Source organism: Tamandua tetradactyla, chromosome 10 (assembly GCF_023851605.1).
Source record: "Tamandua tetradactyla isolate mTamTet1 chromosome 10, mTamTet1.pri, whole genome shotgun sequence".
Taxonomy (NCBI): Eukaryota; Metazoa; Chordata; class Mammalia; order Pilosa; family Myrmecophagidae; genus Tamandua; species Tamandua tetradactyla.
Window position 1 is genome coordinate 23,728,428 of NC_135336.1, and position 238,624 is coordinate 23,967,051.

Below are 238,624 nucleotides of genomic sequence, written 5' to 3' on the forward strand. Positions count from 1 at the left end.
AGTCTGAATCCCCTTCATGGGTCCTGACCCTGTTTCAGCTGGGAAAAACTGATTTGCTAAAGTCTTCTCCACTGTGCTTCTCCTCCCAAAATTTTGCACTTCAGGCAAAAACAGCTTGAGACAATGAATGGAGTGTAAGAAACTATAGAGGCAGATAATTTGAGGCAAAGCCTTGCTAGCTTCATACATCCAGGAAGGGGAGGTCTGTCTACTGGGAAACAGAGGGGCCAACCAAACTCCTGTTTGCTGGTTTGAAAATATTATGTATTCCAGAAAAGTCTGTTTTAACCTGATTCAATCTTGTGGAGGCAGTCATTTCTTCTAATCTTGATTCAATAGTGTAGGTTGGAATCTTTTTATTAGATTAGCTCCGTGGAGATGTGATACACCCAATTATGGGTGTGACATTTGATTAAATGGAGAAGTAACTCCACCCATTCCAAGTAGGTCTTGATTAGTTTACTGGAATCCTTTTAAAAAAAAGAAACATTTTGGAGAAAGTCAGAAATGACAGAAATGACACAGACGACTGAGAGAGAGAGAGAAAGCTGACACAGATGCTTAGAGCTCAGCAGATGTCACCATGAGATGGTAAGTAAGCCAGAACTTGGGGAGAGCCAAGGGATGTCCAAAGATGAAAGCCAGTTCTGGAGAAGCAAAGTGAGGAAATTCCATAGGAACAGAGGTTGAAAGCAACAGAGCCCAGGAGCAAGGGCCCAGCAGATGCCAGCCATATGACTTCCCAGCTGACAGAGCTGTTCCTGACCCATTGACCTTCCCTGAGTCAAGGTATCTTTCCCTGGATGCCATAGTTTGCACATTTTTATGGACTTAGAACTTTTAACTTGTAACTTATTAAATTCTCCCTTTTTCTAAGTTGTTCCAGTTCTGCTATATCTCATCCCAGCGGCTTGCAAACTAAAACATCCTGTAAACAGAGAATTCCAAAATAACTAAAAAGTAAAAGTCCAGGACAAGACATGGACCCAGAAAGACAGGGAAAACCAGGCATACTGCATTTGCCTTGGGCACACCTTCCTGATAGAAGGGCTGAAGCTCAAGAAAATCTTTATCTTATCACCAGTTGGTTACAAAATCAAGATATAGACATCTTAGAGAATAAATCCTATATTTAAAATTTTAAATGTTAAAATGTACAGTGTGCAAAAAAAAGAGTACAAGACAAATAGCAAAACAGGAAATGATGGCCCATCCAAAGGAAGAGGATAAACCTTGAGAAAAAACTGATAAAGAAGACCAGAATGTGGTCATACCAAGCAAAGCCTTTAAAAAACCAATCTTAAAAAGGCTCAAAGAGATAAAGGAAAATAAAGAGAAATAACTAAAGGATATCAAGAAAACAATGAATAAGCAATATGAGAATATTAGTAAAGAGATAAAAATTTAAAAAGGAACCAAACACCAACTACAGGAGTTGAAGATGACAATAACAGAAATGAAAAATTCCCAGGAAATTTGCAACAGCAGATTGGAGCTGCAAAAGAAAGAATCAGTGAACTTGAAGACATGACATTTGAAATGAGCCAGCCTGAGGAGCAGAAAGGAAAAGGGATTACAAAAAATGAAAATACATAAGGCACCTCTGGGACACTGTCAACATATTGATATATGCATTATGGGAATCCCAAAAGAAGAAGAAAGAGGGAAAGGAACAGAAGGAATATTCAAAGAAATAACGACAAAGAACTTCCCAAACCAAGCAAAAGACATGAATATGCACAACCAAGAATCCCAGAGAACACCAAACAGGAAAACCATGAAGGAAAATACAAACCATCATATATTGATCACACAATGGAATATAAAGGACAAGGAGAGAGTTCTGAAAGATGCAAGAGAAAAACAATGTGCTATATACAAGGGAATTCCATCTAGGCTGAGGGCTGATTTCTCCTCAGAAACCACAGAGGCAGAAGGCAGTGGGTTGAAATACTTAAAGTGATGAAAGAAGAGAACTACTAACCAAGAATTTTACATCTGGTAGGACTTTCATTAAAAATGAAGGAGAGATGAAGACATTTCTAGGTAAACAAATGCTGAAGGAGCTCATCTTCACTAAGTCTGACCTACAAGCAAAGCTAAAGAGAATTTCAGACTGAAAGGAAAGGACACTAGACAGTGGGTCAAAGCAGCATAAAGAAATAAAGACCACAGGTAAGGTAGCCATTTGGATAATTATAATTGTGAGTATTATTGTATTGTTTTATGGTATGTAACTCCACTTCTTCTTACAGGTACTAAAATGCAAATGCATAAGAAGTATTGATAAATCTATGGTTTTGGACATAAAATGTACAAAGATAAAAGTGGTAACAAGTACATTAAAAGGTGGGGGTGGAGAGGTATAGGGAAAGTATATGTGCATGCTACTGAAGTAAAATTGGCATCAAACAAAATATGATTGTTATATATTTAGGATGCTAAATTTTAACCCCATAGTAATCACAAAAAAAATGAAAATATATCCAGATAGAAAAGAGAAGACACTCAATATGGTACAACACAAAAATCAAATAAATATAGTAGATATTAACGGAAGAATTGAGGGGCAAAAGAGGTGTAAGATTTACAATGGCAGAAGATAGCCCATATGATCAGTAGTGACTTTCAATGTAAATGGATTAAACTCTCCAGTCAAAAGGCAGAGATTGGTAGGAAGGACAAAAAAATGATGATCCAACTATATGCTGTCTGCAAGAAACTCACTTTAAATTCAAAGATGCAAGTTGATTGAAAGTGAAAGAATGGAAAAACATACTATGCAAGTAGTAATAATAAGAGAATTGGGGTAGTTATGCTAGTATCAGATAGACTAAGTATCTGTCCCACAGTCTTGTGGGACAAAGATTGTCACTATATACTGATAAAGGGACAATTCAACAAGAAGGCACAATAATTATAAATATATATACACCTAACAAGAATTAGAACAGAGATAAATTAAATACAGAGTTAAAAAAATAGATAAAACAACAAAACTAGAAGTTGGTTCTTTGAAAAGATTAATAAAATCAACAAATCTTTAGCTAGACTGACAGAGAAAAAAAGAGAAGAATACAAATAATGAAAATCAGAAACCAAAAATGGGGACATTACTATAGACCCCACTGAAATAAAAGGAACTATTAAAATATTATTTACAATTTTATGCCAATAAATGCAATAACCAAAATGAAATGGAGTTATTAAAAACATGCAAACTACCTACATTGACTCAAGAAGACGTAAAAGATGTTACCAAACCAATTATTAGAAAAGAGATTGAATCAGTCATCAAAAACCTCCCAGCAAAGGAAAGCCAAGGACCAGATGGTTTTACAGGGCAATTCTATTAAACGCTTCAAGAAGACTTAACTCCAATTCCATTCAAACTTTTCCAAAAAAAATGATGAGGAGGAAACACTCCGTAATTCATTCTACCAGGCCAACATCACCCTCATAACAAAGCCAGATACAGATACCATAAGAAAATAAAATTACACATCAATATCTCTTATGAATTCAAATGTAAAAATGCCCAACAAATAGTAGCAAACTGACTCCAACAGCATATTAAAAGAATTATACACCATAATCAAGTGAGATTTATTCCTGGTTCAACATAAGAAAACCAATTAAAAAATACTCCACATTAACACAATGAAGGAAAAAACCCACATAATCATCTCAAGTGATGCAGAGAAGGCATTTGACAAAATCCAGCACAGTTTCTTGAAAAAACACTTAGAACACTAGAAATAGAAGGAAATTTCCTCAACATGATAAAGGGTATATCTGAAAAGCCCACCACTTTTTTCACCTACTTAATGGTGAAAGACTGAAGGCTTTCCCTCTAAGATCAGCAGGAAGACAAGGATTCCCACTGTCACCACTGTTATTCGACATTGTACTGTAATTTCTTGTAAGAGCAATTAGGGAAAAAAAACAAAGTCACACAAATTATAAAGTAAGAAGTAAAACTTTCCCTATTTGCAGATAACATGATCTTATATACAAAAAATCATGAAAAATCCACAACAAGGATTCTAGAGCTAACAAATGAATTAAGCAAAGTGGAGGGGTAGAAGATCAACACCCAATATCAGTAGTGCTTCTGTATACAAGGAATGAACAATTGGAGGAAGAAATTAAGAAAAAAATTCCATTCACAATAGCAACTAAAAGAATCAAATACCTAGGGATAAATTTAACCAAGGATATAAAGGACTTGTACACAGAAAACATTGTAAAAGGGAATCAAAGAGGACCTAAATAAGTGGAAGGGCATTCTGTGTTCATGGATTGGAAGACTGAACATCATTAAGGTGTCAGTCTTACCCAAAGCAACTTATAGATTCAGTGCGATCCCAAACAAAATTCCCACAACTTTCTTTGCAGAACTGGAAAAAGCCTGTCATCAAATTTATATGGAAAGGTAAGAGGCCCCAAATAGCTAAAGCCATTTTGAAAAGAAGAATGAAGTTGGGGGACTCACAGTTTCCAATCTTAAAACTTATTACAAATCCACAGTAATCAAAACAGCATGGTACTGGCACAAGAACAGACATATAGACCAATGGAATAGAACTGAGTGTTGAGAAACCAAACCTTACATTGATGGCCAACTGATTTTTACAAGGTGGAAAAGACCAGCCAATTGGGAAACACTAGTCTCTTCAATAAATGGTGCTAGGAAAACTGGATGTCAATTTGCAAAAAAAAAAAGGATTCTGTGATAGTTAGGTTCTGGTGTCAATCTGGCCAAATGATTATGGTCAGTTGTCTGATCAGGCAAGAACTGGCCTGACCATTGCAGTTGATTACATCTGTGGTTGATTACTCTGCAGTCAACTAAAGTGTACCTCCCTCAATGAGATAATCAAATCAGTTGAAGACTTTTAAGGAAGAAGAGACTCTTTCACTGCTTCTTTAGCCAGCGAGCCTCTTCTGTGGAATTCATCCAGACCCTTCATTGGAGCTGCCAGCTTCATAGCCTTCCCTATGGATTTTGGACTCTTCTATTCCCACAGTTGCATGACACACCTTTATAAATCTCAAATTTACAGATCATTCTTGTTGGTTCTGTTTCTCTAGAGAACCTTGACTAACACAGCTTGGTGCCAGAAGTGGTTCTTGAGACACAGAATCCTAAAAGTGGGTTTTTATAATTGGTTTTCTACTCTGACTAGACTCAGAGGCACTAAAGATTGTGTTTCCAATAATCAAAATGGCACTGACGGTCCATGAGGTCAGGTGACAAACTCAAAATATCACCATTAGATTCTACTAATTCTATGCTTATATGAGCAAGGCTCTGGGTGGTAATGTTTTTGCTGCTTTTACAGAGTTTTGTGGAATTAAGAGGTATAATGATATTGGCTGGTTATTGTTAGATATGCTGGATATAGTGATGAGGGTAAGGGATGAGCTAAAGGCTTCAAATTTGAGACTTTAGCACCATATGAATGATGTAAAAGTTTCCATGTGTGCCCTGAAAGAAAATCTTCTTTCCTGTAGTTGCAGACTTAAGATCTCTGAAAACCAGATGCAAAGCCTCATTGTGTGAGTAGCAGCTTTACAACATAAATTAAAATCCCAATCTTGCAGGGTGTCTGCTGTTAAACTAAGGGCTTTGATTGAAAAAGAATGGGATACTGAAATGTGGGCTGGGGATATATGGCTTGATAATGATGATGATGGGGAGATGGGATCCCTGGAATCTGCTGAGCCTTTGCTAGATAGATCTGGAATATACTGCCCTGAGGAAAGACTTCCCACTGCCAATCTGCCTTTAGGAAACAACTTCCCAGCCTCCTGTCTCCCTAGAGGAGTCTGCTATCCAACCCCCACCTAACAAGATTAACCCTTCACTGCCTGCTAATCCTGAAACCACTTCTCCTGGGAAAATAGCCCTCACTCCTCTGTCTGGACTGGACAATCCTGTTTTACTAGATGAAACTATAACATAATGCCTTGAGGTAGTTGGCTTGAAAGACACTTCTATTTCTTTTCATGACCCACCTCCACTACTCCTCTTTTCTTCAAGACCTGTAAATAGGCTAAGGTCCCAACAGGCCCCAAAAGGTGAGGTACAAAGTGTGACCCATGAGAAGGTATGCAATACTCCAAAAGCACTGCATGAGTTTTCCAATCCATATGGACAAAAATTAGGGGAATATGTGTGGGAATGGATATTAAGGGTGTGGAATAATGGTGGAAGTAACACAAAGTTGGATCAAGCTGAATTTATTGATATAGGCCCACTAAGCAGAGATTCTGCATTCAATATTGTAGTTTGAGGGGTTAGAAAGGGCATTAACAGTTGGCTGAAACATGGATCAAAAGTTATCTGACATTTCCTAAGGTTGAAATGCCAGAATTGCCCTGGTATAATGTAGATGAGGGGATCCAGAGGCTTAGAGAAATGGGAATGTTAGAGTGGATTTTCATGGAAGACCTGCTCAAAAACCCCAGGAATGTCCAGAGGACACAACTTTCACCAGAACCTTGAGAAATAAATTCAAGAGACCAGCTCCATCACCCCTGAAGAGCTCTGTAGTCGCCCTTCTCTGCAGGTCAGATATTACTGCAGGAACTGCTGTCACTGAGCTGGAATCCTTAAACACAATGGGGATGATCAGATCCTGAGTTGGCAGAATGTGGTGACAGTTAATCACCACAAGCAAGGTGGGTATGGCACCATAATGGACAGCAGACTCAAAGCAGCAGTCAAAATAATCTGAACTGCAGAGACTTGTGGTATTGGCTAGTAGACATGGGTACATAAACTAAAATAGATGGGCAGTCTACTAAATTCTTGTTTGAGATGTATAAGCAAAAGAATTCTAGGTCAAGTGAACAGAAGTCTAACTTGCATTACAAAAAAATGGAGAATCATGGCTCCTTAATCAATTCCAAGACTTGAGACAGTTTATAGATTCAGAGCTCTTCTACTGAAGGGAAAGCCAGTATCTTTGGAGAACGACCCTTTTACACTGCCCTGAATTTACACTGTTAATCTTCTTTCCAGCCATCCCCAAGGAGACCCATGGCCTTTTACCAACATGACAGTGCACTGGGGAAAAGGAAATGATCAGATATTTTGGAGATTATTAGACACTGGCTCAGAAGTGACACTTATTCCAGGAGGCACAAAATATCACTCTGTTCCACCAGTCAGAGTAGGGGTTTATGGAGGTCAGGTGATTGATGAAGTTTTAGCTCAGGTCTATCTCTCAATGGTCCAGTGGGTCCCTGGACCCATTCTGTGGTCATTTCCCTAGTTCTAGAATGTATAATTGGAACTGGCACACTCAGCAACTGGCATAACACCGCACTGGTTCTATGACTTATGAAATGAGGGCTATAATGGTAGGAAAGGCCAAATGGAAGCCACTAGAACTGCCCCTACCTAGCAAAATAGTGCATTAGAAGCAATACCATATTCCTGGAGGAATTACAGAGATTAGTGCCACTCTTAAGGACTTGAAGGATGCAGTGGTGGTAATTCCCACCACATCCCCATCCAACTCTCCTATTTGGCCTGTGCAGAAAACAGCTGGATCTTGGAGCATGAGAATGGATTATCATAAACTTAACCAGGTGGTAACTCCAATTGCAGCTGCTGTCCCAGATGAGGTATCATTGCTTGAGCAAATCAACATATTACCTGGAACCTGGTATGCAGCTATTGATCTGGCAAATGCTTTTTTCTCAATAGCTGTCAGTGAGGACCACCAGAAACAGTTTTTATTCAGCTGGCAAGACCAGCAGTATACCTTCATTGTCCTGCCCCAGAGGTATACCAGCTCACCAGCCCTATGTCACAATCTTGTCTACAGGGAACTTGATTGTTTCTCCTTCCCTCAAGATATCACACTGGCCCATTGTATTGATGATATCATGCTGACTGGACCTAGTGAGCAAGAAGTAGCAAATATTCTAGATTTATTGGTAAGACATTTGTGAGTTAGGGGATGGGAGATAAATCCAACAAAAATAGAGGGGCCTTCTTGTATTTCCTGAGCAGTGCAGCTGGTCTAGGGGCAGTTCTAGTGGTTTCCACTTGGCCTTTTCTACCATTGTAGCACTCATTCCATGAGTCAGAGAACCAGTGTGGGTATTCTGAAACTCATTAAAATTTCTAGGTGTCCAGTGGTGTGGGGTGAAGGATAAGCTGTTGCATCTGACCCCTCCTACAACTGAAAAAGAGGCCTAGTTGCCCCCTTTGGATTTTGGAGACAGAGTATTCCTCATTTGGGTGTGCTACTCTGGTCCATTTACTGAGTGTTCAGAAAAGCTACTGGTTTTGAGTGGGGACCGCAACAAAAAGAGGCTCTGCAACATGTCCAGGCTGCTGTGCAAGCTGCTCTGCCATTTGAGTCATATGATCCAGCAGATTCAATGGTGCTGGATGTGTCAGTGGCAAATAGATATAATGCCTGGAGCCTTTGGCAGGCCCCTATAGGAGAATCACAATGCAGACCCTTGGGATTTTGGAGCAATGCCTTACCATCTCCTGTAGATAACTACTCTCCTTTTGAGAAACAGCTTTTAATCTACTACTGGGCCTTAGTAGAGGCTGAATGCTTAAACATGGGTCACCAAGTTACCATGAAACCTGAGTTGGCTATCATGAAGTTTCTGTTGTCTAACCCACCAAACCATAATGTTGGGAATGCACAGCAGCACTCCATCATAAAATGGAAATTGTATATTAGAGATAGGGCTCCTGCAGGTACTGAAGGCACAAGTAAGTGAGGAAGTGGCTCAAATGCCCATCACTGCTACTCCTACTACATTACCTTTTCTTTCCCAGACTGCAGCTATGGCCTCTTGAGGTGTTCCATACAGTCAATTGACTGAGGAAGAAAAAACTTGGGCTTGGTTTATAGATGGTTCTACATGAAATACAGGCACCACCTGGAAGTGAGCAGCTATGGTACGACAACTCCATTCTAGGATATCCTTAAAGGACAGTGGTGAGGGGAAGTCCTCCCAGTGGGTGGAACTTAGAGCAGGGCACCTGGTTGTTCATTTTGCTTGGAAGGAGAACTGGCCAGAGGTGTGTTTGTATACTGACTCATGGGCTATTGCTAATGGTTCGGCTGGATGATCAGGGACTTGGGAATGAGCATGACTGGAAAATTGTGACAAAGAAGTCTGGGGAAGAGGTATGTGGCTATACCTTTCTGAGTTGGAAAAGAACTTAAAGTTATTTGTGTCCCATGTGAACACTCACTAGAGGGTGACTTCAGCAGAGGAAGGTTTTAATAATCAAGTGGATAAGATGACCCATCCCATGAACACCAGTCATCCTCTTTCCTTAGCTACTCCTGCTGTTGCCCAATGGGCTCATGAACAAAGTGGGTATGGTCATAGGGATGGAGGTTATGCATGGTCTCAACATAGACTTCCACTCACCAAGGCTGACTTGGCTGCAGCCACTGCTGAATGCCCAATCTGCCAGCAGCAGAGGCCCATATACAGTCTCTGATATGGCACCATTCCCTGAGGTGATCAGCCTGCTAACAGGTGGCAGGTTGATTTCATTGGACCCCTTCCATCATGGGAAGGGGCAGTGATTTGTTCTCACTGGAACAGACACATACTCTGGATATGGGTTTGCATTCCCTATATGCAATGCTTCTGCAAAAACTACCATATATGGACATACAGAATGCCTTACCCACCATTATGGTATTCCACAGCATTGCTTCTGATCAAGGAACCTACTTCTCAGCAAATGAAGTGTGGGAATGGGCACAGTTCATGGAATTCTCTGGTTTTACCATGTTTCCCATCATCCAGAGGCAACTGGGTTGATAGAATAGTAGAATGGCCTTTTGAAAACCTAACAATGATGAAAACTAGGTGGCAATACCTTACAGGGCTGAGGTAATATTCTCCAAGAGGCTGTATATGTTCTGAATCAGTGTCCTCTGTAGGTGTTGTTTCTCCCATAGCCAGGATTCATGGGTCCAGGAGTCAAAGGGTGGAAATGGGAGTGATACTACTTACTATCACCCCTAGTGATCCACTATGAAAATTTTTGCTTCTTGTCCCTGAAATTTTAAGCTGTGCTAGTCTATGGGACTTAGTTCCAACAGGAGGAGTGCTCCTACCAGGAGACACAATGATTCCATTGAACTGGAAGTTAAGACTGCCACGTGGCCACTTTGGGATTCTCCTGCCACTGAACCAATAGGCATAAAAGGGATTACTGTTCTCTCTGGGGTGATTGATCTTGACTATCAAGGGGAAATTGGATTGCAGCTACACAGTGGAGGTAAAGAAGAGTTTTCCTGGAATACAGGAGATCCCCTAGAGCGTCTCTTAGTATTACCATGCCCTGTGATTAAAGTCAATGAAAAACTGCCAACATCCTAATCCAGGCAGGACTACCAGTGGCCCAGAAACTTCAGGAATGAAGGTCTGGATCACCCACCTGGCAAAACACCATGGCCATCTGAAGTGAATGCTGAGGGTAAAGGGAACTTGGAATGGGTAGTAGAAGAAGGTAGTGATAAATATGAACTATGACCACATGACCAGTTACAGAAATGAGGACTCTGATTGTATGAATATTTCCTCTCTCTTTTGCTATGAGTATGTTTGCATTTGTACATATGAACCTCGAGGACATAATGCTGAGTGAAATAAGCCAGACACAAAATGATAGATTTTGTGTTACTCCACCTTTATGAGCATGGTAATGTAAAATCAGAGGCTTATAATACAGTATATAGGGGACTTAGATATACATAGAAGCTAGAGATGGGTGAATGGTTAACTGATGAGGTTGACATAAGAAAATATCGTTTTCATCTTATCAGATGACATAAGTTGTATTGTTCATGTTATAGTATTTAAATCATAGGATATGAAGTTTAAGTGTGAATGTTACCTAAGGACTTGTACCCTATTTTGGAGAGATGTAGTGCATTTCCAGTTGTATGCAGGACAGTTGAGTATTGTTAGATGAAACATATGTCTGTTATAGTGTTCTATTTGGAAATTAAGCTTGTTTCATGGTGATTTAAATAATTGCCGAGATAACAAGGGTGGACTGTAATGGTTAGGTTCTGGTGTCAACTTGGCCAAATTACTATGCCCAGTTGTCTGATCAGGCAAGCACTGGCCTAACTGTTGCTGCAAGGATACGTAATGACTGCTTGATTAAATCATTTGCGGATTGATTGCATCTGTGGCTGCTTACATCTGCAATCAACTAAGGCGTGTCTCCCACAGTAAGATAATCCAATCCGTTGAAGGCTTTTAAGGAAGAAGAGCCTGTGAGCCTTTCCTGTGGAGTTCATCCAGACCCTTCATCAGAACCACCAGCTTCACAGCCTGATCTATGGATTTTGGACACTTCCATTCCCACAGTAGCATATTTATAAATCTCATATTTACAGATCTCTCCTGTTGTTTCTGTTTCTCTAGAGATTCCTGACTAACAGACCCGTACCTCACCTTATGCAAAAATCAACTCATAATGTATCAAAGACCTAAATATAAGAGCCAGAACTATCAAACTCCTAGAAGAAAATGTAGGGAAGCATCTTTCAGGACCTTGTGCTAGGTAATAGTTTCTTAGACTTTATACCCAAAGCACAAGCAGCAAAATAAATAAATAAATAAATAGATGAATGGGATTTCATAAATTAAAAAGCTTTTGTTCTTCAAAGGACTTTATCATGAAAGTAAAACAACAACCTACATGTGAGAGAAAAAATTTGGAAATCACATATCTGATAAAGTCTATATTTAAAATATATAAAGAAATTCTTCAACTAACAACAAAAAGTCAAACAGCCCAATTTAAAAATGGGCAAGGCACACTGATGTTCATAGCATTATTCATAATTGCCAAAAAATGGAAACAATCCAAGTGTCATGGATAAACAAAATGTGATATATACATGCAATGGAATATTATTCAACGGTAAGAAGGAATGAAGTCTTGATATATGTGACAACATCGATGATACTTGAGGACATCAGGTTGAATGAAATAAGCCAGATACAAAAGGACACATATTCCGGCGGCTCTCCAACCACCACCGTGCCCTCTTCCGCCTTCACCGGTTCCTCCGCCACCGGCCTCGACAGCCTTGCCACCCTCACCTTTCCTCTTCCAGAACAGCTACTGGGGGAGTGGAGACAATACAGAGCAGCTCCCGGAGCCACGACGGAGATCAAAGGGACGGCATACCCCATCCTGGAACGGCTGACTGTCTGGGAGAACCAGCTCTGGTGAGATCACCGAGGGGCACGGGCTTTCCTGGGCGGGATGGCAAGCGGCCGGAGTCCCTCCCTTCCTCCTTCCCAGGCCAGCTGGCAGAATTGGGCAGGCGGTCCCCTTGGGCCATGGCGGCTGGCGCCCCCACCATGCGAGGCCCCCTGAACCAACTGAGAGAGTTGGGTCAGAAATCCCCAGACTGCGGAGAACAGTGACCGGGGGGTCCCTTCCAAACACGTGACTCCCCGGTCTGGCTGGGAACAGTGCACTCTCCCGTGCTGCAACAGCTGGGACCCTCCCACCACGCTTGGTGCCCCGGGCTGACTAGGAAATTTGGTCGGGCGCTCTCCCGTGCTGCAGCGGCCAGCGACCCTCCCCGCGTTCGGACCCCCGAGCCGGCTGGCACTCTTCCAAGACGCTTCGGCTGTCGAACTTCCCCTACGGCGAGAGTTTTCCAGAGTTAAAGGACCCACAGCAACTTTCACTGGTGGAACCCGTAGACAAACGAGTGCCACGAGCGCCACCTACTGGGCAGGATAAGAAAAACAGAACCCAGAGATTTCACAGAAAAATCTTTCAACCTGTGGGGTCCAACACCCAGGGAAATCTGACTAAATGCCCAGATGCCAGCAGAAAATAACGGATCACGCTCAGAAAATTGAAAATATGGCCCAGTCAAAGGAATAAACCAATAGTTAAAATGAGATACAGGAGCTGAAACAACTAATGCTGAATATACGAACAAAAATGGAAAACCTCTTCAAAAAGGAAATCGATAAATTGAGGGAGGACATGAAGAAGACATGGGCTGATCAAAAAGAAGAAATAGAAAAACTGAAAAAACAAATCACAGAGCTTATGGAAGTGAAGGATAAAGTAGAAAAGATGGAAAAAACAATGGATACCTACAATGATAGATTTAAAGAGACAGAAGATAGAATTAGTGATTTGGAGGATGGAACATCTGAATTCCAAAAAGAAACAGAAACTATCCAGAAAAGAATGGAAAAATTTGAACAGGGTATCAGGGAACTCAAGGACAATGTGAATCGCACAAATATATGTGTTGTGGGTGTCCCAGAAGGAGAAGAGAAGGGAAAAGGAGGAGAAAAACTAATGGAAGAAATTATCACTGAAAATTTCCCAACTCTTATGAAAGACCTAAAATTACAGATCCAAGAAGTGCAGCACACCCCAAAGAGATTAGACCGAAATAGGTGTTCCCGAAGACACTTACTAGTTAGAATGTCAGAGGTCAAAGAGAAAGAGAGGATCTGAAAGCAGCGAGAGAGAAGCAATCCATCACATACAAGGGAAACCCAATAAGACTATGTGTAGATTTCTCAGCAGAAACCATGGAAGCTAGAAGACAGTGGGGTGATATATTGAAGTTACTAAAAGAGAAAAACTGCCAACCAAGACTCCTATATCCAGCAAAATTGTCCTTCAAAAATGAGGGAGAAATTAAAACATTCTCAGACAAAAAGTCACTGAGAGAATTTGTGACCAAGAGACCAGCTCTGCAAGAAATACTAAAGGGAGCACTAGAGTCAGATACAAAAAGACAGAAGAGAGAGACATGGAGAAGAGTGTAGAAAGAAGGAAAGTCAGATATGATATATATAATACAAAAGGCAAAATGGTAGAGGAAAATATTATCCAAACAGTAATAACTCTAAATATTAATGGACTGAATTCCCCAATCAAAAGACATAGACTGGCAGAATGAATTAAAAAACAGGATCCTTCTATATGCTGTCTACAGGAAACACATCTTAGACCCAAAGATAAATATAGGTTGAAAGTGAAAGATTGGGAAAAGATATTTCATGCAAATAACAACCAGAAAAGAGCAGGAGTGGCTATACTAATATCCAACAAATTAGACTTCAAATGTAAAACAGTTAAAAGAGACAAAGAAGGACACTATATACTAATAAAAGGAACAATTAAACAAGAAGACATAACAATCATAAATATTTACGCACCGAACCAGAATGCCCCAAAATACATGAGGAATACACTGCAAACACTGAAAAGGGAAATAGACACATATACCATAATAGTTGGAGACTTCAATTCACCACTCTCATCAATAGACAGAACATCTAGACAGAGGATCAATAAAGAAATAGAGAATCTGAATATTACTATAAATGAGCTAGACTTAACAGACATTTATAGGACATTACATCCCACAACAGCAGGATACACCCTTTTCTCAAGTGCTCATGGATCATTCTCAAAGATAGACCATATGCTGGGTCACAAAGCAAGTCTTAACAAATTTAAAAAGAGTGAAATCATACACAACACTTTCTCGGATCATAAAGGAATGAAGTTGGAAATCAATAATAGGCGGAGTGCCAGAAAATTCACAAATACATGGAGGCTCACCAACACACTCTTAAACAACCAGTGGGTCAAAGAAGAAATTGCAAGAGAAATTAGTAAATACCTAGAGGCAAATTAAAATGAAAACACAACATATCAAAACTTATGGGATGCAGCAAAGGCAGTGCTAAGAGGGAAATTTATTGCCCTAATTGCCTTTATCAGAAAAGAAGAAAAGGCAAAAATGCAGGAATTAACTGTCCACTTGGAAGAACTGGAGAAAGAACAGCAAACTAATCCCAAAGCAAGCAAAAGGAAAGAAATAACAAAGATTAGAGCAGAAATAAATGAAATTGAAAACATGAAAACAATAGAGAAAATCAATAAGACCAGAAGTTGGTTCTATGAGAAAATCAATAAGATTGATGGGCCCTTAGCAAGACTGACAAAAAGAAGAAGAGAGAGGATGCAAATAAATAAGATCAGAAATTGAAGAGGAGACATAACTACTGAGCTCACAGAAATAAAGGAGGTAATAACAGGATACTATGAACAACTTTACGCTAATAAATACAACAATTTAGATGAAATGGACGGGTTCCTGAAAAGACATGAACAACCAACTTTGACTCAAGAAGAAATAGATGACCTCAACAAACCAATCACAAGTAAAGAAATTGAATCAGTCATTCAGAAGCTCCCTAAAAAGAAATTTCCAGGACCACATGGTTTCACATGTGAATTCTATCAAACATTCCAGAAAGAATTAGTACCAACTCTCCTCAAACTCTTCAAAATAATCGAAGTGGAGGGAAAATTACCTAATTCATTCTATGAAGCCAACATCACCCTCATACCAAAACCAAGCAAAGATATTACAAAAAAAGAGAACTACAGACCAATCTCTCTAATGAATATAGATGCAAAAATCCTCAATAAAATTCTAGCAAATCGTATCCAACAACACATTAAAAGAATTATACATCATGACCAAGTAGGATTCATCCCAGGTATGCAAGGATGGTTCAACATAAGAAAATCAATTAATGTAATACACCACATCAACAAATCAAAGCAGAAAAATCACATGATCATCTCAATTGATGCAGAGAAGGCATTTGACAAGATTCAACATCCTTTCCTGTTGAAAACACTTCAAAAGATAAGAATACAAGGGAACTTCCTTAAAATGATAGAGGGAATATATGAAAAACCCACAGCTAATATCATCCTCAATGGGGAAAAATTGAAAACTTTCCCCCTAAGATCAGGAACAAGACAAGGATGTCCACTATCACACTATTATTCAACATTGTGTTGGAAGTTCTAGCCAAAGCAATTAGACAAGAAAAGAAATACAAGGCATCAAAATTGGAAAGGAAGAAGTAAAACTATCACTATTTGCAGACGATATGATACTATATGTAGAAAACCCAGAAAAATCCACAACAAAATTACTAGAGCTAATAAATGAGTACAGCAAAGTAGCAGGCTACAAGATCAACATTCAAAAATCTGTAGCTTTTCTATACACAGGTAATGAACAAGCTGAGGGGGAAATCAAGAAACGAATCCCATTTACAATCGCAACTAAAAGAATAAAATACCTAGGAATAAATTTAACCAAAGAGACAAAAAACCTATATAAAGAAAACTACAAAAAACTGCTAAAAGAAATCACAGAAGACCTAAATAGATGGAAGGGCATACTGTGTTCATGGATTGGAAGACTAAATATAATTAAGATGTCAATCCTACCTAAACTGATCTACAGATTCAATGCAATACCAATCAAAATCCCAACAACTTATTTTTCAGAATTAGAAAAACCAATAAGCAAATTTATCTGGAAGGGCAGGGTGCCCCGAATTGCTAAAAACATCTTGAGGAAAAAAAACAAAGCTGGAGGTCTCGCGATGCCGGACTTTAAGGCATATTATGAAGCCACAGTGGTCAAAACAACATGGTATTGGCATAAAGATAGATATATCGACCAATGGAATCGAATAGAGTGCTCAGATATAGACCCTCTCATCTATGGACATTTGATCTTTGATAAGGCAGTCAAGCCAACTCACCTGGGACAGAACAGTCTCTTCAATAAATGGTGCCTAGAGAACTGGATATCCATATGCAAAAGAATGAGAGAAGACCCGTATCTCACACCTTATACAAAAGTTAACTCAAAATGGATCAAAGATCTAAACATTAGGTCTAAGACCATAAAACAGTTAGAGGAAAATGTGGGGAGATATCTTATGAATCTTACAACTGGAGGCGGTTTTATGGACCTTAAACCTAAAGCAAGAGCACTGAAGAAAGAAAGAAATAAATGGGAGCTCCTCAAAATTAAACACTTTTGTGCATCAAAGAACTTCATCAAGAAAGTAGAAAGACAGCCTACACAATGGGAGACAATATTTGGAAATGACACATCAGATAAAGGTCTAGTATCCAGAATTTATAAAGAGATTGTCCAACTCAACAACAAAAAGACAGCCAACCCAATTACAAAATGGGAAAAAGACTTGAACAGACACCTATCAGAAGAGGAAATACGGATGGCCAAGAGGCACATGAAGAGATGCTCAGTGTCCCTGGCCATTAGAGAAATGCAAATCAAAACCACAATGAGATATCATCTCACACCCACCAGAATGCCCATTATCAACAAAACAGAAAATGACAAGTGCTGGAGAGGATGCGGAGAAAGAGGCACACTTATCCACTGTTGGTGGGAATGTCAAATGGTGCAACCACTGTGGAAGGCAGTTTGGCGGTTCCTCAAAAAGCTGAATATAGAATTGCCATACGACCCAGCAATACCATTGCTAGGTATCTACTCAAAGGACTTAAGGGCAAAGACACAAACGGACATTTGCACACCAATGTTTATAGCAGCGTTATTTACAATTGCAAAGAGATGGAAACAGCCAAAATGTCCATCAACAGACGAGTGGCTAAACAAACTGTGGTATATACATACGATGGAATATTATGCAGCTTTAAGACAGAATAAACTTATGAAGCATGTAATAACATGGATGGACCTAGAGAACATTATGCTGAGTGAGTCTAACCAAAAACTAAAGGACAAATACTGTATGGTTCCACTGATGTGAACCGACATTCGAGAATAAACTTGGAATATGTCATTGGTAACAGAGACCAGCAGGAGTTAGAAACAGGGTAAGATAATGGGTAATTGGAGCTGAAGGGATACAGATTGTGCAACAGGACTAGATACAAAAACTCAAAAATGGACAGCACAATAGTACCTAATTGTAAAGTAATCATGTTAAAACACTGAATGAAGCTGCATCTGAGCTCTAGGGTTTTTTTTTTTTTTTTAACTAATATTACTACTACTATTTCTTTTCTCTATATTAACATTTTATATCTTTTCCTGTTGTGTTGCTAGTTCCTCTAAACCGATGCAAATGTACTAAGAAACGATGATCATGCATCTATGTGATGATGTTAAGAATTACTGAGTGCATATGTAGAATGGTATGATTTCTAAATGTTGTGTTAATTTCTTTTTTTTTCTTTATTCCCGTTAATAAAAAGAAAAAAAAAGGACACATATTGTATGGTCTCACTCATATGAACTAATTAGGACAAGCAGACTCTTGGAGTTAAAACTTAGAGTATAGGCTATCATGAGGAATGGGTTACAGAATGGGGATATGATGCTCAATTTGTACAGAATTTGTGATAAGATTGATCATTAAAAGTTTGAAAATGAATAGGGTGATAGTAACACATTACTGTGAGGATAATTAACAGTGCTGAGTTATGGCAGTGATTATGGTTGAAAGGAGAAGTTTGCAGTCATGTATGTCACTAGAAGGAAAGCTAGAGGATAAAACATGAAACTGTATAAAACAGTGAACTCTGTTTTGGACTGTGGCTGTGGTTAATTATACAAATATAAGAATACTTTTACATGAATTAGAACAAATATGGATCATTATTACAAGGTGTTAATAATAAGACGGCATATGGGAAAAATACAGCTAATGCAAACTATGGACTATAGTTAACAGTAATATTCTAATGTTCTTTCATCAACTGTAACAAAGGCGTATACAATGTTAAGGGTCAACAGTAGGGGGTATAAGAGTTGGGGTTTTTCTTTTTGGAGCAATGGGAATGTTTCCAAATTGATTGTGGCGAATCAAAGTAGATCTAAATGGGTGGAAAGACATTCCATGCTCATGGTTAGGAAGGTTAAATGTAGTTAAGATGTCAGTTCTACCCAAATTGATCTACAGATTCATTGCAATATCAATCAAAATTCCAACAACCTACTTTGAAGACTTGGAAAAGCTAGTTACCAAATTCATCTGGAAGGGTAAGAGACCCCAAATAGCTACAAACATCCTAAAAAAGAAGAACAAAGTGGGAGGATTAACCCTTTGTGACTTTAAAATTTATTATAAAGCCACAACGGTCAAAACAGCATGGTACTGGCACAAAGATAGAGGTATTGATCAAGGGAATCAAATCAAGAGTGTAGAAATAGACCAACTAATCTATGTTCAACTGATTCTTGACAAGGCCTCCAAATCCACTGAAGTGGGACAAAATAGCCTTTTCAATAAACGGGCATGGGAGAATTGGATATTAATAGCAAAAAGAATGAAAAAGGACCCTTACTTTACACCCTATACAAAAATTAACTTAAAGTGGATCAAACACCTAAATATAAAAACTAGCACCATAAGGCTTCTAGAAGAAAATGTAGGGAAACATTCTCAAGACCTCGTAATAGGAGGTAGTTTCCTAAACTTTATACCCAAAGCACAAGCAGTAAAAGAAAAAATAGATAAATGGGCACTCCTCAAAGTCAAATGCTTCTGCACATCAAAAGACTTTGTAAAAAAGGTGAAGAGGCACCAACTCAATGGGAGAAAATATTTGTAAATCACATATCAGACAAAGGTTTGATATCCTGCATACACAAAGAAATCATACACAAAGAACAACCCAATTATAAAATGGGCTAAAGATATGAATAGGCATTTTTCTGAAGAGCAAATACAGATGGCTTAAAAGCACATGAAGAGATACTCATTTTCATTAGCTATAAGGGAAATGCAAATCAAGATACAATAAAATACACCTCATACCGATAACAACAGTGGCTATTAAACAAACAGGGAACTACAAATGTTGGAGAGGACGGGGAGAAATTGGGATACTTATGCACTGCTGGCAGGAATGTATAATGGTACATCTGCTATGGAAGACAGTTTGGTGGTTTCTTAGAAAACTAAATATCGAGTTGCCCTATGACCCAGCGATAGCACTACTTGGTGTATACTCAGAAGAGCTGAAAGCAGTGACACAAACAGACATTTGCACACCGACACTCATAGCAGCATTATTCACAATCACCAAAAGATGGAAACAATCCAAATGCCCATCAAAAGACAAGTGGCTTAGCAAAATGCGGTATGTACTATGATGAAATATTATGCAGCACTAAGATGAAATGGTGTCCTGAAGCATGTGACAAGCTGTATAAGCCTTGAGAGCATAATGCTGAGTGAGATGAACCAGATACAGAATGAGAGATACTGTGTGACTCCACTTTTATGATCATGGTAATGTAAAATCAGAGGTTTACAATACAGAATATAGGGAACTTGGATATACATAGTGTTCTAATTTGCTAGCTGTTGGAATGCAATATACCAGAAACGGAATGGCTTTTAAAAAGGGGAATTTAATGAGTTGCTAGTTTACAGATCTAAGGCCGAGAAAATGTCCCAATTAAAACAAGTCTATACAAATGTCCAATCAAAGGCATCCACGGAAAGATACCTTGGTTCAAGAAGGCCGATGAAGTTCAGGGTGTCTCTCTCTCAAGTGAGACGGCACATGGCGAACACAGTCAGGGCTTCTCTCTCGGCTGGAAGGGCACATGGTGAATACGGTGTCATCTGCTAGCTTTGTCTCCTGGCTTCCTGTTTCATGAAGCTCCCCGGGAGGCGTTTTCCTTCTTCATCTCCAAAGGTCGCTGGCTGGTGGACTCTCTGCTTCGTGGTGCTGCAGCATTCTCTGCTCTCTCTGAATCTCTCGTTCTCCAAAATGTTTCCTCTTTTATAGGGCTTCAGAAACTAATCAAGACCCACTCAAATGGGTGGAGACATGTCATCCCCTAATCCAGTTTAACAACTATTCTTAACTAAATCACATCAACCAGGGAGATGATCTCATTACAGTTTCAAACATACAGTATTGAATAGAGACTATTCTACCTTTAAAAATGGGATTTATATTAAAACATGGCTTTTCTTAGGGGGCATACTTCCTTTCAAACCAGCACACATAGAAGCTAGAGATGGGTGAATGGTTAGCTAATGAGGTTGAACCGAAATGTAAGGGAGTAGATAGAACTGAAGGTGGTTCTCTGGTGGGTTTATAAGTACCATTACCATATTTAAGGTGAACAAGATTGAAAGAGGTTGTATAGATTTATGCGTTCCTCTGGTTAACACTAGAAATATAAATTAGCTCTTGCAAGAACTACTTCAAAGTATGATTCATGTGCAAAGAGTGTTTAAGCCCAGGGTACAGGGGGAAACTGCTATTGCATGCTATGGGCTATGTTTAACAGGAAAACATCAGCAGTATCACAGCAACAGCAGAGGTTAATGATGGGAGGAGGACAAGAGTTATGGGGAGCTTTAGATTTCCTATTTGTTGAGGGTGTGTTTATTGGTTATCTCTCCCTTGGGAACAATGAAATTATCTAAAATTGAGAGTGTTAATGAACTGTGGACTTTGGGCATTATGCATGATGCCTAATGAATGCAGGTGGCTGAAGGATGCACTGACTGAGAAATAGATTAGTGAACAAAGGTGTATATATATGATCGAATATTGTGCTGTTACAAAAAGGAACGAAGTTGTGAGGCATGCAACGATGTGAATGAACCTGTGGGACACTTGGTGAGGCAAAAGAAGCCAGAAACAAAAAAACACTAATTGTATGGTCTCCTTTAGAAAAAGCCTATAAGAAAACAGGGGCCTGGAATATAAGCTCTTATAGCAGACACATTTAGTCGAGTGGTAATTATTATTTCTGGATTTTGAAAGGCTTTTTTATGTATCTATAACCTGTTATTTAGAGATAAGAATGAAGCTGATCAGGTCATGAGTAAGGTAATTCAGAACACAGGGATAAGGAAGACATATGCTATATTTTAGAACCGTACCTACTGTTTTTTTTGTTTGGTTTGGTTTTGCATGGGCAGGCACTGGGAATCGAACCCGGGTCTCTGGTATGGCAGGCGAGAATTCTGCCACTGAGCCACCATCACACTGCCTTGCACCTACTCTTTGACAGCAAAGGAAGAAAGGTTCATTTTGTCCGGAATCTAAATTTTCTGTAGCACATAATCTAACTCAGCCTGTCTGGATAGCTCATTTGAACAAGACTTAATATTATGGTGGGGAGGGGGAACACATACATAAATAAATACAGTAAGATAGAGAGCTAGGGTAAAAGTATGGAGGGGTAGGATATAGATACATAAACATGGAAAGAATGATTTCTTCCTACTTGGTTGTGATGGGAGAGAAGAAGGACTAGAGGTGGTGGTGTTCTGACTTAATCTTTAAAATAATAAGTCAGTGGAGTATGTTGAAGTTCTCTGTTTGGGGCTGGTACTATTTTTGCAACGGTCCTGTGGCTTTGAAAATATTTCAAAATAAAATCTTTTTTAAATGAAAGAAAAAAAGAGATGAAAGAAAAACAAAAGAGTATGGCATCCCTCTAGTTGTTCATTAAAAGAAGAGGGAAAATAATTGCTGGAGTTTTAAAAGAAACACAGAAAAACATGAAGACTAAGGAGGAGGTCAAGCAACGTCAGAATGAATGCTTTTAGTTAGAATATGAGAGAGAGAAAACATCTCTGTATTCCTCACAAAATTCTCAGATTACCAATTTGAGTAATTTATTGACAGATAAGGCCAGGATAAATTCTACCCTTTCCTCCCTGTGGTCCTCAGACTTTGACCATATCTCCTCAGATTCCTATTATACGCCTCATCATCCACTTCTCCCACCAACAGTTACCCAAAGAAGAGTCCAGTTTCTTTTCTGGTTGTAGTGTTAATTATTAATCTGTAGTTATTCTTTTAGTAAGTAGTGCTCTTTCTGACCTAGTTTAGTTAATGACTCCAGATGCAAAACAAATGATTAATCAAAAGTTACTAAGCCAAGTTAATTAGTAAAGGCACTGATGCCTTGCAGATCTTATGTCAGTGGTTCTCCCTACTCTGGCCTTGTACCTCTGGAATGGTATTTCATCTGGCAGAGCAGATGGAATACCATCTGTAGGCAGTACACTAGTTGATTTGTGCTCACAGATACCTCAAATATCAAATTTTAAAGTATAGAAATTTGTTCCCTGCTACTTCTTTGTTCTGATGAAATACTTCATTTAATTATGTCAACACACTGCTAGCACTCATAGAATCAAATAATATCAGATGGAAAAGGAATCTTAGTTTTGTTCTATGAGTAGCAAACCTCCTTGATAATAAAGAATCATTTAGGGCAATTCTTATATATATATATACAAATTTCCAGGCCTTCCCCTTGAAAATTCTGATTCAGTAAGTTTAATTAGGGCCCTAAGAACCTGTATTTTAAATAAGGACCCCTGGTGATTCTTATGTCAGGATTTGAGGAATTTTGGTTTTACATCCCTCTCCTATTTTGGACTGAGGAATAGCACGGATGTGCTCAGAAGGGACAAATTAAGGACTAGAAGCCTAGAATCTCAAGGCTTAATCTAAAGACCTTTCTATAATACCAAGATGCCTCATACTTCATGATTTTCCCTAAACTGAAATCAGATAGGATAAAAGAGAAAAGAGCAAAGAGATGGGCAGGCCACGTGGCTCAGCAGGCAGAGTTCTCCCTGCCATATCAGAGACCTGAGCTCGATTCCTGGTGCCTGCCCATGCAGAAAAAAAAAAAAAAGAAAAAAGAAAATCACCTCCTGGATAGAAATTAGCACAAATTGTTCAGAGATACAAACAAAACAAAAAACCAATAAAAGTGGAAGAATTAAAAATATCAGTGATAAGAAAAAACTATGATCTTAGTGATCAGGATATCAGAGATTTTTTAAATAGTCATATATAGTTTTATAGTCATATATAGACAGAATATAAACTTTGGAATTAAAAACACTAATGCATAAAATAATATAGTTAGAGAGAAGAGGCGAATATGAAATTAAAAGAGAGCATGTGTTAGCAAGCTCACTGAATATAAAATCAGCACACAAAAATCAATTGCAATTAAACAGCTACAAGAAAAAATAGAAACAGGGACTTAAAAATAATACCAGCTATAATAGAATAAAAAGTACTGAGGAATTTTTTTTAATACTAATCTAATGAAAGGTTTTAAAGTCAACACTAAAAACTATGAAGCATTTTTGAAAGAAATTAAAGAGATAAATAAATGGAAAGACATACCATGCTCATGGACTGGAAGGCTTATATTGTAAAAATGTCAAAACTTCCCAAATTAACCTATAGTTTCAACACAATAAAAATTCCAGTGACTTTTATATGCATGGGTAAGAGCTATTTATCTATTATTAATATTAGTGCTCTGCTATCCTCTATGTTGCCAGCAATTTTCTTATTTATTTTCTTTATGGACTTTTAAAATTAAGTATAACAAAATAAATGCACAAATCTTAAGGGCTTAATTAATTTCAATTAACTCACAGAACCACCACCCAAATAAGTAAAATATATCTAGCACCTGAGTCCTGGAAGTCTTTCAGAGAGTAGTACATACTGCTTTTGGCTCCCAGTAAAATAGCCCTCTCCCAAGGTCACTCTGCTGACCTCTATCTCCATAGGTTTGTTTTGTCTTCTTTGAACTTCGTGTAAATGGTATAAGACTGGTTGTATTCTTTGTGTTTGATTCTATCACCCAATAATGTGAAATTCCTCCATGTTGCTGCCTGCACCAATATTTTCCCTATTGTTTGGTAGAATACACTATAAAAATATGCCACAATTTGTCCTGTTTATGGACTTGTAGGTAGTTTCCAGTTTGGGGGTTGGCTATTGTTAACTTGGTTTAAGCTAGGAACTATGCTCCCCAGAATCACCTTCCCTTTATAGCCTATGCCAGAAGAACTTGTGTGAGATTTGGGAGGCAAAAGTGAAGCTGCAAGCATTACTCTTTGAAGGATTTCAGTATCAGATCCAGTGACAGAGAGATGCAGAGAGACCCAGTGAGTTCTGATTGGTCCTAACTCTCCTCTGCTCTGTACCTAACTCTTTCTAATTGCTGGCCCTGACCAGCAGTCCCAGGCCCACCACCAGATGCAGGGCTGCAAATCCATAGAAGAAATAGTTCCCAAAGACCAGTCCACAAGTTTCCACTTTGTGGTTCCACTTTGGAGACTGGATTGCCTGACTTCTCATATTTTTCTGCAACCTCTACTTATCTATCTGTTCCAGTGCTCCAGGAGGACTTGTTAGTAACCAGTGCTTTGGTCCTCCAACTATTTACAACTTTTTCATAGGTAAAGTCCCTGACCGTTAAGAAAACCTTAGGGAAATAAAATATTTAACCCCTTTCTTTCTTCAAATAAGTGGATTTGGGTACTAGATATAAGAAAGAAAAAGTCAGTATTGCCATACATATAGCTTGAGCTAAATGACACAGGAAAACAGACAACATATACCCATTAAATTTATAAGAAATGCAAGGTAAAAAGATGAAATCATTGGATAAGCTCTAAGTCTATACAAAGAAGCCAGGCTGGCTACTCTCCAAAATGTGAAAGGAACTATCATATAACATAGAGAAATAATTTAATACCTTTCCACAAGAATATAACTCTAGCTTTGTTAAAGCTCCATATTCCATGTGTAGGGCATTTAAAATGCCAATCCATGGAAAAGAAACTTCTCCTCTATCCATTTATGCAGTAGTTTTCATGGATTCCTGGCTGGATGTCACAGACAAAGGCCATGAGGTCAGCCAGGACTTCCTCCCTGCTCTGCTGGAAGTAGTCTGGAAGATAGTCATCTTCTCCTGGTCTTCTCCACCTCTTAAACTACATTGGGATTCCAGAGCTGCAGTCTCCTTGGCCTTGAACTCTTTCTCCCTCTGCAGGCGGTACTGTTCACTTTCTGCTGCTTTGGCTCGTATCAGCCTCTGATTATTTGGCTTTTGAGCCTCGGACACCTCAGCTGACAGCTGTAGCTGGATGCCCTGAGACTAACAGGCTGTGGCAGTGGCAGCAGCGTGTCCAATAATATTTCATTTTAATCTTTTGAATTTTCTAGGGTCAGTAGTGATAACCCTTCTTCATTCCTGATTTTGGTAATTTATATCATCTTTTTTTTTCTTGGACAATCAACGTATGTCAATTTTTACTGTTTTTGAAGAGTCAATTATTGTTATAGTGATTCTCTCTGTGCTTTCTGTTTGACATTTAATTTACTTCTATTCTAACCTTTATTATTTTCCTTATTCTGTTTGTTTTGGATTTAATTTTCTCTTATTAGTTTATTAAGGCAGACACTTAAGTTATTGACTGCAGAACTTCTTTTCTGAAAAAGGCATTGTTTCAGTTTACTAAAGCTGTGGGAATGCAATATACCAAAAATTGATTGGCTTTTATAAAGGGGATTTATTAAGTTTCAAGTTACAATTACAAGGCCATGAAAATGTCCAAAATAAGGCACCAAGATTTACCTTCACAGAGGAAAGGCAGTATCTGGGTTACCTCTCTCAGCTGGAAAGGCACGTAGCTGGCATCTGAGATCCCTGTCTCCAGTTCATTGTTTTCAGCTTCTGATTCCAGTGGCTTTTATTCTAAGTGTCTATGGACTCTCTGGAGCAAACTCTGGATTTCATCTCTTAGCTTTGCATTTCCAAATGTCTGTGTCTTGGTTTCATTTTATTGTTCTCCATGTCGTCTCTCCAAGCATCTCCATATATCTTCATGTGAGCTTTCTCCAAAATGTTTCCCTCTTAAAGGACTCCAATAAACTAATTAAGACCCATCTTTAATGAGCAGATCACATTTACATCTAATCAAAAGGTCATACCCACAGTTGGGTGTGTCACCTCTCCAAGGGGACAATCTAATCAAAAGATCCCACCCTACAAGAGATCTGCCCCATAAAATTAGATTTAGATTAAGATAACATGGCTTTTCTGTGGTATATAACAATTCCAAACCAGCACAGGCATTTAAAGGTATAAATTTGAATCTATGCATTGCTTTAATAAATTGTTCATTCCATACATTTTAATTGTGTGAGTTTTAGTTTTAATTACTTTTGAAATATTTCTGATTTCTTTATTTTTTGACCTATGGCTTATTTAGAAGTATACTATTTAATTTCCAAGTATTTGGTGATACTCCAGATTTCTTTCTATTGTCACTTACAAATTTAATTCTAAATCTTTCTAAATTTATTGAGTTAGTTTTATGGCTTAGCACATGTTCCATGATCACTTGAAAGGAATACATATTTTGCAGTCATTGGATGGAGTGTTTTACATATATGTAAGTTAGGTTAAAATAGTTTATATCAAACCTCCTATATTCTTGCTAATTTCTATTAATTATTGAAGGTAGGTGAAGTTTCTATAATTGTTGAAAAATCCATTTCTCCTTTCAGGTGTGTCAATTTTTGCTTCCTATATTTGGAGCTCTGTTGTTAGGTACTGTGCCGGTTTGAAAGGATTATGTACCCTAGCAAAGCCATGTTTTAATCCCGATCCATCTTGTGGAGGCAACTGTTTCTTTTAATCCCTATTCAGCACTGTAGGTTGGAAACTTTATTAGAGTATCGCCACAGAGATGTGACACATCCAATTGTGGGTATTAACCTTTGATAAGAGGAAGATATGACTTCACCCATTCCAGGTGGGTCTCAATTAATTTACTGGAATCCTTTAAAAGAGGAAACATGAAGACATCCACGAGAACCATGAGAGCCCACCAGCCAGAGACCTTTGGAGATGAAGAAGGACTATGCCCCCAGGAGAGCTTCATGAAACAAGAAGCTTGGAAAGAAAACTAGCAGACATTGTCATGTCCTTTTCCAGTTGAGAGAGAAAAACCTTGAACTTCATAGGCCTTTCTTGAGTGAAAGTAACGTCTTGTTGGTGCCTTAATTTGGACATTTTTATAGACTTGCTTTAATGGGGACATTTTCATGGTCTTAGAACTATAAACTTGCAACTAAACAAATTCCCCTTCTTAAAAAGCTGTTCTGTTTATGAAATACACATTCCAGCAGCAAGCAAACTAGAACACGTACATATATATTTATAATTGTTACATATTCCTCATATTGACTTTTTCATCACTTTGTAATGTCCTTTATCTCTAATTATATTCCTAATGTTTTTTTGCTTTTTCATTGGGGTATTTAGATCATTCACATTTTATATAATTATTAAGGTGGTTGGGTTTATATTTACCATTTGTTATTCATTTTCTACAAGTCGTCTGTTTGTTTTGCATTTCCTTTACTGCCTTCATTTGTGTTAAACAATATTTTGGTGTGTCATTTTAATTACTGTTTTTTTTCTGGTACTACATTTTGCTGAGTTATTTTCTTAGTGTTTGCAATAAGGATTATAATATGTGTTATAGTCTATCAAAATCTACTGCAGATTAATACTAATTTTATGCCAGAAAAATAAACTTTGCTCTAATATTGCTTCATTTTCTGTCCAGTCTTTTCTGTCTCTTCATTTGTACAACTCTGTCAGATACATGGTATCTACATATATGATAAACAAAACAATACTGTCATAATTATTATGCATACAATTTTATCTTTTAAAGAAGATAAGAAAATAAATGAGAAAAGTACATTTCTAGAAGAGCCAATGAAAAATACAGTTCATCAATCCCCTATTAGCATAGCCAGAGGGGGAAGGGCCCCTCCAAGTCTTTATAATGCAAAGATCCCAACCTCAGGCATTTTGAAGAATGCCAGTCATCACCTCCCTTCAAATGTATACTTTCACTTTGCATTAAAGTTTTGAGCTATTAAAAAAAAAAAGTACCTTTCAAGAGTATTTTATTTTAAACCATGTACTTGCCATTTCCAGGGTCTACATTTCTTTCTATGAATCCAAAATTACTATCTGACTTACTTTAGTATTTCTTTTTTTTTTGACATGGGCAGGCACCAGGAATCAAACCCCGGTCCTTGGGCATGGCAGGCAAGCACTCTTACCCACTGAGCCACCGTGGCCCACCCACCTTAGTATTTCTTGTAAGGTAGTCATTAGCAACAATTTCTCTAAGTCTTTGTTTATCTTGAAATGTATTTTTTGCCCTATTTTGTTTTTTAAAAAGCTTTTTATTTCTAAGTAGAAAGTCACAGGAAGTTGCAGAAACATGTACAGGAAGGCTCTGCATTCTTCTCTCTTTTTTCTCTTATGTTAGCATCTTAAATATCTTTAGTACAAAATCAAATCGATGACACGGGTATAATCCACAGAATTTATTCAGATTTCATCAATTACACATGCTCTCGTGTGTGTGTATATATATCCTTCTATGAAATTTTATCAGATGTATATCTTCATGTAATTAACATTATAATTAAGATGCAGAACTGTTTGATCATGAGGATCCCTTAAGCTATCTGTTTATAACCACCCACACCCAAACCTCTCACCTCAAACTTTAACCTCTGGCAATCATAATCCATTTTGCATCTGTCTAATAACATTATATCAATAAAGTTTTAGAAATAAAATCAAACACTATGCAACAATTTGAAATTTTGTCACTCAGCGTAATTTGCTTGAGTCCATGCAAGTTATAAAGTATATCAATAGTTTCTTTTTAGTGTTGAGTTTTCTATGACATGAATGTACCACAGTTTGTGTAATCATTTCTCATCATTTTATGGAGAACATCATTCTCATGTTTTATTTAACACATTTGGCAGAATTTACCAGTGAAATCACTTGAACCTGAACCTGGGTTTGCTTTATCAGGACCTTTTAAATAAAAATTTCGATTTATTTTATGGTTATACAACCATTAAACCTCGAATTTGGATAGTGGTCTGAAGAATTGGTTCAATTCTTCTTAGTTGTCAAATATATCAGTACAAAATTTCTTGTAGTATTTCTTTCTTTTTTCCCAATATTTTTATTGCGATATCTTCACACAAATATATCAATCCACAGTATACAATCAAAGGCTCACAATATCATCACATAGTTTTGTATTCATTATAGATATTTGCATAACTCCAGGAAAAAAAAGAAAAGAAAAAAGAAAAAACTCATACATCCCATACGCCCTACCCCTCCCTCTCATTGACCACTAGTATTTCAACCTATATCGCCCCCCTCATTATTTATTTTTTATCCTTATTTTCACTCATCTGTCCATACCCTGGATGAAAGGAGCATCAGATACAGGTTTTCAAAATCACATGGTGTGCTGGATTGACTCTGTCATGTGTCCCAGAAAAACATGTTCTTTAATCCTCATTCAATATTGCTGCGTGGCATCTTTTTTTAAAAAATTTTTTATTAATTAAAAAAAATTACAAGAAACACAAACATTCCCAACACATATACTCAGCAATTCAAAATATCATCACATAGTTGCATATTCATCATCATGATCATTTCCCAGAACATTAGCATCAATTCAGAAAAAGAAATAAAAAGACAAAAGAAAAATACAACAAACAGAAAAAAAAATTTTTACAGGCCATACCCCTTACTGATCCCTTTCATTGATCACTAGCATTTCAAACTAAATCTGTTTTAACATTTGTTCCCCCTATTATTTATTTTTATTCCATATGTTCTTCTCATCTGTTGACAAGGTAGATAAAAGGAGCATCAGACACAGGGTTTTCACAATCACACAGTCACATTGTGAAAGCTATATCATTATACAATCATCATCAAGAAACATGGCTACTGGAACACAGCTCTACATTTTCAGGCAGTTTCCTCCAGCCTCTCCGTTACATCTTGGATAACAAGGTGATATCTACTTAATGCATAAGAATAACCTCCAGGATAACCTCTGTTTGGAATCTCTCAACCATTGACACTTTGTCTCATTTCACTCTTCCTCCTTTTGGTCTAGGTTTTCTCAATCCCTTGATGCTGGGTCTCAGCTCATTCTAGAGTTTTTCTCAATCCCTTGATGCTGAATCTCAGCTCATTCTGGGATTTCTGTCCCACGCTGCCAGGAAGATCCCCACCCCTGGTAGTCATGTCTGCGTGGCATCTTTTTGATTGTTTCCATGGAGAGTGACCCACCCAATTGTGGTTGGTACCTTTTGTTAGGTGGTTTCCATGGAGGTGTGTCTCTATCCAATCAAGTTGAGGTTGCTTACTGGAGCTCTTTAAGAGGGAACCATTTTGGAAAGAGTAGACAAAGCTCACACAGCCAGAGACAGTTGGAGATGAAAAAAGAAAATGCCCCCAAGGAAGATGTTTAAAACAAGACTCCACAGACCCTAGCTTATGCGAGTCATATGCCTTCCCAATGCAAGACTCATCAGCTTTTCTTGAACCAAGGTCTCTTTCCCTGGATGCCTTAGCTTATACATTTTTATAGCTTTAGAACTATAAACTTGCAATTTAATAAATTCCCTTTTTAAAAGCCAGTCTGTATTAGTTAGGGTTCTCTAGAGAAACAAAATCAACAGGGAACACTTGCAAATATAAAATTTATAGAAATGTCTCACATGACCGCAGGAACGCAGAGTCCAAAATCCGCAGGGCAGGCTGTGAAGCCAACGACTCCGATGGAGGGTCTGGATGAACTCCACAGGAGAGGCTTACCAGCTGAAGCAGGAATGGGATGTGTCTACTCTGAATCCTCCTTAAAAGGCTTCCCTGATTAGATTAAGCATTACTCATTATAGAAGACACTCCCTTTGGCTGATTACAAATGGAATCAGCTGTGAATGCAGCTGATGTGATCATGATCTAATCCTATGAAATGTCCTCATTGCAACAGACAGGCCAGCACTTGCCCCATTAGATAAACAGGTACCACAATTGGCCAAATTGACACACGTCCCTAACCATGACAGTCCACCCCTTGTCAGCTTGGCAGCTATATATATATCACCTTAAACCATACTTAATTTCCAAATGAAAACAATAAAGCACACATTTTTTTTCTTTTTACCTGACAATACTCAATTGTCCTGCATATGCTGGAAACACATTAAATCTCTCCAGAATAGGGTGCAAATCCTTAGGCAACATTCATTCTTAAACTTGATATCTTACAACTTAAATAGTATAACATAAACAATACAGCATTACAGTCCTTGTTTCTGTAACTGATCACATGGTCGAAGTTCATATTTATCACTACCTTCTTCCACTACCCATTCCATGTTCCCTTTACCGTCAGCAAGCACTTCAGATGGCTATGGTTCTTTGTCTGGTGGGGTGACCCAAACCTTCATTCCTGAAGTTTCAGAGCCATTAGTAGTCCTGCCTGGATTGTGTTGTTGCAGTTTTCCATTGATTTTAATCACAGGGCTAGGTATTACTAAAAGACGCCCTAGGGGATCTCCTATATTCCAAGAAAACTCTTCTTTACCTCCATTATGTAGTTGCAGTCCTACTTCTTTCTGATAGTCAGGGTCAGTTACCCCAGACAGTAATGTAATCTCCTTCTTGGCTTGTTGATCCAGGGGCATAAGTAGCCCAAAGTAACCAGGTGGCAGTCTTAACTTCCAGTTCAATGGAATCATTGTTGTTTCTCCTGGTGGAAGCACTCCCCATTTTGGAACTAAAACCTGTAGACCAGCAGAGCTCAGGGTACCAGGGACAGGAAGCAAAAATTTTCCTAGTGGATCACTAGGGTAATAGTGAGTGGTACCACACCCATTTCCACCCCTTGGTTCCTGGACCCATGGATCCTGGCTATAGGAGAAACAGCACCATACAGTGGACGCTGATTCAGAGCATATACAGCTTCCTGGAGAACATTACCCCATCCTTTCAAGGTATTGCCACCCAGTTGGCACCATAATTGAGTTTTCAAAAGGCCATTCCACCGTTCTATCAATCCAGCTGCTTCTGGATGATGGGGAACATGGTAAGACCAGGGAATTCCATGAGTATGTCCCCATTCCCGCACTTCATTTGCTGTAATGAGTGTTCCTTGATCTGAAGCAATGCTATGCGGAATACCATGACGATGGATAAGGCATTCTGAAAGCCCACAGATGGTAGTTTTGGCAGAAGCATTGTGTGTGGGGAAAGCAAACCCATATCCAGAGTATGTGTCTATTCCAGTTAGAACAAATCACTGCCCCTTCCATGAAGGGAGGGTCCAATGTAATCAACCTGCCACCATGTAGCTGGCTGGTCACCTCGGGGAATGGTGCCATATTGGGGGCTGAGTGTGGGTCTCTGTTGCTGGCAGATTGTGCACTCAGCATGGCAGTAGCCAGGTCAGCCTTGGTGAGTGGAAGTCCATGTTGCTGAGTCCATGCATAACCTCCATCCCTACCACCATGACCACTTTTTTCATGAGCCCATTGGGCAATGACAGGAGTTGCTGGGGAAACAGACTGATTGGTATCCACAGAACTGGTCATCTTATCTACTTGATTATTAAAATCTTCCTCTGCTGAAGTCACCCTCTGGTGTGCTTTCACATGGGACACAAATATATTCATGTTTTTAGCCCACTCAGAAAGGTCTATCTACATACTTCTTCCCCAGACCTCTTTGTCACCAATTTTCCAATTATGCTCTTTCCAAGTCCCTGACCATCCAGCCAAACCATTAGTAACAGCCCATGAGTCAGTATACAAACACACCTCTCACCAGTTTTCCTTCCAAGCAAAATGAACAACCAGGTGCACTGCTCGAAGTTCTGCCCACTGGGAGGATTTCCCCTTACCACTATCCTTCAAGGACACCCCAGAAAGGGGTTGTAATGCTGCAGCTGTCCACTTTTTGGTGGTACCTGCATATCGTGCTGAACCATCTGTAAACCAGGCCCGAGTTTTCTCTTCCTCAGTCAATTCACTGTAAAGAACTCCCCAAGAGGCCATAGCTGTGTGATCACTTGGCCTCTGTCATGGTTAGGGACATGTGTTAACTTGGCCAAGTTGTGGTAGATGTTTATCTGATTGGGCAAGTACTGGCCTGTCTGTTGCAAGAGGACATTTCATAGGATTAGGTCATGATCACGTCAGCTGCATCCACAGCTGATTCCATTTATAGTCAGCCAAAGTGGAATGTCTTCTACAATTAGTGATCCTAAATCTAATCACAGGAAGCTTTTTAAGGAGGACTCAGAGGAGACAGGCTCCATTCCTGCTTTGGCTGGTGAGCCTCTCCTGTGGAGTTCCTCCAGACCCTCCATCAGAGTTCTCGGCTTCACAGCCTGCCCTGTGGATTTGGGCACTGTGTTCCTGCGGTCACATGAGACACTTTTATATATTTTATATTTTCAAGTGTTCCCTGTTGATTCTGTTTCTCTAGAGAACCCTAACTAATAGAGCCTCCATAAGCCCCAACTCTAACTGGTGGTCCAGAGTGACGTGTTGGGTCCCATGGAATTAATGTCACTTCCGAACCAGTGTCTAATAATCCCTGAAATATCTGATCATTTCCTTCTCCCCAATGCACAGTTACCCTGGTAAAAGGCTATAGGTCTCCTTGGGGAAGGCTTGGAGGAAGATTAACAGTATACATTTGTGGCAGTGTTACAGGTTTCTCCCCCAAAGGGACCTGGCCTCCCCTTCATTCAAGGGGCTCTGGGTCTGTAAACTGTTTCAAGTCTGGAAATTGATTAAGGGGCTGTGACTGTGTGTTTTTGTAATTCAGGTTAGACTTCTGCTCACTTGACCTAGAACTCTTTTGTTTATACAGCTCCAACAAGAATTTAGTAGACTGCTCTTCTGTTGTTTTCTAGGTACCCCATGATTTACTAGCCAATGCCACAAGTTTCTGCATGTCATATACTTTTGACTCCTGCTTTGAATTTGCTGTCTATTATAATAGCCACGTCTACCCTGTCTTTGGTGATTAAGTGCTACCACCTGGCTTCTGCCAACTCGGGATCCTGTCATCCCCATTGTGTTTAAGGATTCCAGCTCAGTGACAGCAGTTCCTACAGTAATATCTGACCTACAGAGAAGTGCAACCACAGAGCTCTTTAGGGATGATGGTGCTAGTCTCACAAATTCATTTCTCACTGTTCTGGTAAAAGGTACATCCTCCGGACATTCCTGGGGTGTAAGAGCAGACTTTTCATGATACATCCACTCTAACATTCCAATCTCTCTAAGCCTCTGGATCCCCTCATCTACATTATACCAGGGCAGTTCTGGCATTTCAACCTCAGGTAATGTTGGCCACTTTTTGATCCATGTTTCAACCAACCATCCAAACAAACTGTTAACACCTTTTCTAACCACTCGAGCTATAACATTGAATGCAGAATCTCTGTTTAGTGGGCCCATATCAATAAATTCAGCCTGATCCAACCTTATACTCCTCCTACCATTATCCCACACTCTTAAAATCCATTGTCACACATATTCCCCTGATTTCTGTCTATATTAATTGGAAAACTCACACAGTTCTTTTGGAGTATAACGTACCTCCTCCTGTGTGATACTTTGTACCTCACCTTTAGGGGTCTGTTGGGACTTTAGTCTAGTTATAGGTCTGGAAGAAATGAAGGGTGGTGGGGGTGGGTCATGAAAAGAATTAGAAATATCTTCCAAGCCTTTTGCTCTGGGGCCTTCATTCGCATTTTCTTCTGGTGAAACAGGATTAATCACTCTAAGGCTAATCCCTTCAGGAGGAGGTTGGGTGTTCGACCCCTCAAGGCAGACTGGAAGTGGGACAGTTATGTCCTCAGGGCAAACTATTACAGGGCTATCTAGAGAAGACTCAGCATGATCTAGGGCTTCAGCCTCACCCCCGACATCATTATCAATCCATATGTCACCATCCCATTTTTCAGGGTCCCACTCCTTTCCAATCAATGCCCTCACTTTAATGGCAGACACCATGCAAGACTGAGATTTCAGTTTCTGTTGTAAAGTTGCTACTCTAACAATAAGATTCTGAGTCTGATTTTCAGAGCTCTCAAGTCTATGGCTACAAGAAATAAGATTTTCCTTCAGGATACTCATAGAAATGTTACATTTTTCAGACGGCACTTAAGCTTCTCATTTGAAGCCTTAAGCACATCCCTTCCACCCCTTAATGTAGCCAGTGTATTTAACAACAGCCAACCAACATCTCTATACCTCTTACTTCTACAAAACTCTGTAAAGGTGTCAAAAACATTATCCCCCAGAGTCTGGCTTCATACAAGCGAAGCATTAGGAGAATCAAATGATGATATTTGACTATCTCTTTTGCCAACTCACTCCATGGATTGGGAGTGTCATTCTGATTATGGGAATCAGAGTCCTTAGTGTCTCTGAGTCCAGTCAGAGTAGAAAACCATTCATAAAAACCCATTTTTAAGATTCTGTTTCTTAAGAACCACTCCTGGTACCAAGGTGTATTAGTTAGGGCTCTCTAGAGAAACAGAATCAACAGGGAACACTTGCAAATATAAAATTTATAAAAATGTCTTCACGTGACCGCAGGAACGCAGAGTCCAAAATCTGCAGGGCAGGCTGTGAAGCTGACAACTCCGATGTTGGGTCTGGATGGACTCCACAGGAGAGTTTCACCAGCTGAAGCAAGAATGGGATGTGTCTACTTTGAATCCTCCTTAAAAGGCTTCCTGTGATTAGATTGAGCATCATTAGTGATGCTTAATCTAATGAGTCAGTTGTGGGTGCAGCTGACGTGATCATGATCTAATCCTATGAAATGTCCTCATTACAACAGACAGGACAGCACTTGCCCCATCAGATAAACAGGTACCACAACTTGGCCAAGTTGACACATGTCCCTAACCATGACACGGTCCATTTCTGGTATATTGCATTGAAGCAGCTTTAGCAAACTAATACAGATTTTGGTACAGAGAAGTGGGGTGCTATAGCGAAGGGTGGTTACTATAAGGGCTTAATTTCCTTGTAAATATTTTCTGAAAGACATCTTAGTACATTTGTTCTTTTGTTTCTGAATTATTTTGCACAACACATTGTCCCCAAAGTTTATTCAGTTTATTGCGTGCCTGTTGACATCCTTCCTTTTTGTAGCCATGCCATATTCTATCATATAAATTTATCACAGTTTGCTGTTCTACTTCTCATTGTACCTTTCAGATCCCTCCATCTATCGGGCATCATAGATAATGTCCAAGATAAACAAACCGTGTCTTACAGTATCTTCACTTGAGCAGCACTCTCAATTTTAGACAATTTTCATTGGTCTATTTCAAGGAAGAATCAACAAACATAGCATCATGAAATATCAAATCAAAACTATCCTTTACCACTTGTTCCCCAGTTAGTTGCCCCTGGTAGGGCTGTGGTACTGTTGATGTCTTCCTGTTAACTACTGGCCTTAGCATGCATTTTTTTTCTCCCTACAGCCCTCTAGTATTGACTCTATGTTCAATATTAAACCTTTGAAACAGTTTGTCCAGGAACTTATTTATAATTGTAGATTAAATCAGTGGGATATATGACACTGTATTTCCCCTTTCAATCATATTCACCTTCAATATGGCAGTGTTACTTATAACCCTGCTAATTAGTTACCATCTCTTCTATCTGTTCCCTTGCATTTGAGGTTCATCACTGGGTAGTCTTTCCCCTATCTTACCTTTGTGTACCTCAAGGTCAGCTATATTCTACAGTGTAACCTCTGAGATTAGCATTACCAGAGTTAGAATGGTGAAATCATAGTGTCTGTCCTTTCTTGTCTGACTTACTTCACTCAGCATTATGTCCTCAAGGTTGATCCAAGTTGTCATATGCTTCAGAACTTTACTTTGTCTTAATGCTGCATAATATTCCATCATATCTATATACAACATTTTGTTTATCGACTTGTCTGTTGATAGATGCTTGGATTGTTCCACCTTTAGGCAATTGTGAATAGTGCTGCTATGAACATTCATGTGCAAATGTCTGTTCGTGTCACTGCTTTCAGTTTTTCTGTGTATATACTGAGTATTCATATTGTCAGGTCATGGGGCAACTCAATATTTAATTTTCTGAGGAATCATCAAACTGTTTCCGACAGCAGCTGCTCCATTATACATTTCCACCAAAAGTGAATAAGTATTCCAGTATCTCCACATCCTCTCCAATATTTGTAGTTTTCTGTTTAATAGCAGCCATTCTTATAGGTATGAGGTGATCTCTTATTGTTGACCTAATTTTCATTTCCCTTATAGCTATTGAAAATGAGTATCTCATCATGTGCTTTTTAGCCATTTGTATTTGCTCTTTAGAAAAGTGTCTGTTCATATTCTCTGCTCATTTTATAATTGGGTTGTTTGTTTCTTTTGTTGTTGAGTTGTATGATTTCTTTATGTACACAGAATATCAAGCCTTTATCTGATATGTGGTTTCCAAATATTTTCTCCATTGAGTTGGCTGCCTCCTCACCTTTTTGACAAAGTACTTTGAGGCACAGAAGCTCTTGATCTTAAGGAGATCACATTTATCTGTTTTTCCTTTTGCTCTTGTGCATTTGGTGTAAAGATTTAAGAAGCTACCTCCTAATAATAGATCTTGAAAATGTTTCCCTGCATTTTCTTATAGAAGTTTTATGGTACTGGCTCTTACATTTAGGTCTTTAATCCATTTTGAATTAATTTTTGTATAGTGTGAAGGTAGGGGTTCTCATTCATTCTTTTGGCTTTTGATATTCAGTTCTTCCATGCCCATTTATTGAAAAGTCTATTCTGTCTTAGTTCAGTGGATTTGATGGCCTTATCAAAGATCAATTGACCATAGATTTGGTGGTCTAGCTCCACACTCTTGATTCTATTCCATTGGTCAATACCTCTATCTTTATGACATTACCAGGCTTTTTTGTGTCATTGTAGTAAGCTTTAAAGTGAGGAAGTGATAGTCCTCCCACTTCACTCTTCTTTTTAAGGATATCTTTAGCTATTCTGGATCTCTTTCCCTTCCAAATAAATTTGCCAACTAGTTTTTCCAAGTCTTCAATGTAAGTTGTTGGGATTTTGATTGGTGCTGCATTGAATCTCTAGATCAATGTCAGGGTAGAACTGAATCTTTTTTTTTTATAAGCATTTTTTTTATTAATTAAAGAAAAAAAAGAAATTAACACAACATTTAGAAATCATTCCATTCTACATATGCAATCAGTAATTCTTAACATCATCACATAGGTGCATGATCATCATTTCTTAGTACATTTGCATCGATTTAGGAAAAGAACTAGCAAAACAACAGAAAAAGATATAGAATGTTAATATAGAGAAAAAATAAAAATAATAATAATAGTAAACAAAAAAAGACACAAACAAACAAAAAAACAGACAAACAAAAAAAAACCCTATAGCTCAGATGCAGCTTCATTCAGTGTTTTAACATGATTACTTTACAATTAGGTATTATTGTGCTGTCCATTTTTGAGTTTTTGTATCTAGTCCTGTTGCACAGTCTGTATCCCTTCAGCTTCAATTACCCATTATCTTACCCTGTTTCTAACTCCTGCTGGTCTCTGTTACCAATGACATATTCCAAGTTTATTCTGGAATGTCGGTTCACATCAGTGGAACCATACAGTATTTGTCCTTTAGTTTTTGGCTAGACTCACTCAGCATAATGTTCTCTAGGTCCATCCATGTTATTACATGCTTCATAAGTTTATTCTGTCTTAAAGCTGCATAATATTCCATCGTATGTATATACCACAGTTTGTTTAGCCACTCGTCTGTTGATGGACATTTTGGCTGTTTCCATCTCTTTGCAATTGTAAATAACGCTGCTATAAACATTGGTGTGCAAATGTTCGTTTGTGTCTTTGCCCTTAAGTCCTTTGAGTAGATACCTAGCAATGGTATTGCTGGGTCGTATGGCAATTCTATATTCAGCTTTTTGAGGAACCGCCAAACTGCCTTCCACAGTGGATGCACCATTTGACATTCCCACCAACAGTGGATAAGTGTGCTTCTTTCTCCGCATCCTCTCCAGCACTTGTCATTTTCTGTTTTGTTGATAATGGCCATTCTGGTGGGTGTGAGATGATATCTCATTGTGGTTTTGATTTGCATTTCTCTAATGGCCAGGGACATTGAGCATCTCTTCATGTGCCTTTTGGCCATTTGTATTTCCTCTTCTGAGAGGTGTCTGTTCAAGTCTTTTTCCCATTTTGTAATTGGGTTGGCTGTCTTTTTGTTGTTGAGTTGGACAATCTCTTTATAAATTCTGGATACTAGACCTTTATCTGATGTGTCATTTCCAAATATTGTCTCCCATTGTGTAGGCTGTCTTTCTACTTTCTTGATGCAGTTCTTTGATGCACAAAAGTGTTTAATTTTGAGGAGCTCCCATTTCTTTCTTTCTTTCTTCAGTGCTCTTGCTTTAGGTTTAAGGTCCATAAAACTGCCTCCAATTGTAAGTTTCATAAGATATCTCCCTACATTTTCCTCTAACTGTTTTATGGTCTTAGACCTAATGTTTAGATCTTTGATCCATTTTGAGTTAACTTTTGTATAGGGTGTGAGATACGGGTCCTCTTTCATTCTTTTACATATGGATATCCAGTTCTCTAGGCACCATTTATTGAAGAGACTGTTCTGTCCCAGGTGAGTTGGCTTGACTCCCTTATCAAAGATCAAATGTCCATAGATGAGAGATCTGAGCACTCTATTCGATTCCATTGGTCGATATATCTATCTTTATGCCAATACCATGCTGTTTTGACCACTGTGGCTTCATAATATGCTTTAAAGTCCGGCAGCGTGAGACCTCCAGCTTCGTTTTTTTTCCTCAAGATACTTTTAGTGATTCGGGGCACCCTGCCCTTCCAGATAAATTTGCTTATTGGTTTTTCTATTTCTGAAAAGTAAGTTGTTGGGATTTTGATTGGTATTGCATTGAATCTGTAAATCAATTTAGGTAGGATTGACATCTTAACTATGTTTAGTCTTCCAATCCATGAACACGGTATGCCCTTCCATCTATTTAGGTCTTCTGTGATTTCTTTTAACAGTTTTTTGTAGTTTTCTTTGAATAGGTTTTTTGTCTCTTTAGTTAAATTTATTCCTAGGTATTTTATTCTTTAGTTGCAATTGTAAATGGGATTCGTTTCTTGATTTCCCCCTCAGCTTGTTCATTACTAGTGTATAGAATGCTACAGATTTTTGAATGTTGATCTTGTAACCTGCTACTTTGCTGTACTCATTTATTAGCTCTAGTAGTTTTGTTGTGGATTTTTCCGGGTTTTCGACATATAGTATCATATCGTCTGCAAACAGTGATAGTTTTACTTCTTCCTTTCCAATTTTGATGCCTTGTATTTCTTTTTCTTGTCTAATTGCTCTGGCTAGAACCTCCAACACTATGTTGAATAATAGTGGTGATAATGGACATCCTTGTCTTGTTCCTGATTTTAGGGGGAAAGTTTTCAATTTTTCCCCATTGAGGATGATATTAGCTGTGGGTTTTTCATATATTCCCTCTATCATTTTAAGGAAGATCCCTTGTATTCCTATCTTTTGAAGTGTTTTCAACAGGAAAGGATGTTGAATCTTGTCAAATGCCTTCTCTGCATCAATTGAGATGATCATGTGATTTTTCTGCTTTGATTTGTTGATGCGGTGTATTACATTAATTGATTTTCTTATGTTGAACCATCCTTGCATACCTGGGATGAATCCTACTTGGTCATGATGTATAATTCTTTTAATGTGTTGTTGGATACGATTTGCTAGAATTTTGTTGAGGATTTTTGCATCTATATTCATTAGAGAGATTGGTCTGTAGTTTTCTTTTTTTGTAATATCTTTGCCTGGTTTTGGTATGAGGGTGATGTTGGCTTCATAGAATGAATTAGGTAGCTTTCCCTCCGCTTCGATTTTTTTGAAGAGTTTGAGAAGAGTTGGGACTAATTCTTTCTGGAATGTTTGATAAAATTCACATGTGAAGCCGTCTGGTCCTGGACTTTTCTTTTTAGGAAGCTTTTGAATGACTGATTCAATTTCTTTACTCGTGATTGGTTTGTTGAGGTCATCTATTTCTTCTTGAGTCAAAGTTGGTTGTTCATGTCTTTCCAGGAACCCGTCCATTTCATCTAAACTGTTGTATTTATTAGCGTAAAGTAGTTCATAGTATCCTGTTATTACCTCCTTTATTTCTGTGAGGTCAGTAGTTATGTCTCTTCTTCCATTTCTGATCTTATTTATTTGCATCCTCTCTCTTCTTCTTTTTGTCAGTCTTGCTAAGGGCCCATCAATCTTATTGATTTTCTCATAGAACCAACTTCTGGTCTTATTGATTTTCTCTATTGTTTTCATGTTTTCAATTTCATTTATTTCTGCTCTAATCTTTGTTATTTCTTTCCTTTTGCTTGCTTTGGGGTTAGTTTGCTGTTCTTTCTCCAGTTCTTCCAAGCGGATGGTTAATTCCTGAATTTTTGCCTTTTCTTCTTTTCTGATGTAGCATTTAGGGCAATAAATTTCCCTCTTAGCACTGCCTTTGCTGCGTCCCATAGGTTTTGATATGTTGTGTTTTCGTTTTCATTTGCCTCGAGGTATTTACTAATTTCTCTTGCAATTTCTTCTTTGACCCACTCGTTGTTTAAGAGTGTGTTGTTGAGCCTCCACGTATTTGTGAATTTTCTGGCACTCCGTCTATTATTGATTTCCAACTTCATTCCTTTATGATCCAAGAAAGTGTTGTGTATGATTTCAATCTTTGAAAATTTGTTAAGACTTGCTTTGTGACCCAGCATATGGTCTATCTTTGAGAATGATCCATGAGCACTTGAGAAAAAGGTGTATCCTGCTGTTGTGGGATGTAATGTCCTATAAATGTCTGTTAAGTCTAGCTCATTTATAGTAATATTCAGATTCTCTATTTCTTTATTGATCCTCTGTTTAGATGTTCTGTCCGTTGATGAGAATGGTGAATTGAAGTCTCCAACTATTATGGTATATGTGTCTATTTCCCTTTTCAGTGTTTGCAGTGTATTCCTCATGTATTTTGGGGCATTCTGGTTCAGTGCATAAATATTTATGATTGTTATGTCTTCTTGTTTAATTGTTCCTTTTATTAGTATATAGTGTCCTTCTTTGTCGCTTTTAACTGTTTTACATTTGAAGTCTAATTTGTTGGATATTAGTATAGCTACTCCTGCTCTTTTCTGGTTATTATTTGCATGAAATATCTTTTCCCAATCTTTCACTTTCAACCTATGTTTATCTTTGGGTCTAAGATGTGTTTCCTGTAGACAGCATATAGAAGGATCCTGTTTTTTAATCCATTCTGCCAGTCTATGTCTTTTGATTGGGGAATTCAGTCCATTAACATTTAGTGTTATTACTGTTTGGATAATATTTTCCTCTATCATTTTGCCTTTTGTATTATATATATCATATCTGATTTCCTTCTTTCTACACTCTTCTCCATACCTCTCTCTTCTGTCTTTTCATATCTGACTCTAGTGCTCCCTTTAGTATTTCTTGCAGAGCTGGTCTCTTGGTCACAAATTCTCTCAGTGACTTTTTGTCTGAGAATGTTTTAATTTCTCCCTCATTTTTGAAGGACAATTTTGCTGGATATAGGAGTCTTGGTTGGCAGTTTTTCTCTTTTAGTAACTTAAATATATCGTCCCACTGTCTTCTAGCTTCCATGATTTCTGCTGAGAAATCTACACATAGTCTTGTTGGGTTTCCCTTGTACGTGATGGATTGTTTTTCTCTTGCTGCTTTCAAGATCCTCTCTTTCTCTTTGACCTCTGACATTCTAACTAGTAAGTGTCTTGGAGAATGCTGTTCTAGTTTGCTAGCTGCTGGAATGCAATATACCAGAAACGGAATGGCTTTTAACAAGGGGAATTTAATGAGTTGCTAGTTTACAGTTCTAAGGCCGAGAATTAAAACAAGTCTATAGAAAAGTCCAATCAAAGGCATCCAGGGAAAGATACCTTGGTTCAAGAAGGCCGATGAAGTTCAGGGTTTCTCTCTCATCTGGAAGGGCACATGGTGAACACGGTCAGGGCTCCTCTCTCAGCTGGAAGGGCACATGGCAAATATAGCATCATCTGCTAGCTTTCTCTCCTGGCTTCCTATCTCATGAAGCTCCCCGGGAGGCACTTTCCTTCTTCATCTCCAAAGGTTGCTGGCTCGTGGACTCTGCATCGTGGTGCTGCAGCATTCTCTGCTCTCTCCGAGTCTCTCTGAGTCTCTCCAAAATTTTTCCTCTTTTATAGGACTCCAGCAAACCAATCAAGACCCACTCAAATAAGTGGAGACATGTCATCCCCTAATCCAGTTTAACAATCGTTCTTAACTAAATCTCATCAACCAGGGAGATGATCCCATCACAGTCCCAAATACACAGCATTGAATAGAGACTATTCTACCTTTAAGAAATGGGATCCATATTAAAACATGGCTTTTCTTAGGGGGCATACTTCCTTTCAAACCAACACATTCCACCCTCTGGCCCCTAAAAAAGACATGTTTTTCCCATATACAAAATACATTAATTTCATAACAATATCAGATATCCTTAAACCTTTCAGTAGCAATACAAACAAAGTATCAAATTAGAGACAGTATAAAATCTCATCAAATCAGTTACAGGCATGGTCTGTGCTAAGGCAAAATTCTCTCCATTTGCTCTGGACCTTTGAAAACTCATAACAAGTTATTTGCTGCCCACATACAAAGAAGGAACATTCATAGGATACATAGACACATTTCCATAGGGAGGAAGGAACACAGGGGTCACCAGACCCATACAGTTTCGAAAACCCGCAGGGCAAAGTCCATTAGATTTCAAAGTCTGAGACTCATTTATCCTCAGGGCTTTAGAAAGTGGCAGTCCCACCCTTTCCAAATGCCTACGCCTGCCTCTCTCTGAATGCAACCTTGGGGGATATTGGGGAGACCACCTTTCTCTTGGCTCCACCCTCTCCAAGCATTGGGGCTGCACCCGGGCTCTCTGCCATCTACGGGGCACACGCTCAACCCCTCCATGTGGTGGCAGCCAGGCTCCCCCCAAACCCCAAGGAATGTGCTTCACCTTCTCCAAGGCCTGAGGCGGCATGACTCTTCCACTGCAACGAGGTGGAAGGCCCACCCTCTGCCTTTGGGGCAAACTCACCCTCTCCATGGGCTTGGGTGGGTCCACTCTCCTGGCCTGAGGCTTCTTGACTTCAGACCTCAGCCTCCACGGTTTTGCCTCTGAAGTTATTTTTCCTCCAATGTGTCCCTTCTCTGAACCCCTCAGTCCAGACTGGCAGCGGTTCTGTTTATACAGGTCCCACAGCTCTCTCGTTGGCTTTCTATGCAGTAGCCTTGGATCATGCCCATCAGACATAAGGAGTTTCCACAAATCTTTCCTGGATAATTCCATGTCTGATCCTGACTTTCTGTGAAATGGCTGGCTGGTTCCACATCTGGTCAAATCTTCACATGGAGCACTATTCTCTGGGGTCTCCATTTCTGGAGGCCCAGCATTTTCCAGGACCTCAATTTCTAGTTTCTTTTTACTCAAGAGTTCAGTTCTCAGCTTATCTCTTTCCTTTCGCATTTCACTATAAGCTGTGAGGAGAAACCAGGCTGCACTTTCAACACTTAATCTGGAGATCTCTTCTGCTAAATATACAAGTTCATGGCTTTTACAATCTGCCTTCCAGCCAAAGCCACGAGTCAATTTTGCCAGATTATCTGCCATTTTAAAACAAGGCTCACTTTCCTTCCAGTCTACAATAACACGTGCTTCATTTCTGTCTAGGGCCTCATCAGAGGTATCTTTAGAGTCCACATTTCTCCCAACAGTCTCTCCAAAGCATTCTAGGCCTTCTCCATCAAGCTTCTCACAACTCCTCCAGAATCTTCCCCTTATCCAATTAAAAAGCCATTTCAACATGTTTGGTATTTGCAAACTGCAGCAGCAGCACCCCACTCTCTGGTACCAAAATCTGTTCTAGTTTGCTAGCTGCTGGAATGCAATATACCAGAAACGGAATGGCTTTTAACAAGGGGAATTTAATGAGTTGCTAGTTTACAGTTCTAAGGCCGAGAATTAAAACAAGTCTATAGAAAAGTCCAATCAAAGGCATCCAGGGAAAGATACCTTGGTTCAAGAAGGCCGATGAAGTTCAGGGTTTCTCTCTCATCTGGAAGGGCACATGGTGAACACGGTCAGGGCTCCTCTCTCAGCTGGAAGGGCACATGGCAAATATAGCATCATCTGCTAGCTTTCTCTCCTGGCTTCCTATCTCATGAAGCTCCCCGGGAGGCACTTTCCTTCTTCATCTCCAAAGGTTGCTGGCTCGTGGACTCTGCATCGTGGTGCTGCAGCATTCTCTGCTCTCTCCGAGTCTCTCTGAGTCTCTCCAAAATTTTTCCTCTTTTATAGGACTCCAGCAAACCAATCAAGACCCACTCAAATAAGTGGAGACATGTCATCCCCTAATCCAGTTTAACAATCGTTCTTAACTAAATCTCATCAACCAGGGAGATGATCCCATCACAGTCCCAAATACACAGCATTGAATAGAGACTATTCTACCTTTAAGAAATGGGATCCATATTAAAACATGGCTTTTCTTAGGGGGCATACTTCCTTTCAAACCAACACAAATGCCTAATTGGGTCTATTCTCTTTGGGGTGCGCTGCACTTCTTGGATCTGTAATTTTAGGTCTTTCATAAGAGTTGGGAAATTTTCAGTGATAATTTCTTCCATTAGTTTTTCTCCTCCTTTTCCCTTTTCTTCTCCTTCTAGGGCACCCACAACTCGTATATTTGTGCGCTTCATATTGTCATTCAGTTTCCTGATCCCCTGTTCAAAATTTTCCATTCTTTTCCCTATAGTTTCTGTTTCTTTTTGGAATTCAGATATTCCATCCTCCAATTCACTAATTCTAGCTTCTGTCTCTTTAAATCTACCATTGTAGGTATCCATTGTTTTTTCCAGCTTTTCTACTTTGTCCTTCACTCCCATAAGTTCTGTGATTTGTTTTTTCAGTTTTTCTATTTCTTATTTTTGTTCAGCCTATGTCTTCTTCATGTCCTCCCTCAATTTATCGATTTGGTTTTTGAAGAGTTTCTCCATTTCTGTTCGTATATTCAGCATTAGTTGTCTCAGCTCCTGTATCTCATTTGAACTGTTGGTTTGTTCCTTTGACTGGGCCATATTTTCAATTTTCTGAGCGTGATCCATTATCTTCTGCTGGCGTCTGGGCATTTAATCAGATTTCCCTGAGCATAAGACCCTGCAGGTTGAAAGATTTTTCTGTGAAATCTCTGGGCTTTTCTTATCCTGCCCAGTAGGTGGCGCTCATGGTGCTCATCTGTCTGCAGGCCCCACCAGTAAAAGATGCTGTGGCCCCTTTAACTTTGGAAAACTCTTGCTGTAGGGGGGGGGGTCACCAGCCGAAGCGGCTTGGGGGAGTGCCAATCTGAATCTCCCAGCCGGCCCAGGGATCCACGCACATGGGGAGGGTTGCTGGCCTCCGAGGCTTGGGGGAACGCCTGTCCAAATTTTCCAGCCGGCCTGGGGTGCCAAGCATGGCGGGGGGGGGGGGTACCAGCCACCACGGCTTGGGGAATTGTCTATCCACCGTTCCCAGCCGGACTGGGAAGCCATGTGTTTGGAAGGGACCCCGGTCGCCGTTCTCCACGGCTTGGGGATCTCCGATCCAATTCTCCCAGCTGGTCCGGGCGACTGCATGTGGGCGTGGGGTGCCAGCTGCTGTGGCTTGAGGGGACCACCTGTCCAATTCTCCCAGCTGGCCCGGGAAGGAGGGAGAGAGGGACTCGGGCTGCCTGCTGCCCCGGCCCAGGGAAGCCCACGCCCCTCGGCGATCTCACTGGAGTGGGTTCTCCCAGCCATCCCAGAATGGGGTATCCCAGAATGGGGTACGCTGTCTTCTTGGTCTCTGTCGTGGCTCCGGGAGCTGTTCTGAATCATTTCTACTTCTCTAGTAGCTGTTCTGGAGGAGGAACTAAGACCCGTGCGTCTTACTAAGCCGCCATCTTCTCTGGAAGTCAGAACTGAATCTTAATGACATTCAACCTTCCTATCCATGAACACAGAATGTCTTTCAAACTATATAGGTCATTAAAAATTTTTTTTAGCAACGTTTTGTAGTTTTCTATGTGCAAGTCCTTGACATTCCTGGTTAAGCTTATTCCTAGATATCTACTTTTTTTTGGGTGCTATTTTAAATGAATTTTTTCCCTTAATTCTCTCCTCAGATAGGTCAGTGCTTGTGTACAGAAACATAATTGAGTTTTGTACATTAATCTTGTATCCTACCACTTTGCTGAATTTGTTTTCTAAGTATAAAATCATATTGCAAGTAATGAAAGTTTTACTTCTTCCTTTCCTATTTGGATGACTTTTACTTCTTTCTCTGTTGCATCTCTCCAGCTAGGACTTCTAATACATTGTTAATAGTGGTGACAGTGGGCATCCTTGTCTTCCCTATCTCAGGGGGAATGCTTTCAGTCTCTCACCATTAAGTATAATGCTGGCTATGGGTTTTTCATATATGCCCCTTATGATATTGAGCAAATTTCCTTCAATTCCTACCTTTTGAAGTGTTTTTATCAGGAAAGGATGCTGAATTTTATCAAATGCTTTTTCAGTATCAATTGATGTGATCATGTGATTTTTCCCTTTCAGTTTCTTAATGTGCTATATTACATTGATTGATTTTCTTGTGTTGAACCACCCTTGCATTCCTGGAATAAACTCCTCTTGGTCGTGATGTATAATTCTTTTAATGAGCCATTGGATGTGATTTGCTAGTATATTGAGAATTTTTGCATCTATGTTCTTCAGGGAGATTGGTTTGTAGCTTCCCTTTGTTGTAGCATCTTTATCTGATTTTGATATTAGAGTGACAATAGCTTCACAAAATGAATTAGGTAGCATTCCTTTTTCCTCAAATATCTGGAGGCGTTTGAGTAGGATTGGTGCTTGTTCTCTTTGGAATATTTGATAAAATTTCCCTGGGAAGCCATCGGATTCTGGGCTTTTCTTTGTTGGAAGATTTTTGATGACTGATTGAATCATTTTACTTGTAGTTGGTTTGTTGAGATCTTCTAATTCTTCTTGAGTCAATTTAGGTCATTCTTGTGTTTCTAGGAATTTGTCCATTTCATCTAAGTTGTCTAGTTTGTTTGCATGTAGTTGTTCATAATGTTGTCTTATGATTTTTTTTTTAATCATAGGATTTTAAAAAGGATCCATGGTAACTACCCCATCTCTTTTCTGATTTTGTTTATTTGCATTCTCTCTTTTTTTGTTAGTCTAGTTAGGGGTTCATCCATTTTATTGAGTTCTGAAAGAACCAATTTTTAGGTTTTTTTCTTTGTACTGTTTTATTGTTCCCCACTTTATTTCTACTTTAATCTTTGTTATTTCTCTTCTTTTATTTGCTGTTGTGTTAGTTTGCTATTCTTTCTCTAAATTCTCCAGGTGAGCTGTTAAGTCCTCAATTTTTGCTTGTTTTGGTTTTCTAATATAGGCGTTTAGGGCAATAAATTTCCCTTTCAGCCCTACCTTGGCCGTATCCCATAAGATCTGATATGCTGTGTTCTCATTATCACTTGTCTCCAGATATTTACTGATTTCTCTAGCAATTTCTTCTTTGATGCACTGGTTATTGAAAAGTGTGTTGTTTGATCTCCATATATTTGTGAAAGATCTTACTCTTTGATGATTATTAATTTACAGCTTCATTCCTTTGTGATTATAGAAAGTGCGTTGGATAATTTCAATCTTATTTAATTTATAAAGACTCATTTTATGTCACAGCATATGATCTATCCTGTAGAATGTTCCATGTGCACTAAAGAAGAATGTGAATCCTGGTGTTTTGGGGGTGTAATGTTCTATATATGTCTATTAAGTCTAATTTATCACTGTTTAGGTTCTCTATTTCCTTGTTGATCCTCTGTCTGGTTGTTCTATCTATAATGGAGTGGAGTGTATTGATATCTCCTGCTATTATTGTTGAAGCATCTATAGTTCCCTTCAGTTTTCTCAATGTTTACCTCATGTACTTTGGAGCTTCTTGATTGGGACCATAAACTTTTATGGTTGCTATTTCATCTTGGTGAACTGTCCCTTTTATTAATATGTAGTATCCTTCTTTGTCTGTAATGATGCTTTTACATTTAAAATCTATTTTATCTGATATTAGTATAGCTACTCCTGCTTTCATTTGGTTACAGCTTGGATAGAACATCTTTTTCCATCCTTTCACTTTCAATCCAATTGTGTCCTTGGGTTTAAGATGCATCTATTGCAAACAGCATATGGATAGATTATATGTTTTAATCCATTCTTCCAATCTGTATCCCTAATTGGTGAATTTAGTTCTTTGATGTTCAAAGTTATTATAATAAAAGCAGTTCTTGAATCTACCATTTTTACTTTAGTTTTTATTTGTCAGATTTATATATTCTTTTAACTCTATCTTTTTATCCTTTAAATTACTGTTAACTGGTACTCTTCAATTCTGGTGCTCTCCTCCAGACCTTCCCCTCTTGTCTTTTTTTTTTTTTTTTTTCAGTTGATAGGACTTCCTTTAGTATCTTTTGTTGACTAGTTCTTTCAGTCTTTGTCTATGAAGGTTTTAATCTCTCCCTCAATTTTGAGGGACAACTTGGCTGGATAAAGAATTCTTGGCTGGAAGCCTTTCTTTTTCAGGATCTTAAATATATCATACCATTGCCTTCTTGCTCCCATGGTACCTGTTGAGTAGTCTGAACTCAGTCTTATGTGTTTTCCCTTGTATGTAGTAGATTGCTTTCCTTGTGCTGCTTTCAGGGCTTCCTTTCAACATTTGACAGTTTGATTAGTATGTGTCTTGGAATAGACCTATTTGGTTTTATTCTATTTGGACTTCGTTGGGCATCTTTGATTTGCACATCTGTGTCTTTTATAAGGGTTGGGAAAATTTTCCCCGATTATTTTCTTCTCTACTCCTTCCAGTACACCAATGATTCTTAAATTTGTTCACTTCTTTTTATCCATCATTTCCTAAGATTCAGTTCTATTTTTTCCATCTTTCTTGCCATTTGTTCTTTTGTGTGATCTAGTTCAATTGTTCTGTCTTCTACTTCACTTATTCTTCCTTCTTCTTCTTCAAGTTTGCGTTTTTATATTTCTAGTATATTTCTAATTTGGAATACTTTATCTTTTATTTCTGGGAGATCTGCCATTTCTCTGCTTAATCTTTTGAATTCTTTTTTATGTCCTTCTAGTATCTTCCTGATATCCTTTATTTCTTTATAAATATCCTTGAGCAGTTGTTTTATATTTTGTGTCCCCTCCAGAGATTTGATTTGGTTAATTTGACTGGTCCATTTCTGCTTAGATCATCATGTGCTTTGTGACTTTTGGTTATGCTCAGAGTGTTTGATTATCTTGGTAAGATTATTTTGCAGGTTGGTTTCCCTCATCAAAAGTTTTACATCTACTTGGTTTTTGTATTGAAGATTCCTTTTGCACTTGGTTTGTCAGTAATTCCCTACCAAACGGAGGTTCAGATCTCATGCAGAGAGAGGGTCTAATAAATTCTACTAGAGGGTCTAATAAAAGTTACGTACGGTTGCATAGGTACTTCAGTTGCAGAATGCCTGTTGCAATGTGAAGAAACTAGGCTCTATTCCTGGTACGTGCACCCCTTCTGAAAAACAAAATAAAAAAAAATAATTAAAATATGAAATAAAAACACACCTTTACAGTAGTAGGTCCCAAAGTCAGAATGAGATACCCCAAGATATATTGGGAATGAACTCACACTTATTCCCACAGAAGGGAGAGGAAATAAAAAATATATATATATTTAAAAAAATCAATATAAATATATAAAAATAATAATACAAAGCAGCCGGATGGCTTGTCCTGGTATGCTGACTGAGATGCCGACCACAGAACTGAGGAGAGCAGCTGACCTGCAGCATTGGGTACTAAGTGGATCTGCCACCTACTGTTTCCTACCAGTCGGCTATTCCCGGTGTCCATCCAGGAACCACTTCCAATGCCCAGGGATGAGGCTATTTGCAGTAGACAGCTGGGTCAGCCTCTGGGCTCCCCATGGGTGCTGCTGACTGCAAGGCAGCTTGAGGAAGTTTCCCCAGACAGCAGCTGGGGTAGGCTGAAGCAGAGGGACAGTCAACCCCCTCCAATCCACACCTCTAGGTGGGCTGCCATAGCACCCAGTGAGGATCACAGCTGACCCAATCCTCCCTGTTCTCCCCTTTCTGATCACCACCCCCACCCCCAGGCTCTGTCTTCCCCAAGAAACACTGAAGTCCTCTGTGATCACTTACCTCCCTGGGACTGCAGTCCCAGTTAATCTTGCCCTGTCCCCTGTCTCGTCCCAAGGAGCAGGGGTGAATTCATCCACTCCACTCTGCCTTTTTTACAGAAGCGCGATTGCCTTCATTTTTGAAAGATAGTTTTTTGCTAGATAGATAATTCTTTGGTATCAGCTTCAGCATCAAAGTGTCATTCCACTGCATTCTGGTCTCCACTTTTCAGATGAGAAGTGGTGATGCTCTCTTGTGCCTGATGAACCATTTTGCTATAGCTGCTTTCAAGATTTTGCCTTGTTTTCAACAGTTTGATGTGTCTAGGTATAGATCTCTTTGTATTTATTAATTTGGAGTTCATCATGATTCTTGAATTTGTAAATTACTATTTTTCATCAAGTTTTACAGCTATTTTTATTTTTTTCCTGCTTCTTTCTCCTTTGTTTCTAGGACTCCCATTTCATATATGCTAGTATGGTTGTATTTCCCACAAGACCCTGAAGCTCTGTTAATTCTTCTTCAACCATTTTTTCTTCTGCCTTCCAAGTGGGTAATTTCCACTGAACTATCTCCAATTTCACAGATTGTTTTCTGCCATGCTAATTCTACTGTTGAGCCCTTCTACTGAATATTTTATTTTAAGTATATTCTTTAGTTCCAGACCCTTCTGTTTGACTCTCCTTTTTATTATTTCTATATACTTATTGAAATTCTGTTGATTTATTCTTTTCCTATTATCTTTTAACTCTTCAAACATAGTTTTCTTTAGTTATTCAAACATACTTAAAATAGCTTCTTTGAAGTCTTTGCTCATTGCATCTGATATCTTGGGACACAAACACATTTTCTATTGACTGCTTTTTCCCCCAAGTATGGGTCAATGCTACTGTTTCTTTGCAGGTATCTTACTTTTTTGTTGAAAACTGAATATCTTAAATGATGTTTTGTGACATTAGATTCTGGTATTTCTCCCCCTCAAGGATGTTGTTGTTGGGGTTTTTTGCACCCTTGTTAGGTAACTTACAAGGGCTAAAACTTTGAAAATGCCCTGTGGAGTGCAGTCACTGCTGTCTTTTATCAGTTTTTTTTTTTTATCTGGGTAGTTTGTGATCAGCCAAAGATTGGATAGAGATGGTGGTTAAACACCTTGGGCCAAAAGGCATTTTGTCTTTTTCGAGAGGATCTGTGTATGCAAGGAATGCTGTTTTCAACTTTCCCCAGGCTTTAATTTTCACTAGGCCATTTTGAGTCCTATACACATGCAGATAGCCTCAAGGTTGGTCAAGAGTGTGTGAAAAGCTTGGGTATCTCTGGCTTCTGCTGCGTATGAACACAGCTACAGCCCAAAATATGATTGTCTCAAATAGGACTGCCACTTCATGTCAGAAAGGTTTAGCTCTTCTGCTGGTCAGTATCTTAGAACTGACTTCTGCTTAGAATGCTGCTGGGTATGAGCATCACCTACTGCTCCAAATTCATTGAGTCCTCTTCATAGGGGAAATGACTAACATAATTATAGCAGGAATGGTATGTGACTGATATAATTCCTGAATTCTGATATGTCCTTCCTACCAAACTACGGATGAAAATTGATGAATACAGAATCCTAGGTCACAATTATACTCCTTGTGCAGATACTGCTTTACTAACTTCATCATTTTCATGCTGTGTAATAGCTTAAAGTCCATTGATTTTTGTTTATTTATAGGAAATTTATGTCTTCAGCTTGTATAACTATATCATCAGAACTTCTGTCAAGTCATTCAGAACAGGTCAAACTAAAAGGATATGTGCTTAGAATCATGTCAGGATCATCAGATGTTTCTGACAGAGAACCTCCTATTATGAGAGCTTATCTAGTCCCAAAATTCCATCTGTTTTTTTTTTCTTTTTACATGGGCAGGTACCAGGAATTGAACCCGGTTCTCCGGCATGGCAGGCAAGAATTCTGCCTGCTGAGCCACCATGGCCCGCCTAATTCCCTCTCCTTTTAATGAAAACCCATAGAATAAGGAGACACAGAAATGCAGGAGATATGATAGCATTCCTCATGAAGCTACTTATATAGAAAACAAGGCAGAGAGAATAATATACTAGATAACTGATGCATTGAAAAGGTCTTGAAGAGCATGCTTCATTTATGAGAGAAATGACAGAGAGGAAAAGATAAACCATTTGAATTGCAGATAGTATAGTTTGAGGACATAATGCATATCATGTAGCCAACACTATCAGTGCATATCACCATGTGTTCATTTCTGGTAGACTAAATGTTAACAATGTTAACAAAAGAAATCTCAGCAAAACAAGTTTCAGTAAAAAACATAAGTTGTATTCCTCTATTAAAATGATAATCACAATTTACTAGATAATTTGAATGTATGAGATTGCTCTAGTTAACAAATGATGTAGTTGTGGTTTTCAGCTAAGTACAGGTGAACAAAATAAAGGTAAAATAAAGACACAGAAAAATAACTGAAGTTAGGCCAGAAAGAGGGAGGAGGAGAAGGGAGAGGGAAAGAAGAAAAAATATAGAAGCAATAAACCCCAAACTCAAACTCATGGAGTTTTAAAACAAAATTAAATAAATTCCAATGGCAAGAGGGGAAACTGAATTTTAAAAAACTTACTGATCAATGGCTTTGTTATTAAACAACAATCTGAACTTTACCACTTGCCCTAATTCAAAGATATTATAAACATAAATATTAGTATCTCTTTACCACTTAACTGCTTATTTTTCACTTAATAGTAAAATAAGAAATTGATATGTGATAAAAATAATTTTGTAAGAGATAACAAAAGAGCTGTCTCATTAAAATAATTAGTTAAATTTTTCTTAACCCTAAATTATGGCTTAATTTAGTCTAAAATTATTTTCAACCAAAATTTGAAGAATATTAGATAGAAAAGGCTCAGAAATAGTTAAAACCAAGGATATTTATTATAAAACAATAATTTTGACATTTCAAAACTGGAGACAACAGTGAGTTAAAAGAGAACACTGAACTTGAACTATAAAATACATGATCTGCCACTTGTTAACCAAGAATTTCTGGGCAAGTTACCTAATCTTTGAGTCTCTTCTTATTTGTCAAATGCAAATAATACCTAAGCATCATAAAGATTTTGTTAAGATTAAATGAAGGTACAAATGAAAACGCCGGCATGCAGTAAAAGCTTAAAATGTAATATCAACTGAAAATTCTGAATATTTTATTTTTTTCATCATCAAAAGTTAGGGTACAGTTTCCTCAGTCTTAGGAATTTTTATTTTTAAATCAAAATGAATGATCACATGCTTGTACATTTTATATTTATAGCTAAATGTTTCTTCAGTCATCACTGTCACTTCCTGATTCACTCAGTTGCAAATCATTTCCTAAAAGAAAAAATAGCAAAATGAATAGTAATTAGATATTTAATATTTTTTTGCATAAAACGAATATTATGCAAAATATAACCTCAAAGGTAATTCTATTTAAGCAGTATTTTGTCATTAATAATCTGATTGCTTTCCTGTAATTTAGTCAATCATTAGTAACTCAAATAATATTGTTTGTAAGGAAAAAAATATTCTCAAATTTTTAAAAATTTGAAAATACTCTCAAATTTAAACAAGATTTTAATACCTGACATAAAATTTAGTCTTCTTTCACATACCATTGATTTAATTACATTAGGGAATTAGAAAAAATGTTGTTCAGAAGACCAGACTATATTGTTCTGAAGAGGGAAAAATATTATATTTATATTACATATTATCATATTATATTATATTTTATATAAAATGCAGTCACAATCATTCAGTAGTGCATGTCAAGTCTTAACTCATCGATTTCTTTTGCAATTCATTCATATGCTCATGTCCTGGAGCTTACATTCCATTGGTGGGAACAAACAATAAACAAATAAGCAAACATACAATGTCAGGTAGGGATAAGTTCTACGAAAAAAATAAAGATGGGTATGGGGATAGGGGTGGAAGATGTAATTTTACATAGGGTAATTGGGGAAAGTCTCATTGAGGGGTGAAATTTGAAGAGAGATCCAAATGTAGCAAAAAGTCATGAAAATATCTGGGGGGAAAGTGCATAGGTGAAGAGAAGAGCAAATGCAAATGCCCCAAGGCTGGAGCACACTTGTAGTGATCTCTGATGGCAAGGCTGCCACTGAGCAGGAGTGGGATGAAGGAAAAAAAGAACAGTGGGAAATGATGTCAGAAAAATAGCCAGGAGACCATGGTTTCCAAGTACACTAAGAATTTTGGATTTTTTAATGCAATGGAAATTAATTTGAAAATTTTAAGCAGGCAACTGACTTGAACCTTATGTGATTATACTACAAAGGCAGGGACGAAACACTGAAGCAGTGAGACCACTTAGAAGTTCACTGCAGTCTCCCATGTGAGAATTAATATTGGCTTTGACTCAGTTGGTACAGGTGGAGGTGATGCTATATAGTCAGTTTCATAATATACTTTAAAGATAGAGCTTTGCCGATAATCAAAAGCATCGGATTAGGGTTATGAGAAAAAGAGTGAAGGAAGACCCCAAGGTTTCTGGTCTGAACAACTGGGTATCATTTACTAAGAGAAGGGAAAAGTCAAAGGAACATATTTGTGGGAGAAAAATCATGAGTTCAATTTTCAACATAGTATGTTTGAGACATTCAGTAAACATTCAAGATGTATGCTGTAAAATATAATTGCATATACAAGTCTGGAACTCAAGGTTGAGGGTGGAGCTGGAAATAAAGATTTGGTAGTCATTGATTATAGGGAATTATTTGAAGGTATGGGATTGAATGAAATTACTTGGGTAGTAAATTACAAAGGCTAAAAGAAAAAAAAGAATTCTTGTATTTAATCAATACAAAAGCTGGCATAGTTTGAAGTCATTACCCAATTTACGAGTTTTTATGCCATATATAAGTTGTGGTAAGATATCTCCATCCATCTCATGGACACCAGAACTGGTTACATCATTTAAGAAAGAAATCTGCTATTTATTTTGTCTATCTTGCTCCCATGACCATTTTATCATTTTCAAAGCTTAAGTTTCTATTTATTACACAACTATCACATGACCTAAGAATGTCAACTTGATTTGACGCCTGTTAACATGAATTTCTCAAATGAACCCAAACAGCCTTAAGATTCCACATTCATGCTGTCATGGTTACACGCACTGAATCACCAAAGTGTTAGCTGAAATGTTCAGTCAGTTTTGAAAATATTAGATTAGGCTTTGCCTATGACATACTTGGTAAGTGACATTTCTTTTCAAATGAAACTATTTAGTTATAACTTGGAAAAAAGAGAATTTACCTACAGCAAATGCATTCAGACATCCAAACCAATGGTTCTCAATGAGAGCAGCACTGCATCCCAGGAAATCTCATAGAAATTTACACAAGGGGTTGATTGACACAATTATTGTAAAATGTTAATGGCACGGAGAGGGAGGCAGGCCCTAGGAATGCTAAATGTCTTGCAATGCACGACAATCTTGCACAATGCAGAATTCTCCCATATTTTGCAAAGTTTTGAAAGTCCAACTGGATGTTCATGTACTTGGCTGTTCATGAACAACAGTTGTTCATGAAAACTATTCATAATTTTCAGGCCAAAATCTAATTATATTTTTATAAACTCAGAGTATCCTTTTTTTAATTGTGAAATATAACATATATACAAAAAAGCAATAAATTTCAAAGCATAGCGCCACAAATAGTTGTAGAACAGATTTCAGACTTTGGTATTGGCTACAGTTCCACAATTTTAGGTTTTTCCTTATAGCTGCTCCATGACACTGGAGACTATAAGAAATATCAATATAAAGATTCAGCAGTAGTACTCATTTGTTAAATCCTATCTTCTCTGTTATAACTCCACCTTCTCCTTTGATTTTTTCTGTACCAGTTTGAAAGGATTATGTATCCTAGAAAAACCATGTTTTAATCCTGATCCATCTCATGGAGGCAGCCTTTCTTTTAATCTCTATTCAGTACTGTAGGCTGTGAACTTGACTAAATTATATCCATGGAGATGTGATTCACCCAATTATGTGTATTAACCTTTCATTAGAGGGAGATGCGACTCCACCTATTCCAGGTGGATCTTGATTAGTTTACTGGAATTCTTTAAAAGAGGAAACATTTCAGAGAGAGTCTTGACAGAGCCACGAGAACCACAAGAGTCCATGCAGCCATAGATCTTTGGAGATGAAGAAAGAAAATGCCCTGGCGGAGCTTCTCCAGGGGGAGATTCCCCCTGGAGAGAAATCTAGCAGATGTCACCATGTACACCATGTGTTTTTCCAGTTGAGAGAGAAATCCTGAACTTCATCGGCCTGTCTTAAGTGAAGGTAACCTCTTGCTGATGCCTTAATTTGGACATTTCTATAGACTTGCTTTAATTGGGATATTTTCACGACCATAGAACTATAAACTTGCAACTTATTAAATTCTCTCTTTTTAAAAGCTATTATGTTTCTGGTATATTGCATTCCAGCAGCTAGCAAACTAGAACATTTTCTTTGATCTTTGGGGGTATTTGGGCTATGCCCGTTATAACTTTTTCAAGTTGGAAAGGGCTGTTGATAATATGGGATGGTGGATGGAACTAGCTGATGTCCTGGAGAGGCTGGCCCCTCTGAGTTTCAGGACTTATCTGGCCTAGGAACTCATCTGGAAGGTAGTTTTCTGGAAAGCAATCACAGTGCATGGAAAAGTATTCTTTTGTACAAATTTAAAATTCATTGCAATTTATAAGAATGCAACTATAATGTAAATTGAAAGGCCTCAACTTTTTTTCCCCAAGATTTCCTTTTAAAAATAAATTTGGAGGGTGGGCCACGGTGGCTCAGCAGGTAAGAGTGCTTGCCTGTCATGCCTGAGGATCCAGGTTCGATTCCCGGTGTGCCCATGTTAAAAAAAAAAAAAAAAAAAAAAATTTGGAAAACGCATTAGTGATACCAGTGCTGTTCATTGTATTTGAGTCAATGATGCATCATATCAATACTTGTCTGTATATACTGCATTTGGGTCAATTTTATAAATATATATGAAAATGCTTTTCTAGTCTTCATTTTGACAAATATGAAGAAAAATATGTTGACAATATAAATTGAGTATCAGCCTTATTTTCTTAATATAAACTTATTAATTAAAAGTAAGGGTATATATAGGTTACTTATTATGTCTTCCAGTATAGTTGTTCCAAAACATTGGTAGAGTGGAATATATATTACTTTATTAAAAATACTTACTTTTTATTTTGTGTTTACATTAAATTAAGTTAATTACTTTCAAAGATGTATGTACCAAGATTATATTATAAAATTCATTTCAAGATGGTAGAGTTATTTAAAAAAATTTGTTATAAAAGGAAATGTTGGTGTGATAAGTTCAGAAATTGCAGTAATAGAGAGTTTATCTCCTTTTATTAGGAAACTTCCAGTTTGGATAAAATGTATCAGGGAAAGACGTCATTATTTTTCTTTGAACTATAGATTGTTCTTTTCAACCTAGATTTGATTTCTATATTAGTTTGATGAAGAATAAATAGCCAATGGCCAAATCCAAATCAATTTTAATAATAATTAAAGTTTCTGGAGGATTAAATTAAAACAAATTCTACAAATGGCATAAGCAACCTGAGCCAAGTTGTGACAACATGTGAGATTGGATTGTCATCACTTTTAAAATCAAAGCAAGAGGACTTTAGGTTGAGCAAGATAGTGGTGTAAAACGCTCCAAGATGTTATCCCCACAAAGAATCTTTAAACAACGAACACAAACTAGCAAAGACACTTTCCTCCAAACTCAGGAAAACAGTTAAAGGGTTGCGATTGTAAAAGGGAATTTTATAAAGCTTAACAGTAGCTAATTTTTCCTGCTTAATTTAGCTATTTACATATATTTTAGCTTCTGAAATATCCAGCAAAAGCATTTGTGTCATTTTATATTCACGGCTATGCATTTGGTGTGAGTTAAGAATTATGAAGAAAAGAATTATGGGCCCCATCAGGCTGAAGATAAACAATCCTGGCGCCAAGATTACTTGTTAAGATTACTTGTTGTAAAACTGTTAAGAAATGCTTATTGTAAAACTGTTCTTATCTGCTTTTTTGCAAAACAGCACCTGTGACCCATGCTCAACCCCCACCCCCCTCATCTTACCCCTTAAAAAGGCTTTTGCAAACTCAGACGGGGGTCTCTCTGTTCCTGCGTGTTCAGGGAGCCCCACACATGTGTGGAAAATAAACCCCTTGCATGTTGCATGAGAGAACGTCTCTTGGAGTCCTCCTTTGCATGGCAAAACTCTCGGATTCTCGAATTCTTACACGATAATTGGATAAATGATTCAAGAAGAAGTGGCTTGAAAAACAGGAGGTGAAGTACATGCTGCCTTTGCTAGCCCCATCACTACCTCCTCCTGGATGTGGTGTGTGGCAGCAGCCTGTGCTCCCATTGTGGGTCCCTGGCCCTGTAATAGAGGGAGCAGAGTAATCCCTATGCACATACTGGTGGATCTGTGTGTCAGTATCAATCTACCCAGTAGAAGACTGAAAGACTGAACCAGGAAACTTGTCTCAGGCTTGCACTCCCAGAACTTGTCCTGAAAGCAGAGAAGCAGCTAAAGCACAATAAGAAACAATTAAGTAAAAAAGGCCTGGGGCAAAGGGATATATCTGCATTAGTCATACAATAGAGCAGCCAGGAGTAAGTGAAAATCTATTATTTCAAAAGAAAGAGAGGGGAGACTTTGGACATCTGTACACAGTAAAGGGGGGGTGGGTTTCTAAGGCCACAAGCAAGAAAAGGCCAAGACCAGAAACTGACTACAGCTCCAGGAGGCTCAGATAAGACAGAGAAGACCCTGCACTTTGCTTTTTTTCTTTCTTTTTTTACTAGAGCTGATTTTTGCAAAGACTGTGAAAGGTACTTTTATTTTGATCTGTTTGTTAGCTCCTAGCACTCCAGGAAATCTCTATCATATCACTAGTTTGTTACACATTTGTGGTAGTTAGATTCAGTTGTCAGCTTGGCCAGGTGAAGGCACCTAGCTCTGTTGCTGCTGACATGAGCCAATGGTACGTGAACCTCATCTGTTGCTAATTACATCTGCAGTCGGCTAGGAGGCATGCCTGCTGCAATGAATGATGTTTGACTTAACTTGTTGGTGCTTAAATGAGAGAGTGCAAGGTAGCACAGCCAAAGCAGCTCAACATACCTCATCTCAGCACTCGCAGCTCAGCCCAGGCCTTTGGAGATGCAGAAAGAAATCACTCCGGAGAAAGTTGGTGGAACCCAGAGGCCTGGAGAGAAGGCCAGCAGAGGCCATCCTGTGCCTTCTATGTAAGAAAGAATCTCAGTTGAAAGTCAGCTGCCTTTCCTCTGAAGAACTAACAAAATAAATCCCCTTTTATTAAAAGCCAATCTGTCTCTGGTGTGTTGCATTCCAGCAGCTATCAAAATAGAACAACATTTAAGGAACAGATAGCTTGGAGACTAAATCCAAGAGTTAACACTTTAAAAAATAAAATATATCGTGTACAAAAAAAAAATTACAAGACAAGCAAAGGAAAACAGGAAATGATGGCCCATCCAAAGGACCACGATAAAAATCCAGAAACCACCAACAAAGAGGCTCAGACTATTCATGTACCAGAGAAATACTTTTAAAAAATGATCCTTAATGTGCTCAAGGAGATAAAGAGAAACACAGAGATATCTAGAAGGACAAATATGAGAATCTTAATAAAGAGATAGAAATTTTAAAAAGGACTCAAACGGGTTGAAGAACCATAATAACTGAAATGAAAAATTCCCAAGAGGATTTTAGCAGCAGTTTGGAGCAGGCAGAAGTAAGAGTCAGAGATCTTGAAGACAACAAAATTGAAATGATTCAGGCTGAGGAGCAGAAAGAAAAAATAAATTTATTAAGTAAAAAGAGCCTAAGAGACCTGTGGGACACCTTCAGGCATACCCACATTTGCTCTTCAGATATAAAAAAGAAAAAGAGACAGAGTACTATCAAAGAAATATTTGCAGAAAACTTCCCAAGTTCAGCAAAACACATGAATATTCACATTTAAGAAGCCCAACAAACCCTAAACAGCATAAACTCAAAGAGAAATACACCAATGCCCAGGTGAATTCTGAAAGCTGCAAGAGAAAAGCAATGATATATGTACAGGGAATCCCAATAAGATTAAGTGCCAATTTCTTATCAAAAACCATAAAGGCAAGAAAGCAGTGGTAGAAAATATTTAATTGCTAAAAGAAAGTAATTTCCAACCAAGAATTTTATCATCAACAAGACTTCCTTTTAAAATGAGGGAGACACTAAGACATTCCCATATAAATAAAATAAATAAAAGCTGAGGGATTTTCTCATCAGTAGCCCTGCTCTACAAGCAATGTTAAAGGGAGCTCTTCAGACTGAAAGAAAATCCTAGGACCAGGTGGCTTAACAGACAAATTCTACGAAACACTCCCAAAAGAATTAATACCAATCCTGCTCAAAGTCTTTCAAAAAATTGAAGAGGGAGGAATATTCCCTAACTCATTCTATGAGACCAACATTACCCTCATACCAAAGCTAGATAATGATGCCAAAAGAAAATAAAATTACAGACCAGTATTCCTTATGAATATAGATACAAAAATTCTCAATAGACAGGAATGAAGCTGATCTGGATAGAACAAAGTTATATCAGAATATAGAGTAAAGGATGATATCATCCATATTTTAAAACTTCAATGTCTTTGCAAGACTAAAGGGAGAGATGTTTATTGGGTGCAAGATTTATATGTTGGGTAGTGCATTTCCTAATTTAACTTGTACGGTCAGTTTAGTTGAACACTGTAAGTACATGAATAGGGTGTGTACTGGTTTGAAAGGATTTATCCAATCTTGTGGAGGGTTTCTTTTAATCTCTATTCAATAATGTAGATTGGACCCTTTTGATTAGATTATCTCCACAGAGATGCGGCATGTCTAATTGTGGGTATTAATTAGAGGGAGATGTGACTCCACCCATTCCAGGTGGGTCTTGATTACATTACTGGAATCCTTTAAAAGAGGAAGCGTTTGGAGAAAGCTTCAGAATGACAACAGCTAGAGGCCATGCAATCAGAGACCTTGAAGATGAAGAAGGAATACACCCCTGGGAAAGTTTCATGAAACAAGAAGCCTGGAGAGAAAGGAGGCAGACATCGCCATGTTCGCCATGTACCCTTCCAGTTGAGAAAGAAACCCCGAACTTTATTAGCCTTTCTTGAATGAAAGTAACCTCTTATTGTTGCCTTTATTGGGACATTTAATTAATTAGAATTGTAGACTAGCAACTTATTAAATTTCTCTGTTTCTGCTATATTGCATTCCAGCAGCTAGCAAACTAGAACAGGGTGTGAGATTTTGTCGGTTTGTCCAGGTTAGTGTGATGCCCCCAATATATCTCAGAGTAATTTGGGCAGGGAATGAAGAAGTATTTGCAAAGTCCTGTTGGAGGACTGGGGAGAAAGGAGGAAATATTAAACTTTCCCATTTGGAGAATTTCTGATATTCTTGCAAGCAGTGGGGACAACCAAATCAATAGGCCAAGCCCTAGATCTTGGAATTTGCCCCACGAAACTTACCTGCAAAGGACAGGCTAAGCCTACTTAAAATTAGGCCTAAAAGTTACCCCAGGAGAACTTTTTTTGTTGCTCAGATGTGGCCTCTCTCTCTAAGTCAATTTGGCAGGTGAATTCACTGCCCTCCCTCCTATGTGGGACCTGACTTCCAGGGATGTAAATCTCCCTGGCAACGTGGGACAGAAATCTCAGGATGAGCTGGGACCCAGTATCAAGGGAAAAAGCCTTCTTGACTAAAAGGGGGAAGAGAGAAATTAGACAAAATAAAGTTTCAGTGGCTGAGAGATTTCAAACAAAGTTGAGAGGTTATCCTTATGCATTATATAGATATCTGTACCTATAATACGGTGTATTGAAGTGGCTAGAGGGAAGTACCTGAAACTTTTGAGCTATGTTCCAGCAGCTTTGATTCATAAACAAGACTGACAATGTGACTGTGTGATTGTGAAAATGTTATGTCTGATGCTCCTTTTATCCAGGGTATGGACAGATGAGTAAAAAAAAATGTGGATAAAAAACAAATAAATATTAGGAGGGACACAGCGCATTGTGTCCCATACACAATACACATACTAATGGTCAATGAGAGAGTGGGGTAAGGTATATGGTATGTATAAGTTTTTTCTTCTTTATCTCCTTTTCTGGAGTGATGCAAATGTTCTAAAAAATGATCATAGTGATGAATACACAACAATGTGATGATATTGTGAGCCACTGATTGTACACCATGTATGGAATGCATGTGTATGAACATATTGAAGATTTCTCAATAAAAATATTTTTAAAAATCCTCAACAAATTACAAGCAAACTGACTCCAACAGCACATTAAAAGAATTATTCATCATGATCAAGTGGTATTTATCCCTGGTATGCAAGGATGATCCAACATAAGAAAATCAGTTAATATAAGAAACCACATTAAAGAAAAAAATACATGATCATTTCAATTGATGCAGAAAGGGCATTTGACAAAATCCCATACTTTTCTACAAAAACACTAGAAAATTAGGAATAGAAAGAAATTGTCTCACCATGATAAAAGGCAAAAAAGAAAAACCTACCGCTATCATTATACTAAACAGTGAAAGACTGACAGCTTTCCCTCTTAGATCAGGAACAAAACAAGGATGCCTACTATTATCACTATTATTCAACATTGTACCAGAAGTTCTAGCTGGAGCAATTAGGCAAGAGAAAAAAATAAAAGGTCTCAAACTGGAAAGGAATTAAGTTTTCCCTATTTGTAGATGATATAATCCTACGTACAGAACAGAACACTCTGAAAAAACTACAACACAACTACTAGAACTAATAAATGAATTTAGCAAAGTGGCAGGATACAAAGAATCCCATGCAAAAATCAGCAATGTTTCTGAACAGTAGTAATAAACAATCTGAAGAGGAAATCAAGGAAAAAAATTCCATTTACAATAGCAACTAGAAGAAATAAATATCTAGAAATAAATCTAACCAAAGATGTAAAGGACTTGTACATAGAAAACTACAAAACATTGCTAAAAGAAATGAAAGAAGATAAATAAATGAAAGGACAGTTTTGGGTTCATGAATTGGAAGATAGATATTATTAAGATTTCAGTACCACCTAAAGCAATTCATAGATTCAATGCAATCTCAAATAAAAATTCCAACAACCTTCTTTGTAGAAATGCAAAAGCCAGTCATCAAATTTATATGGAAGTGTAAAGGGCTCAAATAGTGAAAGCCATTTTGAAAAAGAAGAACAAAGTTATAGGACCACTACTTAAAATTTATTAATTTTAAGAGTAATCAAAACAGCATGATCAGGTGGCTGAAGGATGCACTGACTGAGAAGTAGATTCGTGAATGATGTGTATATATATATATATATATATATATATATATATATATATATATACGTATATATATATGATCAAATATTGTGCTGCTACAAAAAGGAAGTTGTGAGGCATGCCAATGACATGAATGAACCTGTGAGACATTTGGTGAGGCGAAGCAAAACAGCAATTATTGTAAGGTCTCCTTTAGAAAATGCTTATAAGGAAACAGGGGCCTAGATTGTAAGCTCTTATATAGCAGACACATTTAGTCCAGAGTAGTAATTATTATTTCTGGATTTTGAGAGGCTGTTTTATATATCTATAACCTGATATTCAGAGACAAGAACAAAGCCAATCAGGTCAGGATTAAAGTAATTCAGAACACAGGGGAAAGGAAGACAGTTTTTACATTTTAGAACCTCACCTACTCTTTGAGACCAAAGGAAGAAAGGTCTATTTTGTCTGGGATCTAAATTTTCTGTAGCACATAATCTAACTCAATCTATCTGTATAGCTCATTTGAATAACAGAAACATTTGGATCCCAGAATAAGAATGAGGGCCTTTAATCCTATACAGCTTAATGTAATGCCTGGATACATCCTAGAATATATTAAGTATATAACCAAAAAGTATTGGCAAAGTCCCTTGAGGGATGGGAGAAAAAAACACAGAACTATTAAACTTTACTTACCATCATGGAATCCCCTGATACTGTATCAAACATTAGGGACACCCAAATCAATAGGACAAGCCCATGATCTTGAGGCTTACTCTTGTGAAGCTTATGTAAGCAGTGGAGAAGCTTAGCCTACCTATAGGTATGCCTAAGAGTTACTTCTAAAGGACCTCTTTTGTTGCTCAGATGTGGCCTCACTCTCTAAATCTAGCTCAGCAAGTGAAATCATTGCCCTCCTCACTACGTGGGAATGACATCAGGGGTGAAAGTCTCCCTGGTGGCTTGTGATATGACTCTCAGGGATGAGTCCGGCCCTGGCACCATGGGATCAACAATTTCATCCTGACCAAAAGGGGGGAAAAAGTGTAACTAATAAAGTATCAGTGGCTGGGAAAGTTCAAAAAGAGTTGAGAGGCTACTCTGGAGGTCACTTTTATGCAAGCTTCAGTTAGACACTATTACCTATCATAACTTGCCAAACCCTGACCAAAACCATTCTAGCCAATCCTAAAGAACACCTAGGGCAATATATAAGATTCTGCAAAGGTTCCATGCACTAGGGTAACTTTCCAGAAACCTACAACCTACAGATGGGTCCTGGACCAGATAAGTCCTGAAACCTAGAGGGCCCAGCCTCTCCAGAACATCAGCTAGTTCCAACTCCCTACCCCATATTACTGACAGCTCCTTCCAATGTGAAAAAGTTAGAATGGCATAGCTCAGATACCCATAAAGGGAGGGATAGAAAGATCAAAGGTGATGGTAATGTTATACAGAGAAGGTAGGTTTAAACAAATGAATATGATTGCTGAATCATTACATTGATATTTCTTATAGTTTCCAGTATCTTAGAGCAGCTAGATGTAAAAACCAAAAATTATGGAATTGTAACCCATACCAAACTCTGAAATCTGTTCTGCAACTGTTAGTGCTGTGCTTTGAAATTTATTGCTTTTATATATATATATGTTATTTTTCACAAAAAAGAAAAAAGAAAGTCGACTGTGATGAGAAAAAAAATATTCCTTCTAGCCTCCTATATTCTGGAGGAGCTAGAAGGAAAAATCTGAGAGAATGGTATGGTACGGTAGCCCATGACAAACTTTGGGATCTGTCCTATAACTACTTGTTGAAGAGTGCATTGAAAACTATTGCTTTTTTCTTTCTTTGCTTTGTACATAAGCTATATTATACAGGAAAAAAAAAAAGTTAAAATAAAATCCAGCATGGTAATGGCACAAGGACAGCTATAAAGACCATTCCATTTCAGTTGAGAATTCAGAATTATGCTTTTCCCTATGGTCATCTGATTTTTAACAAAATTGCTAAGTCCTCTCAATTAGGAAATAACAATCTCTTCAACAAATTGTGCTGGGAAAACTGGATCTCCATTTGCAAAAGAATGAAGATGGGCCCCTATTTCATACCATATTAAAAGATCAATTCAAAATGGATCAAAGACCTAAATATAAGAAGCAGAACTACAAAACTCCTGTAAGAAAACAGGGACGCATCTTCAGGACCTTGTACTAGGCAATGGTTTTATACTTTATATCTAAAGCAGGAACAATAAAACGAAAGACAGATAAATGGAAACTCATCAAAATTAAAAACTTTTGTGAACCAAAGGACTTTATCATGAAAGTAAAAAGAAAACCTACACAATGGGAGAAAATATGTGGAAACCAATAAGGGCTTAATATCCAGAATATACAAATAAATTCTACAATGCAATAACAAAAAGTCAAGTAATCCAATTAAATAATAGGCAAAAGACTTGAATAGATAGTTATCCGAAGAAGATTTAGAATTGGCCAAAAAGCACATGAAACGATGTTTAACACCATTAGCTATTAGAGAAATGCAAATAAAAAGCACAATGAGATACCATCTCACACCCATTAAAATGGCTTCTATTAAGATAGATGTTAAAGATTGAGATGGTTCTTTTCCTGTTGTCTTTTTATTTCTTTTTCTGGATCAATGCAAATGTACTAAGAAATGATGACTATGCAACTATGTGATGATATTGGGAATTGCTGATTTGTATGTAGAATGGAATGATATCTTAATGTTTTAATTTTTTTAATTAATAAAAAAAGTTTTAAAAAAAAGGTTGAGATGGTATAATCTAGGAATGCCTAGAGTGTATAACAATAGTGAAATGTACAATGTACAAAATTTTAAAAATGTTTCTGCATGAGGAAGAATAAAGGAATGTTATTATTGCAGGGTGCTGAAAATAGATGGTAATTAATATTTTAAAATGTCACCTTATGTGTGAGACTAAAGCAAAAAATGTTTATTTGTTACAAAACTTATATTTTGACTAGAGCATTTCCTAATATAACTTATATAGATAGTTTGATTGAACGTCATAAGTACTTGGAATTTCAGGTAGGACATGAGATTTTGTTGGTTTGTCCAGAGTGATGCCCCGATGAATCCCAGAGTGATTTGATCAGTGAGTGGAAAAGTATTTGGAAGCCCCCTTCGGGGAATGGTGAGAGCGGGGAGAAATTCAACTTCCCCAAGTCAAATTCTTGATATTCTCACAAGCAGTGTGGACAACCAAAGATACTGGCTGAGCCCCTAGTCTTGGGGTTTGTTCATATGAAACTTAACCCCACAAAGGATAGGTCAAGTCTACTTAAAATTTAGGCCTAAGAGTCACCCCCAAGAGAGCCTCTTTTGTCGCTCAGATGTGGCCTCTCCCTCCAGCCAACATGACGAGCAGTCTCACCACCCTCCCCCTCTCTGTGTGGGACATGACTCCCAGGGGTGTGGACCTTCCTGGCAACGTGGGACAGAGATCCTGGAATAAGCTGAGACTCAGCATCAAGGGACTGTGAAAAACCTTAGAATGAGCTGAGAATTAACATCAAGGGATTGAGAGAACCTTCTCGACCAAAAGGGGGAAGAGTGAAATGACACTAAGTGTCAATAGCTGAGAGATTCCAAACAGAGTCGAGAGGTTTTCCTGGAGGTTATTCTTATGCATTAAGTAGATATCACCTTTTTGTTCAAGATGTAGTGGAGAGGCTGGAGGGAACTGCCTGAAAATGTAGAGCTGTGTTCCAGTAGCCATGTTTCTTGATGATGATTGAACAATGATATAGCTTTCACAATGTGACTCTGTGAATGTGAAAACCTTGTATCTGATGCTCCTTTTATCTACCATATCAACAAAAGAGTAGAACATATGGAATAAAAATAAATAATAGGGGGAATAAATGTTAAAATAAATTTAGTTTATAGGGGGAATAAATGTTAAAATAAATTTAGTTTATAGGGGGAATAAATGTTAAAATAAATTTAGTTTGAAATGCTAGTGGTAAATGAAAGCAAGGGGCAAGGGGTATGGTATGTATAAATTTTTTTCCTCTGTTATCGTTTTATTTCTTTTTCTGTTGTCTTTTTATTTCTTTTTCTTAATCGATGCAAATGTTCTAAGAAATGATGAATATGCAACTATGTGATGATATTAAGAATTACTGATTATATATGTAGAATGGAATGATATCATTGTTTTGTTTGTTTGTTGTTAATTTTTTTAATTAATAAAAAAATGGCTTCTATTAAAAAAACGAAAATTACATGTGTGGAGAGGATATAGAGAAATTGGAACAGTCATTCATTGACGGTAGCAATGTAAAATGGTACAAATGCTTCAGAAAATTAAGTACAGAATTACCATATGACCTGGCCATTTGTAAGTATATGCCCCAAATAACTGAAAGCTGGAATTGAACATTTATTTGCACACCTATGTTTATAGCAGCATTATTCACAATTTCCAAAAGATGAAAACAACCCAGGTGTCCATCAACATAAGAATGGATAAACAAAATGTGGTATATACATGTAAGGGAATATTATTCAGCCTTAAAAAGGAATGAAGTTCTGATACATATGACACATATGAACTTTGATGGTATGTTAAATGAAAGCAGTCAGACAAAAAAGAACAAACACTATATGATATCACTGTTAAGAAATGATTAGAATAAGCAAATTTATAGAGTCAGAAACCAGAATATAGGTTACCAAAACTTGGGGTATAGGTAGGCAATGGAGAGTTAATGATTAAATTGTATCGGATTTCTATTTGGGATGATGGAAAAGTTTTGGTAATGGATGGAAGTGATAGTAGCACAAATTGTGAATGTAACTAACAGCACTGAATTATATATTTGAATGTGGTTAAAAGAAGAAATTTTAGGTTTTATATGTTTTACCTGAAATTTTAAAACACAACAAAATAAAGCAAAAAACCAGAGGACTATACAACACAAATAGAGAACTATGATGTGAATCATGGATTATATTTAATATTACAATTGTAATAAATATATGATACTAATGCAAGAAGGTAAGGTAGATATATGGAAACTATTTTCTGCGCATTAGAATGGCCTTTAAAAAATACTGATGACTAGACTCCACCTCAACCCAAATACATCAGAATCTCTGGGGCTGGGTGAGCTACATCATCTGAATTCTCACTGATGCTAAATTCCAATGATATAAGTGTTCAGCCAGGTTACTATCTCTAAAATAAAATAATAATGGTATTTCCCCAATTCACAGAAAAACATGAATAAAATTATTTTTACGTTTTCCTCCTCTAAATTTATCTTAACTCTTAGAGGTATCTTGCTAGCATGTTTATAACAGAATCTAGTATGATATGGTATCTGATGTAGCACAAGATATTTCGTTATTTCAAATTTACCCTGTCAATATTTCATTGTATTCTATATATAGCACTACAACACAAGGGGTTCTATCTCTGAAAAGCAGTTCTCAAATCATCTACAGAGTCCAGAGAGAAACACAGGGAATGTAAAAGCAAAAACTCAATAAAGACTTAAATCAACTTTGTTTTGGGTACTAAGGAAACTTTATTCCCATTGTCAAAGTAGTGTTCATTTATCCTATCCGAATGCCGAATTAAACAGTTTACTAGTCTAATGAAAAACTTATATATTCTGAATCGAAATTAGACAAAATGAAATAATAATCCAGGTTTAAACAACATGATGACTGCATATTGTATAGAAGTCCTATCTCTAACAGAAAAACAAACTAATTCAAATCTCCTATACGTTTCAAAGATCAAATATATACAACTTGTCTAGTTATATTACTGTTTTTATTTTCACAGAACTCTAAAAAGTTCTATTAAAATTGGAAGAAATCATATGCCTTTAAATAAAAACAGTATACCAGTGTTACAATATAGCAATTTTAATGTCCACTATTGCAGTAACTTCCTATCCAAACAGTTCATATATTCACATATCTTACTGAAACAGATTTTTTACTTCATCAAAACCACCATTCATCCACTGACTCCTATCCTTTCTCTCCATTGTTCAGTCTTCACTCCCTTCTGAATCTAGTTTAAATACCATGATCCATGTATTACAACCACTTCCCTGGAAACAACTCCTCTCTGCCACTACTACCTCACGAAGTCCAAACCATGGATATACCAATGACATATCCTTACTACAATTGAGTACTGCGGTAGAAAAATCACTTACTTTTTTCATTATTTATTAGGACAAGGAGACTAGTTTTACACATACAAACAGAAAAACCCTTCTCTCCCAGAGAAGTATCAACCTGCATTCCTTTACTGAAACATAATGGACATCTACCATACACCAAGCATTGTGTAAGGTGCTAGTATTCAATGATAAGCAGAAACAACAATATCTCTTCCTCCTGGGGCTTATACTCTAAAGGAAGAGAGAAAATCACACAAATAAATATAAAATTATAATTGTGACAATTGATATAAAGAAGAAATATCTGATTTTCTAAGAGTCTGTAAGAAGAGGGATTTGGCCTTGTCAGGCAAGTCAAGAAGGGTTCCTTGAGAAAGGAACCTTGAATTGAAATCTGAAGGAGGAAGAATTAACTACATGAAGAGAAGCAAGTGTTTCAGACTGAAGTAACACCATGTATAAAGGTCCTGAGGTGGGTGAAAGTATTTGAGTATAAGCAAAAAGAATACCAGTGTTGCTATAACAAAAAAGGCAAGACGATTATGTTAAGATTTTTCATCTCTATCCAATAAGAAGTGAGATGAGGAGGCAAGTTATATTTGAATTGTGAAAAGCTCAATCTAGCTGCAGTGAGATAATGGATCAGAAATGAGTCTGAATAAATAAGGTTGGACAAGTTAGGAAACCACTGCAGTAGTTAAAGCAAGAAATAACGGTAAATTAAACTAAAGCGATGATGAAGATGCAGAAAAGGAAACAATTTGGGAAATATTGGGGGCATAAAAATAAAGAATTTGGTGAAGGATCAGCTACACTGTAAAGAGGGAGAGGACGTAGACCCTAAAACTCTATCCGGTTTCTGATTTGTTTATTTAGATGGTGGCTGGCTTTCACTAAGAAGAAATTGTTGAGCCAAAGATTATGAGTTCGTTTTGGATAAAGTGAATTTGAAGTGCCTTTTACTAAGAGATGATGTCGTACCTATGTGTTGAGAGCTCAGAGAAGAGATCTTGGCTACAGACATAAATTTGCAATTATCTACATACAAGTATTGACTGCAACAGAAATGTGGAAGAGATTGTCTAGGGAAAGAGTGTAGAATAAAAAGAAAAATGGGCTTAGAATAAAGCCTAAAGAAATTCCAACTCAAATTACTGAGTAGAAAATTATAAACCTGCAAAGGAGAGAGAAAAGAGTTTCTAGAGAGAGGAAAAAAACAAAGGTTGTTATGTCACAAAGTCAAAAGAAAATGAATAATTCAAGGAAATGGCAATGGTTAATAGTGTCATATGCATAAAACAGGAGTCCTTTTCTTTACCCAAATTTTAGACCACAATCAATAAGGTTCTGTGCTGGTTTGAAAGGATGTATGTACCCTGGAAAAGCCATGTTTTAATTCTAATCCCATTTTGTAAAGGCAGCCATTTCTTCTAATCCCTATTCAGTACTGTATGTTTGAATAATTAGATCATCTCCCTGGAGATGTGACTCAATCAAGAGTGGTTGTTAAACTGGATTAGGTGGAGACGTGTCTCCACCCATTAGGGTGAGTCTTTATTAGTTTACTGGAATCCTATAAAAGAGGAAACATTTTGGAGAATGAGGGAGAGTCTGAGAGAGCAGAACAACATAGCCACGAGAAGCAGAGAGCCCACCAGCCAGCGACCTTTGGAAATAAATCAGGAAAATGCCTCCCAGGAAGCTTCATGAAAGGTATCCAGGAGAGAAAGCTAGCAGATGATGCCATGTTCACCACATGCCTTTCCAGATGAGAGAGAAACCCTGACCCAGTTCGCCATGAGCCTTCTTACTTCAGAGAGAGACTGTGAACTTCAGTGGCCTTCTTGAACCACGGTATCTTTCCATGGTTGCCTTTGATTGGACATTTCTATAGACTTGCTTTAATTGGGACATTATCTCAGCCTTAGAACTGTAAACTAGCAACTTATTAAATTCCCCTTTTTAAAAGCCATTCCATTTCTGGTATATTGCATTCCAGCAGCTAGCAAACTAGAACAGGTTCCATAATGAATTCTTACTTTTCCAATTACTCATGTTTATGCATACTTACTTAAAGTATTCATCAGATGGCTACTGTTGGCATGAAATCTATTATGGCTGGCATCCACATCAGGAATCCTGCACTGTGGCATGGGAGACATGGTATGATGTTCTGAGTTATAATTCCCTGGATCAGAAGGAGAGGATCTGCACTCATCATCTTCTGAGTCACTAGAACTATCCTCACTACTAGAAGATGATGAACTTTTGGAGTCTGATGAACTATCAGAACTACTCATCTGGTCCATCATACTGGCTTCTGCCTTCAGTTCTGAAAATAAAACAGAAGTGAACAGCCAGATTAAATAACATAAAATAACATCTGCTACATTAGTTTCTAAGAAACTGTTGATAAGCAGTAAGTTAGACCAAATATACATTTATAAAATTTAAAGCATTTTATTTAAAAAGGTCCTCTACCATCAAGTCATACTTCAATAACAGGATTATAAAAAATAAAAAGAATTAAAGGCACAAGCCATAAGAAATGTCTAAATATAAACTCTGCATTTATTTAAACCACTGCAGTTAAATATACACATAACAAATATTACAGTTATATAAATATATATTATAAATAATCTAAAAGTTTTTAAGTAAAAATTAAAACCTATTTTGGCAGACAGTCTTGTAATTCTTATCTTATTTCTCCAAGACACATAATGCAATGCAATACATACAAATGAATTTTATTCTTTTCCTGATTGTCCTAGAGAACATTTTGCTGAAGCATCTCTACTTAGGTTTAAGTTTTTTTCCCTTTATGGGGGATTTAAAAATTCTAAGTATTTTTGAATTGTAACTTTGGTTATAAATGTTTCAGCAGACAAAAGGGTGATATTATTGATGTCTTCTTTGATTTAATGTTTTCAAAATCTTTTCTAAGACAAGCAAAATTTATGGTAGGAAAGGTCATCAGCTACCATTTAGATCAAATACATAATTTTACAATTGAAGGAACTAAGGTACAGAAAAGCTAAAGTCGTTAGCTATTTAGGGGTAGAGTCAAGTCCACTGACTTTTAGGTCAATATTTGTCTACTATATGAATATAAATGTCAACTAAATTTTTTAAATCCAAAAAGTTCTAAGTGAATAATAAACTCAGCGCACTGTCATTTGAGATCATCTTAAAACATGCCTTACCTGATAATTTTATCCCACTCCTGCATTCTATTATAGACATACTGCCTTTCTTTTTATTATCTGAACACAACAAATCCAGCTATGCCCTAAACTGTTTGCACTAGCTGTTTCCTCTGCCTACTAAATCTTTCCCCAGATTTTTTGCTTAACATGTAATTTACATACATCACAATACACACTTAAATCAATTTCAGCCTATTTTATAATCTGTGTATCCATGACTGAGATCAAGATATAAAATACTGCCAGCCTAATGAATGTTACCCTGTACCCTTTTCTACTCAAAACCATGATTTTTATTATATTATCAATGATTTTCATATGTTCTTGAACTTCATAAAAATGGACCCACACCACATGTACATTCATATGTCTGCCTGCTTTTACCATGTTTCAGATTGTCCATGCCATTGCATGAATCAGTAGTTCATTCTTCTTTATTGCTATTGTATAAATATTCCATGGTATAAATATATCACAAGCTAGTTTCCCATTTTCCTATGCTTACTGGCTATTTGGCTATCTTCTTTTATAAAACATTTTTTTCTCATTTTGTCTTTGGGTATCTTTTTCTATTCTTGTTGATTTGTCAGCATTCTTTATTGTCAGTTCTTCTAGTTAAGAGCCCTGTGTCAGCTATATGTATTGTGAAGTATTTCTTCCAAGTCAGCTATATGTATTGTGAAGTATTTCTTTCCAAGTCCTAGCTAGCCTTTATTAATAAATATCTATCTATTAATAGCATCTTTTGATGAGATTACAGATCTCTGAGAGCCAGGTTCTTTTACTCCTTTCAACGCAATTTTATTGAGATATATTGTATAGTCACATACCATAAAATCATCCAAACTATAAAATCAAAGTTTCACAGTATCATCACATAGCTGTAATTTACATTTTTTGAACATTTTCATTACTCCAAAAAAAATAAAAATAAGAATAAAAAACGAAAATAACAGTAAAAAAGAACACCCAAAACATCCCATCCCCTAGCCACCTTATTATTTATTTATTTTTTTGCCTTTCTTTTTTTTTTTCTTACACATCTGTGCATACACTGGATAAAGGGAATATCAGTCACTAGGTTTTCACAATCACACAGTCAGACTTTGAAAGTGCACAATCATCTTCAAGAATCAAGGTTACTGGATTACAGTTCAATAGTTTCTGGTATTCCCTTCTATCTACTTCAACACAACAAAAACTGAAAAGGGATATCTATATATTGCATAAGAATAACCTCCAGAATGACCTCTTGATTCTATTTGAACTCTGTCAGCCACTGAAACTTTTTGTTTCATTTCTCTTCTCTGTTTTGGTCAAGAAGGCTTTCTCAGTTCCACAATGCTAAGGCCAGATTCATTCCCAGAAGTAATTTCCCACGTTTCCAGAGAGATTTACGTTCCTGGGAGTCCTGTCCCATGTAGGGAGGAGGACAGTGAGTTTACCTGTGGTATTGGCTTAAAGAGAGAGGCCGCATTTGAGCAAGAAAAGAGGTTCTCTGAGGGTGACTCTTAGGCATAATCATAAGTAGGCTTAGCTTCTCCTTTGCAGGAATAAGTTTCATAAAAGCAGAATCCAAGATTGAGGGCCTGGCCCATCAACTTGGCAGTCTCTGCTACTTGCAAGAATATCAGGTCTTTCCCAGGTGGGTAAGTTTAATAGTGCCATCTTTTTCCCCATCCCTCAAGGGGACCATGCAAATATATTTTTATCTTCTGCCCAGATTACTTTGGGATGCATCGGGGCATCACACTAACCTGTACAAACCAACAAAATCTCACCCCCTATTCAAGCTTCCATGTATTTATGGTGTTCAAATAAGATGACCATTCAAGTTAAATTAGGTATTATGCTACCGAAAATAAAAATTTTGCACCAAATAAGTATCTCTTTCTTTGGGCTCACACAGAAGTTGATGTTTTAATATACAGCCAATATCATTCTTTACCTTTTAGTGCAATTTACCTTAGTCCTAACCAGATCAGCTTCATTCATATCTCTAAATGAAGTCTGATCACTTTTTCAGTGTTTTTAACAGTTGCTATATGGATAATGCTGACTTTCATAGCTGAAGAGCTCTAGCTCGGAGTCTCAGGTGTCACACAAACACCCTAAGTTCCAGGGAATGACCAGATTATACACAAAGAGCTCAGCATCTCAGAATTTAGAAATAAGTTATCACTCCAGAACAGATATGATTGCTGTAAGAGCTTACAATCTAAGAACCTTTACACTAGGCCTTCCCCTGATAACACACTTTCAAATACAATTCTCAGACTTTGCACATTATCGTTAGTGCATATTAGTGAGGTGTTATAATATTTGTGTTTTCGTTTCTGGCTTATCTCACTCAACATACTTTCCTTAAGGTTCATTCACCTCATTGCATGCCTCATAACTTCATTCCTTCTTGCAGCCACCCAATAATTCCATTGTATGTATACACCACAGTTACCCCTTCAGTTGATCGGTTGAGGTACCCTTAGGTCATTTCCATCCATTGCAAATCATGAATACTGCTGCCATAAATACAGTGTGCAAATGTATATTTGTGTCCCAGCTCCCAGTTTCTCCAAGTTTCTGAACCTTGAGGACATTATACTGAGTGAAATTAGTTAGAAACAAGAACACAAATACTGTATGCTCTCACTAGTAAGAACTAACATTAATGAGAGAACTTTAAGACTTAAAGTTGAGAGCACAAGTTATCAGGAGATAGAGAGTGGGCATTTGATGCTGAAGGAGTACAGAGCATTCAACAGGATTAATTATAATACTAATAGCCTGACAGAAGAAGAGAAATAAGATTTTCACAAATAAGTATTTCCCTCAAATCACTGCTGTTCTTAACTTGAAAGTCTACCATTCAGTGAAGATTATGAGACACACAAAAATGCAAAGAAAATACCCAGCCAAATGTCAAGATACAAAACCTTCAATAGTTCTAGACCCAAGGATGGATGAGATGATGGAACTATCATAAAAAATATCAAAATAACTATGATTGATATTTGAAAGGATCTAATGGAAAAGGTAGACCAAATGCATAAATACATGGAGAAATTCAGCAAAGAGCTCAAAGCCATTAAAAAAAAAGAGTTAAATGGAATGTGAGAAATGAAAACCAAAATATCAAAGATGAAATATTCCTTTGACAGGCTTATCAACAAACTGGACAAGAAAGAAAATGAATCAGAAACTCTATAAGCCAGAAAACAATGAAGTAATATATTTCAAGTTCTAAAAAAACAAAAACAAACACTATTAATCTAAAATTCTATAAATAATCCCAAAACATCTTTCAAAAATAAAGGCAATGGGGGTAGGCCATGGTGGCTCAGCAGGGAGAGTTCCCACCTGCCATGCCAGAGACTGGAGTTCGATTCCCAATGCCTGTCACGCAAAAATAAACAATAATAAATAAATAAATAAAGGCAACGGGGTGCATGGTGGTTCAGTGGCAGAATGCTTGCCTTCTATGTGGGACACCTGGGTTCGATTCCCAGACCATGCACCCTCAAAAATAAAAAAAATCAAGGCAATGTAAAGACTTTTTTTAAAAAAAACAAAAGCTGAGAGAAATCATGGCCAGCAAACCTGTATATGAGAAATATTAAAGGAAGTTCTTCAAGCAGAAGAAATATGATGCCAGATGAAAATCTGGATCTTCACAAAGAAACAAAGAATGTTGAAAATGGTAAAAATGTGATTAAATATAAAACACTGTGCTGGTTTGAATCTGTTGAGAACCACAGAAAAACCAAGTTCTTTAATCCTCATTCAGTGTTGCTGGGTGTGAGCTTTTTGATTGTTTCCATAGAGATGTAACCCACCCAACAGTGGCGGGTAACTTTTGATTAGATGTGTCTCTACCCATTCAAGGTGGAGTTGCTTACTAGAGCCCTTTAAGAGAGAACCATTCGGAAAAAGCTTTAAAGCCCACGCAGCCAGAGACCTTTGGAGATGAAGAAGGAAAATGCTCCTGGGGGAGCTTCACGAAAAAAAAAGCTTGGAGAGAAAGCTAGCAGACATCATGTTCGCCATATGCTTTTTCAGTTAAAAGAGAAACACTGAGTGCCATCGGCCTTCTTGAAGGTTATCTTTCCCTGGATGCCTTAGATTGGACATTTCCATAGCCTTGCTTTAATTTGGACATTGTCACAGCCATAGAATATATGAATTTGCAACTTAATAAATACCGCTTTTTAAAAGCCATCCTGTTTCTGGTATATCACATTCTGGCAGCTTGCAAACTAGAACAAATACGCTTTTTTTAATTGACTAAAACAAATAGTACACAAAGCATTGTGGAATTTATGACACACGTAGAAGTAAAACTCATGAAAAAAGGAACACAATGGAAGAGATGAAAATAATGTAAGTATACTATTGCAAAATTCACATATGATACGTAAACTGCTGCAATATTATTTGAAAGTATATTGTGATGTGATAAAGGTATATATTATAAACCTCAGACTAACCAGTAAAAAATAAACAAAGTATATCCAAAAAGCCAATAGTAAATGTTGAATAAAATCATTAAAAAATACTCAATCCAAAATAATATAGGAAATGAGGAAAAAATAAGCAAAGAACAGCTGTGATAAAGAGAAAATGAATAGTAACATGTTATATTTAAACCTAGTTTAATAATTATATTAAATATGAGTGGTCTAAACAAACCAAAGGCAGAGACTGCCAAAGGATACAAAAGGAAGGGCCAATATTATGCTCTCTAAAAGAAATCTACTTTAAAAATTTAGATTAAACAGTTTAGAGTAAAAGAATGGGATAAGATTCACCATGAAAACGCTAATCCAAAGAAATCTAGAGATAAAATAGACTTCAACAGAAACATTATGAAGAATATCAGGGACATTTATAATGGTTAAGGAGAAGAATCATCAAGAAGATATAACAACCCTGAGTATACACTTAATAATAGAGCTTAACATTCATAAATTAAAAACTGATAAAATTGAAATGAGAAACAGATAAATCCAAAATTATAATTGGATTTTTCCAGGTTTTTTTCTTAGTATTTAAAAGAATACAAATCACTAAGAAAATCACTAAGATAAACATGTCTTAAATAGAATTATCAAACAATTCTAACCTAGGTTTACAAAATATTACACACAAAAATGGCAGAAATATATTCTTTTCAATCACATGTGGAACATAACATTTCCCAAGGTAGATCATGTACTTTTGGTCTCAATGCATTTTTTAAAGTCAAACTTTTAATTTTGAGATAATTATAAAAATAGATGCAGTTGGAAGATATAATACAGAGAGATTTCATGTACCCTTTGTCTAGTTCTTCCAAAAGTAACAATTTGCAAAGCTACAGGAAAATATCACAACCATGATAGTGACATAGATGAAGTCAAAATATAGTAGAATAAGCTGTTAAGAAGTAAACTGTTGGGAGGCAGGCAAGATGGCAAATTAGTGAGGTATGGAACTTAGTTCATACTCCAGAGAAGCTAGTAAATAGCCAGGAAGGATACAGAACAACTACTGGGGAAAAATCAGTGACTGGACACAGTCTGGACCATGTTGAAAAGCTGAGAACCACAGAGAACTGTAAGTCCTCCAAGCCGCAGAGGTCAGTGCCTCTCTCCAGCGGGCATAGCAGGCTGGTTCCCTGAGAGGAAAGGAAACAGACTTTACTAGCAGCAAGGACTTAGCTCAACCAAGCTCCACTGTGAAATTAATTAACAAATTCTGACCACTGAAAATAGGCCTCCAACACAGATAAAATGGGAATAAGCACTAAAGGTATGAGGCGTTTTGCCCTAGCAGAGAGGGACAGGGCTGGCGGACAAAAAAAAACAAAAACGAAAGGCTTTTTAAGTGAGACAGCAAAAAATACTGGAAAAGGGCTAGACCCCAAGAGAAGAGGGACATAGAGCCTGGATATATATATATAGACCCACAAATCAACTCAAGCACTTGATGGAGAAATCTAAGGAGCAGTGGTCCATCTCTGAAAAGCTCTTTTCTGCTTTTTTCTACTCCTTAACAGCTAATTAGATAGAACTTCTCAGGCTCCAGCACTGTCCCAGGCAAGGGCAGAATTAAGCTAGTCTCAGAGACAAAGTAACTAGTCATGTGAAAGGAGTTAATTCTCCAAAGGATATATCTTTCCCAAGAGAAATGTGGGGCCCAGCTCAAGTGGGAACAATCCGTCAAGAAATTCAGGCCCTAGGGACTGGGAAACTGAAGCAATTAAAGCTATCATATTACCTCACCTCTGCCTCAACCATGCCCACAGCAGGAAGAGCCTGCTGAAGTTAAAGGCATCACAACACTTAACGCTGGTGGGAAGCCTCAGGCAGACAAGTGCCACATGCTAGGCAAGATAGGAAAAGCACAGTCTAGAGGATTCATAGGAAATTCAGACAACTTGCTGGGTATCCCCTCAGTGAAAACTGATGTTGACTTCAATTTTCTCCTGAGAACTCAGCCTCTCTGATTAGGAAAAATCTGACTGGGGCCTATAATATCTGAGAAGACCCTTCTCAAAAAAAAAAAAGCTCCATATAGGCAGGGCAAGAAAAAGAAAAACAAGAACTGAAAAATTTTGATTAAACAGAACCTATGCTACAGGTCAAGAATAAGTTGAACTGAATATCAAAGAACAGATAGAGAACAAAGGCATCCATCAAGAAAAACTTAGGTAAAAGAGTGAAAACAACCACTAGAATAAATTAGTTAAGGAAATCAAATGCCTAGACACCAATAAAAAATGACAAATATACTAGGAAAACTGAAGACATGGCCCAGTCAAAGAAAAACCAACACTTCAAATGAGATACAGGAGTTGAAACAACGAATTCAGAAATGTTCAAACAGACATGGGCAATTTCATCAAAAATCAAACCAAAGAGTTGAGGGAGGATATATAGTGAACAAAAAGAACTCAAAAGTTTAGAACTTATGGCAACGAAAGGCAACAGAAAAATGAAAAAAAAAAAAAGCAATGGAAATTTACAATAGATCTGAAGAGGTAGAAGAAAGGATTAGTGAACTAGAGGACTGGACATCCGAAATAAGCCACACAAAAGAAAACATAGGGAAAAATACGAGCAGGGTCTCAGGGAATTGAATGACAACATGAAGAGCATGAATACATGTGTTGTGGGTGTCCCATAAGGAGAAGAGAATGGAAAAGGAGAAAGACTAATGGAAGACATAATCACTGAAAATTTCCATCTCTTATGAAAGACATAAAATTACAGATCCAAGAAGTGAAGTATACTCCAAACAGAAAAGATCCAAATAGACATACTCCAAGATACTTACTAATCAGATTGTTAAATGTCAAAGACAAAGAGAGAGTTTTGAAGGCAGAAAGAGAAAAGCAATCCATCACATATAAAGGAAGCCCAATAAGACTATGTGTAGATTTCACAGCAGAAACTGTGAAGGTAAGAAGGCAGTGGTATGATAGATTTAAGATTCTAAAAGAGAAAAAAATGCCAGCCAAGAACTCTGTAGTCAGCAAAATTGTTCTTCAAAAATGAGGGGGAGTTTAAAATATTTTCAATCATGAGAGAATTTGTGACTAAGAGACAAGCTCTGCAAGAAATACTAAAGGAAGCACTAGAAGCAGATAGGAAGAGGCAGGAGAGAAAAGTATGGAGAAGAGTGTAGAAATGAAGACCATCAGTAAAGGTAAAAACAGAAAAAAAAAATTGATATGACATATAAAATCCAAAAGACAAAATGGTAGAAGAAAGTACTGCCTTGACAGTAATAATATTAAATGTTAATGTATTAAACTCCCCAATCAAAAGACCCAGACTGCTAGAATGGATTAAAAAAAAAAAAACAGGACCCATCTACATGCTGTCTACAGGAGACTCATTTTAGACCCAAGGATGAAAACAGGGTGAAAGTGAAAGATTGCAAAAAGAAATTTCATGTAAACAACAATCAGAAAAGAGCAGGAATAGTTATACTAATACCCGACAAGTTAGACTTCAAATGTAAAACAGTTAAAAGAGACAAAGAAGAACACTATGTATTAATAATCGGAACAATTGAAAAAGAAGCTATAGCAATCATAAATATTTATGCACCAAGCCAGAGTGCTTCAAAGTACATGAGGAAAACACTGACAGCAATGAAGGGAGAAATAGACACCTCTACCATAATAGTTGGAGACTTCAATTCCCCACTCTCATCAATGGATAGAACACTCTCATCAAATGGACAGAATCAATAAAGAAACACAGAATTTAAATAATACAATAAATGATCTAGACTTAACAGATATTTAGAGAACATTACACCCCACAACAGCAGGATACACATTTTTCTCAAGTGCTCATGGATCATTCTCAAGGATAGACCATACGCTCAGTCACAAGTAAGTCTGAATAAATTTTAAAAGACTGAACTCATACAAAACACTTTCTCAGATCATAATGCAAGGAAGTTGGAAATCAGTAACAGGCAGAAAGCCAGAAAATCCACAAATACATGAAGACCAAATAGCACACTCTTAAACAACTGTGGGTCAAAGAAATTACAAGAGAAATCAGTAAATATCTCAAGGCAAATGAAAATAAAAACACAACATATCAAAATTTATGGGATGCAGCAAAGGCAGCACTGAGAGGGAAATTTATTGCAAAGTGCCTATATTAAAAAAGGACGAAGAGTAAAAATCGAGGAATTAACTGTTCACTTGGAAGAACTAGAGAAAGAACAGCAAACTAACACCAAAGCAAACAAAAGGAAAGAAATAATGAAGATTAGAGCTGAAATAGAGAACATGAAAATATTTGAGAAAATTACCAAAATCAGAAGTTGATTCTTTAAAAAATTAATCAAATTGTTGGACTCTTACTGATTATATACATAGAATGGAATGATTTCTAAAGGTTGTGTTAGTTAATTTTTTAATTAATAAAAAAAAATTAGCTGGGTCAAAAAAAAAATTGTTGGACCTTAGCTAGGTTGACAAAAAAAAAAAAGAGAGAGAGATAGAGAAAAAGAGAGGATGCAAATAAATAAAATCAGAAATGGAAAGGAGACATAACCACTGACCCTACAGAAATAAAGGAGGTAATGAGAGGATATTGTGAGCAAATACATGCTAATAAACTAAATGAAATGGACAACCTCCTACAAAGGCATGAACAACCAACATTGACTCGAAAAAGAAACAGATCATCTCAACAAACAAATCACAAGTAGAAATTAAATCAGTCATCCCAAAGCTCCCCAAAAAAGAAAAGTCCCAGACCAGATGGCTTTACATGTGAATTCTACCAAGCATTCACAAAAGAATTTGTACCAATCCTGTTCAAACTCTTAAAAAAAACTGAAGAGGAGGGAAAGCTACCCAACTCATTCTAAGACAAAATCACCCTAAACCAAAGCCAGACAAAGACACTACAAGAAAAGAAAATTACAGACCAATCTCTCTAAGGAATATAGATGCAAAAATCCTTAACAAAACACTTGCAAATCAAATCCAGGATCACACTGAAAGAATAACACACCATGACCAAGTGGGATTTATTCCAGGTAGGCAAGGATGGTGCAACATAAGAAAATCAATTAATGTAATATACCATATCAACAAATCAAAGCAGAAAAACATATGATTATCTCGATTGATGCAGAAAATGTATTTGACAAAATTCGATACCCTTTCTTGATGAAAATATTTCAAAGGATAGGAACAGAAGGGAACTTCCTTAACATGACAAATGGCACATATGAAAAACCCACAGCCAACATCATCCTCAATGGGGAAAGATTGAAAGCTTTCCCTCTAAGAACAGGAACAAGACAGGATGCCCACTACCACCATTTTTACTCATCATTGTGCTGGAAGTTCTAGCTAGAGCAATTAGACAAGAAAAAGAAATAAAAGGCATCCAAATTGGAAAGGAAGAAGTAAAACTCTCATCGTTTGCAGATAACATGATACTATATGTCGAAAATCCCAAAAAATCTACAGGAAAGCCACTAGAGTTAATAAATGAGTAAGCAAAGTGGCAGGGTACAAGATCAACACTAAAAAATCAGTAGTGTTTCTATACACTAGAAATGAGCAATCTGAGGAGCAAATCAAGAAAAAAAATTCCATTTACATTAGCAACCAAAAGAATAAAATATTTAGGAATAAATTTAAGTAAAGATACAAAAGACCTCTACACAGAAAGCTATAAGAAATTGCTAAAAGAAAACATGGAAGACCTAAATAAATGGAGGGCATACATGCTTATGGATTGGAAGACTAAATATAGTTAAGATGTCAATTCTACCCAAATTGATTTATAGATTCAATGTAATACCAATTAAACTCCCAACAATTATTTTGCAGAAATAGAAAACCAAATTTATTTGGAAGGAAAGGTGCCCTCAATAGCTAAAAAATTTCCTGAGAAAGAAAAATGAAGTTGGAGGTCTCACACTACCTGACTTTAAAGCATATTACGAAGCTACAGTGGTCAAAACATCATGGTACTGGTATAACAATAGATATATTGACCAATGGAATCAAATAGAGTATTCAGAAATAGACCCTCTATCTATGGATACTTGATCTTTGATAAAGCGGTCAAGCCAATCCACCTGGGACACAGCTGCCTCTTCAATAAATGGTGTTTGGAAAACTGGATATCCTTATGCAAAAGAATGAAAGAGGATCCCTATCTCACACCCTATACAAAATTAACTCAAAATGGATCAAATACCCAAACATTAGAGCTAAGACCATAACAGTTTTAGAAGAAAATGTAGGGAACTATCTTATAAATCTTGTAATAGGAGGCAATTTCCTAGACTTTACACCCAAAGCATGAGCACTGAAAAAATAAATAGATAAATGGGAACTCCTCAAAATTAAACACTTTTGTGCATCAAAGAACTTTGTCAAGAAAGTAAAAAGGCAGCCTATGCAATGAGAAACAATATTTGGAAACCACATATAAGATAAGAGTTTAGTATCCAGGATATAGAAAGAGATTCTTCAACTCAACAACAAAAAGACAAACAACCCAAATAAAAAATGGGCAAAAGACATAAACAGACATTTCTCAGAAGAGGAAAAACAAATGGTCAAAAGGTACATGAAAAGATGCTCAACTTCACTGGCTATTAGGGAAATGCAAATGAAAACCACAATGAGTTATCATCTCATACACACTAGAATGGCCACTATCAAAAAAACAAAATGAAAAGTGCTGGAGTGGATGTGGAGAAAAAGGCATACCTATCCACTGTTGGTGGGAATGCAAATGGTACAAATTTCTGGAAGGCAGTTTGGCAGTTCCTCAGGAAGCTAAGTATAGAATTGCCATACGATCCAGCAATCCCATTACTAGGTATATACTCAGAGAACCTGACGGCAAGGACACAAATGGGCATTTGCACACCAGTGTTTACAGTAGCATTATTTATGATTACCAAGAGATGGAAACACCACAAATGTGTCTATCAACAGATGAGTGACTAAATAAGCTGTGGAATATACATATGATGAAGTATTATGCAGTTGTAAGACAGAATAAAGTCATGAAGCACATAACAATGTGGATGAACCTTGAGGACATTATGCTGAGTGAAATTAGCCAGAAACAAAAGGACAAATACTGTATGGTTTCACTAATATGAACCAACATTTATGAGTGAACTTTGAGAATTGAAGTTAAGAACATAGGTTATCAGGAGATAGAAATAAGGTAGAGATTGGGCAATTGGTGCTGAAGGAATACAGACTGTACGGCAGGACTTATTATAAAAATTCAGAAATGGATAGCACAATACTACCTGATTGCAGCACAATAATAGAAGTACACTGAATGAAGGTGAAAGTGAGTATGATTGAGGGAGAAGGGCTGGGGGCACATATCAAACTAAAAGGAAAGGTTGAGGATAAAGACTAGGATGGTATAATTTAGGAATGCCTAGAATGGACAATGATGATAATTAAATGTACAAATAAAAAAACGTTTTGGCAGAAAGAAAAAAGATAAAGAACAATTCAATCACCACAAGGATCCTTCCATCTTGCTCTTTTATAGCCACACTCACCTGTTGCTCCTTCCCTAGCATCCGGCAATAAATAATCTCTTCATCTAAGGAACATACCACACAAACATCTCAATGTAAATAAAGTTCCATTCTTATACAAAGTTAGGTTAACAACAAAGCTTTATCTTGGATCATGTTAACTTATCCTCTACAAATCTCTTTTTCTCAGAATTATGCTTTAATGCAATGTTTTTATTATGGTCTCTGCTAAAAAAACTGAAAGGAACATCTATTCATACTGTAAGATTATTGTTGAAGATACTGTGTAACTTAAAGCTCCCTAAACTACAGGTTCTATATGGTGAATTTCTTTTAGAATTTACTAACAGAGATGAGTCTGATTCTTTGGAATCTGTCTCTTAAATAATACACAATAAGCTACTTAGAGTTTCATTTTGTCTTCAGTGGCCAGGAAGCTCATAGGTAAATTTAATGTTTTAATAATCAACCAATTTGCTTCTTCTTCCCCTTGACTATCTTGACTTTCTGTTCCTGTACTTTTTTTTGAGGGGGGTGCATGGTCCGGGAATCGAACCCTGGTCTCTCACATGTAAGGTGAGCATTCTACCACTGAACCACTTGTGCACCTTGTTCCTGTATTTTATTGTATACATGTTCATAATGATATCATGATTCAGACCTATTTCGGAAGCAGACATGATATAATAATAAAATAAAATTCAAGATCCCTGTTAGGGGTCTTGGGATCAGGCAAGAGTTCTGAATTTATTATCTTCCTTACTGTTTGTAAAGGTGCACTGATACAGAACTAATACTGTACTGAGGTCTAGAAGGGGACAAGTGGAACTGAAGAGCTACATGGAAATTATGAAGGTAAAGTGTGGAAGCAAATATACTTTGGTGACCTGAGTCTCACTGCCACAATTACTACAACACCACACCCAAACTTCAGCTAGAAAAATAATAGAGATTTAAGCTTTCTTACTTTCAAAAGGACTGTACCAGTTAGAAATGCTTTCCTGCTGAGAAGAGGGTAACAATTCGGAAGAACTTGTCTTTGGCTTCTCCTTAAAACCACTCCTCACTTCCCTACTAGGCTGGTGACACCTTAGATATCTACAGTTTGATTATACACAAAGAACTTCAACAGGAAAATGTTAAAAAAGAAGAAACGTCATAGTTACATACATGTAACACTCATTTTTTCTCCTCAATAATGAAAAATGATAAAAATTCTCTCCTAGCGATAGAGTCTAACCTAAATCATATGCTATACCCTTTCCCCAGAAAAACCTATAATAACAAAGAAGAGAATGCTCTCAAAAAAAAATTAGGGGTTTGGGGAACGGGGAATTAATGCTCAACTGGTACAGGGTTTCTGTTTGGGGTCATGGAAAAGTTTTGGTAATGTGGATGGTGATGAGCATTAGCACACAATTGTGACTGTATTTAACATCATTGAACTGTATATTTCAAAGTGGCTAAAATGACTAATTTTAGGTATAGGTTGCCAGAATACAGCTATACAACAGAAAAAGTAAACCTTAATATAAACTATGGACCACAGTTAATAATAAAATTATAATAATAATGTTTCATCAATTCTAACAAATTTAAAACTCTAAAAATTACACTTATGCGAAATGGTAATGATAGTGAAAACTGCATGGGAGAGGGTAAAGGAATTATGTACTTTCTGCATGATTTTTCTGCGAACCTACAAGTGCTCTAATAAAAAAAATTAATTGTGTAGTTAGTTTCACTGTTAATTAAAGCGAAAATTTCTACTTATTATTTCTTAATAGCCTGTTGTAAAGGGATTTACATACACTTATATTTTACCTCTTTCAATATCATCCATTGGAGAGGCTGGGGACATTTTGTCTTTGGATGGAGAACGTTTTACAAGATTGGGAGTCTTAGCTGAATTCCTCATTTGTTGCTGCTGTTGCTCTAAACGATATTGAATTTTACTGCTTCCTTCAACTCTGTAATTAAGGATATCAAAGATTAAAATAGTAAGTGATGATATTGTGAATTACTGATTATCTATGTTAATGTTATATTTCATTTGTCAAATTTTTTTAATTAATAAATTTTAATAAGATTAAAATAGGTATAATAGCAATTTCAACTTACCAAGTTACTAAAATTGACCAATTATTATTTTTCCTAGAGATCTTTAAAATGATATTCAAGATTAAAATATTAGTTTATTATTTAACAAATATTCATTGAACACCTATTATATGCATAGCATACACACAGGTCCATTGAGGGCTAGAAATATGAACAGAAACAAAACCACTGCTCAAATTGAAGCAATAGGACAATGACTAAAACAAGAAGAAAAACATAAGCGTACAAAAGAGGTACAATGTATTCTTAAATTCTAAAACTATCATTTTTATTAACATTAAATCACTTTCACACTTTCTATTCATAACTCTACAACATGCTACTAAAGGAGATTAATATACTTTTCTTTTTAAGACCTTTAAGAAAAGAGTATATAATACATTTATGCTTGATTTCTGCCTCTCCTATTTCCAGTCACCAATTCCTATAAATACTTCCTTCACAAAGTATTTAGAACCTCACTTTTCTCTTCATTTGCACTCAGAAATCCCAGTTTATACAATTTTCTGTTTCCTACATTGTTTCATTGTACTCCGTTTCATTGTTGGACGAATGTTTCAGAACAAAGCTTATAAGCATGCCAATCCCTGGCTTAAAAAAACAAAACAAAACAAATGTCACCACCAGCAGCAAAACAATGTCCTCATTTCCTAATTTTTTCACGTCATATTGAAAGTATTAATCTCAGTTTATCTTTACAACCTTACCCCTCACCCACTATCAACATCACCCCCCACTTCCAAATACTATACAAAGGTACATGGACTCTCTTCAAACAGGTCTTATTCATTTGCTCTGAATAAATCAGATATATCCCTAGATGATTCAACTTTGCTTACAACCTCATGTCCTCTCTGTTCAGTTAAATCAGTATTTTAAACTTTCCTACTAGTAAGAATCACCTGGGGAGAGGAATATACTAAAAATTAGAGCTTCTCAGGCTCCTCCTCTGAACCTAAAGTTAGATTTGGGAATTCATTTTTAACAAGCAAGGTAAATCTTATGATCAGAAATGTTTGACAAAAAAACAAACCAAAAAAAAAAATCCTTAAATCTTGAAATCTGGTCAAGTATTCTCCCTGAATACTCCAAGAACCATAACCTTTCTCTTTACCCTTAATTCCTAAACCAATTTTTGTCTATACTATTTGTATGGTTTTTATGTGACATAGTTATTAATGCCCCACCTAAATCTGAGATGGCTAAATTCTCTTATTGAACTTTTCAATCCAGATTTTTTAAAATTAGTATTCGTATAGTAAACTTTCTTTTTTCTAGTTCCTTATGTATTCTAGGTGCTCAATAAATATTTACTAATGAAGATGAAATTATTTTGGAATGTATAATGACTCCTTTCAGTCCAATTCTATGAAAGCACCTACAACAGAATAAAAGATATGCTTATACATACAGAAACACTCAGAAGAAAAACAAGGTTTTATATATCATAGGGAGAAGTGGTAAAAGCTTTTGACTGAAGAACCCTACCAAATTTAAACTTGGACAAAGATTAAAATATTTTTGTCAGGGTGGGCCATGGTGGCTCAGCAAGCAGAGTTCTTGCCTGCCATGCTGGAGACCTGGTTCGATTCCTGGTGCCTACCCATGCAAAAAAAAAAAAAAAAAAAATTGGGGCAGTGCAACAGTAGCAAGAATTCTCACCTGCGGAGCTGGAGACCCGGGTTTGATTCCTGGAGCCTACCCATGCAAAAAAAAAAACAAGAAAGAAAAAAAAAATTTTGTTGCATAATCATGTGACAATACAATAACTTTTTTTCTTAACATTTCCTTAGCAATTTATGAGTTTATTAAATAAATTATTTTATTAAACCACATACCTTGTTTTTTTTACAGTGATGTTGCTGCTGAGTTTTTCTAGTCGACATTCTCCAGTGTCATGGTTAATAATCAAAATGCATTCTTTTAAGTAAGGTTTCTTTGAACCTTTGAAAACTGTTACTGGTGGAGTTGAACCCTGTTTAAAAGGTTAATTATCATTACTTGAAATTTACTGTAAATTCATTTGGGAGGACCTTTGAGATCTTCTGGTCCCTAATTCTCAACCCATGTTATTCTTCAAGTCATTTAACTATTTAAATTTACTACACTGAAGCCAAGGAGTATAGAAATAAACACAAATATGAAGAGAGGTTGAAATTTCAAAGCTGTTATCATTGAGGAAAAAAAACAGAGGTAAGACTTGCGTATTATTGAGCTAGTAAAGATTTGTTTTATTGGATTACAATGGTCAATAAGGACATAATTCTAATACAACCAATATATTTTACAGATAAGAGAACAGAAGCCCTGAATCATAATCACTACTCTCCCTTCCTTATTGCTTCCTAAATTTAGGTTTTTAAAATCTGGTATTCTCTCAAAGTGGTGCCTCTCCTTCGCAGATTAAGGAAAATGAATGTATCAAACAGCACCTGTTAAACTGAACCCAGTTATTAATTTTGGCTCATTAAAAGTGGTATAACCTGATACTATGTTTTGTGATGTGATATAAAAGAAAGTACATAGCACCACTCATGAAGTATTCTTGCCTAGAATAAAAATTGACTTTCGTTGAGCCTTTAGATAAAACTAAAACAGGAAATACAGAGAATAGAAGAACAAGTTAAATAATAACAGAAGGAAGTAATTCGAAATCTAGGATGTGGGTATAATCTCTAGGAAAAATAACCTGGCTTCTCCAACAAATCAAGTGCATAAAAGGAAGAGACTTTCATAGAATAAAAGAAATTTAGGAACCATAATATCCAAATGCAATATAGAAATCTTATTTAGATTTTGGTAAGGGAAAAAAAAACTATAAAAAGACATTTTTTAGACTATCATAAAAATGTGAATATGGACCAGATATCATTACTAATTCTATTAAGTATGATAATAGCATGGTACTTAGGTAAAAATAAAAATGTTCTTACCAGTTAAAGGTGCAAAATTAAGCATTAATGGGTAAAATGACATAATGTCTGAGAATTGCTTTAAAATATTCTACGAAAAAAAGTAGTAGGGGAAATAGATTTAACAAATTAGTAAAATGTTGATAATTATTGAAGCTAAGTAATGAGTGTATGGGGGTTCATTATACCATTCTCACTATTTCCATAATAAAAGTTTAGAGAAACCTTATCATTACTAATAACCTACATTTACCTATGTCCTCCTCCCTTATCCCTTATCCCTGCCTCTCCCAAACATGAAGGAATTTTATGTTTATCATTCCCTTGCTTTATCCTGCACATATATATATCTTATTTAGGTTTGCTTGTTTTTGAACTTTATCAAAATTCTTTTTTGTTCTTGGTGTATATTAGCCCATGTGTTTTTCTTTGACTAAATTGCCCTTCCCTCTATCCTTTACCTTTACAACCTTACTCCTACCCCACTATCAACTTTAACCTCTAGTTCAATTCATCTTTAAGACTCATTGCAGCACTGTCTCCTCTTAGAAGTATGTCCTAATGTCTCTTCCCCTTCATCTGGCTCTGATGTTTTTCTCTTTTGTGCTCCTATAATATTCTGTGTATTCCTTTATGATAGCCCTTAATTTCTATATTTTAATCACTTATTTCCTCTGTCTCCTCCATTAAATTTTATTTTTTTTAGGACACTGACCTTGTTTTCTCTCCCACTGCATTCCCAATAGCTACTTAGCACAGGACTTACCACACGGAAGATAGATCATCTCTCTCTCTCTCTCTTATACATACATATCTACACACAAAAATACTGAGACAATTTTTTTTTAATTATCTCTATTATGTAGTGGAAATACTTTTTTCCAAATGACTGATTTGCCTTTTCAGAAATGTACAACTTGAAAGCTTGAAAATTACCCCTTATAACTGTCATTTCTTTAAGAAAGGTAATTCAATTGATATCATAACCAAACACATGGTACACGGTAACTCAATTAAAGCAGGACATGAATGAATGAAAAAAGTTTATTAATAAATGTAAGAATCTCCATCTGCTTGGAGTAGACAACAATGTAAAGTATAAGAACAGAAGGACTGCAATTTGAGAAAACAAAATTCTAAATGGCAAAGGAAGAATCTGACCAAAGTTTTTCTATACATCAGTCATCATCAATCAATAATACTGGTGGTCAACTTAAGGCTTTTCAATTACATAGAATTTTGTAGCTCGTTTAAACTTTTCTTTAATAAACATCATAAAGATAATTTGTGAGACCAAATTTCCAAACTATTTTAGAGCACCAGAATCAGAACAATTTTTTCATAACAGACATAAAGATTTACTCATCCGCAGCATCTCATTACTGAACTGATTTTTCATTTCCATCATTTCCTAAGGGAGAAAATGAAAAATATTCACTAAAATGCCCATATAAATTTAATTAACCTCAGGGAAAACCTTCAGAGGCAGCAACTGATAGTCTGACATATACTTAGGACTCTCAATAAATTGTGTTGACTGATAAAAATAAGAAAAAGATAGTAGACTAGAAAAAGAATAGAGACCTTTTTTGCTAAGCCTCCAATCATGACAAGCCATCTTAATGCATACAAGAAAATGTGGAAAGGCCAGGCCAAAATCATTAGTAATACAAAAATTCAACAACAATAACAAAAAAAAAATCTCAAAATTTCATGCTTTTTAAATATAATTTACGTATAAAGCTTTAGTCTTGGTTTCTCTGAGAAGACTCAGTGTAAAAGAAAAAAAAAGATAACTGAATACTTGGAAATTTCAAACTCAAGGGCTGAGAAAACTAGAGCTTATTACCAAGAACTGTAGTTTTGTGCAAATGGTATTTGCTAGTGTTACTTGGTTTCATATAGGGAAAAATAAATGGACAAAACTTTTGCTTAAGAAGGGCTTAATCTATTCTCTAAACTACTGCTATGATCTCTCCAAACACATAAATTTCATCCTGTCACCTCGGTTTAAAAGCCTCTCTCTAATGCCTATGGTATAAAGTCTAAATTCTATATTACAACATAAAAGATCTTCACAATTTGACCCCAATCTACCTTTCCAGTCTCTACTATCATTTTTCATTATACTATAACCTATTACATAAAATCTCTTATTCCACAAACATCTTGGTCTTTCAGCATGTGAGCCTTTCACATACTTTTCACTGTGCCTAGAATATTCCACTCCCTCTCTACCTGATGAAATCCTACTAGTCCTTTAAGACACAAATATTGAGCTTAAATATCACCTGCTTTGTGAAGCCTTCCAAGATTCCACCAGTCAGAACGTTTGATTCAACCTGTGTGTTTGCAAAGAATTTTGCACCTACTCTAACTTATCATACTAGATGTTTATACTAAAAGGCAAGAGATTTGTTGTTCATCTTTGCATCTCTACTTAAGAGTAGGGATGCAAAATCTGGCACAAAATGGTAATTTAATTAGTATTTGTCCAGCTGTCCAATTGTTTCAAATCATTTGCTATGGAAGTTCTTATATTGAAACTATTAAACTGATTGCTTTCGTTAAAATAGTTTAAGGTCTTTTCAACCAACAGATGAATGGATAAACAAAATGAGATATAAACATATGATGGATTATTCAGCAATAAGAAGGAATGAAGTCCTGAAGCATATGGCAATATGGATGAACCTTGAGGACATTATGTTAAGTGAAATAAGTCAGACACAAAAGGACAAATTAACTAATTATAATATTTAAACTCATAGACATAAAATACAGAATCTAGGTTAATAGGATATAGAATGAGGCTAAAGAACGGGGATTGGTTGCTTAATATGTGCAGAATGTTTATTTAGGGTGAACCTAAACATTGGACATGGACAGAGGTGATGGTAGCATGCTATTGTGAGAATAATTAACAGTATTTAATGGTGTATGAACATGATGGAAAGGGGAAGTTTAGAGCCATGTATGTCATCAGAAGATAAGTTGCAGGTTAAAACATGGGAATGTTTAACACAGTGAATCTTGCAGTGGACTATGTTTGTGAATAATTGTACAAACATAAAAAAGTTCTTTCATGCAGTAGAACAAATATACAATTCTATTACAAGGAGCTGATAATAGAGGGGTATATGGGGAAAAATGTACTTATTGCAAACTATGAACTATAGTTAACAGTAATATTTATTTTATTTTATTTTATTTTATTTTTTTACATGGGTAGGCACCGGGAATCAAACCCGGGTCCTCTGGCATGGCAGGCAAGCATTCTTGCCTGCTGAGCCACCGTGGCCCGCCCAACAGTAATATTTTAATAGCCTTTCATCAACAGTAACAATACTGGGGGTGGGGGATAAGGGGTATGGGAGGATTTGGATTTTCTTTTTATTTGGAGTAATGAAATGTTCTAAAATTGATTGTGGGAATGTACACTCATCACAGTGATGACACTGTGAGCCAGTGATTGTATACTTCAGATGATTTGTATGGTGTGTGACTATATCTCATTAAAATTGCATTAAAAGTATTTATTAATTACTTTATCTGACCTTTGCTATATAATACTGTGTAATTATTTTTGTTTAAGTTTAATAAACCCCTGGGAAAAAAATCTAATCTAAATATATAGACATACTCACTTCTATATTTGGCAGGGTTATTGTCACCTGTTCACCTTTGCCAACTTCAAGGTCTCCTTCACAAGAAGTATCAATAGAAGCAGGTTTGAAGTCATCTAGAAATAAATACAAATATTTGAGTATCAAAAAATGTGCATATTACAGAGTGATAAATCATATTTCAAAAAGTCAGTAATTGAAATGGCTTAGAAGTCTTCATATTACAAAAGAACAAACAACATAATCCAGTTTATTTCTGCATAATTTTGAGAGAAAAAAAGAGCTAGAGTGTCTAGTTCAGTATTCCTCAAACCATATTCCCTCAGAATCCTGTTCAAACCGAGATGAACACTTGCTAAAAAACTGATGTCAATGTAAAGTTTTCCATTTACAGTCTGTTTTTCCACCCTTACATTTTTCTTAAGTCTTTGGTGCCTATTGCCACCTGTGTTCTATCCTAACAGAGTATGAAATGAATGAAAATACATTAATGGGGAAACTCGAGAAAAAGCAATCTTATTCACCTTAACAGCTTTAATTTTTCATGGCTATGTACACTAAAGGATATGTAAACAATAAGATTTGCTACTTCAGAAGAACTTAAGATAAGTTTTAATTTTGCATTTGAAATGAAAATATTAGAATATATTTCCTGGTAAGAATGAGGGTACTAAAGGTACTTCATGTGTAAAGTTGAAAAACCTCTAAAATACGAGCGTTGTTAAAAAAAATCCCTATCAATATATCATTCACTAATGACAATTTTAATAAAGAATTTCTTGGGTTATACTTATTTTTTAAGTTGATTTTTGACTGAAACATAGCAAACTTGAACATAAATATCATAAGCGATGCACGTAATCGGCAACCAGATCAAAAAATAAAACATTACACCCCCCCCTTGCCCCCAGGCCCCTTTCATTATTATCTTACCCGAAGGGATTTATCTTTATACTAACAGGGAAGCCCCAAAAGCAACAAATCGAAATCCCAAGTGATGGATCTTGATGAATGGAACTTAGGGTACTATAATGGGCAGATCTTGGGTAGGAGAATCTTCTAGTGCTCATCAAATCCTGACTGTCAATAAACAAAGGCTGGCCATGCTTCACAATGACAACATTTATGGAACATTTACCTGTGCCAGGCACCATACTTAACACTTTGTATTTAATTTTCTTAACAATTCTATGAAAAGAAATAAAATCCATTTCTCTATTTCTTAAATAAACATAAATGAATATAACAATTCACTCGAGGTATTCTTTATTCTTCATAATATAGTTTATTCTTTATTCTTCATGCAGCTTTAATTCAAATCCAAATAAAATGCACAGCCATCTCTTAAAATCTCTACGCTTATTCCTAAATTTTAAAAAACATAAAAATACATAAGCAATACGAAAAACATAAATGTTTTGACTAACAATTTATCTCCAGATAGCAAGCCTGGGAACCAAAGGATGACGATTAGACTGAAAATGAATTGGGGAGTTTATTAGCAGTAGTGTGGTAAGAAAAATGATAAATTTGGTTTTAAAGATAACTAAGATGTTACATTTCAGATGCTTGAGAGAGGGCTTGGACTTAGCAACGTACTAAGTAATGTCAACTAATCAAAATAAAGTGATATTTGAGGAAAAAAATCAGAACTGAGCCTTGAGTAAAACAGAAATAAAGAAAAAGAAGGCAGAGAGAAGCCAGAAAAATCCAAGAGAATAAGTATAGATATAAAACAAAACAATAATAATAATAGTTATTATTTATGTGCTTATCTGTTTATTAAAAAATTTGCAATCACCTTTATTTCTAAGCCTCACAACAATCCTGCAAAGAAGTGAATACCTCCATTTTACAGATCAGGAAAGTGAGAGTGGAAGAAGTATCTTGCCTAAGATCATACAACTAATATTTGCTAAAGTTGAAATAAGAATCCACAAAATTGAGCTAGAAAAAAAGATAAGAGGTTGGCCAAGGTATATCAACATCAGTGGTGACAGGAAAATTTTGGTTTGTGAAGCCAATAGCATCTGTGACCCAAAGTGAAAGCCAAAGTCATTTCACAAGGATGTTTGTAGTAGAAAGGAAGTAATAACCACTTAAAAAATCTTTCTATATAAATAAGTCATTATCATGTCCTACATGGGTCCCCACAATAACAGACTTTGTTGGTCCCAAAAAAAGTCTTCATGTTTTTATTTTTAACCATCCTTCAGGTTCTGCTCATCACTGTATTACTCTCAATATTCCTCAATCTTCACTCACATCTAGTCGCTAAATCTTCTTTCAAAATATCTTTTCATAGCTAACTCCTTCCATTCTTGCAGAGGACAGACTAGTTTCCAATCGACTAAAGACAAAGTACTTCTTGCCTTTTCTTCTCCTCTTCTTTATGCTTCTGCTGTCTTAGAAATTAAACCCTATTTCACAGCCCTTCTTCTCTGAAGCCATCTCTGCGTGCAACCCTTTTCATATTCTCCAAAATCTCAATTTCTATCCCACTCCTGTGGAGTAAAAATATGACCCATCGGATTGTAATTTTTTTAAAAAACACAGTGCCTCATACTTCAATTCCTCCAGAACCTAGCACAGTGCCTTAACTATAACAGGTACATAAGAAATCTTTATAGTTGACCTTGGCTCATATTGTCATCCTGCTGTGAACCATCTCCAAACTTACTTTAAGTATATAGAGATGTTAAATTATGTATAAAACCCTTGTTTCCTAATTGTTTTCTGTAGATCCAGATTCACACAAAATAATTATGTGGGCCAAACAAAGCATCTCTAAAGTCAAACTCATCTATAGACTAGTTAGTCTAGACCTCTGCTTAAGTGTTTAGAAAGTGTTTTTCTATTGTTAATGTTTTGTTTTTTACAATATATTATTACTTTCGATCTTCACAATTACTCTTTGAGTTGAAATTCTTTACACATTTTACCAATGTGGACACCTCTACAGTAATGAAGCCAGGAAATGATCAAGCCAGGAACTCAAGTATTATGGGGATTATAGCCACTCATTTTATTTAGTCTCTTTGCCTTATATCTAGGGTTGTTAACTTTTGCCTTGAGTGTCAAGAGATGGGGGATAATCATAAGTCCCTGTGAGAAGTTGATGAAAACTGTAGACCAATTATAGAACCTATTCACAGAAAAATATACACATAAACAACATATCAAATACTACAGTAAATTATACATAATTTCAAGAGGTTCATAAGCCCTGAAGTTTATCAATAGGTGCCTGAAATATATGAGGCTAACTTCAAGAGATGGGAATGTACTGAAAACATCTGTAGCTTTACTTAATTGTAAGAATTTATAATTAATAACTTTATCAAAATATTCTGAACCTATTTACATTTCTAATTATACAATCAGGATTAATAAAATTCCACTTTTTTCTTTTTTATTATTACTAAAATAAGCATTATCTTTTATTTTGAATTCAAACACTTTTTTTAAGTATACAACTTTTAAGTATTATGGGGCTAAGACAGTTCTAGAATTATAGAACTTATTTAACAATCTTATGTTCACGCTTTCCATCTGCTCCCAAATGTCAACTGTGTCCTCTTCTAAGTTGCTAAGTATGCCAGGCTAAATACTTATTTTTTCAGTTCTCCTTGGTTTGAAAGCCCCACCCCCAATTTTGCCATTTGTTGATCCTCCCTGGATTTCCTCCATCTCTGTTATTTTCTATTAATATAATTACTTATAATATTACATGAAAGGTAGAACATTTTTTAAAATTTTGTATTTAATACTTTACCTGACAGTGTTTCTAACTAGTTGCAGAATCACATAAAGTCAGTATTTTTATAAAATAATCTACCATTCTTTTATAAAACTACCATCATCAATTTATTTCCTGGGATTTGAACTAATCCAACTAACCCAAAATTTACCCTCTTTCCAACATGCTACACTTAACCTGTACATGCAATTTTGATCCTATTTTTCATTAGTGTATGCTTTGATATTTGCATACACCAAAGCTTAACTACCATTTTTTTGGGGGGGGGCTCCATTTAAAGCCTCAGACAATCTTCTTGTAGTCACTGCCCATAAGCTTACCATTTCTTGACAGCAAAAAGTGGAATCATCTATAAACTTAAAATTTACTGTTTATTCATTTATCTGGATACAAATTGCAAAACTAGTACTAGCCCAAATCCACAATTGATTCCTACCGGGTAGTGCTATTTAAAATTTCTATCAAGTGAAGCACCTCTTGTAAGCTGTTAGCTTAGCTTTGATTAAACCTCCCATGCCCTTCTCACCATATGCCAGACTATCTATTTAATAGGTTTTACTGACAAACCTGAAAAATGCTTTTCAAAAGTCTAGGTGAATTACATTTATTGGCACTCCTTATAAATAGAACCCTTCAAGAATAATGGTGACTACTGCTTATTGTCTATGATGTGCCAAACACTGTGCTAGGCTGTTTCTACTATCATATTTAATTCTTACAAAACCCTTGAATTACACTAATTCTCTGAATCTGAAGGCAAATTCCAGCATTTTAGAACTTTTATAAATGAAAGTCTTACCACCATTTTACATATAAGAAAATTGAGTCTGAGAAATTAGAGAATATTCCCAAAATTACATTACTTATACAGGTGATAGAGGCCAGGATTCACATTTAGGCCTGTCTAAAACCTCAGCATATCAGACAGGTATAATTGCCTCTTTACTTAAAAATAGAATATTACTTCCCCCAAGATTACATTGGCTTATATGTTGGTGATAAATTAGGTCCACCTGTCCTATATGAAAGTTAGATCCCTTTCTAGAGTTTCCATCCTCACTTTGAATCCTGTAAGTGAGGATCATATTGGAAATGAACCTGTTCTTAAGGATAATGACTAGTGTAAGTAAAGATTTAAAAAGATTCTGGCCTTACTATACCTGCTTCAACCACAAGAAAAAATAGGGTTGAAAACATTTCCAAGTGGCTTCCACAGGACTGTGTTTCAAACATCTGACTTTTTGTGGTTATTATTATTGTTTTTGTTCATTACTGTAGCTCGATCATCAAGGTATTACACTAATTCTCTGACTCTGAAGGCAGAATTCCAGCATTTTTAGAACTTTTATAAATGAAAGTCTTAGGAGCACCTGCAGGGTGCTTTTTAAAGGCTATCTCTTTAATTTAATTTGGTGTTCATGCCCTTAAAAAGAGAATACATACCCAAGTTATATGACCATATTTTACTGAGCAAATTTTTATAATTTTAAATCTTATATTGTTAAAAACTATCAATGACAGCCTGAAATGTATGAAAGCCTATTGCACCCAGAAGAAGGAGGAAACGAGAGAAGAGACACGGCTTGAGAGAAAGGCATGGAGAAACCAGATAAGAACCATGTTATACTTTTGAAAAATGGGTCTAAAAAGTGAGAAAAACTTCAGTCTCATTGTGGCTAGCCTTGGGCAAAAGAGTATAAGAATAAACAAGGGGACTTTGAGGATCTTCTTTTCACAAATATCTCTTTCATTTATTGTAGCAATCAGACGTTAATTTTGCTTAAGAAAACCCTTTTTTGTAAAATGTAAATATACCCTTCCAGCCTTAAGTCTATAAGTGTTTCACAACCTACTGTGAGTTACTATAATTAGATTGTCTACAACTCAAGGAAACTTTTGGAGAACATGAGTTTTAATAAGTTATTTTGACTGAAGCCTGGAACACTTCAGAATAAAAACATGTAGTTCTGTGGACATTCTGATAGTAGGATGGGGGTACAGAATGACTGAGAAGGATGGAATGATGAAACACTGAAGAAGGGCAGAAGGGGTAAAGGGAATGAAAAAAAACCTACTATGCAATTTTGTCACAAAAAATGAGAACTTATGATCTCAAAGTTTCCTTTCAACACTAGAATTCTGTGAGGGGTAGTATGCAAAGAATCAGTGTTTTACATACAAAATTACAATATGCTATATTTTCTTCCTGGAATCATCATCAATCAACTACTTATGCAAAAGAGCTCCCTTTTCTGTCTCAACAACATAAGAGAATAATTTATTAAAACGAATTTCAGAGCATATAGGAAAACTAAAGGCTAGAAATCATAGGTTGATAAACATATTCCAAATAAAGCAATTAACACATCCTCCTATACTTTGGTAATCAATATTTAACTTATTGGATGAAATGGGTCCAAAAGAGATTCAGATTATTGGGAGAGAAAAGACTGTCTTCCAGGTACAAATTAAAGAAGGACCTTCATCATCCAGAGGCCAGAGAAAGTGAGAAAAGGGGAGACTATTTATCCACCAGCCTCAAGGCAGTCCCTTCTCCCTCAATAATCAGGAATATTTCGGCCGTTTGCGTCCTTCTTTTTTTGTCACATTATTTGCCTTCCCGCTTCTATATCATCTACCTGTCAACATCTGTCTCCAGTCACTCCTGCAGCCCTTCTGAACCACCAAGTTCCACCTTCCTGTCTGTTGGTCTCTCACTTAAATCCTTCTGTGCAGGCTTTATCCAATTCTGCTCAGCTCTGGCTCCTTCCTCCGGTCCCTAAGAACCGACAGCGGATGGCGCTAGGTTGCCCATTCTCCAACAAAGGTGGGCAGGAGGACAGAACTCGGAGGGGGTTGTGCTACTATACCCCTATCCCGGGAGGCTCCCCCTTTTTCCCAGGGGCCGTTCCCACTCACAGCGCACAGTGTGGAAGGCGCAGCGCGGCCGCTTCTCGAAACTCTCGCCCAACTTGAGAACCCGCTCGCGCCTGCCAACGTGCAAGGGTCCCATCGCTCCATTCATCATTATCCTCCCGCGGCGATTTCAACCGGGCGACGGCACTCACCACCACCTGCCACTCTATCTGAAGTAAAGGTAGCTGCAACCACCCACGCAGCTGCTACAGACTCAGCCCAGTGCCAGAAGCTCGCGACCCCAAAGGGCACCTCGCGCATGCTGATTGGCTGCTCGGCGAAGGACGCCCCGCCTCTTGGCTCGGAGGCAGCCTGGCCCCGCCTTCAAGCCCCTTCCCGCGTTGCCCCTCGCGCGGCTCCGGGCAGGCCGCGCCTCAGCGGGAGCAAACACTTTTGGTGGAGAAACGCAAGGCCGGGATGAGGTAACGGCCCTAAGATGGCAGCTGAGGAAGAAGGCCGCGGGGATCGGAAGGTCTGGGCCCAGTGACCCGGCGTGTCGGAGCTCTTCATGGGAGAATCGGCCTCTTCTCGTCCTTTTTGCTTAATGCTAAAAGGGCCTTTCGCGGAGCTTTGGTGTGGAAACTGAGGCCTGTAGGGAGGTGTCGGAGCCCAGGGCCGGGTAGCGCCAAAGCCCTGTTTAGAACCCGGAGTAAAGGCGCGCGCAGGTCCAGGGTCTGGTTACTTTGGACCTGGAAAAAAGGATACGCGGTTTCCTCGGCTATCGTTTTCTGACCTTTATGTTCTGGAGGGATTTCTTGGTGGTATTATGCCTGAGGGAAGGACGGTGGAGGGAGGGGGCAAAAAAGAGGATTCAGAGTTAGAAACTGCAGACTAGGATCAGTTGCAACGAGATTGCGTTGGGTTGCTTTATTTTATTATTTCCACCACAGTGATCTACGAAGGCAGTAACGGCAAGACCAGCGAGACGTGATTCCCAAAGGATCAAAGCCGAGGCTGGAACTGGTGGTGCTCTGGCTACAGGGTAATGGGCATCAATAAATGATAAATGATTTGTCGTAATGTTGTGTTTTTTTGTTAGAGTTTTTGAATTTCATGTTAACGATGGGAGAAATAATGCTTTAGGGTCAGTCGAATTGTATTAAAGAAGCATCTAAGAAAAAGTTTACAAATGGTTGCCCTAATGATGATTGTTCATCATTGTTTAAGTATGCAAATCAATTTAACTTTCGTGCCTAACTTCTACCACAGCCAAATTGGTAAATTTTTTGTTCCAGGTGGGTAGGTGACTGTGTCTCTTTCAAACTGTCTTCTTGTCTTAATTCTACTCTTTTAAGGCTTCTAAAACTGTTTCATGTAGAGGATAAGAGATACTGGAGGCAGAACCTGGTTTTGAACTCCACATTCATACTTAGTAGTATAACTTTGTGCAAACTAAATTCTCTAAGATTAAGTCTTCTCGTGATTAAAATTGGGTATAGTATCTATCAGAGTTGTTGAGAGGATTACTTGTGTTAATACATGAAAGCATTTAAAATGAAGCATGATACATAATTTATCTCCAAGTGGTTGTTATTGAGGCCCAGCTTTACTGTCATGCAATATTTTAGGACCATCTTTGGTGCCTGACTTCTCTTCTAAATCTTGAGTTATTCTAGGAAGTTGAAATTGTTATTTTGTTTGCTTTACAGATGTGAAAACTGGTTCAGAGAAGCTCAGTCCACTTATTCTAGTGTGTATTCTTGTCTGTCATCATTTTACTTTATGTACTTATGTCATCTATCTACTATGCCTTTTCTTTAGCAACTAAAATATGAGCAGGATTTCTGTACTATATAAAATCTTTCTGACCCTTGCATCTAACACAGCACCCTATACACAAATGTCCAGTATAATGATGCTGTTTCAGTGCTGTTTTATTTTGTTAACCAACAGGGCGTGATTGTGTTTGAAGTCTATTTTATTTCAAAATGGCTTCCAATCAGAAATCTGAGTTTTCTACATATTAACGGGAAAAAAGCAGAGGTTAGGAAATTGAGTCTTGGAATTCTCAAGGTCTGTGCCATTATACATTCTTTCAACATATATTTATTAACTACCTACTCCATGACAGGTACTACACTGGGGATGTAGGAGTAAACCAGAGATAAGAAAGCAGCCACAAGGAATGATTTGAGTTTTGCATTCTAGAAACTAACATTATAGTGTGAATTTTCCCCCAAACGTACATTAAATTGAACTGTGTTGTACTAGTCCAGTTGTAAATATATTAATGGAACTGAAAAAAGTCCAAACATATACCAAGTATATGCATGGAAATTTAGTATGACAAAGTGACATTTCATATTGCTTCTGTTATGTCTATTCTTGGCTAATTATTACCTTAGGCACTTATGATAGATAATGTGCATTTGTTCATTGTTCACCAATCCATAATGTCACCTAACTTGAAAAATTTAGATTGCCTATCACATATTTTTTTAAATACCTTATATGTGTAATAAAGATATAATTACCAGTAAAAGAAAAACGACACTAGGAAAAAAAAATTAGGAGAATATTTTTTTACTTCTTAGGAGAGGGAGGAACTTTCTAAGAATGACAAAAAAGCAGGAGCCAAAGTGGAAAATATTTGGCTATACATACAAATTTTAAAACTTATGGTAAAAACATCATAATTGAACTTTAAAAACAGAAAAGTAAAAAAGTTCACAGGCAATAATAAAGATTAGGTGTTCATATTGACATGTGAAAATCTACAAAAGAGTAAGACAGAACAATAGAAAAATGATCAAGGGATATGACTAGAAAATAATACACAAGAAAATATGGTCAGTGAACATGAAAATGCCTACCCTCCCTAATAAAGAAGTATGAATTAAAACAAATGATAGAATTTTTCATCTTGCAGAGAGGCAAATATATAGAAAGTAAAAGAGAAGGTATAGGAAAATTAGCACTCTCATACATAGTTGATGGCAATATATAAATTGGAACAATCAATTTAGAGAAAAATTTGGCATATCTAATCAAAATTTAAAATAAATATACTCTGATCTAGCCATCTTGACTTCAAGGAATTCATCCAACAAACAAATATTAGCATGAGGGCTTAAAGACACATTCACTGATATTCATTGCAGCATTGCTTGTAATAGCATACAGCCTGAATGACCACAGTGGAGAGGACATTAAATGTTGATACATTCTTAAAAAGGAACCCTAGAAATGCAGCCATTGAAAAGAATGAGATCGTTCTATATGCACTCTTGTAAAATTATGTGCCTACTGTGTGCTGTAGTTAAGATGGGCTTTCTTTAAAATCTTTTCTTAAGATTTATATTTTGCCTAATAGAATCTTTTTTAAGATTTATATTTTACCTAATAGGGATGAATTCTGGATTGCTGTATTATCCAACTCTTCAATATAAAGAATGGACTATAATCCTAGTTATTGAGAATAGTAGCCAAAAAATGAGTTAGAAGTAGGTCATTTGGAGAAATGTTTTGTTTTTTAGTTTTACATGGGAGAGAATATAATGAATACAATGTAGTCATAAAAACCAGACTATGGAGGCACACTGATGTGAATTTGAGTACTAGCTCTGTCACATCCTGGTGGAACCATAATAAGTTTCTTCATTTTCTTTATCTGTAAAATTGAGATGATAATAGACTCTACCTCTTAGTACTGTTGTGAGAATTAAACAAAGCATATAAGAGCACTTAGCACAGTGCTTAGCTCATAGTAGACATTTAATATATGGCAGCTTTTATTAATTATAAATAAAGGTTATACTTTTTATTAAATGATATCTTTTGAGTTTTAACATACCTTGAATTAAAACTTTTTATACAGAAAAAGTTTTAGCAATAAATTAAATTAGAATGTGGATTTAAAAACTAATCTTAGGAGAACTTATTTTATTCACTATGCTATTTATGAACAAACTATCATTATCTTATAATTACTTTACATTTCTGAGCCTTGGTGTGTTGGGAGTCCCCAAGATCATCCCCAAGTTTGGCAATATGGTAGGTAGACTTAGCATATAGTTGTATTCATGGCGATGATGTATTATAGCAAAAAGATACTAAGCAAAATCAGGAAAGGGACAATGTGTGTTGGACAAAGTCCAGAGGAAACTAGTTATGGGCATCCAAGAGTGTCCCAGTGGTGTCACACAGGACATACTTCATTCTTTGAGAAATGAGTTGTGAGAACACATGCGAAGTGTTGTCTAGCAGGGAAGTTCCCTAAAGACTCAGTGCCCAGGGTTTTTATTAGGAACTGGTCACATAGGCAATCTCTGCCCAGCACATACCAGAATTCCAGACCCCCAGAAGGAAAGCAAGTATTAAGCATAAACCACATTGTTTGTACAAACAATTTAGTCACAATGAGCCACTCTTATCAAGAAATGATGGGAATCCTATTGCAATCCAAGTTTCCAGATGCCAGTCAAGGGCCAGCCTTGTGAGCAGATCTTTAAAAGGATAGCAGTCTCACTACTCCTATGTTAACCCTTTTTTTCTGTACCCTCTGTTTCTCTTGTATGATAAAAGGAAATTAATTCCTTTCTGGATTGTTGTACAGATTAGAGTGAATGAGAAAACACCTGAAATTCCTGACTCTTAGTGGATACTCAATAGATAAAACCTATTATAGCTGTTACATATGGGGTGTAGGAGTCTCAAGTTCTTCTAGAGGTACACTGATTGGAAAAACTAAATTTCCTATAAGGAAGAAATGAAAAAAAATCTACCCTTTACTTCTCCAAGCAAGCAAAGCTAAGTTTTCATTTATGTTGAAACCATATTTCAAGCATTATTTATTAAGTGAATATTTGTGGGCTCTTTGACCTATATTCTCTGATTTTGTTAAAATATAGGTGATACTAGAAATGAAGCCAACTGGTACAGACCCAAGGATATTATCTCTAGCTGCTGAAGTTGCAAAAGGTCCTGAGCAGAATGTTCCTGTTATACTGTTGAAATTAAAAGGTGAGAAAGTCTGCTTATGATTGGCTAACACTATTTAACAATTCCATTATGGCTATAATTTTAGTATTTGCTTCTAATTCATTCAGAGAAATTGTAATACTGATGTAACAATGATTTTTCCGTATTAGTGTGTTTTTAGTTATTTAACATATAAAATTACAAATAGCTCTTGTGTTTATTGAGCAAAATAAGATTATCTTGTTTCTTTTTGCCTTAGAAATAATAAGCAGCACACCCTTAGGAAGCTCAGAGTTGAAGAAAATCAAACAAGATATATATTGTTATGATCTCATTCAGTATTGCCTCTTGGTACTCAGTCAAGATTGTTCTCGAATCCAAGGTGGTTGGACTACAATTTCCCAGCTTACGCAGATATTAAGGTAAAATGAAGAACTTGTTTTTGAAGAATGTAGGAGATTCTGGTTTTCAACATTTGCTTTCTTTTTATTTATCTACTTAGCAGGCCTGGATAACCTCCTATGATAGATTTTGGTTGTGCTTTCCTTCATGGTATTTTATTATTATTCAGACCTCTATTTATTTGTGTGATTATTTGATTAACATCTGAAATTTCACTCCATAAATTATATGAAGATTGTGATCATGTGTTTTGCTCACCACTGAATCCCAAGTGCTTAATATACTATTTATTGATTATGTAGTGAATATTTGATTGAATGAAGAAGTAATAGGCACTGCTCCATACTTGAAAAGCTTACTGTAGAGATGCAGTGACAGTCAAGAAAATGTACGATAAGAGAAAATGAAATAGGTGCTCAAATGAAAAGCATAACAGATCCATACCTTATAATTACACTTGGTATTGGTTTAGCTGTTTCAACTGTATATATTTCATTACGTAACCCAAATCCTGACAAGAAAATTTAGACGGAGCAATTGACTGATCTAGTATTATGCTAGAAGTTAGTAGAGATCAAAGTATTTTTTTTTAAAGACAATAAAATAAAGCACATATTCTCAGTGCCCAAGACACTTCTAATTATAAATTACATAACTGAAATGATACATTTACTGATGTGATCCTAGCTTTCTAAACTGCTTACTCCAAATTTGTTACTTGATAAAGGCCAAATCCAAGACATAACATTAGAAAGATTAATTTAAAAAATACGTAATATTTTTTATACTTTAATTGTAATTATTTGCTTGAGTTAATAAAGCCTTATTTTTTTAAATTAGATATGTATTAGCTCATGAAAATACTGATAGAACAAAGCTGTTTGGATCCAAGACTAAGAATTCTTGTGTTTGTTAATACACAAACATAATTTCACTTATTAATGTTCTCAGTCAAAATAGATACTGTTTAAATAATTAACTTTAGGAACCAAAGTACAAAGAGAGAAGAGAAATTGATATGTATGAGCAATAGCCCATTAACTTTAGGAACTGAAGTGCAAAATAAAACTTTGATACATGTGAGCATTAGCCAGTTAGATTTTCAGCATGTTTAATATGTGGTTGCTTTTGTTTATCTGTGTTTGCACGTTTTTATTGAAAAGACAAAAGTAGTAGTCTTAGCTTTATTAGAGTGCACATAAAGAGACTGGGTTTGGGGTTCTTTTTGCTATTAGACTGCACAAAAGCTCTATTATTGATACATTCAAATCATATTCAGGGAGTTACTTTAACAATGAAAAGCAGTCATTACCTTTATTTATGTGCCATTTCATGAGGACCCATTTCTCTAAGTAACTTTCTCTCTTTTAATGTATATTTAATATTCCTGCTAGAGTTAGTTTTTTTTGTTTGTTTTGTTTTCCCATCTGCTATAAGGAATATGCAGGCAATTCTTATGGAAATAAATCTACAGGAATGTAGAAATTGATATAAAATTAGAGTGGTTGGTTTCCTAGCTTGTGCCTTGTTAACCCTACCGTGGTTATTTTTCAGCTATGAAATGTCCAAGATGCATCAGTTAACACAAATTCAACCCATGAATTAGCCTCTCAGGTATCCTAATACTTTGAGAGTAACTATATAAAAATTTGACCTGTGTCTATATTGTGAACCAAATGTCTTTTCTTTCCTGAGGTGTTGACATGTAGATTTATAGAACACATAAGTCTTGTATCTAAGTACAGGTAAGGTCCATACCATGGTTTACTTTTCTAGAAAATTGTTAGACTGATTTACCAAGCATTCTCTATTGGCTTGGGAATAAAAGAATGATACTAAAAATTTTCATCAAAGCACAGTATCTGTAGAAATTTTAAGTTTCAACTGAAATTTATAATTAACATAAACTAAGTTACAGGCTTGTGTCTTATTTCAGCCATTGTTGTGTGGGCTTGGAACCAGGAGAAGATGCAGAAGAATTTTACAATGAATTACTTCCATCAGCTGCAGAAAATTTTCTGGTTTTAGGGAGGCGATTACAAACATGTTTCATCAATGCAGCTAAGGTATATATTTTTGTTTAGTGTTTTATGTTGTATAGCCAAAAACGTTTAATTCTCAAGAAAATATTCCATTTATTTTTCAAATGTACAGTATTTGCCTGAAAGTACAATTAAGGTAGTAATTTTAAACATTTTAAGTTAGAACCAAAATCATCATCATATCTACATTCAAAAAATTTTAAATGCTGGCTAAAACAGACTGAAGGACATTTTGAAGATTCTACCTTACTACTCAACTTTGGGCAGCACTCAGGAACCCTTATTTCCATAGTGTCTTCCTAAAACATTTTTTCTATTCAGTTCAGTTTTTTTCTTAATACTGGACACTGATGATACCTTAAATAAATTCTTTCTTCCTATGAAGCTTGTGGAGAGCAGTTAAATGCTCTCAGATCAATTAGTCCTGCAGAAGGTTGGTTTTAAGCCTTTCTCAGGGTAGATTTACTTCAGTTTTACTGTCAGTGTTAGAACTGCCCTTAGTCCTGGTTCATAGTCCTTATTCCTTAGACCCTTCTGTGGTTTAAGTAGAAAATCTAAGGTGTTAACCCAGTTCTAAATTGGAGGGATTTGAACAACAAACTATGTATTCATAGCCCTGGAGAGATAATAAAATCATTGTTCACCTCTTAGTCTTCCAACTGTTGCTTTCACTTGGGCACCTTGGAACCTATTCTCACATATTCGCAGCCCAGGAATAAGCCAAAAATTTGAGTGGTATTTGTCCATAGACTTCTGTGTTTCCTACTCTATGATTCACTCCTCTCTAGCTGTTCTGACAGCCCCAAGTTCTAGCCTTTGATTCCTCAGCCCAATACAACTGAAGCCTTTTGGTTGAACCTCTTTCTCTGTGTCATATATACACTATAAAGTACAAGAGAAAAGCCAGAAAAATCTGGATCTCAGCTGGTACATTTTATTTCAGGTCATATCCTGCGATTTCTTAATACTTTTGATTATTCTCCAATGCCTTCAAACAATTGGTTTTATTTATTTATTTATTTTTAAGAGTCAGTTATCAGCAGAAGCATGAGTCAACAAACTATGGCCTATGAGCTAAATCCAGCCAGGTGCCCTTTTTTTAAATACCGTTTTATTGAAATACATCGATGCCCATTTGTTACGTATTGTCTGTGGCTACTGTATTAGTTAGGGTTCTCTAGGGAAATAGAACCAACAGGAGATATCTGTAAAGATGTGATTTTATAAAAGTGTCTCGCACAGCTGTAGGGATGCACAAGTTCAAATTCCATAGGGCAGGCTGTGAACAACAGCTCTGATGAAGGTCTTCAGTGAATCCCCTAGGAGAAGCTGGCTGGCTGAAGCGGAGAGAGATGGATTCTCTCTTCTCACCTCTCATTTAAAACCTTGGATTGATTAGATTAAATGTCACTCATTGCAGAAGACACTCCCCTTGGCCAATTACAGTTGCAGTCAGCCATGGATGCAGTCATTATGCTGATGATTTAATAAACCAGCCTTCTCGTTTATTAACCAGCCACAAATGGCCTTGCAGTAACAGTTCAGCCAGTGGTTGCTTGACCAGACAACTGGGCACCATCACCTGGCCAAGTTGACACATGAATTTAACCATAACAGCTGCTTTCACATTATACTGGCAGAATTAAGGGGTTGCTACAGAGACTAAATCCTAAAATAATAATATGTTATTTAGTACTCTACAGAAAAAAATATGCCCACCCAAGAGCGATGGTGAGATATTCTACTTTTTTATTATGAGAAGCCAGAATTTTATAGTGCTCTAATTGTTTAACTTATGTAAGATATTTAAATTTTTATTGATGATATAAGTTAAAGAACTAAAAATTGAATAACAATCAAAGGAATTATATAACTTATGGAAAAACAAATTTTATAAAGAGTGAGAGGAGGGAGCAACCTGTGTGAACAAAAGTGATTAGAAAAAGCTTTATGAAAAAAATAGAGCTGTATCTGCCCAAAGAAAGGGTGAGCTGTGGAAATATGAGGGTATTCTAGGCAGGAAAATGGAAAAGACCAGGAAAGAAAAATAATAGCATTTTTGAATTCTAGTGTGTATACTTACCAGACTTAGTTATAGGACTGTAGTTCAAAAATATTGAAAGATTAAATAAGGTGAGGCAAGATTGTGAGGGCATAGAATTTCAAAAAGAATTTGAAATTTATTCTACAAATTAATGGAGAAGCTTTGGGGAATACAAAATAATTTGGTGGTTAGAGTGGAAGAAGAAAAGAATATTTCGATTATTACAGCAAGCTAATACTGAGGCAATGAGGGTCCTGATTAAGCTGGAGCCTTGGAAAAAGATTATCTTAAGTGAAATACTATGATAAAGAAACCTTGAAAGAATGTAATAGATGTATCAGATACAGCTTTTATGTAATATTTTAAGGGTGAGTCTGAGCTGACTTTATGGATTCAGGCTTGAGAGAAACTTAACAGAAGCAGTAAGCGAAAGGTAGAAACTGAATGGGGAAATTATATATATTTGAAATTAGTTAAATTACCTAGTGGAAATGTCCAATTTAGAAATATGAGATTGAAGTTTGATTGAAAGGTCGGGACGGTGGCTAAAGAGAGAGATGTCCTCTTGTATGAATACTAGTTAAACACTAATGGAGGAAAGTGATGGAGAATGAGCTTTCTGAAGGATACAGTATAGAGAGATAATATCTCTAAAGACTAAATCCAGAGCCTTAAAGCTGGCCAAAATGGATGAGATTTATATGGACAAATTGAAGAACTGTGGCTCAACATGCTAGATAAATGGGGAAAACAGCATGATCAGGAATTGAGAAAAACAATTTTTATTTTTATATGTGACATTGGTCATCTTAGCTAAATTTACTAGGTGCTCTGCCTGCAGTTTATATAATTTAGGTAGCTATGTCTGGTTTATGGCCTTATGATCTATTGCACAGCCCAATGTGGTAGTCAATAGTCCCATGTAACAATTGAGTACTTAAAATGTGGCTTTTGTAACTGAGGAACTAAGTTTTGAAAATTTATTTAATTTGAATTAGTTTAAATTTAAAAGTTGATAATTGATTCATTTATGGGGAAACCTTTAAGGATGTTTGGAACAATTTGAGTATGTGAATCTCCTTTTTTTTAATGGTAAATTTTATGAACTCTAAATGCACATGAAATATTTCCAGTGAAAATTTAGCATCTAAATTTTGATTTCCAGTATGTGTAAGATATCCACAGATTTCAAAGATGTTGTACTAAAAAAAATGTTTAATATTGATTCCATGTTAAAATGATAATATTTGGATTTAATGGGTTAAATACAATATATTAAAATTATTTCTGTTTCTTTTTACTTTTTTTTTAACATTTTTATTGTATAATATAACATATAAACAAAGCAAAGAAAGAAAAAAGCAATAGTTTTCAAAGCTCTCTTCAACAAGTGGTTACAGGACGGATCCCAGAGGTTGTCATGGACTGCCATACTATCATCTCAGATTTTTCCTTCTAGCTACTCCAGTACATTGGAGGCTACAAGGAATAAATGTATATTTTTTTAATCATCACAACTTTTTTTTTGTTTTTTGTGAAAAATAACATATATACAAAAAAGCAGTAGTTTTCAAAGCATAGTACAACAATTAGTTATAGAACAGATTTCAGAGTTTGGTATGGGTTTTAATTCCACAATTTTAGGTTTTTACTTCTAGCTGCTCTAAGATACTGGAGACTAGAAAAGGTATCAATGTAATAATCAGCAGTCATACTCATTTGTTAAACCCTACCTTCTCTGTATAATTCTACCATTACCTTTGATCTTTCTCCCACTTTTTAGGGCTCTTTGGGCTATGTCCATTCTAACTTTTCCATTTTGGAAGGGGCTGTTAATAATATGGGGTAGGGAGATGGAACTAGCTGGTGTTTTGGAGAGGCTGGGCCCTGTAGGTTTCAAGACTTATCTGGTCTAGGGACCCATCTGTAGGTTGTAGGTTTCTGGAAAGTTACCCTGGTGCATGGAACCTTTCTGGAATCTTATAAATTACCCTGCGTGTTCTTTAAGATTGACAGGAATGGTTTTGGTTAGGGTTTGACAAGTTATGATAGGTAACAATGTCTAACTGGAGCATCCCTAAGAGTGACCTCCAGAGTAAATTCTCAACTCTGTGAGCTCTCTCAGCCACTGATACCTTAATAGTTACACTTCTTTTCCCACTTTTGGTCAGGATAGCATTGTTGATCCCATGGTGTCAGGGCTGGACTTATCCCTGTAAGTCATCTCCCATGCTGCCAGGGAGAATTTCACCGCTGGATATCATGTCCCACGTAGTGGGGAAGGCAATGATTTCATTTGCAGAATAGGGCTTAGAGAGAGTGAGGCCTCATCTGAGCAACAAAAGAGGTCCCCCAGAAGTAACTCTTAGGCCTACATTTAGGTAGGCTAAGCTTCTCCACTACACATATAAGCCTCACAAGAGCAAGCCTCAAGATCAAGGGCTTGGCCTATTGATTTGGGTGTCCCTAATGTTTGACACAGTATCAGGTGTTTCCCCCGTGGTAAAGTTTAATAGTTCCATATTTTTTCTCCCATCCCTCAAAGGACTTTGCCAATGCTTTCTGATTATCTGCTTAATATATTCTAGGATGTATCCAGGCTACATTAAGCTATGCAGGATTAAAGGCCCTCATTCACATTTTTATTTCAGTTGTTTAAATGAGCTATCCAGACAGGTTGAGTTAGATTTTATACTACAGAGAATTTAGATTTTGAACAAAATAAACCTTTCTTCCTTTGGTCTCAAAGACTAGGAGAGGTTCTAAAATATAGACAATGTCTTCTTACCCTTATGTTCTGAGTTACTTTAATCCCAACCTGATAGACTTTGTTCTTATCTCTAAATACCAAGCTATACATATATATAAAACAGCCTCTCAAAATCCAGAAATAATAATTACCACACCAGACTAAATATGATTGCTGTAAAAGCTTACAATCTAGGTCCCTGTTTTCTTGAAAGCATTTTCTAAAGGAAACCATACAATAATTGCTGTTTTGTTTCTGACTTATTTTACCTCACGCAATCCCACAGGTTCATTCACAATGTTGCATGCTTTACAGCTTCGTTCCTTTTTGTAGCACCACAATTAGCAATCATATGTATACACCATTGTTCGCCAATCTACTCAGTCAGTGTATCCTTCAATCACCTGCATTCTTTAAGCATCGTGTATAATGCCCAGTCCACAGTCCATCGACACTCTCTATTTTAGATAATTTAATTGTTCCCAAGAGAAAGATGACCAATAAACACACCCTCTTAAACATAACCCATAACATGCAATAGCAGTTTTCCCCCTGTACCCTAAACTTAAACATTCTTTATAGAAGAATCATACCTTTGAAGTAGTTCATACAAGAACTTATTTATATTTATAGTGTTAATCAGTGGGACACATAGATCTGTACAACCCCTTTCAATCATGTTCACCTTCAATATGGTAATATTACTTATACACTCACTAGTCAACCGCCTTCACTTTTATCTGTTCCCTTACATTTGAGTTCAACCTCATTAGCTAACCATTCACCCATCTCTAGTTTCTATGTATCTCTGAGTTCCCTATATTCTATTTTGTAATCCTCCGGTTTTACCTTTACCATGGTCATAAAAGTGGAGTCATATAGAATCTATCATTTTGTGTCTGGCTTATTTCACTCAGCATTATGTTCTCAAGGCTCATCCATCTTGTCATGTGCTTCAGGATGTCATTTCGTCTTAACTGCTGCATAATATTCCATCATATATATATACCACATTTTGTTAATTCACTTGTCTGTTGATGGGCATTTGTATTGTTTCCATCTTTTGGTAATTGTGAATGATGCTACTATGAACATCAGTGTGCAAATGTTTCTTTTTACTTTTTAGTGTTTCTATGGGGGAGTTTAAAATTTTATATGTGGCCTGAATTATGTTTCTGTTGGGATAACTGGGCTGTACAGGTAGGCTATTCTCTAGTAAATAATTGAGAATTTAGCATGATACTCCATTTATACTTTTTCTCTTAAAAAGAAGACTAATAAAAGGATAATTATTAATCATTAATCACTATATCTGAGTAAAATATTAAAAATGAATAATTAGATACTTATCTATTCTTAGATACTTATTGTATTCTTTAGCTACTTTAAAACAGAATTTTCTAGTTTTGAGAAGATTTTATGAATTATAAGACCCTTTTTGCATAAGTTGCTTTTTTCTTCCACCTTCATCCAATAGTTTCCAGTTTATTACCTATTCAGTCTCAGATTTGGGTCTTCTTAAGTCTTATCTGAAGCTTCTGGCTAGATTTTTTGGCTTGACCCTTTTTCTTCATTTACATTCTGATTGCCTGGGCCTCCTTGCACCTTACTCATGGCCATCTTTTGTCATACAGCATGCATTTGATGGGTAAATTTTGTAATCTCTCTTAAAATTTCTGTTCATCTTTTCTTTGTACATGTCAATCATTGATCAATCTGTTGCTTGTTGTTTTTTTTTTTCTTAGAAGCTGTTTACTGTCTCCTTTGTGCTCTATCTTCAAGTTGTTTTGTGGCTAAAAGCTTACTTCTTTAGTGTTACCTTGACTTTAACTACCAGGCCTTGCTGAGTCCAGGTTAATCTCATAATTCTCTCTTGTCTTGGGTTTCTAGTTTAGATCCGGTTTTTCAACTTCACATTGGGAAATCCAACAGAACTATTTTGCTCTCATTTCTCTGGCGGCTGATTTTCTATGATGTTTCCTCATTGAGCACCGTAATTGGGAAACCAAAAATAAGTACTGCAGAGAGTTGTACTTGGGAGTAGTCAGTATATTGTAATAATTTGCAAACTATCTTTGCCCTTTAAGTGCTAGAAAGTACTTTAAGCATTAAGAAAGAGAGTAAAGGTTTATCTTAGAATTTATATAGTGATAATTCTACAAGGCTGAACCCCCTTTACCGTGAAAGAGTTCCTCACTGATTATACGTTTGGTCCTGCTGTTACATAAGAGATTGAACAGACTTATGACTTTTGTGAATTATGAAGAATTAAAGCAATTGCCATGGGATATTTAGTTCCACTTGAGTTGCTTTCAGTATTTAAAAAATAGACATAGAACTCCCAGACTAATTAAGTAGATGTGATCACTAGATATTTGTTATAGGGGAAGTAAAACAAGTTTATTTTTAATTCACACACAAAAAATAAATTAAAAATATGAATTGAACTAGAGGTGGAACAATATGGACACATAGTGAATTGAGTATAAGAAATACTGGAAGAGAAATTAACTCAGTTATTTATGAAATAAATAATTAAATATTGCTAGATTTAATTTAATTCAGGTCAATTGAAGCAGCATGAACTATGGGAAGTTGTGTTGGACTTCTTTTTTTCTTGCTGTGCCACAAGCTAGTTCTGAGTACTTAGTCAAATCACTTATTTTCACTGTACCTCAGTTTTCTAATTTGTAAAATTATTTCTATCTAATGAAGAGTTCAGGCCCATATGCTGGCTTTATCTTTCCTACAGATCACTTTTATTTAATATTCCCACTTCAAAGGAGAATATAATTAATTATATTCTTTTCACTTATATAGTCCTTTAGTAATTTTCCTAATACTTTCATTCTTTATTATTGTATTTGTATAGAGATTAAAGGTTCTTTAGTAACATAAGAGGGAGTAAATCAGCTAGAAAAAAAGTAGGGCCACTTGACCACAGGGCAAAATTAAAACTGGGATAAAAAGGACATGGCAAAAAACTGACTTTTTAAATTAGTTCTGTCTACCAAGGAGCTTCCCAACCAGATTTTTATTTTAATTGATTAGTTTATAGGTGATATGTTACATGGTGGGACATTAGAGGATATTCTGGTCTAAACTGTAAAACAGGTTTGAAAAACAAATCAGAGTAGAAAAAACCTGTTCTAGAATTTTGAAGTGATTTAAAGGAATATCTATTGACTCTTAATCAAACTTCAGGAGCCGTGAATTTAAGGGTAACATATTTAATGTGATTTTTAAAGAAATTAGGGAGTCTAGGAATTCAGCACTATCCTTTGAAATTGAGAAAAGTTGGGATTACCATGTTCTTTCTGCTGTGATGGTCAGTGAAATTGGCAAAGGGAATTTACTGGACTAAAGCGACTATTGAGCTCAAGTGAAGTTTCTTATGATTATTTTGTTGCTAGTAGGTTTAAGTCAGCTGATATGTATTTATTAAGCACTTCTCTAACTCTTGTGTGCTAGAATAATAGGAAGAAAATAATTATTATGAAGAATAATCATAGCAGTCATATTTTTGCTGTTTTCATTCATACTTTGTATTGCAATAAAAACATCCAGAACAACTTTCTACCAATGTTACATAGCCCCTAAATAACAACTAGTAAAAAATAAATATGTGTTTGTTACCTCCCATTGTGATACTCTAATCTAGAATAATTTGTTACTGTACTTTCAGAAAAAATTGTCATCACTTATTGAATAAATACTACTTGAACATTTACTGTATGTTATGACTGTTCTAGGCACTGTGTATAGTGGTGAGCTAAATGGACATGATCCCTACTCTCATGGAATGAAGAGTCATAGAGTAGAAGCTGGAACTGAAATGCACTATTAATAACACCTTACTTGCTGATATCTTATATTTGCATATTTCAGTGATTTTCAACCCTGGCTGCACAGCCAAATCACCCACCTAACTGTGAAAATACAAATGTCTACTTTTGCCATGGAGATTCAGATTTAGTATGTTTGGAGTATAGCTAGTGCATGGGTGTATTAAAAAACTCCATAGGTGATTCTGATGCATAGCCAGTGTTAAGAAATCCTTGCGTATCTAACTTATAGTTCTTATACTATTTATTTTGTCTCATTTGATTTGGATAATAATCATTTTTAGCAAATAGACTAGGTATTACTAGCCTGTAATCCCAGGGTTTTACAAGGTAAGAAATTAAAGGCTACAGGATCATTTACCTCATAAATATCTAATCTAGATCCAGAAACCAGATCCTGATTCCCCAGAGAGAAGTCATTTTTTAATAAAGCAAATTACAGAAGAATAAATTGGGTTTGTCTTTTGTGTTAAGGGTGAAGAAAAAGATGAATTACTACACTTTTTCCAAATTGTGGCTGATTCTCTCTTCTGGCTATTGGGAGGTCATGTTCAACTCATACAGAATGGTAAGAGAAAAATTTCTAATGTAACTGATGGATGGTCTTTGTGGAGTCAACTGCTAATTGTTCTTTTTTTTTTTTTTTTCTGTAAGTAAATGCCTGTTTAACTATACAGATAACCGCAGTTTAATTAAACCACCTTGAAATAACTCACCATAAAAATAAATAAGCCCATTTGGACATTCTAGCTTTAAACAGCAAACCGTGACAATATGAATATTATATTAAGGGGGAAATTTCTAAACTATAAATTTTCCTGAGCCTGTTCTATTTAGCCAAACTATGATAGGAATTAGTGGTCATTTGAACCAAACTGTCCAAGAAAAAAAAGCTTATAAATGTTCTAAGATTATAGTTGTGTTTTAGACCTACTGTTAGAGAAATCCCTATTAACAACGTGATTATGATTTCATTCATAGCCTCACTATCCAAGTAAGAGTAAGCTTTTATATAATGACATTTTACTGGATGTGAAAGTTATTTTTTTAGGATTTTTCTATTTACATTGAAAAGTATAAGTTAGTGTTAGTTTTGCTTTTTTAAGACTGAGAAAATAATCCTGATAATTGTGGCAACATTCCTACCCTTTTGAAAAATCCAATTGCATAAATGCAAATATATAAGAACATTGCTTGATTTTTTTATTTTACAAAGTAAGGCTTGAACTGGCTTTTTTTTTAATTTTTATTTTTTTCTCTGAAAATTATGCATGTACATAATTTAATGTGTCAAATATTTCTGTAAGGGTTATTAATAAAAATGTAATCCTTGACCCTCATGCCTCATTCCATTTCCCACTTACCAAAGATAACTACTTTCTGTTAGTGTAGCAAATACTTTGGGTACTTATCCATATAGCTAAGTTATATGCTTAGATACTTACTCTTTTTTAAAAGCATTATCTATTAATTTCCCATTTAAAACTTTAGGGTTTAGCTTTCTTTTACTCCATGCCCTCGCAGGTACATAACTTCCCATTCTCAATCTTCGTACTGTAGTTATAACAATTTTCATTAGATAAATATATTTTTTAACTTTTTTATTGTATACTATAACATATATACAAAGCAAAAAAATAAAAAACAAAGTTTTCAAAGCACTCTTCAAAAAGTAGTTACAGGACAGATCTCAGAGTTTGTCATGGGCTACCATATGATCCTCTCAGATTTTTTTCCTTCCAGGTGCTCCAGAATATAGGAAGCTAGAAGGCTTAAATTTTTTTTTATCATCACATTTGACCTTTTTTCCTTCTTTTTTTGTGAAAAATAGCATATATACAAAAAAAATAAATTTCAAAGCTCTGCACCATAATTAGTTGTAGAACAGATTTCAGAGTTTGGCATGGTTACAATTCCACAATTTTAGGTTTTTACTTCTAACTGCTCTAAGATACTGGTGACTAAAAGAGGTATCAATTTAATGATACAGCATTCATCTTCATTTGTTAAATCCTGTCTTCACTGTATAACTCCATTATCACCTTTGATCTTTCCATCCCTCTCTTTAGGGGTATTTGGGCTATGGCCATTCTAAATTTTTCATGTTGAAAGGGGCTGTCAATAGTATGGGGTAGGAAGATGGAACTATCTGATATTCTGGAGAGGCTGGGCCCACTAGGTTTCAGGACTTATCTGGACAAGCTACTCATCTGTAGGTTGTAGGTTTTTGGAAAATGCGTGGAACCCTTGTGGAGTCTTTTATATTGCCCTAGGGGTTCTTTAAGATTGGCTGGAATGGATAGGTAGCTATGTTTAACTGAAGCTTGCATAAGAGCAACATCCAGAGTAGCCTTTCAACTCTATTTGAACTCTCTCTGCCACTGATACTTATATTAGTTAGACTTCCTTTCTGCCTTTTGCTCAGGAAATTTTCATTAGATAAATATTTACATTGTTAGGCCTACAGGAACACTTTGCCATGTAGCATAATTTTTCTATCTAGCACCTTTTTTTTTATGGAGTTAATAACTATCATTACTCTTTTAAAAATTGCTTAAGTTTCTATGAAATTCAACTAGTTCACTTATTCAGCCCGACGTATTCCCAAGTTATAACCATAAATTTCTTGTTAATAATTTTTTTATTTCAGGAATTTATTTTGTCTAATATTACTATATCTAATATAGCTGCCTATGGTTTTTTTAAAACCATTTTTTTGTTGTTGTTGTTATAAAATATAACATATATATACAAATAAAAGAAAGAAACAAAGCAATAATTTTCAAAGCACACTTCAACAGTCAGCTACAGAACAGGTCCCAGAGTCTTCTTAATAGTTTTAAATATGGTAGATACTGTAGTAATTTCACCTAGAAGAAAACTCTTCTGGGGCCTTTTGACCTGCACCACTCTGAACTGATTGCTTTCTAGGTCAGGTACACAGCTGTCATGCTAGTATCTTCCTTTTCTTGCATCCTGGAAATTGCCTTCATCTCTCCCTACTAGATCATTTATCTTCCTCTTTCAGGATTTATTCCCTCGTTTGATAGACAATATCCTTTAATAACTTCTAGGATACATCAGAGGCAATTTTTGAGAATTTGCATATCTTAAATTGTATCCAGTTTGCCTCACACTTGAGATGAATTTGATTAGATTGGAATTCTTTGTTGGAAACCATTTTTCCCCAGAATTTTGAAGGCATTGTTCCATTGTTTCTAGCCTACAGGGTGATTTGTTAAAAAGTCCATAGCAATTCTTACTCCTAACTTTTGTATTGGACCAGATTTTATCTCTTTAGAAGTTTGACTTTCTCTCTCATTTTTTAGAAAACTTACGGTAATATTCCTAAGTGTGGAACTAATTGCAATATAGTATTCTAGATACTTTTTGGAGTCTTTTCAATTTGGAAGCTTATATCCTTCGTTTCTGGATGGCTTTTTTGTTTTTGTTTTGTTTTGGATGACTTCCTCCTGCCATTTCTACTCATCAGTTGGCCCTATAATTTAAAAAGTTTTTTTCTTATATACTCTTTCTTCAGTCTTTAGGGTCTACTTTCTGGAAGATTTCCTCAAATTTATCTTCCAAGTCTTCTGTAGAACTTTTTCTTTCTGCTGTTTTATTTTTATTTCCAGGAGGTCCTTTTTATTTTGTGGTGTTCTTTTTTTATGACATTCAGTTCTTGTTTTGTTGATTCTATATCTTATCCTACTGAGAGTAATGATTTGTTTCCTTCTCCCTACTTGGTCTGTTTCATCCAAATTGCTTTTCATTTTTGTTTGTTTTGGTCACTGTTTTGAGTATTAGATGCTTTCCTCAAACAATTTAATGAGTCTTGGTTATCTGCTCATAATTAAAAATTTAAAAAGCATTTACAAAATCTATGTGCCTGCTACCATGTATGTATTTCATTGTGAATTGGTTTGAGCGCTATTTCATTGGAGGACTTTTCTCTTGGGTTGAGTGGAATCTCGTAACAAATTCTTCCAAGTTTCTTTCAAAAAGTTCTAAACCTGACTGACAGCATCCTGGGAGATAAGTGGGAAGGGCCAGCATTCTCAATGTTTATAATATAATTTAATCCATCTGCTTTTAGTATATTATCTCTTGTCTTAACTCTGCTTAATGTTCCAAGAGTCAGAATTGTTTTACCCACTATAGAGAAATTAAACCATGAGATTTCTATTTAAAAGGGTTAGGGGAGGGGTGGTGCAATGGTGGCTCAGTGGCAGAGTTTTCGCCTGCCATGTTGGAGACCTGGGTTTGATTCCCAGTGCCTGCCCATGCCAAAAAAAAAAAAAAATGAAGTGGACATGGCCTTGTGACCCAAGGCAGAAAATCCCAGGTGTGCTCATGGACTACTCAAGAATGCTATGGACCCCTGAGGAGAAAGCATTGCTTTGCTGAGACTGCAGTTCTGGACTTCTCCTAGCCTCAAAACCTCTGACTCATCCATTTTTCGCATCTGCCTAACCAGAAATCAGAATTTAACTGTGATGTTTAAAAGTTTGGGTGCCCTGGTTGCAAAAGCTGAGGAACTGGGTGGGCCATGGAGGCTCAGAAGGTACAGTTCTTGCCTGCCGTGCTGGAGACCCAGGTTCAATTCCTGGTGCCTGCCCATGAAAAAAAAAGAGCTGAGGAACTGAGAAGCAGAGAACCAGAGACTGGCCAACTGGTGCAAATAGCTTAACACAGAAGCCCAGAGCCCTTGGAAGTACACGGAAGGGGAGACGGGGACTAAGAAATAAGCCAAGCTGCATTCCTTGAACACACTACCCTCACCAGCACAGCCCCACAACCTGTGACTTACCCTATACCCCACACACCTGAACCCTGTCACCTGCCCCCACTCCCCACACTCCAAGCACCCCTGCCCTGCCAACCCCTTGCACATGTACCTGCCCCACACCCCCACTCCAAGTGCAGCCCAACCCACCTTTCCTACACCCCTCCCGAGCACTACCTCCCCCTAACTGCTCCCTGCAGGCTGCCACCAGCACATAAAGGCAGTAGGTGCTTACCTCCATACCCAGGCTACACCTGCCCCCAGCCTATACAGTTGCACAGCCCCACCCACCACTCCACTAGAGTTTTATGCTTGGTACATCACTTTATGTCACTCCTAGACCCATGCATGTAACAACCCCTAGTCATGCCCCCCAGCTCTGGGAAAGCGCTAATCTGCACAGCCAGGTCACAATGTCCCCAGCCCATACAGACCTAACGGCAACCTGCTGCCATAGCTCTGCACAGCGCACGAAGGGCCCTGTGCCCTAGATCAGCGCACACCAGGGCCACAACTGCAGGCCAGTGTACCCACATAGCTATATTCTCCCTGGCCACTGGGCACCCATGTTCACAGGCACCTGTGTAGCATCCCCAAACTGTACCTATACCGGAGCTGCAAGGCATCACTACACTGTTGTGCCCCGCCCCTTGCCCTGTATCCTGTACACATCCATCCTGCAAACACAAGGCTTTAGACTACTGAAGGAAATCAACTTCCAAAGTAAATCAATCAAGATATGCAGTGAAAACAACAGAAGATCACTAAGCATATCACAATGCAGGCAGATATAGCCCAGCCTAACTACCAAATTAAAACACCAGAGGAGACACAGATGTTGGAACAACTAATTGAAGTTGTTCATATAACTCTATTAAATGAAATAACTGGGATGGCTAATGACATAAAAGAGATCAAGATGACACTAGAAGAGCATAAAGAGGAATTTGAAGGAATAAATAGAAAAATAACAGATATCACAGAGATTAAAGTTTCTGTAGACCAAATGAAAAACATACTAGAGACACACAACAGCAGATTTGAAGAGGCAGAAGAAAGAATAAGTGAACTAGAGGACAGGACAACTGATTTCGAGCAAATGGCAAAAAAAGAGAAAAATTTGAATTGGATCCTCAGGGAAATGCTGGACAAAACAAAGTTCACAAATATAAGAATCATTGGTGCCCCAGAAGAAGAGAAGACTAAAGGGCTAGGAAGATTAGTGAAGGATATAATGGGGGAAAACTTCCCAACCCTCATAAAAGGCATAAACATACAAGTCAAAGAAGCTGAACAAACTCCAAATAGAATAAATCCCAACAGCCTTCCCCAAGACACATACTGATCAGTCTGTCAAGTGTGGAAGAGAAACAGAAAATTCTGAAAACTACAAGAGAAAAGCAATCTACTACATACAGAGGAAACCACATAAGACTGAGTTCATACTACTCAGCTGGCACCATGAAGGCAACAAGGCAGTGAATGATATATTTAGAATCCTGAAAGAGAAAGACTTCCAGTTGAGAATTCTCCCCCCAGCCAAATTGTCCTTCAAACTGAGGGAGAAATTAAAATTTTTTCAGACAAACAAATCCTGAAAGAATTTATCAACAAGAGACCAGCCCTACGAGGAATACTAAAGGTAGTTCTGCCAGTTGAAAATAAAGACAGGAGAGGGAGGTCTGTAGGAGGGCACAGAATTGAAGAGTCCCAGTAAGAGTAACTTAAAGAATAAGAAGAGAAAGAGGGAAAAGAATATATAGATCTGACAAATAAAATCCAAAAGATAAGATGATGGATTCAAGAAATGCCTTTACAGTAACAACTTTGAATGTTAATGGACTGAACTTACCAATTAAAAGATACAGATTGACAGAATGGATTAAGACATAAAATCCAGCTATATGCTGCTTACAAGAGATTCATCTTAGACACAAGGATGCAAATAGACTGAAAGTGAAAGGATGGAAAACAATGTTCTATGCAAGTTGTAACCAAAAAAAGCAGGAATAGCTATACTAATATCAGACAAAGTAGACTTTAAATGTAAAGACTTCATAAGAAACAAAAAAGGACACATATCAGAACTTATGGGATGTGGCAAAGGCTGTGCTGAGAGGGAAATTTATTGCCCTAAATGTCTATATTATAAAACAAGAAAGAGCAAAAATCAGGACATAACTGCTCACCTGGAAGAACTTGAGAAAGAAATGCAAACTAACCCCAAAGCAAATGGAAGAAGGGAAATAACAAAGATTAAAGTAGAATTAAATGAATGTGAGAACAAAAGAAAAATAGAAAGAATCAATAAAACCAAAAATTGGTTCTTTGAGAAAATTGATACAATTGATGGGCCACTAGTAAGAGTGACAAAGAAAAAAAGAGAGAAGATGCAGATGAACAAAATCAGAAATGAGAAGGGGTACATTACCACAGATCCTGAAGGAATAGAAGAAATCGTAACAAGATCCTATGAACAACTTGGAGGAAATGAACAGATTCCTGGAAACACACACACACACTACACTGACTCAGGAAGAAATAGAAGATCTCAACAAACCATCACAAGTAAAGAGATTCAGTCATCAGAAATCTTCCTACAAAGAAAAGCCCAGGGCCAGATGGCTTCACAGGGGAATTTTATCAAACATTCCAAAAAGAACTATCATCAAACAACTTGTACACAGAAATCCTGCTCAGATTTTTCCAAAAAATCAAGGAGAAAGGAACACTACCTAACTCATTTTATGAAGCAAATATCATTTTAATACCAAAACTGGGTAAAGATACCTAACTCATTTTATGAAGCAAATATCATTTTAATATCAAAACTGGGTAAACTATAGGAAAGGAAAACTGCAGGCCCATCTCCTAATGAACATAGATGCTCTCAACAAAATATTAGCAAATTAAATCCAACAACACATTAAAAGAATTATATACCACGACCACGTGGGGTTTATACCCGTAATGCAAGGATGGTTCAGCACAAGAAAATCATTAACTTAATGCAGCACATTAACAAATCGAAAGGGAAAAATCACATGATCATTTTAATTGTTGCTGAAAAGTATTCGACAAAATTCAACATCCTTTTCTGATAAAAACACTTCAAAAGATAGGCATCAATGATAAGTTCCTTAATATGATTAAAAGCATATATGAAAACCTGATAGCCAGCATTGTACTCAATGGAGAAAGACTAAAAGCTCTCCCTTACGATCAGGAATGAGACAAGAATACCCACTGTTGCCACTGTTATTCAACATTGTGCTAGAAGTTCTAGCTAGAACAATCAGGCAGGACAAAGAAATAAAAGGCATCCAAATTGGAAAGGAAGAAGTAAAACATTCATTATTTGACTTGATGTTATAAGTCAAATATATATGATGACATGATACTATATTGGAAAATCCTGAGAAATCTATGGCAAAATTACTTGAGCTAATAAACAAATTCAGCAAGGTGGTAGTATATAAAATTAATGTGCAGAAATCAGTAACATTTCCATACACAAGCTATGCCCTAATTGGAGGGTCAGTTAAGGAAAAAAATCCATTTAAAATAGCAACTAAAAGAATCAAGTAATTAGGAAGGAACTTCTAGAGATGTAAAAGACTTGTACACAGAAAACTACATAACATTGCTAAAAGAAATCAAAGAAGGTGGAAAGACATTCTCTCCTCATGGATAGGAGAGTTAAATATAGTTAAGATGTCTGTTCTACCCAAATTGATCTACAGATTCAACATAGTACCAATCAGAATTCCAGCAACCTACTTTGAAGACTTGGAAAAACTAGCTACCAAATTCATCTGGAAGGAAAAGAGACCCCAGATAGCTAAAAGCATACTTAAAAAGAAGAACGAAGTGGGAGGATTAACATTCCCTAACTTTAAAACTTATTATAAAGCCACAGTACTCAAAACAGCATGGTACTGGCACAAAGATAGAAGTATTGACCAATGGAATCTAATCAAGAGTGCAGAAATAGACCACCAAGTCTATGGTCAACTGATTTTTGAGCAGTCCACCAAATCCACTGAACTGAAACAAAATAATCTTTTCAATAAAATGGGCATGGGAGAACTGGTGGTCAATGGCTAAAAGATTGAAAGAGGACTCTTCGCTTACAACCTATACAAAAATTAACCAAACGTGGATCAAATTCCTAAATATAAAAGCTAGTACCATAAAGCTTCTAGGAGAAAATGTAGGGAAACATCTTCAAGACCTAGTAATAGGAGGTAGCTTCCTAGATTTTACACCCAAAGCATAAGCAATAAAAGAAAAAATAGATAATTTGGAACTCCCCAAAATCAAATGCTTCTGCATCTGAAAAGACTTTGTCAAAAAGGTGAAGAGGCAGCCAACTCAATGGGAGAAAATATTTGGAAATCATACAGGACAAAAGTTTGTTATCCTGTATACATAAGGAAATCATACAATTCAACAAGAAAAGAACAAACAACCCAATTATCCAATGGGCTAAAGATATGAATAGGCATTTTTCTGAAGAGTTAATACAAATGGCTCAAAAACACATCAAGAGATGTTAATTTTCTTTGGCTATAAGGAAAATGCAGATCAGAACTACAGTGAGATATCACCTCACACCTATAAGAATGGCTGCTATTAAACAGGAGACTATAAATGTTGGTGAGGATGTGGAGAGGTTGGGACACTTATCACTGCTGATATGAATATAAAATGGTGCAGCCACTATGGGAGACAGTTTGGCGGTTCCTTAGGAAACTAAATATCGAGTTGCCCTATGACCCAGCAATGTTACTACTTGGTATATACTGAGAAGACCTGAAAGAAATGACACAAACAGACATTTGCACACGAATGTTCATAGCAACATTATTCACAATCACCAAAAGATGGAAAAAAACAAATGCCCATCGACAGACTACTGAATTAACAAAATGTGGTATATACATACTGTGCTGGTTTGAAAGGATGTATGTCCCCTAGAAAAGCCTTGTTTTAATCAAAATCCCATTCCCTTTTCAATACTGTATGCTTGAAACTATAATCAGATCATCTCCCTGGATGATGTGATTTAGTCAAGAGTAGTTATTAAGCTGGATTAAGTGATGACATGTCTCCACCCGTTTGGGTGGGTCTTGATAAGTTTCTGGAGTCCTATAAAAGAGGAAACATTTTGGAGAATGGAGGAGATTCGGAGAGAGCAGAGAATGCTGCAGCACCACAAAACAGAGAGTCCATGAGCCAGTGACCTTTGAAGATGAAGAAGGAAAATGCCTCCCAGAGAGCTTCATGAAACCAGAAGCCAGGAGAGAAAGCTAGCAGATGATGCCATGTTTGCCGTGTGCCCTTCCAGCTGAGAGAGAAGCCCTGACTGTGTTCACCATGTGCCTTCTCACTTGAGAGTGAAACCCTGAACTCATTGGCCTTCTTGAACCAAGGTATCTTTCCCTGGATGGAGATCTTTGATTGGACCTTTCTATAGACTTGCTTTAATTGGGATATTATCTTGACCTTAGAACTGTAAACTAGCAACTTATTAAATTCCCCTTTTTAAAAGCCATTCTGTCTCTGGTATATTGCATTCTGGCAGCTAGCAAACTAGAACACATACGATGGAATATTATACAGCAGTAACACGAAATGACGTCCTGAAGCACAAGACAAGATATATGAGTCTTGATATAATGCTGAGTGAAATAAGCCAGAAACAAAAGAATAGATGCTGTATGATTCCACTTTTATGACCATGGTAAAGGTAAAATTGGAGGCTTATAATACAAGAATATAGGGGACATAGAGATACATAGAAGCTAGAGATGGGTGAGCAATTAGCTAATGATGTTGAACTCCAATGTAAGGGAATAGATAGAATAGAAGGCAGTTCTCTAGTGGGTCTGTATGTAATGTTACTATATTGAAGGTGAACAATAGGGGTTGAATAGACCTGTGTGTCCCACTGAGTAACACTGGAAATATAAATTAGTTCTTGCAAGAACTACTTCAAAAGTATGATTTGTGTACAAAGAGTGTTTAAGTCCAGGGTACAGGGGGAAAACGGCTGTTACATGCTATTGACTATGTTTAAAAGGAAAATATCAGCACTACCACAGCAATGGCAAAGGTTAATACTGGGGGGAGGACTAGAGTTAAGAGTTTGAATTTCCTATTTGGTGAGGGTGTGTTTATTGGTTATCTTTCTCTTGGGAACAATTAAATTATCTGAAATTGAGAGTGTTGATGGACTGTGGACTTTTGGCACTATCCATGATGCCTAAAGAATGCAGGTGGCTGAAGGATGCACTGACTGCGAAGTAGATTGACGAACAATCGTGAATACATATGATCGAATATGGTGCTACTACAAAAAGGAACTAAGTCGTGAGACGTGCAATGAAGTGAATGAACATGTGGGACATTTGGTGAGGCAAAAGAAACCAGAAACAAAAGAATAATTATTCTATGGTCTCCTTTAGAAAATGCTTATAAAAAAACAGGGGCCTAGATTGTAAGCTTCTTATAGAAGACACGTTTACTCTGGAGTGGTAATGATTATTTCTGGATTTTGAGAGGCTGTTTTATGTAACCTGGTATTTAGAGATAAGAACGAAGCCAATCAGGTTAGGGTTATAATAATTTGGAACACAAGGGTAAGGAAGACATAGTCTGTATTTTAGAACCACACATTCCTTTTGAGGCCAAAGGAAGAAAGATTTATTTTGCCTGGAACCTAAAATTTTCTGTGGCACATAATGTAACTCAGCCTATCTGTATGGCTCATTTGGACAATTGAGACACAGGGAGCCCAGATTAAGAAAGAGGGCCTTTAAACCCGTATAGGTTAATGTAATCCCTGGATACATCCTAGAATATATTAAGCAGATAATCAAAAAGTATTGGCAAAGCCCCTTGAGGGATGGAAGAAAAAGTATGAACCTGTTAAACTTTACCATCAGGGAATCCCTGATACTGTGTCAAACTTTAGGGACACCCAAATCAATAGGCCAAGCCCTTGATCTTGAGGCTTACTCTCTGTCTACTCTGTAGATAGCAGAGAAGCTTAGCCTACCTGTATGTATGCCTAAGAGTTACATCTGGAGGACCTGTTTTGTTGGTTAGATGTGTCCTCCTCTAAGCCCAACTCTGCAGGTGGAATCATCGCCCTCTCTATGTGGCACATGACATCTGGGGTGAAAGTCTCCCTGGCAGCATGGGAGATGACTCCCGGGGATCAGTCTGGCCCTGGCACTGTGGGATCAGCAATTCTATCCTGACCAAAGGGGGGGAAAGAAATGTAACTAATAAAGTATCAGTGGCTGAAAGATTTCAAATGGAGTTAAGAGGCTACTCTGGGGGTCACTCTTATGCAAGCTTCAATTAGATACTGCTACCTATCATAACTTGCCAAACCCCAACCAAAACCATTCCTACCAATCCTAAAGAACACCTAGAGCAATATATAAGATTCTGCAAAGGTTCTACACACTAGAGTAACTTTCCAGAAACCTACAACCTCCACATAGGTCCCTGGTCAGATAAATCCTGAAACCTAGAGGGCCCAACGTCTCCAGAACATCCTCTAGTTCTGTCTCCCTACTCCATATTATTGATAGCCCCTTCCAACATGAAAAATTTAGAATGGACATAGCTCAAATACCCCTAAAGAGAGGGATACAAAGATCAAAGGTGATGGTAGAGTTATAGAGAGAAGTTAGGATTTAACAAATAATTGTAATTGCCAAATCATTAAATTGATATCTCTTTTAGTCTCCAGTATCTTGGAGCAGCTAGAAGTAAAAACCTAAAATTGTGGAATTGTAACCCATTCTAAACTCTGAAATCTGTTCTACAACTAATTGTGGTGCTGTGCTTTGAAATTTATTGCTTTTTTTGGTATATATGTTATTTTTCACACAAAAAAAGAAAAAGTCAATTGTGATGATAAAAATATATTTATTCCTTCTATCCTCCTACATTCTGGAGCAGCCAGAAGGAGAAAGCTGAGAGGATCGTGTAATAACCCATGACAAGCTCTAGGGTCTTTCTCGTAACTATTTATTGATGAACCTTTTGAAAACTATTGCTTTTTTCTTTCTTTACTTTCTATATTTATTATACAGTAAAAATAAATAAATAAAAATTAAAAAAATAAAAAGGGATAGGGGCCATCTCCATGTTGCCCAGAGTGGGAGAAGTAATTTGAGCATCTAACTCATTCTTTAATAAATTTCTTTGCCGCCACATTCTCCTTGTTTTAGCTCCTCTTTCACACTCTTTTCCAGGAGTGTCCAATTTTTGAGCTTTGATGGGTTCCATGATTTAAATTGGAGAGTTTGTCTATTTCTTTCATTCCTGGCTAAGAATTGCCCTTTCTCAGTTCTGCTAAGGCACTTATCACTTGTCTATTCAGTTTTCATTTTTCAAGTTCTTTTACTTTTGTTTCCTCTCCCATTTGACTTGATGTGTTTTTCTGCTGTTTTTGAATATCTTTGTCATTTTAGTGAGGTTTCTGGGAGGGAGCGGGGCAATGGATGTGGTCAGTAGGCCATCTTTAGTTGAAAATAGATCATCTCATTTTTATCTACATTTGTAGAAAGCAAAAAATAAATGGCTTTATTTTAAAGGTATCAGGAAGCAATTCCTTAGCAGTTCTTGAAGCTCTACACTGTGTAAATAGAAATGAAAAATGGTAGTTAATGTGGGAGAGAAATCAAATCTATTCTCTCAGGAGATGGAAAGGGGAAAAAGTGAAGTTGTTTGGTAGACAATAAGATACTGGGTTACCAACATAGCTAATCCCACCTTAAATAAAATTCTGCTCACTTAGTGGAGAAAGGAATGGAAATTGAGATTTACTGGGAGCCTACCTGTTGTAGAACATCCTACAATAGCCTGTGAGAGAGCTAATATTTCTAGTTTTATAGATAAAGAGATGAAGGTTCCAAGATGTTAAGTAACTTGCCTAAACATTCAGTGCCAGGATTTCATAAATGGCCACTCGGAGGCCAAGAATTATAAACCAGTAAAAACAAAGGGCTTTTTTGTAGCCATACTTTCATTATTATTTAAGACAAGAATTATTAGCAAACCTGAAATCTCAGGTGACAAAACTAAAGTTTTTTAGGAACTGAAGTCACTGATTATAGTCATCTGTGCCATTTCCATTCTTTAGTCTCTCTTCTTCATAGGAAATTTGTTTTTCTTTAGTGAAATTCAGTATTAAAACATGGGATTCAGGGTGGGCAACAGTGGCTCAGTGGCAGAGTTCTCACCTGCTATGCCAGATACCCAGATTCGATTTCAGGTGCCTGCCCATGTTAAAAAAAAAGCAAAAAACAAAGAATTCAGATTATTCAGATTTAGGATGCTATCTATTTTTTATTTCAATTTAAGGGGAGATACAATCAATGTTTAGTCTGATATTTATTATACTCTGTGATTTTCTAAAACTCTTCATATCAATGCAGTGACTATTATTTATGGTTATTGAAACTATTTGCATCTTTAAATTTTTTTATTGTAAATAGTATACAGAGGAAGGAAGTTTTACAGAATTGGTCATGCTTTAATTTATACCCCTGTGCCATTACAGAATCTTTGCTTTGATCTTTCTTTTTTTCTCTTCCTTTAGTATTACAAAGTGATCATTTCTTGCACTTACTTCAAACTGATAATGTCCAAATAGGATCTACAGTCATGACTATGCTACAGAACATACTACAGATCAACAGGTGACTTGATTTTACAAAATGTTACTGATATTTTATTTTTTATCAAAAGCATTACCAATTTCATACCAATTTTGCTGAAATCAATTGATTTTTTAAAAAATGTGTGGCACTTAAAAATTCTATTACCATTTTTTTTCAGGGAAAAAATGAATTTTTTGTTATAGAATTTGCTTTAGAATTGGTGTCTTATCTCAATGTTTAAGAAGATTTTAGACCAACTCTCAGGCTTAGTTAAGGAAATTACTGTGATATCGAAAGAAAAATATTGAGATCATAATAGAAATGTTTACTTATATATTTATTTAGCAAATATCAAGCACCCGCAGTGTGCTTAGTATTGTACCAAGTGCTATAGAAGGATATAAAAGAAGTAATGGACATTTTTTTCATGTTAAATTGGAAAGACAGAATATGAATAATTGAAATCATTGATTCTTTCAATTCAATATGGATTTATTAGGCAGTTACTGTCTGCCAAGTACTGTGTCTGTAATTGGATTTACCAAGTTGATATAATCCTTATCTTCAAAAAGCTTACAGTATTGTAGAAAAGACAGACACGTGAACATAATTATAATGTACTAAGTTACAATGTTAACAATGTGCAGAAGTGTTAGAGCAGTTTCTAACTCAAACTGAGGGAAGATGCTTCCTGGAGAAGTTAATATCTGTGATGAAACCTTCAGGACAGGAAATTAGCCAGGGAGAAAGAGAAGAAAAGCTTATTTCCAGGCACAGATAACAATATAAGCAAAAGCACAGATATAAGAAACAACATGCTGAGGCTGAAAAGTTTTTACAATTTATTGTTGCTAGCATTTAAAGTTCGGTACAGGGAGATGACTAACCACTTCTGCAGAGATTAAATCATGAAGAGCTTGTAAGCTGTTAAGGAAACTAAAGTTTTATCCTATTGATAGTGGGACCCATTGAAAAATCTTTAAAAGAGAGAAAATGTTCAGATTCCATTTCAGTTATGTTACTCTGGTGGTTGTGTTAAGAAAATATTTAAGGGGAACAAAATTCTAGACAAAGATGGCAATTAGAGGGACCATTATAATAATCCAAGTGAAGTCATCAGATTTTATCCTTGGGCACTGGTACCAAAAGAATGGACAAAAAAATAATTAATTAAAATCCTGAGGACTTCATTTCTAATTGAGATGGAATAAGAGGGATAGATGTACCCTCCCAGCAGATAAAAACAAAACATGAAACAGCAATTTTCAAGAAACGAATCAGTCAGTAAAGGAAAGTGATCTCTGAGAAAAAGGAATGAATAAAGTGAGCCTTAAAGTTGCCCTGATTTACAGAGCTGAGTTTCCAGACTGTGGCACAGAGAGGGATATCCCAGGTAGGTTGAGTTAAAGAGATTGAGCTGAGAGTCTAGAGAGAACATCATGGCTAGAGTCTGGAGGCAGCAGAGATCTACACACAGAGAGAACCCCGGAGACCTGCAGAGGGTTCCCCTCACATATTAAGCAGAAAACTGATGAACACATATGTGTGAATAAAGTATCAAATGTCAATGAAAAGAATAATCCAAAAGGTTTAAAAGGAATGATGCCAGGTACTTTTGGGAATAGTGTTTCTTATCAACAAGCGAACTGGAAATCTCATGAATAACAGGACATTGGGAAGAGTAATTAGGAAAGTTTCACATCAGTAGAGAGGAATAATTAGCCTTAAACTGAGCACTGCTCTGGACCATCCAAACAAATCGTAAAAACAAGACCCAAACAGATCAGATTATTTCCAAGTAACTTAACTGCATGTATTATTGAAACTGCCTACATCTTAATGTCTTTATTGTGAGGTATACAAAAGCAGAAAGTTTAGCAGAAATGATCATGCTTTGATTTAGCTTTAAAAGTACAAGAATATCATATTTGTGTCATTATAGAGTCTTTACTTTGCTCTTTCTTTTTTTTTCTCTTCTTTTAGTACTTCACAGTGATCATTTCTTACACTTCCCACAAACTGACAATGTCCAAATAGGATCTATAGTCATGACTAAGAATATAGTAAAGACCAGCAGGTGGCTTGGTTTTACAAAATGTTGCTGTTTTTAATTTTTGATCAGAAACTTTACCAATTTTGCTGAAATCATTGATTGTATATGACTTATCCATGGCACTATAAAAGCTGTAACCAGAAAAGCTGAAGAATATTTTTAGAAAAACAAAAAATATCCAACACCTAACAAGGTAAAATTCATTGTCTTACATCCATTTCAAGATTCCCAGGCATGTAAAGAAAAAGGAAAACTGGATCCTTAAAGAGAAGAGTGAATTGGTCAAATTGACACAGATATCAGAATTTACAGGCAGAGATATTAAACAATTATTATAACGTTAAAAAAAATTGAGTAGAGACATGTAAGATATGAAAATATCCAAACTAAACTTCTGGAGATGGAAACTACATGTCTACAATGAAGTACACTAGCTGGGATTAACACCAGATTAACATGGCAGAAGATTATTGAACTTGAAAACAGACACAGCAATGGAAACTACACAAAATTAACCAAAAAATAAGAATCCTAAATATAGAAAAAGGAAGGTGCACAAGTGAACTGTGGGACAACTTCAAGCAGCCTTATTTATGTAGAAGTAATGGCTGGAAATTTTCCAATTTTGATGACAACTATAAACTCACAAACTTAGGAATCTCAACAGTCCTCAAGGATAATAAATACAGTATATAGTAAGGCATGTCATAAAGTCTTCACAATTAGTGATAAAGAGAAACTCTTAAAAGCAGCCAGAGAGAGAAAAGACACGTATATAGAGAGGAATAAACATAAGGATGATAGCAACTTTCTAATCAGAAATAATGAAAACAAAAAGACAATTGAACAACATCATTAAAGTACTGAGTGAAAAAATTTTAATTAGACTATTATACTCAGCAAAGTATGTTTCATAAACAAAGACTAAATACTTTTTAAGAAATCACCATCAAATCTATACTACAGGAACTATAAAAAGTATCCCTCATCACCGTGAAACACTCTGAGAAATGTTTAAGGAATTTCCTTGGCCAGAAGGAAAATGAATCTTTACAAAATACTGAAGAATATAAAAAATGATAATTACATAAGTAAATATATAAGATTATTTTCCTTATTTAAATCTCTTTTTAAAAAGTACTATTTATAAAAAAATAATAACTATGTATTTTGGGGTTTGTAACCTATGTATAAGTAATATGGAGAACAACAGTAGCATAAGGGCCAAGAAGGGGAAAATAGAAGTATACTCTTGTAAGCTTCTTACACTATATATGAACTGGTATAATATTACCTGAAAGTAGACTGACAATTTGAAGACATATACTGTGAATCTTTAAGCAACCAATAAAATAACAAAATAAAGTGTTACAAGTAATAAGCCAACAAAAGTGATAAAATCAAATTATAAAAAATACTTGATCTAAAAGATGGCAGTTAAAGGGAAAAGTGAACAAAGGACAGATGGGACAAGTAATAGCTAAAAAATAGATTTGAAACTCTCTGTAGTAAATGTGAATGAAAAAGCCCAATTAAAAAGTAGAGATTGACAGGTTAGGTTTTTTTTTTTAAGAAAGGAACCAGGGGCGGGCCATGGTGGCTGAGCAGGCAAGAATGCTTGCCTGCGATGCCAGAGGACCCGGGTTCGATTCCCGGTGCCTGCCCATGTGAAGAAAAAAAAAAAAGGAACCAGCTGCATGCTACTTATAAGAAATTCATTAAATATAAAGACACAGAGGTTAAAAGTAAAATGATGAAGTAAGGCAAGCAAGCTCCAGTTGTATTTGCTGCTCCTGTCGTTATGGTTCATCCGCTAAACTGCATCATCCTGTGTCTCAGAACATGGACATCAGCAAAAACAGAGACCTGCTCTTGCCCCCGCTCAGGAATGAATTCAAGTATTTCCAAAGAATGACCACAACTTCTTTAGTAAAAGTTAAACAGTATTTGGTAATCATGGGTATAAAGACCCTGTTCTCCATCCCTGAGAAGAATCGGTCTTTTAAAGCGCAGAATTAATTTAGTTTTCAGTAGGGAACTCAAGGAACCCCCACAAGGTGCACACTTTCTTGCCAAGAGTTTGGATGATGCCTTAAAACTTATTGAGCAACCAGAATTAGCTAATAAAGTAGACATGGTTTGGATACTGGGAGGCAGTTCTATTTATAAGGAAGCCATGAATCAGCCAGGCCATCTTAGACTATGACAAAGATCATGCAGAAATTTGAAAGTGACACATTTTTCCAGAAATTGATGTAGAAAAATATAAACTTCTCCCAGAATACCCAGTTGTTCTTTCTTATATCCAAAAGGAGAAAGGCATGAAGTACAAATTTGAGGTGTATGAAAAGAATGATTAATGTGAGGATGTTTTCTGACTTAATTCTATTTGTTTCCTTCCATCCCCCCAAATTTACATATTTTTACATTAGAAAAAAAGACATCTTTAAATCTATAGATAACTGTTTCTATGCATGGTATTTTTACTCTCCATTAATCTTAACTAGACTGTATCAGATACCATTTGTGAAATATTTCTTGCTACAACTGCTTTAATGCCTATCCCTCAAGGGTCAAGATTAGGTCCCTACCTAGGGTAGTGTGTCTATCAAGACAACCCAAAGTTGGAGAGTCCCTGGTAGCATTAGTTGAAATCAGGACCCACAGAGATAGGAGCTAGACAGTTTAATCCAAATGGCAGAAAGGGATTACAAACAGAAGAACTGCAACTTGTATTTTAAAAGAAAATTGGATCAAAATAGGAACTATAAATTATTCTGGTTATATCATCCTTCTGAAAAAAATTTGTGTTCACTCAGATAGAGAATTAGTGAATTGAGAGCTCTACTATATTCAGTAGGGGAAGTAGAGATTGGTAGGAGACCAACTTTTGGGGGGTTAAAAGAGGAGGAAAACTTTGAGACCTTTAAAAATTCTGTTTTTCATCATCGGTGAAGTTAAAAGAGCTGTTACATGATAGAAATGAATAGGCTGCTGTTTTCAGAAAACTCAATATAATAACAAGCATAATAGGTAAAATTAAAAGAGGTAATGAATTGAGAATGGATATTGCTTGAAACCAAAGTTATTTAGAAATAAGCTTCACATCATTAAAAATGAAACTTAAAATATTTTTTACACTTTAGCAAAGATTCAAATTATTATGATAGCCAAGAAAATAGCATTTCCAATATTTTCTGTATTATAAATTGACACAGCTATTTTAAGAGCATATATTTGCAATATCAATTAAAATTCCAATATGTTCATATCCTTGGAACCCCGAGCTTACATTTCTAGACATTAATCCTGACATAAAAAAAGAGTCAAGAGTATTTGTTGAACACTTTTATTTTTTTTAAACAACAGTTTAGAAACAGCATAATGTTGATCAATAAAGAAATATTAACTGGTATATCTATAGAATGTAATATTCTACAGCATTTAAAAGGATTGCAGTACTGAAATAGAAAAGGATTATTAAGTGAAAGAAGCAAATTGTATATAATAGCCAAAATTTTTAATAAATATTAATATGTATACAGAAGGAAAAAGGCAAAGAATGAAAGAAAAGATATACCATGCTAACACTAGTCCAAAAAGAACTAGAATATGTTAATATCAGACAAAGTAGGTTTCAGAGCAAAGAACATTGCCAGTGATAAAGAAGGCTATTTCATAATAATGAAGGGTCAATTCATAGGACGTGCCAGTCCTAAACATTTATTGGCCTATTAACAGAATTTCAAAATACATAAGCAAACTGATAGAACTGCAGTGAGAATAGAAACAACTAGTTTTAGTGAAGTTGTCAATATACCTCTCTCAATAATTGATAGAATAAGTAGATCAAAAATTAGTATGACTATAAATGAACAACAGTATCAGCTTGACCTGATAGATGGTTTTAGAACACTCTACCATAACAACAGAATACACCTTCTTTTTAGATGCAGATGGAACGTTTATAAAGATATATTCTGGGTCCATAAAATGAGTTTCATTAAAAGGACTTAATTCATGCAAAATTAAAATTTCTCTGGCCTCAGTGGAATTAAATTAGAAATTAATACCAGGAAGAACTCTGAAACATCCCCAACTATGTGGGAAATAATAGCTTGCATCTAAATAATCCACAAGACAAATCACATGTGAAGTTAGGTATTATTTTGAATTGAATATGAATACAGGACATATTAGAATTTCTGGGTTGCAGCTAAAGCTGTACATAAGGAGAACTTTGTATCACTAAATGCCTATATTAGGAAGGAAGAAAGGATCAAATTATTGATCTTGGTGTCTACCTTTGGCAGCTCAAAAATAAATAAATAAAAAGGAAGAGGAAATTAAATCCTAAGTAAGCACAAAAAAGGAAATAGTGTAATGTAAAGCAGTATCAATGAAATAGAAACCAAAAACAATAGAGAAAATCAGTGAAACTATCAGGTGGCTTTTTGAGAAGATCAAGGATATTAAAAACCGTAGCAAGACTGACTGATCAGGAAAAAGAAGAGAATACAAACTACCACTATCAGACATTAGAGAGGTGAAATCACAACAGTCTAGAGGTATTAAAAATATAATAAGGGGAAAATATAAACAGATTTAAGCTTTTATTTTGACAGATCAGATAAAATGGGCCAGTTCTTTGAAAGATACTAACTATAAAAACTCACTGTATAGCCCTATAACTTTACAGAAATTGATGTTCTAGCTAAAAACCCTCCCACAAAGAAAACTCCAGGCCCAGATGGCTTTACTGGTAAGTTCTACTAAATATTTAAGGAAAAAATAATAATTCTAAATAAACTCTTCCAGAAGAATTGAAGGAGAAATACTTCCCAAGTCATTATATAAGATCAGCATTACCCTGATACCAAAACCAGACAAAGTACAGGAAAAGAAAACTCCTCACCAATATACTCATAAACATAGATGCAAAAATTCTAAAGAAAATTTTAGCAGCTCAATCCAGTAATATATTAAAATGAATTGGGCTTATCCAGGAATGCAGGACTGGTTTAATATTGTAAGATCAATAAATGCAATCCATTGTATTAACAAACTTAAGAATGAAAAACTATATCATTGTATCAAGTGCAGAAAAGCATTTGACAAAATTGAACATCCATTCCTGATTTTTAAAAAGCTTTCAGGAAAGCAGGAGTAGAAGCATATTTCCTTAGTAGATGCACACTTCCTCAGCATCTAAGGGAAACTACAGTTAATATATAATTAATGGTGAAATATTAAATGCTTTCCCTGTAATATCGAGCAAAATAAGGATGTCAGCCCTCACCACTTTTATTCAGTATTGTACTGGGTACTCTAGCCAGTGTGGTCAGGCAAGAAAAAGAACAATTATCTAGAATGGAAGGAAGAAATAAAACTTTTTATATTCCTAGACAACACTGTCATCTATATAAAAAATCTGAAGGAATGTACAAAAAAAAAAAGCCACTTAATGAATGATTTTAGCAAGCTAGTAGGATACAAAATTAGTGTAAAAATATAAATTGAATTTTTATATCCATCACTTAATACTCAGAAATTGAAATTTTTTAATTGTTATTTTTATACTATCATAAAAAATATGAAATATGTACAGTTAAACCCGACAAAAGATGTGAAAGACCTATTCATTGAAAACTGCAAAATATTACTGAGATAAATAAAGTAATGCCTAAATAAATGGGAAAATATACTGTTAATAAGTTGAAAGCACATTATTGTTAAGATCTCAGTTCTCTCAAGATTAATGTATATTTAAATACAAAGCCAATCAGTTCCATTTTTGTAGAAATGGACAAGCTGATTCTACAATTCATGTGGAAATGAAAGGATCTAACCAACTTTGAAAACGAAGAGCACAGTTGGAGAATAACACTTATAACTTATTTTAAGACTCCTTTATAAAGTTAAAATAATTAAAACAATGTGATATTGGTACACAAATATACAGATCTATCAATGAAACAGAATAGCATCATAAATATATCTACACATAAATAACAAATTATTTTGGACAGAGGTGTAAGAGCCATCCAATGGAAAAAGAATAGATTTTTTAAATGGTGGTGGTACAATTGGGTATCATTGGGCAAAGAAAAGAAGTTTGCTCTATAGCTCTCACCATATACAAAAACCAAATGTAAAGCCTAAACTATAAAACTTTTGAAGAAAAATGGTAGAAAGCCCTTGTAATTGTCAGGAATCTTCAAGGAAACAGAACTGACATATGATATATATATATAGAGAGAGAGAGAGAGAGATAGACAGTATTCCTTCAGACTGCTAAAGTCATTGGTTCTTCAACTGATTGAATAAGACTTCTCATTGTTGAGACAGTCTTAATTGTAGATGTAATCTACAATTGAAGATTGAAGACAATCTTAATTGTGGACGTAATCAGCCATAGATAAAATTTACTTACTGTGCTGGTTTGAAAGGATATATGTCTCCTAGAAAAGCCATGTTTTAATCTAAATCCCATTTCATAAAGACAGAATAATCCCTATTCAATACTGTATGTTTGAAACTGTAATCAGACCATCTCCCTGGAGATGTGATATAATCAAGAGTAGTTGTTAAGCTGGATTAGGTGACAATATGTCTCCACTCATTTGGGTGGATCTTGATAAGGTTCTGGATTCCTATAAAAGAGGAAACATTTTGGAGAATGAAAGAGATTCAGAGAGAGCAGAGCAGAATGACAAAGCCATGAGAAGCAGAGTCCACCAGCCAATGACCTTTGGAGATGAAGAAGGAAAATGCCTCCTGGGAAGCTTTATGAAACAGGAAGCCAGGAGAAGAAGCTAGCAGATGATGCTGTGTTCACCATGTGCCCTTCCAGATGAGAGAGGAACCCTGACTGTGTTCACCATGTGCCCTTCCAGATGAAAGAGAAACCGTGAACTTCATCGACCTTCTTAAACCAAGGTGTCTTTCCCTGGATGGATGCCTTTGATTGGACATTTCTATAGACTTGTTTTAATTGAGACATTTTCTCAGCCTTAGAACTGTAAACTAACAACTTATTAAATTCCCCTTTTTAAAAGCCATTCCGTTTCTGGTATATTGCATTCCAGCAGCTAACAAACTAAAACATTTACTGATGATTTAAATCCATGAAATATCCTCACAGTAACAATCAGGTCAGTACTTACTTGATGAAACAACTGAACAACATAACCTAGCCAGGTTGATTCATGAACTTAACCATCACAAACCTTATAACCTTGGGACTCAACAAATATTTCTTAAATTCTTCTACATGACACCAAAAGTACAGTCCATAAAAGAAGAAATTGATAAATTGAATTTCATCAAAATTAAAACCATCTACTCTTCAAAAGAGTTTATTAAGAAGGTAAAAAAGCAAGCCACCAACTGAGAAAATACTTGTTAAGCATATATCTTATTCAGTACTAGTATCCAGATATTACAAAGAATACTCAAAATTCAATAATACAAAAAGAAAATACTTTGAAAAATGGGCAAAAGAATTGACCAGACACTTCATGAAAAAGAAAATACTTTGAAAAATGGGCAAAAGAATTGACCAGACACTTCATGAAAAAGAAAATATATGAATGACAAACACATGAAAAGATGTTTAGCAAGATCAGTCATTAGGAAGATATTAGACAGCTATTAAAATGGCTAAGATTCAAAACACTGACTCAAGTATAATGACTGTGATATACTAAAATTAAGGACCAGTATCTTGTACTGCCTTGACATCTGATGAAATTGGAAAGGCCTCAAATCACCTAACTACAACTTCCCCAAAGTATAAATATAAACTCACAAAGATAAGTGCACTAGCCAAACAACCATCCTTATCCATCAGACCAGGTGCAGTTCCTAGGTAGCAAGTCTCAGTTCCCTGCAAGCCCATGGAATTATTCAAATAAGTCAATCATGTCCTCCCATGCAAAGCAGGGGAACACCGTATCATCCTGATACTATAAAGGCTCCCACAGCTTCTGGTTGTTCACTCTTTTCCCAAATGTAAGCTCTTGTATCCCTATATAGCATGCTGTGTCCTTTTCTCCCAGCTTTGAGTATTTGTGACTAATAAACATTGTTGATTTCATCTGTCCAGTGTTGGGTATCATATGTTTGGCTTTCCCCTTAACTCTGGAGTTAACAAGGTGAATGGGAGGCTATTAATAAGAATAATAAGAATCTGGAGGAACTGGATCTCTTGTATGCTAAAGGTGGGAATATAAAAATTGTGCAACCACTTTTGAAAACAGATTGACAGTTTCTTAAAAGGGTAAATATACACCTACCATATTATCCAGCCATTCCACTTCTAGGTATTTGCCCAAAGATTTGTCCACAAATGCTCATAGCAGCATTATTTGTAATAGCCAAAGTATAGAAACCACTGTAGTTTATCCGTATAATAAATTACTACTCAGCATTAAAAAGGAATGACATATGTGGCAACACAGATGAATATCAAAATAATTGTACTGAGTAAAAGAAAGCGGGCAAAAGGATACATACAGTATGGTTCCATTTATAAGAAATTCTAGAAAATACAAACTGATTGGTACTGAAAGAAAGACAATCAGTGGTTGCCTGAGGGTAGGGTATCAGGGAGGGCTGAAAGAGAAGGACTAGAAAAAGGTACAAGGCAACTTTGTGGGATGATGGATATATTCATTATCTTCATTGTGACAGTGAAACATGTCAGAACTTATCAAATGGTACTCTTTAAATATGTGCAGTTTATTATAAATCAATTATACTTTAATAAAGTATACTTTTTAAAAAATCAAAACTTATTGAATATTTCTATATGATAGAAGGAGCAGTCAAATATCGTTAGGATGTTAATTCTACTCAAAGTGATTTGCACATTGTTTTAGTTTATTACACTGCCAGAATGCAATACACGGGGAACAGAATGCCTTTTATAAAGGGAACTTATTAAGTTGCAAGTTCACAGTTCTGAGTCTATAAAAGTGTCCAAACTAAGGCATCCGTAAAAAGATACCTTGATTCAAGAAAGGCTAATGGGTCCAGAACACTTCTGTCAGCTGGGAAGGCACATGGTGATGTCTGCTAACTTTCTCTCCTGGCTTCTCGTTTTTATAAGGATTTCCCATATACCACCTGTTCTAGTTTGTTAGCTGCCAGAATGTGATATACCAGAAATGGAATGGCTTTTAAAAATGGGGATTTAATAAATTGCAAGTTTACAGTTCTAAGGTTGTGAAAATGTCCCAATTAAAGCAAGTCTTTTATAATGTCCAAATTAAGGCACCAACAAGAGGTTACCTTCACTCAAGAAAGGCCAATGAAGTTAGGGTTTCTCTCTCAACTGGAAAGGCACACGGCGATGTCTGCTAGCTTTCTCTCCAGGCTTCTTGTTTCCTGAAGCTCCCCCAGGGGCATTTTCCTTCTTCATCTCCAAAGGTCTCTGGATGTATGGGCTTTCATGGCTCTTGAATTCTCTCCAAAATGTTTCCTCTTTTAAAGGATTCCAGTAACTAATCAGGACCCATCTGGAATGGGTGGAGCCACATTTCCCTCTAATCAAAGGTTAATACCCAAAATTGGGTGAGTCGCATATCTGTGGCGATACTCCAGTCAAATTTCCAACCTATAGTACTAAATAGGGATTAAAAGAAACTGCTGCCTCCACCAGATGGAACAGAATTAAAATATGACTTTTCTAGGGCATGTAATCCTTTCAAGCCAGCACACCAACCTATTACTGATTTCCTGCATTAATATGGAACATTTGTTGCAATTGATGAAAGATCATTTTTATAATTGTACAGTGGTATACCACAGGGTTCACTGTGTTATATATACAGTCTATGGATTTTTAAAAATTTTTCACTCTAGTAACATATACAACCCAAAATTTCCCCTTTTAAAACACAAATATATATTTCAGTGGTGTTAATTATAATCACAAAATTGTGCTGTCACAACCATCCATTAACCAAAACTTTTCTGTCATACCAAATAGAAACTCTGTGCAATTAAGGCAATGCCTTCCTATTCTCCAACCGCCCCCCCATCCCCTACTAACCTATATCTAGTTTTTGACTGAATTTGCTTATTCTGATTATTTCATAACAGAGAGATCCTACAATTTTGCCCTGTTGTGTCTGGCTTCTTGCACACAATGTGATTTTTTCAAGTTTCATCCATATTGTCTTATGTATCAGAACTTCATTCTTTTCATAGTTTAATAATATTCCATTATATGTATATACCCCCTTTTTTTAACCCCATTTTGTTTATTGGTTCATCAGTTGATGGGCACTTAGATTGCATCCATCTTTTGACTACTGAACATCTGTATGCAAATATGTGTTCCATCCTGCTTTCAGTTCTTTTGCACATACATAGAATTGAGATTTCTGAGTCATGTGTTAGTTCTATACTTAACTTTCTGAGGAACCTCCATCTTCCACAGTGGCTGCACCATTTTACATTACCCCAGCAATGAATGAGTGTTCCTATTTCTCCATATCCTCAACACTTGTAATTTTCCATTTTTTTAAAATAGTAGTCATTTTAGTAGGCTTCAAATGGTATCTCGTGGTTTGATTTGCACTTCCCTAATGGCTGGTGATGTTGAACATGTTTTCATGTGTTTTGTTTTTTGTTTTTGCCACTTGTATATCTTCTTTGAAGAAATATCTATTCAAATCTTTTACCCATTTTTATGTTGGGTTGCTTGTCTTTTTGTTGTTAGATTGTAGGATTTCTTTTTATAATTTGGATATTAAACTCTTCTCGCATGTGTGACTTCCAGATATATTTTTCCCATTGTAGGTTGGCATTTTACTTTCATATCAGAGTCCTTTGAAGCACAAAATTATTTTTATTTTGGTAAGATCTCATTTAGCTTTTTCCCTTGCTACATATGTTTTGGTATGAAGTCTAAGAAAGCATTGCTTGACACTAGGTCCTGGGGATGCTTCTCTGTTTTCTTCTGGGAGTTTTATAGTTCTGAACTTAATCTTATGTTTAAGTCTTTGATCCATTTTAAGAAGATTTTTGTATATGGTGTGAAATAAGGGCTGACCTTCATTTATTTTTTCATGTTGACATCTAGTTTTCCCAGCAGTTTTGTTGAGGAGACTATTCTTTCCCAACTGAGTGAACTTGAACCATTGTCAAAAGACAGTTGGCTATAAATGTGACAGTTGTTTTTGAACTCTAAATTCATTCCCATTAGTATCTATATCTGTCCTTGTGCCAAATCCATGCTGTTTTGATTACTGTGGCTTTGTAGTTAGTTTTAAGATCAGGAAAAGTGACTTCCAACTTCGTTCCACTTTCTCAAGATGACTTTGGCAATTTGGGGCCACTTACCCTTCCATATAAATTTAGATTAGATTAAATGCAGATTTCTCACCAGAAACTATAGGCAAAGCAGCAGTGGGCTGAAATACTAAAAAGTACTGAGAGAAAACCATTACCAAACAAGAATTTTATATCTGGCAAGACATTCTTTCAAAAATGAGGAAGAAATTAAAATATTCCCAGATAAATCAAAATTGAAGGAGCTTATTACCATTAGACCTGCCCTACAACCAATGCTAAAGGGAGTTCTTTAGACTGAAAGGAGAGGACACAAGACAGTGGATCAAGGAGGGATAAAGAAAAAATGACCACTGGTAAGGTAATAATTTGGGTAGTTTAAAATGCCAGTACCACTATACTGTACCTTTTGGTATGTAACTCCACTCATGACCTCCATACGGGTACTGAAACACAAATGCATACAAAGTAATAAAAACTTATGGTTTGGGACATATAGTGTAGAAAGACACGATATGTAGCAGGTAACAAAAAAGGAAGGATGTAGGAATACTGTATGTTTTTGTTATTGAAATTAAGTTCATATAAAATAGAGAAATGAATGTTATGTATATATAGAATGTTAAATTTTAACTGCATGGTAACCATAAAGAAAACATATAAAAAACATATCCAGAAAGAAATGAATTTGATTCCTGGCCCATGCACTTCCCAAACAAACAAACAAACAAACAAAAAAACCAAATCAACAAAAATTCAGCAATGGTACTTCAGTAAAGGGATACTTACATGGAAAAAGAATGAAATGTGACCCCTTCCATACAACATACCAAAAGAAAAAAAGAAATGAGGATAGACTTAATATGGTACCACACAAAAATAAAATAAATATGAAAGTAGGTTTTATGGAAGAATTGAGGATTCTAAATGGTATAAGGCTTGAAAAACTAGACAGCAAAATGGCAGAAGAAAGGCTTGCATTTACAGTAGTTACTTTAAATATGTAGATGGATTAAACTCTCCAGTCAAAAGACAAAAATTGACAGAATGGATTAAAACAGCACAATGAACTATATTCTATTTACAAGAGAAGACTCACCATAAATTCAAAGACATAAGCAGGTTGAAAGTAAAAGGATGGCAGCACCAGCAAGGTGCATCAGGAGCTGGGGATGAGGACCCTATTGTTGTCTGCCTTGAGGTTGGGGGATGAACGATGGTACCCACTGTTCAGGGACTACAATTGACAGTATTGACTGTGATTTACCAGCCCCTTCCTTCTGCTCTTCCTAGATGTCACACAGTGTTCTCTAGATTCTGGGGTTTCAAAATAGTTGTCTGAATGACAGTTCCTACCTGTTTAATATTTGTTTTAGTTGAGGGATTGATTCCTGGAGCTTCCTACTCCACAATTTCCTATAATCCTTGTAGTAATTGATTTTTAACAAGGGTGCCACATCCTCTCAATGGGAAAAGACCAGTCTCTTTCACAAATGGTGCTGGTAAAAATGGATGTTCACATATAAAAGAATGAAAGTGTGTCCCTAACTCATACCATATACAAAATGAGTCAAAGACCTAAATATAAGAGCCAAAACTATAAAACTGCTAGAAGAAAACATAGGGAAACATCTTCAGAACCTCATATTAGGTAGTGTATTTTTAGATTTTATACTGAAATACAAGCAGAGAAGAAAAAATACATAAATGGAACTCAAATCACAATTAAAATTTTTGTGCATCAAAATTAGCATGTTTCAAAACCACACATCTCATAGGGTATTAAAATCCAGAATATGTAATGAACTCTTACAAATCAACAACAAAAAGACAACCCAATTAAAAAATGGGCAAAGGATTTTAATAGACTTTTCTCCAAAGATATATGGATGGCCAATAAGCACATGAAAGGCTGTTCAACATTTTTACCCATTAGGGAAACACAAATCAAAGCCAAAATGAGATATAATTTCACAACACTAGAATGTCAACTATTCAAAAATTGGAAAATAAGTTTGGGCAAGGATATGGAGATATAGAAACCCTCATACATTGTTAGTAGCTAAGTAAAATGCTGCAATTGCTGTGGAAAAGTTTGGTAGTTCCTCAGAAAGTTAGATATAGAATTGCCATTTGACCCAGCAACCCCATTTTTAGGTATATACCCCCAAAAAATGGAAATAAGGGACTCAGACAGGTACTTATTAGTCACAGTTGCCAAAAGGTAGAAGCTAACCCAAAGGTCCATGAACAGAAGAATGGATAAACAAAATGTGGTATAAGGACACAATAGGATATTATTCAGTCATAAAAAGGAATGAAATTCTGATTCATGATACAGTATGAATGGACCTTGAAGACATCATACTGTGTGAATAAAGCCAGATACCCAAGGACTAAATACTGTAAGATTTTACTTATATGAAATAATTAGAATAAGCAAATTGATACACTCAGAAATTAAAATACAGCTTATAGGAGTGAGAAATGGGAATAGGGAATGAGAAATTAATGGTTAATTGGTACAAAGATTCTGTTAGCTAATGTATACTTAACATTACTTATGCAAATGTAAAATTAACTTGACAGAAATTTAATTACACTCCTTAATATTTTTTAATAGTTTTATTGTAAACAACAAACAGACATACAAACATTCTTGACATGGTTACACTCAGTGGTTCAGAATATTATCACATAGTTGTGTATTCATCACCATGATCATTTTTTTTGACCATTTACCTCTCTCTAGCAAAAGAAAATTAAAAAAAAGAGAGAACTCATACATACCATACCCCTTACCCCTGCCTCTCATTGACCACTAGTATTTCAATCTACTCAATTTATTTCAACCTTTGTTCCCCCTATTATTTGTTTTCTTATCCATATTTCTTACTCATCTGTCCATACCATAGATAAAAGGAGCATCATACACAAGGTTTTTATAATCACACAGTCACATTGCAAAAGCTGTATCATTATACAAATCATCTTCAAGAAGCATCACTACTGGAACACATCTTGACCGTTTCAGATACTTCCCTCTAGCCACTTGAATACACCATAAACTAAAAAGGAGATATCTATATATAATACATAAGAATAACCTCCAGGATAACCTAACGACTCTGTTCAAAATCTCTGAGCCACTGACAGTTTATTTTGTCTCATTTCTCTCTTCTCCCTTTTGGTTAAGAAGGTTTTCTCAATCCCTTGATGCCGCATCCCATCTTATCCTAGAATTTCTGTCCCACGTTGCCAGGAAGTTTTATACCCCTGGGAGTCATGTCCCACATAGGAGGGGGGAGGTCAGTGAGTTTGCTTGCTGTGTCAGCTGAGAGAGAGAGAGGCCACATCTGAGCAACAAAAGAGGTTCTCTGGGGGTGACTGTTAGGCCTCATTTTAAGTAGGGATAAGTTTCATAGGGGCAAACCCCAAGATTGAGAATGCAGCCTATTGATTTGGTTGTCCCCCCTGCTTGCGAGAATATCAGGAATTCTCCAAATGGGGAAGTTGAATTTTTACCCCCTTACTCCCCATTCCCCCAAGGGAATACTCTTTATTCACTGTTAATCACTCTGGGATTTATTGGGACATCACACTAACCTGGACAAACCAAGAAAATGTCATGCCCTATTCAAGGTTCCATGTACTTATGGTGTTCAATTTAACTGTCCATATAAATTAAATTTTGAAATGCACTAGTCAAAATAAAAATTTTGCGCCAAATAAACATTTCTTGCTTTATAATCTCACACAGAAGTCTCACACAGAAAAAAATATGAATGACCATCTGTTTTCAACACTTTGCAATATTGACACTCCTTAATTTTTGAGAGAGCCAGTAAGATGTTAGTATAGGTTCAAAAAGGAAGATTTTTTTTTGAGGAAGATTTATAGTTTGTTTATCAAAGGAAGTAGAAATGAATTTACCAATAGATACAAAACTGGTTAATGTCATGATAGACTACAGTTAATAGTACAAAAATAAGAATGTTCTGTCATGAATTGTAACAAATGTATGACACTAACCCAGGATATTAATAATAAGGAAAAATTTATGGACAATAGTTAATAGTACAGTTTTAATAACTTTTCATCAATTGTAACAAAGGTCACTACTGTTTAATAAAAATTAGTAATATTACAAAAAGTGTTCCAACACCAGTGCAAGGTGTTTGTGGTCGAGTGATGCATGGGAATCCTTTATTTTATGCATGATTGGTTTGAAAACCCATAAATTTGCTAATAAAAAAATTTTCAGTAGTCTTTTAAGTAGCAGCAGCTCTTTTCACTATTAATGAGAAATAATTCAAGCTTTATTTTAAGAGAAAGAAAATACCACATATCTTGGTGTGTTCCTGGAAGTCTAGTTGTCTCTTGATTTGGAGTAATTGGCCATCTAATTGGAGTAATTGACTATGGAGGAACTCATTTGTATCCAGGTTGTGAAGGCAGGGAGAAAAAAAACAAAACCTTGTTAATGTCTTAAAAGCAGTACATAGTAATCGTTAAGGTTACCCTTTCTACTGGACAGAAATCATATGCATTGCTATTTGGATAAGAATATATTTTGCATTGCTCCTAGATAAGAATTATTGGCATTATCGATTTTCTACAAACCAATCTCTACTTTTACTGAATTGCACAATATCCTAAAGAATGTTAAATTAGTCAAACAAAGTTACATACTCCTAGGAAATTGTATATTCCTCAGTGGGGTACATGAAAGAACTTCCAGTAATCCCTTTTGATTATTTCTAAGTTTTGGATAATTTTTCATGAAGTTAGTAACGCAAGATGGATGTGTTAGTGTAATGAAGAAAAAAACAAAGGAAATATTAAGTTCCTTTTGTATAATGCACATGATAATTGAATTCCTATAGCATTTTTGTCTTTATATGTCATTTAGCAAATAACTATCTCTGCTCTTGTGATTTTCCTCTTGTCATTGCCTTGAAGTTATTGAATCACTTCATTTAATGTTTTGTACACTTACGTTCCTCCTCAATTTGGTTACAGGATTATCTGAGTAGATGGCTCTGTTGCTATTCTCTATTTCCTTTTGTACCTAGCATGATGCTTTGCACCCAGTAGGGATTTAATAAATATTAATTTCATTTTATGTATTCGTACAACCAAGCTTTACGTTTAAAGAATTGGTTACCTTCTTGATCAGGCCAGTCAGGCATCAAATTTACTTAGTTTTTTACATTTAATTTGTCTTGATACCTGTGCATCAACTAGTAATGATACAGTCTTATATTTTATTTTGTTATAATAGTGGTGATTTACTCAGAATAGAAGGAAAAACCCTGCATTCAATTTTAAATGAAGTTGTTTTGAAGCTTGTATCAACAACTCATCCAGACATAAGAAGTACTGCTACAAAGCTCCTGCTGTTGATGGCTGAATCCTACCAGGAAATTTTGATTTTACTGAGATTAAGTGCCTCCTACAAGGGTAATGCATATGTTCTTTATTTCTTAGAATTCTCAAAAAGAAAGTTTTATTAATGGTTTCTGAAAGCACAATTATGATATTTTTACAAAGTGAGTAACTGAATGTGCAGATAAAACCCTGTAACCACAGACACCAATTCAGGAAAAAGTTTTTATGTAACCAAGTTGTCTTCATTTCTTAGTAGATGTCATATGGTACTTTGTTTGTGAGGTTACAATGAATATTTATTCCCTTTATAACAAAAAGGTTGTTGAATATGCCATGTGGTACAGTAAAATTGATGGTCAAAAATATGGGTGACCTAATAAAGACTAACTTTAGTGGAGAAAATAGAGGTGTGCTTCAGAGCTTGATAATCCTTTTGTTCTTAAATAATTTAATTACTCTTCAGTTCCTTCATAGCCTTCCCACAAAAGCAAACTCTAACAAAAATAATCTATCTCATTTCCAAAATAAAAAAATCCTTTTGAGAAAAGGAAAAAGAAAAATCCATGTGATTCTTTTTGTGTTTGTTTCTAGACCTGACTTTTTAACCTCAGGTTAATATAATTAGATAATATAATATTATTAATAGTTATACCTTTGTTTTTCCATTTTAGGACTCAGAAGTCTACTGAAAAAACAGGTCGCTGGGTCAGACTTTAGTCAAGAACTTAGACAGCTCCTTGGCCTTTTAAGTCCTAAGGTCCATCAGGAAGAAGAGCAGGTATTAAAATTTAAAATAATTCATATTTACCAACCAACTTAATAGAACCTCAGTTTTCCTTAAATGTTCCTCACTTATTTTCTCTTAATACTGTAAGTAAAATACTTTCCCAGAAAATAGTCTGCTGTTCAGACTACCCACAAACATAATTTGTCTTGTATTTATACCTGTTTATATATCAGGTTTTTTTCAAATTTCTCATGAAATCCACATCTTTGATATTTATCCTCTTTCATCTATAAATTATTTAAATTTATTTCACTGTTTTTTCCCTTGAAATCTCTAACAGTAGAAAACTGTGTTTGAATCACCTAAGGCAAGCCATCTTGTGCTTTGACATTGTTTTAGTTTGCCAAACCTGCTGGAATGCAATATACCAGAAATGGAACAGCTCTTAAAAAGGGAATTTGTTAAGTTGCAAGTGTACCATTCTAAGGCCATAGAAATGTCCAAAGTAAGTCTTCCAGAAAAAAAGATACTTTAATTCCAAAAAAGAGCTAGTGAAATTTGAGGTTGCTCTCTCAGCTGAGAAGGCACATGGCGACATCTGCTAGCTTTGTCTCCTCATTTCATAAGGCTTCCCTAGGGGCATTTTCCTTATGCATCTCCAAAGGTCTCTGGCTGTGTGGGCTCTGTTGGCACTAAAGCTTTTTCCAAAATGACTCCCTCTTTAAGGACTCCAGTAAGCAACCCTACCTTGAATGGGTAGAGACATATCTCCATGGAAACCATCTAATTAAAAGCTACCACCCACAGTTGGGTGGGTTGTATCTCCATGGAAATAGTCAAAATGATCCCACCTGGCAATATTGAATAAGGATTAAAGAGCATGGCTTTTCTGGGGAACACACAGCTTCAAACTGGCTCAGACATATAATGAATGATAAGGCTTTTTGCCTCTGTGTAAGAAACTGAATTTATAGAAATTATTTTAACATTAATGATTATTTGATCATACTTCCTGTAGTGTATCCAAAATGGTGGCTCCAGATAGTCTCCTCCAATAGAAAGAACTATATAGCTTTCACCTTTTCAGATGAAGATTTAAATACATTTGGAAAGCAAATCCAGAACAACAAAATCTTTATTAAAGGAAAGGGATATGTTATGTATCCAAAATCCAAAACTGTAAAGGTAATGAATTTTAAAATGTAAGTAGGAACCATAAAAAAAAAAAAACAAGCAGGCAGGATAGAGGACAAGGAGGTGAACTTGGAAAGAAGTGAGCTGTAGAGAGGGATCTATTAATTCTGTGTATGAGTCCTCACAAGTCATAGACTAATCTCCAGTCCATGCATATGAAGGGCAAATATGAAACAGCATACCAAAGGCTTACAGAACTGAACAGATTTCAAACCACCCACAAAATACAGATGTATTTCAAACTACATACATCTATATGTAGGTTCAGAACATACAGTCTGAACCTAATCTGATTGAATGCCTACTAAATAAAAAAACAGGTTAACTCAAAGTAGACCATGCAAGGTTAGGCATGTAAATAGTAATCCAACAAGCAGCCTTTAAAAATTAAGATAAAGTTATAGCTAAAAAGCCAATGGATAGTTCCGGAGAAGATGGCGGCTTAGTAAGACGCGTGGGTATTAGTTCCTCCTCCAGAAAAGCAACTAAAGAAACAGAAACAATACGAAACAGCTCCCGGAGCCATGACAGAAACCAAAAAGACAGCGTACCCCATTCTGGAACGGCTGAACAGGCAGGGAGAATCCGCTGCGGTGAGATACCCGAGGGGCGCGCGTTTTCCCGGCCAGGGCGGCTGGCGACTGGGGTCCCCTCCACGCACGTGGCTCCCCGGTCTGACTGGGAACGTTGGATAGCGGGGCCCTCCCGCCACGCTTGGCGTCTCGGGCCAGCTGGGCAATTTGGACCAGCACTCCCCCAAGCCGCGGCAGCCGGCGACCCCCGCTCCACACGCAGTTTCCCGGGCCAACTGCGAGATTCGGATTGGCAAGTTAAAGGAGCCACAGCATCTTTTACTGGTGGGACCCGCAGACAGACGAGCGCCACGAGCACCACCTACTGGGCAGGAAAAGAAAAACAGAGCCCAGAGATTCCACAGAAAAACCTTTCAACCAGCTGGGTCCCATACCCAGGGAAATCTGATCAAATGCCCAGACACCAGCAGAAAATAATGGATGACGCTCGGAAAATTGAAGATATGGCCCAGTCAAAGGAACAAACCAATAGTTCAAATGAGATACAGGAGCTGAGACAACTAATGCTGAATATACGAACAGAAATGGAAAAATTCTTCAAAAGCCAAATCAATAAATTGAGGGAGGACATGAAGAAGACATGGGCTGAACAAAAAGAAGAAATAGAAAATCTGAAAAAACAAATCACAGAACTTATGGGAGTGAAGGACAAAGAAGAAAAAATGGAAAAAACAATGGATATCTACAATGGTAGATCTGAAGAGACAGAAGCTACAATTAGTGAACTGGAGGATGGAACATCTGAATTCCAAAAAGAAACAGAAACTATAGGGAAAAGAATGGAAAAACTTGAGCAGGGGATCAGGGAACTGAATGACAATATAAAGCGCACAAATATACGTGTTGTGGGTGTCCCAGAAGGAGAAGAGAAGGGAAAAGGAGGAGAAAAACTAATGGAAGAAATTATCACTGAAAATTTCCCAACTCTTATGAAAGACCTAAATTTACAGATCCAAGAAGTGCAGCGCACCCCAAAGAGAATAGACCCAAATAGGCATTCTCCAAGACACTTACTAGTTAGAATGTCAGAGGTCAAAGAGAGAGGATCTTGAAAGCAGCAAGAGAAAAACAATCTGTCACATACAAGGGAAACCCAATAAGACTATGTGTAGATTTCTCAGCAGAAACCATGGAAGCTAGAAGACAGTGGGATGATATATTTAAATTACTAAAAGAGAAAAACTGCCAACCAAGACTTCTATATCCAGCAAAATTGTCCTTCAAAAATGAAGGAGAAATTAAAACATTTATAGACAAAAAGTCACTGAGAGAATTTGTGACCAAGAGACCAGCTCTGCAAGAAATACTACAGGGAGCACTAGAGTCAGATACGAAAAGACAGAAGAGAGAGGTATGGAGTAAAGTGTAGAAAGAAGGAAAATCAGTTATGATATATATAATACAAAAGCCAAAATGGTAGAGGAAAATAATATCCAAACAGTAATAACACTAAAAGTTAATGGACTGAATTTCCCAATCAAAAGACATAGAATGGCAGAATGGATTACGACCCAGCAATACCACTGCTAGGTATCTACTCAAAGGACTCAAGGGCAAAGACACAGACGGACATTTGCACACCAGTGTTTATAGCAGCATTATCTACAATTGCAAAGAGATAGAAACAGCCAAAATGTCCATCAACAGACGAGTGGCTAAACAAACTGTGGCATATACCTACAATGGAATATTATGCAGCTTTAAGACAGACTAAACTTATGAAGCATGTAATAACATGGATGGACCTAGAGAACATTATGCTGAGTGAGTCTAACCAAAAACTAAAGGACAAATACTGTATGGTCCCACTGATGTGAACTGACATTCGAGAATCAGCTTGGAATATATCATTGGTAACAGAGACCAGCAGGAGTTAGAAACAGGGTAAGATAATGGGTAATTGGAGCTGAAGGGATACAGACTGTGCAACAGGACTAGATACAAAAACTCAAAAATGGACAGCACAATAATACCTAAGTGTAATGTAACTATGTTGGAACACTGAATGAAGCTGCACCTGGAATATAGTTTTTTTTGTTTGTTTTTTTGTTTGTTTGTATCTTTTGTTTTTGTTTTTTTTCTTTTTCCTTTTTATATATATATATATTTTTTATTAGTATTATTATTTTAATTCTCTTCTCTATATTAACATTCTATATCTTTTTCTGCTGTTTTGCTAGTTCTTTTCCTAAATCGATGCAAATGTACTAAGAAATGATGATCATACATCTATGTGATGATACTAAGAATTACTGAGTGCATGTGTAGAATGGAATGATTTCTAAATGTTGTGTTAATTTCTTTTCTTTTTTTGATTAATAAAAAAAATAATAATAATAAAAAATAAATAAAAATAAGGCTGCAAAATTAAAAAAAAAAAAAGCCAATGGATAAATTAAAATAGAATTCCAAGAAATATTTAAATAATCCAAATATGGCTAGAAAGAGGGAACAGAAAAACAACAACAACAACAAAAATAGAGGGTACATACAAAAAAGAAATAAATAAATGGTAGCTATAACTTCAAATATATTAATAATTAACGTAATTATTGAAAAATAGAAATTGTCAGAATAGATTAAAAAAAACAAGATCCAACTATATGCTGTCTCCAAGAGACATGTTTTACTCTAAAGATACAGATAGGTTGAAAGTAAATGAATGAAAAAACATATACCACACAAACGTTAAGCATAAACGTTTCAAGTGGATATATTAGTAGCAGATAAAGAATCTATTAGACAAAGAGTGCTACTAGGAATAAAGTATGATGGTTCATAATGATAAAAGGAACAATTAGGAAGACAATTATAAATGTATATATACCTACTAATGAATAAAAGAAAACAGAATTAAAGATATAGACAATTTCACAGTAATAGTGAGTGATTTAACACCTCATAAATTGATGGCACAACTAAACAAAAAAATTAGTAAACACAGAAAATGTAGGAACACTGTCATTATCAACCATCCTAATTTTGTTGATATTTATGGAACATTACATCAGACTACTACGGAATTCACATTCTTTTCATGTGCTAGTTCATAAAACAAGTCTGAAATAAAATAAAGGCTTGAAAACTCACAGCTTATATTCTGTGATCATAGCAATTAAATTTGAAAGCAGTAATAAAATACCTGTGAAAACACCAACTATGTGGAAATTAAACAACCTACTTCTAAATAATTCATTAATTCATGGATCAAAAAATTCATACAAATTAGAAAATATTTTGAGTAGAATGTTAACAAAAATACAACATATCAAAATTTGTGGTTTACAGCTACAACCGTGGTTAGAAAGAAGTGTAGAGCTTTAAATGCTTATATTTAAAAAGAAGGGTATAAAATCAGAAATCTCAGGTTCTATCTTAAGAAGCCAGAAAAGTAAGAGCAAAGGAAGCTCAAAGTAAACAAAACAAAGGAAATAATAATGATAAGAGCAGAATTCCAAAATGACAGGAAAGAAAAATTTAACAAAGGTAAAAGTTGTTTCTAGAAAAAAAAAATTAACTATCAAGAAGAAAACAGAACACAAATCACCAGTATCAGGAATAAAAAGGAAGTTATCAGGGCTGGCAACAGTGGCTTAGTGGCAGAGTTCTCGCTTGCTGTGCTGGAGACCTGGGTTCAATTCCCACTGTCTGCCCATTTGGGGGAAAAAAAAAAAAAGACACGTCCACAAATTCTTGGGCAGGCAATGGTGACTCAGTGGCAGAGTTTTCACCTGTCATCCCAGAGACCCAGGTTTGATTCCTGGTGCCTGCCCATGTAAAAAAAAATATGAAGTTACCATAAATCCTGTGGACAATATGAGGATAGTGAGAAAATATTGTGAACAATTTTGTATAAACAGATATGGATTCTTAGAGGAACAAATTTAGATTCTTAGATGAAATGGACATATTTCTTGAAAATACAGCTTACAAAAGTGGACATAAGAGGAAACAAAACCTGAATAATCTAGTATCTATATTTTTTAAATTAAATTCATAAAAACCTTCCCAGAAAGAAATCTTCCAGCTATGAAAGATTTCCATGAAATCATAGTTTCACTGGTGAATTCTATCAGACATTCAAGAAAGAAATAATACCAATATTGTGCTATCTCAGAAAACAGAGAAGAAAGGAATACTGCCTAATTCATTTAATGAGGTCAGCATAACTATTATATGCTGAAATATCTGAAAAAAATTACAAAATTAAAGACATAGATGCAAAAATCCTTATGTACATAAGTCAGTTAAATCCACTAACATATAAAATGGATAATATATTATGACCAAATAAGATTTATTCCAGAAATGCAAGGTTGGTTTAACAATGAAAAATCAACAGAATAAAGAACAGCCATATTGTCATTTTAATAGATGTAGAAAAAACGTTTGATAAAATTCGACACCATTCATGATATTAAAAAAAAAACTTAGAAAACTAGTATCTATCCAGAGGTAGGAAATCCAGGCTTTATGTGGCTCCAGTAGATCAACAGGACCCAGGCTTCTAGTTTTCTCTTTTACCATTCTAGCATGAAACTTCTATCCTCAAAGTCACATCATTAACCAAGAAAGCTACTAGAGCACCAGCTATCATATCTGCATTCCAGCATGATAACAGCAAGATGTGAGGAAGGTCAAAAGGGTGCTCATACCATTTAAGAAGTCTTCCCTGAAATTTGACAACACTTCTCCTTACCTTTCATTGTCCATAACTCATTAAATACCTATAACTGGTTGCAAGGGCAAGTGAGAAATACAAACCAGCCAGTAATTTCCACAGCCAAAAAATCAGGATTCTATTACTAGGGTAGAGGGGACAATAAATGTATGGTACATAGCTTGCAATCTTTGCATAGTGACAAAATAATAAGTTCTAACACTAGGAGATGTTGAAAGATAATCCTTTCATTAAACTTCCAATCTAATGAGAACGCTAATCGTTAATAAGAAGCATGTTAATTCATATAAACTTGTATAGGTAGACTGCAGGAAGATGACGACATAGGATAGGTTAAGTTCACCCCCTGCTCCAAAGAACAGGTAGAAAAGGGACAAAAAAAAAGACCAAGAGAGCAATTCCAGGGTGTAAATGACCTTGAATGGTCTTCTACAACACATAGGGAGAACCTGGTTGAAAAAGCAGAAGAACTGAGGTGCAGAGTACCGGAGACCAGCCAGCTAATGCAAACAGCCCAGCATGTCCATTTCCAGATGGAGGTCTGGAGCTGTCAGAGTGCATGAACAGGGAGATGGGGACAAGGAAGCACCAGCATAGAGTCCCTGACCCATGCATATATCTGCACTGCAACCTGTTAATGCACTGTTGTGCCCCTTCCAATACCCCACATCCTGCTCCAGACCCGTCACACAAATACAGAACTCTAGACTGTTGAAGGAAATCAACATCCAAAGTAACCCTATCAAGATATTTACATGCTACGAAGGCAGCAGAAGATCACTAACCATATGAAGATGCAGGCGGAGACAGTCCAGCAAATTTAATGACCAAATTAAAACACTAGAAGAGACACAGACATTGGTACAGCTAATCAAAGATGTTCATGTAACTCTACTAAATAAAATCAGTGGTATGGCTAATGACATAAAGGAGATCAAGAAAACACTGGAAGAACCTAAAGAGAAATTTGAAAGAATATATAGAAAAATAGCAGATATCACAGAGATTAAAGATGCTGTACACCAAATCAAATCATTCAGAGATTTGACAGCTGATCAGATGGTATCTAAAGTTATTGTCTAATTCTTAGACTTAAAGAACTTATCTGAATTTGTAGGTTTTTCCTTGTTGCCTTAATTTTAAATTTGTTTTTGAAACACACTACATAAACACAGGCTTTACAATGATTATATGGATGCTTTATTTAAATATGCCTATGGTTAAGCTAAGATATTCATTTTTAGTGGTTCTAAGTATTGTTTATTTTCTTAAATTAAAAAAAATTTTAAGAAATAAAAAAAAATACTAAAGGGAGTTCTACTGGCTGGAAAAAAAGACAGGAGAGGGAGGTCTGGAGGAGGGCACAAAATTAAAGAGTACTAGTAAGGGTAACCTAAAGGATAAAAAGAAAAAGAGGGAAAAGAACATAGAGATCTAACAAATAAAATTCAAAGAATAAGATGGCAGAGTCAAGGAGATGCCTTTACAGTAATAACTTTGAATGTCAATGGGCTTAATCTACCATTTAAAAGGTACAGATTGGGGCAGTGCGATGGTGGCTCAGTGACAGAATTCTCGCCTGCCATGCTGGAGACCTGGGTTCGATTCCTGGTGCATGCCCATGCAAAAAAAAAAAAAGATACAGATTGGCAGAATGGATTAATAAATATAATCCAGCTATATGCTGCTTATAAGAGACTCATCTTAGACACAAGGATGTAAATAGATTGAAAGTGATAGGATGGAAAAAGATGTTCCACACAAGCTGTAACCAAAAGAAAGCAGGAGTAGCTATACTAATATCAGACAAAATAGACTTTAAATGTAACGACATCATAAGAGACAAAGAAGGACACTATATATTAGTAAAAGGGACAATTAACCAAAAAGAAATAATAGTCATAATTGTCTGTGCTCTCAATCAAGGAACCCCACAGTACATGAGACAGACATTGGCGAAACTGAAGGGAGCAATGGATGTTTCAACAATAATGGTAGGAGACTTCAGTGCATCATTCTCCTCTGTAGACAGAATGATCAGACAAAGGATCAACAAGAAAATAGAGAACTTAACAATCTGATAAATGAGTTAGACCTAACAGACATACATAGGTCATTACACCCCGAAACACCAGGATATTAAATTATTCAGAGCACTTTCTCTGATCACAATGGAGGAAAGCTGGAAATCAACCACCAAAGAACAAGAACTGTCACAAATGTATGGAGAGTAAATAACACACTCTTAAACAGCCAGTGGATCAAAGAAGAAATTGCCAGAGAAATCATTTGTTATCTGGTGACAAATGATAATGAGAATACAGCATATCAAAACTTATGGGATACGGCAAAAGCTGTGCTGAGAGGGAAATTTATTGCCCTAAATACCTATATTAAAAAAGAAGAAAGAGCAAAATTAAGGACTTAATTGCCTTTTATTGCCCTAAATGCCTATATTAAAAAAGAAGAAAGAGCAAAAATTGAGGACTTAACTGCTCTTTTGGAGAAACTTGAGAAAGAACAGTAAACTAACCCCAAAGTAAATAGAAGAAGAGAAATAACAAAGATTAAAGCAGAGCTAAATGAATGGGAGAACAAAAGAACAATAGGAAGAATCAATAAACCAAAAGTTGGTTCTTCAAGAAAATCATACAAATACCAGTTTCATACAGAATAAGCATAATATATAAAAGTAACAATTAAAGTTTAATATGGTAAAATTAGTGAATTAAATAACATTTGTCAGCTTAAAATTTAGAATTGTTTTGGTGAGAGTAATTGGATTGCCCATTTCTCTTAATACAGGTACCTATGTTAAACATAGATATACAGAATTTCAGTGACCTTTTTAAAATGTTTCAGTATGCATTTTAGTTCCAAAGTATTAGAGGATGGTAGCCTCTTGAATCTTTTGTTTGTTCTCTCTTCTCTTCTTTACTTATCTCCCATAAAATCTAGAGCAGCCTTAGTTTGAGGATGTAGGTGTGTATGCTTATAGACTGAATTTCCATCTCCATGGCCCTTTTTTTTTTTAGCCTATGCAAGGGATTCTCCCCAACCCTTCAATGCTTGAATAAATGAGACCAGGCATAAGAAGTCAGGCTAGAGGCTGAAGCACTAAATGAACAGAACTATGAAATCTTTGAAAAGAGAGCAGAAGTGAGATTAGTCAGGAAGAATTTGGAGCCAACCAGACTATATTTTGAATATATTCTAGATATTACCTAACTGAACTTAATATGCCTTCCTTACCAAATCAGATTTAGTATTCTTATGCCTTTCCTTTCCTGGAGCGATGAACTTATTGTTGCATCCTCCCTCCTTATTAGAGATGGAGATTAATACTTGGCCAAGCTTGATATTCTAAAAGCTAAACTTTTTAAAAAGACTTTCCTATTTGTGTCTTTAAATTCATTCTGGTATATAATTTCAGAAACTACATCAAGCAGCTTGCTTGATTCAAGCTTATTGGAAGGGTTTTCAGACTAGAAAGAGAATAAAGAAGCTTCCATCTGCTGTGACTGCTTTGCAGAGGAGTTTCAGGTAAAAATTTTTGATAAGAGGAATGATGAGTGCAGCTGAATGGAAATTTAGGGTGTTTTTTTTCAATCTCCTAATTTATTTCTTTTATTCTTTCATTCTTGTTCTATGTGTTTCTGAGTACCCACACTCCAGTAACCAGTTGTACTTTTTATAATTTAAAATAGGAAATTTATTTATCAAATACCACAATCCTATATTCTTAATAAAATTTTTTATGGGCCAAGCCATAAAAAATCAGGGAGTTGGTGGTAGTCACTTACTTATTAAAACCTCAAAACCCACAATTGCCATAATTATCCATATGTAATCATGGTAAAAAAAAAAAAAAGCATGAGTATATAAAGGTTTGAGTATGTTAATCTGATTTTCATGAGTCAACACAACGTGGATGAGTATGGTTGTTGAGATACAACATAGTTTGTCATATATCTTTCAATCAAGGGGAATAAAAATGAAATACTGAAGACGTGGCTTAGGTTTTGATATGACTAACCCATCCAGGTTCTTAAATGCATTGAAAGGACAAAAAAATATGACTAAACTTCTAGCTCTTTTATAATAATGTATAGCCATTTCAGAAGGGGGTTTTGCATGCAGCCTAATTCAAAGCTAATTTTTAATTCATTAAAGTGAAACCTTGATATTACAGAAGTCAGTGGATTTTTTTAGAAAAACTGAAACTGTTCTTTTAATAACTGCAGCTGCATTTCTCAGTTATGAAAAAGTTTTAAAATAGTTCTGGGGTTCAAAAGAGTATATTTAGAGATCCTGTTAAATCAGGATTTATAGTCCCTCTGGCTCTGTCCCTCTGATTAAATGGGTCCTTTAGTAGATCTCCTATTCATTGGTTCCTTTAGAGAAGACTTGAAGATAGGTTGTAAGTATTATTGGGCATGGCTGATGTTGGTGACAAAGAAAAGCTTTAATTTGTTAGACATATAACCAGGTATTATACTAGGTATTAAGTGAAATTAAACTTACTGGCTGAGTGACTTTGGACAAGTTGCTCTATTTTCTCAGGCTCAAATTTCCCATCTATAAAAATGAAAATAGTCTACCTACCCCATAGGATTAATATAAAAAAATGAGATAATCTAAAGTTTTTTAGCATATTTCCTGTCACTTAGGAAATGATAGGAAAAACCAAATGCATAGGACACATCTTGAGGATTCACAAATTTAGTCATATAAACAGACACATTAAATAAGTTATTATAGTACTTATGACAGGCAGGTGTTATCCATTCCAGCATTGCTCAAAGTTTATTGCCTACTATAATATTATTTTTAAAACATTAAAAAGCAATTCTCTGGTCAAGTAAATATGAGAAATATTGAATAATTTGAGAGTCATAATGTACTTTCTACTCAAGAGTCTCAAATGTTCTTGGCATAACAGGACTGATTGAAAAATTCAGAAATGGATAGCACAATAATGTTAGTACACTGAATGAAGCTGAATGTGAGAATGATAGAGGGAGGAGGGCTGGGACATAAATGAAACCAGAAGGAAAGATAGTTGATAAAAATTGAGATGGTATAATCTAGGAAAGCCTAGAGTGTGCAATGATAGGGACTAAATGTACAAATTAAAAAACGTTTTTGCATGAGGAAGAACAAAGGAATGTCAGTATTGCAGGGTATTGAAAATAGATGGCAATTCATATTTTAAAACTTTAACTTATATCTGAGACTAAAGAAAAATGTGTATTTGGTACAAAATTCATATTTTGACTAGTGCATTCCCTAATGTAACTTGTATGGACAGTTTAATTGAATACTGTAAGTACATGGAGCCTTGAATAGGGCATAAGATTTTGTAGGTTTGTCCAGAGTGATGCCCCCAATAAATTCCAGAGTGATTTGAACAGTGAATAAAAAAGAATTTGTAAAGTCCCCTTGGAGGAATGGCGAGAAAAGGGGAAAATTCAACTTCCCCATTTGGAGTATTCCTGATATCCCACAAGCAGTGGGAACAACCAAATCAATAGACCAAGCCCTCAATCTTGGGATTTGTTCATAAGAAAGTTATCCCCGCAAAGAGTAGACTAAGCCTACTTAAAATTAGGTCGAAGAGTCACCCCCAGAGAATCACTTTTGTTGCTCAGATGTGACCTATCTCTCTCTCAGCCAACATGGCAAGCAAACTCGCTGCCCTCCCCCTCTTTATGTGAGACATGACTCCCAGGGGTGTAAATCTCCCTGGCAACGTGGGGCAGAAATCTTAGAATGAGCTGGGATTCAGCATCAAGGGACTGAGAAAATCTTCTTGACAGGAAGGGGGAAGAGAGAAATGAGACAAAATAAAGAGTCAGTGGTTGAGAAATATCAAAAAGAGTCAAGAGGTTATCCTGTAAGTTATTCTTATGCATTTTAAAGATATCCCCTTTTTAGTTTAAGGTGTATTAGAGAGACTAGAGGGAAGCATCTGAAACTGTAGAGCTACTTTCCAGTTTCAAAACCAGCCATGTTTTTTGAAGATGAATGTGTAATTATAGAGCTTTCACAATGTTACTGTGATTGTGAAAACCTTGTGTTTGATGCTCCTTTTATCAACGATATTGACAAATGAATAAAAAGTATGGATTAAAAATAAATACTAGAGGGAGCAAATGTTAAAATAAATCAAGTAGATTGAAATACTAGTGAACAATGAAAGGGAGAGGTAAGGGGTATAGAAAAAAATAGGGGGAACAAAGGTTAAAATCTATTGAGTAGATGGAAATACTAGTGGTCACTGAGAGGGATGGGTAAGAGGTATGGTATGTATGAGTTTTTTCTTTTTTCTTTTTTATTTCTTTTTTTGGAGTGATGCAAATGTTCTAAAAAATGATCATGGTGATGAATATACTACTGTGTGATGATATTGTGAGCCATATCATATACCATACACGGAATGCTTGCATGTGAAGAATGTTCATGTATGTATGCTGTTTCAGTTTGTTAATACAAAATAAATTTTAAAAAATTGTTCTTGGCATAGCCTTGCCTTCTGTGGTGAACTTAAGTAAAATAGTTATTATTTATGGATCATATCTGCTATCATTATCAGCTGTCTTTCTTCTTACATTTAAAAGTTGTTTTTATTTTTCACCATGAAGTCAGACCTTTAATATTTAGTCCAGCAATAGTTGCCAAATTTGCCAGTTTACTTTCTCTTTCAATATTAAAATCTTTATTTAAAAGAATCCCAGGATTAGAGAACATGTCCACTTAAAACTATATCTCTGGAATTTAATTTCATCAGTTTATTTTAAAATAGAAATTCTATTGCTTGTTTTATATAACAAAACCAGACCAGTTATATGTCCATTCAAGGAGATTAGCTGTAAAGCCAGAATGATTTGTCTCACTCACATCGTAATGAGTTTATTTCCAGTATTTTGAACTTAAGGTTCTAAGACATACTGAAGTAGTTTTAACCTTTAGATTCTATTTAAGTTTTTTAACTTCAAGTTAGCTCTAAACTTCAACACCTTTCTTACTCTATTGCTACGGTTCATGCAAATTTCTCTTGCTTCCTTTGTAGCTGGGCTTTCTGCAAAGTTTATTTCTGTGTCTGTGGTCAAGTCATTATCTCACAATTTCCCTTTCCCATGCTTTTTAGGGGAGGGACTGCCCATTAGCCCACATATTTATGAGTCCCAATTCACCAGAGCTCTTTAGATTCAATAAGAGGCATGCTTCTGTAGTCGTACCCTTGGTAAACACTTTCATGGGGGTGTCTTTTTTTTATTTAATAATTTTTCTTGGTCCAAAACTTTATTTTGTATTAAGTTCTCTTTCCCTCTGCAAGCTTTTCTGAACCACTAACACCTGCTTCAGTTACATTGTGGAAAACCTCAATTTACCTACCTTATCATGGTGCTGATAATAGTTAGGTTTCTTAATTATACTTATTTTACTTCCTCTTTAAACTGAACTCCTTAAAGGTAGAACTGTATGTATATATATAAATATGTATATTTTACATATTTATATACATATATATGTGGGTTGTTTTTTTTTTTTTTTTTTTTGGTTGAGGCACAGTACCAGTCATGGAGTAATCATTCAGATAATGGTTTGATAGTTAATAAACAGCGAATACCCCTCTTCTTCGCCTAGCAACTCATATGGGACTGCCCACATTCATACTTTTTGTTGTAGGACAAAGGAATGTCTGGAGAATTCCTGATATCTTGTCAGCAGATGGTTTGCTCAGTTCCCTCTTAGATGGTAAAAATTCAGAATGATTAAATCATACCTATCATATTTTGAGAATATAATATCTGATCAGTCATTTGCTTTTCAGACATGCAGTCCATATGCTAGATGGTCACATGCCTACTATTTCTTACAAAGAAACCAGTTGGATAAATAATCTTTTAGTTTTTAAGCTTTTAAGTGTCTATTTTAGCGCTATATGAATTCATGAAATGTACACAATAATCTATACATCAAACCAAAATAATTTCATGGGAACTTGCAAAAACACAATTGGGAATATCACTTCTGAATTAAATAGATGTGAAGTAGCAAATAACACCACGAACCACCAACAAACTGGAATTTATTGCTACTCTTTAAGACCTCACCAACGAAGACTTAAACTTAGGGCTAGTTTTAAAGTTTGGATGAATAATCTTTTAATTTTTGAATGATTATAGAAATTCTTACCTGTAGAATGATCTTACCAAAGGAGGGAGATAGCATTAAAAATCACGTCAGTTCCTAATAAATGTTTTCAATCATGAAATTGAAGCATTTGAATCCAGAAATACTCATATTTATAGTTTATAAAAGCCACTATTTCAGTCAGTGAATCTCAATGTTCTGCTGTCTTCCTAGTTTGTATTTTACTTCTATCTGCATACTCCAGTCTTTTTAATTTTGACATCTGTTCCAACCCAGCTCTTGAAGAGCTCCAAGACCACAGAACACTCTAGCAGAGAGTTAGGCATGAATTTTATTGGGATTTACAAACAGGAGAAGATCTTTCCTGGTGGCCATAAAATGAAAGTTATTTCTCCATAAAGGGACAGGGAATGCAAAGGCTTATAAGGGTTTAGGACAAGGATGTAAGAACAGAGTTTCAACAGGGTCTCATGACACAGGAGACTGGAGGTTTATCAACAGTGATCAGGGAGGGGAGTTTTAATACTTTGTTTATGATACCACCTGTACATTCTTCCAAGCCTCTTGAGGAGATCTGATAACCTTCTAGCTTATGTCCTGGTTGTTGTAGGTGGCTGTGTGCAGTAACTTATTCTCAGTGTGGAAGGGGGAGGGCCCAGGCCCTGAGTCTCCATACCATATTTCATAGCATACATGCGTAATCTGTTTCCCACATCCAGTTTTCTGACATTAAATGTCTTGGCAATGCATATTTAATGATTACCATCTTGCTCCTAGTAATAGCATGTTAAGAATGTAGATAAAGCAATATTCAACATTGTAATCTCTAACCAATTAGAAGTTGGAAACAAAGGTATGTGTATGTATATATATATATGTTTGTTTGCTTTAATCAGTTTGAAAGGAGACTGTTTAGGGCCTGCTGTTTTACCCACCATAAGTGGGTAAAGGACTGAACTAGACCAGTTAAAACGTCATTATCTACATGTCGTACAACCCAGAAGTTTTAAATTCTGTAGGAGAGGCAAGTTTCTATCAGCCATTCTTTGGGCAGAAAGGGGCTCCTTATCTACTTGAACTCCAGCTCTCAAGAACAGCAAGGGATACTTAGAAACTATTCAGCTACCCCTACATCCTCTCTAGAACCCCTTCTCTTTAGCATATACCCACACTTGAGGAACGTCTCTACTTTTTTTGCATTGGCAGGCACCGAGAATCAAACCCAGGTCTCCAGCATGACAGGCGAGAACTCTGCCTGCTGAGCCAACATGGCCCGCCCAAATTTCCCTATTTTGATCATAGGGATTAAAAAGTTCTGAAACAAATCCTCAATTCTGGCCTAAGTGGGGAGTCAAAGAAAACTTAAATTGTAATTGATAACTATCAATTGTGAAAAAAACACACACATGCAAACTTTTATCAGAATGGTTTTGTAAGTTTTCCTTTCCTATTTTAAAAGATTTATTTTTAAAACTGTGTTACACATAATTGTTTTTGCATTTTCAAAAGAAAAATTGAGTTTAAAATCATGAAAACCCTCTCTGACTACACCATTATGAAATCCAGGTATTAAGACTACAAAGTTATAGTGAGAACATGCATGTTGGCAGTTTAATGTCTGGAAAAGATTCTAAGAGAAAAATGCTCTTGAGTGAGACCCATGCAAATTAAATCTATAAAGGTACAATAAAGAATGTATTTTCCTTTTCTTTTCTTCTTGTTCCCTTTGGTTCCCCTTCTATGGATATATGAAGGCATTTTTAGTATATTTACTGTAGATTAATACTTGTAGTCATTTTACATAATGATATCAGAAAACAGTAAAAACTGCATAGAAATGACTAAGGAGAAATTTTGGTGTATAGAAGCAGGTAATACCAAATATACTAATTAAATAAAATTTTTGTAGCCACGTAAAAATTTTCATATCCAGTTATAAAAACTGTTTATTAATTGATAATTGATAAATAGGTACACAGGAAGAAGAAAATAAATGAGGCACAGTCATACCATGTAATGAAATTCATAGTTAAAATTCATTTTAACAGTTTGGATATGTCCTCATTTTACTTTCACCTGATATTAGATTGTAGGAATATTTCCATGTTTAACTGTTCTTTGAAAATTTTATTTTTCATAGTTCATAGAATCAGATCCAGTGAATCTACCAGTATTTATTTATACAATACCCTACTGTGAAACATACAGTTTATTTTTGATTTGTCGCTATTGTAATGCTATGGAAATTATCCTAGAATGTTAATATTATATGTATTTGATTACTTAATATTATTAGAAATGGAATTAATTGGTCAATATTTTTAAGGCTTTTGATACATATTTCCAAATAGTTCTCAAAAAAGTTGTTTAGAGACAGCGTATGAGAACTTGTTGCATTATACCCTAGCGACACCAGGAACTTTCTTTTTAAAAAAGTATTTTTCTTGTCTGCATTTATTCAGTTATTGGTGAGGTTACACATTTTTTTCATATGCTTGATGAGTGGTCATTTGATTTTTGAAAACTGTTTATCTCAGCAGTTTATGTTTCCATCACAGAAGTAAACGAACAAAGAGATTGCTGAAGCTAAGTAGGCATAAAGAAGAAGAGGACCGCAGATTACAATTACAACTTCAGAGACAGAGAGCCATGAGACTTTCTCGAGAATTACGTCTGAGTATGCTTGAAATCGTTCATCCAGGTGGGTGACAGTATAAAGTTTTAAAGTATAAGAATGTTCAGAGTATCTTTTAGTAAAGCAAATATCCTAGCTATCTGATTTTGTTATTAAATTCAGACCTTTTCTGTTTCTTTTTTCAAATAAACTTTGTTAAAAATCTTGAGTCAAAAAATGTTGTCATTTTTTCTGATTAAGGACTATTGGTTGATGATGAGTAATTTCCCTACGATTTGTTTCCTTGTTTTCTTTTAGATCATTATTGAAACTTTAAAATTTATGCTTAAAGATTGCTGTGAGAAACATAAAGAAACCCCTTGAACTTAAGTAAGGAGTTATAATATTGCTACATTCTGCCATCAAGATTTTTCTCATCCCCTGGTACAAACCTTGTAGCATTTCCTTGCTACCTTTGACAGTTCCTACTCAGTGCCAGAAAAATGATTTAGAAAGATATTAGGCCATCAGCTTTGAATAAAATTTCCCCACTTATTCAAATCTAGCTATTATTCCTGACTAAATATAAGCAAGACACATTCAAAGAAGTTCAACTTTTATTCCTGTCCCCTGCAGCCTTTTCCCTCCTCCATTCATAGATAATGTTTATTTTATTTTATCATTTATCTTTCCACTGTCTATTGTTTATTTGGTTAGCTGAGGTTTTTGTTTGCTTTTTAATATTTAGTAAGACTTGTATTTTTATTGTAATTTTTACCACTATTCTAAAATCTAATATTCTTAGTTCCTTCCTGTGTTATGTTTCCCTATATAAGCAATATTGAAATAAGTTAATAAATGCTGCTTCTCCCTCTCCCCCAGCTTGATTTGAAGATTAATATCCTTTCATTTCTAGTTGGTAATTATAAGACAGTCAGCAATTTTTTTTCTTCTTTTTAAATGTTCTCCCTATTCTCCCACTGTTTTTAAAAAAAATTGTGCTGTACCTCCAGTATCAGAGTTATAGCCATTACCGACTATACACTTTTCCTTACAATCATTATTTAGTCTTTGTCCTATAATCAAATATTTATTTAATACTCAACACTAGCCGTTTGTGAAAGTCTCTTCAGTTATTTTGGATGTCAAGCTCCTCAGTAAATTACTCAAGAAGGACTCATGGGAAAACACTGAGATTTTTTTGTTTTTTATTTTTTTAACCAATAATGTACCCTTTCTTGACTTTGTTTTTATTGTGGTACTATATATACAACATAAAATTTGCTGTTTTAACCTTGGTTTTTTTTGCATGGGCAGGCCTAGAGAAACAAACCCGAGTCTCTGGCATGGCAGGTGAGAATTCTGCCACTGAGCCACTGCCGCACCGCCCTATTTTAACCATTTTTAAATGTACAACTCATTGGCATTATTTATTCTCCACAGTGTTGTGCTGCTTGTCCACTTTCCATTACTAAAACTTTTTCCTCATCCAAAACATAAAGTATTTACCCATTAAGCAATTCCCTCTCACCCAACCCCTGGTACTCAGTAATCTATTTTCTGTCTCTAAGAATTCGCATATTCTAGATACTTTATGTATCTGGAATATTTGTCCTTTTGTGTATAGCTTATTTCACTTAGCATAATGTTTTCAAAGTTTATGATATATCATGTTATTCCCTGAGTTCTTGCATGTTGTTAATAATTTGTCTACAGCCTTTGTTCTTTTTTTTTGCATAGACAAGCACTGGGAATCAAACCTGGGTCTCCGGCATGGCAGACGAGAATGCTGCCTGTTGCGCCACCATGGTCTGCCCAGGCCTTTGTTCTTGAAAATCAGTTTGGCTGATACGTGTTCTTCAGCTCACATTTTCTTTGTCAAGTATCTTAATTATGTTACTCTACCATCTTCTGGAATAAAGTGTCACTGACAAAAAGTTCAATAAGAAAAGCTGACATTGTTTTCAAATGGTCTTTTTACGTGACTGCCCTAAGCATATTGATTTTCTTTTGAAGCAACTAATTTTAGTAAAATATGTTGGTCTTTATGATTCAATTTTCCCAGGTATATGGTATATCCTTTTAATGTATAACTTCAAATCTTTTATTATTATTATTGTTATTATTTCAAGACATTATTTTAAATTCTTATTTTTAATATTTGCTCACTTCCATGGTTTTGGCTTTCTTCTTTGGTGATTTCTATGTATGTCTTGACCTATTTTCAATATTGGTCATTTCCCATAAATCCTTTTTATCTCTCTTCATCCTTTTATTTAAAAAGTTTTCTTTTTCACCTTTTCTTTTGAGTTTAATATTCACTTCTGAAGTAGTGTTTTCTTTTATTCCTTTTTTTTTTTACACATTGAAAGAGTACATCATTTATCTGGGAAAATTGATTAAGCAATTTGAAACAATTTGAGTGAAGTTGAATAATGGTGGTGTATTGCCCAGCCTCCCCTCCCATTCAAATTGCTTTCTTATGTCTTCTTAGCACACTCATTTGTAATACATGGTCCGTCTGTCATTTTCGAGAAAGACACTGAATACACACTAAGCAGAATTTAATAATAAGTATCTGGGAATGCTGAGTGGTTTCAGTTTTTTTTTCTCCTTTTTCCCCTTCCCTTCTTACAACTCATTCCCAGTATCCTTCACCTGCTCCTTTCTTATCTTTCCCTTAAATATAGATGTTTTCCAGTATTCTGCTTTCATCCTGTTATTTCATGTTGCTCTTCCTGGGGTATCCCATCTACCGCTATCGCTTCACCTATCAACTGAATGCTGAACACTCTCAAATCTGATCTCTATCCTCAGCCTCTCTCCTAAGCTCTAGACCATAAATGTCTAATAGAACTTTCTACAAAAATGAAATGCTCTATATCTGCACTGTCCAATATGGTAGCCACTGGCTACTGATAACCACTGAATACTTTAATGTGACTGGTGTACTGAAGGACTTGTTTTTTTAATTTTACTTACTTTAAGTAGCCATTTGTGGCTAGTGTCTTCCATACTGGGCTCACAGCTCTATAACCAATTCCCCGTTGGATAGCTTTATTTGGATATCCATAGGCATCCAAAAACAATATGCTTAAACTAAAGTCATTGTCTTACATCCCATATTTTCTTTTCCCGTATTCCTTATCTTAAATACTGGTACCAACAGTCTTCTCATTTGCCCTTCTGTGAGACATCTTAGAGTTCTTCCCTCCACCTCCACATTAAATCAGTTATTAAATCCTATCAGTTATTCATACAAACTTTCAAATACATCCTTTATTTTAGTGTAAAGGATACTAAAAATATCCTTTATTTTTAATATCCTTTATTATGCTGCTGCCTTTCTCTATCACTTAACTACTGTGTACCCCAGGCTACATGCTGACCATCTCCCAGAAAGTAAAAAAAGTATGTCAGCTGAGAACTGACTGAGCAACTTAAGAAATTTGGAAGCACACAGAATAAAGAAGATAATGAATACACACATTTTTAGCCTTTCCCTCTGGTACCAGTTAAGGTATTTTGAGCAACTACCTAACCATGTATTCATGATTCTTTTTCCTAAATGTTCTTGCTGTTGAATTTTCAGCTCTTTTCTCATTCTCCTACAACATAAAATTTTGAATCCTTTCTCTACAGCTACATACTCTGGGCAAGCTTTTGGAACTTTTTGTTTCTAAAATCTCAGAACTGTTGTAAAGCAATAGAACTGGGAAAATTAGTGGACAATATTTTTAAAAAAAAAAAAGTACTGCAAGATTGTTATTACTACTATTGTCCTGATTCCCAATATCCCAGAATTTGAGAAAACATAGCAGTGAGTATGTTCTGATAGTGTCTGTTGTCTTTTTTAGGTCAGGTGGAAAAACACAATCGGGAAATGGAAGAGAAATCAGCACTGATTATCCAGAAGCACTGGAGAGGGTACAGAGAAAGGAAAAATTTTCAACAACAGAAGTCGTCTCTCATGGAGTATAAAGCAGCTGTCACACTTCAGAGAGCAGTGAGTCTGATGTAGTAAAAACAGCATTCATTGAATTAGGAAGTAAATACATGGGTTCATATCTGGCTTTACTGTTTACCTGCTGTAAAGCCTTGGTCAAGTGACTTTGCTTTCCTGAGTCTTTAAAATAAGAACCTCCTTACTTCTGGCCAGACTGATTTAGACATTCAGTTCTTCATTACTTCCATGGACCCTTGTACATCATTTCCCATGCTATAATATTGTTAGTTTCTTTCTAATTGGGCTATGACTTACTCAAAAATAAGGAACTGAGTCCTACTTATTGTTGTTAACTCAGCATTTGCTTGGTGGATAAATGGATGTCTGCCATACCTGTTTCATTCATTTGTTATATGGATCAAACGACCAACTTTATGAGAAAGTACTTTGTAAATTATAAAGTCCTAGGTAAATGCAGAATATCATTTTTGGTGTTTTTAATGCAGAGAGCTGTATTAAGTATAATTAGATCATTGTAATTCTTTAATTGTAGCATGATGTTCTAAAACGATATTTTTGCTAGGATTTATCAATAATGTAGTTATATTTTATTGGTTTGTATTTCTTTCAGTGACCAGTTTTCCTGAATATCCAGTTATTCTCTTATACATGGTTAACTGTCAAATTAGGGTTTCAGATCCTATAGCATTTAATTTAGCAACCCCTTCTTATACTTTTAGGTCAGTTTCATTTTTCATGACAATAGATTTTGAACAATCTCTGTACATAACTTTGTTAAATTCTCTGTGTTTAACTTTTTATAACTATCCTTTTAAAGTTAGTTATAAAAAAAAGAATAGGGGGTAAGTATTGAGAGAATAGAAAGAGATTTCTGCCTCTTCCAACTCCTTTAGTCTTTTCCAAGGATTTCAGTCTAAATCTGTGTTAAAACAAAGAAAATCCAATTATGCACCATCACAAAATCATTCCTACTACTACTTTTTACCCTATGCTAGACCAGGCATTGTAAAGATTAATCCATGGATATGAAGGTTGGAGATATTTCCTTTGAAGGAACCCTTGGCTCATTTCTAATGCGTTTATCTCATGGCTACCTCTGTTTTAAATTCTTTCTTGCCAGAGATTCAGCTGGACCTTTGCTAAACTCACTTTCTATCTCACCTAATTTAGATGAACCCAGTGCTTTGTAAGCAGGTCCTTTACAATAAATTGATATATCCCAGTTTTTCCACCATCCCTTAGGGAGAGAAACAGAGATCATCATAGGAGATTATCTGAAAACTATCGAGACAAGGTTGTTTGAATTTGCACTTTCCATTGAAGCACAGGGAAAAGATTAGTCACATCCAGCTATTATCTCCCCCACCCAAAATAACCAATATGACTCTGTTGAAATTAAGATCAGAAAGGGATGGATCAAGGTCATTTGTGTGGTCTTTGTAGCTTGCTGCTAAGAATAAGTGAAGTCAAAGCAAATCTAGCCAAAATAGTAAAGGAAATGAGGATTACATTCAAAGAGGGAAAAGAGAAAGAACAAGTAGAAAGTACACTGAAGGAAGAAAAAGAAAAGTAGAAGAGAAAATTAAAACGGGGCAGTAGTCAGCAAAGAACATATTTTGCCATATTTTTCAATCATCCTTTTCTAAGGAGAGTCTATAGACCCCACAATCAAGTACAATAGCTACTAACCACATGTGGCTATTGAGTACTTTACATGTAATTACTCTGAATTGAGATATGCTATAAATGTAAAGTACCTATCAGATTTTGAAGTCTTAGTTCGAAAAAGAAGAATGGAAAATATCTCATTAATAATTTTTATATTGATTACATGTTGAGATGCTAATATTTTACATATATTGAGTTATATAAAATACATTATGAAAATTAATTTCACCTGTTTATTTATACTTTTGTTTTTGTATTAGAGAAGTTTTGGGTTGACAGAACAATCATGCATAAAATACAGGATTCCCCTATTCTACCCAGTTAATAGCATTTGCATTGGCATGAAACATCTTTACAATTGATGAAAGCACATTGGTATAACTGTACTATTAACTATAGTCCATGGCTTAACTTAGGTTTTACAGTTGCTATAGTATAGGTCCATGGATTTTTTTTTTAATTAATTTTTAATCTCTTACCATATGTACAACCTTACTTTTCCCTCTTTTAAACACGTTCAGATACATGTTTCAGTGCTGTTATGTTCACATAACTATTGTGAACATATTGTGCTACCATCACCACCATCCATGACTAAAACTTTTTCATTGCTTCAAGTAGGAACCCTGGACACTTTAAGCCTTAATTTCCCATTCCATAGCTGTTCCCTGTCCTCTGGGAACCGATATTCTAGATTCTGACTCTATGAATTTGCTTATTCTAATTATTTCTTATCAGTGAGACTATATAATATATGTCCTTTCATGTCTGGTTTATTTAACTCAACCTAATGTCATCAAAGTTCATCCGTGTTGTTGACTACATTGAGATTTCATTCTTTTTTATGGCTGAATAATACTCCATTGTATGTGTATACCACATTTTGTTTATCCATTCATCAGTTGATAAACACTTGGGTTGCTTCCATTTTTTGGCAATTGAAAATAATGCCGCTATGAACCTAAGTGTATAAATATATGTTAAATCGCTGCTTTCAGTTTTTTTTGGATCTATACCTAGTAGGGGAATTACTGGGTCATATGATAATTCTATGCTTAACTTTCTGAGGAACCACCAAATTGTCTTCCTAGTGTATGCACCATTTTACATTACCACCAACAATGAATAAATGTTTCTATTTCTCTACATCCTATCCAACACTTGTAGTTTTCTGTTTCTAATACTAATCATTCTATTGAGCGTGAAATGGTATTTCATTGTGGTTTTGAGTTGCATTTCACTGTGATTAATGAGAGTGAGCATCTTTTCATGTGCTTTATGGCCTTTACTAGATCGTCATTGGAGATGTCCTATTCCAGTCTTTTGTCCATTTTTTAACTGGATTCTTTGTCTTTTAATTGTTAAGTTGAAGGGTTTATTTATTCTGGATATTAAACCTTTATCAGATATCTGCTGTATTTTCTCCCATTATGTAGGTTATCATTTTACTTTCATGATAGTCCTTTGAGGAACACAAGTTTTTAATTTTTATGAAGATTTTTTCGTTCCAGCTGCTCCAAAGCTCTGGAGGCTAAAAGAAATATCAATATAGTGACTCAGCAGTCATACTCATTTGTTAAATTCTATCTTCTCTGTTATAAATCCTACTTTTCCTTTGATCCTTCTCCCAGTCTTTAGGGGTATTTGAGCTATGTCCATTCTAACTTTTTAATGTTGGAAAGGGGTATCATAAATATAGAATAGAATAGGGGATAGAACTGATTGATGTTCTTGGAGAGGCAGGCCCCTCTGGGTTTCAGGATTTATTTGCCTAGAAATCCATCTAGAGGTTTTAGGTTTCTGGAAAGTAGTCTTAGCATGTGAAACTTTTGTAGAATCTCAGCTAATGCTCTAGGTGTTCTTTAAGGTTAACAAGAATGGTTTTGGTTGGGGCTTGGCAAACCCTGGTAATTAGCAATATCTAGCTAAAGTTAGCATAAGAGAATAGCCTTTCAACTCTGTTTGAACTCTCTTAGTCACTGATACCTTCTTTTGTTACATTTCTTTACCCCCATTTTTTTTTTTTACATGGGCAAGCACTGGAAATTGAACCCAGGTCCTCTGGCATGTCTGGCATGACAGGCAAGCATTCTTGCCTGCTGAGCCACATGGCCCTCTTTACCCCCATTTTGTCAGGAAGGTGTTGTCAATCCCACAGTGTCAGCGCTAGGCTCATCCAAATAAAATTCCTGTGGGGCAGCTGTTTTCTTTCAATACTTTAAATATTTCCACCTACTGCTTTCATGCATGCATGAAATGCATGATTTCTGGTGAAAAATCGGCATTCAGTCTAATTGGGCTTCCTTTGTACATAACTATTGCTTTTCTCTTGAAGCTTTCAAAACTCTGTCCTTGTCATTTGCATCCCATTGTGTGATCAGTATATGATCAAGTATATTTTTCTTCATGTGTATCCTGTTTGCTGTTCTCTGGGCTTCTTGGATGTACATATTCACATCTTTTGCCAAGTTTGGGAAGTTTTCTGTCATTATTTCTTTGAATATTCCTTCTGCTCCTTTTTTTCTTTATTCTTTTGGGACACCCATAATATATATATTGATGTACTAGATGGTGTTCCAGAGGTCTCTTAGCTATTTCACTTTTTATAATTATTTTTTCTTTCTGCTCCTTAATCTTACTCATTTCAATTTCTTCTTGTCTTCAAGTTCACTGATTCTTTCTTCTGCCAGCTCCAATCTGCTATTGAAACTCTCCTGGGAATTTTTTATTTCAGTTATAGTGGTCTTCAACTCTAGTAGTTCTGTTTGGTTCCTTTTTTTTTTTTTTTTTATAATTTTTTATTAGTTAAAAAGAAATTACAAGAAAGAAATGCAAATATCCTTAATATATGCTCATTCCATTCTACATATATAATCAGTAATTCACAGTATCATCACATAATTGCATATTCATCATCACAATCATTTCTTAGAACATTTGCATCAATTCAGAAAAAGAAATAAAAAGACAACAGAAAAGTAAAACAAAAACAGAAAAAGAAAAAAAAAATTTTTACTTACCATACCCCTTACCTCTCCCTTTCATTGATCACTAGCATTTCAAACTGAATTTATTTTAACATCTGTTCCCCCTATTTATTTTTACTCCACATGCTCTACTCGTCTGTTGACAAGGTAGATAAAAGGAACATCAGACACAAGGTTTTCACAATCACACAGTCACACTGTGAAAACTATATCATTATACAATCATCCTCAAGAAACATGACTATTGGCTGTTTGGTTCCTTTTTAAATTTTCTGTATCTTTACTAAATGCTCATGTTGTACATTCATTGTTTTCCTAATATCCTTTATTTCCTTCTCTGTATTTTCCTTCATCTACTTGAGCATTTTAAGATCAGTTTTTTTAAAGTCTTCTCTTCATCCGTATTCTGGTCTTCTTCCTTGGCATTTTCTGGATTTTTACCACCTACCTTTGGATGGCCCATGATTTCCTGTTACTTTGTCTTGTACTCTTTTGTTGCAACTGTATATTTTACTATTTTAAAATGTTAACTCTCTGATTTATTCCCTGAGATAACTATTTCTTGGTATTGTAACCAGCCGGTGAAAAGATAGAGATTTTCTTGAGCCTTCGTATCAGGAAAGTCTGCCCATGGTTAATGCACTGTGGAGGGTTTTCCCTATCTTTCTGGACCTGTGTCCAGAAACAAATAATAGAAATAAAACAGGAGAGGAAGTCAAATAATTCAAGATTTCCCAAAACTGAATGTCATGAGTTTTAGGACCTGTTGAATACCCAATGTAATAAATAGAAACACACATTAATGCACATTACTAAAAAATATACTAGGGACAGAAGAACTTCAGGAACAACATTGGAAGCTAAAAGTCATCAGGGTAAGGTTGTCAGATGTTTGAGGGAAAATTGTTTCCAACTAGAATTCTACATCTAATCAAACCATCGATTAAGAATAAGAGTAGACTGAAGACATTTTAACACATGACTAAGTCTCTAAAACAATGGAGTAACCACAAGAAAGAAGACATTATGGAATCCAGAAAACACAGGGAAAAAAATAAAAAGAATCACCAAGATGATAATGAATAATGATATCAGGATGATAGCTATTTACCAGTCTAATCTGAGCAGGTTAGAAAGTTCCAGAAAAGATATCCAAGAAAATGAATTTGGTAGAATGTGTTTTAATGAATTGACAATTAAGGCACATTGTGATATATAATCAGTGATAAGTATATAGAAAGCTAAGCATAGGGGTAAAAAGAGAATTCCATAGAATTATAAAAATTGACAGTAAGGAAAAGTAATCATAGTATATTATATTGCTCAAAAATGAATAATCTTTATGTAGTCATAATTATGTAAACAAAGTAATGATATAACTAAAATTATGTTCTATAATATTGGATGAATGGAGATATGGAATCATATGGGAGTACAGGCAGTGAGAGAGCTAAACCTTATCTTCCATCCAAGAAACTCAAAAGATAATGCCTTTGTTCTACTTTGCTAGCTGCCAGAATGCAATATACCTGAAATGGAATGGCTTTTAAAAAGGGAAATTTAATAAGTACAAGTTTACAGCTCTAAGGCCACAAATGTCCCAATTAGAAGAAGAATATAGAAATGTCCAACCTAAAGCATCCAGGAAAAGATACCTTGGCTCCAGAAGGCTGATGACATTCAGGGTCTCTCTCTACTGGGAAGGCATGTGGTGAACATAGCGGCGTCTGCTTGCCTTCTCTTCAGGCTTCCTGTTTCATGAAGCAAACCCAGGAGGCATTTCCTTCTTCATCCCCAAAGGGCACTAGTAGAAGTAGACTCTACTTCCTGGCTACCTCCTCATTCTCAAAAGGAACTCTCCAAAATATCTCCTCTTTTATAGAACTCCAGTAAACTAATCAAAACCTATATAGGTTGGGTAGAGACGCATCTCCACCTAATCAAGTTTAATACCCACACTTGATTGAATCACATCTCTGTGGAGGTAGCCCGATCAGGTTTCCGACCTATAGTACTAAATAGGGATTAAAAAAATGGTTACTCCCACAAGATTGATTAGGATTAAAGCATAGCTTTTCTAGGGTACATAAATCCTTTCAAATCAGCACAAACTTTATCTGAAAAATCACAGAAAAGTAGATAGAGATAATCAACAAAAGAAAAAACTGAAAGAGTTTTTGCCTTTCAGGAGAGGATAGGGTAGGAAGTAGAAAACTACAGCTTTTTGGTAATAAGTCTTGAAGAATTATTTGACACTTAAAGCAGTAGAATTAGTTCACATTTTAAACCAGAGGACAGCAAACTACTTCTGTACAGGGCGAGATGGTGAATATTTTAGGCTTTGTAGGTCATACAGTCTGTCACAACTATTCACCTCTACACTTGTATCACAGAAGCAGCCTTAGATAATATGTGAACAAATTAGCATAGCTGTGACCCAATAAAACTTTATCTACAGACACAAATTTTGAATTTTACTTAATTTTCACATCACAGTATATTGTTTTTAATTTTTTTAAACATGTAAAATATAAAAAAAAATTCTTAGCTTCTAGACCATGCAAAAATATACAGTGGGCTGGATTTGGACTGTGGGCCTTAATTTGCCAACCCCTACTTTAAGCAGTGTGCATATGTAAATTTGATGAAAATTAAAAGTGCAACCAAGGGAGAAGTATGGGGGTGGGGGGAGGGTATGAAAAACAATATCAGATTTATCTCCAATCTTGCCTGTGACAAGATTTCTTATTACTGGGAGACCATTCTAAAGAATATGAGGAAGAACATTCGTGAAGTGCTTTTGTCAGCAGCACCATGCCTTATAATTTTATTATATTTTCTCATTTATCAGGCTTTTCCTTATATACTGACTCTTTGATCTTTATATACTATAGGTTAAGCAGAATTGCATTCATGTTGTCATATATGTAGAATCTGTCCTATAGAGATCAAGTGACTTTCTCAGAGTTATACAGTTTATAAGGAACTGGAATCAAGCCAAGAACTCAGTGCTAATTTCCCTATATGGTTTATAGAACAAATAATTCATGACTATATCCTTATAAAAAATCAAAACACTATTGAAGAATACATTTACTTTTTAATTGTGCAAGAACTTCTGGGGAAGTTGGTATAGTAGGGAGACCCAGGACTCACTACTACTCCAAAACAGCTAGTGAATAGGCAAGAACTATCTGAAACATCTGTTCTGTGGCTTTGGAGGCCAAGAGAATGCTGCATAGCATCCTCGGAAGAGTAGGTATAAAAGGCTAAGAAACTGTACTCTGTGAGTAGCTTGCTCCATGGCAGGTACCAGCATCCATCCCCCACTCTCAAGACCAGCCACCTTGGAATCAGGTCCCTGTCTGGCTGCTGCGGACAGAGGGTGACATGGAAGACATCTTCTACAAGAATGCGGGGCAGGCATGGCTAAGCACTGACCTCAGCTTTTGATTGGTGAATTTGGATCACTAGATCCAGGCTCTAAGCTGCTGTTTCAACCTACCCCGGACAAGGATGGCTGTAGTGATTTTTCAGCCGTGCCCCAGATAGGCGGAGGTGATAGAGATTTAAAGACATAGTGCATCCCTGGTGCTGCAGGGAGCACTTTGCTGAAAAGCATTATAAACTGAGCAGGCCAGAAAAGTACAACTTTGAGAATGCAGAAAAGTACAACTTTGAGAAAGGCTTCTGATGTCTTTTCTGGCCCTCTCCCCAGTGTTCGTTGGAGCTATTCTGTAGCCCCTCGGTGGATTACTGGCCCTGTTTTGGCTGGGGAATGCTGAATTCGGAAAAACTTCTCCAAAGTGACCCTCCTCCAAGAATTTGCCCTCCAGGAAAAGCTGCTAGAAGCAACAAAAGTAGTATAAAGAAAAAAACTATAGAGGCAAAACAAAAACAAACAGAAAATGTCAAGATTCCTGAAGAAGGAACAGAGGAAAGGATGTTTTCTCCTGGGACTGAAACAATTGCACACATAATGCAATCTTAAAAATTGTACGACATATCTAGGGCAAGAAAAGATGAAGAGCTTAAGAACTCTGCCAAGTTAAACAAGGGCAATTCTAAAGGACTAGAGTAAGTTGAACTGAGTGTCAAAGAAGTCTTAACACAGCCATTCTCAATATAACCCTAAGCAAGAGATGGAAATTGAACTCTAGAGTAAATTCATCAAGATAATCAGATGTCTAGGCATCAGCAAAAAATTATACACCAAACTAAGAAATAAGAAAATACAGCCCATAAAAAAGTATTTGCAAAGTCCCCTTGGGGGAATGGCGAGAAGGGGGAAAATTCAACTTCCCCATGTGGAGGATTCTTGATACTCTCACAAGCAGTGGGGACAACCAAACCAGCAGGCCGAGGCCTCAATCTTGGGGTTTGTTCATATGAAACTTATCCCCGCAGAGGATAGGCTAAGCCTACTTAAAATTAGGCCTAAGGGTCACCCCCAGAGAACTTCTTTTGTTCCTCAGATGTGGCCTCTCTCTCTTAGCCATGGCAAGCAAACTCACTGCCCTCCCCATCTTGGTGTGGGACGTGATTCCCAGGAGTGTGGACCTTCCTGGCACCGTGGGACAGAAATCTGAGAATAAGCTGGTACTCAGCATCAAGGGATTGAGAAAACTTTCTCGACCAAAAGGGGGAAGAGAGAAATGAGACAAGGTGTCATTGGCTTAGAGATTTCAACCAGAGTCGAGAGGCTATGCTGGAAGTTATTCTTAATGCGTTATATAGATATCACCTTTTTAGTTAAGGTATAATTGACAGGCTGGAGGGAAGTGCCTGAAAATGTAGAGCTGTGTTCCAGTAGCCATGTTTCTTGAGGATGATTGTATAATGAAACAGCTTTCACAATGTAACTGTGTGATTGTGAAAACCTTGTGACTGATGCTCCTTTTATCTATCTTATGGACAGATGAGTAAAACCTATGGATTAAAAATAAATAAATAATAGTGGGAACAAATGTTAAAATAAATTTAGTAGATTGAAATGCTGGTGATTGGGGGGAGAGGGAGTATGGTACATATGAATTTTTTACCTTTTTTCTTTTTATTTCTTTTTCTGGATTGATGCAAATGTTCTAAGAAGTGATCGTGGTGATAAATATACAACTATGTGATGATATTGTGAGTTATTGATTATATACCAAGAATGGAATGATCATATGGTAAGAATGTTCATGTTTGTATATTGTTATGTTTAAAACATTTTTTTAATTAAAAAAAAAAGAAAGAAAGAAAACACAGCCCAGTCAAAGGAATAAATCGAAACTTCATAGGAGACACAGAATTTGAAACAACTGATTGAAAATGCTCAAACAGATTTCCTAAATTAATTTAAGGAGATGAAGGGAAATATGACTAAAGAGATACAGGATATTCAGAAGACAGTATATAAGCATGAAAAAGAATATGAAAGTATAAAAAGAAACATAACAGAAATGATGAGAATGAAAGGCACAATAAAAGAGATTAAAGATTCACTAGGAGCATACAACAGCAGATTGGAACAGACAGTATTAAAAATCAGTGAACTATAAGACAGGACAATTGAAATCTTATAAACAGAAGAACAGATAGAGAAAAATTGAGCAGGGTCTCAGGGATTTAAATGACAGCATGAAGTGCACAAACATACATGTCAGGGGTGCCAAGGAGAAGAGAAGGGAAATAAGGTAGAAAAATATTTGAGGAAGTTATGACCAAAAAGTTCCAAACTCTTATGAAAACCATATATATACATGTTCAAAAAGTGCAGCATACTCCAAACAAAATAAATCCTAATAGACCGACTCCAAAACACATACTAATCAAATGCCAAAGACAAAGAGAGAATCCTGAAACTGTCCTTCAAAAATGAGGGAGAGTTTAAAATATTCACAGATAAACCAAAACAGAGTTTGCCAACAAGAGACCTGCCCTATAAAAAATACTAAGAGAAGTCCTACAGGTTGGAAGGAAAAGACAAGTGAGAGGTGCTCCGAGTATATAAGGGTAATGAAAAGGGTAAAAACAGAGACAAAGATATGACTTATAAAAAACAAAGGATAAGATGGTTGAAGTACTGCCCTTACAGTAATAACATTGATCCTTAACGTATTAAACTCCCCAGTCAAAAGACACAGATCGTCAGGATGGATAAAAAAATTTGATCCAACTATGTGCTATCTACAAAAGGTCCACCTTACACCCAAAGGCATAAATAGGTTGAAAGTAAAAAGGCTGGAAAAAGATATTTCATGCGAAGAGTAACCAAAAAAGAGCTGGGGTGGGTATGCTAATATCCAAAAAAATAGACTTTAAATACAAAACTTTTAAGAGACAAATAAGACACTATATATTAACATGGGGCAATCTACCAAGGAGAAATAGCAACCATAAATATTTATGCATCTAACCATGGTGCCCCAAACTACATGAGGCAAACACTAGCAAAACTAAAGGGAGAAATAGATGTCTCTACAATAATAGTGGGAGACTTCAGCACATCGTTCTCATAAATATATAGAACACCCAAACAGAAGATCAATAAGGAAACAATTTGAATAATACAGTAAATGAATTATACCTAGACAACATATAAAGAACATTACACCACAAAACAAGAGGACATACATTCTTCTCAAGTACTCAAGGATCATTCTTTGGAATAGACCACATGTTGGACCACAAAACAAATTTTGTTTTTAAAAAGGTTGAAATTATACAAACATTTTTTCTGACCATAATGGGATGAAGCTGGAAATAAAATAAGTGGAGAACTGGAAAATTCACAATTATACAGTTGATAAACACATTCTTAAACAGTTAGTCAAAGAAGAAATTGCAAGATTAAATCAGTAAATTTCTTAAAAGAAATGAAAAGGAGAACACTACATATCAAAACTTATAGGATGCAGCAAAGGCAGTATTGAGAGGGAAATATATAGCCCTAAACACCTACATTTAAAAAGAATGGGGAACTAAAATCAGAGACCTAACTGCATAATTGAAAGAACTACAAAAGGAACAGCAAATAAACCCAAAACAAGCAGAAGGAAAGAAGTAACAAAGATTAGAGGGGAAATAAATGAAATTGAGCATTTAAAAAATGGAGATTATTAGCAGAATCAAAAGGTGGGTCTTTCTGAAGATTCATAAAATTGACCTACCCTTAGTTAGATTGTCAAAAGAAGAGAGAGAGAGAAAGAGGGAAAGGGAGAAGGAGAGGGGGAGAGAGAGAAAGAGAGATGTAAATTTTTAAAGATTTTGAAATGAGAGAAGGATATTACTACTAACCTCACAAAAATAAGAAGAATCATAAGAGGATACTGTGAACAACTGTATTCCAACAAATTAGAAAATTAGACTACCAAGATGAAGTGGATAAATTCCTAGAAACACACAAACAGCCTGTACTGACTGTTGAAGAAATAGGAAACTGTAACAGACCAATTACAAGCAAAAGTTTGAATTAGCCTTCAAAAACCTCACAACAAAGTAAAACCTATGACAGTCATTCCAAGAAGAATTAATATCAGTTCTGCTCAAAGTCTTCAAGAAAAATCAAGGAGAAGAGAACACTACTGTTCTAGTTTGCTGGCTGCCAGAATGCAACACACCAGAGACCGATTGGCTTTTAATAAAAGGGGATTTATTTCATTAGTTCTTCAGAGGAAAGGCAGCTAACTTTCAGCTGAAGTTCTTTCTTACGTGGGGAGGCTCAGGGTGATCTCTGCTGGCCTTCTCTCCAGGCCTCTGGGTTCCAACAACTTTCCCCAGGGTGATTTCTTTCTGCATCTCCAAAGGCCTGGGCTGAGCTGCGAGTGCTGAGATGAGGTATGCTGAGCTGCTTGGGCTGTGCTACATTGAGCTCTCTCATTTAAGCACCAGGCTATTAATTCAAACATCACTCATTGCAGCAGGCACGCCTCTAGGCTGACTGCAGAGGTAATGAGCAACAGATGAGGTCCACGTACCATTGGCTCATGTCCACAGCAGCAGAACTAGGCACATTCACCTGGCCAAGTTGACAACTGAATCTAACTACCACAACTGCCTAACACATTCTGTGAAACTAACATCATCCTAATACCAAAGCCAAATAAAGATACTGCAAGAAAAGAAAATTAAAGATCAATTTCCCTAATGACTGTAGATGCAAAAATCCTCAACAGAGTATTTTCAAATCGAATCCAATAGCACATTAAAAGAATTATACACCATGATCAAGTGGGTTTTATCCCAGGCATGCAAGGTTGGTTCAACACAAGAATTCAATTAATGTAATATATCACATTAACAAATCAAAAGATAGAGACCACATGATCATCTCAACTGATATGGAAAAGGCATTTGAAAAAATCTAGCATCATTTCTTGATAAAAAAAACACCTCTAGAAGTAGGAATAGAAGGATACTTCCTCAATATGATAAAGGACATATATGTATAACCCACAGCTGACATTGAACTCAATGGTGAAAAACTGAAATATTTTCCTCAAAGTCTGAAACAAGATAAGGATACCCACTATCACTACTGCTATTCTACATTGTGCTGGAAGTTCTACCTAGAACAATTGGCAAGAAAAGGAATAAAAGAAATACAAATTGGAAAGGAAGAAGTAAAACGTTCACTACATCCTACATATATAGAAAGTTCCGGAGAAACTACAACAAAGCCATTATAGCTAATAATTGACTTCAGCAAAGTGGCAGAATACAAGATAAACATATTCCCAAAGAGGAAATGCCAACGGCTAATAAGCACATGAAAACATGTTAAACATCACTAGCTGTTGGGGTAATGCAAATCAAAACCACAATGAGCTATCATTTCATACCTACTAAAAGTGTTGAAGAGGATATGGAGAAATAGGAGCACTCATTCACTGCTGGTGGGAATGTAAAGTGGTGCAGCTACTTGGAAGATGGTTTGGCAGTTCCTCAAGAAGCTAAGTATGGAATTGCCATATGATCCAGCAATCCTGCTACTAGGTATATGCCCAGAAGATGAAAGCAGGGACTCAAATAGACATTTGCAAATTGATATTCATTGTGGCATTATTCACAGTTGCCAGAGATTGAAGCAACCCAAGTGTCCATCAACCGATGAATGGATAAACAAAATGTGGTATATATGTTTAATGGAATATTATTTAGTTTTAAGAAGGGATTCTGATACATTCAAGAACTTGGATGAATCTTGAGGACATTGTTTTGACTGAAATAAGCCAAGCACAAAAGGACAAATAATGTTTGATCTCACTGATAAGAACTAATTGTAATAAGCAAACTCAGAGAGTTAGAATCTAGAATATGGGTTATCAGGGGATAGAATGGAGTAGAGAATGGGAAACTGATGCTTAATTTGTGCAGTTTCTATTTAGGTTGATTGTAAATGTTTGGAAATAGATAGTGGTAATGGTAGCACATTATTGTGAATGTATTTAACAGCACTGAATTATGTTTGTGAAGATGACTAAAAAGGGAAACTTTGGGTTGTGTACATAACTAGAATGAAAGAAGGTAAAACATGGGAATATATAACACAGTAAACTCTGTTGTTGACATGACTGTAGAGAATAGTACAAATTTACAAATTTTCTTTCATGAATTGAAACAAATATATGACACTATTACAAGACATAATAATAGAGTGGTATATGGGGAATATACACTCAATGTAAACAATGGACTATAGATTACTGTAATATTTTAATATTCTTTCATCAGTTGTAATAAAGATACCACACTAATGTAAAGTGTCAACAATATGGTGTATTATGTGAATATTGTATTTTGTACTTGACTTTCCAATAAGCCTACAACTTCTCTAATTAAAAAAGCAATAATTAAGAAAAAAATATTATGCTGAATAAAATAAACCAGACACGAACTACTACATATTTTATGTTTCCATTTATATAAAATGTAAATATAAATAAATCTATAGAGACAGAATTAGATAATGGTTATATAGGGCTGGGGAAGTATAGAGGGATTGAGAGATAACTGCTTAGCTATATAGAGTTTTTCTTTTTGGAGGAATACAGTGTTCTAAAATTGATTGTGGTAATGAATGCACAACTCTGTGATTATACTAAAAGTTATTGTGCACTTTGGATAGATGATATGGTATATAAATATATCTTAATAAAACTGCTTTTAAAAACTCAGTTCCTCCTCGTGTCACAAACCCATTTCCCTCCCCATGCATATTCAGGTACATCTCAGAGTTGTAGTATCATCTTTCCCATGCTCTACCATTTATCACAGGAAGAAAATATTTCTATGTTAACTTACCAGCTGACTTGAAAATTTTATTAACTTATATCTTAAAGGAGTAAAATCACAAACCTTTTTTTTTTCAGGCTCTTAAATTCCTAGCAAAATGTCGTAAGAAAAAGAGACAGCTTTCTCCTTGGCAAGGACTCCAAGGACTCACTGATGCACACAGAGTTGAACTGAAGCAACAAGTGGATGACTATCTCAGAAGACATCCAGTATGTAGGCTTCTGTGCCATGATATTAGTGTTACATGATATTCACCAACAAAGCAATGTCTTTTATGAACATATACATTTATTGTTAGTAATAAGGTAATGCAGTGGCTTTACTACTAGAGTTAATGAATTTAAAGTCTTTTAGTAGTTATATGGGCCGTAAAGGTACAGTCAGTAATGAGGGCTACTTTGATTTGAATGAGTTATTTCTCATGCTTCATCAGCAAAACTTGTCATTGCTTCTTTTGCAATAATAAAATAAAACTTTGGCTATTCTAAACCTTCCAGAAAGATTAGATTGAGCTGCCAATCAGTAAATATCATTTGTTATATACATATACTCAAAACACACATATAAACATATGTGGGTACTTATGTCTGCTAGACTGTTAATGATGAAACATTTGACTATTTGCTTCTTATCATTTTATCACTATAAATTTGCCAACACCTGTTTCCCAAGAGAAGTGTCCATATCTTCCAACTTCTTTGACTATAGTACTACAGATCAAGTGTTATTTGCTTCTCCCTTTTGAGTTCTTTTGAGGTCTTTTTTTTTTTCTACCTTTAGAGTGTCTCAGTACCCCTCCCATTAATTCTAATGACCTGTACCTTTTGCTGAGTCTCTCTACTTTCCTGTCTTTTCCTGCTTCTCCTATGTTTCCACACTTCTCTTATTTTAATGGGGAAAGTTGTGGTTTATAAATCTCAGACAATTAGAATTCTTATTTCCCTCATTTGATCCAGCCACTCACAGTGTATATTGCTACTTTTCAGATCCATGTTGATGTGACTTTATTGTTGTTGTTGTTGTTGTTGTTTGTCTTTAGGTTGATTTTCTATCTGTTTCATACACACACACCTATATACACACCTATAAAATGAGGGTTCTGTGACCATATTAGAAGTTTGATATATAGGTAATCCTGCCTCGTAATGTTTCATTCCTCCAGATCTCCTGAAATGAAAGAGCTTTATGCGAAGAGCTTATATAAAAAATGGAAAGCAAAGTTTAAAGTTATTAATAGCTGAGTATATATCTGATAAACACTGGAGCAGAGGACTGGTAAAAGCTGAGTTTGACAGCAAGGCTCAGTCCAAGATGCATACATAAGGCCCACTACTTTCCCTTTCCACTAACTTGAATTTAGATATCAGCACAGTAAGTGATGATGACAAGCCTGTCCTTGCATGCCAGGCCTTCTGGGCTTACCACATAGAAGAAGAAAAGTCTGACTTCTTTTTCCAGCCAAGGTAGAATGACAGTGACTGGGTTTACCATCTGCCTGAAACAACTGAAAAACAAAGATAAATAAAATATATCAAAGAACAGTTTTCAAGAAACTGGACAGCAAACAATGCAGGACACTGATCCCTGAGAGGGAACAAAGTGAGCCCTACAATAACCCCAGCTTACTGCCTTGAGAGTGTTTCCAGACCACAGCACAGGGAAGGGGTAGAGACAAGGTGCTCAGTAAAGTCCCTAAATTGAGGTGATGAATTTGAAAGTCTGGGAAAATCAAAGAAGTTAGACTTCAAAGGATACAATACCAGAGTGGGAAGAACTACATAGGAGAGAATCCCAGAGATTTGCAGAATGTCCCCCTTGAGTATTGTTCAGAATACCAATCAGCACTTTGATGTGAGGAAACTACCCAAGGCCAGAAAAACCACTATCTGAAAAGATAAGATGAAACTGCGTAATACTCAAACAGATCCAGAAATAGATCCTGTTCCCAGCAAAAAGAGTATAAAAATTTGTAATTCAGAGAGCATTGGAAAGGGTACTCAGGAAGGCTATAACTAGCCTACAACTGTTCACTGCCTAGATTTTCCAAAGAAATTATAATAGCAAGAACCAAAAATATCAGACTGTTTCATGTAATTTAATTGCATTGCAGAATAAAGCTGCAGAATATAAGAATAGGAAAATATCCAGCACCCAATGAGGTAAAAGTCACAATGTCTGACATCCAAAGATTAACATACATGCACAGAAGCAAGAAACCATGACCCATTATGAGGAGGATACTCAAAGCCAATCTAGAAATTATACAGATGTTAGCAGAGAAAGACATTAACAGTATTAATGTACTATGTCATATGTGTATGTGTGTACATATAATATATATATATAAAATGTTAAATATATTGGGAAAGTTAAGACAGGAAATATAAAAAATATATATAAACTGAGCATCTAGAGTTAAACATCTAAACTGAATATCTAGAGTTAAAAATGTCGGTGGTGATATGAAAACTAACATTGATAGGAATTAAAAGCCAATTAGATTCTGCAGAAAAAATAGAATTGAAGGCATAGTAGTATTATTTAAAAAATGAAACACATAGAGGAAAAATGAAAAGAATATCATTAAGGTGTGGGGCAATTTCAAATGGCCAGGAGATGGTTAATTGGAGATCCTGAAGAAAAGCGTAAGGAGGGACAAAAAGTATATGAAGGAAAAATGGCCAAACATTTTCTAAGCTTAAAACTATAAACCCATGTTCAAGAAGTCGATGAAGTCCAGGCACAAGTCACATGAAGAAAATTATGTCAAGGCCTATCATTATTAGATTTCTCAAAAGGCTGATGAAGTGAAAATCTTGAAAACAGAGGAAAGAAACATGTTTGTCTTAGTTTCCCAGCTACTAAGACAAATGCCACACTATGGATAGGCTTATGGGAATGTATTGGCTTATGGTTTTGAGGCTAAGAGAAGTCCAAATCATGTCATCAACAAGGTGATGCTTTCTTTCCAAAAATTGTTGTGTTCTGTGGCTGGCTGATGGCTCACCTTGGATCCTTGGCTTTTGCATCACATTGCAATGCACATGGTGATGTGTTCTCCTTTCTCTTCCTGGCTCTGTTGACTTCTAGCTTCTTTTCCTCCCCAATGGCTCTCTTCCTATGGTCTTCTTTATAAGTCTTCCAGGAGATGGGATTCAGACCCATCCTGGTTTAGTTGACCACGCCTTAACTAAAAATGTTATCTTCAAAAGGTCGTACTTACAATGGGTTCACACCTACATTAAGAACAGTGGTGGACCACAGTCCACCACCTTCTGGGTCCTAAAAAGACACGTTGCTCTAATGTGCAAAATACCTTCATTTTATTACAGCATCCCAAAAACCTTAAGCCATTTTGGAACAACTCAAATACAGTGTCTTATCAAAATCAGTTGTGGCAGGGATGCATAGGTGGTTCAGCGGTAGAAGGTGTGCCTTCCATGCGGGAGACCTGGATTTGATTCCTGGACTGTGTACCTGAAAAAAAAAATCAGTTATGGGTATATTTCATCCTGGAATAAAATTCCTCTCCATCTTATGGTCCTGTAAAACCTAGCAAGCAAGTTATATACTTCAAAATACAATGGTGGGACAGACATAGGCTAAACATTCCCATTCCAGAAGGGAGAAATTGGAAAGAAAATGAGTTTCAAGTTCTAGGCAAGTCTGAAATTCAACAGAGGAAACTCCATTAGATCTCATGGTTATCTCTGGATCAGTGATTTGTCTTCTAGGCCCCCTGGAGCAGCAGCCTCACCCTTTCCAAATGCTTACACATCAGCCATGTTCTCCCTGAACACCATGGTAAAGCTCAACTCTCTCCAAGCATCAGAATGGCAGCCAGCCTCTCCATAAATGCCAGGCATAGGCCCCCCTACCATCTCAGCATTGGAATGGTGTCACTCTCCCAGAATATTGGAGCACAAAATCTGCCCCTCCAAACACAGGGGCAGACCTGCCCTTTCTACACATGTGGGTGGGCATGATTTATTGATGAGCTCTTCTCAGTCTAGATCTCTGCCTCCATGGTTCTACCCCAGTTCTTCCTTCAGTTCAACCCATCTCTATCCCTTTCACTCTAGCCTGGCAGTAGTCTGCTCATACAAATTTTGTAAAAGCCTTATTGGCTTTATGTGCTGTTCAGGGGGCTTCAGATCATCACACTTCCACTGAAATGGCTGACTGGATCCATGTTCAATCATACTGTCTTTGTAAAGGATTGTTCAGTTAACCTTCACATGCTACCTTGTTCTCTAGGAACTCACTTCCTGGAAGTACAGGGGTTTTCTGATAGGGCTGCTTTGGCTCTACTCACTATCTGGATAAGCTGAGAATTTTCTGAATCATCCATTTCTGGTTTGTTTGTACTTAAAGAGCTTAATCCTCAGCTTATCCCTTACCTCTTACATTTTACTATAAACTACAAGGAGAAACTAGGCTGCATCTTCCACACTTAGCTTGGAATTCTTCTCAGGTAAATATCCAAGTTCATTGCTTGCAAATTCTGCCTTTCATGTGACATGAAAACATAGTTTCACCAAGTTCTCTGGTGCTTTATAGCAAGGATAACCTTTCCTCGAGTTTCCAATGACAGATTCACCATTTGCTTCTAAGACCTCATTGGAAGTACCTTTAACATCAATATCTACCAAAAGACTGTGAAACAACCTAGGCTTTTTCTTTCAAGTGCCTCATAATTCTTCCAGTCTCTGCTCAATTCAAAAGCCACTTCCACATCTGTAGATATTTCAAATAATAACTCCCCACTTTCTACTATCAAAAATTGTCTTAGGATGTAAATATTAAGAGATTTATTATAGGAATTTATTGACTCAGGTGTGGCATCGACAAGTCTGAATTCTCTACAGCAGGCTGCAAGTAGGTAACTACGTGGTAATGTTGAATTCCCCAAGAGAAACTACAAGTTGGGTATTCTGATGAATTCCTCCAGGAGAAGAAGATTGGCTAACATAGAAATTCTTTCTGACTGCTAAAATCCTCAGTTCTTCCATTAAGCCTTCATATGATTGGATAAGGAAATTCCTTTCATTTCTGAGGCTGTCTTTTTTATTGTAGTTATAATCAGCCATAGATGCAATCAAACTGACTTAAATCCAGAAATACCCTCCAAGTAATAATTAAACCAGCTCTAGTTTGACCAAACTACTGGATTCCATAACCTAGCCATGTTTATATGTGAAATTAACCATCACAATGTATATACAGGCAGATGTATCACATTTCTCATCAGAAACAATGCAAGTAAGAAGATGTCTTACTTTAAAGTTCTGAAAAGAAAAGAAAACTGTCAGCGTTGGATTCTTCACCCAGCAAGGATATCAACAAATAACCAAAGGCAAAATAATGACTTACAGAATACTTTATCACAAGCAGTCTTACACAACTAAAAGATTTAATATTTCTGATAAAAATATCAGAATAGATAGAAATCTGAATCTGCATTAAAAAATAAAGAGCTCTGGAAATGGTAACTACATGAGTAAAGACATGAATTTTTTGTCATTTAAATCTTTTAAAAATGTAATTGATTCTTGAAAGCAGAACATCAGTAAATATATTGTAATGCACACGAAATAGTAAATATTTTTGGTTTTGCAAGCTATACGGCCTCTGTAGCAGCCACTCAATTCTGCTGTTATAGTAAATAAGCAGCTATAGATAGTGTGTAAATAATTTACTGTAGCTTTGTTTTAAAAAACAGATAGTAAGCTTTAGTTTGCTTGTCTTTCCTTTAACTAAAAATAATAGCAATATATAGTGGTGTTTTAACATATGTAAAAGCAAAATGCATGGCAGCAATTGCATAAAGGCTAGGAGGGGAGAAAATAGGTGTATTTTATTGAAAGACTGTTACATTGTATAGTAAATGGTATAATATCACTTGAAAGTAGATTGAAAAGCTAAAGATGTATTCTATAGTGGTAATTTGAAGCTGTTATGTACCCCCAGAAAAGGCCAGACTCTTTTAATCTATCCCTTAGGGGCAGACCTATTGTGAGTAGGACCTTTTAGATTAGGTTGTTTCAACTGAGATGTGACCCAGCCCATTCAAGGTGAATTGTAACCCTTTACTGGTGTCTTTTTTTTTAAGTTTTTTTTTTCTGTTTGTTTGTTTGTTTGTTTTTAACATGAACAGGCACCGGGAATCGAACCCGGGTCCTCTGGCATGGCAGGCAAGCATTCTTGCCTGCTGAGCCAACATGGCCCACCCTACTGGAATCTTTTATGAGAAGACAAAAGACAGAAAAGCTATGAGAACTTAGAAAGAAATGCCCCAGAGATGTTAAGAGAGGGTGCACAGATACTCAAGAGAGAAAGCCACTGGAATCAGAAGCCAAAAGCAATGGAACCTGGGAATGAAGGACCAGTAGATGCCGGCCATGTGCCTGCCCATGTGACAGAGGAGGCCTAGATGCCAGCAGCCTTTCCTCAGAGAAGGTATCTTCCTCTTGATGCCTTAATTTGGACTTTTTCATGGCCTTAGAACTGTAAATTTATAAATAAATAAATTCCCATTGTAAGAGCCAGGCCATTTCTGGTATATTGTATTCCAGCAGCTTTAGCAAACTGAAACAACTATGAACCCTAAAGCCAACAGTGAAATTTAAAAGCAGTTATAGCTAATAAGCCTACAAAGGAAATTAACTTAAATGATAAAATATACCTTCTTAATATAAAAGAAGATAGAAAAAGAGGAAACAAAAAAGAAATTAAAGGATAAAATAAGAAATAATGTATTAGAATGAAACCTGACCACATCCATAATTATAATAAATATAAATGACCCAAGCAACTCTAGTAAAAGTCATGGAAGTCAGATTAAGTTAAAAAGCAAGACCTATTATATGTTGCCTGCAAGAAAAAATTTAAATATGTAAAATATATATGTTAAAAAAAATATTGTTGGAAATGCAAGGGTAGTTCAGTGGTGGACTCCTTTCCTGCCATACAGGAGGGAGACCCAGGTTCAATTCCCATCCCATGCACTTCCCCAAAACAAGCAAAGAAAGCAGGACAAACAAACAAACAAAATACTCAACAAATGGTGCTGCAATAGCAAGATACTCATATGGAAAAAGAATGAAATGTGACCCTGAGCATATAGCATACCAAAAAAAAATTTTTTAATTTAAAAAATAAAATAAAATTTTGTTAACATAGGCCTGTAGAGCACAAACAGAGAACCTAATGTAATCCATGAGCTATAGTTAATAGGACACTTTTAGTAATATTCTTTCATCAATAATAGATGTACCACACTTATGCAGGGTTTTAATAATGGGGCATTGTAAGAGAATTCTTTGTTTTATTCATGATTTTTCTATAAACTTACAACTTCTCTAATTAAAAAAAGGTAAAAAATTAGGTTAAAAAAAGTGAAACAAAGTGTAGCTTTATAACTCTAGTGAAAAGAATTCTAAAATGACAGTATTAATATGAAAGTGTATTTCAGGGCAAAGAATATTACCTGGGATAAAAAGGTATTGAATATGTTGTATACCCCAGAAAAGCCAAATTCTTTAAGCCTCATTCAATATTGCTTGGTGGGATATTTTTTATTGTTTTCATGGAGATGTGACCCACCCAGTTGTAAGTGGTAACTTTTGCTTAGGTGGTTTCCATGGAGTTGTGTCTCCACCCATTCAAGGTGGGGTTGCTTACTGGAGCCCTTTAATAGGGAACCCTTTTGGGAAAAGCTCAGTGCCACAGAGCCAAGAGAGCCCACACAGCCAGAGACCTTTGTAGATGCAGAAGGAGAACACCTCTGGGAAATACTTTTGAATCGAGAAGCCAGGAAAGAAAGCTAACAGATGAGGCCATATACCTTTCCAGCTGACAGAGATGTCCTGGACTCATGGGCCTTTATTGAATCAAGGTATCTTTCCTTGAATGCTGTAGTTTGGACATTTTCATGGCCTTAGAACTGTAAACCTGCAATTTAATAAATTTCCCTTTTTAAAAGGTGTTCCATTTCTGGTATATTGCATTCCAGCAACTTACAAACTAAAACAAAAGAGTAATTTCATAATGATGAGGGGGTCAGTTAATCTAAGGACATAAGAATTCTAAGTATTTATGTACATAACAACATAGTATCAAAATAAAAGCTCTAAAAATGTATGGAAATCCACAGTTATTGCTAGAGAATTCAATACTTCTCTCTCACCAATCGATAGAGTAGGCAGAAAAATGGCAAGGAAATGGTAGACTTAAAAAAGTCTTTCACTATCAAAGAATTTGACCTGAGTGATCTTTATAGAACACTCCACACAACAATATGATACACATTCTTCTCAAGTACACACAGAACATTTACCAAGATAGGCCATGTTCTGTGCAATAAAACAAGTTTCAGTAAGCTAAAAGATTAAAATCATAGTGTGTTTTCTGTTCACCATGGAATTAAATTAGAAACCAATAATAGGAAGACTTCTGGACATATCATCCCCAAATATTTGGAAACTAAATGACCCACTTCTAAATAACCAAAGGATCAAAGAAGATATCAAAAGGGAAATTAGAAAAAGTTCTGAACTGAATAAAAATGAAAACACATTTTATGAAAATAAAATTTCCCTAAAAAAGCATTTCTGTAAAGCAATACTTAGAGGAAATTTTATCACCAAACAACTATATTTTAAAAGAAAGAAGGTCTCAAGTCAAAGACCACAACATACACATTAAGATAAAGGGCAAATTAAACTCAAAGTAATGATAAATCTCTTTCTTCAAACTCTGGAGTATTTGATTGAGACTGGAAAAGGACTCCACGAGTGCTGAACTGAAGAAAAAGGGAAATAAAAACCAAAAGCAAATAGGATATTGATGCCCCAGACCCATCAATTCAAAATATTCAGATGCCCAGATATCAGAAAAGAATTACAGGCCATACTAAGAAACAAGAACATATGGCTCAGTCAAGGGAATAAATTAAAAATTAATTAAAATTCAAAATTTGGATCAACTAACCAAAGAAATTCAAACGAATTTCCTAACTCAATTCAAGGAGATAAAGGAAAGTATGGATAGAAATAAACTAATAGTGGATATAGAGCTAAAGAATATTAAGACAATATATGAGCATTAAAAAGAATTTGAAAGCTTAAAAAGAACAGAAATTATGGGGATGAAAGGCACAATAATGGAGACTAAAAGTACACTAGAGGCATATAACAACAGATTTTAACAGGCAGAAAAAAAAATGAACAAACTGGAAGACAGGACAATTGAAATCATTCTGAGAAACAGAAAAGAATAGAAGAAAATAAGCAGTGTCTCAGGACTTGAATGACAGCATGAAGCATATAAGCATACACATGATGGATGTCCCAAAGGAGAAGAAAAGGGAAAAGGAACAGAGAAATATTTGAGGAAATAATGTCCAAAAATTACCCAGCTCTTATGAAGGCATAAATATGTATGTCCAAGATGCACAGCCATACTCTAAACAATAAATCCTAATAGACCTGCTCTGACACACTTGCTCATCAAAACGTCAAGTGCCAAAGATAAAGAGAATTCTGTAAGCAACAAGAGAAGAGCAATTTATTAGACACGAGAGATCCTCAATAAGACTAAGTGCTGATATCACATCAGAAAGCATGGAGGCAAGAAAGTAGAGGTATGATATATTTAGAGTACTGAAAGAGAAAAACTGCCAGCCAAGAATTCTTTATCTGACAACTGTCCTTCAAAAATGAGGGAGAGTTTAAAATATTTGCAGATAAAAGTAAACAGAATTTTTCGAGACCTAGAAGAAACACTAACAGGTGTCCTACAGGTGAAAGGAAAAGATAGAAGTGGCTTGGAGTAGTGTGAAGAAGTGAAGATCTTCAGTAAAAGTAACTAAAAAGAGTAGATGCAAAACCTGATAGTACTGTATCCTCAATATATAGTTCTACTCTTTAATTCCTATAAGAGTAGAATAAAAGTAACATGAAAAAGTCATATTCCTGATAATGGATATGCAAAAAAAAAGAGGAATGTGGGTTAAAAACAATATGAAGAGGAGAAACAGAGGGATATGAGGGCAAAGAACACGTATGCTGTTGAAGCTAAGTTGCTATCTGTTCTGGTTTTTTAGCTGCCAGAATGCAATATACCAGAAATGGAATGGCTTTTTAAAGAGGAAATTTAATAAGTTGCTAGTTTACAGTTCTGAGGTCAATAAAATATCCCAATTAAAGCAAGGCTATAGAAATGTCCAAATTAAGACACCAAGAAGAAGTTACCTTCACTCAAGAAAGGCCAGTGGGTTCAGCTTTTCTCTCTCAACTGGGAAGACACATGGCAAACATGGCAACAGTATACTAGCTTTCTTTCCCAGCTTCTTGTTTCATGAAGCTCACGTGGATGACTGGTGGACTCTGTAGGTCTCTCAGCCTCTGATTGACTCTGCTGTGGCTTTCTCATGGCTCTAAAAAGGGACTCTCTCCTCTCCAAAATGTTTACTCTTTTAAAGAACTAATGGTGGAGTCACAACTCCATGGAAACTATCTGATCAAAAGTTACCACCTACAATTGGGTGGGTCACATCTCCATGGGAACAATCAAAATGCTCCCAGCAAGCAATACTGAATGAGGATTAAAGGACATGGCTTTTCTGGGGTCCACCACAGATTCAAACCAGCACACTATCTTTTCAGATTGTTAGATCATAGACATAGAATTTGTAATGCAAACCCCAGGGTAACCAAAAAGAAAGTACTTTTTAAATATACAGAGACAGAAACAAACAAAAAAAAGGATCAAATACATTACGAAAAATAAACTATACAGAAAAGGAGGCTGCAATAAAAAAGGCATGACATATAAAAACCAAAGGATAAAAATGGCTGTGTTATTCACACTCAATATTAATTAATTCAACTCCCCAATCAAAAGACATAGATTGGCAGAATGGGGGGTGGGGGGTGGGAAGAAGCCTGATCCAACTATATGTTGTTTCCCAGAGACACACTTTAGACCCAGACACACAAATAGGTTGAAAGTGAAAGGACAGAAAAAGATAATCGATGCAAATAATAACCCAAAAAGACCTGGGGTAACTATATTAATATCAAACAAAATAGACTTTAAGTCAAAAGCTGGTACAAGAGACAAGGAAAGATACTACATATTAAAAAAGGGTTAATACACCAAGAAGAAGGAACTCATAAATATTTATGTGCCTAATCACAGCGCCCCACAATATATGATGCAAGTACTAGCAGAACGAAAGGGTGAAATAGTTGTCTCATTGTAGTTGGACACTTCAATACACCACTTTCATCAATAGAAAACTAGACAAAAGATCAATAAAGAAACAGCTTGAATAAAATGATAAATGAATTAGACCTAACAAATCCACACATATATGGAAGCTAAATAACACTCTTAATAAATGAGTCAAAGAAGAAATTATAAGGTATATTGATGTCAGTTAATATATTGACTCGAATGAAAATGAGAACACAACATATCAAAACTTATGGGATGCAGCAAAGGCAGTGTTGCCAGGAAAATTTATAGCCCTAAATGCTTACAGTTAAAAAAGAAGAAAGAGCAAAAACTAAAGCCCTAACTGCACAACTAGAGAAAAAGAACAGCAAAATAAACCTAAAGCAAGCAGAAGGAAAGACGATTAGAGCAGAAATAAATAAAATAGAGAATTAAAAAACAATACAGAAGGAGTACAGCAGTAGTTCAGTGGTAGGATTCTTACCTGCCATGCAGGAGACCTGGGTTCAGAACATTCCTGGCCCATGTGCTTCCCCCCCCCAAAAATATATTTTTTCAACAAATGATGCTGCAGCTGTAACAGGACAGTCACATGGAAAAAGAATGAAATGTGACTCCCACAATACAGCATATTAAAAAAAAAAAACATTACAGAGCATTAACAAAGCCAAAAGTTAGTTCTTTAAAAAGATCACTTTTCTAGTTTGCTAGCTGCTGGAATGCAACACACCAGAGACGGATTAGCTTTTAATAAAAGGGGATTTATTTCATTAGTTCTTCAGAGAAAAGGCAGCTAACTTTCAGCTGAGGTTCTTTCTTACATGGGAAGGCACAGAATGGTCTCTGCTGGCCTTCTCTCCAGGCCTCTGGGTTCCAACAGCTTTCCCTGCGGTGATTTCTCTCTGTATCGCCAAAGGCCTGGGCTGAGCTGCGAGTGCTGAGATGAGTTATGCTGAGCTGCTTGGGCTGTGCTATGTTGCACTCTCTCATTTAAGCACCAGCCAATTAAGTCAAACATCATTCATTGCAGCAGGCACGCCTCCTAGCCGACTGCAGATGTAATCAGCAACAGATGAGGTCCACGTACCATTGGCTCATGTCCACAGCAACAGAACTAGGTGCCTTCACCTGGCCAAGCTGACAACTGAATCTAACTACCACAATCACTAAATGGGCGTATGGGCAGTTCAATGGTAGAATGATTTGTCTTCCATGCAGGAGACCCAGGTTCAATTCTGAGACCATGCACCCCCCCCAAAAAAAAACAATAAAATTGACAAATCTTTAGCTAGAATGACAAAGAAAAAGAGAAGGTGCAAATAAATACAATCAGGATAACGGGTTGGGAGCATTACTACAGACTCACAGAAATGAAAAGAATCATAAGAGGATACTATGAACAACTGGATACCAACAAATTAAACAACCTAGATGAAATGAAAAAATTCCTAGAAACACACAAAATAGAAAAAATAGATCTCAACAGACCAATTACAATTAGAGATTGAATCATTCACCAAAAACCTCCCTACAAAGAAAAGCCTAGGACCATATATATTCACTGAGTTCTACCAACAACTCCAAAAAAAAAATTCCAATCATAATCAAACTCTTCCCAAAAAATGAAGAGGAGGGAACACTGCCTAGTGTTCATTCTTTAAGGCGAACATCACCCTATCACCAAAGCCAGATAAAGATACTACAAGAAAAGAAAATTACAGACCAATCCCTTATGAATATAAATGAAAAAGTCCTCAAAATATTTGCAAATCAAATCCAATAGCACATTCAAGGAATTATGCACTATGTCAAGTGGGAGTTATCCCAGGTATATAGGGGTGGTTCAGCATAAGAAAATACACCACATTAGCAAAACAAGGGGAACAACAGATGATCGTCTCAACTGATGCAGAAAAGGCATTTGACAAAATCCAGCATCCTTTCTTGATTAAAAACACTCACACACACTTAGAAATCTAGGAATATAAGGAAAGTTCCTCAACATGGCAAAGGTTTTATATGAAAAACCCACTGCTAACAGTGGACAATTGTGAGGGACTGAGATTTCCTTCTAAGAATCTGAAACAAGGCTAATATATCACCACTGTTACTTAACAATCTACTAGAAATTCTCCCTGGAACGATTTGGCAAGAAAAAGAAATAAAACATATCCAAATTGGAAAGGAAGAAATAAAACTTTCATTATTTACAGATGACATAAGACTATACATAGAAAGTCCTGAAAAATCTACAACAAAGCTAGTAGAGCTAGGGAAAAGATTCAGTAACATGCTAGGGTATAAGATCAACATGCAAAAATCAGTAATGTTTCTATACACTAGTAATGAGCAATCTGAGGAGGAAAGCAAGAAAAAAAATACCATTTACAATAGCAACTAAAAGAATCAAATATCTAGGAATAAAATTTAGCCAAGTATGTAAAGGGCTTATACATGGAAAACTATAAAACTTTGCTAGAAGATCTAAATAAATGGAAGGACATTCCATGCTCATGGATTGGTGGACTAATTGTTGTTAAGATGTCAAGTCTACCAAAAGAATTTACAGATTCAACACAATCCCAATTAAAATTCTGACAACCATATGGATTAAAAATAAATGAATAATAGAGGGAACAAATGTTAGAATAAATTGAGTAGATTGAAATACTAATCAATGAAAGGGAGTGGTAAGGGGTATAGAAAAAAATAGGGGGTACAAAGATTAAAACATAATAGATAGGGTAGTGCAATGATGGCTCAGTGGCAAAATTCTTGTCTGCCATGCCAGAGACCTGGGTTTGACTCCCAGTGCCTGCCCATGCAAAAACAAAAAGCAAATATAACAGATATACGGAAATACTAGTGGTCAGTGAGAGGGAGGGGTAAGGTATATGGTATGTATGAGTTTTTTCTTTTTTCTTTTAATTTCTTTTTCTGGAGTGTTGCAAATGTTCTAAGAAACGAGCATGGTGATGAATATACCACTATGTGATAACATTGTGAGCCACTGATTGTACACCATGTATAGAATGTTCATATGTTAAGAATGTTCATGTTTGTATGTTGTTTTGTTTTGTTAATAAAAATATTTTAAAGAAATATTCTGACAACCTGCTCTGCAGAAATGGAAAAGTCAATCATCTGATATATTTGGAAGGGCAAGGGCCCTGAATAGCGAAAACCATCTTGAAAAAGAACAATGTTGGAGGACTCACACTACATGACTTTAAAACTTACTACAAACCTACATTGGCAGTGGCACAAGGATAGATACACAGACCAGTGGAATTTGAGATTTTTGCATAGACTCTCACATCTTGGCCAATTGATTTTTTAAACATTTTTTATTGTGAAATATAGCATATGTACAAAAAAGGGATAAGTTTCAAAGTAAATTTTAACAAGGAGTTATAGAACAAATTTCGGAGTTTGGTATGAGTTAGAGTTCCACAAAGTTTGTCCTTCTAGCTAATCTAAGACAGTGGAGACAAAAGAAATATCAAAATAATGATTCAGTAATCATAGTAATCTTTTAAATCCTATCTTTTCTGTTACAACTCTTCCTTCTGCTTTGATACTTCTCCCACTCTTTAGGGATACTTGGGCAATGACCATTCTAACTTTTTCATGTTGAAAAAAGGTGTCAACATTATGGAATAGGAAGGATGCAACTGGTTGATGATCTTGGAGAGAATGGTAACTCTGGGTTTCAGTACTTATCTGACCTAGGAACTATATGAAAGTTATAGATTTTTGAAAAATAAACTTAGTGAGTGAAACTTTTATAGAGTCTCAGATAGAGCCCTGGGTATTCTTTAGGGCTTACAAGAATACTGTTGGTTGGGGCTTGGCATACCATGGCAATTAGCAATAGCCACTGAAGCTTGCATAAGAGTAACCTCCAGAATAGCCTCTTGACTATTTGAACTCTCTTTGCCACTGATACCTTATTTTGTTACATTTCTTTTCCCCCTTTTGGTTGGCAGGCATTGTTGATCCCGCAGCACTAGGGCTAGGCTTATCCATCAGGGATTTCCCAGGTGGGAAAGTTTAATAGTTCTGTATTTTTTCTCCAGTCCTTCAAGAGACTTTGCCAATACTTTTTAACTGCCTGCCCTATATTCTCTGGAATGTATCTGGATATTACAGTAAGCTATACAGAATCGCAGAACTTCATTCTCAAGTCTAGGCTCCATGTGTTCATGTTGTTTAACTGAACTGTTGAACAGTTGATTTGTGACAAGACAGCCACGTCCACTCAATTGGGAAAGAATGATTTCTTCGGCAAATGGTACTGGAAGAACTGGATATTCATATCCAGAAGAATGAAAATATACTTAATGTCCTATAAATATACAAATGAATATTTTTTAGCCATGAAAAGGAATGAAGTCCTGATACATGTGACAACGTGGCTAAACCTTGAAGACAGCATACTGAGTGAAATAAATCAGAGACAAAGGACAGTTATTGTATGATCTCACTGATACGAAATATTTAGAATAAGCAAACTTACAAAGGTAGAATCCAAAATATAGATTACTAGAGGCTGTGTTTGAGAAAGGGAATGGAGAGTCAGTGCCTTAACTGTACAGAATTTCTATTTGGGTTGATTGTAAAGTATTGGTAATGGATGATGATGATTGTATCACAACATTTTGAAATTAATTAATATTACTAAATTATACACATGAATTTCTTTAAAGAGGGAAATTTTAATAGTATACATATTACTAGAATAACAATCAAAAGAAAAAACATAAGCCTGTACAACACAGTGAACCCAATGTAAATAATGGATTACAATTAATAGCACAACTATAAAAATGTTCTTTCATGAATTATAACAGATGTACAAACACACTCATTCCTGGTATTATTAAAAGGCTGGTCTGTGGGAGCTCTGTATGTTATATACTTTATGCATGATATTTCTGTAAACTCACAACTCTATCAAAATTATTTTAAAAATTAAAAAAAAAACAATTTATCAATTGGCCATTGATGTGAGATTTTCACCAAGCCTTTTTATAATTTTCACCTTACTCTTTCAGTCTTATCTCAATGCCCAGAATACCACATTATCTGAGGAAAATAGACATGGGAGAATACCAAAGAAACTTCCCACCTACATTTTTATATAAATCTTCTTTTTAAGAGGCCATGAATACATTCACAATAGTTTAAGGTAGACACCAGTCATAAGATTTAATTGTTAAATGAGAGATAGACAAGCATTCAGGAACTTCTGCTAAGTGATTGGGTGAAACATGTCCTTCCTCTGACAAGTTTTTCTGTCCTCTGTCCTCAGGTCTCTCAGATGTCAGATGCTGCCAGCAGGGAGCTCCATAACCAGGCCCAAGAACGACTGCAACACTACTTTATGGGCAGGGCTCTAGAAGAGAGAGCCCAGCAGCACAGGGAGGCTTTGATGGCTCAGATCAGCACCAACATTGAGCAGTTAATAAGTACGTTCTCATTCCATTTTTGTTTCTTGAAAGAAACAACCTGTGCAAGCTCCATGTCATTGAAAATCTTCAGAAGGGAAGCACCGTTTGATGGTCTTTTAGACCATCTCCTGGCCTCAGTAATTTTTACATCTAGATCGTAGCAGCACCAAATGTTTTCAAATGATGCAGATCCCATAACCTTCTTGATTGTTTCCCCCAACCCTGCTAGCAAGATTTTACTGTGTAGTCTTTTGTGTGTGTGTTCAATTTTTATTGGCTTTTTTGTTTTTTTTTATTAGTTTGGGTTATTTTTTTGTTCTACTATGTAGTCTTAAAAGCATTTGGCTGTGGGGTGGGCCGCGGTGGCTCAGCGGGCAAAGTGCTTGCCTGCTATGCCAGAGGACCTCGGTTGGATTCCCGGCCCCAGCCCATGTAACAAAAACGGAAAAACAAAATACAATAAAGCAAGAAAATGTTTGGAAATGTTTCCCTTTCTTCCTTCCTTCCTTCCTTCTATCCTTCTATCCTTCCTTCCTTCTCTCTGTCTTTCCTTTAAAAAAAAAAAAAAAAAAAAAAAAAAAAGCATTTGGCTGTAAGATGATGATAATAGTTATAGTACCATGCGCTTGTAGAGTATTTTATAATCTTTAAAGAAGTCCTTTTCAAAAAATAATTTGTATACTCCTCACTCAATCACTGGCCCATCCATGAACCACAATGTTGCAATAGACCTTTGGGATTACTTTTAGTGTATGTGGCACGTTAAATGCCAGCTTCCTCTGTTTAATGGCCATTACTTGTTAAATTTTGGATTTTTTTAATGGATAGGCACCAGGAACTGCACCTCTCATCTATAGGATAAGGTTTCTTATGATTTGGAAAATTCTTGTTCTTATATATACCATCTGTCAGAAATCTACATCTTATTCCTTTCTTTTAAACACAGAATTGGGGGAGGAGAAAGTTACTACCAAACCACAGCTACTACTTCTAAATAGTTATATATCATCTCCAGGTAGCAAGGGTAATAGATTCAGAATTGGAATTGTGTCCCTGACTGCCATATAGAGTTCTGACTCTATGGTCTCCAGGTTCCTACTTGCTTGGCACAGAACTCTTGTACTGTTTATTTTCTGTTTGTTACAGGAGCACCAAGTCTGAAGGAGGCAGAGGAAAAAGAACCTGAGCTCTTCATCAGTAGATCTAGGCCTGTGGCTGCCAAGGCCAAGCAGGCCCATCTCACCACCCTGAAGTACATACAAGCACCCTGGTGGAAAAAACTTGGAGAAGAACCAGGGGATGAGATTGATGTCCCACAGGATGAACTTAGTGTAGAATTAGAGACTTTATTCATTGGTGGAACCAAACCCCCTTAGGGAGATATTAAGAACTGACATAAATCCTGTGTAGATTGTAAGATTATATTGATTCTACCTCTGGCTTCCTCGTAGACTAGGGCTGTCATAACTCTTGGTTTTCCAAAGCCTCCTCTCTCTCACTCTACACACACTCACATGCACACATGTGCACACACGCACGCACAATCTCTGGCCAGACACAAATTTGTGAGGCTTGAATATGAAATTAAATTCAGCATGGCATTCTCTTATTTTTGTGGAATGTGAGATTTCTTTTGTTTCTGCACTTTTCTAACTAAAGGTGTTTCTCAATAAATATTCTCAATAGTTCTAAAAGAGTTATTAGCATTACTTCAAATTTTTATTTTTTATTTAGAATTCCTACTTTTTAATAATATAGGAATTGTGCTGTTGGCCTTTCTTAAAGGAAAAGAAATGGTCAACTGAAGGACATTCACGATTTTCTACAAGAGTAGTGGAACTTGTTTTCTGTTTTGTTATGTCTACAATGAGCTACACACACACACACAGAAGCCTAGAATTCAAAATTCAATACACAGTTTTTCCAGATAAAAATTTAATTCTTTTTATTAAACTATGAGAACTATATAGCACAGTTTCCCCTTGTGTCTTGTCTCCTATGACTCTTAACTAAATATAATTTTTTTATGTTATAATCCTAGATACCTCTGAATATTTAGTTCCATACTATTGATTTCTGATATTTCTGTTAATCTTTAATTGTATTTAACTCCAGAAACCATCTCAACTTTTGTTTGAAACTATATGAAATTTAAGTTAAAACCAATTAACAAATAATAAAAACCATACCATAAGGAAACTTGAGGAATTTTTTTTTATTTCTGGCTGGGAAGACCAAATAGTATAATGTTGATTCTCCCCAAGTTCATTTCAGTATAACTATAGTGAAAAATCCTAAAATTTTCATTCAAGCTTGGAAAAGAAATGTATAAAATTCAACTGTAAGAACAAGAAGGTGAATGGTTCTATAGTATAAAAATACATGCAAATATTGCTACCACCTTAACAACAAGAAGAAAAAAGCCAAATAATCTACAAAAACAGTTTTTCTTGAGCCTATCAGATAGCTGAGGCCTTTACAACAACCAAGTAAACTGAGATGGAATTCGGTATCTGAAACAAACTAGTTCATCTTTAGTAGAGCATAGAAGAAAGACAAGGCCAGGTAAGAAGAAAATGAAAATTTTAATGAATTCCTCCTAAAGGGCGAGTGTGAGCTAATATATCAGTTTAGAATACCTAGGAACCCCAAACATTTAAGAAAATCTGAATCTCTACCAACTGGTCACAAGAAAGGCTGGGAGCAAGCCTGGAAACCTGGGGAGACCCCTTAAGTGTTAATAGGTAAATAAGATAGGCTGCTGCTGGGTGACATCCTCAAAGCCCCACCTACTCACTCTGCCCTACTCTTAAGAGCCCCATGATGTTAGATTAAGGGCAGCAAACCTTTTCACCTTCAAGGCTCAGGGCAAAAATCCACAGCAAATAAGGAAGGAATAGGGAAAAAACCTAGACAACAAAGATCCATTGCTGGGGAAGGAGTAGCAAAAAACACCCCTCCACCCCTTTGGAGGGATAGAAAATCATCTTGGGCCCAGAAATACATCTTTACAAAGCAGAGACTGGAGGACTGGTACAACACAGTGAACTCTAGTGTTAACTGTGCACTATAGTTAACAATACAATTACAATATTCTCAATTTTAACAAAGGTACCACACTAATGCAAAATGTTAACAATGGGGATTGGTGTATGGGAATTTTGTATTTTCTCCATGATTTTTCTGTAAACGTACAAGTTCTCTAATAAAAAAACTATATATATTTTTTTAAGTTGAAGACAGCTCATTGAATCAAATAAACCAGACATAGGACAAATACTGCATAATCTCCATCGTATGAAATAATTAGAATATGCAAATTAACAGTTAGAAATTACAATACAGATTGCCTGGGGCAAAGGTGACATTGGATGAGTTTATTTTCAGGGGAGAAAAGAGCTGTCAAGAATATTTATCTCAGTTATTTCTTTTATCTTCTTGCTTATTTCGCACTTTTCTTTTACAAAGTTGAATAATTAAACATTAAAAATCTCTTGGTCTGGATTCCCATCCCATCATCAGAGCCTTGCTAGTCAAAGTGTTAATGGAGCACCCTATTACAAAGGTGAATCTCAAATATATCCCAGATCAACTAAATCAGAATTTACATTTGAATATAATCTTTAGGTGATTCATATGTGCATTAATTTTTTTCCATTTTATTTATTTATTTAAGAAGCCAAACAATACACTTAGAACCACCAAAAATGGATCTCTTAGCTAGCTTAACCATAGGCATATTTAAATAAAGTATCTATATAATCATTGTAAAGCCTATGTTTGTGCAGTAAGTTTCATAAACCAATTTAAAATTAAGGCAACATGGAAAATCTACAAATTCAGATGGCAAAGTTCTTAAATTCTAAGTATTATACACTGAGATACCATCTGATCAGCTGCCAAAACTGAAAGCTCTCAAAATGTACATTAAATTTTAATGATTCAATATTAATTTTTCATGTTAATTATGGTGGACTTCAATTCTATTTGGGGACTTAAAAAAAAATTGTAACTCTTCATTGAGATTCTCTTATTGTTCATTCATTATTTTCTTGAAATCCTTAGTTCTTTATATTTTCCTTCATCTCCTTTAACATATTTAGGACACTATTAAAAATCTTTGTCTGGCATGTCTACATTCTGGTCTTTGTTGATGTTCTCTGGATTTTTTCTGTTCCTTTAAAAGGGACATCATTTCCTTTTTTGTTTGTTTATCTTTTAAACTTTTCTTGCCCATTGTACATTTTATTACTTTCACTGTTAACATTGGGATTTAGTCCTTGAGCTTTCCATTCCTTGGATTTTTATCCAGTTCATTTTAAAACAGAGATAACTTTGAGTGCCAGTAGCTAACAAAACCAAATACACCAATGCAAAAAATCACCTTTTTATTGTCTACAAATTTACTCTGTGTGGGCCTGTTCTCTTCGTCAGAGTTCAGCCCTCCCATCAAAAAGAGCAACCCAAGGCAAATGGAAGTGCAAGATACTGGATACTCCCTGTCTTTTCTAAGCCTGCTACTTGTCCTGGACATGTGCTTGCTAGCGGACTTATGATTTCCTTTATTTACAGAAATTTGAATGTCCCCTTTATACACTATGAAATGGACTTTCACCCTCTCCCTTATGCTCTATGGTATGACAACTAAGATTATTGTAGAATTGTCATCTGTCAATATTTGCTTCATATATTTCAAGGCTCTACCATTAGGTGCATATATATTCATAATTGTTATAGCTTCTTGTTGAGTTGACTCCTTTATCAGTATATAGTAACCTTCTTTGTCCCCTCATAACAGTTTTTTTTGTTTTTGTTTTTGTTTTTGTTTTTTACATGGGCAGGCACCGGGAATCAAACCTGGGTCTCCAGCATGGCAGGTGAGAACTCTGCCTCCTGAGCCACCGTGGCCCACCACATAACAGTTTTTTACATAAAGACTTGTATCTTTGATTTTAAGGTAACTCTGTAAATAGTATATAAATGGGTCATACTTTTTTTATCCATTCTGCCAATATCTGTCACTTGACTTAAGAGTTTAATTTATTTTTAAAGTAACTACCTACAATGTAAGACTTTTTTCTGCTATTTTGCCTTTTTGGTTTGCAAGTCTTATACGCTTTTTGTTCCTCAATTCTTCCATTAATGGCAATTTTCAATTTTATTTGATTTTTTGGTCACATACCACTTTGAATAGTTTCTCATTTCTTTCTGTATGTATGTGTATATATATATATTAGATATTTACTTTATGGTTACTCTGGGACTTAAATTAACATCCTAAATCTAAAATAGTCACCTTTGATTTGATACCATATAACCTCACTAATGTACACAAATGCTGTTTCTATACCCCATCCCCCACTTTTTGTTATACCTATTACACATTATATCTTTATTTATTGTATGTCCAAATCATTGATTTTTCACTATTTTTATGCATTTGCATTTTTTATAACATAAGAAGGAAAATGTGACGTTACATACCAAAAATAAAGTACAATGATACTGTCATTAATAGTTACCCATATGGCTACCTTTTCTAGAGGTCTTTGTTTCTTTCTGTTGCTTTGATCTGCTGTGTAATGTCCTTTTCTTTCAGTCTGAGGAACTCTCTTTGGCATTGCCCATAGGGCATATCTAGTTGTGAAAAATTTCCATCAGCTTTTGCTTATCTGAGGATATCTTAATCTCTCCCCCATATATTTTTTTTTACTTTTTTTATTGTGAAATATAACATATATACAAAAAAAGGATAAATTTCAAAATAAATTTTTACAAGTAGTTTAGAACAAATTTTAAAACTGAAATCTCAGTCTTGCACGGTGTCTGCCATTAAAGTGAGGGCATTGATTGGAAAGTATTATATGGGTTAGACTGCCACCATTCCAGGTGTTTCCTTCTGTCGTGGATAGGTTCATGTGTCAACTTGGCCAAGTGGTGATACCTGTTTGTCTGCTTGGGCAAGTGCTGGCCTGTCTGTTGCAATGACATTTCACAAAATTAAATCATGACCATGTCAGGTACATCCACAGCTGATTCCATTTGTAATCAGCCAAAAGGGAGTGTCTTCTGAAATGAGTAATACTTAATCTGATAACTGGAAGCCTTTTAAGGAGGATTCAGAAGAGACAGGCTCTTCCTGTTTCGGCTGGTGAGCCTCTCCTGTGGAGTTCATCCAGACCCTCCATTGGAATCATTGGCTTCATAGCCTACCCTGCGGATTTTGGACTTTGCGTACCTGTGGTCATGTGAGACACTTTTATACATTTTATATTTGTGAGCATTCCCTGTTGATTCTGTTTCTCTAGAGAACCGTAACTAATACATCTCGGTACCAGGAGTGGTTCTTAAAACACGGAATCTTAAAAATGGGTTTTTATGAATGGTTTTCTACTCTAACTGGACTCAAAAACACTAAGGACTCTGATTCCCATAATCAGAATGTCACTCCCAATCCATGGAGTGAGTTGGCAAAAGAAATAGTCAAAATATCACCATTCGATTCTCCTAATGCTTTGCTTGTATGAAGCCAGGCTCTGGGAGATAATGTTTTTGACACCTTTACAGAGTTTTGTAGAAATAAGAGATATAGAGATGTTGGTTGGTTGTTGTTAGATACACTACCTACATTAAGGAGTGAAAGGGATGGGCTTAAGACTTCAAACAAGAAGCTTAAGTGTCGTCTGACAGATGTAGATGTTTCTATAAGTATCCTGAGGAAAATCTTATTTCCTGTAGTTGTAGACTTGAAATCTCTGAAAATCAGACTCAGAATCCTATTGTTAGAGTAGCAACTTAACAACATAAACTGAAATCTCAATGTTGCATGGTGTCTGTGGTTAAAGTAAGGGCATTGATTGGAAAGGAGTGGGACCCTGAAAAATGGGATGGTGACATATGGATTGATAATGATGTCGGGGGTAAGGTTGAAACCCTAGGTCATGCTGAGTCTTCTCTGGATAACCCTGTAATAGTTTGCCCTTGGGACATAACTGCCCCACCTCCAGCTTGCCTTGAAGAGTTGACCACCCAACCTCCTCCTGAAGGGATTAGCCCTAGAGTTATTAATCCTGTTTCACCAGATTGAAACTGCAAATGAAGGCCCTGAAGCAAATGGCTTGGAAGATATTTCTTATTCTTTTCATGAACCACCCCCACCACCCCTCATTTCTTCCAGACCTATAACTAGACTAAAGTCCCAACAGGCCCCTAAAGGTGAGGTACAAAGTATCACACATGAGGAGGTACATTATACTCCAAAAGAACTGTGTGAGTTTTCCAATTAATATAGACAGAAATCAGGGGAATATGTATGGCAATGGATTTTAAGGGTGTGGGATAACGGCGGGCGGAATATAAGGCTGGATCAGGCTGAATTTATTGATATGGACCCACTAAGCAGAGATTCTGCATTCAATGTTGTAGCTTTAGGGGTTAGAAAAGGTATTAACAGTTTGTTTTGATGGCTGGTTGAAACATGGATCAAAAGGTGGCCAACATTACCTGAGGTTGAAATGCCAGAACTGCCCTGGTATAATGTAGATGAGGGGATCCAGAGGCTTAGAGAGATTGGGATATTAGAGTGGATTTATCATGCAAAGCCTGCTCTTACACACCAGGAATGTCCGGAGGATGCACCTTTTACCAGAACAGTGAGAAATGAATTTGTGAGACTAGCACCATCATCCCTGAAGAGCTCTGTGGTTGCACTTCTCTGTAGGTCAGATATTACTGTAGGAACTGCTGTCACTGAGTTGGAATCCTTAAACACAATGGGGATGACAGGATCCTGAGTTGGCAGAAGCCAGGTGGCAGCATTTAATCACCAAAGACAGGGTAGACGTGGCTATTTTAATACACAGCAAACTCAAAGCAGGCATCAAAATTATATGACTCGCAGAGATTTGTGGCATTGGCTAGTAAATCATGGGGTACCCAGAAATACAATAGAAGGGCAGTCTACTAAATTCTTGTTTGAGCTGTATAAACAAGAGAGTTCTAGGTCAAGTGAACAGAAGTCTAACTTGAATTACAAAAACAGAGTCACGGCCCCTTAATCAATTTCCAAACTTGAAACAATTTACAGACCCAGAGCCCCTTGAATGAAGCGGAGGCCAGGTACCTTTGGGGGAGAACCCTGTTACACCACCATAAATTTATACTGTTAATCTTCCTCCAAGCCTTCCCCAAGGAGACCGATGATGGCCTTTTACCAGGGTAACTGTGCATTGGGGAAAAGGAAATGATCAGATATTTTGGGGATTATTAGACACTGGTTCAAAAGTGACATTAATTCCAGGGGACCCAAAACATCACTCTGGTACAATAGCCAAAGTAGGGGTTTATAGAGGCCAGGTTATCAATGGAGTTTTAGCTCAGGACCATCTCACAGTGGGTCCAGTGGGCCCCCGGACCCATCCTGTAGTTATTTCCCCAGTTCCAGAATGTATAATTGGTATAGTCATACTTGAGCAACTGGCAGAATCCCCACATTGGCTTTCTAATTCATGTGGTGAGTGCTATTATGGTGGGAAAGGCCAAGTGGAAGCCACCAGAACTGCCCCTACCAAGGAAAATAGTAAATCAGAAGTAATACCGGATTCCTGGAGGGATTGCAGAGATTACTGCCACCCTTAGGACTTGAAGGATGCAGGAGTGGTGATTTCCACCACATCCTCATTCAACTCTCCTATTTGGCCTGTGCAGAAAACAGATGGGTCTTAGAGGATGACAGTGGATTATCGTAAACTCAACCAGGTGGTAACTTCAATTGCAGCTGCTGTTCCAGATGTGGTATCATTACTTGAGCAAATCAATACATCCCCTGGTACCTGGTATGCATCTACTGATCAGGCAAATGCTTTTTTCTCAATAGCTATTAGTAAGAACCACCAGAAACAGTTTGCTTTCAGCTGGCAAGGTCAGCAATATACTTTCAGTGTCCTACCTCAGGGGTTATCAGCTCTCCAGCCCTATGTCATAATCTTGTCTGCAGGGAGTTTGATCATTTCTCCCTCCCACAAGACATCACACTGGTCCATTATATTGATGATATCATGTTGATTGGACCTAGTGAGCAAGAAGTAGCAACTACTCTAGACTTACTGTTAAGGCATTTGCATGTCAGAGGATGGGAGATAAATCCCACAAAAATACAGGGGCCTTCCACCTCAGTAAAATTTCTAGGTGTCCAGTGGTGTGGGGCATGTCGAGATATCCTTTCTAAGGTGAAAGATAAATTGCTGCATCTGGCCCCTCCTACAACCAAAAAAGAGGCACAACACCTAGTTGGTCTTTTTGGATTTTGGCAACAACATATTCATCATTTGGGTTTGCTACACTGGCCCATTTATCAAGTGACCAGAAAAGCTGCTAATTTTGAGTGGGGCCTGAACAAGAGGAGGCTCTATGTCATGGCCAGGCTGCTGTACAAGCTGCTCTGCCACTTGGGCCGTATGATCCAGCAGATCCAATGGTGCTGGAAGTGTCACTGGCAAATAGAGATGCTGTCTGGAGCCTTTGGCAGGCCCCTATAGGAGAATCACAATGTAGACCCTTAGGATTTGGGAGCAAAGCCTTACCATCTGCTGCAGATAACTACTCTCCTTTTGAGAAACAGCTTTTGGCCTGCTACTCGGTCTTAGTAGAGACTGAACGCTTAACCATAGGCCACCAAGTTACCATGAGACCCGAATTGCCTATCATGAGCTGGGTGTTGTCTGACCCACCAAACCATAAAGTTGGGCGTGTGCGGCAGCACTGTATTGTAAAATGCAAATGGTGTATACGAGATAGGGCCAGAGCAGGTCCTGAAGGCACAAGTAAGTTACATGAAGAAGTGGCCCAGATGCCCATGGTCTCCATTCCTGCCACATTACCTTCTGTTTCCCAAACTAGAGCTATGGCCTCTTGGGAAGTTCCTTACAGTGAATTGACTGAGAAAAGAAAGAGAAAACTCAGGCCTGGTTTACAGATGTTTCAGCACAATATGCAGGTACCATCCGAAGGTGGACAACTGCAGCACTACAACCCCTTTCTGGGGTGTCCTTGAAGGACAGTGGTGAGGGGAAATCCTCCCAGTGGGCAGAAATTCAAGCAGTGCACTTGGTTGTTAATTTTGCTTGGAAGGAAAACTGGCCAGCGGTGCATTTGTATACTGACTCATGGGCTGTTGCTAATGGTTTGGCTGGATGGTCAGGGACTTGGAAAGACCATAATTGGAAAATTGGTGACAAAGAGGTCTGGGGAAGAAGTATGTGGGTAGACCTTTATGAGTGGGCTAGAAACATGAACATATTTGTGTCCCATGTGAATGCACACCAGAGGGAGACTTCAGCAGAGGAAGGTTTTAATAATCAAGTGGATAAGATGACCCATTCTATGGATATTAGTCAGCCTATTTCCCCAGCACCTCCTGTCACTGCCCAATGGGCTCATGAAAAAAGTGGTCATGGTGGTAAGGATGGAGGTTATGCATGGGCTCAGCAACATGGACTTCCACTCACCAAGGCTGACTTGGCTACAGCTACTGCTGGGTGTCCAACCTGCCAGCAGCAGAGACCCACACTTAGCCCCCGATATGGCACCATTCCTTGAGGTGACCAGTCAGCTATGTGGTGGCAGTTTGATTACATTGGACCACTCCCTTCATGCAAGGGGCAGCGATTTGTTCTAACTGGAATAGACACATACTCTGGATATGGGTTTGCTTTCCCAGCACTCAATGCTTTAGCCAAAACTACCATCCATGGGCTTACAGAATGCCTTATCCATTGTCATGGTTTTCCATATAGCATTACTTCTGATCAAGGAACACAGTTCACAGCAAATGAAGTGCAGGAATGGGCACATGCTCATGGAATTCTCTAATCTTACCATGTTCCCCATCATCCAGAAGCACCTGAATTGATAGAACGGTGGAATGGCCTTTTGAAAATTCAATTAAGGTGCCAACTAGGTGGCAATACCTTGAAAGGCTTGAGTAATGTTCTCCAGGAAGCTGTATATGCTCTGAATCAGTGTCCGCTGTATGGTGCTGTTTCTCCCATAGCCAGGATCCATGGGTCCAGGAACCAAGGGGTGGAAATGGGAGTGGTACCACTCACTATTACCCCTGGTGATCCACTATGAAAATTTTTGCTTCCTGTCCCTGCGACCCTGAGTTCTGCTGGTCTACAGGTTTGAGTTCCAAAACATGGAATGCTTCCTCCAGGAGAAACAACAATGATTCCATTGAACTGGAAGTAGGAACTGCCACCTGGTCACTTTGGGCTACTTATGCCCCTGGATCAACAAGCCAAGAAAGGGATTGCATTATTGTCTGGGGTGATTGACCCTGACTGTCAGGGGGAAGTAGGACTGCAACTACATAATGGGGGTAAGAAGAGTTTTCTTGGAATATAGGAGATCCCCTAAGGCATCTTCTAGTACTACCATGCCCTGTGATTAAAATCAATGGAAAACTGTAACAACCCAATCCAGGCAGGACTACCAATGGCTCTGAAACTTCAGGAATGAAGGTTTGGGTCACCCCACCAGGCAAAGAACCACAGCCAGCTGAAGTGGTTGCTGAGGGTAAAGGGAACATGGAATGGGTAGTGGAAGAAGGTAGTGATAAATATGAACTTCGACCATGTGATCATTTACAGAAATGAGGACTGTAATGCTGTTTTGTTCATGTTATACTATTTAAATTGTAAGATATCAAGTTTAAGAACGAATGTTACTCAAGGATTTGCACCCCATTCTGGAGAAATTTAATGTGTTTCCAGTTATATGCAGGACAGTTGAGTATTGTTAGGTGAAAGAAAAAATGTGTGTTTTATAGTTTTTTATTTAGAAATTAAGTATGGTTTAAGGTGGTATATATAGCTGCCAAGTTGACAAGGGGTGGACTGTCATGGTTAGGTTCATGTGTCAACTTGGCCAAGTGGTGATACCTTTCTGTCTGGTTGGGCAAGTGCTGGCCTGTTGCTATGACATTTCATAGAATTAAATCATAATCATGTCAGCTGCATCCATAGCTGATTCCATTTGTAATCAGCCAAAGGGGAGTGTCTTCTGCAATGAGTAATGCTTAATCTGATCACTGGAAGCCTTTTAAGGAGGATTCAGAAGAGACAGGTTCTTCCTGTCTCAGCTGGTGAGCCTCTCCTGTGGAGTTCATCCAGACCCTCCATCAGAATCATTGGCTTCACAGCCTGCCCTGCGGATTTTGGACTCTGCATTCCCACGGTCATGTGAGACAATTTTATAAATTTTATATTTGCGAGTGTTCCTTGTTGATTCTGTTTCTCTAGAGAACCCTAACTAATACAACTTCTAATGGCTCTAAGACACTGGAAACTAAAAAGAAATATCAATATAAGTGATTCAGTAGTCATACTCATTTTTTAATTCCTTTCTTCTCTGATACAACTCTTTCTTCTGCTTTGATCCTTCTCCCACTCTTTAAGGATATTCAGGCAATGACCATTCTAAGTTTTTTATGTTGAAAAAGGGTGTCAACATGGGGTGGGGAGGTTGCAACTGATTGATGATCTTGGAGAGACTGGTAACTCTGGGTTTCAGGGCTTATCTGGCCTAGAAACTATATGAATGTTTTAGTTTCTGAAGGATAAACTTTGTGCGTGAAGCTTTTAAAGAGTCTCAGTAGTGCCCTGGGCATTCTTTAGGGTTTACAGGAACATTGTTAGTTGGGGCTTGGCCATACTATGGCAATTAGCAATATCTAGCTGAAGCTTGCACAAGAATAACTTCCAGAATAGCCTCTTGACTCTATTTGAGTTCTCTTAGCCACTGATACCTTATTTTGTTACATTTCTTTTCCCCCTTTTGGTTGGCGGGCACTGTGGATCTCATAGTGCCAGGGCCAGGCCCATCCCCGGAAGTCATGTTCCCCATTGCCAGGGAGACTTACATCTCTGGACATCATGTCCCATGTATGGAGGAGGGTAATGATTTTACTTGCAGAGTTGGACTTAGAGAGAGAGAGAGACCACATCTGAACAACAAAAGAGTTCTCTGGAAGTAACTTTTTGGCATAATTCTAGGTAAGCTTAGCTTCTCCACTACAGATATGTTTCATATGAGCAAGCCTCAAGACCAAGGGAGTCCGTAATGTTTGAGAGAGTATCAGGGATTTCCTAGGTGGGAAAGTTCAATAGTTTCATATTTTTTCTCCAAACCCTCAAGAGACTTTGTCAATACTTTTTAATTATTTTCCCAGCATACTCTAGACTGTATCCTGGTATTACATTAAGCTATACAGAATTTCAAGACCTTATTCCCAATTCTAAGCTCCATGTGTTAAGGTTGTTTAACTGAACTGGCCAGACAGATTAAGTTAGATTGTGTGCTATAGAAAATTTAGCTTTTGTGCAAAATAAACCTCTCTTCCTTTGGCTCATACAGTAGGTGAAGTTCTAAAATAACCAAAATATCATCCTTTATTCTGAGTTTTGATTTACTTTAGTCCCAACCAGATCAGCTTTGTTCTAATCTCTAATTAAAGCTGGATCTTTTTTTCAGGTTCCTTAACAGTTGCTGTATGAAGGAATGCTGACTTTCAGAGCTGCAGAACTCCAGCTCTGAGTTTTAGGTGTAACACATAAGTTATCCAAAGTTCAAGGAAAACACAGGTTATGCACATATAACAAAGCATCTCAGAATTTATAAATAACTTTTAAAGCTCAAGAATAAACATAAACTACTTTAAGAGTTCACAATCTAAGCCCCAATTTTCTCATAAGTATTTTCTAAAAGAAACCATGCAATATTTATCCTTCTGTTTCTGGTTTATTTTGAACAAAATAATGTCCTCATGATTGATTCACTTCATTGCATGCCTCATGACTCCGTTCTTTTCTGTAGCCACGCTACATTCCATCCTATGTACACACCACAGTTCGCCCTGATGCTTCTCAGCCAATGTACCCTTCAGCCATCTCCATCCTTTGGGTATCACGAATAATGTCACCATTACATCAATGTACATATGTCTATTCGAGTCACTACTTTAAGTTTTTTTGAGTATATTCCAAGAAATGTGATTGCTTAATCATATGGCAACCCTACATTTAGCCTCCTCTGAATCCACTACAATATCCTTCGGGGGGGCTGCCCCATTCTGCTTCCTTACGGACACTGAATAGATTAACCTCTCTCCCTATTTACCTTAGCACTTGAATCTTTCTATTTATTTATTTTGAACCTGAAGATTTTGTTGAGATATATTCGTATAGCATATATTCTATCCAAAATAAACCATGTTTCACAGTATCCTCACTTAGTTCTATGCTCATCATCACTCTCAATTTTAGACAATGTTCATTGCACCAAAGAGAAAAATAACATAGACAAACACCCATTACAAAGGGAAAATCCCAAATTCCCCTTAACTCTTGTCCCTCCCCCCAATTATTTACCTCTGCATTGTTGTGGTACTAGTGATGCATTCCTGTTAAATATATACCATGGCTTGCAATAAATAATTTTTTCCATACACCCTTCTATTAGTAACTCTTTGTACAAGTATCATACTTTTGAAGTAGTCCATGACCTTGTTTATATTTGAAGTACTTATCAGTGAGGGACATGGCTCTAAACAGCCCCTTTCAGTCATATTCACATTCAATATTGCATTATTACTCATAAATCCCTTAATGAGCTACAATCAACTCTATCCATTCCCATACTATTAAGTTCAATCTCACTAATTAGTCTGTAGTTATTAAGTAACCATTTACCCTTCTCTAGCTCCTGTCTATCTCTAGGTCCCCTATTCTCTGCATTTTAAGAGTTTACGTTTTTGAGGGGATTCATATTAGTGAAATCGTACAGTATCTATCCTTTTGGGTCTGGCTTATTTCACTCAGCATTATGTCCTTACATTGCATTTATGTTGTCATATACTTCAGAACCTGATTTCTTCTTACTGCTGCATAATATTCCATCATAGGTATATACAACATTTTGTATACCCACTAGTCTGTTGATGGACACTTGGGTTGTTTCCATTTTTTCGCAATTGTGAATAATGCTGCTGTGAACATCAGTGTGCAACTGTCTGTTCATGACACTGCTTTGGCCCTTCTGGGTATATATCAAATAACAGTAATATAGTGTCTTGGGCAAATCAATATTTAGTTTTCTTATGAACCACAAATTGTCTTCCACAGTGTCGGTACCATTATACATTCCCACCAGCAGTGCATACGTGCTCTAATTTCTCCATCTCCTCTCCAACATTTGTAGTTTCCTGCTTGTTTAATAGCAAACTTTCTTATAGCTGTGAGATGATATCTCCTTTTGGTTTTGATTTGCATTTCCCTTATAGCTAATGAAGATAAACATGTTTTTATGTGCTTTATAGCCATTTGTATTTCCTCTTTGGAAAAAATGTCCATTCATATCTTTTATCTATTTTATAATTTGGTTGTTTGTTCTTTAGTTTTTGAGTTGTATGATTTTTTTATATATACAAGATATCATACTTTTATCAGATACATAATTTTCAAATATTTTCTCTAATTGAGTTGGCTGCCTCTTTTCCAACAAAGTCCTTTGAGGCACAGAAGCATTGGTTTTGAGGAGTTCCCATTCATCTATTTTTTCTTTCATTGTTTGTGCTTTGGGAGTAAGGTCTAAGAAGCTACTTTGTATAACTAGGTCCCTTGAAGATGTTTCACTATATTTTCTTCCAGTTTTATGGCACTGATTATTATATTTAGATCTTTGATCCATTATGAGTTAACGTTTGTACAGGGTGTGAGGTAGGGATCCTCTTTCTTTCCTTGGGCTGTGGACATCCAGTTCTCCCAGCTCCGTTTATTGAAGAGAATATTCTGTCCCAGTTCAGTGGATTTGGGGACTTTGTTAAAAGATCAACTGACTATCTATTTGGGGGTCTATTTCTGAACTCTCAATTTTATTCCATTAATCAATATATCTATCTTTGTGCCAATACCATGCTATTTATTGACCACTGTGGCTTTATAAGAACCTTTAAAATCAGCAAGTATAAGTTATCCCACTTCATTCTTCATTTTTAATATGTTTTGAGCTAATTGAGTCCCCTTTCCTTTTCAAATAAATTTAATAACTAGCTTTTATAGTATTCAAAGTAGGTTGTTAGAATTTTATGTATTTTTTTTTGGTATTGCATTGAATTTTTAGATCAATTTGGGTAGATTGGACATCTTAATGATATTTAACCTTCCTATTCATGAATGTGGAATATCTTTCCACCTATTAGGTCTTTTAAAAAAAAATTTTAGCAATGTTTTGTAGTTTTCTATACACAGGTCCTTTACATACTGGATTAAGTTTATTCCTAGATACTTGAATCTTTTAGTTGCTATAGTGAATGGAATTTTTTCCTTAATTGTCTCTTCAGTTAGGTCATTACCTGTGCACAGAAACATTACTGATTTTTGTGCATTAATCTGGTATCTTACCACTTTGCTGAATTTGTTTATTAGCTCAAGTAGCTTTGCTGTAGATTTATCAGGATTTTCCAAGTATAGGATCATGTCACCTGCAAATAATGAAAGTTTTACTTCTTCTTTTCTGATTTGTATGCTTTTTATTTCTTTTTCTTGCTTGATTGCACTAGCCAGAACTTCTAGCTCAATGTTGAATAATAGTAGTGACAGTGGGTATCCTTTTCTCATTCCTAATTTCAGGGGAAAGGCTTTCAGTCAAATTTATTGCTGTGAAGGCAGTTCTTAAATCTACTACCTTATGCTTTTGTTTCCATTTGTCAGATCTACATATTTCTCCCTCTTTTTCTTTTTATCCTTTAAGTTACCCTTACTAATACTCTTCAATTCTGGGCCCTCCTCCAGTCCTCTCTTTCTTGTCTTTTTTTTTTTTTCAGCCAATGGAACTCTCTTTAGTATTTCTTGCAAGACCAGTCTCTTGTTAACAAAGTCTCTCAGTGTTTGTGAAAATTTTGATCTCTCCCTCACTTGAAGGACAACTTTGCTGGATAAAGAATTCTTGGCTGGAAATTTTTCTCTTTTAAATCTTAAGTATATCACACCATTATCTTCTCATCTCCTTGGTGCCTGTTGCATAGTACAAACTTAATCTTATGTGGCTTTCTTTATCACTTTTCTCTTGCTGTTTTCTTCAATGTTTGACAGTCTAATTGGTATGTGTCTTGGAGAGGTTTATTTGGATTTATTCTATTTGGAGTTCATTGAGCTTCTTTGACTTATTTATTATGTCTTTTATAAGGGTTGGGAAGTTTTTCCTGATTATTTCCTCAAATAATCTTCCTAACCCTTTTCTCTTCTCCTTCTGGGATACCAACAATTCTTATATTTGTGCTCTTTGTGGTGTCTATCATTTCCCTGAGACCCATTCAATTTTTTCCATCTTTTTAGCCTTGTGTTCTTCTGTGCATTCAAATTCAGTTGTCTTGTCCTCTAGTTCTCTTAATCTCTTTTTCTGCCTCTCCAAATTTTCTGTTGTGTGTCTCTAATAAATTTTTTATGTGATCTACAGTATCCTTCATTTCCATAACATCTGCTAACTGACTCTGCATTGAGTCATACTCTCCTTCAGAGTTTAGCCCTCCTATCTAGATCAAATGCAGTTTAGGTTCTCTCTGTCTTTTCTGAGCCTACACTTTGCCCTGGGATGCTTTGATGTAGTTGTTTCTTATACTGCTTTAGATGTCCCCAAGCTACCTTGGTCTGCAAGTCACTTTGTGAGAGGGTGAGCCAGAGGTAAATGTCCTGGTTCTGTCTTTCAGGTTGTCACCTGAAATATTGGTGGTGGCATACAAGCACCACAGTATGCACATATGAGTTGCTCTGCTCTCTTCTGAACAGGCCAGTAACCTATAATGGGAGTGCTGGCTGGCTCCACACTGTACTGAGATGTGTTTTGGGGAAGGGTCAGCAAGAGTATCAGCACTTCCACCATTTCAAAGCTGCATTTTAAAATTTTGTTTCAGTACTGTGACTGGAGTTTTAAGGAAGATGACTTTGCCAGTTTTTACTACTTGCGCAAAGATTCTGTGAAGCAACTTAAGCCACTATTTAATTGATCAGAAGTCTGTAAATTAAGTTTTTTCCCAAATTTAAATGATTCCTTTATTAATAGTGCCTTAGAATGTAAAGAAGTGTATTGTTTTAGCACTGTTTAAGGAGATTTTCTGTGTAGTACTTCTAAACTGGTCTGACAGAGAAACCCAAAGTCTGGGGCCCGCAGGAAGAAATATTACAAACTTATCTCCTGTGGTGATGGAAAAAAACAAATGATCAAATAGACATTCATCAAGTGTCTGGTGTACCTCAGGGTCTGTGCTAGATTTAAAATCTCTGTTTCCTTACTGATCCTCTGTGTAGATGTTCTATCCATTGATGAGAATGGTGTATGAAGCCTCCAACTATTATTGTAGAGGTGTCTACTTCTCCCCTCAGTGTTATCAGTGTTTGCCTCATGTATTGGGGGTACTCTGGCTTGGTACCTAAATATTTATGATTTTTATGTCTTCTTGGTGAATTGTTCCTTTTATTAATACATAGCGTCCTTCTTTGTCTCTTTTAAATTTTTACATTTAATGTCTAATTTGTCAGATATTAATATAGCTACCCCTGCTCTTTTCTGGTTGTTGATTGTGTGAAATATCTTTTTCCAAACTTTCACTTTCAATCTGTTTTTGTCCTTGGGTCTAAACTGAATCTCTTGTAGACAACATATAGATGATCTTTCCTTGGGTGCCTTAGTTTGCACATTTTTATAGGCTTAGAACTGTAAACTTACAACTTAATAAATTGTCTTTTTCAAAGCCATTCCATTTCTTGTATATTGCATTCCAGCAGCATTTAACAAACTAATGCACCTAGTATGACTTGTTATCTTTGGCTGGTGTCTAGACATTTTATTTCCTTAATTAGTTTATTATGGAGATTGTTTTCACTCTTTTAGCTAGGCTTTCCTTGTTAGTTAGCTTTGTTCTCTGTTATGGGCATTCAGTTCAACTAATTCTAGACTTCTAGCATAGCTTCTGTTTAACTGATTAGAATGTTTCAGTTCTTGCTTATCTGGTTCTTGCCCTGCCCATATGCAATCTTTTTAAAGGACGGTCTCCTCAGATATCACTGACCCCAGTCAGGTTCTCCCAAACCAGACAGGCCCACGTCTTGGGAGGAGAGTGTAATCAGTATCAAGTTTTCCAGAGGGTGAGACCCAGCAGGTTGTCAGAATTTCCTATGGAGCCTTTAGATTCAGTGCTTTTCCTATCTTGGCCAGCAGGTGACAATTGTCAGCCTGCAGATTCCCACCAGCAGAAAGTGATGTGGTGCCTTTAATTTTCAGCAGCCTCTCCCTGCCAGGAGCATGGTTCAGACAGAGGCTGAGGTAGAAGTTGGACTTGGATTGCTTCTGTTTTCCAGACTCTGCGACCTGAATTCCTTGAAGGAGGGCTGCTACTTCAGCTGTACCCCACCCCCCTTTCTTAGGGAAGATACACCTTTATGAAATTATCTCCCCCAAATGATTTATTAGTTTGTCTCTCAGACCTATCTTAACTCAGCCCTTGCCTAGGTTCCACTGGCAATTGAGAATGCCTGGGCTTTCTCTAATGAGCTACTTGGAATAGGTTAAAATAGAATAAAAGAAATCTCTTTTCAGAGTCATTTCCCAGCCCCCAAAGTTCCAGTAGTCTGAGTTCAGCCAACTTCAAAATCCTCCACTTTTGTGTTTTATTCTATTTCACCTTTTTTTTCTCTGCTGGGATTGAAACTGCAATTAGAGCTTGACTGAGCTACCTTTCCTTGCTGTCAGTAGAAACTATTTAAAGGTGCACCCTTTAAGGAGTTATCCCCATTGACCTGACTAGTTATTTTGTCTCTCAGACATGCTTTAATTCTGCCCTTGCCTGGACAGTGCCCACAGTTCTATCTAATGGGCTATTAAGATGTAAAAAATAAGAGAGAGAAAACCTTTTCAGAGCTAGACCCCTACCCACAGGTTTCCCAGTCACGACCTGGAGTTGCTACAAGGCTCTGTGTGCCTCCTTTCCTGGGACCCAACCCTTTTCCAGTAATTTGTGTTGTCCAACTCAAAAAGCCTCTGCTGTTGCTGTTTTTTGTCAGCCCCACCCCTTTTTGCTGTGGCAAAAACTCTAGTTCCTTTAGTTTATTCCAGGTTTATTTGTGTTGACAGTCTGTTTTCAGCAGTCCAAATTTGTTTGTTAATTAATTCTGCAATTGGAACTTGGTTGAGCTACCTTCCTCGCTCCTAGTAGAGTCTGTTTCTTTTTTCCTCAGGGAACCAGACAACTGTGCCAGTAGGGGAGAGGCACCAGTCTCAGCAGTTTGGGAGATTTACAGTTCTTTGTGGGATCTCAGCCATTCCATCCATTCCAGATTGGTGTACATGTGTCAGGTCACCAAAGTCCCTCCAACAGTTGTTCCATATAGTTCCTGGCTATTAAGAACTATAGCCAAGTAGTTGTCATACTACTTGGCTGCCATCTTGCCTGCCTCCTTGTAAATTAAATTTTAGGAAGGACTGACCTAAGTTGCTTTTAGAGATACTATTTCTTGTGACCACATCTTATTTATTATTCTGGGTGGTGACTGAGCATCAGTGAATTTTAAAACCCCTCTTGATGGTTCTGTTTTGTAGCTAAGGTTTAGAGTCTACCACTTATTGCATTTGATATGGAAAGAAGAATATGCTCAATTAGCTGAAAAGGGCTATTGAAATGTTCCTTTCTTTTCTAGTTATTCATTTTTGTGAAGCTGGACTTTCCTCATATACTTCAAAACAAAGCAACATATCAGAGTTGCTGCCATCTGCCTTGCCATGTGACAGAAGAGTCAAGGAACTCTGGTAGCCAGTCTTCAGGAAAAAACATTGCCTTGATGATGCCTTCATCTGGACATTTTCCTGGACTCTAACAGAAGTGAATGAACAGGCACCACCAATGAACGAAGATGAACTGGCTAAATTAATAGATGGGATTTGGGAGTTCATGACAAGAGCAATGATGAATACATGAACTATGCTGAACTTGCAAAATCACTGCAGTAGATGTTATTTTACTTTCTTTTAGTTATATGCAAATATGACTCATTATAATGTGTACACTTTTGGTAATACAGAATAATTTATTGCTGCAGTATTTTGGTAAAAGATCATTCACCAAACACAATGATTAACCTGATACAAATTACATTTCAGAAGGAATGTTGTTTAAATCACCTCTCCTAGTCTGAATATGTGAATTCTTTCAGACCAGTAAAATTAGAAAAAGGGAGCTTAAAAATTCTCAACACCATAAATCTCAATAGCAGTCGAAAATTAGAAGCAGCAGATTGTAATTTGGTTTATTGGATGTGATGAACACATCATAATAGAAAATTTGAAATGATGGTTGGCTGAATGGGAAAAAGAAAGTGCATAGAAATTGCTGTAAGAGATATAGAGACTTATTTTCTTTATTAAATTATTCTTATAAGAAAGCATGTATTTGTAAAAATCGTTTCCTGGGTCGAGTATTTGTGTGGTCAGAGCTGAATTGTAAGTACTCTTGTAACACTTGGCTCTTTTGAAAGATTTATATAATGAATTCAGAATATATGACCAATACAACATGAAACAAGCAAACAAAAAAAATAACAGATTGAATGCAGAAACTGATATGAATATTTAGCTGTGTTCTTTTAAGTCAGATATTAAAGAAATTCACAGAAATTTAAAGCAATGTCACTCAACTAAAATATTTGTTTTGGAAAATGTTGTTGTTTTCCTAATAATATGTTAGTTATATTAATATGTCATATGTTTATTGTTAATTTTTAGAGAATAATTCAATATTTTAACATGTCACTATTTTAATTCTAACATGATAAATAAGGAAAGATATAACCAATGATGTACTAGAAACTTCTTCAGGTTTGCCAGTGCTGTTTGTTAAATTTTGGGGAAGTCCCTCTCTATGTGGGACATGACTCCCAGGGGTGTGGACCTTCCTGGCAATGTGGGACAGAAATCCTAGAATGAGCGGGGACTCAGCATCAAGGAATTGAGAAAACCTTCTCAACCAAAAGAGGGAAGAGAGAAATGAGACAAAATAAAGTGTCAATGACTGAGAGATTCCAAACAGAGTTGAGAGGCTATCCTGAAGGTTATTATTACGCATTCAAACAGATAACACCTTTTTAGTTAAGGTGTAACAGAGAGGCTGAAGAGAACTGCCTGAAAATGTAGAGCTGTGTTCCAGTAGCCATGTTTCTGGAAGATGATTGTACAATGATATGGCTTTCACGATGTGACTGTGTGATTGTGAAAACCTTGTGTCTGATGCTTCTTTTTTCTACCTTATGGACAGATGAGTAAAACATATGGATTAAAAATAAATAAATAATTGGGGGAACAAATGTCAAAATAAATTTAGTAGATTGAAATGCTAGTGATCAATGAATGGGAGGGGTAAGAGTTATGTATGTATGTGTTTTTCTGTTTTCTTTTTCTGAATTGATGCAAATGTTCAAAGAAATGATCATGATGATGAATATACAACTATGTGATGAAAAAAAGAATGTTCATATTGTGTGTTGACTGGTTTTATCAATAAAAATTTGAATAAAGAAAAGAAAAAAAATTGGGAGTAGTATTATGGCCTAGTTGTTAAACATGACTATCATTAAAAATTAAATTATATAAGCTTACAATTAAATAAATTGTACTTATACAGATATGATAGATATATTACTTTTGCAATATGCAATGGTTTGCCCCTGCTTTCTCTCCACATTCAGCAATAGCATATTAGCGTTTTGAAATAAACCATGATGGGAATGATTACCTCACAGGCATCAGTAAATACTGCACATTAGAAGTTTTCCTCCTGCAGAAACATTTCTCCTGGTTGTTAAACATTTACCAGTATGTCAACTGAATCTAACAAAAGATCCTTGAGTTGCTCATTAATATTTCACTGTATTTGGAGTTCCTGAAACCCGCAAGTTTGAAAATTACTCATCTAATATGATTATTTCAACATCGAATGCTATTTGCATTTGGTCCCCCACCTAGCCTATAAGCTATTTATAGAGCTTTCATCAAATTGTCCCACCTTGACCATCCCAGTAACTTAATAATAACAATTACTACTATTAATAAATAATTGCTAATATGTGTCAGAGTGTTATGTGTTAGATTCTGTGCTAAGCATTTTATGGTCATTAGCTCATTTAATCCTCACATTGATCCTATAAGAGAGGAACATTTATAATTTTTCACTTTACAGATATGAAACCTGAAGCCAAAAGACATTAACTAACTTGCCTGAGGTTAAATCCAGGTCTATATAACTCTAAAATGAACCACCTAATCATTTCATTTAATCCATTCACTCATTCATTTGGTACTTTGAATTTGTGAAGACATTTAATTGTACGCATACAAATGGATCATCTCTACCACTTTCCTAAACCTCCTTGAGGGTTGGGATGGTATCCTATATCATTTTTAAATACCTACCTCCCATCATGCATTATATACTTCATAGCTCAGTTAGTATTTGTTAAATGACTGAATTCTCAGTATTTAGACAAGTACTATATCTCTATTATGTCAGGAAATTAAACACTAAGAAGCCTCCATTCATTCAATGAGTATTTATGAGCAAGTGTCATGTAATGATGCTTTGCTAGATATAGAAGATGGACACAGTCCCTGTGTTTATGGAGCTTATATTTCAGTAGAAAAGAGAAACATTAAACAAATAAATGATTTAAAGTGTGATTACTGCTATTTTGTATGGAATTATATATGTACTCAACAGTCACTGAATTAGTCTTGGAGATGGTCAGGGGAAGACCCCTTAAGGAGTTGACCCAAAGTTTGAATCGGCCAGTTGAAGAAGTATACATCCAGGCCCAAGGAATGAAAAGATACTGTATCTGTTCAATGATTTTATCATGAAGGAGGCACTCAGTAACTATTTGTTGTAAACATTTATTGGGTGTGGATTTGTCTGCTATTAAGAGATCCAAGAAATTTTATGTGCTTTGGATTTCCATGTAATACACTCAAGAGAATAAATAATAAAATAGAAAAATTAATAAAAATAAGATAACCAATAAATGTAGCATGAACAAATTGGCTTTACAGGATGCCCATATAAGACACATGGAAGACAAGAAAGTTGAGGTAAGGTCCTAGATGAGCTGACTCTGGAAAATGCACTCCTCAGCACTACCAGACCTGAAGAGGAAGTCTCATACTTTAATAAGAAAAAGTCTCCCAGAGATCAGAGACTCAACACCTGGGTCCCTATAGAACTAGAAGGCATCTTATTACTGTTTCTATGAATTATGCAACCAAATCGTTCATTCATATTAATCAGCCTGTATTTCTTACACCTATCAGCCTAATTAAATGTGTATGAAGGAGGGGAATGAGAAGATAATCAGGAGGGCTGAGAGGAATAGGGCAGGAGATGGAGGCTAGAACTGCATTCCCTTCAGGGATCAGAAGAGAGGGTGTTAATTACTGGTTTTTAAAACCTACTTATAACTTGGTTTTGCATCTAGATTGAATACACTTTCCTAAGCAGTATGCTTGCTACTCTGAAGCATAAATGGAGAAAATCTCTTAATTGTTAAAAAAAATGATATAGCTGTCACAATGTAACTGTGAAAACCTTGTGTCTGATGCTCCTTTTATCCAGGGTTTGGACAGATGAGTAAAAAAAATATGGAAAATAAATAAATAAAAAATAATGGGGGGGGACAAAGGGAAAAATAAATAGGGTGATGGAAATACTAGTGGTTAGTGAGTGGGAGGAGTAAGGAATATGGGTTGCATGAGGTTTTTTTCCTGGAGTGATGCAAATGTTTGAAAAAACAATCATGGTGATGAATACACAACTATGTGTGACTGGGGGTGATTCTTAAGCCTAATTTTAAGTAGGCTTAGCCTATCTTTTGTAGGAATAAATTTCATAGGGGTAAATCCCAAGATCGAGGGTTTGGCCTATTGATTTGGTTGTCCCCACTGCTGGTGAGAATATCAGGAATTCTCCAAATGGAGAAGTTGATTATTTCCTCCTTTCTTCCCATTCCCCTAAGAGGACTTTGCAAATACTTCTTTTTTCACTGCCCAAATTATTCTGGATTACATCGGGGCAACACATTAATCTGGACAAACCAACAAAATCTCACACCCTATTCAAGATTCCATGTACTTATGATGTTCAACTAAACTGACCATACAAGTTAAACTAGAAAATGTGCTACCCAAAATATAAATTTTGCACCAAATAAACATTTCTCCCTTTAGTTTCACATAGAAGTTGAAGTTTTAAAATATGGACTATATCAACCTGTATTCTGATTTACCTTAGTCCTATCCAGATCAGCTTTATTCATATCTCTACTTGATGTTTGATCACTTTTTCAAACTTTAAACAGTACCTGTATGGGGTACTGCTGATTTTCATAGCTTCAGAGCTCTAACTCTGAGTCTCAGGAGTCACATAAATGCCCAAAGTTTCTGGGAGCAACCAGGTTACAAACAAGAGTGCTAATATCTTAACTCATTAAATATAGCTGCATCCTGAAGAACTTCTATAGTACTTAGTAGTTCCACAAAAAGAGGGATCTATTATATTTCCTAAAATATATGACAAGGACATTCCTCAAATTGATGGGTTGGAAAAGTCCTCTTCACGAAGTTTACTTAGAAGCCTGGAGTTCGTTCTTAGATCCTAGGTAGAGAATCAGCTACACCAGTGCCTGGCATGTAGTCTGTGTTTAATATTTTTTGAATGAATGTTTAGTAAAAGCTTTATGGTCACACTTCCTAGGAATTTTCTCCCTGGCTTCAGATTCTTCATGACCCTGGCTCCAGGTATCCTAGAATGGGAAAGTGACCACTGCTTCCCATATGACTTCCTCGTGTATTCTAAATGCTCAATAATGATTCATAGAGTAATAATGCCTGAGTTCTTTTGTGTGCTATGAAAGCTACTTCTCTACAAAATACCAAGCTCCATCCCCATTGGAAGGTGGAGATGGCCTAGGGATCTAAGCTTAAGAAAACAGCCCACATGTTGAGTCTTTCCCTACCCTTTGCCTACCACAGATTACAGTTTCTTGTCTGGCTCCACATGCTTCATAAAGGGCAGAGACCCTGCTGATTGTGGAAGACTCTTGCAACTCAACTGACCTGGGGCCTAGCCATTGAACCAAACAATTTTGGCATCTCTAGCTCGTGTGGTCACAGTGGGAGTTTTAATAGTGATCACTTTTTCAGTTACCAAAGGAGCAGTTCCCAGCCAGGCCATGGCTGGGAGGCAACCCCTAGCATTCTCCCATGAAAGAATGTCTGGCTTCTTTAGTTGTCCTCTTCTCCCATGTGCCAGGACTCCTCCTTAGCCTTGACCACCTTTGGGAAAACTGATGCTTCTTCAGGATGCTTGGCAAAAGCTGAAAGATAGACATCAGAATCTTTGCACCAAGGAATAGAAAGCCAGTAAGCCTCTGCATACCCATCCACCAGGATCTCTGATGCTTCTGAGAGACCTGGAACCAGGAGGTCTGCTCATACTACATTTGCAGCCCTGCCAAGGCCCACCCTCCCCATCCCACTCGCTAAACAGGAGCTCATCAAAGAGGAGACTTGGAGGTACCTGCTGCTCTGCAGAAAGAACAGGTCCCCAAATCTCAACCTTGACCATCTCAAAGATAGACTATATACTTATGGAGATCAGGATCCTGTAGCTAGACAGGAAAATACACACCAAGAACTTATACATTTCAAGTTTTGAGGATGAAATAAAAGTCCTCAGTTTTACTAAAATCAACCTAATATCCCCAAGTTCAAGAGTGCCAACATTCCCAGAAGGAAAGTAAGAAGAACAAAGGCTACAATTTCTCTAATAAGCTTTCTCTAGCATCTGCTTCTAGGAGTCCATTGGTATGAGGGATGACTACTAACTCAGACATGGAAATAAATGGTCTGAAATCTATACCATGCCATATTGGCTTCCTTGGGACACCAGAACTGGGCTCACACAATTCACAGACAGCAGTGCTTCTGTCCTCAGCATAGGTGGGACACCAGTTCCTAACTGCTGCAGGCAAAACCCAGTTGAGAAGAAGGTACCAAAACATGGACAGTTATCTCCCAGCTTCTCAGAAGAGACACCCGTGACTCACAACCATTCTTTGCTTTTGAGATGGCACCATCCTGTTGCCTCAAGTTTGTGCTAGAAGTACTTGAGGTTTCAACTTTAGAGCCTGTCTCCAAAGGATAACAGACAGCATCATTAGCTGAGCTCTGGACCTCATTAAGGTGAGGCAGATCACCAATGGAGATGAGAGTTTCAGATTCTATAGAAAGAATGCTTGGATAAACAGCTGCATCATTTACTATGGGAGGCTTTTTTTGGTTCTAGGGTTTAATGTGTTGTATGGCAACCTGGAAACTTTGATTTATCCCTCATCAGTGCCTTAAATAAATCCGATCTTCCTCAATTTTGAACAAGCCTCTCCGAGCTGGGGTGATGCAAGAATTCAGTAAAGCTCCTAGGACACAGTCAGCTTAGGACGATGCTCCTAAAACTGAGAGAGTGAAGAAGTATCTAACCTGGAAATATGCCACCCTGAGACAGAGTCATGACCATGAAAATGGACCTGAAAATTATGAAGAGAGGAGCAAGCAGCCAAATTCCTTTGCATAATTCTTTAACTACATTTTGGTGTCCTTTCTTTCCCATCTCTGCCCACCCACTCTAAAGTCATTTCCTAGAGGTATCTGTTTTAAGCACATGAAATGCTGATCAATTCTCTGAAACCTTGAGCCTCTATCCAATGTACATTATTCCTTTGAATTTACCCATATGCTGCTTAGTAATTAAGTATATTTTGTGAATATAACTAGCAAACATGTAGTTAAATTGCAAAAGTCTGGAGGGCAAAGATAAAATTTTCTATTTTATTATGTCTAATAGAGTGCTAAGCCCAGCGCCCAGCATGTACTCCAAAATAAGCTGAACAATAAACTCCTTTCCCTCATTTTTCAGAGACAATATACTGTGGAAATCTAATAATACCATTGCTTCCTGTAGCCACAGCCCTATGGCTGCTCAAAGGTCCAACAGGATCATCCAACTTTCAAAATGCTGAGCTTTCTGCCCTGGACAATAGCAGCCTCTCTGGAGAGACCCATAGCAAATAAGTAAGAACGGATAAGAAGATAAGAGAGAACACTCAGGTGACTGAAGCAATAAGGTCCCAGCTTTGATGTACAATGGGCAGAATATGAGGCATTACAGTATAGGGTTTACATATCAGAAGGTTTGAGTTTAAATATGAGGTCTTGGGGTAAGAAGACTCCATGATCCATCTTTCAGATGCTCACCTGGATACTGGAATACTATATGCTGCTCTGGGAATCAGCATAGTGAGAGAAGTGCAGCTTGATAAGTAAATCTTTGCAGCTCTTGCTGTGTAGAACTGCAGTGCTCTTGGTAAGGTGGATGAATTATATTCCAAGTCAGTCACAATGACCCCATGGACATCTATTTAATCCTCATAAAGACAAAATTACTGAATTCTACTGCAGGAAATCAAACAAAGTAGAAATGACTTTGAGGATCCAGGGAAGGTTAGGGGGGGATAGAGAGATAACATATGTGAACACTTAGATTGCCTCAGGATGTGTATAGCAATTCAGGTTCTATTTTCAAGATGCTGTGGCCGATTCTCCTACCGGTTCATTCCTCCCACCTTACATTCCCTTACCCTTAGAGCTGGGCTCTGGTGTCCCTCTCTGTAGCCAAGATCCACAGTTCCCTTTCCTTTCTCCCTTACTTACATCTAAATCAGGCTCTGACTTTCACAGTTCAAATTTCCTCCCCCCAAACTCTTCTCGTGTCCATTGATTCCCGTCTCCTGATTGTGATGTCTCTGGTGTTCCTCATAGATGCTGGACCCTGGTTGTGGCTCAAGCCTTATCTTTTGTGCTCTAGTACTGAAAAGAGGTGTCAGATTCAGCTCCATTTCAGTGGCTCACACCCATAGAAGTCAGGAAGGAAGGAAAACTGTAGTTGTAAATAGGTGTCCCCATGCCCCTGCACATTTAGAAACCCAGGTCAGAGAAGACCCAGGTATTTGCTCCTCTAGCCACTCCCTCTCTGCTTTCTTACTGAATTTACCTTTCCTAAGTATTTCTTACAGTAATCATCTTTAGTCCCTTCGAGTGCCTTTTGTCCAGCCGGACCCTTATTCTAGTCAAGAGTCCATAGCATAGCTAGTGATCAATGAAAGGGAAGGGTAAGTGATATGGTATGTATAATTTTTTTTTCTGTTTTCATTTTATTTTTCTGTTGTCTTTTTATTTCTTTTTCTGAATTGATGCAAATGTTCTAAGAAATGATCATGATAATGAATATGCATTCATTATGATATTGTGAATTACTGATTATGTAGAACAGAATGATCATATGTTAATAATGTTTGTGTTTCTTTCTTGTAATATATATTTTTTTAATTTAAAAATTCAAAAAAAAAAAAAAAGAGTCCATAGCATAGCTACTGGTTGGGTTTACATAAAAGCAGCCCTGCAGTCTTCCTAAATGCTCCACCTGGTCCTTCCCTCCTGGTCCTTTCATTTGCAAAGATGAATGAGAGGAAGGAAAGGTGGGGGTGTAGTATAGTAAACCTGAGAAAAGACTGAAGAGAAAGTCAGGTCTTTCTCCTACCCAGCCATGTTGCCTCACCATGTGTGTGAGGCTCAATGACGGCACTCATCACATGAGAAAATGCGGAACCTGAACCGTTGGCCACATCTGAACTGGGGAGAGGACACTGTCCACTGGTAAGTTGTCTCAGGGGCATGGAGCCATGCCCACCGAGAGCCTGCCTCAGTTTGGGCAGCAATGATTTTCTCGAAAAAGGCCAGGAAAGTAAAGATCTAGCTCAAGATGACACCCCTCTTCTGTACAATGTGCCTTCTATCTCACCTACATATCATCCATGGCAACTACATCTATCTCTACTGCTGTCTTTGCCCCAGCCAGATGCCTGAGACCTACCTCAGTACAGTGGGTGATTCTCCTTGCAGATGAGATAATCTATTGCTGCATTAATTAAGGAAAGACCACCGCTTATCTGTGGAGAGGCATTTGAAGCATGCAGAGTTCTCAAAGAACAAAAAGTGCTTGATTGTTATGGTGGTTTGGAACTAGGTGCCCCCAGAAAAACATGTTTTTAAACTTAATTCATTCCTGTGGGTATGAACCCATTATAAATAGGGACTTTTGATGAGGTTACTTCAGTTAAGGTGTGGCCCAACCAAATCAAAATGGGTCTTAGCAATTTTAATTGAGTTCTTTCAAAGCACAATAAAACTCAGAGGGATAGAAAGAAAGTAAGGGGAAGCAAGAAGCTGAAGGTCAACAGAACACAAAGAGAAGGGAGAGGAACCAAGGACTGAGGATTGCTTGCAGCCAACCCCAGAATGCCAGTCTTTGGGAAGAAAGTACTGCCTTGATGATGCCTTGATCTGAATTCCTCCCAGCCTCAAAACTGTGAGCCAATAAATTTCTGTTAAGCCATTCCATCAGATGGTATTTGCTTGAGCAACCAAGAAAACTAAAACAGTTGTTTACATTAGAAACCTTCCAGAAGTTATGGAAAGGAGGAAGTATCTAGCCCAGGACACATCATGTAACAGATGATTGCAAATAGCTGCAGAATAAATAGCAATTTCCATCATCACAATCTTCTGTGTCTGTGCTCTACCTTCTAAAATTCCTAAGAATTATTATTAAAAAATTGCAATATGGTAAGCTTGTAAAGAAGAGCAAGAAGAACAGGATGTAAACATTTAAAAAGGGAGGGACCCTGTGCTTTAACAAATAAAATGCTTTGTCTATTTAAAAAAAATAAAAAGCAGCATTCCCAGTTTTTTGGCTGCCCTGCTGCATCAGTTTGCCTGTGAGGTCCAGGGATTTCAGAAGAATGATTATTTTCATGCTTTGGCTACAGCATGTCTGGTCCACTCTATCCTTCAGGGTGGGGAAAACAACAGCTGAGGATACAGAGTTCTGTGGGGCAAGTATAGAGATATTTTCATAGGACACCCAAATTTCATAATTTAGATTTCTCTTCACTACTAGAGAACCAAGAATAATGAGGATTTTTATTTAATGTTGGTCTTTAAATGTAATTCACAGAGGCCAGCGACAAGAGAAACCTGCATATCATTAGAGAGAAGTTTTAGTTGTTCATACAGTCTGCTGGGAACCTCAGCCCTGAAAAACTTGGACAGGTATTCAGGAACATTCTGTTGCTTATTGACCTCAACCAGAAGCTCTGAGGAAATCTGCAGAATAAGATGCCCCAGGCCCTGGCTTAGCTCAGGCCCTGGAAGGGCTGGCTGCCCTGGTTCTGTGGTTCTAACTGTGCCATAGGTTCCGTGGCCCTTCCATGGAGACACTAAATGATAATTGTCATGGTTAGGTTCATGTGGCAACTTGGCCAAGTGGTAGTACCTGTTTGTCTGGTTAGGCAAGTTCTGGCCTGTCTTTTGCTATGAGGACATTTCATAGAATTAAATCATGATCACGTTGGCATCCATAGCTGATTCCGTTTGTAATCAGCCAAGGGGAGTGTCTTCTTTAATGAATATGCTTAATCTAATCACTGGAAGCTTTTTAAGGAGAATTCAGCTGAGACAGATTCTTTTCCTGCTTTGGCTGGCAAGCCTCTTCTGTGGAGTTCATCCAGACCCTCCATCGAAGTTGTCAGCTTCATGGCCTGCCCTACAGATTCTGAACTCTGTGTTCCCATGGTTATGTGAGACATTTTTATAAATTTTATATTTATGAATATTTCCTGTTGATTCTTTCTCTAGAGAACCCTATACAGAAGAGATGATAAATGACAGAGACATGAGGGAGATAGCAGGGTTCCCTCAATGCACAGATGGCAGTTCACATTTTCTTTTCTTACCATCTGCTTTTTACAGAGTGCAGGAGTTTGAGACTTCTGATATCTGTATTAGGGCATGGGACAGCTGCCATAAGACTGGGCATAACATTCATTGAACCATTCACTTCAGAGATAAATTAGCTCATGCATGGATAGACACACTGATGGGTCCATGCCAGTGAGCTCCCTCTGGGATCCCATGACTGGAGAAATCTGGAGGATTGCACCCAATGTGAACATGCCACATAACATGCAAGTGAAGAGGGCCAACTGTGTACACATAAGACCAGGGTTGGGTTTGTTTTGTTTCAGTTTTTCTGAGGGAAGATTCACATACAGCAAAAATTATGTTCTTTGGTTGTTCATTTCTATTAATTTTGAGGAGACTTGAAATTATATACAAAAGTTCTCAAGCTCTGCCTGGTTGATATTGCACACCAGATAATTATTTATTATGCATAGATACTGGAAATTCTATCATGTTTAAAAAGCTCCCAGGGATACTAACTGAAGAGATTTTCAGATTAAATATGCAAGTGCAACTTAATTTTTCCTTACCGCTTATAGTAATATGTGACAGGAAAGAGATAAGTAGAGAACTGAACTCTCAGCACAAAGTAACCAGAACTTAATAGACTGAAAAATTCTGGGCTTCCAGGAAGTTAGACCCCGGAGACTATTGCCCATGTGAATATTTAACCAAACATGGAACCAGTCAGTCATGTCAGGATAAGCCAAAATGGGGATCAAGTTATCCAGAAAGAATTTTTGGAAAATCCTATTGTTTAATGGCTGTGATCTCTGTATACTGCATGGGAAACCAACAAGAGTATTGTGGGATCTGTATAAATGGAACCACTGCCAATCTAGACTAAAAGGGGCAGAAATGGGAGAGACTGAAGGAAAAATTACTTCAAAGTCAGAACCATGGAAGCTAAGATCTGGAGCTGGGAAATCTTGGGCCAGCAGAGCAGATCCAGCTATGCATTTGGAGAGGGTGAATTTTCCCCAGAACCGGAGGGCAGGCCTTCCACTTCATTGGTCAGGAAAAGTGTGACCGCTCAGGCCTCAGACAGTATGGAACATATTCCTTAGTGATTGGGGAGAGCCTGGCTACCACATCACTGTTCTGAAGGGATTAAGCAGGTGACCCAGAGATGTCAGAGAGTCCAGGTGCTGCCCAGATGTTTGGAGAGGATGGGACTGCGAACAAGGTGTTCTCCCCGATGCTCCCTGATGTTCCAACAGTCACACCAGTGTTTGTAGAGAACAAGGCCACTGCAAAAGCCCTTGAAAGGATGGGACTGCCACTCTTTCAAGTCCTGATGATGAAACATAATTATATAAGTGATTCACAGACCTTCATATCTCATGGAATATGCCATGCTGGTTTTCAAAACTGTTTGGGACCAGTGACCCCAGTTTTCCTTCCAGTTTCTTCCTATGACAATGGGAATGTATATCCTTTATCTGTCCCTCATTTGTATATTGGAAATAGATAACTTCTTCTGAGAGTCTCAGGTACAGAATCAGAGGAGAATTTTTTTACTTGGACCCTGCCTGTAGCTTTATTTGATG

At 36.3% G+C, this 238,624-nt stretch overlaps 2 protein-coding genes and 2 pseudogenes across 6 annotated transcripts; 3 read left to right on the top strand and 1 right to left on the bottom strand.

Annotated features, from left to right (window-relative positions):
- Positions 1–55,237: 55,237 nt before the first annotated feature.
- EAF2 (ELL associated factor 2) lies at positions 55,238–102,536 on the bottom strand. Of its 3 annotated transcripts, none has more exons than XM_077118182.1 (7): positions 102,298–102,536; positions 95,640–95,734; positions 90,919–91,055; positions 90,743–90,778; positions 88,784–88,929; positions 73,777–74,037; positions 55,238–55,425 (listed from the first exon to the last, which is right to left on the bottom strand). In XM_077118182.1, exons 1-7 carry the CDS (start codon positions 102,404–102,406, stop codon positions 55,379–55,381), a joined length of 831 nt encoding a protein of 276 aa, XP_076974297.1. In that variant the 5' UTR covers positions 102,407–102,536; the 3' UTR covers positions 55,238–55,378. The 3 variants fall into 3 exon arrangements, with proteins under 3 accessions (XP_076974297.1, XP_076974298.1, XP_076974299.1); XM_077118183.1 differs by having other exon boundaries at positions 102,447–102,529; XM_077118184.1 differs by lacking the exon at positions 102,298–102,536 and adding an exon at positions 102,018–102,157.
- A 64-nt stretch (positions 102,537–102,600) lies between these two features.
- IQCB1 (IQ motif containing B1) lies at positions 102,601–207,275 on the top strand. Of its 3 annotated transcripts, XM_077118181.1 has the most exons (16): positions 102,601–102,716; positions 103,185–103,276; positions 103,944–103,984; positions 107,145–107,256; positions 107,474–107,636; positions 109,553–109,682; positions 118,771–118,864; positions 132,708–132,807; positions 151,407–151,585; positions 152,185–152,291; positions 162,142–162,251; positions 169,427–169,569; positions 173,340–173,488; positions 188,460–188,591; positions 204,938–205,094; positions 206,223–207,275. In XM_077118181.1, exons 4-16 carry the CDS (start codon positions 107,157–107,159, stop codon positions 206,450–206,452), a joined length of 1,794 nt encoding a protein of 597 aa, XP_076974296.1. In that variant the 5' UTR covers positions 102,601–102,716; positions 103,185–103,276; positions 103,944–103,984; positions 107,145–107,156; the 3' UTR covers positions 206,453–207,275. The 3 variants fall into 3 exon arrangements, with proteins under 3 accessions (XP_076974296.1, XP_076974294.1, XP_076974295.1); XM_077118179.1 differs by lacking the exon at positions 103,944–103,984; XM_077118180.1 differs by lacking the exon at positions 103,944–103,984 and having other exon boundaries at positions 102,628–102,766.
- Positions 134,766–149,041, top strand: LOC143648332 (dihydrofolate reductase pseudogene; annotated as a pseudogene).
- Positions 207,276–238,203: 30,928 nt separating the features above from the next.
- The window catches only part of LOC143647608 (serglycin pseudogene), a 5,322-nt pseudogene continuing 4,901 nt past the window's right edge, over positions 238,204–238,624 (top strand).

What these genes read in the sequence shown, in the direction of transcription:
- EAF2 (XM_077118182.1), bottom strand. Translation starts at nt 102,406, where the DNA reads ATGATGAATGGAGCGATGGGACCCTTGCACGTTGGCAGGCGCGAGCGG. An exon ending in CCGGGTCTCCAGCTCCGCAG is followed by an intron (nt 88,930 to 90,742) that starts GTGAGAATTCTT and finishes CCTTAATTACAG; the next exon opens with AGTTGAAGGAAGCAGTAAAA. An exon ending in AATGGATGATATTGAAAGAG is followed by an intron (nt 74,038 to 88,783) that starts GTAAAATATAAG and finishes TTTTATTTTCAG; the next exon opens with AACTGAAGGCAGAAGCCAGT.
- IQCB1 (XM_077118181.1), top strand. Translation starts at nt 107,157, where the DNA reads ATGAAGCCAACTGGTACAGACCCAAGGATATTATCTCTAGCTGCTGAA. An exon ending in ATTAAGTGCCTCCTACAAGG is followed by an intron (nt 151,586 to 152,184) that starts GTAATGCATATG and finishes TTTCCATTTTAG; the next exon opens with GACTCAGAAGTCTACTGAAA. An exon ending in GCTTTGCAGAGGAGTTTCAG is followed by an intron (nt 162,252 to 169,426) that starts GTAAAAATTTTT and finishes TTTCCATCACAG; the next exon opens with AAGTAAACGAACAAAGAGAT.